General features: G+C 33.0%; 11 protein-coding genes and 1 pseudogene across 18 annotated transcripts in view; 6 read left to right on the top strand and 6 right to left on the bottom strand.

The window, feature by feature from the left end:
* LOC148623830 (protein-glucosylgalactosylhydroxylysine glucosidase-like) overlaps positions 1 to 6706 on the bottom strand; it is a 17627-nt gene extending 10921 nt beyond the window's left edge. Inside the window, exons 1-2 of one of the 4 annotated variants that reach the window (XM_088565997.1) lie at positions 6671 to 6706; positions 42 to 268 (exon numbers count right to left, since the gene is read on the bottom strand). In XM_088565997.1, coding sequence (XP_088422123.1) covers positions 42 to 268; positions 6671 to 6673 — 230 coding nt within the window. In that variant the 5' untranslated portion in view covers positions 6674 to 6706. Of the gene's footprint in view, positions 1 to 41; positions 269 to 6324; positions 6428 to 6670 lie in introns of those variants that run through there. The other 3 variants (XM_088565996.1, XM_088565999.1, XM_088566000.1) reach the window with 3 other exon arrangements.
* A 4009-nt stretch (positions 6707 to 10715) lies between these two features.
* Positions 10716 to 13865, bottom strand: LOC148623829 (mammalian ependymin-related protein 1-like). Its single transcript, XM_088565994.1, has 5 exons — positions 13707 to 13865; positions 13542 to 13576; positions 11624 to 11758; positions 11038 to 11309; positions 10716 to 10804 (listed from the first exon to the last, which is right to left on the bottom strand). Exons 1-5 carry the CDS (start codon positions 13771 to 13773, stop codon positions 10732 to 10734), a joined length of 582 nt encoding a protein of 193 aa, XP_088422120.1. The 5' UTR covers positions 13774 to 13865; the 3' UTR covers positions 10716 to 10731.
* Positions 13866 to 14671: 806 nt separating this feature from the next.
* Positions 14672 to 18384, top strand: LOC148623828 (mammalian ependymin-related protein 1-like). The gene is made up of 5 exons (XM_088565995.1): positions 14672 to 14826; positions 17175 to 17209; positions 17369 to 17503; positions 17720 to 17988; positions 18259 to 18384. The coding sequence occupies exons 1-5, from the start codon at positions 14760 to 14762 to the stop codon at positions 18329 to 18331; spliced, it is 579 nt and encodes a 192-aa protein (XP_088422121.1). The 5' UTR covers positions 14672 to 14759; the 3' UTR covers positions 18332 to 18384.
* Positions 18385 to 27624: 9240 nt separating this feature from the next.
* Positions 27625 to 38423, top strand: LOC148623827 (mammalian ependymin-related protein 1-like). The gene is made up of 5 exons (XM_088565992.1): positions 27625 to 27776; positions 28038 to 28072; positions 28493 to 28639; positions 37325 to 37596; positions 38332 to 38423. Exons 1-5 carry the CDS (start codon positions 27713 to 27715, stop codon positions 38402 to 38404), a joined length of 591 nt encoding a protein of 196 aa, XP_088422118.1. The 5' UTR covers positions 27625 to 27712; the 3' UTR covers positions 38405 to 38423.
* A 195-nt stretch (positions 38424 to 38618) lies between these two features.
* LOC148623826 (uncharacterized) lies at positions 38619 to 70212 on the bottom strand. Its single transcript, XM_088565991.1, has 23 exons — positions 70078 to 70212; positions 67360 to 67442; positions 66529 to 66683; positions 65902 to 66032; positions 65364 to 65499; positions 64973 to 65076; positions 63239 to 63360; positions 61042 to 61207; positions 60651 to 60835; positions 58367 to 58477; positions 57356 to 57427; positions 55297 to 55347; positions 54272 to 54336; positions 50081 to 50227; positions 49448 to 49649; positions 48431 to 48477; positions 48106 to 48147; positions 47647 to 47833; positions 47138 to 47273; positions 44478 to 44584; positions 44097 to 44221; positions 42609 to 42728; positions 38619 to 41814 (listed from the first exon to the last, which is right to left on the bottom strand). The coding sequence occupies exons 1-23, from the start codon at positions 70172 to 70174 to the stop codon at positions 41640 to 41642; spliced, it is 2766 nt and encodes a 921-aa protein (XP_088422117.1). The 5' UTR covers positions 70175 to 70212; the 3' UTR covers positions 38619 to 41639.
* Positions 70213 to 70257: 45 nt separating this feature from the next.
* Positions 70258 to 76232, top strand: LOC148623825 (glutaredoxin-related protein 5, mitochondrial-like). Its single transcript, XM_088565993.1, has 2 exons — positions 70258 to 70577; positions 75962 to 76232. Exons 1-2 carry the CDS (start codon positions 70307 to 70309, stop codon positions 76129 to 76131), a joined length of 441 nt encoding a protein of 146 aa, XP_088422119.1. The 5' UTR covers positions 70258 to 70306; the 3' UTR covers positions 76132 to 76232.
* Positions 76233 to 80064: 3832 nt separating this feature from the next.
* LOC148623824 (uncharacterized) lies at positions 80065 to 176392 on the bottom strand. 2 transcript variants are annotated; one of them, XM_088565989.1, is made up of 125 exons: positions 176301 to 176392; positions 174822 to 175572; positions 173573 to 173716; positions 171961 to 172104; positions 171219 to 171359; positions 170245 to 170385; positions 169807 to 169947; positions 168307 to 168450; positions 166929 to 168071; positions 166465 to 166623; positions 165921 to 166061; positions 164630 to 164770; positions 164205 to 164345; positions 163635 to 163775; positions 162566 to 162706; positions 162184 to 162324; positions 161756 to 161899; positions 161186 to 161326; positions 160295 to 160435; positions 159828 to 159968; positions 159055 to 159195; positions 155997 to 156137; positions 155377 to 155517; positions 154512 to 154652; positions 153460 to 153600; positions 151724 to 151864; positions 151456 to 151596; positions 150242 to 150382; positions 149866 to 150006; positions 148922 to 149062; positions 148649 to 148789; positions 148189 to 148329; positions 147735 to 147875; positions 147329 to 147469; positions 146980 to 147120; positions 145336 to 145476; positions 144784 to 144924; positions 144034 to 144174; positions 143404 to 143544; positions 143059 to 143199; positions 142791 to 142931; positions 142258 to 142398; positions 141617 to 141757; positions 141349 to 141489; positions 141050 to 141190; positions 140599 to 140739; positions 140105 to 140245; positions 139709 to 139849; positions 138761 to 138901; positions 137889 to 138029; positions 136319 to 136459; positions 135746 to 135886; positions 135285 to 135425; positions 134487 to 134627; positions 133937 to 134077; positions 132702 to 132842; positions 132183 to 132323; positions 131802 to 131942; positions 131452 to 131592; positions 130845 to 130985; positions 128798 to 128938; positions 126260 to 126400; positions 125780 to 125920; positions 124684 to 124824; positions 124267 to 124407; positions 121660 to 121800; positions 121100 to 121240; positions 120174 to 120314; positions 119545 to 119685; positions 118700 to 118840; positions 118231 to 118371; positions 117385 to 117525; positions 116773 to 116913; positions 115990 to 116130; positions 115498 to 115638; positions 114998 to 115138; positions 114640 to 114780; positions 114053 to 114193; positions 113081 to 113221; positions 111920 to 112060; positions 111500 to 111640; positions 110817 to 110957; positions 109734 to 109874; positions 109185 to 109325; positions 108497 to 108637; positions 107606 to 107746; positions 106919 to 107059; positions 106472 to 106612; positions 105188 to 105328; positions 104130 to 104270; positions 103025 to 103165; positions 102155 to 102295; positions 101529 to 101669; positions 100526 to 100666; positions 99113 to 99253; positions 97980 to 98120; positions 97400 to 97540; positions 96720 to 96860; positions 95610 to 95750; positions 95005 to 95145; positions 94605 to 94745; positions 93502 to 93642; positions 92766 to 92906; positions 92356 to 92496; positions 91856 to 91996; positions 91450 to 91590; positions 91056 to 91196; positions 90754 to 90894; positions 90246 to 90386; positions 89970 to 90110; positions 89649 to 89789; positions 89109 to 89249; positions 88536 to 88676; positions 87959 to 88099; positions 87566 to 87706; positions 86698 to 86838; positions 86247 to 86387; positions 85328 to 85468; positions 84861 to 85001; positions 84221 to 84361; positions 83668 to 83808; positions 83204 to 83347; positions 82627 to 82770; positions 81503 to 81874; positions 80065 to 80440 (listed from the first exon to the last, which is right to left on the bottom strand). In XM_088565989.1, exons 2-125 carry the CDS (start codon positions 175564 to 175566, stop codon positions 80118 to 80120), a joined length of 19539 nt encoding a protein of 6512 aa, XP_088422115.1. In that variant the 5' UTR covers positions 175567 to 175572; positions 176301 to 176392; the 3' UTR covers positions 80065 to 80117. The 2 variants fall into 2 exon arrangements, with proteins under 2 accessions (XP_088422115.1, XP_088422116.1); XM_088565990.1 differs by lacking the exons at positions 91056 to 91196; positions 91450 to 91590.
* A 31451-nt stretch (positions 176393 to 207843) lies between these two features.
* LOC148623823 (uncharacterized) lies at positions 207844 to 211472 on the bottom strand. Its single transcript, XM_088571149.1, has 3 exons — positions 211308 to 211472; positions 208766 to 208875; positions 207844 to 208487 (listed from the first exon to the last, which is right to left on the bottom strand). Exons 1-3 carry the CDS (start codon positions 211314 to 211316, stop codon positions 208070 to 208072), a joined length of 537 nt encoding a protein of 178 aa, XP_088427275.1. The 5' UTR covers positions 211317 to 211472; the 3' UTR covers positions 207844 to 208069.
* Positions 211473 to 214401: 2929 nt separating this feature from the next.
* On the top strand, positions 214402 to 215879 carry LOC148623822 (uncharacterized). The gene is made up of 2 exons (XM_088565988.1): positions 214402 to 215014; positions 215308 to 215879. Exons 1-2 carry the CDS (start codon positions 214485 to 214487, stop codon positions 215774 to 215776), a joined length of 999 nt encoding a protein of 332 aa, XP_088422114.1. The 5' UTR covers positions 214402 to 214484; the 3' UTR covers positions 215777 to 215879.
* A 3006-nt stretch (positions 215880 to 218885) lies between these two features.
* On the bottom strand, positions 218886 to 233954 carry LOC148623821 (UDP-galactose transporter senju-like). Its single transcript, XM_088565987.1, has 5 exons — positions 233824 to 233954; positions 229300 to 229417; positions 226731 to 226777; positions 225375 to 225514; positions 218886 to 223225 (listed from the first exon to the last, which is right to left on the bottom strand). The coding sequence occupies exons 1-5, from the start codon at positions 233906 to 233908 to the stop codon at positions 222590 to 222592; spliced, it is 1026 nt and encodes a 341-aa protein (XP_088422113.1). The 5' UTR covers positions 233909 to 233954; the 3' UTR covers positions 218886 to 222589.
* A 5801-nt stretch (positions 233955 to 239755) lies between these two features.
* On the top strand, positions 239756 to 248853 carry LOC148623819 (mitochondrial S-adenosylmethionine carrier protein-like). 4 transcript variants are annotated; one of them, XM_088565983.1, is made up of 3 exons: positions 239776 to 239843; positions 241350 to 241429; positions 247743 to 248853. In XM_088565983.1, the coding sequence occupies exon 3, from the start codon at positions 247859 to 247861 to the stop codon at positions 248726 to 248728; it is 870 nt and encodes a 289-aa protein (XP_088422109.1). In that variant the 5' UTR covers positions 239776 to 239843; positions 241350 to 241429; positions 247743 to 247858; the 3' UTR covers positions 248729 to 248853. The 4 variants fall into 4 exon arrangements, with proteins under 4 accessions (XP_088422108.1, XP_088422109.1, XP_088422110.1 ...); XM_088565984.1 differs by having other exon boundaries at positions 241350 to 241518; XM_088565982.1 differs by lacking the exon at positions 241350 to 241429 and having other exon boundaries at positions 239756 to 239843.
* On the top strand, positions 241525 to 247731 carry LOC148623820 (uncharacterized; annotated as a pseudogene).
* Positions 248854 to 254117: the final 5264 nt, after the last annotated feature.

The following is a 254117-nucleotide window of genomic DNA, read 5'->3' as shown; positions in this document are numbered from 1 at the left end:
GTCTGCTATGCTTTCACTTCAAAAATTTGCCTCACACTTACAGTGCTGTTGTAAACACGGACAACTCCTGAGGAAGAATTCGGTTATACTGTCTATTACGCTGATTGGTGTATGTCTGAGTATTAGCATGGTTCAGTAGAATTTGACGATTATTTGTGGCCGTTTTAGATGATGTCGTGGTCCTGAGTTGACTAGTTGAGTGTAACAACTGTGTACTGGTATGTATTGCAGCCAGAGCACAAGCAAACAGAATAATCAGCACCGATCCCTGAAGTATAGACTAAAATAATGTAGAACTGATACTCTTAGATATAAATTGGTTTCTAAATTTCACAGTCCAATTTATCCGACAATGCTTTCGGTGTAGTTTTAGGGTGGATTACAAAGGTGACCAGAAGTACCTTGGATAAGAATAAAGGACCATTGTTTCACTCACTATGAATTCGGAATGATCAGTTTGAAGGGAGTGGGTACTTCTTTAACAAAATACGTGGACCGCTGTAGACGCTGTATATTAAACCGATTTTAAATACAGCTGGTAACACGGTGTATCTACCCATACCACGGGTCAATAAATGAACATTTCTGATTTCTATGATTGCAAACTTAAAGCATTTTGAAATTTATCAACATTTTATTATTGTTTTAGTTACTAACCAGACATAATTACCTGTGACTGAAAGTACAGAATTACATTTCCATATATATTAAAAGCAAGATTAATTTTTAAAATACCGATTTTCTTGGATATTTATTTTTTCAAAGAATATCGTGTTACAGCAACTTAGGTCGGTTACAACCACATATAAGAGCTCAATTAGACAGACCAGTTATTTTCTATAGTCCCATTACACGTAGTCAGTCAGCAAGACCGTGTCAAACACGTCGAACAATTTTAATAATTAAAAAGACGTGCAAAACTTGGAAAGGAGAGTTTCAGTTAACTGCCCCTATTATGGTTTGATTTTTTCGGTGGCATACAACTGTGCCGAAGTATGATTAGACACTTAGTTAATTGATTGGTTGTCACATGAAGATTTAGTAGTAATTAACCATCTAGACTACTGCTAACTTCTGCAACAACAAAAGAGGAATCTATGTACAATGGAAGATGGAAACAATACAGAATATCAGATGTAGCCAACTACCACAAAACTAGACTAAATTTACAAAATTCATCTATTCTTTAAAGTCAACTTATTCTTTGAAAGGTCTATTGACAATGTTACTATAAAAGCATTAAATAAAGTCAACATATCATTCATCAAATTAAACGGAGTATACAGGGTTCCTTTTAGTTCGAATTTCCTCTGACCCTGCAACCCTCCTCTTTTTGTCAAGGAAGGCTATTCATAGCCTGAACTTGACTTAGAGATGGTCGGCAAGTAGGATTCAACCGGAAATGGATATTGCCACATGGAACTGCCTAAATATTCCGCGGTCTGTTCTCTTTACCTTCCCCCTTTTCCACCTTGCAAATTTACGTTAGAATATCGCTCCGCCGCCGATCAATATGTGATGCTTTATTTTTCGTAAGAGATGGAAGTATTATGACATCAAAGCTTATGCAAAATTTGTTGAATTGCAATATTTCTATGATTATGTTCTTATCTTAAACTATTTGAATTTTGTCTTAGCGGGCAGGACTATTTTTTTCTAATTGACCTGACACAGGTCAAACACGGTACCTCCAATAACCGAAAACAATATGGAGTTGGAAGGACAAGTGACTTATTTCAAAGTAATGACGCCATATTAATTATTACAGACTTTCGTTAGGTATCTAGAAAGTGCTGGAATACTAATTAAAAAAAACTTATTTGCAAGTGTGTTTAAATGACACAATTATACCACCCAAAAACGTCTTTTATTGAGTTTTTCGGTTAACACCTAGGTTTTTGGTTATTGGGTGTTGGCATGCCTCCTTTTTATGGGAAAATTATAATTTTCATGTGTAAAATTGACAAAAATGGCAAATAATGTCCTAGCACCCCCTTCTTCTGAGGAATCCAAGCTGCCACCCCTCATTTTCAGTGTGTGTGGATCCGCCTCTGCCAGATGGGTCCTGAAGGTTTGAGAAAGTGTTCTAGTGTTTGTAAATTACAGGTATTTTAGTGAACAATTTTGATAAAAAAAATATTTTTACATATGCTAAGAGTTTTCAAGTTGTTCTATATTTTATACACATTTTACTGTTAAATACATGTACATTGTAAATCCTATACATATCATGTGTGTTTGATTTGATCCCAGGAATTTAAAATGCAAGCAATGTGTACATGTACATGAATAAACATACAAATGTACATGTAGCAAACAATATGAAGTATTTAAACTAGAAAATAAACATTTGAATCATGGAATTGTTCAATTAATATGATTTCGAAAGCAGAAACTTAAACAATGTCTGTTTCAAAGGTAATGATGAAAGGCAATGTAATTAAAATTAGATCTTAATTGCTCCCCCTTTTTTCTATGTCACATGAAGTCATGCGACAAAGGAAAAAGGGGAGCAATTAAAATCTAATCAGAATTAGATTTTGGAATGAAATAAAGCCATATGGCATATTTATCACATTCAGTAGTTGATCTTGATCTATCAAAAAGAGGGATATCTAGTAAAAATTAGGTACTTATATGTACTCAAACAAACTTTTAGAGCATAAAGAGTCCCTGCTTATGACATTACCTTAAAAACGATTTGATTACATTTTTATTCTATTAATTAGAAATTGCCCCATTCTCAAATTTTCAACCATTATCATTATGGCTGACCTGTGATTTAAATACCCTATATCACACCCCTCGACTTATATTGCATACCCTAAATCACAAGCCTAGACCTACAGTATTTTGTGTAACCCTAGACCTATATTGCATATTGTACAAATGTATATTATACCCCTAGACCTATATGGCATACTGTATATCACACCCTTAGACCTACATGTATATCGCATATCCTATATCATACCGCTGGACTATATCGCACCCTTAGTCATACATAATATGCACATCATATACTGAATATCTCCCCCTAGACCTACGTATATATGGCATACCCTATATCACACTCCTAGACCTATATGGCATACCATATACCACACCCTTAGACCTACCGGGTATATGGCATAGCATATATCACAACCCTAGACCTATATTGCATACCTTATATCACACCCTACACAGAACACACTTGAAGTATAATTAAAATATGTTTTGATGAACATGGCATGCCAAAATCTGTATCTGATGGGGTATCAATCCTCGACCTATATCACCCCACGACCAATAGCCCTAAGTGAGTTGACATAAGAGTCTTGTGTTGATACCGCATGTGATACAGATTTTGGCATGTAATATTCAGTATGGAATGTACATGTGTATTATATCCATATACATGTAAGTCATAATTGATTATCAATATGGTTCTTTTTTATTGGGCTGTCAAGATATACATTTAGAATGCAGATCTTAAAGTTAGATACAGGATTTTGACACATGAAGGACACAGTCAATTAGGTTAGAAATTCTATGTCCATGAAAGTGGATTGAAAATATGGATATCAAGGCACCCAAAAGTAGACCTTTCCTACGAGCTGATTTTCAGGGACATTCATACATGTACAATGTATCAGGTAAGTGAAAGTATACAATAGTTTGTTCATATACTTCCAATGCACACAATGATTTAAAATTTTCAGAACTAGTGATAGGTCTACTATAAACAATGCTAGTGTAGAACAGTTGTCATAAGTCTTAGCAAAATTTGCAGTTTACATTTGTATGTCTGTGAACAGGAAATTTATACTGAAAACTTCAAAAATACATGTGCATGTACTCTAACGCAGTGCAGTATTAATTGAAGATTTCATACATGAAATTATGATATTTGTAATATAATAACACATGTATCAAATTTGTTGTTTACTTTGCAGTGTAACATTAATTGCTCATAAATAAATCAACATACAGGGATGGATCCAGATATTTTGAGATGGGGGTCCAGACATCATTATAAATCATCAGGTAACTGGAAACCATACATGGGAGAAGCCCTAAAGCAATAGCATTAGTAAACTTTCCTGTTTCTGTATTTAGAAGTTTTGTCTAGTACATGAAATGGCTTTAATTTCACTTCAAACCACTTTAAATAATGATCTTCCTGGCTATGAGGGGATGTTGTTTTAACAATGACCACCTGTCAGTCAGGTGAAAAGTAACCTATTCTACTCTTACTTATGTTACCTGTTATTAACAGTTATTGAAACAAAGATCCTCATGAAGCACACTGTACAACATTTTTGTAAAGTTTGTAAAGTTTTATTTAAGATAAATTTGAATTATTTTAGAGAAAGAAGTTTATTTTTTCTTAATTAAGACTGCTGATAGAGATATTTTAAGACTAAAATTTCTGAACACTAAAATATAATATGTATTTATTGTATTAACTTTTTATAATGTAGGGCAGAAATTATAATGCTACAGAAATACTGTTTGCAAAATTTCAATCAACCAGTACCGACTAGGTGGCTTAAAAACCAGTAAAAACCTCTATTTTTGCCTGATTTTGCACACAACTATATGTACATGTAAGAATATTTCTCATCAAGAGGAGGTTTCTGTACTTCCATATGATGTGGCTAAAATACATGTATATTTTCATGCATTCACTTATTGTAACATTTTGCAATTATCAAAGGTACTGTTATCATCTTTTCCTTGATTTCTTTTCAGTGGTAATCCCTTTTAAAGTTTCACTAGATGTAGCAAGAAGAAAGCAAAAGCAGAATGAACTATTTTTGTGCTGGGACACTATTTAGGCATGAAACAAAGTTCATGATTCTCAAGTGCTGGTACATGTCAACATCTCTTAATAAATACTATATATATGAAGTCTGATTTCGTAGCACTTATTTGTTGGCAAAACATAAGAGTAACCTGTATTTTAATATAATACATATCTGTGAGACAATCATGCAGAAAAAAATGAAAGAAATGCACATACATTATTGAAGACAGACAGTTAAGCCAATAATGATTCATCATAAAAAGTAGTCCTCATGGGATATGGGTTCACTAGTAACATTTTTGCTTTGGAAAATAGAAAAGATGGATTTATATTCAAAGTGTATTTGTTATTAAGAAAGACAAAATATTTTCTATATTCACTACATCTCTTTATCCTTGACTTTCCATCTTGATTGGAATCTTAAATTGCTAAAATATATTAGGTACAACCAAAGTTTTTTTACTTTAAAGATTTTTAAACTGCATAGTAGTTTTGATAACAAGAGTTTGTATCCTTGTTTGAATTGAAAAATTCCTAGAGAAAGGTAATCATTTATTGTAAAAAAGTGTATAGTTTTGACATTTTCAACTCAGGGCCTAAGATAGACAACAATGACAAGGACAAGCTTTAGTAAATCCTGTTTGAAAACTAACAATATTGACATATTTGTTCTTTTAATCTATTACAAATCAGTGTCAAAGAGAGCACAAACAAGGAGAAGTGTTTTTGCTCATTTCTTTCTTCAGATTAGGTCTTTGGTCAACCTAGCTCCCCTAGTCCACAAGATTCATTTCTATTTCATGCATCTCCAACCTGAAATGTCAAAGTGTGGATTTTTTTCTTCCTTTGAAAATCCATAAAGTACTGATAGTCAGTGATTCACAGTGAAGATCATATTTTTTAAGAAATGATGGTTTAGGTGTAAAGTGTCAAGAAATTTGAGGAGGTAAACGTACATAGCCAGAAATACCAAAAACAATAATAATAAAAGAAAAGAAGATCCATAAATGCATTAATAAACAAGCAGTATTGATATGCATTTTATTAAAACAGATGTTTCTCTTTAAAATGACTAAGTTTTTTATCGTTTTTTTAGCTGCAATTTGGTTACATGAATATTTGAAGTCTTCCTTGACTCAGTGCCTCAGCACTTATTAAAATTAGTTCTTTGCAAGTACTTTAAAATGTTCATGATGAAGAAACCGATCAAAGCTCTAACCGGGTTGTTGATAGCGTGTTATCGATAAATGTCTAGCCAAAACATCCTTCTTAGGTTTTTCTGAATCAGCGATGTAATCATGTGATATAAAGTTAATAAGCAAGATCGGTTTATCTGAAGCATGTTACATATGAGCAGCAGAGTTCAAGAAGGTTACAGTCGGTGTTTCTGGGTTTGTATCTATTCGGGCAGGTGACTATACTCATTACAAATCTGCGAGGCTGTTTCCGGTGTAAAGTACTTATATTACCAATTCATTTTCAAATATCGTCATTTCATTTTGTAATATTAGAAAATATTTCATAATACGTACGGATGGGGCCTAACACTGAGTTTGACAGAGGTGTTAAACTTTGAAATAGCGAATATACCCTCTGTGCAGAAGATTGCATCTAGACTACTGCTTACTTCTACAATAACAAAGAGGAATCTATGCACAAGGGAATGAAACTTTAAGAAATACATCAGATGTAGTGAACTACCGCAAAACTAAACTAAATTTACAATGTGTGACCGCATGATTTTATTTCAGAAACGAATAGGCCCTTTTTAATGTCATGCTGTGCGCATTTCTGTATCGCCTTACCTCTGTGTTAATATGTGTTGCAGTTTCTATTTACATGAATAAGCTACAAACAAGGTTGTAGTATAATACGTACCATTTCTAAGCGCAGCTGAGTGTGTTATCAGTAGATAACTTTACTGATAATACAAAAATAATGTGTGTGTAGAAAGTATATATATATATATATGTGACTGTCGTGTAAAGAGTTTCATCCACCTGTTGGGGGTAATTGCAAACCAATATGAACAAAATCCAGTATTTTGTAATATAACAAAATCGTTTTGTAACATTATAAAATCATCGTCTAAAATTGGAAATGTCAACATTTTTTGATATTTGCTAATTACTTCGTTTTTCTAATACTAGGCAACCATTTTCTTATATTCCAAATTCATTTTCAAATATTGTCAATTCCTTTTGTAATATTAGGAAATATTTCTTAATACATGTATTACTAAATACTATTTTGCTTAGAATTTGTAATATTCATAAATTGAATTAGTTATATTAAAATGTAATTTTGTAATATCAAAAAAATATTTTCTGATGTAACTTATCAAGTTTAATTTGTTATATTATAAAATGGATTTCTTACATTAGGAAACCGTTTTGTAGTATTAAGAAATCTTTTTACTAATACTAGTATAAGACATTGAATATGTATTTATTATCAAAAACTGACTTTATAACATTAGAAAATCAGCTGTGATAATCAATATAAAAATAATTTTGTTATCGTGTATAGCCATCCTTGCTTGATAGGAGCACCCTCTCCGAGTGGTAACTTCAATAAACATGAGGCAGTATGATGTACCATGAGGTCCTCGAAAGGATTGTTGTAGTATCCCTAATCAGTCGGACCCAATAGTCCAATGCTCCCGGTCTAACAGCAAAAATAAGACATGCAATTTGTCCCTACAGGAATAAGAAGTGTGTACATGCACATTTTCCGAGTTCACTTGCAATTACCTCAATTCGAGATCGACGCAAAACCCGAGGAGAAAAGTAAAAATAAGCAACCGAACAAATATCAGGCCTAAAAACGGGGAAGGCTGACTTACACAACAACATATCCAACGGAGTCCATCCGGATACCCAGCTGTATTGAACAATGGAGGAAAGCCGAAAGTCCAATCGGATCTATAAAGAAACCATCGTTTTAGCAACAACTCACAGACATCGTATAAATCGAGAGGTCTGCCCAACTTCCATGACGGCATGGAAATAAACTGATGAAGCCCAATATCCGGAGTAGTGATATGAAACTCCATACGTGGGTGCTAATGGGATGTTGCCTCAGATGAAAGGAAACTTGACAATTCGGAATGAAAAGTAGTCGTGTTTGTCGTATTGTTTGGTCAATTGATGCCCTATTCCATCGATCTCTAAGTGTGGGTCTAGATATGAGGCTGACTTCACAATGATTGTAGTATCCTTTACAGTAATTTTGGGTAGATGCGATGTATCCTTTATCTAAAGTTCTTTGGGGTAGATGCGATGTATCAGATTCCCGAAACTAGGATTGCTTAACGATTATACGCCATCTATATAGCGGAAACTGAGATAAAAGAATCTGGCTAAACGATGCTCATTGCTTTGGATCAGATCAGCTATAAAGCCAGTCTTATAAGAGTGAAGGAATAGGTCAGTGAGTAGAAGAGCACAGTTTTTTATTCCCACCGGAATGCAATTATAAAATAGAAATATGTAATATTAGGAATCGACTTTGTAATATTACAAAATAATCGGTTTACTCAACTTGGATTTTCGTAATAAAGAAAATGAGTACCGTTTTATAATGATTTGTCCACCCTATAGACAGCTTAGATTAAAATAGCTACCTAAGTATTATTGTTCATGGCCAAATATGAAATATTGTCTTATTGTGAAAATGTACATAGAAATCAGCAATTTTCAATATCGTTTGTTTTCTGAAAAAAAAATGGAAATAAGAAACTTCATACTGTCAAAGATTTGAGCATGTTATGTGTCATATGCAAGCTACTTTCTTATTATTTGATGTTATAGTGTTTGGCCTCCGCTGGGTCTTATTTCTATAACTATTATTTCCATGTTGTTTACAAATGACATTATTATGTTACTGCTATAGCACTGATATGTTTTTTGCAATAAACGATTTATTTTATCTTATATTTAATATTCATTAATTCTTGCATGCCATTGCTAGATTATTTTTGTGTTTTTTTTCTTTGTAATTTTGTCATTTTCCCAAATTCGATTTAATTACACATGCAGTTTCTTCAATTATGCTTAAACAATTCATTTTGTAGCTCACCTGACAAATAGGTCGTGTGATGTATGGCTATATCACTTGGCGTCCGTCGTCGGCCGCGCCGTTGGTGTTAACATTGTTACAAACATCTTCTACTCTATAATTACTGGGCAAAATTCAATGAAAGTTGGTATGATTGTTCCTTATTGTATCTTGCATAAAGTTCATGCTTCGATTTTTGTTCTGTCGAAAAACTTGGCACTCGTAACTAAAAATAGAACATCGGGTCACGTTGCATTTTTTCGCACATATCTTCAAAACCGTTTTAAGTTTACCCGAATAGACGGGGTAAAACTGTTCAGCATGATACGATCTATTTATGGTCGCATATTCGTTAAAATTTAATGACCCATGTTGGAGTTGTCGTCCTTTTCGGAGGTTTTTTGTTATTTTTGATTATATTGCTTTCAAATATCTTCTTCTCGGACACTACGAGACAGACTTCAATGGAAGCTATCATGATTGTTTATTCTGCACCAAATGATTCTTTGTATTTTGATCAGTAAAAAAACATGGGTCGCCGTTACTAAAAAAAAAATGAACGGCAGTTTTCCGCATAAATCTCAAAATTCACAGGGTTAAAGTGATCAGCATGAAGAAATTTATCTTTTCAGAAAAAAACTGGACAGAAATTTTATCCACGAAAATACATGGTCGCTTTTACATAAAAATGAAATGTAGATTATCAAGCCAAGTGAGCGATTCGGACTCTTTAGATTCTTTAGTTTAATCGTTGGTAAAGTTTAATATTCGTTATGATATTCGGATAAGAGTAATCAAGGGAACCTAGGTTATAGCGGTAATCAAAAGAATATAATCCAGAGACGAAGACCAGACATAGAAAATAGACATACACAACAAAGAACACAAAGTAACTAAAATCATACAAAGTAACAAAAGCAAATGAGCAACTCGGACCCCACTTAAAACTGGGATAATTCATGGATCAATTTAAATGAAAGAAATGGATAGTCTCTTATGTACGAATACAGTTTAAATGTTGGTAAATGGTTAGCATATTAGTTTGTTATTTCCATAATTGTTTTTTTTCATTTCCTAGTAGCCTTTCATTGAAACGTTTTAGTATGTCTGGATGGCACTTAGTTGAAACAATGAGTTGCTGTATATATACATATAATAAAACGCGATTTGTGGTACTAAAAAAATTTGAAATAGTTCACGATCATATTCACGATGCACGATTTTCTTCGCCTCCTCCTTCACGATCCAAGAAGTGTTATTTTATAAAATTATTTAAAAATTAGCTACATAAAATCGACATTGAGAACTTATATCTAAAAAGGTAGAGTCAACAATAAATATATAAATATATGATAACCAAAATGGTACATATTTCTTTTGCATTTTGAAATTGCATTTGTTTAAATCGTATTGTTGTTGGAGCTTGCTGGGGTACCACATGCCTTCAGCGAGTTTGTGAAAACTGCAGTTAGCTGTCATTGTATTACACATAAAGTATTTGTAATATCATTTGTACAGTTGTAGTACTTGCCTTTGTTACCGATTTCCATCGCTTGATAGTGTGACGGGAATGATACTTGCTACTTGATTTTTTTTTGTATATGTTGAAAGCAGGGATTATAAGTGGCAATTTTCGTCAAAGATGAACAATAGACAATTCCGAAGCAGAACAGTGTAAAAGTGGTCACCGCATTAGTTGATAGAATTAAGGGATGTGTAAACGGCCGCCAACCAAATCGCGGAGTTTGGACCAATCTACTTTAAAACCTGGTTTGCTCAAAGAGAATCAACCAATCATAAAGCTTATTACAAATCAAATTAGATTATACAAAATTACTGCTCAGACGATAACAAAAATGTGAGATTTATTTCCGAAGTTTTTATTGCATTAAACATTCTCTTGGTGGTACGAAAACATTAGGATCTGTTATTCCCAGGTTTATGTCGATGAATCTGAAAAAAAAAGATGTTATTCTTGGACACTATTATTCTTTAAACTTGGTTTGCAAACTCATAATAGATCAGATTGAATCAATGTTACATTGATTCCTTATTATCAATTAAATCAAACAGTTCATATTTTATTAAACAGTTATTGCATTAGAGACCTTTTCACTTATAACTCACTTTTATTTTTGGTGTTCAAATGAGTGGATATAAAGAACCTTTTCATAAGAATAGCTTACGTAAATGACACAAGTTCGCCTTCTCTACTGTGAAAATTTGCAGTAACAGGGTAGCAATCAGGGGATGTTACGAGCCCAAAGTATCGGCCACCGTCTCTACTTGTTCCAGAAAAATTTTCTACTGTAATGAATTCTCCTGGCACACCCGGAGCCCCAAGTGTTGCTGCACCATCAAACTGCGCATCAGGAGGAAGACCGAATGGTCTGAAGGGTCTTGTCAAATTTGTCACATTACATTTCTTTGTTACCAAGTTTAATCTGTATTCTTTTCCCTGGTGTCGAAAAAATAACAATGCAATTTTGATGCATGAGACCACCAGTCCTAAGAACATATTAATTCGGTAGTATAATCTACTATTAATATGAAAGACCGAGGACACAATGTACACCATTTGTATGTGTAATAAAGGACTATTTTTTTTATTTAGTGTAATCTGTCTGTTTGGAAAGCATATCAGTAAGAATGTTTGGACTTAAGCATTAGTGCCTTATCGGGTTTACCAATAATGTGGTTCTTTGCCGTTTATTGTCTTTGACTTGATAAGAAGTTTAATTTGTTATTCCCCAAATGGTAATTGTTACTTACAATACTGTGAAGAGACAGAACATCATAATAGTCTTTTTCCTTGCCGATTAATATCTCCTCCACCTCTCTAACTCTCATATTAGTCTCATCGTAGCTGACCTTGGCTAACCTTTCATACTGCTGGGATCTGTCATACTGAAAAATATTAATGATACTAAATCATATAGGATGCAGGAGACAAAACTTCTGAAAGCCGTCTAGTGTTCATCACAGAATCATTTGACAGTGACTTCATAAAACAAAACAAAAAAGATCATAAACAAACAAAAATGGACAAAACGACCAAAAATAAATTCTGAAATATAGTTGTATAGGAGTATGAAAATACAGAAGGGCATATTTCTCCATCCATGATCAGTGGCACAGTAATTGGAGACAAGTCAAATGTAGCAAGAAAGCTTACTAATTTTGACATTGAAAAGAAAGTAGAAACGGGGAATGTATCAGACTACAATCCTAACTTACAGGTAACAAAAGCGAAACCAGTCTATGGACTTCAACGAATGAACGGTGAACATTTTCCAACTCCGAAGTCTGCCTTCGACTGGCCACTAACAAGACAAATAAGCTGGTTCACACTGCACCATAAACATGTTAAGAAAAAAACACTAACATCCAAAAACTCACAAGATTAACAAGGGTTAGAAGTTCTTACGTACGACAGGCGCAAAAGATACAGAGAGTTCGAACTAGTTTAACAGGGCCTGAACTCTTTTCTACCTCTACCAATGGAGACAAAACTTAACAATATTACACTCGCCACGAAAAAAAATCACTTCAAAAGAGGCCGTAGTCCAATGTTAAGAATAAGGAACATAACATATCAAGCATAAAACAATAAACAATAAACACACGATTACAGGCTGTTATTGACATGCTAGCAGCATACTTCATTTGAATCGATCGAAAGTTTAGGCTTCACCGTAAAGCAAATCCAACTTTGTATGACATTATCACTACACTCAACTTGTCGTGCCAATATTCAGGTTCGAATGCTATTTCTAATTTCAATAGCCCCGTACAGGTCCGGGTATCAACAGAATAGGCCTGCAGCAGCGCTAAGCTTGTTGTAAAAGGCGACTAAATAGTGCTCAGAAACCTAGTCAGGGGCTAGGCACTATGCCCACAAAGCAACTGGGATGTGTGCCCCAGGTGGTGGAATGGGGGACCCCTGGCTTGTTACATGCTGGAGTTGTCAGGCTATAATACGTAAAACCTGACCGCAAACCATAGTTGTGCAGCGTGTTGGGAACGATGCCACGTTCCTTGCACGTTAAAGAACCCTGCTGTGGTATTCGATAGGAGTAAGAACCTGTGCGTTCCGCCACAAGAGGCTAAATTGCCCGACCTTACCCATCCCCCCTTTTTTCTGGTGGCAATCAAAATTTTTCGACCTTATTATCCTTGTGTCCCATCCCCTTTTCATTTCATCATCATCATCACCATTTCATGTTCATCGCCTGAATATAGCTGAAATTATGCTGCTCGGGCGTTAAACCCCAACAAACAAAAACAAAAAATCTAATTTTTCAATATAAACGACGCTCATTTGAATAATTTTTTCCCTTTAGATCTGGATTTAAATACTGAGTCACTAAGTTAACGATATATCTTAAAATCATAATCTTTTAGAGCAATGGTTCTCTGTACAACTGCCACATTATGTGTACGTTTTGTTTTTGTTTTTGTTTTTTTTTTTGCATTTGAACACCTACACCTTACAGGATAGACAGAGGAGAACTTAATTTGTAACACAATCTACAGCACAGGTCGCTGCACATTCGCACAACTGGTAAACTATAATAAAATAGCTATATGTACCAAACTCTGAATAAAAACTTCATTAAATTTGCAGCTTCAAATTCGCGTATTCAAGGAAATCAATAGGAATAAATCCGTAACATGTTATATTGCTTACCACTAATTGTTTGCCTTCCCACTGCTGTGGTGATTCTGAAAAAAAAAACAACAAAACGATGTAACGCTATGAAGAGTTTGGTAAAAACAAAGTCTGTCTACGGACCGTTATTATTCTTTAGAGAAACTTTACTAATGTCTATATTTATCGTTAATGGTAGCTTACCACATGGTTTCGGTTCCTGAGCATATATTACCACAGCCAGAAAACAGAGAGACAGGTAGAGTTTCATTATGAAGATACTAAATGACTAATAACCTATAGACTAATCGGGGCCACTGGGAATCTAGCTACCCGGTATATCTGTTAAGTTAGCAGATAACAATGAAGCACGTTGTCTGCTTGGTGACAAAAACATGCAAGTGAGGACACATTGATCGGACGCTTTCAAGGCCGAATTCGTTAAAAGGGGTTTGTCAGCATCAAGATTGATGTTTATCCTGACAACTGCCAGAAGATACCAGAGACTCCAATATTTAAAAATAATATATTTGTAATCACAATAAAAACAAACACAATTACACACAACAGCAAAATTAAAATTCCACATGTAAGATTAATTTAAGCTTAGAATGAATGTAATTTTCTTGCGAAGTTGTGTATTTTAAACGCTCATTGGTACCAATACCGTGCGAAACGTTGACAAAGATATACTAGCTTGTTGCAAAAAAAAACAAAGTATATGTATTTGTTTTTTTCAGATTATATTCCTTAGTTTGATTGGAAGCAAATTGGTCCTCAAGAATAATAGTAAATAAAGGGTATTAGACAAAGCAACTACCGAATAGAATACAAATCAGGGTCATGAAATTCCTTTAGTATATTTCTAAAACTAACTCTCATAAACGAGCAATGTAATTTTTATACTTTGTATACTCATAGAATGACTACTAGTATTTGGTTCTGGTGGGCGTGCTGAGAGTTTTGTCTTCAAAAATATTTGTTTATCTAGTCGCGCCTGAAAACATCCAAAGTACCCCCTTCCCAGAATGAAGTTGTCCCATTAGTTATGACAGAGATTGGATAAGTTTCTAGATTTTACCCTAAGTACTTGAATGTTACCTAATGTATAGTAACTTAAGTTAGTGCGGATGGCACGTTGGGTATACAAGATTCGAATAATTTGAAGTGAGAGAGATAAAAGATAACAGGAATACCCAGGTCATATATAAGACGAAGTTCTAGGTGAGACCGATTTTATCAAAAAGTAGAATCACCATGAAACTCCTCCTCGCCCTAGTCTGTTTGGTCGTCGCCGTGTACGCTCAGGAACCAAGGTCCTGTGGTAAGTTTGTTTATGTAAAACGTTAGACATTATATATGCTTGATAGCTTTGTTGTAGGATGAAGAATAACAACCAAGTAGCCCAATATACAATGACGTCCTGATCATAAAATAAAGTCCAGTTCGTTTTCAGTCGTTATAATTTTGTTCATATTGAAGAAAAAAACTTTACAATAACACCTTTGGTGTTACAAAGCGTTGCATTTATACACTTTTAATGTTACTGAAATCATGTTTTAAAAGTTTCATTTTATTGACTCTGTAAACAGAAACAGGGGTAAATTATTATGACTCCAATTCATCATTTATGAGGGGCATACACAAATTCAATGTTAATTTAATTTTAACTGCATGGAGAGAGTAGCATTTACCTGTTTTGTGGGTCATTCCAAGATTTGATGTCCTTTTGACAGTTTTAAGTTATACTATTTTTAACTTCATTATTGTTCAGCCACCATAATACAATTTAAATTCTGACTTTGAATCAGATTTTCTTCTTTTTTTCGTCATCGTAGACGAAGGACGTGATGCCAAAAATGTTTATCTCATTGGTTTTCCCCTTTTTAACGTGACTATCGTTTACATATGTATCATTCTTATTTACGCTGACAAGACCATCACACAACTAACATTATTTTATTACCATAAAACAATTCTGTATGATGTTTTGTGTCTTTATGTACATCCCATATATCTTAATTGCCTATGGAATTTGAAAATGTCTTCACTCTAAAAGAAACTTTTAAGAAATGAATGAATATAAAAACAACAGAGCTCTTTGAATCGTATCCTGCATTGTGAAGTCGATAGTATGATTTAGACGTGGAAAGTTCACGATATGCCAGTATTCTGTTTTTACCACATACACAATAAGTTCAGTAAAGTCGCCGATAAGTGTGAACATCATTTTGGTGCAAAAAAATGGGTATAGTTAACAGACTGGTAAATTGATAATATAAAACAGAGTACTAAATAATGCTGGGTACGCAATAAGTACTGCGACCCTCTTCGTGTAGTTAATTATATAAGTAATTAATTTAATTCGTAAGTGCCCTCTATTTATTTGGATCACACCAATTTACCCATGTCCGTTCGCTCATCAGTCTGTATTATATGGTTTGTATACCTGCAGTTGTTCAGCTATAGGTTTCATAAAATGGAATACATATATAAATATCACAGATTTACAATGCCTTATGAATTTCCTAGATTTGTAATAACAAGTAGATGAATTTAAAAAGTGTTGTTACCCGTCTCTAACAGACAAATTTGATTTCTAATTGCGTTAGAGTTAAGCTGACCACTGAATGGGCATAACTTATAGCACTTACTCTAACTGATCGGTGATTCTAAATTCCGACTGATAATGTCAATTTAAAATAGAGTTCTACATTTATGAAGCTGAAATTGCCCGAGTCTTTTTCGCATAGAATCTAAGTATTTGGTTTAATGACAATTTCACTACACTAAACTTGTCGTGCCAATATTGAGGTTCAAATACTATTTTAATTTCGATATAAACGACACTCCTTTTGAACTTGATTTCAAATATCGAGTCACAAAGTTCACTATATATCTTAAAATCATAATCTTGTAAAGCAAATGGTTCACTGTACAACTGCCACATTTTGTGTATGTTTTCATGCGTTTGAACACCTAAACCTTTCACGATAGACAGGGGAGACCTTAATTTGTAACACAATCTACAGCACAGGTCGTAAAAATATTAAAACCAGCTATATGTACCAATCTCTGAATACAAACTTCATAACAAATGCAACTTCAAATTCGCGTATACAAAATATATCAAACAGGTTTCAAGGAAATCAATAGGAATAAATATGTAGCCTGTGATATTGGCTGGTCAAAACAAAGTAGGCTTAGGTTTAAATAAAATACTGTCAATGTCTACATTTGAAATAAATGATAGCTTACCACATGACTTCGATTTCTGAGCATATACCACCACAGCCAGAAAACAAATACAAACTCACTATAATCGGGAATCTAAATAATCTATATATCTGTTAAGATAATTAATATAGCAGAACATAATAAAGCAAAATATCAGAATTCAATAAAACAATTAAGCAGAATATAATGGCAAGATTTGCAATAAAAAATATTTGTTGATTAAGAAATGCATTGATCGCCCATTATAAACCTCTGCCTGGCTTATAGGCATAGCTGTACTCAAGCGCTTTTAATGTTACTAAAATAATGTTTTATATTGCATTTTATTGATTGTATATATACATTTCATGAATATGATGCACAATCTGCATTTCTAACAATATATGCACCAATATTTTTTTCTTAAGAAAACTTCAAATATTCATATATTTTCAGAGTCACCTAAACAGTGGGAAGGAAGGCTCGCTCGGGTAAGTAAACAATCTAGAATCATTACCACTGGAATCATTGTCAGTACTATTGCGTGTTCGTCATTTCAAGCAACAGCTTTTCATTTGAATACCCCGCTTTGCTGGAGGTATATGGTTATTCGTTCGTCGTTACTTACATGTACCAAACTCTTGTTTCAGTTCGACAGGGCAAAGAGCTTCTACCAGTTTGCTAAATTGAGTTATGACGAAACTAACAGAAGGGCAAGAGAAATTGAGGAGGTAGCTATTGGATCTGAAAAGGACTACTATGATGTACTCTATCTTCACAATATTGTAAGTATGAAATTTATCACATGCCAAACCAGCAAACGAAACGTGTATGAATAATTCTTTTACCTGCACTAGTTTAAATCAGATAGCATCAGTATTTAAGAACCTTATGCTTGAAAACGTATCATTTAGATTCAGTGAGATATATCTTATACTTTAAACTGTATAGAAAATTACAACGAAATAAACAAAAAAAAGTTTATGATATGATATTTAAAGGGCAAAGAGTACAGATTAAACTTGAAAACAAGAAAATGTAACGTGACCAGTCTGACCAGACCATTCAGACCTTATGGTGTGCCACCAAATGCTCAATTTGACGGTTCTGCCACAATTGGTGCAGCCGGAGTGCCTGGGGAATCCCTTGTTATAGAAAACTGGTCTTTGACCGATGGTGACGATAGATTTTTTGGTGTTGTATCTTCACCTGACTGTGTACCAATCGAATACGCATTCTACTCAAAAGACCTTGGATTATTGACAACAACGTAAGTACTGAAATAGCATTTACAGTACAGAATAGGAAACAACTCAACAGTAATATACCAATTAGCCAATGCAGTTTGAATAATAGGGTTAAGAAATTTTAATTTAAACAACAGAAAGCAGTATTTAATTTCAATTAATATAATATGAAGACAAAATTTATTGACACACAGAAGTAGAATACAGAGAAATGATCAGATACGTAGTTAAACAAACCAATATTCACCTAAATAACGAAAAATATTGCACGGAATACCATTTCATATTTTCAGCTTCTTTGATGTCAACGTTGGAATTACAGACCCTAATGTTTTCATTCCACCAAGAGAATGTTCTATGTTGTAAAGACTTTAAATGTTTCACAACTGTACATTTCTTGAATAAAGGGTAAAAACTTGTTTTTGTAACCTTTGCTCCAAACAGATGCCTCTAGACACTAATTCGAGAGGACATCGACAGTCCAACTACAATTAATGTTTATTTCAATTCTAGTAATGCATTTCATGAGAATCAAATATTGACAAAACACACTGAAGGACAATTCAGAGATGAAGCAAGCCAAATACATGACTAAAACGTGAAAACATTTAGACACTGGGTTAAAAGCTCAACATCCGTTTAAAATGAACACACAGAAGAGGGAAATTACCAAAGCAACTTTACATTGATGATTGATTGGGATATAAAAAACTTACAATTACCGAAAACAAATGACAGAAAAAAATCAAAAGGAGATGATATTGAAAACAAATTAATATTTGGCATTGCCTTATAATTTCCAGAGAATTCCATGGTATAAAGCCAATGTCGTATTAGTTGCAGTGCTTTTTACATGGTACAATATTTTTTTTAATCAAGTAAAATCAGATAACATGGATGCGAAGCCGGACTAAAACAAGGATTTCTTTAATATTAGTAAATATGATAAATGGACTACTAGTACACACACAAACTGGTTTTATGACCATAAAACTGTTTATCAAAACGCTTAGTTTCCTTGTTAGATTTCTGTACTTAGGCCTCTGAAAGTACCGTACATGCACAAATACATATTACGAAATTCAACTACCCTGGCCATCGAATTATAAAAGCTACTCGATGGTATTTCTTAAAATTACCGAAAATGCTATGTATTTATGAATGTATGTTTTTTAGTCTTGTTTGCATGATTTGTTGGTAGAAAATGATTTCTAGTTAGCTTATTTAACATTCAATTTTGATATATATTTATTTATTCCTTAAATATTCCTTTCTAAATAATGTTTAATAGATTTTTTTTAAAATTTTTTGGCTGTACCTCTTGTATTTAGTTATCTGTACGTCCCAATGTTAATGAGTGTAAAAAAAAAGTTTAACTTCTTGTAGCCCAGTCTTGTAGCACTGCTGTCTAGTTGAATAAAAGACAAACTAAAAATTGCAATTTAAGAAATGAGAATTGTGAATTAAGAGAATTATGTAGGATTCCGAAACAATGATGAAGACCTAATTAATCCGAAAAATTGATAAAGAGTTCAAGGTTTTTGAATCAAGATTAAGAATAAGGAATTAACAATTTAGTAATAAGCATTAGTTATCAAGAGTAAGAAGGGCTAGGGGTTAAATAGACCTTTATGGGCTTTCGTAACATATAATTATGAATAAACGTTGAAAATCATTGATGGGGTGCCCATGTCTATGACCGAGGCAGTAAATATTAACTCTTTGGTCTGTTCATAATTCAGTTTATTTGTCAGGGAACTTTGAACATATATTCTGAGTAATCCAATTTAAAAAAAGAAGAAAAACATTCTCTATTAATGAGTTTAAAATTACATGGTAGTAAAGGTGAGATAATATTTACTCTGTGCATCCTATTTTATAGGATAGCCTGGGTTCTACAAGGACAGTCTCATAAAATAAACTATAATGCTTAATACTTTACTTGAAACTGTAAGAAGACTTTAGGTCTCCACCTTGTTCGGAAAAAAATTTGTACTGCTTCTAGTTTGTTATCTATTCGGTTGTTGCTTTAGCGAATACCTTAAACTGTTTATCGACCATTTTGGTTCCAACCAGACTACAGTGTATAAACAGAAAAAAAATACCCACATATTACTGAATAAGATTTGTTTTTGCAATAAGTTTGTACAATTCATAAGCGAGTTATGCATTCATTTTCTTCTTACATTGGTACAACTAGATATACGCAAATAAATTAACTCTATTTTCGTTGTGTAAAACCTACAACTTTTTAAAAAAATATTTTAGACTAAACTGTTATTTTCTGAAAGTTGCCAGTATAAGCACCAATCTTGATGCTGACCAAACCCTTTTAGCGAGCTGGGCCTTGAAAATATCCAGTCAAATCCTAACTTGATGATTTTCGTCACCAAGCAAACACCGTCTTTCATTATAAATCTGCTATCTCAACAGACAAGCAGTCCATGTGAACCAAAATATTTGAAGGACTTATTTAGATATCCGTGTTCGGAAGTAGCAAGTCGTACTGTTAGCTGATAAGATAAATAGAAGATAGGTCAAATAAAGAGGTACTATCTTAATATCGGACTTTGTTCATCATCATGAAGGGTTTTTTAGCCCCCAGTCTCGTGGCACTGGTGTCTGCTCATGGGCTACATAGGGAAATACTTACCTCTCATATTGTGGAATGTATTGGACTATGATATTAAGCTACTAAAATATGTCCTCTTTCATCATTAAGATGTGTGTCATTTGGCAATTACTGCATAGTAAATAATATTTTCAACAAAAAAGAGGGTCAAGTGCGTCAATTTTAGTATGTTAGTTTTGACTGGTGGTTAACTCTCATTCCGTCATTATCATGTCAAAACGTAAGATATTCTAATTTGGTAAGGAACATACCAGTATACCAGTTGTTTACATCAAAGTCTTTCTAATAAGCATTTGTAAATTGAACTGTATTAGGTTTTTTTTTTCTTTGTTGTATTTTAAAAGAAACTCACTTACCTACCCGAAGTAAAAAAATAACAGAACAAAATTGAAAAATAACATTTTCAATTGTAATTGTGATCTTAATTTTTGCTAACTCTAAAGTTCTTTGTGATAAAAAGCTTATCAACAATTTGATTATTCATTTAATGGATAATTTGTAAAATGTGTTCATTGATTTCGAGCCAAGGAAAAATTGGCGATTTTTAACGCTTATATCTGTTTTGGCCAATTTAAGAATGAGATTATAAAAGCTGTGGAAAGTATTAGTTATTTGTTTACTAATTATTACAAATTTTGTAGGGATTCTTTATGTTGAAGATAAAATTTTATGATCCACCCCAATCCTTGGCAGTCAAAGATTACAGACGGTCACCGTTGACAAACTCTCCATCAATACATTTTCAGATGTTTTAAGGTTCATCTGTACCTCTTATTTACGAATCATTTTTTTAATATAATTTTTGCATTATTTCACAGCATAGACCAAAGTTTGAATCCCGAAAAGTAAAAATAATACTTTGTTCTGTAATTGAAGTTTTCAAAATTCCTACGTCCTCCTTTTATTTGACTATGGACAATAATCAATACAATATGGTAATCTGAAAGAACCCTAAATCTTAGTTTTAAATCGGTAACACAAAAGTTGCTGTATGAAAATTGTCTTTTGGGTCATTTCTGAACTGAATACAAATCAAACAAAAAGGTGTGAAATCTAATCCTTTCATGAATTCAAAACCTTGTGAGGATATGTCGTTCCAAAATGACGACCTATTTGGTGCTTTATTATATTTTTATCAATTTAAATCGAAAAAACAGAATTGCCAGAACCTATACTTTGTAAAGCTTGTTAACATCTGCAACTATCTATTGCACCGCCACAGGAAAATAATCCCACTGACATACCTATTTAAGTTCAAATGCACATACTAAGGCACCCTTTACAGTTATTTCCAAAACATCAGGATCCATTTCATGTTTTTTACGCCAATAATCAAAACTAATACACAATTTTCACTTCGAACTAAATATGCCGATTAATTTGATTTGAATTAATAACGGTTCAATTACATGTTGACTTCTAACCTCTTATCAGTACCTGTTGCTCATTTCTATGCATATACCTTATAAAACCAGTCGTTTACTTTCGACATTCAAGTTGTCTAGGAATGTTAGACACATAATAAGCTATTTGATATTAAGCTTGGAAGGAAATCATTAATCCTAGAAAGAAAAATATAAAGTGGGGTACTGAGTACCAATCGAAAGAGCTGTCCTCACATTCCATACGGGGTTTGATCCAAATATTTACAAAAAAAGCGCAAGTAATTCCGATAAAGGAAGGAGTTCCAGGGTTTGCTCATTGTTTACACTGCGTTGTCTATTATACATGACAAATATGTTGTCGTACCAGCAGACAAAGCCCAAAACAATATTGTTTTGTCTGCAAAACGTTTCACATCCAATGTTTATTACTAGAGGTAGACGTAGAAAATAATAGCAGTAATAAGGCCTATACTGCTACCACACTCTTAAAAAAAAGCTTGTGGAAAATCATAAATCTGTGCTATCCGCTTTTGGTCTGTCTACCAAGGACGATGATTGTTATTTACCGTCTATGTGCTGGATTCCTAGACTCCACAAGAATCAATACAAACAACGTTTCATTGCTGGATCTGCAAAATGTACCACCAAACCTCTTTCAAAATTTTTAACTTCTATACTCACAGCTGTCAAAGAGAGTCTGCAGTCCAACCACCACACTTGTTACTCCCGTAGTGGTATTAATTCAATGTGGATCCTGAAAAATTCGAAAGATCTTTTGGAGACAATCAGTTCAAGGCTATTATCAAAATATAATAGCATTAAATTCTATAATTTTTCAACACTGTATACATGTACTTCTATTCCCCATACTCATTTAAAATCCCGTCTTAAAAACATTATACATCGTTGTTTTTTTTTTAAAGATGGTACACCTAGATACAAATATATAATTCTTGGTAGAGATTCCTCATACTTTGTAAGAAATAATTCCAAATCATCTTCCAAATATACAGAGGAAGATGTTTACAAAATGCTGGAATTTTTAATCGACTACATATTTTGCCCAGAGTGGTGGACGCGTTTTCAACAAACGGTCGGCATTCCAATGGTAACAAATTGTGCTCCTCTACTTGCTGACCTATTCCTTCACTCTTATGAGACTGACTTTATAGCTGATCAGATCCGAAAGAAAGAAAAAAAGTATCTTTAAACAATTCTAATTTCGGGGATTTGACACATCGCATCTCCCCCAAAGAACTTGGGATAAAGGATACTACAGACACTGTGAAGTCAGCCTCATGTATTGACTTACATTAGGAAAACTATTGACCAAACTTTGCGACAAACGTGATGATTTTTCATTGAGAATTGTCCTTTCATCTGTGGCAACATCCCTTCAGCACCTACGTATGGAGTCTTCATATCAAAACTCATACGTTATGCCAGAGCCTGCCGAAACTAAGCAGACTTTTTGTATCGCGCTAGAATTCTAATAAATAGGCTTCTGGAACAGGGTTGTGTTGCTAAAAAGATAAAAGTCATCAATACAGAAGTTTTATGGTCGACATCATGAACTCGTGGATCGGTATGGTGTATCCATCTGCGCCATGAAAACTGATTTATTCAACGTGTCATAGTTTTCCTTTCCTCTTTCGTCTACCCCCGACTTGACTTTTTATGAGCAACTCGGCGGGTGTTTCTAGAAAAGCAGAGGGCGCATACCCTACCGGTGCACCTGGTCCATGCTACCAGTTTCTTTGTGGAGTCCGAGTAGCTTATTTGCTTTTGTTACTTTGTATGTATGATTTTAGTTACTTCATGTTCTTTATAGTGTATGTCTGTTTTTGATGTCTGGTCTTTGTCCCCGGATTACATTCTTTTAATTACCGCTACAACCTTGGTTCCCTTGATTATTCTTGCCTTATGAATTAAATAAATTGTCATTCATAACCATAATGGGGAATTTAAATCAAAGTTTAATTTTAACAATTTACAATTTTTTATCCCGGTTCTTTTCTTTTATTTTAGTCCTTTTTTGCAATTTGACGATTATTTGAGGCGTAACAATTCAAACAATCGATATAAATTGGTTCAGAACATGAATATTTTGATTCATGTCTGGCTTCATAGTCTCAAGTCACCTTTCATGCCAAAAGACCCCCCCCCCCACACACACACACACATTTTATATAAATTCAATATACTCAATTCGCTACACTGCTCCATTGGATCAAATTTATTCAGGGGAGATAACGAAACATGATCGTCACATTCTGAGACGTTTGTGTAATATTGATTTGTTGTGACATGTTTCGTTAATTTGATCCTCTATCCTACATAACAACGCCCAGATGAGCTGTTCCTTACTAGCGTACAGTGCGTAGTAAGTTACAGCCCTAGATTAATCGTACGAGGAGGAATGACCCGGCCAGCGAAAGCTATAATTTTATATAGCCTAGCTGGTCGAGCGATCTAGGGCGCTGGACTTCGTGCAGACGGTGTTGCCTTGGATGTCACAGCGGTTCGATTTCGAGTTCCACGAAGGAAAAGACCAAAAAAAAGGGGGGGATTTGTTGTGACATGCATCATGAATTTGATCCTTTATCCTACATAATAACACCTGGATAAACTGTCCCGTACTACCATACATCGTGTACTAAGTTAAAGCCTTAGATTAATCCTACGAGGAGGAATGACCCGGTCAGCGAAAGCTATTTTTTTATATAGCCTAGCTTGTCAAACAACCTCTAGCACTGCTGGAGTAATAAATAGATCATCCTATTGGGTCAAAAAATTTTTATGTTTCCGGTCACCCTACCGACCCTCCTTCAGACCCCCTACCCAAAAGTTTTTATTTTTATTTTGACAAAAAATATATAATATAAAGTCTGCCGATTGTCTTTCAGAAAAAAAGTAGAAAATAAAGACATAGATGTTTTTTTTTTCATCCTAGATGGAAAAAAAAACGAAGAGAAATATTGGTTGTTTATATTTAGATTCGATTGTAAACATACATGCAGTGAGTGTGCTTTTGGTCGTAGATAATCCCTTTTGGGATTCGGCATTTGAATTTTTTTTTTTTGACCACCACTGGCAAAACAAAGCATATCTCAAGCGCCGAATCCTAAAAGGGATTATGCCGTGGACTAAGTCTATTAGTTTTTTGGCATATTTGGTTCATTGTATTCTAAGTTTGGTGTCACTGACTTATTCCATTTTAAACATTTTAAATAAAAATTAAATTCCCACCTTCCGACCCGACAAAACTTTAGAATGGTGATCGGAAACATAATATTTTTTTTTTCGGTCTTGGAGCTTTACACCGTCTGTGATAGACCCCCATATGATAGCCAAGGGCGTTAAGAAACCCATCTGCCCGTCATGTATTACAAATACCACATATGAGTGCAAACCGCGTCTAACAGTATTTAGTATATAAGTAAGCACGAAAACGAAAATAAAACCAAGTATATGAACTGTCAGTTGATGGTCGGCGTTACTCATATCGTGAAAATGATTGGCTAACAATGTGTTACGAAAGACTTCGGGGGATTTTAGTGGTTTCGACAAAGACAGTCGAATTATCTGCTCAAAGCAACGATGTCCTAGCTTTATGATGCATGAAATGAAGGGTGTAACGGATATACGGAAAGTGCTATCTTTTTAAACTTTATTGTTATAGTGTTATTTAATTATTTAACTAAATAACTAAACAGAAAATACCAAAATAAGCCATTTTGTACTAAAGCATAGTTCAATGATTTTTTTTGTTTTGTCAATTGTTCTTTGTGCTGATGTGAATGTTGATTTACCGATTCTCATGACGAAATATCATGCAAATGCACTGGCATATCGACATCACAATGGTATATGGATATTTAGCGAGCTGTAGAACCTAGATTTAACTCACCGTTTCGTTTGAAATGCCTGTGCCAAGTCAGGACCATTGCGGTACCAGCTGCTCTGGTGGTATTGTATCTATTTTGCCAGATTTGTTTTGGACTTGACTTGATTATGGATCGGATTTTGTTGTTACCCTTATTTACTGACAGTGACAAAATGAACCAGAACTTTTTGCTACTTTATAGGCTTCTGCACTGAATTATATAAAAACACTCTTAAACAGAACAAATTTGTTATATATGTAAAAGGTCAAATTAGCAGTCGTCAGAGCCTTTAGATTTGTAAAGCCTGTTAGAACCTGCAATTATCTTACAATTATCGTATCCCATTGACATACCCCATTGAGGTTCAAATGCAGATAATTAGGTCCACTTAATAGGTATATCTGATATCTAATTCCATATTATTTACGCCAATAAACAAACCAAATAAACAGCATCTACTGAGAACTTAATATGCTGATTTAAAAACAATCCAATTAAAAATAGTTGACCTCTTACACTCCTATCAGTTCCCTGTTCATTTTTATGCATAAGTCGTTCACTGTCGATATATTCAAGCTTTATTCATAAACAATTTGATGTTTAGCTAGAAATGAAAACTCTACCAGTTTATGAATAGTTAAAGAAATGAAATATAAATAGGAATGCTTCAAGTACCAATTTGAAGAGCTGTCTCTAGATGTTTCATGTAGGTCCTGGCGGGTAAATATATTTACAAAGCTTGTATAAAGCAATTAATTGCCGCTCAATTATTTTTTTTTGCCTAATTTTTAACAAGAGGGTACCATTATCCAGAAACACCTATGATGTAATACCCACTGCGAATTTTTATTACGGATACCGCCTGGTGACATTGTAAGTCCGGAGATGACAAATAAAAATGAAACTTTGCATAGACGATGGCATGAGAATTTCGATAATGCATTCCTTAGGAATGGTGTCAGTTTGTCGTCTTGTGATATAATTTTTTGTAATATTCATTCTTTTGGCTATTTGGCCACGTGTTATGGTAATAGAGCTGTATGTGCTCAAGGGTTTTAATATACATGGCTATTGTTTCATGCACCAGACATAATTGTTGAAATTGTATTCGAAGACTTTGGCGTTATGTTAGTGTACATGTCTCCGGAACTAGGTGTCCAGAAACTAAGCGCTTTTTCATGACACGTAGGTGTCTGTCTATGCGATAATCTATAGACAGACAGTTTCGACCTAGAGGTCAATAAATTGAATTTTTACTTAAAGTTTATTAACTTGGAAATTCCTGCAAGAATTAAGTTTGTAGTTCAATTATGTAATATGTCGGAGAGTTCCGTATCTCTTCACCTACGTACCATGTTAAACGACATTGAACTTGAATAATACGCTAACTGGAGCACTGCTACGATGCATCATGAATTTTGGTGTGTGTGTTTTTTTAAATGTACTTCGTAATCATAGTCCAATATTAACTCTTAACAATAAACTTGGGTAAAGATACATTCCAATTCGACCAAAATGAAACCATGGACAGACCACACGATATCTGCATCGTTAGATGCTAGTGGGTTAAATTATATGACGACGAATGATTTCAACGCGCAATTATGTTCAGTTAAATAACAAGCCTAGCTAAGTACTTGTTTCAGCAAGATCCAAGCTAGTTATAGGGTATCTCGTAATCTATTTTTCTGACAAGCAGTCCATATGAACCAAAATATTTGAAGGACGTATTCAAATACCCGTGTTCGTAAGTATCTGGTTGTAATGCTTGTAGATAAGATAAATAGAAGCTAGGTCATATAAAGAAATACTATCTTAATATCGGATTTTGTCCTCCATCATCATGAAGGCTTTTTTAGCTCTCAGTCTCGTGGCACTGGTATCCGCCCAGGTACCTAACCCTTGTGGTAAGATTTACAATTTTATATGTATTACTTCGCTATTCGATATTATGTCAGTTCCATATTCAAATACCACCAAAACTTCATTAAATTTTGCACCATACCTGAACTGGACATATTTTATTGCATAAACAGCAAAGGGAGAGGACAAAAATTATTTCTGTTTATAAACGTCCTCCCCAATTATTACAGGAATAAGTAACTACATAACTATTTTGCACGCAAGAACAATAAAAAACTACACAACTATGCCATTGTTCATTGTAGAATCACCGAAACAATGGGAGGCAGCCGTACTTCGTGTGAGTGTGTAAATATAAAACATGAAACTCATTCATTGTTTCATTATTAAGTACAACATTGAATATTTATGGGTAAATGGGTAAACGACAGGGAGAACGACAAAAACAAAAACAAAAAACAAAAAAACTCTCGATTATCGACCCGGGACAAAGATAACATCATGTAAAAAAAATAAAATAGCGACACAAAACAAGATGCATCAACTGTAAGTAATCACGCCCCAAATAAAAAATAAATAAACAAACAAACAAAACAAAAACAAAACATTAAAAAACCAGAAACCATAAACCATTCTTTCTTAACGGATTATTTGGTAAAAGTTTAACTCTATGAAACGATAAAAAAATAAAGAAAAAATGGCAGTGGTCGTATACAAATTGGTTCCATCTAAAATGAAAGCAATATTTCAAAAACAAAAGGTAGACAAGATGGACACAAAGCCGGTGGATGAAAGGATTAGAGTCAGCTATGATGAGACAAACCAGCGAGTAAGGGAAATCGAACAGTTTTTCTATAATCCAACACCCGGAAAAGAAATTTACGAAGTTATATCTTTACATAAGGAGGTAAGAATTTAAAGGGTTGCTACTAAGATTCAAATTCATTGTTCAAGTCTGACCTCATGGCAGTCTGATATGTTTTAATATGAAGTATACATTATCGCTGTGTTTGTATTACTAATAGGCAAATTTAGCCATCAAAACTTTGCTAAACTATTGTAAATTCTCAGAGAATACGTCTTTTCTGTCACGTATGTCAACACCACACTTTGCACATTCGTGATTAAAGCAAGACAGGCATCTGATTTTGGTGCCTACTGAACAGATAATTTTCTTTTTCCAAAGATATTTCAATATTTTACGGATTTCTTTCCAGTTAACTTTGATTGGATTAATTTTCATAGAACTTAGTCAAGGGTGCTCTATTCTGGTATAGGGACTTGAAATTTTCTGAAGAGTGCATCTATGGGCGTATATATACTCTTGATTTCCCTTTTGCAATTGGTTTATTTTTTTATAGTAAGATCTTCCTTTTTTTCCTGCAAAATCTTTTCCGTTGAAACTCTTTGACAAGTCGAATTCTCCGCTAATGGCTAGGACTCGCCTGTTTAAATATCTATTTATAAATTGCAACGTGAATTCTATGTATTTTTTTCTACCCCGCACTTGACTTTTTATGAGCAACTCGGTGGGTGTTTCTAGAAAAGCAGAGGACGCACCGGTGCACCTGGTCCATGCTCCCAGTTTTTAGTGGAGTCCGAGTTGCTCATTTGCTTTCGTTACTTTGTATGTATGATTTTAGTTACTGTATGCTCTTTGTTGTGTATGTCTGTTTTCCATGTCGGGTCTTTGTCCCTGGATTACATTCTTTTGATTACCGCTATAACCTTAGTTCCCTTGATTACTCTTTTAAATAGCAGTCCCCCTAAGAATCATGCAATTTTCACTGAAAGTGATTTATTGATGTCAGATATTTGATCCAAATTGACTTTAAATCAGTTGGATATATAAGAAAAACAATGAATAAAATGACAAAATGAAAAATGTTTTTACCGTTACCATAGCAACAACCACTCCTTAGCAACCACCAATTTAGGGCCTAGTAATAAAAAAATCTCACAATTTGAATGTATTTTTTTTATAAATAATGGTGGTAAGTTAAATAATAAAAATTAAAATAATTAAATTAAATAATTATATTAAAATAAATAACTAAATAATTATATTAATGAAGTGTGTCTTATGGAAAACAATTTACAATAAAGTAGAAAGTAATCTGATTGCTTTAGATCTGGTTACCATAGCAACCAAAATTTTTATTTTTTTTACAATTTGAAATGTACGAAAATAGGCTATGTTCAGACCCGTTTTGCTAACAAGAGCAAGAAGATATTATCCAAATGTATGCATGGATGTGTAGTAGATGATCTCCAATGAAACATATCAAAAATAAAAATATGTAGCATATCTTTGTTTTTTGCTCATTTGGACCTTAAATCACCCCCATAAAGACTTTTCTTCGTCTTGACGCTTTTCATACAAACTTTGTCCAGACCATAACTGCTTTTGTCTTTTGACCTAGACTTCTAATATTTGGTATGTTGGTATATCCTCTCGGGGCAGAGTGTCACGTACCAGAGTGGGTGACCTTTGACCTTGAATTTTAACCTCGAGTCAAATAACATACAAATTTTGTCAAAATATGATACACAATTTTGTCTGTGTCATTGCTTTTTGGTCTTTTTACTTGGATATCTGACCTATTTTACATTTAACTAAATCACATCAAGTTAAAGTGTAATGTTCTAGATTGGATGACTACTGACCTTGGCCACTGACTCCAAAGTCAAATGACATACAAATTTTTGACCAAATATCATACAAAATTGTGTTCGGGCTATAATTTTCTTTTGTCTTTTTACTTAGACATCTGATATTTGGTATGGTGTTATGTTTTATCAAGGCGAGGCTTCTCGTACTAGATTGGTTGACATTTGAACTTGACCTTTGACCTCATGGTCAAATAACATACCAACTTTTGACTTGATGAGTGTTAATGAGGACAGATGTCATATGACTGATACTAAATTGTTTTTTTTTTATTATTAATTTCTGTATTTTGAGAGAATTCAATCAGTCCCAAGAATAATATTTCTTGTTTTTGTTGATCAACTCTTGACATTATATCCCATTTCCATTTTTTAACTCCTGTTTTACTGAAATGCACATCTTCTTATCAAAATGTTCCAGGATTACATTCTTTTTTATTTCCGCTAGCATCTTGGTTCCCATAATTACTCTTGTAAACATGAACATGTAGGTTCTTGTGTACAGAATATTTCAAAATGTTTTATAATTTTGTTGTTTAAACATAATGTCACAGTACTGTGACTTACTCAACATGGAATTTTGTGCCAGAAATTTTGATAAGAACAATTGGGAAATCAACATTTAATTTTATAATATATTATAGAAACATTATAAATGTATAACTAGAGGCTTAAGTGAGCCTGAATCATTCACCTGGTTTACCATTTGCTTATTGGAAAAAAAATGGCAATGAGACTGGCCAAGTTAAAATTAATTGAATAGTCAAATGCAGGAAATGCTTTTAATAGCATTTTATGGCCTGAACCAGAATTTTGCTGATGTCAACAGTTTTTTAATTATTTAAAAAAAACTCTTCTGACTCCTATGTTCCATTTTAGTATAGGCAGCCATATTCATTTTTAATGGATTAAAAAACACAAGTCATTTCGAGCACAATACACTAAAGAATAAATGTGCTTTATTTCCATTAACTGATCTTAAATGGTTTTAGAGAAGAAGATTTTCAAAATTGCACATGTACATGTGGAAAAATTAAGAATTGTTTCAGGAGCCATAACTCCTACTTTAGTAGACGAATCGTTTCGAAGGTGTCGGTATTGGTCTATCTTATGATGCTGAACTATATAACCCTCCAAAAAAAGGGCAACAACCTTTGAGTTGATTGCAAAAAATTGCCTTCTGACCCCTATGTTCTATTTTTAGTAACAGGGGTTATGTTTTCGTCATGGATCAAGAATCCCAACATTTATTTTGTGTGGCATACCATACAGAACAATTGTTTTTGAGGAGAATATTTTCTCAGTTATACATACGAGGAATGCTAAGAAAACTTTTATAGGGGTCATAACTCCTACATCAGTTGTAAATATCGTTTGCAGAATTTCGGCATAGGTTTTCTCTTAATCCTGGACAATATTACCCCCTACCAGAATTATGCTAAAGGCAACGGTTTTTTGAGTTATTTAAAAAAAAAGCCTTTAGACACCTATGTTCTATTTCTAGTAACGGCGGCTATGTTTTTTTTCACGGATCACAAATCCCAACAGTCATTTTGTGCACAATTATCTGGAGGAGAATTTCGAAAATTTGTCGATTAGGAGGGACGCCAAGTGATGGCATAAGCTTAATTGGCCTTTGTCAAGGAGAGCTAAAAATAACAAATGTTTGTTTCCTGGCCTGTTATCCTACATCTATTACTTGTAGCTGTTTAGAAACTATGTGAGAACCAAACATGGGTAACCTAAAATTACACATTACATCTTATCGTGGCATTTAAGAATAAATTGCATTATTGTAAAATGCGAACTACTTTAATTTACAAGTTTACATGATCTTTCTACATGTACTTATTATTGCCCATACATGAGATCAGAAGTAAACTTTAATACAGTCGATGTTTGGATGCTGATTCAATATCCTAATGTTTCCGTATATGACTTCAGTTATATAATCCTGCCTCTTGTATTTAATGAGGTATGATACCAAAAGTACTAAATCGTGATGTTTTTACCAAAAAAAAAAAACGTTTTTTGTCTTCTTTGGCATATTTCTTTATATATTTTTTCCCTATATTCAACTATGTTGGAACACAGACATAAACATGTAGGTAGATTTATAAGAGAAATACATCTAAAATGACCTAGATAAAAAAGGAATTAGAGTGTTAAATCAGGTATAGAAAAGATTGCAACAAAAATGAAATTTAAAAAAGATTTTTGAAAACGATTTTTATAGGCATTAGAAAAGATTGCAACAAAATAAAATTTAAAAAAGATTTTGTGAAAAAGTCAACAATGACAACAGACAACTACAACGAGCACAAAGTGATGGCAATAGCTCACACTGATCTTCGTCCCAGATGAGCTTAAATATACGATGAGAAAACCAAGCTCTTCTAACTAAATTCTGTTATTCAGAAAGTTAGTTTAAAACGCCAGACTTTGATTAATTTATGTTTTAATTAATCTAAATTAAATATCATCTATTGGAACAAAATGTAAACTTGACCTGTAACTTATCTTTGTGAACTTATATCATTATCTGCAAGCGTTTAGGAAAAAAGTCCTTAAAACGATTATTTCTGTAAATTTTGCTAGTTCAAGCTCCATAATTTCGGTAAAATCATCGAAGTGAAACCAAACACAAACATGAATTGTAACTTATCACGGTTAATTTATAATAAAAATCATGTCAATATTTGCAAACGTTTAGAAAAAATAATAAGGTTCTTTCTGTGAATTTTGATTAATTTTAATTTCGAAAAGTAAACTTGACCTTTAACTTATCATGGTGAACTTATTAACCAAAAAAAATATTTCAATATCTGCAAGTGTTTTAAAAAAAAAAAGTCCGGAAAGTTTCAGATAGCCTGATGGACTGACGGTCAGACGGACGGGTCAAACACATTATAGCTTGCGCAACTGCATTGCGTGGGGTATAATTATTTAAGCTCAGAGTTCTTCTCTGAAATTAAGAGAACACATATTCCATAACAGATGTAAAAGATTAGTATTGCTACTGGAGTTATGCACAATCAGGCGATAAAGGACAAGTGATTCTTTACATTTACGACATACTGTGAGGTCAAATATTGTATGAAATCAGTCATTAACTTAAGCCAAAATTGTGTATGTCATTTTACCATTAGGTCAAAGGTCATGTTCAAAAGTCACACATCTTGGTACATGACACTCAACCTTGGCGTGAAATACCCACATACCAAATGTCAGATATCTTAGTAAAAAGGCAAAAAAGTTATGGCACAGGCATAACTTTGGGTGGTATATTGCAAAAATGTGTATCTTATTTGACCATGAGGTTGACAGGTGAAATTCAGATAAAATTTCATCTATTCTGGTACGCAACACTCCACCTTGAGAGGATATACCAACATACTAAATATTAGAAGTCTAGGTCAAAAGACAAAAAGCGTTATGGTATGGACAAATTTTGTATGAATGGTGTCAAACTTTGGTATTTTACTTGAACACGAGGTCAAATGTCAAGTTCAAATGTCAACCACCCTAGTATGTAATGCCTGGCCTTCAGGTTTTATAATCCCATACCAAATATCAGATGTCGAAGTGAAAAGACAAAACAATTTTAGCCCAGACAAAATTGTGTATGGTATTGGCCAAAATTTTGTATGTCATTTGACCTTGGAGTCAAAGGTCAAGGTCAAGTTATCATATCTTGAAAATTACACTCTACCTTAATGTGATTTACTTACATACCAAAAATCAGACACAATTGTAAAAAGACAAAAAAACAATATGGCCAAGACAAAGTTTTGTATGCTATTTTGCCAAAACTTTTATTTGTCCTCGGGGCCAAAGGTCAAGGTCAAAGGTCACCTACCTAAACCATTACTCTTTGCCTTGGTGTGATATTCTTAAATGCCAAAGATCAGATATCTAAGTAAAAAGACCAAAAAATAATGGCACAGACAAAATTATGTATCGTATTTTGCCAAAATTTGTATGTTATTTGACCTTGAGGTTAAAGGTCACGGTCAAAAGTCTCCCACTCTAGTATGCGACAATTTATCCTGAGAGAATATACCAACATACCAAATATTAGAAGTCTAGGTCAAAAGACAAAGAAGTTATGGTCTGGACAAAGATTGTATTAAAAAACGTTAAGAAGAAAATTCCTTACAGGGGGTGATTTTGGGTCCAGATGAGCAAAAAACAAAAACATGCTACATATTTTTATTTTTGATATGTTTCAGTGGAGAGCACCTACTACACATCCATGCATACATTTAATTAATATGTTCTTGCCCTTGTTAGCAAAACGAGTCTGAACATAGCCTATTTTCGTACATTTCAAATTGTAAAAAATTAATAATTTTGGTTGCTATGGTAACCAGATCTAAACCAATCAGATTGCTTTGTACTTTATTATAAATTGTTTTTCCTAAGACATATTTCCTTAATTATGTAGTTTGACAAATTTCTACCATTAGATATAAAAAAAAATACATCCAATTTGTGATGTTTTTGTGTTTTTAGGCCCAAAATTGGTGGTTGCTAAGGAATGGTCGTTGCTATGGTTACGGTGAAAACATTTTTCATTTTTTATATTAATTCTTGTTTTAAATTTAATCCTACATATTGCAAGTCAATTTGGTTCAAATGTCTGACATCGATACATAACCCACTGCATGATTCTTAGGTGGACTGCTACTTAAACAGAAAACAAATGCGTAACAAATACTTTTGACACTTATTTTATCACATATCATTAAACATAATGGTTCAGTCGACCTCTTTTTGTTATACAAAATAGTATATCATGTGCACATGTTCTAAATGGAAATAGATATAAGCTGAGACCTTTGAAACAGAAGAAATAAGCGACCGATTCGTTACACTTATTCAGAAAATTGTAACATAATAAGGTGTTCATCCTGAATAATCGAATAAAAAAACTTTTAGCAGCGTTTTAATAAACTTAAGAATATACAAATTACTTTGGAAGAGTAACCACGGGAACCAAGGTCTGGTGGAAATCAAAAGAATGCAATCCGGGGACAAAGACCAGACATGAAAGACAGACATACACAACAAAGAACATTAAATAACCCAAATAATACATATAAATTAACAAAAGTAAATGAGTAATTCGGACGCACTAAAAACTGTTCGGACAGAACGGGTTGTCCGGGAGATGATTCCGTATTTTACAGTTTTAGTATGGTTAGTAGTTAAAATATGTGAAATTTTGCAACTTCAAAGACATTTTATAAAGCTCATGTTGCAGATCGAATCGAGAACGTTGTGTGTATTTTATTTGTTATTCAGTAACGAATATTTAGATATACATTATAATATTTTACGGTGTCTTATTATCTCTCAATCATTGAAAATGCACTAAATACAACCATTTTTAGGGTCAACTTTTGTCGGAAAGAGTTCCTTTTTACATTTTTGAAATTCTATACAAGTAATCTTTACATGTTTCCCAATACCTACAATAAACGATTTCACTTAAATTACTTATCAAAATTTGTTAGGGTCGATTTATTTTTGACCCCTCCTCTAATTAATGCAAAATAGCAGAAAACTTTACAGTTTTTCATTTTGATAAGTACGATATTCAAAAACTACTTCGATTTATCTTTCCACTGACATATGATATAGCCGTATACCCTCTAGGCTCATTAAACTCGAAAACTAAAGCACTTTTTGATACCTGTTCACGGCACTATTATTCTTAGATGCATAATACGCCAATGGATGTGTAGCTAGAAATAAAAACCCTACGAAATTTGTAGTCATCAATACTAGAAAAGAAATATAAAGAGGAATGCTGAGTACCAATTGGATGAGCTGTTTTCAGATATTTAATGCAAACCCGGTTGGATCCAAATACTTACAAAAAAGGGGGGTAGTGGTTCCGATCAAGAAACGTATATTTTTTGCCAAATTTTAAATTAAAGGGTAGCACAGTGTGTCGTATATTTATAAAAACACAACAAAAATCCTTCAATTTCACCGGTCAAGAACACTTGTTATTTTATTAATAAACTGGATAATCAACAAAATTTCTTATCTTGCAATATATTTCTCTATGTTTGAGGGTAATACACAAAACATTTAATTTTATGTTTAAATGATCATTCGGTTCACATCAAATTCAATATGCACCCAGAATTGGACTTTTTAAAAATAAATATCAAGAGCTCCAGGATATGAGAAATTGGTTCCAAACAAGGAGTTAAATATAGATATTTAAATCTTTGAAGCAAAGCATGTCATTAATATTTTGATCGCTGAGAATATAAATGTGACATCTGAAAACTGCAATACAAGTTCCCAGAAAGATATGCGTGTCAGAATATTGTACATTTACATGTCAGAAAGAATGGGATACGCCAGAATTCCTGGAGAAGTTACCGAATTCTCGGGCCCTAAATTAGCAATACAATTATCTTAAATACTACTTTTATCGTTGAAATCAGTCCCGCTCGTCTGTCACGTATGTGTACATTTAGCAAGGAAATGCTCTTGACCAATGAAATTTAAGTATTTTAGCTGCCTCTGAGCACACAAGTGGTGTATGCGGAGACACTTTTTTGCTTACGGTCATCCAAGACATTTTTATCTCGTACCCCTCTGAAAGAAAAAAAAAAAACACCGTATAGACCAACTAAAACTGTTAACTAGGTTGAAAACGAATTGTGAAGTGGTCTATAAAGACAAGGGTATATAAACAACAGTAAGAACATCTTGCTTTCGAACCAAGATTTCATAGTTGGTATATATACCTGGTTCTTTATACTATACCTGATATGCAATCACTGTTCTCTGTCTTGTTCTGGTAGAAACGATATCAAATTAAAAAAAAAAACCATTGAAAACTGAAACAATTATTTCATATTGATAAATATATAAGGATTTGATGCGACTGTTTCAGCAAAAAGAATATAGAATTAACATCAATACAAGACAGTGTAATGTGTCAGCCCTTACAAGACCATTCCGACCTATGGGTGTACCACCAGGAGCCAAATTTGATGGCTTCGCCACCCTGGGAGCTGCTGGTATTCCAGGAGAAAGTATGAACCTGCAAACATGGTCTGGTACCGTCGAACAGAACCTGAGATTAAATGGTGTTGTTACCTATCCAGACTGTGTACCAGTTCAGTACACATTATACGAACCACCATCTAGATTTATCGTGAATACGTAAGTACCTAAAAATCCTGCATACCACAGGGTGAAGTCAACAATAATTATTGTTTTCTAAGAATTATATAATATGTATGTATTTGCTTATCTCATATGGGTATAAATTGCAATAAATATTAAAAGAAAAAAGTACACATAATATACTCATATACACTATCAGATTTCTTTTTGAGTATATCAGTTTAAATTTTCAAATAAAAACTTGCATGAAGTAAGATGGGACCAGATGTCATGTTAGGTATACTCTACTTCCCCACTCATCCTATCAAAGGTTGCTTTGGGTAGTTTAACATTCCTATGAGGTGTTATTGTCTCTTTGAAACATTCATGTCATTAACCACATCTGCAAACCAAAATTCAAATTCCCATCAAAAGGAGTCATGATTATTTTTGTAACAGAAATTTTGACCATCATTACCATGAGTTGAGTAAAGTTCTCCTGTTCTGGAGGTTGATATTGACAGCACCAAAAATTATCTATTATAACATATGCCTCATCATTATGAAGCTAAACACCAAATTTGAATTCAATTACATATGTAGTAGCGGAGTTTATTGAGACTGAATTAGGATGAATGTGAATAGTGACATAAAAGTATGCATGACTGAATTATGTAAATATAATTAACTTATCACTGAATTCCTACACAAGGAATTTTTTTTCAAGTAACCATTCAGCTTGATGCTTATATGATGAAAAAAATCAATAAATATTTTTTTCTCTTTGTATAGGATCTTCGATGTCAAAGTTGGAATTCAAGATCCAAATGTTTTTACCCCTCCAGCAGAGTGTAATAAATCATAAAAACGTAGTAAAAAGGAAATGTGTCGTCAATCAGCCTTCTGTAAACATTAATACCCATAACAAGGATAAATTTACCACTCTTATTTCTTAGAATTTAAGTTGTACATCAACTCCTTGAAAGAGTTATGTGCCCCTCAAGAACAATGATTTTTATTGTTTTTGGCATTTACCCTGAAAACCAATGAACCTAGCATTGATGTTGAAACAAGTAAAATCGAAGTGGAAACTTATTGTTTATTGGTTATATGACCAAAAATCACAAATACCCCTGATAGAACAGGTACTAACCCCTGATAGAGCAGGTACTAAACTAATGACAACCAAAATCACAAATACCCCTGATAGATCAGTACTAAATTAATGAATGGCATTATAATATTACAATTATAAACAAAAACATTTCAAACTATACCTAGTAAGATCAAAATAATTAACTTTAATGTATACTGAACTAATGATACGAATATCAAGTCACATTGAAAGGGTCATAATGTAATAAGCTACCTTAAGATCAACTGTTTACTTATTAGTTTTCAATGAAAGGCACCTCATAAACCATCTTACGCTATCAGAAGATGTGTTCTTCATCAATCAAACAACTCATAAAAAAAATATTGTAAAAAGGTGCTACATGTACTGTATTTCAGAAATTACTGACTGAAAGAGATAAGTCAAAAATGCATTTTCAATGATTATTTTTTTTCTTAACTATTTCATTTTTCCTCTGATTTTTCACATTTATTGCATTTCTAGTAACAATAAGCAACATGTATTTTTTTTCTTAAAGATCATGGGCAAAATTTTTGACATTTCAATAACGTTTAAAAATTGGTTATATTTGCGGCAAGAAACCTGGGAAAAATAGCCCACATCCTTTCAATATGTAAAGCCTTATACTACTACATATATCTGTGTATTTCTTTAAATAAACAGAGTAAACTACCATCAAGTATGAATTTATTTGACCTTAAAAGCATTCCTGTAATTGTAACCATAAACATGCAAAAGATACCCTCATTTCCAATATAGAAAACTAATGATTTATATTTTACTATTTGAAATATCAATAAATAATAACCATATTTGCTATATAAGAATAAAATATTTAAATCAAGCCATATAATTCTGACTTGAAAAGTCTTATTTCATTAAAACACTGGGTAAACAAGTAGGATTTGATTTTGGAAATTTTTTTTTATTTTATAATAATATATAAAAATAATCCCTATAATGGAGGCTAGCTACAAGGTTAGGGTATTTACCCAAGGTATTTTGGAAAAAAAACTATGATGACATGACTAGTCCACTGGGTAGGAGTTAGTTTAATGTTTCATACTTTAATTGGTTTTCTAAAACCCAAAATAATCATAAATTCAAAAACATGTAATACTGTTTTATTTCAGCTTACTTTTCATGTAATAAGTCTTGAGTATTACCACGAGAGAGAGAGAAAGAGAAAGTACAAGTACACAGTTTGAAATAATTATCCTATATAATATACATTGTAATGAATACATATCCCTCAATAACAATCAAACTTCATCCAAGAAACCATGAAAATAATCTAAGTATGATAAGTAAATAAATAAATAAAAAATATAAATGTATAACAATATGAAACTTAACATGGCACTAACATAACTATACCTAACAGTGCATAAAGAATAATGTAAATGTTTGATTTTCAAGTAAAATCACTTGCATATAAATTGGTTGAATTTCTGGTCTGATATCATTATGCAATTTTAATCCTGTAAATGGCAAATAAAAAAACATCTGTGTGAACACTAAAAGTTTCCAATTGAAAATTGAATACATTGCATATTGGTAAAAAAACAAGAGGCTCCCAGGAGCCTGAATTGCTCACCTGGTTAAATTTTTGCCTTTCAAGGTCAATAACTCTAACAAGGAGTTGTCTGACAATTCTGACTCAATGAAGACTTTGGTAGAACTTATCATAAGGATCATTTCATCAACTGAATGTTTCATTCTGTCTATTATAGTTTTCAAGATATTGGCTGAAAACTGTTAAAAACATAATTTTTTGCCTTTCAAGGGCAATAACTCTTACTTGGAGACGTCTGACAACTTTGGTCCTTGAAGACTTTTTTTGGCCTTATAATGAGAATCGTTTCAGCAATATTGAAAGTCTCATTCTATCTATCACAGTTTTCAAGATATTTGCTGAAAACTAAAAAAAATCTAGTCATTTTTCTCCTCTCAAGGGCAATAACTTTTATTTGGAGTCTGACAACTTTGATCCCTTGGAGACTTTTGTAGGCCTTATAATAAGGATCATTTCAGCAATTGAAAGATATTAGCTAAACCTTAAGGTTTTGGAGATATATGCACAAAATGTTCTATTTTTAGTAATGATGGCCATGTTTTTTAACCAATCATAAATCCAAACCATCATTTTGTGCAGGATACCCTTAAAAAACAAAAATACCAACTTTTATTGAATTCTGTATAATAGTTTCCAAGAAGACGATTTTTGAAAGTAATAACATCAGAAACAGCAAAAAAACGTCCAAAAAGGGCAACAACTTCCACATGGGTCAACAGATTTTCACCAAAATTTGACCACAGACAGATCTCATTATGCTGAATACTTTTACCCAGTCAGAATTTGACTGTTAGCAACGGTTTTTGAGATAACTGCAAAAATCTGCTTTCTGACCCCTATGTTCTATTTTTTAGTAACGGCAGCCATGTTTTTTCACTGTTCAAAAATCCAAAACGTCATTTTGTGTAGGATACTCTAAGGAACAATCATTATAAGTTTTATGCAAATCTAGTAGTTTCAGAGGAGAATTGTTAACAATGACAAATGATGACAACGACGGATGCCAAGTGATGGCAATAGCTCACATGGCTTATGGCCAGGTGAGCTAAAAAACAACAGTTAAATTTATGAATGGTTTCACTTACATGAATTAAATTGGAAAACTGACTTAAGTCAGTCAAAAAATTTGCTGTTGTACATCTACCAGTAGATGAAGTTGGCAATGGCAATCAGGCTTGCAAGCAATCTTAAATACACCATAACAACAAAACAAAGGAAAAAATAAGCAAACCATTTTTTAATGAAACTTAACAGCATTACTTTCTTCAATTAACTTACAGTAGGAAAACATCACCTATTCTTAGCTCACATGAGATTGGGAAGACATTTTGGGTAAGAACTATACCCTTATTACCACAAAGTTTATGTTGTATACCAGCTCCTTGACTATTAGACATGCTGTACATTATCACTACGTTGAAGTTCTATCAAATCCACAGACTCTGAACTTGGTACCAGCAGTTTGAACAGATGCTGTAATCGACTCAGAGATTCTTTTAACCCAATGTGCTGTACGTACCTACTGTTCCAAACTTCTTTATAAGGCTCTGTTAACTCTAATAATCTATATGATAAATTAAATACATGACAGAGTAAATAAATAAATAATATAGTTTATGTTTGTTAGAGGACAATATTTTCTGATAAACAAAAATCATTGTGTTTCTCCAATTTAATACAATTAATTCATTTATGTTCATTCATTAATAGATTTTGTTAATCCTATAACTTATTGATCAGATTGATTATGACCCTTTATTTGAATTCACGAATTAACTGTTGTCCTGAAAAGAAGTTGTCAACATTTTAGGATTTTTTTTTAAGTTAAAGACATTTGTTGCTGAAAAAAAGAGGGGTGAAAACAAAGTTTTATATAGTAAGCCTACCCGGAAAACTACATATGAAACTACGCTGAAAATTGAAATTGATCAGTGTTTTATGGTATTCATGGTGCAAAGTTGGAATAAAATCCTTCAGTTGGTATTCAAGTAATCATTTAAAAATCACAAAAAGGGGGGTTGACAAATGTTGAAAGCAGCTTAACTTGAGAAGTCAAATGGTTGTGCTCAAATTAAAATTGATCATCTGTTTTTTTGTGGTATTAAGCAAATGTGCAAAATTTAAATAAAAAAAAATCTTCTGATCAATTGTCACATCTGGAAACCAACAGGTGGGATAAGGACAGACAGACTGACACATACAAGTCCTTTAAAATGGAAGGTATCACACAATACTATGCTACTTTGTGAGGCAGGGCATAAAAACTGTTTTCTCAAAATCAAAGTTTTACAATAATTGCAATATACAATGTAATTGTAAAACAATTAGAAAATCAGCTAAATTCTTGTTGATACTAACCTATTGGCAAGGTCAGTCTTAACTGTAGCAGGGAGATTAGTGACCCCAAGGTTAACAGCTGCATACCCTGTATGTCCAAATGCAGGATTCTTACCAGCAAGAAGTAAAGACTTGCAGATTCTGAAATATTATAAATTTAATAATAAACAGATAAAATGTAAAGAAAAAAATATAATTGGGAGTATTTTAAAGTCAAATGTTTATGGTTCATATAATATAAAGAAAATCAATGACAAGAGAAAAAATGTTCTTCCTTCTGAAGCAAGTTTAACAATTAAATGGTTGCAGTGATTAATCAACAAATCAAGTCTCATAACAACCATCAAATCTCTGCAGTGCTAATATCCTATAATCAAGTCAAATGCAACATATTTATCATATATAATACTTTTTTATAGTCAAAACAGAACTTTAATCTTAAAGTTTTAATTACTACTTGTTATACATTTTTATATCAATAGTATTGGTATTTAGTAATCTTGTTATGATTTTTTAAGTGCTTGATAATGTGTAAAAGCTTGTTCCTACCCCTTAAGAGTTACAGTTTGTTATATCTGCATCAGAAGAAGCCATAGTCTCATAAGTGGTCTGGGTTCTTGCATTTCGTAGAACAGTATTATGTTAAGTGAACTGTTTAGGATTGAAGCCAAAAAAAAAAATAAAATAAAATAAAAACAGAGATTTTTTTGCACAGTTGTGGTAACCCAAACAAAAACAATTAAAACATTTTCAGTACAATATTTTAAGATATTGCAGTAAAATATTGTAAAAAATAACTTCCATGCAAATTCATTATCTTAAATCAAGTTTCTTAAAAAATTGCTAATTGAATTTAAGGGGATGGGTGGATGATGAGTGTGATGTGACACTAAGGCTAACTAGTCAAGTGAACATATTTGTGAGAATCAATTTTTGTGGTTTCAAAAATCTTATTAGCAGTATAAATCAATTCTGCGGGTAATAATTTTTCAAGCATACAGGTCCAATGCAAAAATAATTGAAGAAACTTAGTGAGCGCGCTCACATCCCCACACGTCCCCATATTGGATACTCAAGTAAATTTGTTTGTGAGAGAAATACATGTAGAAGGACCCCGATAAAAAGAGGAATAAGAATGTTTTTTAAGCTTTAGACCTTTATCTTCTAACTAAATTCTATTACTCAGAATGGCAGTTTCAAACTGATTTCTTTGAGTTTCAGTTAATCCAAAGTAAATATCACCGTAGCAGAACAAAACATGAAAACTGAAGATGGACTGACGGACGGGTCAAAAACATTATACCCTTCGCAACTTTGCATGGGGTATAAAAAGTAAAAAGTTGTTTAGTACCATAAGCACTTCGTTTTTGTGATTGAACAAAAAACAAAAATAAATCATCTACAATTAGTAAAATTAGTGTAAATAAAAAATAGTCCATAAATAGTAGTTTCTAAGTAGCATTACTTTTATTGAAATAAACAATGGACAATAGCATAATAATCAATCACCTTGCTGAGAAAATCATCAAATCACATGTTACATTCATCTCCTTCTTGATATCTTCACTTTCTTCATGGGTCAGAACAATCTGGGATAATTCTTGTTGACACTTCTTTACATGACGTACAGTCCTCTGAAACAAATTGTTGACTTATCTATACAGGTCATGTTTTGTACTTAATTCTTATCCAAATTCAGTATCTTTTTTTTTTTTTTTTTTTTTATAAGACATTAGTTATGATGTTTTAGCTTAAGTAAATTGACTTTTTGTTCAATAAAGATAAAAAATGTCATTATGCAGTCTAATTTCATATTCATTTCAATCTATAGAAGTTCATTTTAAACTTGTTTTGATGTGATTTTGAGATTGGACAAAATTGGCTAAATACCTGAACAGCTTCTGGGGTCAAATGTTCCATAGGTATTGCATCAGGATTAAAGTAGAACTGAAACAGTGTAGATCCATTTTCATCTGGTAATCTCTGTACATCATTTCCTTAAAAATATAATTATACATGTATTTAGACTGTAAGATAAAATGTTACAAAACATAGACCATTATGCATTATTCAATCATGTAAATTTTGTAAAGAATAGACATAATAAAAAGCTTTGCAAATGGCAGCATGATACGACCATAGTCAGTTGGACTCTGTTCACTTGAGCATTCATTTTGACACACTTAAACATAGGGACTTACTGTTCATTATGGACACAACAACAAATCTGGGTACAATAATGCACAACATTTTGAAATTTAATTTAAAAACGAATCTTTGCTTCAGGGTGTTTTCATGAATCACTGTGTTCCTGATTACCCCAAAAACAGTAAATGATAAAGTAAATTTGTTAAGCATACTTCTTTTTGGGGCATGGCTCATTTTGGCCTCTTATATCTTGAACACTGTAAGAGATACATGTATCTGAAATCTGATTGAAAAAAGCAGGTAGGGATTTCATGAGGAATCTACAACAAAAAATTTCAAAATTGCACCAAAAATAAAAAATAGTCAATTTTTTTGGGGTGTGGCCTCTCTAACTCAAAAACCATAAGATATATCTGAAATCTGATTGAAAAATGTAGGCATGAGAAATCTAATGTTACAAATTTACAAAATCAGACTAGAATAAAAAAAAAGTAGATTTTTAAGAGTTTGGCCCTGCTTTGGCCCCCACTAGACTGACAATGCGAAATGCTATTTAAATTCTGTTAAATATTCTTTCAACAGAATTATATAAGAAACAAATTAAAAAAAAAAACTGTAAAAATTGCATGAGAACTAAACCTTCTACATCAATGTTAAAGACACAACGATTACCCTTTAGGTCCCTTTTTGCAGAAAAGTAGGGACTTGTGACCCCATTTTATATAGCAAACTTCATCAAACAGCAAGTAAAAGTATATCAAAATTTTATGACATTTAGTCCACTACAACTAAGTTATTGCACAGAAACGAACAAGTAAACAAGAACGACAATAACATCAACATCATAACATAATACGACCATTATTGTTTGTGGTCCTATAAAAATGTAAATATAAACCAATATACTGTAAATAATAATAAATCAACAGTTGTTCTCAAAATCTACACATATAGTTAGAAACCTGGATTGTCCAGCTTGTTTATCCTTGATCATACAGTTGGTCACTTTTAAGGTTTGACCAACTAGGTGTATGCATACAGATCATATACATGTATTGTCTGAAATGTTCAGACAGTTATAGACTATAATTCAATTATCTTTTTTGCAGTGGTAGACTTCGAATTTCAAAGATGTATGTTCAGTTAAAATCAAATTTGTTCCTGAAATAATACTTTGTCAAATCAATAGCAATTTAGCATATTGTCAAACACAGCTTAATGCATTATATTGATACAATAGTGCAAAAAAAAAGCTTAAATGAGTAAATTTAAGTAAACACTTGAGTTCAAAACATATGGCTAGCAAGTAAATATTAGAAGGACAGAAAAGGGACAGAATAGAAGACAACGAAATGACATAATGCAGGACAGACTAAAGGATAAAACAAAAGAGCAATAAAGGAGAGAAAGGACATATTAATGGACAGAATAAAAGGCAAACTAAAAGAAGTACTGAAGGCCAACAGAAAGTGACGAATGCAGGAAAAAATAAAGACGTACTGTAGGACAAAAGGATGGACTGAGTTTAGAACAAAAGGAATGATAGACTGTAAAAAAAATGAAGTAGAGACTCTAGAACATAAAGAAGTGCAGACTGTAGGATGAAAAGTAGTACAGATTGAAGGAAAAAAGAATGACAAAAGGAAGGACAGAGTGTAGAACAAAAGGAAGGATAGACTGTAAAAAAAATGAAGTAGAGACTCTAGAACATAAAGGAAGTACTGACTGTAAGACAAAAGGAAGACAGAATGTAGACAAAAGGAAGACAGAATGTAGACAAAAGAAATTTCAGACTGTAGGACTAAAAGAAGTACAGATGGAAGGACAAAAGCCAGGACAGACAGTGGGACAAATAGAAGGACTGCACAAAGTGTAGGACAAAAGTGTAGGATGAAAGGAAGTTAAGACTGAAAGACAGAAAAATACAAATAGAAGGAGAAAAAGGACAGACTGAAACATAGACTGAAGGGCAAAAGGAAGTACTGACTGAATGACAAAAAGAAGTACAGACTGTGAAAAAGAAGGGCAGTCTGAAGGACAAAATGAAGTACTGACTGAAGTATAGACCATAGGACAAAAGGAATGGCAGACTGTAGGACAGAAGGAATAACAGATTGCAGAATGTACTGGATGAAGACCATATATCTCCAATAAAAAGAGTCAACACACATAGTGCATGGACAAGTTATCTCGCACAGAACACAGTGGACTTTGCTTTGTACTGAGCTGTTTGTAAAAGTTGCTTCTCCAACATAAACATATCAACACTAACCTAGCTCACAGCTGACTATAGTATAGTATTCACTCGTTTTTTATAGTACATATTGAATTCAATCATCCTCTAATTGCCAATAAGTTTAAAGCAATATATCACAATAGTCATCAACACTAAAACTCCTTACCTGTTTGAGCTCTGCAACAGCGTACAAGATAAGTTTCAGCACGACCTAATTCTACTATAATTTGACCCAGTCTATCTGAAGTATCTCTGAATACCAGTCTGTTTAGTAGTTGGCCTAGGTTGGCATATAAATAATCCTGTAAAGATACAACTTTTATCATTAAAAGGAATAGTATTAATCTCTTGAGAGAAAAGTGGAGAGAAAAATCATAGTAACAACAAACATTGAATATTAATAGGAAAACAAATCTATCAATCTGATGGTGATGTATGCATTTGTAATATGATACTGGAAAGCTCTCTATTAAGCCTGTTGCAGTGTTTGGGTTGTGAAAATTACAGATAACATTGGAACCAGTCAAACACTTTCCAATCATATTATCTAATTGTCATTTAAGTGTTTACAATATATTGCTTTTTCTAGAAAAGCTAAAAATCTTCAGTGTTAACATTTAGCTCCTTATACATTTAAATTTCTTGTAAATTATTAACTTAATTTGAATTGAATACCTGGTGACAATCAGAATTCCAGGATAATCCAGCTAGAATGAGAAACCCAGGCCAGGCAAATGGCAAATGTGTCAGGTGGCCTTTTCCAGACCAGTTACAGACAACAGCTCCAAGGGCACCATGGGCATCACCACATTTTACAGCACCATATATGTTACAAATAGCAGCCTCGGGACATCCAGCAAGACTTAAGTGAATAATATATGTCTTTAACATCAATAAAATTAAAAGAATGGTAAAATAACATCAAAATCTGTCATCTCGGATATAACTGCACTTCTTCATTCCAGCAGAGTAAAATAATGATTTAATCATTGTGGTTTTCTTTGGAGGTAGTGTCAAGTAATGCAAGGAACTGCTTATTATAATGTCAGTGAAATAGTCACATAAGAAGTGTTTTCACATTATCTTTTTGAGAATTTTCCAGTGTATAGAAAAAAATGTAAATGCCAAACCTACCTGTTCCAAGCTGATGTCCCAGGACACATTATGTAGTTCATCCTAAGTCAAATAAAAAATACCCATCATTTCATAACAGAATCAATGACTTTCAAAGCCACATAACATATATTGGTATTCTTCAATGTGATAATGAGTACAGTACCAGCCAGCATACATCAAATCATTTTTTAATGTAGCGGTACAAATAAATTCATAAAGTTATCATATATTCTTTTTACAAATGTTTATCAATCAAGAACTGATACATTTTAGCTGCTTAAGCAATCATTAAAAACCAGTACCAAGAACATATTATTCCTTTTGTTTTTAAATGATATCTTACCCATGACTTGATAAAGGTGAACAAAATCTCTGAAAATCATAGTCAGCCTAAAAATAGAAATATTTATTTGCCATTTAAGGTTGGTTTATTTTTTAAGTTAGATATAAAAAATGGATTTTGTAATACTATGTAATATACCAAGAGATTTAGCACAATCTTGTTTACTGAATGTTGAACTTATTCATATTAATAATTGATAAAAATATAGCTATATGGTTGATACAGAAATAACAAGAGCAGTGCTCCAGGCTCCCTACCATGAAACAAAACATCTATTCAAACAAATAAAAATGATAGGAAATATAAAACCATTAGATGTTTTTTTACCCCTAAAAGTTGAACCTGTAAAAATGCACCAAAAATTTCTGGAGTTAGGCTCTAGAAACCAATTTTTACTTACAAAAAAGTAACTCTTATACTGCATGTGACTTAAACTTTGACCTTCTGACCTTAAAACCAATAGGTGCTTAACCTAAAAATGCTAACCTCTATAAATTTCATGAAAATACAGAACAGATTTCAAAAGTTAAACTCAGAAAACCAATTTTTACACAAAAATAAATGTATTTCATAAATGTGCAAGTGACCTTGAACATTGACCTACTGACTCAAAAATCAATAGGTGTATTCCTAACCCAAAACTAATTAATTGACCAAGATTCATTTAAGTGCAAGAGCTTTCAGAATTTATGCTCTGGGGTCCTTTTTCAGGCTGAAATATAGAAGTATGCAAGGACAGACAGAAATCAGAATTTAAAACCCTTTGCCAAGGTGGGAACATTGAGAGGTTGGATTTCTTCTAGGAAACGTGAATAATCTAAAATTTATGGTGAATATGGTGGTATTAACATGCCAAAGCTATATACCAAGTATAAAAACATTTTGTTCTGTACAAGCTGAGAAATGTTGCTAAAATGAGAACAGACGTAAGGAGAGAAAAAAATATTGAGGTTTTATCAATTAACTAAAAATTAACTATACAAATAAGTTAAGTATAATATGAATATGAAAACTGACCTGAATGCCATATTCACTGATGACAACATCTGGTGGTAAGTGAGTAAGGAGTTCTGAATCCATCCCATGTAGAGGATAGCCACATATATTGAGTATCTGGTGATGTTTTATGGGCAGAAGTTTCACAGCATCTGTTACATCCAAGACTCCATCATCTGTCTCTATTACAAAACTACTTAGTCTCGGCCCCAAGCTGACAAATCTAGGGGAAAAAAACATTGTTTTGTTATGATTTATACGTATTCACAGTTTAAAAACAAATACAGTTCCTTTGATAACTCATTAATAATGTTGATATATTCATAGTGAATTCTAAGTCATCCATCAACAAAATGATTTCTGTCTGAAAAAATGACCTGTTCAAATCTATTGACATTGTTTTCCAAAATCAAAATATCAACATTATCAAGTTAAATCTATGTTGAGTAAATTGGTTGTCTGGAAAAGATAACAACTAATTCATCAGTTAATATGAGAAAGGTTTGTTTGTTTGTTGGGGTTTAACGTCCGAGCAGCAATATTTCAGCTATATTCAGACGATAAAACCTTAAAAGTCCTTTCATAATTTTTGTCTGCCCTTTCGTTATTCTTAACTTCCATATTGGTAAGATGTGTATTATACAGTCTACATACGGACTATCTCCAAAACATGTCATAAAATCTTCCAGTATGTTGTAAATGTCATCTAGATCATCAAACTGAATCTGTGGTGCTACTTCTAACACAGGCACCAACTGTATACATAAATCTCTACAAAAGTCTACAAGCTCCACAACTTCACTGAAAAATGAAATAAAACTCGGTTAATATAATAACTTAACCTTACATATATCTTTCATTATTCATTGACAGACTAAGAAGACAATTGCTGAACTTTAAGTGAATTAATACAGACAATAAACAGCCTTGATATAAATACACAATGTAAATACATGTACATGTAACATATAGACACTGACTTTCCATAACTTAAAATTAGTCTATAAACATCAAAACCATAACAAAAAGAATGCACAATATATGCAACATAAGGTTTTCAAGTATTCTCAAGACACAGTGTGACATACGTATTAAGAAAAAAAACTTTAACTCAAGAATGAAATATCAAAAGTTTGACAAAGTACTGGTATATAGACTGTATGACAAGGAACTGTGTAAAATCAGATGTTTATCACACCATGTGTTCACAAAATGAGGTACATGTTTATTAGGGTGAAAGATGTAAAGACAGACAGACAGACATTTAAGTACTAATCAAAGTGTTGTTCCATTAGGGATTTTTTATCCTTGTGAAAATAGAAGCACCCAGCCATTTCCAAAGATTATATAATGTAAAATAAAACTGTAATAATAAATTTGCATTTTCCATAAAATTAAGAATTGTTCTTTTTTAATACTTAAACTGAGGGTATTCAAAATGTTTTTTTGCTGTTTATGAAGAGTGGTATCCGGAAAGTTTCAGTCCCCTGCCATATTAGGTTCTCTCCTCAGCATCAGATGGCTGATTTTCAAACTACTTCATTTCGCATGAACTTTTGGAATTAAAATTGTGAGAGAATGAATCGAAATGGGTCCCATTATTTTTACCCTTTTCCCATCTACTCCATGCATGCTTTCATCCTGTGGTAGTGTCTAAGTGCCCGATATTTTATAAAAAATAGTATTTGACTGTTAGTTTTGGAAAGGCGTCCCAGATTTGTACTAAAACTGAGTAATATTTTTTTCAGTATGTTATCATGGCTACTGGATTTTATCATAATAATCATTAAATTACTTATAAATGACTTCAACCTCCACACACCAAGGATTTCAAAAATATGCCTTTTTTATGACAAAACACTAGAAATGTCTGTGCAGACTGCCCCAAAACAGGTTTATTTCAACAAAATGAGACCAAATTTTCAGAAATGACCTAACTGTATTGTACTACCTAAGATTACCTGGAAATTTTTGCTGACATCAGACCCATTGGAGGTAACTATCTTTCACTTGTTTAGGGGCCTCTTTTGAATGTGATATTCATTTGATTAAGAACATTCTCTATTAAAGTCTTTTTTTCTAGTCTGTGTTACTTTCAGTATAATTATAGATTTAGAATTATCTAATCATGTACAAGCACTAGACTACTGTGGTCTTAAAATTCATGTTGCCAAAAATGTCAGTAGTTTCGAGCTAACACAGTTGCCAGGAAAAAAACATAAATCTTATTCTTGTTAAGTTGACAACTACTTGTTTTGTTGTTTGTTTTTTAATTATTATTATAAACATGAATTAAGTTTATTTATGATAGAAACCCAATCTACATTCTTTAAATCATGACTTTAGTATGTATTCATTCATCATACCTGTGGTACTATTTTTTTGGAATTTTACTATCTATTTCTTAACTGATTTTCCTGCTGAAAACAATGTATTCTCGTGAGTATGGCAATGTAAACAAAAGGCAGCCATTTGCTTTTTCTATTCAAAGTGTTAAGGAAGCATCTGATATAATAAATATTATTTGGGAATTTAAAACGTCTTTTTATAAGGTAAATTAGCTACTAAATTTTAAAAAATCTTGTGATAGTGCAACATTCAACCTTGCATTTATAGATCATAGCCAGTTTCTATTAGCTCAGTATATAGATATTTGTATCTGATTGACACCTCTCTTAAAATTGATTTGTAGAATATTGTCGGCAATGTCATAATTATACGTTCGTGTGGTGATCTACAGACCATAGCTTATTTATTGCTATGATTATGATTTATTCCATTTCGTCCATGGGTGGACATAGGGCGACTACAGTTTCTCTCCATTCGCTTCGGTTTTGGGCGATGGTGTTACACGTTAGTCCTACTCTCTTCAGTTCAGAGTTCAAACCCCTCCTCCAGGTGTTCTTTGGTCTTCCTCTTTTTCTTTGCCCTTGGGGATTCCAATCTAAAGCTTGCTTTGTAGTGTTTTTATTGTTCTTCCTTAAAGTATGACCAGTCCATTTCCATTTTCGGGTTCGAATGGTGTTTTCTATTGGTTGTTGTTTTGTTCTTTGCCAGAGTTTCTTGTTTGTTATTTTTTTTTGGCCATCTGATATTCAGTATATTTCTTAGGCACTTGTTAACAAAGACTTGTATAGATTTCATGGTGTTTTCTGTTTCTCTCCAGGTCTCGCAATCATATAACAGGACAGACTTAACATTGCTGTTGAAAATTTTGATCTTAGTAGTCGTTCTCAGTGTTCTACTTTTCCATACTGGTTTTAGAATGGAAAAAGCCTGTAATGCTTTCATCTTTCTGGCTTGTACATCTTCGTCAGTGCCTCCAGTTGTACTCATGACACTTCCAAGGTACGTAAATTTATCTACATTCTCTATCTGTTGGTTATTTAACAATATTGGATCCATCTGGTTTTGTTGGATTCTCATGGCTTTGGTTTTGGCTGTGTTGATATACAATCCTGTTCTTTTAGCTGTTTCTTCGAGATGGTTGACCTGGTGTTGGGAATCTTGAAGACGATGCGATAGTGTGCATATGTCGTCTGCAAATTCGAGGTCTTCTAGACGAGATGTTAGTGTCCATTGTATACCATGAGGGTCGTTGTAAGCTGTTGTTGCTATCCAGTCGATGACTATGAGAAAGAGAAGGGGAGAGAGAATGCATCCTTGCCTTACGCCAGTTGTTACAGGGAAAGGATCCGTCAAAGTATTTATTGCTATAGGTTGAGCTAATTACCTTGTAAGACACCATAAATGACCTTGGGGCACACACGTTTCCTTTCATTGATTTTTAATCCTGGCAATTAACTTAATAGTTAATAGCACAATACTAAGGTCAATATTGCAGCGCTCTAACTTGATAGTGTTGAAAAGCGCAGCGCTTTAAGGGTCTGGGGAGAGCACTATACAGTAATTATACTTAAATAAAACCAATTTCAGCAGAAGAAAATAATTTCTAAGTTGTTCATAAGATGTTCCAAAACAGAATTGTTTCATCAATTTGAATTTTCCCACCAATTTTAATTGGTAAAAATAACTGCTCTTCAAATCCTGTTTTTTAATTGTAAAATATTAATGAAATAATGAAGAATTTGACTAATAAGCTTGTGAAATGGAACTGATGATTAACAAAGTCAATCTTTCTCGATATATTCTTCAAAAGCTAAATTTCCTTCCACATTTTATTATATAACATCTTTCAAGGCCAAAAAAGAAGTCTCTCAAATCTACAATTGATTTAAGGACTAGATTTGTTATTTGCAGCAGTGACAGAATATCAAATGCATGAAAATGAAAGAGATATTGATTGATATAAAAGGAATTACATATGAGCTATATTGTTGTGTAGTGTTCAGAAACAGCAGGGAAGTTTCTCTGAGGAATCAGTAACATTAAGTATTAGATCCTGAAGGATAAAAAAATGCCAAAAAAAAACCCTAAAATAGATATTTTTTTCTGTCTGAACATAGGTTACTTAGAAAGAGTTAATAATCGTGTCATTAAAACTAAAAGAATACATGATTTTTCATGCTGCCTTGGTGGAAGCTCAGATTCAGGTAATGGTATATACCATCTCAAACTGTTTTATATTTGAATTTACATTGGCAAGATGTTATTGCGGGCTTAACATGTTAAATAAGGATGATGTCCATGTCTGACATCATACTCCAAAATATGACATGCCTAAATCAAGCTTTTGTTAAACATCTAGTGGTTGTAATTGAGTTCTTGCAGAGAAAAATGTAACAGAAAAAATTGTTGTGGACAAAAGGATGCACGCACTAACAGAAACATAAGGGTAAGATCCTGCTCTGATATATCCACCAGAGCAGGGGCATAATAACTTACTTTTTAGAATATCCAGGCTGCCAAAAATGTTCTGGGGATTTCATAAATCTACAAAACAGCTGTACCTACAAAAGAAAGTTTATAGTTAAACAGTTTTCTTTATTGGTGGTACTTACATAAACAAGCATTCTGAGAGTAATGCAAAACAATACATAGTCCCCTACCAGCTGTTTATATCACTGACCCAAATGCTACCTTGGATCATTAAGTATAAATGACAAACTGAGGAAATGACCTTGATTTTGAACAGAAGAAGGGATATGGACAAAGACAAGAAAAATGTTCAAATCTATTTAACAGATGCAAATTTGCAAAGTTTTATGCACAGACAACTGGACAGATTATGTTTCAAATTCCATACCAATCTAAATGAATAATATTTGTCCAAATTAGGTTTAAAATCCATACAAATCTAAATGAATAATCACCCTATCTTTTGTTATATTAACATATTGTCAAATTGAGATAATGTTAAAAGGTTTCTTTAGAAAAAAGTGTGGAAAACTTAAATTTTGGCATAGTGCATAATACTGAAAGTTGGTAACTTTGGAAAAAATCAGCAAAGTGGAAAGAAATGTACACTTGATCTGTAACTCATCAAGGTTGACTCAAATACCAAAAATCAGCTTAATATCTGCAAGTGGTTTGAAAAAAAGTGTGGAAAACTTTCCGGACTGATAGACAGACAGATGGACAAATGGACAGAGTGTTAATCTTAAGTCCCCTCCGGCTAAAGAAATTATAAAATGTTAATGGAATAATACACCAAGAGAATTTAAATATGTCCATTATGTAGGAATGTAATTTAGGATGAACACAATTGCATGAATTGACAAATGAGCTTATTAAAGATCAATATATGTCGTAAAAACATCTATAGAAATATATTTGTTGCCATTCAAGAAATAGATACCATTTAAAATTTTTGTAATTGAGGAAGACACAAATCAGATCATTCCAACTTGGATAATATATCAAAATCAAGATCAAGAAATTACATACATAACTTTAGATAAAAAACTAACCATGTTAATCTTCAGACCTGCAAAGGTCAAAATCATATTCTTTAATGTCTCCTGAAAAACACATACAAGATAACATAATATAATCATATCCAAATTAATTTGAACAAGCAAATGACTAAAATGTGATAATATTTTGGTTAACTTCTAATTTATTATATGATTTTTGCAATAGCACATGATTTTTTCTAACAATCAGGGATGTCAAATAACATGTGCATCAAAATAGCAATGTATGATAATGCTTTGCACATCAAAGTCAAAACAAGAGGCTCCCCGGAGCCTGAATTGCTCACCTTGTTAAATTTTTGCCTTTCAAGGGATCTAACAAGGAGTTGTTATTTTTGACTCAAAGAAAACTTTGGTAGGATCATTTCATTAACTGAAAGTTACATTCTATCTTTTATAGTTTTCAAGATCTTGGCTGACAACTGCTAAAAACATAATTTCTTGCCTTTCAAGGGAAATAACTCTAACAAGGAGCCGTCCAAAATCTTGTTCTCCACAAACTTTTGTAGGCCATATCATTAGAATCTTTTCAGCAACAGAATGTTTCATTCTATTTATCACAGTTTTCAAGATATTGGCTGAAAACTGTAAAAAAAAGGTAATTTTTCACATTTCAAAAGCAATACCTCTTACATGGAATCATCATACAACTTTGAACTCTTGAGAATTTTGTAGGCCTTATGATAAGGATCATTTCAGCAATTGAAAGAATTTGACTAAACCTAACGGCTTTGGAGATATATGAGAAAAAATTCTGACTGACCCCTTTGTTCAATTTTTAGTAACAGCATCAATGTTTCTCCACAGTTCAAAAATCTTTACATCAGTTGTATGAAAAATACCCTAAGGAACAATCATACCAAATTTGGTTCCAATTGGTCAAGTAGTGTCAGAGGAAAAGAATTCTGAAAGAAATACCATTAAAAAATAGCAAAATAAAGTTGAAAAAGGGCAATAAAGCCAACAAAGCTTCACAGATTAAAACAAAAATTTAACATATAGATCTCATTATGCTGAACACATTAATTCCTATCAGAATTTGGCTCAACCTAATGGTTTGGAGATATATGTAAAAACTACTTCCTAACTCCTATGTTCTATTTTCAGTAACGGCAGCCATGTTTTTTGGTGGATAAAAAATCCCCATATCAGTGCTATGCAGGATACCCCACGGGACATTCAAACCAAGTTAGGTTCCAATTGGTCAAGTAGTGTCAGAGGAGAAGAGTTTTGAAAATTGTAAACGGACGATAACGAAGGATGCCAAGTGATAGCAATAGCTCACATGGCCTTTGGTCAGATGAGCTAAAAAAAAAAAAAATGCCTGTGAAATATCCAAATCTGTTATGCTAGGGAAATTTGTTAAATCACTGCCATGTACATAACAAGTAAGTTCACTATCTTGTAGATTCTTGTACAAAACGTTGAAAAAGTTTTAAACAGTAGCTTCAATATGAACTAAACAGCCTGAATCACATTCCTTAAAAACTCTTAATCTGGTGGCCTGGCCGTATTAGCTGACCAATTTAAACAAAAAGCTCTCATTTAAAAAGTTCTTGTCAAGATTTTTAAACCTTGGTTAAGCATAAGCAGAGATATTGCTGAGAAAATGTGCTTCCCAATAGGGTTTCAACAGTAACTTTGAATGGTCACTGAGCCAACTGAGCCATACAAAAAGTGGTTTCAGAAGAGTTGATTTTTGAAAATATGCCTATCACAGGCTTAGATATACTCTGATCTACATATTGTTTAATTGAATGGAACCAAAGTTCAAACTTTTGTAAGAGCTCTTCCAAACATCATTCCTGCTAAACTTTGTTAAAATTAGTGCTTACATGTTATCGGGCAAAATGTTAAAGGTTTACAGACAACCATTGCTTTTGTCAAGGTGAGGGAAAAGTGTTGTCAACTTAATTCCTTAGCTTCTAGCCTCTTAAAGGTTACTAACAAAAAATGACACTTCATTATACCATTTTTCATACGTGCTATTCTAAAACTCAATAGTAAATTTCCTTCTCTGAAATGCTGGTTATATCTGGATTTTATAACTTACAAAGTTAGGTAATCTTCCTTGAGATGCATCTAATAAAACTCCTCTATAGTGAAGATCAGGCCAATCATCTATCTGCACAAGTATAATGAAAAAGTCATAATAGTGTTAAATTTCATTGCATAACAGTAAATTTCATGGTATCAACTCCATGATTGACATCCCTCATTTTCTTAGTGCTGCCAAAACAAGCTCTATTTGATATTTTCCAATGTAAAATTTATAATTATATTTGACAGTTGCTTTATAATGGAGATACTTATATTTTGTTTGAAGATATTTGTTCCTGACGATCTAGATTTGACTATTATAAATACAGAGTTCACTGACTCCACTAAAATATTGTAAGTTAATTCAATTTGTGACCATCAAATCCAAGATTGACACCTCAAAATCTGCAAATACACTTCAATTACTTTCTGAATATTTTTACATAAAAATAATAACATTTGCAGAGTGCAGCATGATATGAATGCAGCCAGTTGAACTCTGTTCACTTGTGGCAAAGGTGGACACAGTATTAGTTTTTGACACTAAAGATAAGGACTTAGATATCATTATGTACACAATTCATTTGGACGCTATACTGCACAATATTTTGATATTCAATTTAAGTATAAAGGTCTGCTCAGGGTGCATTCATGGATCACTTTGTGCATCATTATCTCAAAAACAGTCAACGATAGTGTTAATTTGGTAAGCATATTTCTTAAAGCTCTTGTATCTAGGCAGGAATTTTCATATGGAATCCAAATAAAAAATTATTTTCAAACCCACACCAAAAATAAAAAATTCAATTTTTTCAGGAATGGTCCCCTTTGGTCCCTTATAAGTGGATACTGTCAGAGATCTGAAATCTGATTGAACAAATAAAAATTTCAAAATCAGACCAGAAATAAACAAGCTTTTGTCAAGAAATCAAAAAAAAAACTTATTTCTGGTCCCTTATTCTTATTTGGCTTTATCAAACAACACAAAAAAGAAAGTTGAATGTAATAAGAAAATAAAACAAACCAGAAGTGCAGGTATACAGATTCCTTCAGTGTTTCTATACAAGTCCATTATCTGGTACAGTGTAGAGATGCCACTGTGTAAACTTTCGTAGTCACTACATAACATCTTGACCTGGATGTGAATGAAATTTTAAGTATTAATGATCAACAGCTCCTCTTAACAGTCACCAGTAACCACATGGCTATTTTGTCCAGTTGTGTTCAATTTTGCAGTGTTTTATTTTCAATTCCATAAAGTATAAAAAGAAATTATATTCCTGCTGCAAATTAATACTAAATTGTTCTAAGGGAAAAGCCATGCAACCTCATAACATTGCCTATTGAACATGTTGATAAATAATTTCTAACTGTGAAGTAAGTCTGTTAAAGGATCTTTTTAATCATGGTTATTGCACATGTATGAACTGCACTAACTTATTCTGCATCTTTGATAGTAGCAATATTCGAAAATGTACTTATTTTTGGGGGATGAGTACCCAGTTCATTGTATTAAAATAGAAATTGAGAACCAATGATTTAGTACATTGTACTTCCATATATGGTACTGAGGTTTAACAAATCCTTCTACCTTTATTCAAGGTACTTAAGGATTATTTTTAATATTTGAAATAACCACCTTTGGGGCAGTTTATGCTTAATGAACTAAAGCATAAACTGCCCCAAAATTGGTTATGCAGGCATAACTTGGTCAATAAAGAGCTGCGCTTTAAGTGCATGATACTCCTGTTGCCCTAGTCCTTATGCTTTTAATGAATTTATGTGATCAACTAGAAAATACTGTGAGCCCTGTCAAAAACCTTCCCCCCCCCAAAAAAAAAAGAACAGCATTCCAATGTCCCCCTTGAAAAAAAAATAGCAGAAAACACTAAATTCACTGAAATTTTCTAAGTCCAAGGGCCATAACTTCCATAAAAATCATTCAACTGCAACCAAAGTCAAACTTTATCTGTAACTTCTCATAGTAAGACTACATACAAAAGATAAAATCAATTGGTGAAAGCATTACAAAAAAAAAGCGGAAAACTGTAAATTCACAGAATATTTTTAAGTCCAAGGGCCATAACTTTTGTAAAAATCATTCAACCATAACCAAAGTTAAACTTAATCTTTAACTCTTCATAATAAGGCCACATACCAAAAATAAACTAATTTGGTAAAAGCATAACAAAAAAATGTGTGGAAAATGAGGATGGACACCCAGCATTTCCATGTCCCCTTAAGCAAGGGAGCTTATGTCAATAGAAATGAACAATTCACCAAAGTTTCAAAAAAGTAGGTGAAAGAGTTTTTGAGTTATCGTCTGAAGTGTTGACAACAGACAGATGGACAACAGTATACCATAATACGTTCCATCTTAGATGCGCGTATAAAAATTAAAAACAATTCTTATAATTTAATTTCTAATCAATAATAGTCAAAATTAAGATTTGTGCCTTCATCAAAGCCTCATTCAGTTTGTTTGAATTGTGGACTTTGGATTGATCGACATTCATGATGTCACATACCAAGTTAGTTAATGGAAAATGATCAATCTTGTCAAGATGAGAAATAAACAATCAAATTAAATTATTTAAAAATAAAAACATAAGGGTTTCATAAATATAACAACGAGTGAAAAGATATTTTATGTCCCGTGGGATATGGTTAGTTTATAAAATCCATGACCTTCGACACACTTACCTGTTCTTGTGATATGGTAAGTTTATAAATTCCATGACCTCTGACACACTTACCTATCCTTAGTGATTTTGTTCCTTGTTTGAAAAGCAGCCCCAACCCTTTATTCTTGGAAAATTTCTGCTGTATTTTCAATTCATTATGAAAATATGGTACGGGGGACAGAAACATGTCATATGTCGATCCTGAACTGACAAATACGTACTCCTAACATTCATTAGGTTACGACATGCCAAAAAAAAATTCCCCAAAAGTGAACAAAGTACCAGTTTGAGGAATCACATTTTGAGGAACATTTCACTGATGACTTCTTTACCCGGTTTGCAAAACATTATGCCGAACAATAGGGAATTTTTCTTCCTTTTAAAATTTTTTTTTAAACATTTTGGGAAAAGTCTCCAGGGGAAACAGCTGATTTTTGGTTGCAATAAAAGGGTAACAAAATCACTGATCCTTGTGATATGGCTTTGTTTGTAAATTCCATGACCTTTGACACACTTACCTGTCCTTGTGATATGATTATTTTATAAATTCCATGACTTTTGACACACTTACCTGTCCTTGTGATATGGTTATTTAATAAATTCCATGACCTTTGACACACTTACCTGTCCTTGTGATATGGTTATTTTATAAATTCCATGACCAGGACACAACCTGCTGTTGACATGACATTGTAAATGAGGTACTCTGGTATCACTCAGGCTACTGAGGAGGTTTACTGAGAGATCAACACCAAGAGAAGTAAAGACTGATTTTCTAAGTTTCACAATTTTCATCACTTGAATTGAATCTAAAAAAATACAAAGGGTCTTAGTTACTAGGATCATTTAGAGACTAATGTCTCATGACACAAGGCAGTGTGTATACAAATGATAATGTAAGCCTTTCAGGTGCACTTCTGACCATGACCGGTTAAAAACCAAGGTCTTCTCAGAAAAATGAAGATAAAAACTGTAAGAAATTGACATATTTAATGATAAAAATAGGTTTACTTACTCTCAGAAGGTCCTCCTGACACATACACAGGCAGGTTGTTCCTTATGACAAATGGTTTAGACTCTTGTTGTAACATACTCTGTGGCTGGGGCCATAACAAGTTCAATTTCTCCTCAGTCACAACAGGATGTGGCGGCTTGATCATGTCATCAAATGATACTGTTTTCTATTGATAAACAAGAAAAAAATACCCATTATAAAGAACAGGAAAAATGTTTTAGGTGTAAAAATACATCACTTGCATTTCACTCAATAGTCAATATCAAACATTATAGTTTGCCTTTCATCAAAAAAATGTCTCATTAAATTAAAAGCTTTTGGTTGATAGCACCAAAAATACCTTGAGTTAGCTCTAAACAATGACACTCCTCGCAGGCATCAAGACATAGGAAGGCCTTTAGTGGGTTTACTAGTATATGTATCTCCCTTTCCAGGCATGAACAATTAAATATGTTTTTTTCACACACATTTACAAAAATAATTAAGCTTTTTATTGTTTTATCAAAGTTTATTGAGCCATTAAGAACTGAGCTTAAAGGTGATATGGATGGTTCAAAAAAGAGTTTTAAAAAGTTATTAAAATTGGTTCTACAAATTTCTGACAAGTACCATGAGGCCATATAATCTTTAAGATATCCATAAAACAACCTTGTCTCTCCCCCTGGCTTCAAATCGACTAAAATATAAAATGCTTGTTGGATTATCTCCCTTTTGGAGCTCCCTGACAGTAATCATATTTCTGCATGCACATCTACATATTAAACCCAACCTTCATATAAAATTACATCAAAATCCCTTGCAGTAAAGGAGGAGTTACAAGAAATAATGTGGACAGATAGATGGTTTTCAGACAGATAGACAGACAGATGGGGCTGATTATAGACCACCCCAAACTTTGTTGGGTGTATAATAACTTAATGGAGACACAGGATAACTACAGTACTCCAATATATCTGTAATGATTCTTATACACAAAAACTGAAAAATGCAAAACTTTTCAATAAAATCTATAATAGAAAAACTACAAAGGTGACTACTGGACAACATACACACCTTCCAATAACTCTTATATATGTGATTATATGATTGTAAATGGATGACTCCTGTTTCTATAGAAACCAGTAGACTGATGTACATATAAGATTTCTAGTAAACAGGTCTCTTCTGAAAGTAAATTGAAACAATTTTCCTCTTTCCTAAAGCCAAGTTTCATGTAACCCTCGACACTACCAGGTGGTTGAAATGAAATAATGACCCATGCTGTAGTGGATCATTCCCCTTTTTCAATGGAGAACTCTGATTATTCACCCTCAAGACAATAAAGAACTTTTTTTACATTCAATGCTTACACTGTCCACAATAATAACAGTATACAAATTGAATGTCTTTATTTATTCACAGCCCAACCTGCTTGCTATATCTGTTTTAATTATTTCAAAAAACATATGCATCCATCTAGTTTGTCAATCTACTTGTCTACCTTATGTTCTTATTATGTGCTTTTAGTTGCTGGATTTAAGCAAGGACAAGAAATCATTGAGATAGAATCCATCTGTGAGCACCCCACCGTGGCAATTACTAGTAAGCAATATATATGAATTTGATTTAGGTGATCAACCCATATGCCAAATATCAGAAGTCCACATCAAAAGACAAAAAAGTTACAGGCTGGGCAAGAGTTCGTCAACAAAAAAAAAAACAACAGGTATTCGACCTAGAGGTTGAAGTTCAAGGTCATAGGCCACTATCCATGGTACGCAACACACCATCTTTATGTGACCTACGCAAATGCCAAATATCAAAATTCCACATTAAATGACAAAAAGTTACAACTTGGACACAAGTTTGACAGAGAAAAACAGGAATTGGACCTCGAGGTCAAAATTCAAGGTCATAGACCAATATATATGGTATGTGACACATCATCATTAGGTAATCTACCAACATGCAAAATATCAAAAGCCCACATCGAAAGAAAAAAAAGTTACAAACCAGACACGACTTGTAATGCACTTTCAGTGACTGGGCCCTAATAATGGGCTTATTTTAAGATTTCCTATTGCAGTTTAACAACACTGTCGTCTGAATATAGCTGCAATATTGCTGCTCGGACGTTAAACCCCAAAAACAATCACATTACTGTAACTGATACATTAACATGCATATAGCTAACAATAACGAGTATCTAATACACTACCGTGAATGTAGGTGTTTTAAGTTCTGGTGATTCTGGAGCAGAACCATTCGCAGCAGAGCCATTCATGTAAGCTGTTTCTGTGCCAACCCCAGTGTCTGATTTCAGAGAGAGTTTTCCAAGGTCTAAAACATATAGTACAAACATTTTGTATCTACCACAAGGGCTGAAGTGAAATTACAGGTCTAGAAGTTTAAAGTGAATGTATAAAAGACATATCACTTGGATTCCAATTGCTTTTTGAAATATTTACCAAATATATATTGTTAACAGCAAGTTAAATAAAGAACTATTTTTATGGCCTGTCTATTTTCAGATATTGCCACGTAAATATTATTCATTTAGTCCTCTTTACATAAAATGTTGTTTTTTTATATATATCTTATAGACATCAAACAAAATCATGCACAAGTACATTTTCACTTCATTATGGGAATTTTAAATGTGTAATCAACCTATATACACTGTTTGGCCAAAATTTTTTTTGTTTAAATAAAACACTGTTTTTCCAGAATTTATAAATTTGTAAAATCATGCCATCCACTTACAAACCCAAAATGTTTTTATTCATTTGAGGTACTATGATTTCATTAATTTTTGTGTTTTTTTTTTGTGAGCAGTGTAGAATCATGAAATCAAGAATTCAATGAACAATTATAACTACACTGATTATATGTTAATTAGTTTATGCAAATACTTCAATTTAAATTAATTTGTTTCATTTACAATACAACAGGCCTTATTGGAGTTTAAACTGTTAACTTTTATGATACCATATTCTTCCGTGTATACCACTTTTTTCAACTTTTTCTTTGCTCCAGAAGAGGGATATGCGGTATACACCAAAACAATGAGTTTCTAGATTTTTTTCTAGAGACATAATTTTCAGGTCCGTAATTTTTGGGAATCAGAACCAAAGTCGTCAACTAAAGACAACATCAAGCCATTGTATTTTTGAGAACAGTTTTATGTGAAATAAACAAAAAAAGTTATTTAATAGTTATTTTATCCATCAATGCTGTTTCCTAGCATTTCATAGTTTGTTCCAAAAACCACGACTAGCTTCTTATTATACTCTCAAATCAAGTCGTCTAATTATAACGTCTTCACCTGTGTGCGGTGGAGCGTTAAATACACAATACCGGGAGTGCCAACCTGTCCTTGGGCCCATTGTCATTTAATTATCAAATAACAAAAGATAAATTTAAAAGGTGAAACAATTATTACTAATCCTTTAATCTGCTTGATGAACTGTTTCCAGATGTCAGATGTCAATACACAACTTGACAAATTAAAACATCTTTTTATAAACAGTTGGACTTGACGTCGTTGTTTTAGTGAATTACCTGATTTGTATTTGAACAGGAAATGTAAACATTTCAGCCGACTCAGATCCAATACATCGCTATTTTAATTAATAAATGGCTTGCAAACGTAAGGAAACAGAAAATGCTTTTCTTTAAAAGATTAATAATGAAAAGATACACATTTCGGGAAATTTACCGGAATCCTTTCATCTCAATGTGGTCTTCTGCCGGTGATTTTTCCTCGCTTCCCAGTGCACGTTTTACACGGAAACTAACTTTTTTCGCCGATCTCCCTTGCCGAGAAGGGGGTGCGCAGAATACACAGATGTGTGTAATACATGGAAGAATACGGTAACATAAGTGTCAGAGCAAAATAAGAGTTTGTCTCAGCAAGGCTACATGCTACTCATGCCATTGAAACTATTTTTACCAAATTCTTCTTCAACATTTATCAAAGGAGGTGGGTTGTCTAAAATATGGATGATTTCTTTATTAGCCCCTGCTAGATCTTTACATGTTTTTCCTTCATCTTTCCTAGAATGAAATAAGCATCAAACAATGAATGATTGACATTAAAAGAACAAAAATAATAGAGTAAATTTTTTTGGTTAGATTTTCACAAGTTCACAAAATAACATAAAGCATGCAAACATGGCTAAGAATTTGTTTGTCTGGTTTTATAGTCTTTTAATTATTTTTGGGGGAAATGAAAAGAACATATTAACAGTATAATGCTATAATCATAATTTTACGCATTTTCCTCTAACAGACTTTTTAGTATGCATATTGTACTGCCTTGATAAACATATGCTCATATTTACCCTGTCTTCACTTGCATGGTTGAATCTGCTCCATAAGCCAGTAGTTCAGAGACAAGTTCTGTATCTCCTCTAAGTATAGCTTCATGTAAGGGTGTGTAACCTTTTTTATTCTGTTGGTTTACTTCAGCTCCCCGAGCTTTAATTAAAAAAGTCTTATTACATTTGTTCCTTAAAAGGAAGATAACAGTAATTCATTTTAATCTTAAAACACAAAATTTCTAAATTAGATATGCCCACCATTATTTTTTTCTGAAAGAATTAACATGTTTTTCCTTTATAAATTATATTATGGCACTACATGTATTATATTATGGCACTACATGATTTATATTATGGCACTACATGTATTATACTTAACATATAAAAGTTTTGTAAAGTGAACAAAATTATGTAAGCATTGTCTACTTGTAGAAAGGGGCCTTTTTGTCTTTTATGAAAAGTTTCACATCATTTATTGTTTCTTGCAAAATTTTACTGCATAAATGTGTATTATACACACCAAAATATGGTATTTCTTGTTATAATTATATTTAATTACCACAAAGGCACTGTATAATGTCTCTGTTAGCAAAAGATGCTGCCCAGTGGAGTGGTGTGCTGTGGCTTTCTTCGCTGTCAATCAAGTTTACATCAACACCAGCAGCCAGTAACTGACATATTCTTCCAACACTGGAAGGTAACCACAGCTTATAGTGAACATAATACATTGTGTAATCATCTGACATGTTTAAACAATTATAAAATTAGTTTTTTTCCTAATAAGATTTAATCTGATTCCATTTGATTGTGATGCAGTTTATTCTAGTTTTTGAAATAGATACTATGATTAATCTGATCATGGGCAACCATATAAAGCAATTAACACTCACATTAGTTTACATTAGTCAAAAGTTATAAGTAATACTTGGCTATGCATGCCAAAAAGTAACATTGTCTATAATCAGTAAATTAAAAAATCTAAATAAGCAAATACAAATGACTTGAAGATGAATCTTCAATTTAAACTTGAGGGCAAACGAAAATGTAAAGTCTTAGTATTTTTTTGCTGCCAGGTAAGAAATTAGTTCCTAGCTTAAAGTTTGATCATATCCAGTCAAACTACATAATTTAATGATTGACTTCTTTTCAAAGAAGTCTTATAGAATTAATATTGGAAAGCACTTACTTAGAATGTGCAGCAGCTTGTAGCAATTCTTCATTGAAAACTTTTAAAATATTATGAGACGATGCTAAATCTACTGCTGTTTTACCACTGACATTGTGTATGCCTGGGTCACTACCTGATGACAGTAATGTCCTCACAATATCAATCTTTCCAAGCTGAAACAAAAGAACATGAAATTGATTTTTCTTTAAAAAAAATTAAGCATCATATGGGACATTAAATGATACCCTGCTACATTGTGTTATATTTAATATCCATTTATAAAACGACTTAAAAACAACCTATACTTTTGTATAAATAATTCGATCAAACTGAAATTCGAGCTTGATCTGTATTTTGTGATACTCATTAAGTATACAAAGATTGAAAAAGATCCTTCGATATCTTTTAAAGTCATTATCTGGAAACTGTTAGGGGACAGACAGACAGACATGCAACTTTAGATAGTATCGCTTAATACCTCGCCACTTCGTGTGGTTGAGTATAAAAATGTGTAAATTTCCAATTAAAAACGGAAGAGTTTCCTACTGAAGATTCTGCACATGGTGCACTTATAGGATGAATTTCAGCTGATATACAATGTATGACTATCATAATCAAATAGAAGAGCATACATTATTGATGTCCTATTTATCATTAGAATTGATTAACGTATTTAAACAACTGTAAAAATTGACATAATTGATATTTAAACATGTGCTTGAGCAACTTATACACAAACTTGGTATATCGTTTTTGGTCTAAGAATAGCCTAAAAGTACAGAGGAAAAGTTTCGAAAACAAAAACAGATCTATGTGGTTTACTTTCACCATGCTTTTATCAGTACTGACCTTAGCAGCAACATGTAATAATGTCCCATCATCACAGTAACAATTGTTCAAGACATTAGTAACCATCTGGTTATTGTCATCATCTAGAAAGAAATAAACTGAATAAGAGCCAGTCAAGTAAAATTATAGGTCAAAAATACATTGTACATTGATACAAGTGAGTGTAAATCATTTAGTGGATATGGCAATATTAGAAATAATAGCAGTCTAGCTAAAATAAAATTATCCGTTTAAAAAAATCATCTCTCATCTTTGTGTGAGCTACCAAAGCAAAAGGCTTCACTTAACTTTAACGTGCAAGACTAATGAAACACAATGTTCTAGATAGGATTTAAAAATAGAGGGGCACAGGGTAGAGGACACTTTAATGTGTAGTGTATTATCTCAACCAAACAGGGACATTGTTCTTTCTTTAGGTGTATGTTTGTACTAAGTCAGAAATATCTTTCTTCATTTTAGTCTTTTTTAAATATATTTTTATATATTTATTGCATACCTGCCAACTTTTGAAAATTTAGGACAATGTGTGAACAGACACTGTCATGTCATATTTTACAAACTTAATACTGTATTCTTCCGTGAAAAACACACACTTTTTTCCAACTTTTTTTTTGTTCCAGGAAGGGGTGCACAGTATACACTAAAACAATAAGTTTCTAGATATTTTTCTGGAGACCTAATTTTCAGGAATCAGAAATGAAGTCTCAACACAAGACTAAATTGAGCCATTTTGTATTTTTGAGAACAGTTTTAAGTGAAATAAACAAATAAAGTTTTACTGCTATTTAATAGTTATTTTATTCATCAATGCCATTTTTCTGCATTTCATACAGTACAAAAAGTCTCAGCCTTGACTGGCTTCTTATTTTTCTCCCAGCACATGCAGTCCTATAACTTCTTTACCTGTGTGCGGTGGAGCCTTAAATACACAATAACGGTATTGCCAAGCTGTCCATGGGCCCATTGTCATTTAATTGTCAAATAACAAAAGATCAATTTAAAAAGTGAAAACAATTGTTTTTAATTCTTCAATTCGCTTGATGAACAGTTTTTAGACGTCAAATATCAATATAAAAGTCTGGTAAATTTAAACATCTTTTTTATAAATGGTTTGATATGAAGCCATTGTTTTAATGAAATATCTGATTTGCATACAAACCGGAAATGTAAACATTTTAGCTCACCTGTTGAATGGATCCAATATATTGCTGTATTTTAATGAATAAATGGCTTGCAAACACAGGGAAAGATTAAAGATGAAAGGATACGCATTTCAGGGAATTTACCAAAATCATTACAACTCAATGTGGTCTTCCTCACATCCCAGTGTGCATTTTAAATTGTCAATCTCCGTTGCCTAGTAGGGGTACCCAGTATACATGAATGTGCATAATACACAGAAGAATACGGTAAGTTTTACTGTATTAATGTATGCATGACATTTCTTTTGTATCAAAAGGCCTTTTTCTGTTGATCCAGTGCTTTATGAATATATATGCATGCAATATAATAAAAATAATTTAGTAAACCCTTTCTGTGGTGGTTTCTTCCAAATCTAAATGAAATTCTGAACTTCAAATACCACCCCCCCCTATAAATTTGAAAAACTTTCAGATATTACTATTGTTTTTAAACCACAGTATGTGCATGTCCCAAACATTCATATTACTATACTCATTTTTAAAGGGATTATAACAATCAAAGAGTAATCAAGGGAACCAAGATTCTAACAGAAATAAAAAAAAAATGTAATCAAGTGAAACAAGATTCTAACAGAAATAAAAATAAACGTAATCCAGGGATAAAGGCCAGACATGTAAAACAGGCAAACACAACAAAGAGCATAAAATAACTAAAGTTATTCATACAAGGTAACAAAAGTAAATAAGCAAATCAGACTCCACTAAAAACTGAGAGCATGGACCAGGTGCACCGGTAGGGTAAAGGTCCTATGCTTTTCTAGAAACAACTGCTGAGTTGCTCATAAAAAGTCAAGTCCGGGGTAGACGAAAGAGGAAAGGGAAACTATGACAAGTTGAACAAGTCAGTTTTCATAGTGCAGATAAATACACTGTAACGATCCATGAGTTCATGAAGTGACCATAAAACTTCTGTTGTGATGACTTCAATCTTGTAGCAACATAACCCTGTTCCAAAAGCCTAATTGTAAGAGGTATAGCGTGATACAAAATGTCTGTGTACTTATGGCAAGTTCTGGCATAACATATGATTTGTAATATGAAAACTCCATATGCAGGTGCTGATGGAAAATAATACATGTATGTGGGTAATCAAAAATTATTGTTCTGCAACAAACATTTTTTTCATGTTAAAGGAAAATAGTATTGATGATTGAAGGCTTTTATGGTCTTGAATATCCTTACTGGTTTTGCATAACCGCCACAAACAGAAATTCTGCTAGCAGATGTATATTAGTAGTTGGAGGAACATGTAACAGAGCCCAGCCTTCGGAATACCTGACCGAAGAATTCAGAGTGTGTCCAACTAGCAGCTGAGCTACTGTACTCACTGATGCTCTGGCCTACCCCTAGATCCCATGTGTGCTATAAAAAGCTCCTATATATATGTGAGAGCTTCAGTCTCAGGCTCCTGTGGCCAGACTCAAAACTAACAAAACTCAAAAGTCAAATTCAGTAATAATGAAATTAAAAATCATAACAGTATTAAAGAAAAACCGCACTGAGAACCAGTAACTACTTTGTTCAACTGTAGAAATGAATGCACGCAAAATATCAGATCTGTCGCTAACAACAGCTTGGTGGAGTTGCTGAATAATTTCAGAATTTTCACTCATGTCGGTGTTGGTGTTGACACGAACCGCCACCGGATATGCTGTTCTTTGATTCTATCTTTGTATTATTGATAAAATTACGAGAGTTCCCGAAGGTATTTTCGGACAGCTAAAATTAAGGACCTTGTCAGCATCATGAATAGGCTATTACGAAAGTCAATATCATCCTTGTTGAATACCGAAAAAAGAACAACTTATTGTCGGCTTTTGGCTTTTTACTCACAAAACAGTGGAAGTAAAGAACACATTGATGGTCTTGTAAAAGATGGCAAAGTTGTGCTCTTCATGAAGGGCACCCCGGATGCTCCCATGTGTGGGTTTAGTAGATTAGTGGTGCAGTGTCTACAGATGCATGGGGTAGATTTTAAATCTCACAATGTGCTTGCTGACCAAGATTTGAGGCAAGGTAAGAATATAACTTTAATGAGCTGTAGTATTCAACTTTCTTGTCACTCATAATTCGGGGAATAATCACTAAAACAGATAAAGCCATTTAAGGTTATGGTCTTTGCATGTGTTTTTGATTGGCACCTAAATTCAATCACAAAAAAGTATGCATGTACAATGCATGATGAATTCCTTTCGCTAATTTGCATACCATTGAAAGCACTATAATGCAGCAGTTACTTTATGTCCATATCGGATAAAAGTTCCCAAGTGTTTTTACCACAATTTAGGTACATGTAGGGTCTAATATGTGTACCAACTATACCCAAATAATGTTTTGCTATAATATTCATTGTTACAGTATGTTAAGAACTGAAAATTGCATGAGATGTAAAAAATTCTGTTTCAATTCATTTCTAGTCAAGAAAATGATGTAGAATTTTCTAATATTTCTTGTTCGATCGGTTTTCTGATTTCAATGGGTCTAAAATGTGTAACTGGAAATTACCATACCATACTAATAATTGACTATTTCTCCTTTTCCAGTCCAAATTTTACGCTTTTCTGAAATTTTTGTGAGGTTTAATCTTCACTTAAAGACTTTGGATTAAGTTTTGAAATATTTTGTATTGATTTAAAAAAGAGGGGATTAAGTTAGAATTCGGACCATACATGTACATTTTTTGTACCTAGTGTCAATCCCCATATCAGCTAAGAGTAGAGACAATCTTGTCCAGAATGAAAAAGAAAGTCTCATAAACAGAGTCTTACGCATTATTAATTTATCACCAATGAATATGTTGACAATATTTTGATGTTCTAATTTCAAATATGCATCAAAATTGTACAGATAACAAAAATACCTGACTTCAATTTTGGATACGGGTTACACATTTTAGACTCTACCCACAATTTACTTAATCCCTTCCTTCTTGTGACTTTTGACCTTCAAAAAGGCATGTCTTAATGTACAATATAATAAGTAATAATAAGTAATATTAAAATAATATACTTTATTTCAAGAGGGTAGCAGAGTTAGTTTATAACTAATTTTCCCAGAGACCCTCACACAAAAACAAAACTACAAGGTTAATTTCAATGCCACAAAATTAATACAAGTAAATTAAATAAAACATTAATGCATGGCAACAAATTTATAATTTTACCTAATAGTACATAATAATAAAGTGGAATTATTCTTTTGCCCAGCGTTCCATTAGGAAGATTTTTAATTTCTGCTTAAAAAGACTTATTCCTTTTGCACTTCTTATATGTATTTCATTTTGGAGGGTATTCCCATGATAATGGGCCAGAGTAAACACAAGTATGTCTGAATAGTTCTGTCTTAGGATTAGGAATAAAAAGAGCATTGTTTATGGCATTTCTTGAATGATATGGATTTAATTCAGAAAAAAATTATTCTATCTGCTAAATAAGATGGAGCTAACCCATTTAAATATTTGAAAAACAATAGGCACTTGTGAAATATAATTCTATTCTCAACAGTTAGCCAACCTAAAAAATTAAAGAGGGGATTAGATGGGGTACCGAAATCTGCATAAACTCAAGTATGAGCCTAACTACCCTCTTTTGTAGTCTTAATATACATAAATTTTCTTTTGTGCAATTGCCCCAAATAGAACTACAATATTCAATTAATGGCAGAATATATCCTGAGTAAAACATTTTCCTTGTTTCTAAGTTTAAATACTTTTTAATCCTAGACAGAAGATAAAGTCTACTTGAAATTTTTGAGCATACAATGCTTACTTGTTTCACCAGCACAGTGGATGATCAATTTGGATTCCTAATAATTTTTCACATTCTGAGTTCTTTAGTACATGTACTTTAGATTTTATCAGTAACTCAGAGGCACTATTTTTTGATAAAATCTTTTGTTTAGTCCAAATAACCATACAGTTTTTTTTACTCCAATATTGATAAACATTTCATTTCTACTATACCAACTTAGTAATTCATTCTGATTCAAGTCTTCCTGTACTTTTGGTTGTACAACATAGTTGAGTCATCAGCATAAAAATCACAGTTACAGTTTTTATATGCCCATCTAAGACTGGACATATTATGGTATACCGTTGTCCGTCCGTTGTCAACACTTCAGACAATAACTCAAAAACGCTTTAACCAACTTTTATGAAACTTCGGTGAATCGTTCATTTCTATTGATGTAAGCTCCCTTTCAATTTCTATAAATCTCAGATTTCCATGTTATGAATTTTTTTCCTTAAAAAAAAAAGAGGCATTTTCTACTTTTTGGACAATAACTCAAAAACACTTTCACCAACTTTTATGAAACTTTGGTGAATTGTTCATATCTATTGATATAAGCTCCCTTTCAATTTTTATAAATTTCAGATTTTTTGTTTCTGTGTTATGAATTTTTATACTTAATAAAAGGGGGTATTTTCAATTTTTCAGGAAATAACCAGTCATGGCGAAATTTGTCAGACCATTGGACATAACCGGTACTTTTAGTTGCTGGTCCGGTAAAATTTGCATGATTTCTGGACCAGATGTCTAGTACGTTTTTTTATTAGACACGCCTCAACCGGAACTTTCGGTTTAAAGATGGCATCTGAATCGAGGCAAATTTTTTTCTGTCTGGCAGATAATTGTTCGCTCCAGCAGATTTTGTTACGTTGCAGGACCAAATGCTGACAGGTTGAAAAATGATTTCACCAGGTCTGAATAACTCAAAAATACTTTCACCTACTTTTATTAAACTTTTGCGAAGTGTTCATATCTTAAGCTCCCTTTCCATTTTTATAAATTTCAGATTTATCATTTCCGTGTTATGAATTTTTATACTTTAAAAAAGAAGAATTTTCAAGTTTTCGCACAATTACTCAAAAACACTTTCATTGACTTTTATGAAACTTTGGTGAATTGTTCATATATATTGAATTAAGTTCCCTTCTGATTTATATATATGTCAAATCATTTCCATGTTATGAAGTTTTACTCTTTAAAAAAAGCTGGAAACAGCCAAAGAAATTTTATTCGTTGAAAAAATTGTTTAAAACAGACCATATGTAATGATGGTCGACTAATAAATATAAAAGGTACTTGGTAATCTGATCTGAAAAGTGTGTTTTGAACAAGATAGAAATGTATGGGTGAAAAATCAAGACAACAAACTTAATTAAACTTGAGGTAGCCTTGATAGTGCCAAGTTCTTTGTGCATTTTTTATTTACTTTTTTTTTTGGGGGGGGGGGTATTTGACAGGGCTCACAGTATTTCTAGTTGATCAAATAAATTCTTTAAAAGCATAAGGACTAGTTAAATGGGCACCGGTCATATCATGGGCTTAAAGTGCAGCTCTTTATTAAGATATTGTAGGTCACTTAGATAAACAATCAATAATAAAGGCCCAAGAATGGATCCTTGAGGAACATCATAATTGATTGGTAATTCATCAGATAAAGTACATCCAATTTGAACAATTAGAGTCCTGTTTTGTAAATATCATCTAAAAAATTTCAAAGCTATTAATTTCATTGCAACCAAAAATTTCTAATTTTTTGCACAGAATTTCATAATCTTAGTATCAAGGTGAGGAAACACATTTATCTGCATATTTTACTGCTTCTACATTACCAGTCATGGTAAATTTTGCCATCTTCGCATGAATGACATAGGAAAAACCTCTACGAAGAATTTACTGTTGGTTACATGTATGTTTAATCACCTGCAATGATCAACTCCTAAAAAATTGTACATGCCAAAATTTTAAAAGTTAAAATGGTTGTTGACATCAGTGCCCTCTACTAACAATCAACTGTGATGAAAGAAAGATCCTATACAAATTGTTCACTAATGGTTCTGCCAGGTCAAACAAGACACTAGCCAAAAACTTTCTGATGGGCCATTTTTCAAAGGTCAAACATAGTAACTATGAGTGCCAATGTATTGAAAATGAAATATGGTTGTTGACCTCAAAGTCCTCTACAAGTTATCAACTTTTTTTAATTTTGTGAGACTCAGATGGCTTAGCTGTGTATTAGTGAAACCAAAAGTGGGTGGGGTTCAGAAGTTAGAACTACTCTATTGCATTTGTTTGAAAATTTCAGAGAGAAGAAAACTAAGACTTTTTATTAATTTGACTGTTTTTGCCTATTAAATAGAAAATGATTGCAAACTGCAAAAAAGGGTCAGTATGACCGGATCTATTACTGGTGCAATTTTCAGGAAAATATTTTCACCCTCTTAGGAATTATTTCCTTTGAAAAAAAAAGTTCATTGATTGATGATTAATCGAACTTGCAAGGAAGGATTAACATGATAAGATCCATCTGTGGTGGGATTTTTATGTTCATTCTCATGGGAGTTACAACCCTTTAGAAGTTTTTTTGAAAACAACAGCATTTATCTTTATTGCAAAAATGTTCAGTAGGATAAGTATCAGTAGATGGTGCCATTTAAAAAAAAAATCATTTGATTGTTTTAGGAGTTTTGCACCCTGAAAAGATACTTTCTTTTTGACTCTTGACAATTACCAGGTATAACTTGGTTGGTCATGTAAACTAGTATACATGATGCATACCAATTTTAGTTTATTATATAGAAAGAATCACTATGTATAAGACCAATATAGGTCCCTATTAGTGCTTTTCCCTTCTAAAAAATTCTGGATCCTCTACTGTCTATTATTATGTTGTTATGTCCATAATGAATTGTAAGTCCCTATGACTAAGTATGTGAAAAACTAATATTTTGTCCTCACTTGCCCTAACTGTTCAGGGTTTGACCACTGCAGTTGTAACATGCTGTGGGCTCAAAGTTTTTTTATTATCTTTTCAATATCTTGTAAACAAAGATTTCGTCAAATGTTTCCATGCAACAACAGTATTCAGAAATGTCAAATCACCATTCATGCAATAGTAGGCCACTGTGATACGGAGCGGCACTTGTAGAAAGTGCAAAGTATATTATAAAATTTTGAATTAATTCCACCTACCTTTCTTTGCATGTGGTTAATTCTTAAAATGTCATGTTGCTCAACCTACTATTATGATTGAACATGCTGTAGTCATACTGCACTGTGTTCAGCATTGCTTTTTGTTTACAGTTTAACAATATCTTGAAAATTGTTTACATTTAGTCAAAATGTTGTCTCAAGTATATACATTTTGTAAAAAACTGGTAGAGACATACATTATTGATAGTTATGCAGCTTCTTAGATATCAACTGCATTACCAGGTGACTGACTTTAGTTGCTTGTATTTTTTCTGCCATTCATTATATTAACTTGTCAGTTTTAACTTTGGCAGTCAAGTGGGCAAGCTTACACTGCTTAATAGTTTTAAGCACCAACTATAAGGTATTCAAAATGTATTCCCACTCTGTCACTAACATGATGCTGTGTTTATTTTTACACAGGAATAAAAGATTACAGTAGCTGGCCAACTATTCCTCAAATATTTTTCAATGGTGAATTTATTGGTGGTTGTGATGTTTTGGTAGAGATGCATAAAAGTGGTGAATTAGTTGAAGAACTTCAGAAAATTGGAATAAGATCAGCACTTGTAGACCATAAAGATGATTCATGACATCTGAGACATCTAAAATATGTATACCTTGTATAAAGGATTGTTCTGTTTTAATCATGTAACACTGATGTTTGTTTATTATGATTAAATGTGATTGCTTATGACTTGTATTTATTTGACAAACACTAGAAATAATTGATGCGAAACATTTTTGTGACATTTTGCTTACCGTATATTTTCTAACTACTTCTATCTCCCAGCATGCATCCTCATTCCTCTCAGTCACTAACTTGGTTGTAGTATAACAAAGGAAGGAGGAAGTGTGTTCTTTGAGATCTGTTTAAGTACATTTTAGAGAATTTTTGGATGGGCATTCACCTTGTTTTTCTATTGTTCTTCTGATAAAAGCTCATACTAGCTGACGTTCAACTTTCCTAATGTAAGTCACATCATCATCGGAAATTTGTTGACATCATAGATGTAGAAACACCATGATATGTCTCCCATTACAATGAAATAATTTGATAATTAAAATTTATACTTAATTATTCACATATGTGTAGTTGTAATGATTTATTAAGTTTGAAGAAAGGTTACAGTAACACATGCCCCTAAATGTGATTATATAAATGGTGTTACATAAAAGAAGGTTAAGAATGGTATTGTGCTGTTGTCAGCATCCACAGACATTTGGTTTCCACACAATAATGAGGTTAAGTGTATGTAACTCTTTGAAACTATCAGAAGGATCTCTGCCACAAAAGAAAGGCTAGTATTGATTTTTTGGGTTGTGACTTGGACCACCTTGGATGACGAAGGTAAGAAGGTGTCAAAAAACATTTTTCTGTTGTCCACACAATAACTTAAATATTAGTTAAGTTTATGGATCTGTGAAATTGTACCACAAGGTTTTAAACCACACAAGGAGGGCTGGTATTGAAGGGACCACAAACAAATGTTTTCTTAGTGTCTAGACACTAACGAGTGGAAGTGTATTGAAAATCATGATTCTAACAGTAATCAAAAACAGCATTGTCCGAGGGTAACAACTTAACAAAGAAACTAGATACACACAATAAAGTACATGAAATAATCATAAAAAAATGTACAAAGCGACAAAATAAATAAGCAACCTGAACTCCACTAAAAACTGGGAAGCATGGACCAGGTGCATCTGCTACAGTAAGTGTCCTCTGCTTTTCTCGAGTTACTCATAAAATGTGAAATCTGCTTAGTTTCAAAAAGCTCTTGCATAATGTATGAGTTGTGATATGAAAACTCCATTTATTTGAAGGGATGTTGCCACAGATGAAAGAAAAATATATAGTTTGGTCATTTATTTTGAATTGTTCAGGAATTAATTGCCAAAAATCAACATTTTCCTGGATTTTGTAAAACCACTTCAGTAAAAGCGCATGGATCTGTATGAAACTGAACAAGATTCCAAAGATGCTTTGTAGATTGTGATTTATTTTGATACTTCTAACCCTTGTCTTTTAGGAACAAAGGACAGAATCAGGCTAAAAATTCTGTGTACAGGTTTATTGCTTCTTTATCATTTTAATGGTGTTTAATAAACAGCTTCTTTGATATGGGAAATTCTAACTTATCCATAATAGCTTCTCATTTAAGTTCAAAGCTTCATTAGATTTAATTGAAATCAATTTAACTGGAAGGATTTTTATGTTACCACATTTTTTGGGGTTTTTGATCCTTCAGAATCAAAATATCTTATGTCACAGGTTTCTGTCAGTAATTTCTGAACACTACACAAAAATATACATTTTTTATAAGCTCTAATTATGTTTCTGGTAATTATTCAGCTTAATAAATATTCTATTATTTTGGCAAATAGAAATAAAATCTGGTCGTCAAATCAAATGAAGATTTGAGGGATTCGTTTTTGGTCTTGAAAGATGTTTAGTAATAAATTTGCATTTAGGGAAAGAAGTTCTTGCAGTGATGTGTCAAGAAGCATTAAATGTGCTAAACCTGTTCCATTTAACACAACCATGAGTCAAAATCTTCATCCTATCTTTAATATTTATAGGAAGTTGAGAGCACCCTGTAAAATTCGTCGGAAAATTCAAATTGATAAAAAGTGTCTAGTTTTGGAAAATCTATAATTTTTATCAAGGTAATTATTTTGCTAAGCTGAAATTGGTTTTATTTAAGTAAAATTGCAGTGTAGAATAATACTCTGTTAAAACAGTTTTTGAATGTAAATGCAAATTAACTTTTGGATAGGTTTAAAAAATTGGGATAAAGGCAAAATGGACAAAATTTGTAAATGTGTGTGAATACTGTTTAACTATCCATTAAAATTTATACTTCAGAAATCAATAGTAATGATTGACATTCATTTATACATATTACTGTTAGGAAAAAAAAATTCTAAATGATATAGGAAATGCAAATGTATTATCACAGTTTTATATTACATCATGCAGTGTTGGAAACTTTGTTAATGGTACAATTTTCACAAGAATCAAAAACCTCCAGTGCTAATAGCACTTTGATTTTATCATGCTGTTATCATCCTCTGTAGACACTTCACGTCTGGACAAGTACTTGAGTATAAGTGTATAGATCTTTATGAAATTATACCAAAAGGTGCCATAACACAAACGGAAGGCTGGAATCAATTTTGAGGTTGTAACTCAAACTGTTAACAAATTATAGGCCATAAACAAGCTTTTTTGTGATTTTTGGACAATAGCAATGAATTGTGACTGAATCTCTATGAAATTGTACCATAGGGTGCCATAGCACAAAAAGAAAGATGGGATTGACTTTGGGGGTTATTATTGAATCACTTATATATATCGGGTGCCAGAAACAAGCTTTTAAATGATGTCAGGACAGTAACTTGACTATAAATGAATGCATCTCTTTGAAATTGTAGTTCAAGGTGCAGTACCACAAAAGAAATGATGGGATTGAATTTGGTGTGGTCACTTGAATTGATAAGGAGTGAGGCACCATATTTTTACGGAACCATAGTCCTTTCTGTATTTTGGAGAAAATCACACTTCCATCTCCCGCTTTAATCAATCAAATCAGGAATGATGACTCTTGCAAAGCATCAATTCATCAAAATCTTGATATATTTTTCATCTCAAATTTCCAAAAACCAAATAACAAACTAAGACTGGTTATGTGGTTTCTGAATAAGAAGTTTTTTGACATGCCTGCATCAATCTGCTGTCTGTATAACAACTTCTACTTAAGTGGACTTAAATTGTATTTTAAATGTATAACTATAATTAGATGTTCCATCTGATAGTCCCTGAATTTTGCTATCAACAATATGCATAATGTTTGAACAAGGTATTACATGTGCTTGAATTCCGAATTAATTTGGATTCAAGTAAAATAAGGCAAAAAATGTCTGAATAGTATCTTATGTAGTACCCGATTACATTTTTCTACAAATTTACTACCAAGACTTGTTACAAATAATTTAATTTCAGAAGTAACAATCTTCTTAATTGGATAAAAATTTGTGTCCATCATCTCATAGATCAAATTTTGTAATGTGACCGTGACGTCATCAATCTATTTTTATGATCTACTAGTCAAATTTTGATACCAAAATGATTTTATGAGTATTGACTGTGTTTTCAGGCTACCTGAAATAACCTCAATTATATGGTGCACACTAAACCAAGTGTGGTTGATGTTTAATATTTCAAACAGACCAAAAAATATAACATTCATTCCTTATAATTTAATTTTAGTATCAAAATTCAATGAGTATGAAATTGTGAAAAATAGCTCCTACAAAAACTGTCAAATCAAAAGAGCGAAATGTTATGCACATTTACACTTCGTAACAACAAATCCTATCAAATAACGAAGAAATCTGACAAGCAGTTTCGGGGAGCTTTATGATGGCAGGCTACTATAACCATGTCCCTCTATCGATTCAAGGCATACGACAATAAAAATCATGGTAGTTCTATTATTTCTAAGGGATTTTAAATAACAAAATTTAACAATATCCTTCTTTATTAAGGTAAACAATACATAAATCATTAAATTAATTAGTTAATCCAGGTACATTTCATTCCTGTGGTTACTAACAATTGTTTAATTTTCTCCACCATAGTAGTGAAATCATGGTAGTCTCTAGCAGAATACAAATGGTCTCTAAGAGGAGCAGACACAAGTTTAGATAATTTTTCTTGACCAAGTTGACCTTCGATTCCAATCATCATTCCGAATATTTCAGCATGTTCCTTTAATTCTTCAGCCCATTTTTCTGTGTAAGCAGCATATGCATCAAAGTCATGTTTCTTACCACCCTTAATACAGTTGTATAGACCATCGGTGAGCAACAGTACCTGTTTCTTCACACCCTTTCGTGCTGTAAAACAAGTAACACAAAGCTAAGCACTTATACTCTTTGAAAATAATTTCACAGTATAAATAATATGCAATGAAGGTAGTAAATTTCTTTATCGTAAATTATTTTGCATAAAATAATAAAAAAGAAAGACAATTTTTCACCCACCTTTTTCCTCTCAGAGGTGAGGATAATGCTTTGTTTAAGTACTTAAAATTCAAGAGAGAGGGGGCAGAGTTTGTTTTTACTTATACTGATATGGTAAAAAAAATTAGTAATGATACCCTAAAAGAGATGACAAAGAGTCACAAAACCCAAAAACTTATTCCAGCTGGCTTAAGTGAAATTTCTATTTAAATAAGTTTTAATTGACTGCAATGCTTTCTAATAAAGGTAGAAAATTTTGTTTATCCTCCTTTATTGAAGTTGTTGATCCAAAAATAACTAGAAGTTCTGTGAACTAGCTCACAAAGAAAGTACCCCTATCCCCCGTTGGATTTGTTTCTCTTTTGAGTCCTCTGACAGAAACTACCGGTACATACCTTCATGCACATCTACGTATGATGCCCCAAACTTTCTATTAAATTTCTTTGAAATCCCTTGAGTTTCAAAAAAACCTTCATACATTCTTACCTCTCTTCATATGAGTTTAGGATTCCAATAAAACCTTCATACATTCTTACCTCTCTTCATATGAGTTTAGGATTCCAATAAAACCTTCATACATTCTTACCTCTCTTCACATGAGTTTAGGATTCCAATAAAACCTTCATACATTCTTACCTCTCTTCACATGAGTTTAGGATTCCAATAAAACCTTCATACATTCTTACCTCTCTTCACATGAGTTTAGGATTCCAATAAAACCTTCATACATTCTTACCTCTCTTCACATGAGTTTAGGATTCCAATAAAACCTTCAAACATTCTTACCTCTCTTCACATGAGTTTAGGATTCCAATAAAACCTTCATACATTCTTACCTCTCTTCACATGAGTTTAGGATTCCAATAAAACCTTCATACATTCTTACCTCTCTTCATATGAGTTTAGGATTCCAATAAAACCTTCAAACATTCTTACCTCTCTTCATATTTTGTACTGCATGTTTAATAGCATCACCAGTACATGTTGTCCTGGCTTCATATGGTGTGTTCAACACCGCTGGTTTGATTTCAGACAGAAGTTGTTTCTCGCCGAAATGGAACTGATCTCTAACACCAGTAGAGAATGTCATCATGCCTAATTGGTTATATTTACTGCCACCTTTCTTGTATGGTTCTGGTGATGGACAGAGGTAGGATAGCAAGTCATATAAGGTCTTCAGTGATGATCTAAATGCACTTTCTCCAATACTACCAGAGGCATCTATGATAATCTGAATATCTCTTGAACTGTCATATCCTCTGACAAAATGTTTGATCATATTTTCAGCAGTTGTGTTTGGAGTTATAGCTGAAAGAAAATTAATAAATATAAGCCTTTTAGAACTTAGTACAAATGACAGTTAACAGAAACTGCAAAATTAAAATCTATTCCTTGAAATTACCTACAATATTACAATGTTTCTATAATAATCTGTTCAGTCTTATTTACTGTAAGTTCAGAAATTGTAATGTTTTTGTTATTGTGAAAAATGCAACAAACATTTAATCACACATCATTGAGTTTTCAACATAACTACGATAGTGTTGGATTTTTCTCAAATTTGCAAATATTGAAATTGCAATTTTCACTAAAGTAATTTAATTGCAATAATTATTGCTCACAATAATTTTTGAATTTACAGTATTTAAATTTCTGAAGGTATTTGAAAAAAAAAAAACAAGAACTACCAAAGCTCTTTCAAAGAAAATAATTTTTTACACCATTTATTCCTTAAAGGTTGTGAGTTTGGGAGAGCATACTGATAGACAGTTTGATTGAGAAGTCAACAGAATGTTGATTCAAGATAGAAAGGGAAATCTGTCCAAACACAAAAAATGGCTCCAAACTAAATTTCTTCCAAAAACAACATGATTTTTTTTTTCAAAAATCAAATCAAAATTATATTTATTTTTTCTATAAAACTTGAAGTAGATAATAAAAGAGTAAAATTGACATGAAAAGGGCTGTTGACTTATACAGATATATTTCACAGACAGCTTCATGACATCTTAAAACTTGTGGTTTCAAAATTCATCCAAATTCGCTGGTTTAAGACTTACTAGCAGGAGCTTCTTGTTCCAATGCAGGGCATGGTTTACCACCATTGGCTGGAGCTCTCTCTATTGTTCTTGATCTAGTCTTGGTTCCAAATCCAAAAGGCAAACTCCATGGTCCCCATTCTGATACTATACAATCTATCTTGACTAAAATAATAAATTAAAGGAAGATATAGATAATAAAATACAAAGTGATAATGTCTGAATAATATCTACTGGTATATATGTACTTAGTCTAAATGTATTTATTACAGAAAAAATTGGAATCCAGTAGGATCCAAATCTAACTAATGCAAATTGGAATTCCAAATTCTATTTTTCAACTTTCAATAATAATGTTAAGTTTTTAATGTCAGGAAAATTTGGAATCATACTCACTTAGAGTATATATCTAAAATTCGGAATTTTCACAATATAAACCAGGATATCTGAATTTGTACCAGTGGGATTCTGTATAATTCTCACAAGTTCAATGAATCATTACATTTCAAGTGGTCATATAGTAAAAAGTCAAAATAGTAAAACTACAAAAGATGTATGCATGATTGATAAAACTAAAGAGGTGGTTATTCACACCAACCTTTCTTCCTTTCTATAAGGTCAGGACACTCCTTTCCACCATTAACAGCTTTGTGAACAATCCTTCTTGTTCTTGTGCTGATTCCTGTCTTTCGATCAGCACTTCCCCAGCTACTCCAATCACTCACAACACAATCAACGACAGCTAAAAACGAACAAGTCTAACATTTTTAAAGCTTTGAAGATAACAACGTTCAAAAGTTTATTAAAAAAAAAAGAAAAAGTGAGCAAGAGTTTTCTGTCCAAAACTTGACAAAGTTATTTTGAAGCAGAGTTAAAATAACATATACCCACCAAATATAATACTAAGAGTTAATAAGAATGAAATATGAGGTAAGGCAACACTATCATGCCATTATGAATATCCAAAAGCTCTATATTTGAAAAGTTGATAAGCGCAATATATCATTCAAGTTCAAAAACAGATTCTGACAAGATACTTGTGTGGATACAGTTATAACTTACACTCTTCAGTTTCAAAAAGTCGAGGACATGGTTTTCCTCCATTCAGATTGCCTTGCTTAACTCTTCTTCTCCTGGATTTAACACCAGTAAATTGGTTGGTTGTCCATTCTCCCCATTCTCCAACGACACAATCAACAGCCACTGCAAAAAAAATTATTTTAAATTGCTTGTTTATTGACCTATGGACATTCAAATTCAGGATGGAAATGCTGGTATCAAGGCACTTGGCACTAACATATTCTAAAATGAAATAATGCTTGGCATAGTAAGTATTAAACATTAATTATATTGGACTTAATAGTCTTTTATGTATCAAGGGAATCAAGGTTATAGTGGTAATCAAAAGAATGTAATCCAGGGACAAAGACCAGACATGGAAAACAGACATACACAACAAAGAACATAAAGTAACTAAAATCATACATACAAAGTAACAAAAGTATGAATGAGCAACTTGTAAAGCATGTCAAGTTTCCTATATTAAAGTGATTATTTTCTGATAAGTGTATACATTCCTAAATCAGCCAGTATATCACTCTGTAATGGTATTTACATTTCTTGGATTCTTCTGTTGGTCCACATTCTTTTCCAAATCTGTTTCCTGCTTTCCTGATCTTCCTGGATCTAAAGACTAATCCACCTTCAATCATTTCAGACCATTCAGACCATGGTCCCATAATACAGTCAATTGCAACTGAAATATAAATTAATAATTACAATTTAAAACAATCTTTAAAAAAAGAAAAACAAACCTAGATTATACCAAAGATAAAGATCCTTGTTTAATTTTCCTCCTTTTCAGTGATACAACAAAGGCGCTAAGTTCTTTTTGCTTCTTTTAAGGATTAAATTAAGCATTAGTATTATGCATGAAGTTGCACCCATTTTTAGGCTAGTTATACCCCAAATCATACAGAATATCAGACAGCACCCATATTCACTTACAACATCTATATAAAACAACATGACAAACTTAAAACTAATCAATCTATTGAGTGTTGAGATAATTGCAATAATATTCACATGGATGGACAAGGTGATTCCAATACACCACTCAATTGTTGAGCAGAGGTATAATAATGGCAGGTGAAAATTACTTATTATTACTTGAAAGTAATTGCTTTGGTTGGTTTCTAGTTTTAAAATTGTAGCTACCTTTACATTTACCCAATGGTTCTTAGTTTTACTTTTACCTTGTTTGGTTTCTTCAAGGTCAGGGCAAGCACCAGCATTACCAATTGGTTGACGTAATACTGTTCTTGTTCTCCTTGAGATACCATTTTGATTTGGTGAAGACCAGATTCCCCATTCACTAACAATGCAGTCCAGATCAACTACAAGTAAACACAAATATGACTTTAACCAATAATCTTTCTGTTATGGAACAAATAGCATTTAATGGTACTTAATATGTCCACCGGTGAAATCTGTGAGAGCGGAACTGTTTTCATGAAGGTACTTGCCCTCATTTTCCTTTTGGGAGTACAAGTTTTCATTTGAGTTAAAAAAAAAAAACAGCTTTCAACAAGCAATTATGTTAACCTTCTTAATTATAATTTTTCTGATCAAAATCAAATTAAACACACTATGGTATTACATTACATTTGTACACAACAGATGTATTAGAAATCTAACACAGGGAATCTAGCACATTATTTACCTTGTCTGGTTTCTCTAAGTGGTGGGCATTCCTTTCCACCATGGAGGGATTTAACCTGAACTTCCCTTGTTCTCTCAGAGTTTCCTCTTCTATTTGGCTTAGACCACAGGGTCCATTCTGTTACAACACAGTCTCTTTCCACTATAATGGAATCATTAAATGAGGAAATATAGAGACCAGATCATACAACAAATGAAACAACTTATTACCCTATTATTTTACAAATAACATATTGGAATGTTTTGAAGAAATATCATGGATCTGTACTGATATATTTTTTTAGTACTGATATTTGAAAAACAGTAAATCAAGAAAATATTGACTGATACAGTTTGTAGTAGTAAAGTTACATATTTATAGTTCATGTAAATGCAGATACAAAACATTTTTGAAATCTGACTTGACAGTATGTTAGTTTGCCACTCTTTAAAAAAAAATCAATTTAGAATACAGAGGTCATCAAATTGATTTTGACTTAGCTATGCCTTAGTGTCAGTGAGATTTATTAAGATTATGTGAGGAAATCGAGCGCATTTTAAAAAAGAAAGTATCAGCTCAATGACTGTTTTATAAATTTGTGGAAAGAGAACATATCTGACATGCTTTGATATTTTTAAAAGAAAATATTGGATCACAGTAATTATATTTCAAATACCAATTGCTCCTATAAACATTCATTTCTATACAAATTTCCAAGGTGCCCAACTTTATGCTAAATGTAATGAAAGTATGATGTGCTTTGGATTTTAATATTGATACAGCAGCTTCTGAAACTGTAGATATCAAAAAGTAATTAAATGCAGGATATAAAAATAGATATATAGAAAAAACACTTTACTTAACTATCTCAAATGTGCAAAAGATGAGACATTTTGTACCTGTTAACTGAGAGAAAGCTTAACTTTTTCATCCAACCTACCATTTCTATTTTCCTCAAGAGGTGGACATGCAGTACCACCATGCAGTGGTGCCTGTGTTATAGTTCTTACTCTCTTACTAAGTCCTTGATCATCTGGATAGCTCCATGGTCCCCATTCTGACACTATACATGGTACTTCAACTGTAAATATATGTAGATGTAGAAGTACTGAAAGTGTATCAGTATTTAGAAATAAAATAATGAGTTATATAAAATGCTAAATGTTACAAATGAATGAGGATTTTTTACATTGAACTACCACCAACAATCATATCAAAACCTGCAGCAGATTATAAAGAATTTTTAAAATTTAACTGAAACCTAACATACATTTTAAGAAAGAATTCATCTTTCAAGTTAACATACAGACAGACAAGGTTATTGTTTAGCTCATGCTTCATAGCTGAAAACAACACATAAATTAGTGTAATCTGTAATGTTTTCTACTAACCATTGTCTTCTTGCATAAGATCTGGACATTTCGCTCCATTGTTGAGCGCTGGTCTGATAACCTTCCTAGTTCTGTAACGTTTACCACTTGGATCTGGTTTACTCCATTCACTCCAGTCAGAAACCAGACATGGCAGGTCAACTAAGAATAGAATAAATTGTCATGAAACAGGAGATAAAACAAAACTATATGCTACAAATCTTAATACTTTTTAAAGTAAGATATATACTTTAAAGACTATAAAACACAAGTAGTTCTTTCACTTCTTTTAAAAATGTCCATCTGGTGAGTTTGATTCAGTTGTCTCCTTGATAAACATAAATGGTTATAATCTATCTATTCAAATCATGTTTCCCGATTTTGTTTTGTTCTTTTTTTTTTGGTAAATTTTCCTTGAAAAGGATCACCACTAACAAGATAAACACATTTACAGCATAACAAAATTTACCATATTAATATGATTGGTATTTTTTTAATTGAATATCCACTGGGTTGATGCTGGAGGACCAAAGGTCCAATAGTCAGGCTTGTCTTACCAGAATTATATCATACATATTTTACCAAAAATTATAATATAATGTAATATGAAATTCAAAATCTCGTTAGCACAAAGGCTCCCTTCCTTGTAATGCTCATGGTGTAACCTCATGATGCTGAATTTGACTTCCTACTTCAACATTTTTGGGTGTGGGTACTTTTTGTATACAATGTTTTTTCTACTTTGATTGTCCTAAGTATTTGGTACTAATGCTGCTGATGAGAGGTTACTCATTGAAACGTGTATAGCATACTGACATTGGCAATATTGATGATTTTGTATTTGACAGTCTAACGAATACAAGCACAAACAAAGTTGATAGAAATTTACCTTTTCTGGTTTGTAGAAGTGGTGGACATTCTCCATCATGGTTGAGTGGTGGTCTAATGACATATCTGGACCTAGTTGATGTTCCTGTAGAGTCTGGTTTGGTCCATTCAGTCCAATCACTTACAATACATGGTAGTTCAACTGTAAAAACACAACAGTAATCATGTCACTAACACATACAGAAAAGTAACAATTTTAAGAAGAAAATGTTCATGTCCTTTAAAAAAATCCTGTATAGTGTTAACCATTACCTACATTAGTATTCCAAGTCTATTGTTAAATTGAATACCAGTGCTCAAAATTAATCCAATTTAAGAAGATATCCCATAATTCTTACAAATCAATCAATTATGTTTTACAGTGGCTTATTAAACAACAACATTCCAAACTTACCCTTCTTAGATTGTAGGAGATCTGGACACTCAGCACCACCATTAAGAGATGGTCTGGTTACCATTCTGTATCTGTAAATGGTACCAGTAGTGTCTGGTTTGCTCCACTCTGTCCAGTCAGACACGATACATGGCAGTTTGACTGTAAAAATATGACCACATCATTTTAAAAAAAAAGTACATCATTTTAAGAATAACTTTTACCAAAATAATTTAGGTAGGCTCTTCTGTAATAAAAAAAAATCATATAACAGCATGTAAGTCCTGATCCATGAAGAAACATGGAACTAACAGTGGTGAAAATGTCTGAAAATTTATCTTCCTCCAAAGACTGGGTCAAGTTCCAGTTCAACAAAGCTTGTGAAATGTTGCAGTCACATGATTTTTATTCATTTATAGGTTACCAGATGTAAGGTTGAATTGCTTCCATGTACAGAGAAATTTAAGATAATTCAGACTTATATAAAAGCTAAATTTCAGTTATGAAAAACCTTGGTCTAAATATATACAGATATAGATATGTTGCAAAATGTATAATTGTCTGGTTTACTCAGAAATGAGAAACAGTGAGTAAATACCTTTTCTGGATTGTAGGAGATCTGGACATTCTTTTCCACCATTAAGAGAAGGTCTGGTTACCATTCTGTACCTGTACTGGGTACCAGTAGAGTCTGGTGCAGACCAGTTGGTCCAGTCTGATACAAGACATGGAAGTGGCACTGTTCATAGAAAGAGGTATAAATTGATGAACCCTATTTGTCAGTAAAAATCAGGTGCTTATTATTAAAGAGCATATCACAATTTACAATTACATTATAAATAAGTATTTAGTGATTGTATAAAAAATTCTGAACATTTCTATACATTCCATATATCATCAATTGAAGAATAAAACTGCCAGACAGCAGACTACAAAATTAAATTAGTCATCAAGGAAACAAATGTACTCAAGACATTTATTTGAAATAACAACTTTATCACATAACTATCATGATTCCAACATTGACTTATGATGTAAACTACTTTGTATTGCATATATCCAATAAATAATGACTTAAAATGTAAAAAAACTATGTATTAAAAAAAACTCTATTATCAAATTTACAGAAAATACCTAACACTAGTAAAGCCATAGAAACATAGATTCTTACTCTTCTTGGACTGTATGAGTGGTGGACATTCTCCATCATGGTTTATAGGTGGTCTGGTTACAAATCTATAACGGAAGATTGTTCCAGTGGCATCTATTGCTGTCCACTGTGACCAATCAGAAACCAAGCATGGCAAAGGCACTGCAAATATCAATAATGAATTTTAATGACATTTACTAGCATGTAATTATTGAACAACAACAACAGAAATGTTTACAAGAAGCATTCTCCCTCTCTCCCACTAAAGGCTAATCTCTTCAGTTGGATTATCTCCCATTAAAGCCACCCAAAGCTGATTATTTTTACATCTACATCTACATTTGAAACCTATCCTTCCTTTCAAAGTTTCATTGGAATCGATAGAATGGTTTAGAAGAAGCTGCCCTTTTAAAAGATGTTTACAGGTACTCAGTGTGGTTCCTACATAACCTAAAGCCTCCTGCTCCCAATCCTTAATTTTTGGTGGTGTAAAAAAGAAAAAAAAACATATTAATTTTGATTAAAGTAAGTTGAATAAAACAGCTAAATGTTTGTTGATACCTTTCTTAGATTGGATAAGATCTGGACATTCTTTGCCATTGTTGATAGAAGGTCTGGTTACCATTCTGTATCTAAATGTTGTCCCAGTAGCATCAATAGCAGACCATTCATTCCAATCAGTTACAATACATGGCAATGGTACTGAAATAAAATTATAGACATGTATTTAAGTACTAATACTGTAAAATGTGAAGCACAAAATGATTCAAACTCATGAAGTATATAACATTAGCGGCTCCAATAACTGATATGCTAAATCACTAGAATTAGAATTTCTAAGAATTACTTCAAATCAAAATGCAGGCTATATATAAAACATACTCTTCTTGGATTGTATGAGTGGTGGACATTCTCCATCATGGTTTATTGCTGGTCTAGTGACAAATCTCCATCGGAATGTAGTTCCTGTAGCATCAGGTGCTGTCCATGTGGTCCAGTCAGACACAAGACATGGCAATGGTACTGAAAGGAAAAAAAAAAAAGTAACGGTTTATTTTGACTACATGAGTGCACTTTGTAAACTTTGGATTTTTTTTTTATTTAAGATAATTTTTAGAGATATAGTGACAAGAAAAAAAACCTGAAGTTAAGACTTACTCTTTCTAGATTGTATGAGATCAGGACATTCCTTTCCACCATTCAATGAAGGTCTTGTTACCATTCTCCATCTAAATGAAGTTCCAGTGGCATCAGGTGCTGACCATTCAGTCCAGTCAGTCACAATACATGGTAATGGTACTGTTAAATAAAAATGGGGTAAACTCAGGAGTGAGTAAATAAGATTCTGCAAAACCATATACCACCTTGTTAAAGGAATCTATTAATTCTATATAGTGTAGTAAAGCATTACCGTAATCATGTCAATGATCATCAATTTTGACTTGTAATTCATATTATTTGCCAAAAATTAAGGAATGCTTTGTAGACAATTGTCCCGTAAACAAATCTGACAAGAAATCAATGCACTAGCTACCAAATGGTACAATCTACCATGTTGAAGCTGTATATTGCATTAACAGATGTACCAATAATAGTAAAACTTAATTCCCATGCCCATCAAAATGGCATAAAAAAATTAAATCCTTTCATTAAACATGAAACATACTTTTCTTGGATTGTATGAGTGGTGGACATTCTCCATCATGGTTTATTGCTGGTCTAGTGACAAATCTCCATCTGAATGTAGTTCCTGTAGCATCAGGTGCTGACCATGTGGTCCAGTCAGACACAAGACATGGAAGTGGTACTGAAAGATAATTTTTGACACATTATCTTTACTGGATGAGTAAGCTCCGTAAGGCAAAATCAGATGAGCCTCCACTGCTTACTTTTATTATATTTATTCATTTTGTAAAAGACAACTTTATAAGTACTAGGATAAAAAAAAATAAAAAATTCAAAACTTACTCTTTCTAGATTGTATGAGATCAGGACATTCTTTTCCACCATTCAATGAAGGTCTTGTTACCATTCTCCATCTAAATGAAGTTCCAGTGGCATCAGGTGCTGACCATTCAGTCCAGTCAGTCACAATACATGGTAATGGTACTGTTAAATAAAAATGGAGTGAGGAAACTAACATTAAGAAAAACAAAACTGATTATTTGACGAACAAAAAATAATAATTAAATTGTGATTATGATATCAGAGCATTCTGTCTTAGTACTTTTATAAAATAATACAGTATTAAATTGAAGTACATATAATTTTTTTTTTAAATTTAAATGATTTAGTCATTGAGCAATTAACATGGGTTTACTATGTTGTCAATTATTGTAGTTGATACATTTTAACAACATACTTTTCTTGGATTGTATGAGTGGTGGACATTCTCCATCATGGTTTATTGCTGGTCTAGTGACAAATCTCCATCGGAATGTAGTTCCTGTAGCATCAGGGGCTGACCATGTGGTCCAGTCAGACACAAGACATGGAAGTGGTACTGAAATCAATTAGTACTTCATAAGATACTGTTGAGTAAAATAAAAAAGTTTTTTTTTTTCAAATTTAGGTATTTATCACTATGGACAAAAACAGTATTGGAAATTTCCTCTCATCACTAGCACTTAAAAAAATTAAAGAACCAGTAATATTTTCAGGAAATATTTCACCTAAGAACATAACTAAGCCATTTAACAATATCAAGAATGTTTTTGAGATTCTTGATTAATCTCAGTTTTAAGAGAAACGAGAGCAAATAAGCATACTTTTCTTTGTTTGGATAAGATCTGGACATTCTTTGCCATTGTTGATAGAAGGTCTGGTAACAAATCTCCATCTGAATGTGGTTCCTGTTGCATCAGGTGCTGTCCATTGTACCCAATCAGACACAATACATGGAAGTGGTACTGTTCATAGAAAGAGGTATAAATTGATAAACCCTATTTGTCAGTAAAAATCAGGTGCTTATTTTGATTCAGTTGAATCCCAAATTTTACTGGGAAAGTATGTACCTCCCTTTCATCCCCTACTCATACAGGTAGTTGATAAGGACAGTATCCAAAATCACAAAATATGGCGCACCCATATAAAGCTACATTCCAAGTGCCTGAATTCAGCACACGTATAGGAGTTAACATCACAACTGATTCTTAAAATACATAATCTTTCTTTGCAAATATTTACTATTCTTTGCCATTTTATTTTGTAATGCAATATCAGTTGAAATAAACTAGTCAACAAATTATGAAAACTTAAACCAACATACCTTTTCGGGATTGTATAAGTGGTGGGCATTCTCCGTTGATGTTTATTGGTGGTCTGGTGACATATCTGTATCTGAATGAGGTACCAGTGGCATCGATAGCAGACCATTCATTCCAGTCAGACACAATACATGGCAGTGGTACTGAAATTCGATGTGAATGTTAAATGTATACAAGAAATATTTTGATTCTACAATATAATATTGGATATAAGTATTCAAAGTATAATAGAAATAATAGCATTGAGGCGCCCTCTATATTTATAGTAACCTTTTCAAATGCTATTTAACTTGAAAATAAGTTAAAAAATTGAACATTCTAAAATTAATTTATTTTAGTCGCATTATTCCTTTAGAGGTAATTATATAATAGCATTAAGATGGAGTATTTAAACAACAACTAAAGAACATACATTTCTTTGATTGGATGAGATCTGGACATTCTTTGCCATTGTTGATAGAAGGTCTGGTAACAAATCTCCATCTGAATGTGGTTCCTGTCGCATCAGGTGCTGACCATTCATTCCATTCAGATACAATACATGGTAGTGGTACTGAAATTTGAGAAAAAATAGTCATAGAAGAATTTGCTTTAAAAATGTAAAAATTCAATGAATGCAACTGAATACTGATTTATCATGCAACTAATGATATTGGCCTAAGTATATAATTGAAAGACTAAATAATTTATAATATTTTGTTTAAATGGTAAAACAATACGTTCTAGATATATGCTGCATATTAATACTTGAATTACAGTATTATATACATTGTTTGTAAACATTGTGTGATTATGGCAGTCTATTTAAAAGATGGAAAAACACCCAATAGTAAAGGGCAATACAGGTTGAGTGAATACATTCTTGAAATCCACTACAACACCAAAAGTGTAGTAAAATAAAAAATTTAGACCACCCACAATCATTTGGATAGGTTGCTGCCATTGGTTCTTTTAATAATGACTTTCAGTATAGTAATATGTGAATTTCATGTATCAAATGAAAAGATTGGAGAAGTTGTAACATAATTTTCTTGCATTCAAACATTCTAAAGAAATGATTGCCTACAAATACACTGGACAATTATAACTAAACATTATAAATTAAGAAAGTACTAATGAAAACCAAACAAACCCTTAAACCAACATACCTTTTCTGGATTGTATAAGTGGTGGGCATTCTCCATTGATGTTTATTGGTGGTCTGGTGACATATCTGTATCTGAATGAGGTACCAGTAGCATCAATAGCAGACCATTCATTCCAGTCAGACACAATACATGGCAGTGGTACTGAAATACACACGAGACAAATATGTAGCAAGCCCCAATACAAGGTTCAAAACCAAACTTTTTGTATTACACAGTAATGTATCAAAAGTAATTCATTGACCCCATTAAGGCTGAAAATAAAAAATAAAAATAAATTTCCGACTAAATGCTGATGAAACATAAAACTTTAAAGTAAAAGTAACACAATAAATATCATTAAATAAAAGACATATTAAACAATCAAAGAGCAATTGTAATAAAATGAGCAAAAATGAATAATTAATCAAAAGTAATCCAATAATATGATTTTCTACTTTCTAATTCTTGAAATATAACTTTTTTTTTAACAAGATTTTTCAGAGGTTTATTGTACATGTATATACTTTTTTTAGAGGTTTATTGTACCTGTATATACTTTTTTTTTTAAAGTAATTAAGTGCTGGAATCTGTAAGAATCAGGCAAAATTCAAAGTAATGAATCACAGAAAACACACGACCATATGGGTGCAAGGCATTTCATATAATTACTGAATGGCATTTCTGCATTTCAGATAATATACTGAATAAGATTTCATAGAAAGACGTGTGTGTGTTTTTTTTTTACCACTGCCTGATTCTTACAGAGAATATCACTTAAAAGTAAACATATGAAGGACCAAGAAATTTCAGGAATCTTTGTCCTCGTGACATATTTGTACCCTACCAATGTAATCTTTAGCAGTGATATGGTTAATATATTGGTTTCTTATTCAAGCTGAGTTGATGAGGCACTCAAGAACTCATTAAATTTATTGTATAAATATTGAATGGAGAGAAAGCAAATTCATTGTGTATGTTAAATGAGTGTAATTTATTTTATTTTGTTTTCCTTTTTCAAATTGAAAGTTTTCAAGCTTTGTAATTGCAAACTGTCGGCAATCAAACACCCATCATATTTAACATTAAAATGCTTTGATCTCTTTCTGCATGGTATGCCAGCATACCTTTTCTAGACTGTATAAGATCAGGACATTCTTTACCACCATTAAGAGAAGGCCTAGTGACAAATCTCCATCTAAATGTACTTCCTGTGGCGTCTGGTTTACTCCATTCAGTCCAGTCAGACACAATACATGGCAGTGGAACTGTTACAGGTATCGTAAAATAATTAAAGCATTGAATCAGGTAAATATCAAACATGTGCTGGTTGACAATTCATACCATTAATTGGTTATGATTTATGTTTATTCTAAATGACCAAAATTCTGTAAGATTCAGCAGAAAATAGACCAGAATTTTAACATGATAATGAACTTTGTCTTTTAATCATACCAAATTCAAGAACTGTATGTTGACACTACATCTTATATATTATTACAGGTCTTACAGCAGTTTAATACAGACCTTTAGTGAGTTGGATAAGATCTGGACATTCATTGCCACCATTAAGGGCAGGTCTAGTCATGTATCTAACTCTGTATCTGGTTCCTGTAGCATCAGGTGCAGACCATTCAGACCAGTCAGACACAATACATGGTAGTTTAACTGTAAGTTATAAAAAAAAAATCTGTATTGAATAAGGTTATGAATCAAAATGTGTGACATTGTTAATCTGAATACAAGCAATTATTCAACTGCATTTACAACTTGAATAACTTAATTTGATTTGGTAATAGACATGCTGAAGTATGTAAGCATAGTGTGGGACCCTAACCAATTATTAAGTGAATTCAATCTGTTGTTCCTGAGAACAAATAATACTATAATGGGTACTTCTGCAATTTTAAAAATCTACAAGAAAAATAAAAGTGAATAATTATCAAATTACCTCCCCTAAGATTAGGTAAAGTTCGCCATAATTTCAGATGATAAAATATCACTTTACACATTCACATATTTACAGGATAAAGATTATGCTGTCAAATTCTGATTCATGACAAACCCCAGATATCCATCTTTAAGCTCCTCTAACAAAAAAAAATACACATGAACTCAATATCCAATCCTACCTTTAGTAAGTTGGATGAGATCTGGGCATTCTTTGCCACCATTAAGAGCAGGTCTGGTCATGTATCTAACTCTGTATCTGGTTCCAGAAGCATCAGGAGCTGACCAAGTGGTCCAATCAGATACAATACATGGAAGTTGTACTAAAAAATAAATGAACTAGTTCTGTTGAGATTATAAACAGCTCATTGTGCCTCTCTATTTTCATTAGGGACAACTAGAAAAACAACTTATTACAAACAAGCTCACAAACAAAATACCTTCAAATGGACTTCCATATAAAACACTTGTTGAAATATCTCCTTTTGGCTTTATCCAACAGTAACTATATTCCTTAATACACACTTACATCATGAACATATGATACCCAACCGTCCTATAAAATTTCATTAAAATCCCTTCAGCGGTTTAGGAGGAGTTGCACGTAAAAACTTAAAAAGTTTAAATATGTAAAAATCTTGATTTGGATTATCTCCCTTTGGAGTCTTCCCACAGTAATTACATTCCTTCATGCACATCTACATATGATACCCAGCCTTCCTATTAAAATTTCATCAAAAAATGTGAACAGGCAGACGAAATGACAGATGGATGGATAGATGGGGTGATATTTATATACCCCCCCCCAAACTTTGTTTTGAGGGAGTATAATAGTATGGATGTCAATTATCAGATCTAAAATCTGTTTGAAGTAGTAGTTCAAACTCACATAATATTTCCAGTAATACCATATAGGGGGTAATTTTCGTGGGTGCCAAATTTTGCAATTTGCTCTAAGAATAGAGATATTAAATTTTTTATGTTTTTATTTTCCGTGTCTTCAGATTTAACAGAATTGAAATAATCATGAGTAAAACATTTGGACTTAAATTGGGCAAGCTTCTATTTTCACAATTCCTCAAACCTCACATATATAGCATAGAAAGAACCTTGCAAATATTAAGGTATATATTTAAAGAATTGATGAAATTAAATAGCTGAATGGAAAATCTTACTCAGCAAGCAATTAGTGTATATTAATCTAGATAAGATAACTAATTGAATACCGTTACACTGTAATTCAATTCTTTTTTTTAAATATCAATACATTAATAAGGAAGAGTCTATGATACCTTTGCCAAGTTGGATGAGATCTGGACATTCTTGTCCACCATTAAGAGCAGGTCTTGTCATGTATCTAACTCTGTATCTGGTTCCAGAAGCATCTGGTGCTGACCATTCAGACCAGTCAGACACAATACATGGCAATTTAACTGAAGAAAGAATGTAAAAAAAATTAAAACTTTAGAAATTCTTTTGCTTGTGTAAGATGTAGAGGCAATTAGATGGTTAAATGGCTTTAAATATCAAAACTATTTAGGAGGAATATTTGTGTTGTACTATTAAAAATGAAATCAACAGTTACCAGTCAAAAACTTAAAAGTAAGAACAAATAAAGAACATACAGAATAATTAAGAAGCAAAAACAAAAAATTAATGAGCAGCAAAGCCTTATAAAGAACTGGTCACACAAATATGTCCACAGCTTATCCTGCCTATAATATCACTGGTCACACAAATATGTCCACAGCTTATCCTGCCTATAATATCAATGCTTTAAAGCTGGCAATGCCGACAAAAATAAGCTGATGTGTGACTGACAAGGATAATGGTATTACCTGCATATAAAATTTCATACCATTTCCATGATGGGTTCACAAGGTCAAGTATAGGCAAATTCAATGGACAGATGAACTTACGTATCTATGAACAATAACAGTATATACCTAACACAGTGGAAATATTCAATTACCTTTAGAAAGTTGTATAAGATCTGGACATTCTTTGCCACCATTAAGAGCAGGTCTGGTCATGTATCTAACTCTATATCTGGTTCCAGAAGCATCAGGTGCTGACCATGTGGTCCAATCGGACACAATGCAAGGTAGTGGTACTGAAAAGGGAAAGAAAAATATGGAATCAATTATATCAATCTCTCCCAGTATTAAATGACAGTAAAGTCTGTCTAAATGTAACCCTGAATAAACAAGATACCCTGTCTCAATAAGACATCTTTTAAATTCCCTTGAAAATAGTTTTAAAGCATTTTAATGTGTTAACTAAACATGCACCTAAACTAAGAACATAGCCCTCCAGCTAAAAGGTTCCATTTTGACAGGTTTAACTGTGTTGAGCAAGTTTGTCTCACTTCCATTTGTTATTTATCAAAATACAGAAGAGAAGGTGTTTTTACTGCTGGTAATAAAACTAATTTTGAAACCTTCAGATTATTTTAACCTTTATCAAAAGGACAGGCAGTCAAAAACTATATTTTTTGTTAATATCAAATGGAGATGCTTTTTAGAAAATAATTCTGCCTAATGAACTGGTACCTTTAGTGAGTTGGATGAGATCTGGACATTCTTTTCCACCATTAAGAGCAGGTCTGGTCATGTATCTTACTCTGTATCTGGTTCCAGAAGCATCAGGTGCTGACCATTCAGACCAGTCAGACACAATACATGGAAGTTGCACTACAAAGTAAAAAGTAGACAAAATAATGAATGTAATGAAAGATGTTGTAGTTTAAATTAGTTATATTCTTTTCTCTCAATTGAATTCAATTTCATCGTCAATGACCATATATACTTTATCAAAATTTAAAGTATAAAGTTCGTCACACACATGAAATAGGCACCTATTCAGTTATCACCTTTAATATAGTAAACACAAAACAATAACTTGAAATAGCTTATTTGATACAACAAAGTGAGTAAAATTTCAACCATTTTTTTTCTATCAAATAATACAGATATATACATTCTTTCTGAAACACATGGCAATAGCATTCATTAAAAAATTTAAATAAAACATTTTTTAATTGGTTCCAAAATTTATTCTGTCATTTATCATTAAACCAAAATTAGGTATTTTAGAATGGACAAGTGCTTCATAACACATAATTCTGGGTGTATGGCTTGTCTCCAAGATGCAGTCGAGTAACAGATATGGTAAAACATTAAATGTCACATCTACTTATAATGCCCAATCTTTTATGAAAATTCATGAACACCCCTAGATTTCGATTGATGGTTCTTTCATTAAACACATTCATTTTAAAAACAATATGGAACTTCTACTCGGACAAACGTTATAGCCAACATCAATATTGACAATTAAATGCAATAATGCATTGTGTTGTTTCCAGTGACGTTCTCAACATTTCTTGCACAGTTTAGGAGCAGTTGCCCTTATAAGAAACGTTGACGAACTAAGGGACAGACAGACTGGGTGATTCCTATAAACACCTCCCACTTTTTTCCCTGTGATGATGATAAAAATCTTGGTTAGTAATTTGAGAAATGTAAACATTAAATCAGATGCTGATTTGGTGTGTTTCCTTGAAGGAGAACTAATCATAATGTAAGAAACTTAGTAAGCACAAACATATACCTAATGCCCTGGATACTGGGCAATCACTTGGAATTGCTGGTAAAATTCATTTCATGGGAAATATAGAAAATACCTTTGGAGAGTTGGATGAGATCTGGACATTCCTTTCCACCATTGAGAGCAGGTCTGGTCATGTATCTTACTCTGTATCTGGTTCCAGAAGCATCGGGTGCTGACCATGTTGTCCAGTCAGAAACAATGCATGGAAGTTGCACTGAAGAGGAAAGTGATAATGTAATTTTTCCTCTTTTTAATTACTGTTGTACTATTTGGTATGGTGAAAAAAATGTTTCTAATATCGATAAGATTTTTAAATTTCAAAAAAGATAATTTTAAATGAGCAAAATGTCATTACTCCATCTATTGTGCTTTTCAACAAAATTAAATGGATGGCTATGCCTGATTTTTTTTTTAATATGGAAAGGCAATTTTAGTTTTCAAGTCCATAATCTATTGATCCCCAAAAAATTAAATGAATTGAGATATATTCATCAAGTTCATAAATATATAATAAAAGGTCTGTGAAAGTTTCATTAAGTTTCATTCAGTGATATAGGAGGCGTAACAGATAAGTGATGGGCCCCTATGTCCCCATATCCACAAATGAGTAAGTCCATGTTTTGCACTGAGAAACCCTTGATTAGTTTCTAATCAAAATCTAAAATTGAAGGTGCATAATGGGAATATAAAATGAAAATTCTGTGAAAGTTTCATTCAGTTCCATTCAGTGGTATAGGAGGAGTAATGGATAAGTGATTGGTCTCCCAGGTCCCCATATTCACAAATGATGAAGTCCATGTTTTGTTATGTAAAACACTCAGATTGGTTTTGGATCAAAATCTAAAATAGGTTGCGCACAATGGGAACACGTCATAAAGATTCTTTCAGAGTTTCATTTAATTCCACTCAGTGGTATAGGAGGAGTGAAGGATAATAGAAAGGTCCCCACGTCCCCATATTAACAAATGACAAAGTCAATGTTTTGTTATGTGAAACCTCAAAATTCATTCAGATCAAAATCTAAAATAGGAGGTGCACAAAGGGAACATATAACAAATATTCTGTGAAAGTTTCATTTAACTCCGTTTAGGAGGAGTAACAGATAAGAGATGGGTCCCCTTCGTTTAATAGAAAGATTGACAAAAGGATGGAAGGATGGACAGACACCTCCATCACTATACACCCTCCACTTTTCAAGTAGGGGTATAAAAAAACAACAACCTTTTCACGCACTAAAAACCTTCTTTGTTTTGACCAATCACAATACAACTTGGAAACCAAGCTATTTATGAGACTGACCATTAAAGAAATCTAATTTTTTGCTATTGTCAAACAAACAAATTTACCTTTGATAAGTTGGATTAGATCTGGAGATTCTTTGCCACCATTAAGAACTTTGAGGACTTTGAATGATTACCAGATCCATATACAAAGCATTTTTTTTTTATTAACGACTAAAATTATTATAATAATTAATCATGGATACCTTTGCCAAGTTGGATGAGATCTGGACATTCTTCACCACCATTAAGGGCAGGTCTTGTCATGTATCTAACTCTGTATCTGGTTCCAGAAGCATCAGGCGCTGACCATTCGGACCAGTCAGACACAATACATGGAAGTGGTACTGAAGGTGAAAGAATACTAATAATTATAATATAGTTTTAATTAAGATTATGCGTTTTTTTATGTTTTAATGATCATAGATATTTCCAAGCATCTTTAAACTCTGTTAATAAATTCACATTTTGGACAGGCAATGTTTTGTCAAAAGAACTTAATTTGCAAACTCACAAAAATTATTTTGAAAAAAAGCTTTCAATGTGGAAAGAACTGACAGGCTTTTTTTTCTCATTGAAATGTATAGGTAATTTCAATTTCTGCAAACACGGAAATAATTTTGATGACTCCCATTTTTTTTTTTAAATAAGAAAAACAAGAAAGTATATATAGACTAATTAGAAATACTGTGATCAGGCACACTAAGAGAATACACACTCATCAAAAGGACTTCAATGTAAATCACTGGTTGGATTACCTCCCTTTCAAGTGCTCAAACAGTAATTACATTCCTTCATACATACCTACACCTGATACCCAACCATTATATAAAATTACATGTAAAACACTTAATTTGGATCATCTCCCTTTGGAATCATCAAACAGTAATTAAATTCCTTTATGCACATCTACATATTATACCCAACTTTCCTATAAAATCTCATCACGATCCCTTGAGGGGTTTCGGAAGAGTTGCGATTACAACAAAAATATTATGTATAATCTACCTGAAGCTGATACTATAATGTAGATTACTGTTAAAAACTGCAAGGCAGATAAAAAAACCAAGAAATGTGAGTAACTAGTATTTCTAGCAAGGACTGCAATTATCTATCTAGGTTTGAGGACTTTAAATGATTAACAGATCAATATACAAAGCATTTTTTGAATTAACTACTAAAATTATCATAATAAATAATCATGCATACCTTTGCCAAGTTGGATGAGATCTGGACATTCTTTACCACCATTAAGAGCAGGTCTTGTCATGTATCTAACTCTGTATCTGGTTCCAGAAGCATCAGGTGCTGACCATCTTGTCCATTCAGATACAATACATGGTAGTTTAACTGACAAGGAAATGAAAAATATGTTACAAAAGGCATTCTAAATTGTTGTACATTTTACTTTGGCAATAAAAGAAATTTTGATGATGTATTACAGCTTTTATATCACAAGTCATTTGAATTGGATTCAACTAGAACTGTTGGTAAATATGCTAATAAAACAAGATTGCTACATGTAGCCATATGTCCACTGCAGCTCCAAAAAATGTGTAAGTCCCATAACTCCTGTAAAATTTGTCGAATCAAAATTGGCATTAAAATATGACCAAAAGCGTTGATTTAAATTTAACCATGTAAATACTAATTCAAAACTTCATCCTAAAAGTTAGTTAAAAACCTCTTAATTCTATCTTCAGAGTAGTTACATTTAAATATTCTATCTTTGGAGTAGTAACACTAAATATTTCATCTACAAGCAAATGGAGAAAAAAAAATGTTTGTATTGAGTACATACTAGTACATTAAATAAGCATGCAGTAATCACATACCTTTAGTGAGTTGGATGAGATCTGGACATTCTTGTCCACCATTAAGAGCAGGTCTTGTCATGTATCTAACTCTGTATCTGGTTCCAGAAGCATCAGGTGCTGACCATTCAGTCCAGTCAGACACAATACATGGCAGTGGTACTGAAAAACAAGTCAAACATCAGCAAAAGGCAAAACTAATTTCATGCTATAGTGAAATATAAATGGACAATAATGACTGTATATCTCAAAATGTGTACCTAGTCAATGTAGATATCAGTACCTTATTCTCCAAATTGTGATTTTTTTTCAAAAGGTAATGAACATGATGCCATTAACAATATCTGAAGTCATTGCGAAATTTGCATTTAAGTGTTCAAAACCTTCATTTTCTTAATATCAAATAATGCATGATCTCTACGTCAGTTTTATATGAAGACTGATATCCACCACATGTGCCCTCATATTGATCAAAATAGAATTCCATAGTTAGCCATCAAGCTAAATTTCTAATTCAAAACAAATTAACTTTATTGTAAATTCCTTATAAATTTTTATCCGAAATGTCTCCTAATTTTTCTTTGATAAACTACTTTAAAGTTTTAATATATAAAATCTTGGTTTTAGAAGTTCTACTGTTAGATCATACAAATTGTATTGGGAACATCTCAAAAACCAGTAGAATTACTCTAACAAAAAAAATATCCCACATTTCAAATGATGGAGTAAAATGTATAGACTTTAAGCTCCATTATCTCCCTTTGAAGTCCTCAGACAGTAACTATATTCCTTCATGCACATCTACATATTCCTGTTTATAATAATGTTACAATTGCTTCTTTTAACAACACTTTCTATGAACTTAAAATAGTAAATGTATCTTAAAACTACCTTTGCCAAGTTGGATGAGATCTGGACATTCTTTTCCACCATTAAGAGCAGGTCTTGTCATATATCTAACTCTGAATCTGGTTCCAGTTGCATCAGGAGCTGACCATGTGGTCCATTCAGATACAATACATGGAAGTTTAACTATAAAGTACAAATATAAATGGCATTGAATCTAGAGTCATGATAACATCATGAAACATAAATAAGATTCAGTATTACAGATTTCAATACATAATTACCTTTTCAAAAAAAAAATAAAAAAATAAAAAACAAGACAACTGTGAGCAAAACTTATTAAAGAAAGCACAACCTCTCCTCCAACCCAATAAGCTAATGGTCAAATATAAACAGTCATCAAACAGGAAAGTCATTTAAGTCTAAAATCCAATCAGATGAAATTGCAAGCCTATCAAGTGGGTGTGAAAAGTAGTTGCAGAGAAAAAAATAACGAAAAAATTGTGGATAGACATTATGCTCAATATATACCACCTGCAAAGCAGGGTTATAATAACTCAGTCATTATTCATCTTATCTAACGAAAATTCAAAACGAAATGTTCAGTCATTTAGATATCACTACAAAGAAAATATCCATGGGTTGATCCAACATTTTGATTCTTTAAAATGTCACTGGAGCAATACCTAAGGTCCACTTTAAAAAGACTCAATTTTGGATAGCAGAAGTATATTGCTACATCCATCGTCAACTCACAATAAGAAAACAAAAGTGTTAAGGACAGACAGAAATCTTGATAATAATATATCACTATGTCTGAAAGCAGGGGTGTAAAAAGACTGGCACACTGAAAGATACCAATTGATGAGCTTATGGATAGATGGAACATAAAACCATTGTCACCTTGGGGTTCCTGATAAAAAGACCTAAACACCCCAAGCAACAGTTGGTCTACTGATACAACACATTTAATTCAACCTTACCCAAATGTTTCCCTTCTATTTTTTTCTGTATTTCTATACTTATACAGCCTTAAATCTTTACATTATATTGCAGACTACAAATAAATATTCAATGGACAGGTTTTTATGTTTTATTTATTGCTAAATTTAAAATAAATTTAGTGCTGCCTCAAACAGCTTATCCTTACCCTTGGTGAGTTGTATAAGATCTGGACATTCTTTGCCTTTGTTAAGAGCAGGTCTGGTCATGTACCTAACTCTGTATCTGGTTCCAGAAGCATCAGGTGCTGACCATTCAGACCAGTCAGATACAATACATGGAAGTGGTACTGAAAAATTGGCAGGTTTGAGAAATCTGTTAGAAGGCAAACTATGTAGATTGATTTATTGGGATGACACACAATTTATGATAAGACACCAATATAAAGCATATTTAATCTAGTTCCAATAGCCAGATAAGACTTGGTAAAACTTTGTCATAACCTTGTCAATATTTACTAATCAGTGTTTGCAATAGGTTTCATTAAAAATCTCACTTTCATTTTTTTTTTCTTTGAAAGTTCGTTCCTCAACTCAATTATGTCACATAAAAACAAAGATCTCAAATGTTTTATGAAATAGGGTTCAAATACTACATCCAAAAATTACAAAGTATCTTAAGCTTCTTTGTTTTACAGATTTTACGTAAAAAAGTTACCATCATTTCTGAAAAAAAAAAGTATTTCAAAAAATAAAAAAAAAACAACCAGAGAATGTTCCTAGTTTTTGATGGATCCTGCCTGCTTAACTACATTCATTTTTTGTGTTTGTTTTTTATTCGGTTTCTTTATGTTTTCATTGCTATCTTTCTCAAAGTTTCTTTGCTTGGCCTCATTATTTAAGTTACTGTAGATGTATCAATTTTCCTGGCAGCCAGAAAAGCACAAAAACATAGTACAAATAAAATTGCTTTTCAACACTATATAATGCTAATAAATTTCTCAAAATTGTGAAAATGGATACCATGCCAATATGTTCATTTGACAGATTAATACTATTACAACATACTATTAACTGGATGTTTTATTATTCTATTAGTTTTAAAAAATTTGGATTTCACACTGTATAATCTGGAGAATTCTGACAAACATACAATTTTAATGTACATTTGTATATTCTTTTTTTCCAACATATAGAAATAGTAACAATTGCTTTACCTGAGGTTACTCTTGATTTCACCTCAAAATCATGAATCTATCAAAAATACCTCTTCCCAATTGTATGAGATCTGGACATTCTTTTCCACCATTAAGAGCAGGTCTGGTCATGTATCTAACTCTGTATCTGGTTCCAGAAGCATCAGGTGCTGACCATTCAGACCAGTCAGACACAATACATGGAAGTGGTACTGAAGGTGAAAGAATACTAATAATTATTATATAGTTTTACTTTAGCTTATGCCTTTTTTTATGTTTTAATGATCAGGGTACTAAAGTATGAAAGTAATTTGGATAATTTCTCCTTAATTTTTGGAAACTCAGTGGCAGATCTATGGCTGTTTCCAGAGGATTTAACTCCCCTTTTGGGAATGTGCAAAATATGGACAAATAAGCATATAATAGCCTTTTCAAAGTGATTGGACCCCACAAGGAATCAATAAAATAAACCCAAATACACTGTTTTAAAGAACCACAGTACTTGTAGTTCGTACTTATATGATTTACACAGTCATTAATAAATGATTTAGTAGCAGTATACAGTGAAAGAAAGTTTTCCTACAATCTAAAAGTAAATACTAGTTCATTAGTTTCAATGAACCACCAAAGGAAGAAACGAGATGGATAAAACAGATGTGGGCATGTCGTCACCAAAAAAAAGTAACTTGGTGCAATGTTACGATGAATTGTTTAATAGATATGCTAAAATAATATTCTTATTTACAAAACAGATTTCGATTGTTGTGTGGGCCACACATGTTTCCCAACTGAAAACCTGCACCATAACTCTCCTCTTTTATCTATCAAAAAGATTCGGAAGTAAGAACAAAGATAGCGTTTGTTTATATTTCTCTTTAACTTTGGTGTAAAATTAAGAACTGTGTGAAAAATTATCCATTCATTAAAAGATGAAAGTTAGAGATCGGTACATTTTATCCTTATGATCTGTTTGAAAGAAAACACTCTCCTTGTCAGTTCCATGGATGTGTGAAAAGATTCTCAAATGAACAAAAATATATAGATTTTATATTCAAATAAATATCAGAAAAACTTTGTCAACGGAACATGATTATAATACAAGAAAAAACCATTAGTACTGTGCAATTAACATGGATGTTGTTAGTTTTATGAATACTTTTCAAGTAGTGTATAGACATTAAACTGTATTGGGAAACTAAAAAAAGTAAGATACCCCAACTCTCAAACCAAATGACCATATGGTCAAAATATGATTAACGGAGATACTTATAACAGGGAAACAGTAACGTGCAAGATGGACATGAAAAATCTTTTTTATATTAAAACGCCTATGAAATAAAATAAAATCTTCTTACCTTTACCAAGTTGAATAAGATCTGGACATTCTTTTCCACCATTAAGAGCTGGTCTGGTCATGTATCTAACTCTGTATCTGGTTCCAGAAGCATCAGGTGCTGACCACTGAGTCCAGTCAGACACAATACATGGCAGTGGTACTGCAAATATATATTTTTCAATGTAATGTTTTTGTAAGAATTAAAAATTCAGAGAAAAATGATAACCTACTCAAACTAAAGATTTTGTTTAAAATACCAGGCAGGTGCTCAGTGGTAGTTAAACACACTGAAATAATATAGGACAGAATTCTACCTAAAGAGCTATTCAAACCACACAGAAGCCTACCTAGATTTATAGTGAAAGTGGAATGGTCAAGTTCAAAATTCTATAATGGTATTAGAAGTTTCACATCTTATATCATTGTGACACCTAAATTAATCTAAATCCAAACAAAAATAATGTACCTTTAGTGAGTTGGATGAGATCTGGACATTCCTTGCCACCATTTAGAGCAGGTCTTGTCATGTATCTTACTCTGTATCTGGTTCCAGAAGCATCAGGTGCTGACCACTGAGTCCAATCAGATACAATACATGGAAGTGGTACTGTAAATGAAGGTAATTGTAAATTATGAAAATCATTTAAAGACTCTTACAATATTTTCTTCTGAAATTACCATCAAATTTTATTTATGGAGTATGAACTTTAAAAGGTAAATGTATAAACAGGAAATCAATCAGAAATAGCATTTTACAAATTTTAATGTCAATTAAGCCAATTCATTTCATAGCTGGTCTCTTATCTTCATGTAGTACATGTGTATTAGAGGTAGATAAAAGGAACAGAATTGCACATTATAAGTGTTTTGACCTTGATTAAACAATTTACACTGCATACACTTTCTGAATATATAAAAGAAACAGTATTTAAATAATACAACTAGAAAATGTGTTTGATGATACCCCTGCTTCCCACCCCAGAAACCAAAGAGGATAACCAATAAGTGATTTAAGCATTCAGATGGAAAAGCAAAATAGAAGGTGCACAACCACATCATATACTAAAGAATCTGTGAAAGTTACATCAAAGTCCATTTAGCTGTTTCAGAGGAATTGTTGATAAGAACTGGAAACAGATCACTTTCATTTTACCTTTGCCAAGTTGGATGAGATCTGGACATTCCTTGCCACCATTAAGAGCAGGTCTGGTCATGTATCTGACTCTGTATCTGGTTCCAGAAGCATCAGGTGCTGACCACGTGGTCCAATCAGACACAATACATGGAAGTGGTACTGGGTAAAAGATACAATGTAGACAATGTAGACAATGAGGTTTTGTTTCTATTAACTTTAATTCTAATTACTATCCTGTAACTTTTTCAAAATATTTATGATAGATTATATCATACAAACAAACAGGGCATTAATGGAACATTAAGTGATACCTCCTGAAGTAATGGTGAAAAAAGTGATATTGCAAAATGCCCAAAAAATAACCTTACTCAAACACTACATTTTGGACTTTGCTGAAAATTGAACTTATTCTGTATTTCATAATACTAAAGAACTGTGCATAGTTTAAAATAAAATTCATTGATCTGTTCTCAATTTATGTCCTCTGAAACTGTCAAGGGGTGGACAGGTGACAGAGACAGATGGATGGACATGCAACTTTCCACATAATAACTTACAAATTTGTATGGTGTGGTATAAAAACCACTTCAAGGATGTCTTGATGTATAAAATTGGATATATTGAACTACTACAAAGACTAAAGAACTGTAAGGCAATCCAATACTGTCAGGTTTTATGGAATTTAACAGCCTGAATATCATTGTCATCTCTGTGTGTTGAACCCAAAACAAAGTATCATTTTACAAATTATAAAATACTTATTGAAACAGTTCAATAAATCAAGTGCAATTAAAGTTTGACTGCAAGTCTTGAAGCACAACAATGAACCCTTGTCAGATGAAATATTTCTTAGATACAAAAAAAATTTCTAACTTGAATTTAAGTTATAAATATTGTCATTATACCAACCTTTTGTGAGTTGGATAAGATCTGGACATTCTTTGCCCTTATTTAAAGCAGGTCTGGTCATGTATCTAACTCTGTATCTGGTTCCAGATGCATCAGGTGCTGACCATTCAGACCAGTCAGACACAATACATGGCAATGGTACTGAAATGGACAAATACTTTTACACTGTAAAACCTGTTTCAGTGAACAAATGTTGTCTCAATATAATACGTAGCTTAGGAAACAGGAAGTTAAAATCAAAATTTATTTCATCAATGGTGGAAAAGTTTTGTTTTTGATCAAAATCATTTTCCTCTTATATGCAAGAACTAAAGGCTTGTACCTCCTTGTAAATAACCACTGTAGATTTAACAGATTATTGAAGATTTTGTTTATTTAAAGTAAACCATCAACAATATCATCTTGTAATAGTAGGAATGCTAGCATTAACAGAAACAATTACTGTGATATTTGTAAATGAACAAGGTTCAGAAACAATATTCAAAACATAAAGACTGACTAAATAATATTATAATCACAAGAGACAATGCCCATGAACTTGTTGAAAAGTTTATTTTAATGTACATAGCCTCCAGTCTGCCATATTCATCTTTAACCAAGATTTTCAATAACACATATAAAAGAAGAAATAATCCTACATATTAACAATGTGAAGCCTTATATTTTGAGAATAAATATCTAATGATACCTCTGCCAAGTTGGATGAGATCTGGACATTCTTTTCCACCATTAAGAGCAGGTCTGGTCATGTATCTAACTCTGTATCTGGTTCCAGAAGCATCAGGTGCTGACCATGTGGTCCAATCAGACACAATACATGGAAGTGGTACTGAAATGTAATAACATGAATATAATCATATTGGCTTATTGGTGTTGGACAAGCTCAAGCAACTATTGTAAAAAGACTTAAAATAGATCTTAGAAAACTCCTTTGATCTTTATCTTTTAATACAAAAAGCAATTAAGGAAATACTAACTGATTATAAATACTGTATCAAAATTTCTTAACACAACAAATTAATACTGTTTACTGTGAAATTTTTGAAGTTTTTGTGGTAAAAAACGGTAAGGCTAAAATTGAGCTGTCATGAAACTTTTTATTAAAGAACATTATAATACATTCGAAGAACAATCACTAATTAAAAACTGTACAAAAGCAGATTGGTCACAAAAACCATGAAAAGGAGACAGCATGAAAATGTCTCCATCTACAGTAGTAAATTTAAGCATTATTTACCCTTCTTCAGTTGAATGAGGTCTTCACATTCTTTTCCACCATTAAGAGCAGGTCTGATCATGTACCTGTATCTGTAGATAGTTCCTGAGGCATCAGGCTGAGTCCATTTAGTCCAGTCAGACATCAGACATGGCAGTGGTACTAGAATGATATTATTCAAACAGTACAGTTACCTAGATATTTTAATGTAAAGACATTACATTATTCTTCCAACAATTAAAAGTTCTGGGTTTTATAACAATTTTCAAATTAAGATTCTCTTCAAATTCCACCTTGAAATCAAATTAACTCATCAGATTGCTTGAATTTGAAGATTTCAGGAAAATTTAAGGATATGAGGAAATTCTCCATTTGAGATTATTTATGATACCTGGGCATGTTTGATAGAAGCCTTTGGATTAAGAAAACAGATGACATTAATTTGACTTATTCATATTGCAGAAAATATGACTGAATAAAATAGAATTTAAAGTTAAGCGCCAAGAAAATGTGATGCCCACACTTCTCGGTCAAGAACATTTTAATATTAAACGTTATCAATACCTTATGATAATATTAGACCAAATTTTATACAAAGAGTAATCAAGGGAACCAAGACCAGACATGGAAAACAGACAAACATAACAAAGAACATAAAATACAAAAATAATACATACTAAGTAACAAAAGTAATTGTGCAACTCAGACTCCACTAAAAACTGGGAGCAAGGACCAGATACACCAATAGGGTAAGGGTCCTCTGCTTTTCTAGAAACACCCATTGAGTTGCTCATAAAAAGTCAAGTCCAGGGTAGACAAAAGAAGAAAGGACAACTGCGAAACCTTGAACAAATTTGTTTTCATGGTGCAGATGAATACACCGTAACAATCATCAAGTTCATGATGACAACCATAAAACTTCTGTAGTGATGACCTAAATCTTGTAGCAACAAAAAGATTCGTATGCCACCAATTCCCCTAATGCCTATAATTTCTGATAAGCATTAAATAATTTTATAATATCTAGCCAATTCCGTAAATGAAACTGATTTTCTCATTAAACCAAATGGGGCTTCAATGAAAATAAACATATTTTTTTCTCACCTTTGCCAAGTTGGATAAGATCTGGACATTCTTTTCCACCATTAAGAGCTGGTCTGGTCATATATCTAACTCTGTACCTGGTTCCTGTAGCATCAGGTGCTGACCATCTAGTCCACTCGGACACAATACATGGAAGTGGTACTGATATATACAAGAAATGCATTTACATAAACTTTATTTAGTAACTTATCCATAAGAACCTTTAAATGATGCATGTTTTGCTTAGATAAAATCTTAGTGAACATTTACATCAAATTTGATTTAAAACACAAAACTAGACCTGTATCAAATTCTACTGAAATCATTGAAAAGTCTGCAACTACATTAGCTGCAGTCTTGACTCATATTGACATCTTGTTTTATGTATATTCTTTAAATAGGATATTTCTGTCACAGTTTTGTAGTTTTTACAAATTCTACAACTTAGACCCAATTAAAGGTAACTACTCGGTACAAAATTTACACTGCATTACCGGCTGAGCAGTATTTTTTGTTTTCTCACTGTGACACTTCAGTGTCAGTGATTTGTCTCATGCACAATTCACATTTTATATAAAATGATGCCTTAACCATTCAAAACAGAAAAAAGAAAAGAAAATTTAAATCATGGATATATATGAAAAATTGATGGATATCAGTTATTGCACTTAATAAGAAGATCGAAATAGTTAATAATGCTTTACCTCTGCCAAGTTGGATGAGATCTGGACATTCTTTGCCACCATTAAGAGCAGGTCTGGTCATGTATCTTACTCTGTATCTGGTACCAGTAGCATCTGGTTTACTCCATTCAGTCCAGTCAGACACAATACATGGCAGTGGTACTAGTGGAAAAGATTCATGATTGTTTTAGACTAAAAGCTTTAAATATTATGGGTCTCCTTTTTATGATAAAAAATGTGTGAAATGACATGCCAGAAATGAAGTACTAATTAAGTTGTTATCATTAAGCTAATATTTGACATATTTTTTGAAGACCATCACAAAATGTGGAATGTATTGTAAAAGTTCTTCATATTTTTTTTTCAGATACAAAGTTAACTCAAGTTAACTTTCATTTATAACAAACAGATAGAAATTAAGCCCTTATGACATGAACACACCTTTGCCAAGTTGGATGAGATCTGGACATTCTTTACCACCATTAAGAGCAGGTCTGGTCATGTATCTGACTCTGTATCTGGTTCCAGAAGCATCAGGTGCTGACCATCTAGTCCATTCAGATACAATACATGGTAGTGGTACTACAAAAAGAGATTATTTACATAAGAGAAACTTGGTACGAAAATAAAATTGTTTAAGGCTCTAAGATTGCATATAATATTTTACAGAAATCAATGACATAATTATAATATTCTTGATACTTAATCTTTCAGATACAGATATAACAAGAGCAGTGCTCCAGGGTCCCCTTGCAACAAAAGTAAAATTGCACAGAATATTATTTCCTTCAGCATAAGCCTTCAACTGTCCAAGTTTGATGAAATTCTATGAAGGCGTTCAAAAGTAATGCTCCAGAAACTAATTCCCCCCCCCCAAATTATATTTTGTTAAGTCTGTGTGACCTTGACCTTCAACATACTGACCTCAAATTCAAGGTGTCCTCCTTACCCATAAGCCTTCAACTACCCAAGTTTGGTGAAACTCTATGAAGGCATTCAAAAGTTACTAACTGGAAACCAATTTACACCCCAAAATTATATTTTGTTAAGTCTGTGTGACCTTGACCTTTGGCCTACTGACCTCAGAGTCAATAGGTGTCATCCTTACCCCATAAGCCTTCAACTGTCCCAGTTTGGTGAAATTTTATGAAGGCATTAAAAAGTTACACTCTGGAAACCAAATTTCAACTCCAAAACTATTTCATATAGTCCATGTAACCTTGACCTTTAACCTACTGACTTCAAAATCAATAGGTGTCTTACCTACCTCAAAAGCCTTCAACTGTCCAAGTTTAATGAAATTTTATGAAGGCATTTTAAAGTTATGCTCTGGAAACCAATTTCGGACAGACAGATTGACGGAAAGCCTAATTCTATACTGCCTGCATTCATGAAGGGCGTGGGACAAAAAGCAACCAAGAAAATCGGTGAGCCAACCGTAATGAAAACTACAAGTGCCAGGCTATAATCTGATTCTGACAAGATTCTGAATCTTTCAGTGCCAAGTAGCAATTTTAAAAGAGCATACACTTAATTTTTCAATAAAACAATAAATGCACTAAAATATTTACTTAGAGCGAACAGGCTTGAGATAATACAAACCTTTGGTGAGTTGGATGAGATCTGGGCATTCTTTTCCACCATTGAGAGCAGGTCTGGTCATGTATCTAACTCTATATCTGGTTCCAGAAGCATCTGGTGCTGACCATTCAGTCCAGTCAGACACAATACATGGCAATGGTACTGAAATAATGAGAAAATATCATGACAAAAAAAAGACTCGATAAATCATTCTCTCAACACTTTCTAAAGCCATTATGTATTTCTCTGATTACCTCACTTTGAGAAAGTTTGGTAAGGACCCCTTTTTGCCTCATAATTAGGGCATTTTAAAAAATTTGATTAAAGCTGAATTCTACATAGTAGCAGAATAGTAAAATGGTCACAAACACTGAATATAAGATGTTTTTGTCAAGATTTATGATGTTATTCTAGAAAAAACAGTATGCATTTATCTTTTACAAAAACCTTTCTTTTAACATTCCGCAATTTTTAAGATGGTTTTTGTGTGGAACAGAAGTGGCCACACATCTGTTGACTCCAGATATTTTACACAAGTTGTAACTGACAATAATACACAACATATATGAAATATGAGAGTCAACATGCATGTGGCCATTGTTAAAAGAGTGAAAAATGGCACAAAATTTGGTGTTTTTCAGTCTTTTTAACAGATCTTCCCAATCTTAGCCAAGTTTGAAGGGTATATATGACTGTATATGTTCAAAGAATCACCATAAACCAATCAAATCAACTATAAACACATTAAAAAACAACATAAAATTTTTTTCATGTAGACTTTGAATTTGAGGCCAAATTTTGCCCTTACCAAACCAACTTCTTTAAAGACCTGCTTAGAACTTTCAGATGCTGTGCATAAAATATACATTCAGTATACGTTTAACACAATTAATGTGAAATAAATTCATAACTATTTCATTACATATATAAACATAATGAACAAAAATAAAGCTTCACTTAAAATTTGTATGTCTATTTTTTTCAAAATTTTACCTTTGCCAAGTTGGATGAGATCTGGACATTCTTTACCACCGTTAAGAGCAGGTCTGGTCATATATCTAACTCTGTATCTGGTTCCAGAAGCATCAGGAGCTGACCATGTAGTCCATTCAGACACAATACATGGCAGTGGTACTGGAAAATAATTGAACAAGTTCTGTTGAGGTTTTTTGTATTAACAGTCAATTGTGCTTCTCTATTTTTATCAAAGACAACAAGAAAAAATACTTATTATGAACCTTGAACATACATTTGTCACTTATATTTGCATTTGTAATGTTCACATACAAATAAATTTTCATCAAATTTAGATACTGAAAATGTTAATACATTAAGAAATGATAAGTAAAAGATGCCTGGTTAAAAAGTTATACTAACTACTTCAGAGTCCTTCATATCAAATAACATACAATTTAATTTATAACCAAAATGAAACAAAGCAACACAAATTGAATTTAGTTTCCTGTCTTAAACATAACTAAGCAGTAGGATCAACACCTTAAATCTATAGCAATCTGGTATTTTCATTGAAAAAAAAAAGAAATCTGAAAAAAAAACCCACTTTTTTCATACTTATATACCTTTAGTGAGTTGGATGAGATCTGGACATTCTTTACCACCATTAAGAGCAGGTCTTGTCATGTATCTAACTCTGTATCTGGTTCCAGAAGCATCTGGTGCTGACCATTCAGTCCAGTCAGACACAATACATGGGAGTGGTACTGTAATATTTTTCAAGACAGTTTATTAACAACAAAATTTGAGTTCTACTACTTTAGCTAAGCCCTATGTCAGACTTCTCCATGTTAAATATGTTAACATTTATCTAAAATCTTTACAAAGGAATTTAATGGAAACATGTTTCTTTGACAAAGATTCCAATTAAACCAAACCACTAAAATTTAGATTCTAAAATCAGGTTTTAATGATTTTACACACCTTTTCCAAGTTGGATGAGATCTGGACATTCTTTGCCACCATTAAGAGCAGGTCTGGTCATGTATCTAACTCTGTATCTGGTTCCAGAAGCATCAGGTGCAGACCATCTGGTCCATTCAGACACAATACATGGGAGTGGTACTAAAGAAAAAAATCATTTTGCTTCAAAATTTAAATGACTGATAAGTCACTGGAAACCATGTACTACAACTAACAAAATTGTATTGAATTGTTTTATCCCAAAATGCTACATACTTATGACAGAAAAGTGTAGATACATTAAATATTTCTATACCTCCAAAGAATGTGGTGAGAATAAGAAAACTACTGCTATCTGATTATACATTCACAAAAAAACAACACCAGCTCCAGTACAGAGGATAATGTAGTATGAACAACTGGACATGGTATTTCAAACAGTTGAAAAACTTAGTAACTAATGGGGTCACATTTCATTTTGCTACTTTATGATAGTAGAAAAAACTTCAGTTTTTATTTACCTTTTGTGAGTTGGATGAGATCTGGACATTCTTTTCCACCATTAAGAGCTGGTCTGGTCATATATCTAACTCTGTATCTGGTTCCAGAAGCATCAGGTGCTGACCATTCGGTCCAGTCAGACACAATACATGGGAGTGGTACTGTAATATAAGTTTTATACTGTAGACACAGTAAAGAAACTGATCATTAGTAAACATTCAAATTTGTATCTTAATTTCACATCAGGAAGTATTATTCTTAAGTAGGCATAAACACTGGTATAAAATATTCATATGAAACAACCAAAAACTAAAACAGTAAATAGGTAAATACATTTATATGAGTTGTTTGTTGGTTAAACTTCATTTAATTTTTGTGTCTATTTCAGAAAAATAATGTGAAATTAAAATTCTTTCAAGTTATTGTAGACTAACTATATTAATTGAAGTGAGTTGTAACATACATGAACACACACTTTTTTGTCAATTCATTCTGAACAATTAGACACAAACCTTTGCCAAGCTGGATGAGATCTGGACATTCTTTGCCACCATTGAGGGCAGGTCTGACTGTATATCTAACTCTATATCTGGTTCCAGAAGCATCAGGTGCTGACCATGTGGTCCAGTCAGACACAATACATGGAAGTGGTACTAAAAAAAAACCGAATTTGTTACACATTTCATTCATTTTAACCTACTTTAAACTACTAAATAGACTTACATCCCCTCCTCCTGTATAGAAGGGTTTGTTGCCCAATAAGCTGGCATAAATCAAAAACAAATATATATGTTTGCTTTATATGGATTTAAAAATAATTAAATCATCATCTGGTACACTCATCTGAATAAAGCTGAAATATTGCTGCTCGGACGTTAAAACCCAACAAACAAACAATCATCTGGTACAAGATTACTTCAAATTACTTCAAGTTAATCAAGTCCCATAACTCCTACGTATAAATATTGACATTTCATAACAACTTATCCGACAAAATATGGAAGCCATCTGTCCAGTAGTTTCAGAGGAGTTGGTTTCACAAGATTTTCTTGTGTGGAGAGATGTTAAAAATTGTCTAACTCCTACATAATTTGTTGAATCAAAATGGTGGTGTATTATTTAAGTCAAACACTTCATAACAAAACATCCTACAAAATATTGAAACAATCTGTGGTTTCTTGAGAGATGTATCCACGAGGTGTTGTGAACAAATGGATGGGCAGACAGATACTAATACTAATACCATGGCCCTCCCTCATTTTGCAGATAAAGACAATTAAAGTGGTAAATCTTACCTTTCTTGAGTTGAAGGAGGTCTTCACACTCCTTGCCACCATTGAGTGAAGGTCTGATAACATATCTGTATCTGTAGATAGTTCCTGAGGCATCAGGCTGAGTCCATTTAGTCCAGTCAGACATCAGACATGGCAGTGGTACTAGAATAATAATAATGGAAAAATGTGATTTTCAACTTAATATAGATGCTGAATCGAAGAAATCATTTGCTTTAATTAAAAATACTACCTTTTTTCTAAAAATTTCTTTCAAAATGTCAACCTCTTTCAATTTCACATTCATTTATTCAATCTTCTGGCCCCAACCTAACTTCAACAATAAATGTTTGATATCTTTCATTTCAAACTTGCAATTTTCATTTCTCTTTCTATATGTGTGAAGAAATTATTGGTGGTTTGCACTCACTAGTAGGTGATAAAAACTCACCATGAATAATTCAGTCAATAAGGAATCATTGATTTCAGGTTATTTGTATATAAATCAATTCACAAATTTCATATTTTCTGTTGACAATTAAAACATAAAATTTTCTATCAAAACCACATTAAATGCAGATTTTCCATATAAAAATGATGAATTATATTTTCCTTTAAATGAAAAAATAATAATACCTTTCTTAAGTTGAAGGAGGTCTTCACATTCTTTTCCACCATTAAGAGAAGGTCTGATCATGTATCTGTATCTGTAGATAGTTCCTGAGGCATCAGGCTGAGTCCATTTAGTCCAGTCAGACATCAGACATGGCAGTGGTACTAGAAAAGAAATATGAAAGTTTTATGATGGCAATTTTAACATTTTATAGCAAACAGTAATTACTACTAGTAGTTGATGAAATGCTCATGAAGAAAATGTTTATGTACAGTACCGACTGAAAAGATACTGACATACCTGTATTATAACAAGGAACATTCTTCCATCTAAATATACAACCTTAAAAAATGTAAACATCTCTCCATGCAAACTACATTCATAATTTAGTGTGGACTAAGAGGTGACTGAAACTTGTATATCATAATTTGTACACAGAATGTCAGACTGGTAATTTTTAGTACTTTTTATGAATTTTAACTTCATCGCATGTGGTTTCAAAGATTTAGGTTTTCTTGTTTGTCATTTTTTTAAATAATGTAATTGTATGCTATATTGCATTGGCTATTATTAATGTATGCGGAGGATTTCAGATTAATTAGAACTTATTCTATGAACATAATGTTTATTAAGTGATTTACAGAGGATGCTCTACCAGTGCACCTGGTCAGTTTTTTAGTGGAGTCCAAGTTAGTCATTTACTTTTGTTACTTTGTACATATTATTTTAATTATTTCATGTTCTTTGTTGTGTGTGGCTGTTTTCCTTGTGTGGTCTTCGTCAGTGGATTACAATTTTTTGATTTCCACAAGAATTTCAATTCCCTTAATTACTCTTTAATTACTCATAGTGTATCTAATTTAAATTACCTTTTTTAAGTTGCATGAGATCTTCACACTCTTTGCCCTTATTAAGAGCTGGTCTAAGGACATATCTGTATCTATAAATAGTTCCAGTAGCATCTGGTTTGGTCCATGGGGTCCATTCACTCATAATACATGGCAATGGTACTGAATATCAAATGAAAAGCAAATAAAAAATAAAACAAATGTGAATAAAAATGTTTTCTTTTTAAATGGCATATTCACTATTCACAGATATCTTTGAATAAAGAGGAGTAAGGCATAAGAATGGACAAACAGCAAATCATTTCATGAAATAAGGTGTCAGGATGATTTATCATTTCTTATATACAAGGGAAATTTTGTCTCTCAACCATTTTAGTTTCACATCATTATAACTACATGTACCAGTAAAACAATTAAGTACATTGTACTAAAAATTTCCTAGTTTGTAGTCCACCAATCAATCACAAAGGATGAACAAGTAATTCATTACCTCTGCCCATTTGAATAAGATCTGGACATTCTTTTCCACCATTGAGAGCTGGTCTGGTCATGTATCTAACTCTATATCTGGTTCCTGTGGCATCTGGTTTACTCCATTCAGTCCAGTCAGAAACAATACATGGCAAAGGTACTGAAAATAGAGAATATATTCTTGTGACCACTACTTAAACCATGGATGCAAATTATTTTCCTTATGCTCTAAGGAAATTGTACAGATTAAAATTTGAAGAGTAGGAAATCTTTTTTAATCATTTAAATAAAATCCTTCACAGTTCGATTGCCTGACCAGGATAAAAGTGGTCAAAGAACATAAAAATTTGCACTTAAACAAAAGAATTTAGAAATTTTAACAAAGTGGCAAAAATGATTATTTTAACACCCCCCATTTCCCCCCATTCCTAAACAGTAAAAGCAATAACCCTGCTATTCAATACAAAATATGAATTCTTAGAGATCCACAAACTCTTACTCAAGTTATTGTGCAAACATCAGGAAAATGCTGATTTCTGGCCCTTATTATTTTTGCCTCTAAGTAAACAGTTTCAGTCATAACCCCCAAAATCAATCTCAGCCTTCCTTTTGTGGTGTGGATCATCATGGTACATTTTCATATATATCGAAACACTTTTATTCAAGTTATGAACCAGAAACCAGGATTAAGCTTGTTTCTAACTCTTTTTTGGCCCCTATATATGGTGCATTTGTGGGGTTTCACCATATAGGTTCCTTTTTCTAATTCCAATAAATAATAACACCACTGCTGGCAAGGACAGTGCCATACCATTTTACAACCACAATTCTTTTTTCAATTGTATGAAAAATCAGGATACTAACCTTTAGTCAGTTGGATAAGATCTGGACATTCTTTTCCACCATTTAGAGCAGGTCTTGTCATGTATCTAACTCTGTATCTGGTACCAGAAGCATCAGGTGCTGACCATTGAGTCCAGTCAGACACAATACATGGAAGTGGTACTGAAATGAGAAAGTACATGTATCATGACTAAAAAGGTCTTTTGATATAACTTTACTTATATCACAATACATGGCAATGGTACTATAAGGTATACATAATAAGCCTCAATTTAAAGAACAGAACAATGTGTTTTACACTTGCATTCACAATTAAATTTCTTAGTGTATAGTCATTTTGACTTTTTAATGCAACAGATCTATATGTTGATTGACTGAAGCAGACTGGTTACAGAATTATATATCAAAGAATAAAGAGGCCAATACCGTAACCTAGATTTTAGTGTCATAAAAAAAGAATTTCTTTGATGTCTAAATAAAAATATACCCATATTGGTACTGACAAACTAGATGATAGAAAGTTTCAAAGAATATTTCAGCTTATATTGAACAAAGGTAGCCACAAATCATGAAGCACAGCTGTTCAAGCTAGTTTAGCTACATAATTCACATAAAATGCATTAATATATACAAAAGTAGCAATTCTTTACCTTTTCCAAGTTGAATGAGATCTGGACATTCTTTTCCACCATTAAGAGCAGGTCTGGTCATATATCTAACTCTGTATCTGGTTCCAGAAGCATCAGGAGCTGACCATCTGGTCCATTCAGACACAATACATGGAAGTGGTACTTAAGGTTAAAACAAACAAAATGCATTTTATTTTTAAGAAATTAAAAAAAAATTATTGCTCCTGGTTCTAAAATGTTTCCAATCACAGTTACTAAGAAAAAAATGAAAGTGAATCTATAAAATATCAAGTAATCATTCAGACACTGACACAAATTTCAGTACTCAAAAAGGCAAAAGATGAGATAAAAAAATCATGCTTGTTTCTAGGCAATAAAGGCTCAAATATACAAGGGTTGAACAGTACATCTACATATTATAATGTGGGTCATTTTAGCAGGTGTAAAATGTAGTGACTATGAGGAAAAAGTAATCTGAAAAATTTTGGCAGATGCCAAGTGATGCACTAGGTACTAAAGTCCATAGTTAATATTTTATGGACAATCTTTCGTAGTATATAGACAGACTATTAAAATTAGTACTCAATGAAATTTATCTACCTTACAGTATTGTAATAAAACCATTTAAATGTTTTTGTTTCATTTCATGTAAACTATTGCAGGAGAGAGGCATAGCAGAAAATTATTTGTATATATCAGAAACCACTGACACACTTTAAGTATAGCATTAGCTTACTAATTTTCACTAATCTACAATTTGAAGTTCATCGTTTACAACATCCTCCAAAATTTATTTCAGAAATACAGCCATATTTTTATAAGTAAGGAAGAACAATGTCCAACAAATATTCTATTGACTATTGCCCTATCAGTCAGTCAAAAATAGTTTTTTTTTGTTAATGGAGGTAACACCACTAATGTATTTTTTAAATCGCTCAAAATCACACCTTTAGTGAGTTGGATGAGATCTGGACATTCTTTTCCACCATTAAGAGCAGGTCTGGTCATGTATCTAACTCTGTATCTGGTTCCAGAAGCATCAGGTGCTGACCATTCAGTCCAGTCAGACACAATACATGGAAGTGGTACTGTAAATAAGAGAACTCATTAAAATGTAACCCATTATGAACAAAACTCATGACATGACTAGTAAATGTTTAACCATATTACCTGACCACTCTGTGGACTAACACCTCAGAAAACTGCACATTATGTTTAATTTGTCCTTTTATATTTGAATTTGAGCCATCCTTAAATTTTTCCTTGTTTTTGCTGGTCTCTCACTTCTGCTTGAAAAGGAGACAAGAAAAATCCAAAATAAAATTAATTTGCCATATGAATATCATATACCTCTAATTTCACAATTCATAGTTTCTTATTATGTATGTGTTAATAAATTGTTTCATACAGAAAATATCTAACAATATTTGCTTTTCAAAATTAAATGTAAGCTCATTCGATTTCCTTATTTCCATAAAAGCATAATAATATCATACTGATTACAAACCTTTGCCAAGTTGGATAAGATCTGGACATTCCTTTCCACCATTAAGAGCAGGTCTGGTCATGTATCTAACTCTATATCTGGTTCCAGAAGCATCTGGTGCTGACCATCTAGTCCATTCAGACACAATACATGGAAGTGGTACTGTTTTAGAAGGTAAATTAAATCAATGTGAAAGGAAGCTCTAAATGCTTGAGGAAAATTAAAAGGGTATGATATCCTGCCAGTCAATGACAATGATTTCCAATAAGAGTCAACTTCAACCATATAATGACCCTTTCAAAATGATTATTAAATCAATATAAACAATTTACACCATAAAGACTGGGGTACACATGCCAGTCAGCGACCCAAAGATTGGAGTACGCATGCTAGTCAGCGACCAAAAGATTGGGGTACGCATGCCACTCAGCGACCCAAAGATTGGGGTACGCATGCCAGTCAGCGACCCAAAGATTCTATGAAATCAAAGTTTTAATCCAAATAAATTTCTGCTTTTTGGATGAAAGGGAAATACCTAGAGTTAGTAGCTGTACCAATTTACTCTTATGTTTTTTATCAATTTAGATCAAAGATCAGAATTGATATAGCAATCGCCGGAGCCTTTAGATTTGTAAAGCCTGTTAGCATCTGAAATTATCTTACACTACTGCAGGAAAATAATCCCACAGGCATACCCCATTGATGTTCAAATGCAGATAGTTATATCCACTTAATAGGTATTTCTAATTTGTCATATTTATTTCTATGCTATTTACGCCAATAAACAAACCCAATAAACAACTTTTACTGTGAACGAAATATGATGATTAAAAGTTTGGTTTGTATTAACAACGATCCCATTAAAAAATAGTTGACCTTTAATTTCATCAATACCTGTTTATTTCTATGCATTTACCGGAAGGTGCATGGTGAGTGTTTCCTGCATCAGACATAATTGTGGAAATTTTCTAAGGCTTTGGTGTTTATATGTTAATGTATGTGCATGTCTCTAGAACTAGATGCCCAGAAACTAAGCACTTTCACAGGACACACAGGTGTATATGTGATAACTTGTAGGACTTGAGCTATATAGCTTAGCAACTGAGAGATGTACCTAGTTGAGAGGGAACGTATCTAAAGGCATGGTTGATTTCAATGATTGTGGCAAAAGTTTAAACGATCTGACAGACAGTTTTGATCTGAAGATCTTTAAATTGAATTTCGAATTGAAAATTTAGGAACTGGGAAAGGCCAACTAGTAGCTCGTAGTTCGATTATGCAGTATGTTGGATGTTGTGTATGAATTCATCTTGGTGTTCCATGTAAACCATCAACAAAACTGAATATTTTGCTAACTGGTGCACTGCATCATGAATGTTGTTGTGCTTATTAAATGTCCTTCGTAATCAGAATGGTGAATGAAAAAAAAATCAGAGTTCAATATTAACCATTTACAACAAAAAGCCTGTGTTTAGATACATTTGAATTTGATCCCTGTACTTTCCTTTTATCCCTGCTTTTATCCCATATTTTGCAATTTGATGGTTATTTGAGGCGTAAAAATTCAAGCCATCAATATAAATTGATTCAGTACATGAGTACTTTGATTTTTCTTTATTCTGAAGCATACTTGTTTAAAAAATTTCACCATCCATTAGATTTTTAATGGGCTGTATCAGTGTTGCATAACATTCTAAAACAGTTAACAAAATTTTTGTTAACTTTCGACTTGACATTTCTTATAAGGAATTCAATGAAGATTCTTTAAGCATAATTTCAATGTACAACATATAAAGAAACCTGTTGTATGATATCAACCAATATATATTTTCAGGTATACAGAAAAGAAAGGGACAAATTCACCCAGAAGTGTACCTTATCCTTTAAAATAAAAAAAGGTAAACAAACTGAAGATGTCATATAAGGCATTTCAAGGGCAATAACTCTAATAGGTATTTACTACATATGTAAAACTAATGCATTTCAAGGACAATAACTCTAATAGGTATTTACTACATAAGTAAAACTAAAGCATTTCAAGGGCAATAACTCTAATAGGTATTTACTACATAAGTAAAACTAAAGCATTTCAAGGGCAATAACTCGAATAGGTATTTACTACATAAGTAAAACTAAAGCATTTCAAGGGCAATAACTTGAATAGGTATTTACTACATAAGTAAAACTCTAAGGAAGCTTTTGTAGGTTTGCTTTAGTGGCAACTTCAAAACAACAAGTTTCTTTTTATGTACAATGGCCTAAAAAAACCCATAAAAGAAAATTTATTTCAACTTCAACTTTATTTAAATAGAAAAATGTTCATATGATTTAGTATCAGTTAGAATGGTTTAATTTTTTTGTTCTTCAATTAGAAACAATTGCTATGTTTTACCTCCATAAGCAAAATTAACATAATACACAAAGCAGAAACACTAAGGATAACAAAATCATGATTTTGGTTTTACATAAGATTTTTTTTTCAAGTTCATTAGATCATTACAATTTTTGTTACGAGATCCTTTCAACCTTAAGTCTACCCACAAATTAAACTAGCACCTTTAATAAGATTGAAGACTACATATATATATATATATTATTTATCTTGACTTTATACTCCTATAATTTTACCTTTGGTAAGTTGTATGAGATCTGGACATTCTTTGCCACCATTAAGAGCAGGTCTGGTCATGTATCTAACTCTGTATCTGGTTCCAGAAGCATCAGGTGCTGACCATTCAGTCCAGTCAGATACAATACATGGAAGTGGTACTGAAATAATGAGAAAGTACATGTATTATGACTAAAAAAAAGTCTTTTGATATAACCTTACTTAGGTCATAATAGAAATGCAATCAATATCCATTACAGAAATACAAATTAGTTGTACTACAAATATGTGATATAAATTTATAGTCACAATTTATCTTTACTAGACAGATTCTTAAGTTCATATATAGATCAGTTTAGGAAGACTGTGTTGTCAGAAGTCTCTCATTTCAAACTTATAACATCAAACCATCTAGAGTATAAATATAAAATGTTTACCTTTGCCGAGTTGGATGAGATCAGGACATTCTTTACCACCATTAAGAGCAGGTCTTGTCATATATCTAACTCTGTATCTGGTTCCAGAAGCATCAGGTGCTGACCATCTGGTCCATTCAGATACAATACATGGCAGAGGTACTGAGAAGAGAAAAGAAGTGTAATTCTAAGTAGAGAACACAATCATTTCTACCACAAAATTCATTCAGTCCATAAATACAATTTTAAACAGCATGTTTCCAATGTGACCTGGGAGATATTGAACTTAGTATAGGTGATCAAAGAGGTAAATTCTGACATTTTGTGTTAAAACCATAAGTTAATGATATTAAAAAAGACTGTTTTGACAGAGTCTTAACGTTGCTTAGGTCTGAAATATTTTCCCCGTTATGGCATACCCTGTGAGAAGTAGTTGCAGAAAAAAATGTTACTGAAAATTTGCAATAAAGCCATAAGGTCAAACAATGAAGTTATAAATCAGGAAGTAGATGTCGCCTGAATGTGAAATTGTACCATATGATATAGCCCTTGCGATGAGTGGTTGCAGAGAGCCACACTTTAATTTAATCCACAGGGTCATAATATGAACAAAACCATCAAAATAGGAAACCGATATTGCTTGGGTCTAAACTCTTATCTTAAGATGTGTCTTCAAGGAGACATTGTCATTCGCGCTGCAAGGAAGTAAACCTTACCAGATATTTCAGAGCTATTAGTGTAAACATACAGCTTTAAGAATATACATATAATCTTCTAACGATTAAACTTAAGGTGAAAGCTCCATAACACATTGAACTTAGTGAAATTAGCATTGGAGCTAATGGGAAGTGATATAAGTGGTTTGTAGCCATAATTTGAAATTAATAAATACCTTACAATCAAATATTGTGACTGTAATATCAATTTCCTTGCCTGCATTTCAATTAATGCATGATGTTTCAATTTTATGCATTACAGAAATTCACGTGTGAAATGCTGTTTTCTGTTCATACATGTGTACTTGCCATATTGTCTTCAAAATCAACACTGTATGTCCATGATTGGCATCTTACTTAATTTTTATCAGAATTTTGAATTATACATTTAGTAAATTTACCTTTGGTAAGTTGGATGAGATCTGGACATTCTTTGCCACCATTAAGAGCAGGTCTGGTCATGTATCTAACTCTGTATCTGGTTCCAGAAGCATCAGGTGCTGACCATTCAGTCCAGTCAGACACAATACATGGCAGTGGTACTGAATAATATAAAATGCAGAACGAAATAAAAATAATACAATTCAAAATAAACAAAGAGTAATATCCTACAATCAACATGCAAATGATTCAAATGAGACCTAAATAAAAACAAATGATAAAAATTTAAATGGTAACATGACTTTGATGGTCAAACAAGAAGTGAATCCTAAATGATTTAAGAAGACACATAACAGAAATATGCATTGCTTCTGACAGAATACAATGTACAAGTTGAGCAGGAGTGAATTGTATACATCTGATAGGTTTGAAAATGTGATGAATTGTATTATTGTAATCTCAGCACCCTGTCATTTAAGTAATTAAGGCAGTATACAAACCTTTGCCAAGTTGGATAAGATCTGGACATTCGTTACCACCATTAAGAGCAGGTCTGGTCATGTATCTAACTCTGTATCTGGTTCCAGAAGCATCAGGTGCTGACCATTCAGACCAGTCAGACACAATACATGGGAGTGGTACTGAATAATAAACAAACACCTTTGTACTACAGTAAATTACAGACTATATTAATAATATCAAAATTAAATAAAGAATAGCTACAACTTTAATCTATTTGGGAGTCACCACAATAACTGAACTACCAAAACTTTTTCCCTCTGGTACAATATTATTTTGATAAGAATATACAATAAAAAGCATCAAAGGGCACAGCTTAGTACAACTATAGAAGTCAAACCTTGAGTGGTTGGGACAAGTATGGACACATCATTCAAGCTTGATTAAACTCTGAATTTGGATTGCAATTAAACATTTGACACAGAATAAGAATGTACAAGAATCAGAGTTGCCCCTTTTTGGCCCTTAATTCCTAAACAGTTCATGTCACAACCTCAAAAATCAGTTTTTACTGCCTTCCTTCAGTGAAATAACACATTTTGGAGCAATTTTAAAAAGAAAATACTTTTTAGTGAAGTTATTATGCAGACATCAGGAAATGCTTCTTTATGGACCCTTATTCCTAAGTGGCATAAGTCACAAACACAAAAATCAGTCCCAGCCATCTTTTTGTGATGTCACATTGTGGTACAATTTCACAGAATTCACAGAAATGCTGGTTTCAATCTAAATTAGACCTATCAGGATCTAACAACACTCCATTCTACTAGCTGTTCAGATGACCTTTTTCAGAATCCTTGGGTTTCTTCCTATGAATAATGCTTTCAAAATCATGAAAGATGGAATCTGATTGATTGATCAGAAAGTTCATCATAACAGAAAGTAGAATGGAGTGTTGTTAGATCCTATACAAACTGTGACTTAATGGAACAACTGATAGGTATAATTTTAATTAGATTGTACTAGTTCTCAAAAGTCAATGCAAACCTTCCTTTTAAGGTATGGAACCTAGTTATAAAATTTTATTAGGCCACACCAATTTAATTTCTTGTTCTACTGATTTTCCCATTTTAACAATTGGGGTGAGCAAGCATATTGCAAATTTTTAAAGTGAAGCTCAAATAGTAAAGCCAAGTGATTTTTTTTTGCAAAACATAAAATTGTAGGTTTCAACAGTATCTATGAAAAAAATGGTATGGATTTTCAATAAACCATTTAAATTTGATTATTTTTAAGTTAAATATCATTTCCAGAGGCATTTTAGATGTCCTTGCCATGTCTGGTTTGTTCTGGTATTCTCAGGTTTTGTGCTTTGTCCCTTGATTTTTATTCTTTCTGATACTGGACCCATACAAAGAATTTATCAAAATTTTAAGTCATTAAATGTAGGTCAAAGTGACTTGGAAGTTATTTAATTGTAAAGCAATTTCTAAGAAGCCTCAATTTAAGACATACATGTATCATTATCATACCATGGTGATACCAGGTCTGCCGTCAAAGATACCAGGTCTGCCGTCAAAGATAACGTAAGATCTTTACCAGAGTAATTTATATACAATTCAAATCAAACAAAAATTTTTTGGGCAGTGGAACACTACTAGATGCATCTACATGTTTAGCATTATTGATATACATAGTAATACAATGTCTACTTTCTGAGGTGTAGGCCTACACCAAGAACTTGACAAAGTGACAAGCAGATCAGACTTTTATAGTTTTAAGCATACCTCTATATTATCAGCAGACAAATAAAGCTTTATTGTGTGAAAGCAAAATCAAAAATAAATCCACAAAACTTCTACCAGCACATGATATTGCCATTGAAAGCAATCCTTATGCTAATTCAGCATCCTTAATTTTCACAACGAAAGTCGGCATCTTTAGTCAACAATCATCCTTGACTTTGATTTATAAAATCTGTGTTAATACTAAATCAGCTTGAAGGACCATGATTTCTCACCAAATCAAACAATCTGGTGGTCGTGAATTTATATTATTTCAATCATAATAGTAAAACAGATGTGGGAAATGGACACGATTTTTCATCCAGGTACGTGGGAACAACATTTAATGATATTTTTTTTTTCATTTCATGCAGGCAGGTATGTCCAAAGAAAAATTAAAATGGTGTGGCCTTATGATCAACCTACTACCATTCAATTCATCACATAAAAACCAAATGTCTACAAAAAATGACATAAAGGATAATGATGCTGACATGAGAGCACCATACCATTATACAACAAAGGTTTGCACTTGTATAAAAATCACAATTAAAATTAGCAGCTTACGTTCAAAGATGTAAAACTGCGCATACCATAAAACTAAACAAAAGAAACAGATACTAAAAGTGCATTTAGATTTCCAAATAGCAGAGTAATCATGTTCATTCCCCTAATGCCTATAATTTCTGATAAGCATTAAATAATTTTATAATATCTAGCCAATTCCGTAAATGAAACTGATTTTCTCATTAAACCAAATGGGGCTTCAATGAAAATAAACTTTTTTTTTCTCACCTTTGCCAAGTTGGATGAGATCTGGACATTCTTTTCCACCATTAAGAGCTGGTCTGACCATATATCTAACTCTGTATCTGGTTCCAGAAGCATCAGGTGCTGACCATCTGGTCCATTCAGACACAATACATGGAAGTGGTACTATAATAAAATAATATAATAGCTACTTCTTTATCTTCATTTTTGAAGAAGAAAAAAGAATTCAAATACATGTAGCCAATATATAAATATTTTGTTCTTTTTAAAATAATATGCTGCAAGTTAATGCAAAACCCTTCAAACTGAAGCAGAATGAGGTTCTAACATAAGAAAGATTAAAACTGAAATGCCAAAGAAACGATAAAGTTGAATATAAGCAGTATTGCATTGAAAATTTTCAGATTATTTTGTCATTGGATCATATGAGAACAGGAAGTTTACATGAAGTGATCAATTAGCATTGAACTTTACCCGGTTTCCTATTCAGGTACAGCTGCTCGTTACAAGACTATATAGGTCATATACAAGAGCAAGGCTAAGATATCTATGAATAATCATTGCCAATCTGGTTCCTAATCTGATCCGCTGGCCAATAAGCGACCCAAAGATTGCTAAAATGCACCTCTTTTAAATAATATAAACATGTCTATTTGTGTTTGTTAGCTTGTATGAGAATGGGAAGCTTACATTAACAGATGAAATGATCAGTTAGCATTGAATTTATGTAGTATTACCCAGTTTCCGATTCAAACACAGAGGCTCGTTACAATTGACTACAGTCAAACCTCGTTAAGTTGAAAGGATCATGCAAAAATGTTCGAGTTATCCGAGGTTCGAGTAATCCGAGGTCGAGGATAAACCGGAAATACTAGTAGTTTTGTCCATGATTGTTTCTGTATTTACATCATTTGTCATGCTTGTACATGTACATGTGCTTCACTTTACACGGTACTCCGTAATGTCATGCCTTTCATATCGGAAGATATTTTTTTGTATGTATATCATGTTTGAAATACTGAATGGCAGCCAGTATTTTAGAAAAATTTCCTTTTTATTTTTTCTATATCAAAAATGCCATAGTTCATAACATGCTGCTTTGTTTGATTCACAATCAGGAGTATCCACAAACCATGTGCTCCACAATATTACGATAAAATTTCAGATTCACTAGTGAAACAAATGTAGTCGTTGAAATACTCTTACTACTCTTACTATCGTCTGTTTTATGTTTCATTAAAGTCAGATACCATTATAATTCATCTGTATTTTTAAAAAAAATTTCAAAATATCAAAATATCCGATATCACTGTTCCGATGTGTTATTAATAAAATTCGTTTATTTTAAAAACGTGCAATTTTAAATTAATTAAATAAACAAATCAAACCATAAAGAGTGTCAACTTAATTTTAATAGCCACGCTAATTGTTGTTAAAACACACTTCGATCATTGTTTGTAATAAAACAATCAGTTTTATTAGTTGACTTCGAGACATCAGGGTTAATTAACCTCAAAGTCCTGTCAAGGAGATTAATTGATTACCTCGAGTTATCTGAGGTTTCGATTCATCCAAGTTCAAGTCATCCGAAGTAAAATTGTATTGGAGCAAGGGGAGTTTTGCTGGGACTTTGTAATTAGTTCGAATTATCCGAGATTTCGCATATCCGAGTTCGACACATTAAGGTTCGACTGTATATACGTCATTTACATTATCATGACCCCAATATCTATATATAGCCATTCCCAGTTGTTTAATGTGGTTCCAGGTAACCAGTTGTTTTGACTGAAAACTTTTGGGTCATCACGATTATGAAAGAGTACACAATCATATCAAGAGAACCCAGACTCTAAAAGTCATCAGTTTTTAGAGCATATCGCATTCATGCCTTTTCAGATGTTAAATGTACCTTGAAGCCAAAATCAGTGGTAGAGAATACTTGACGATTAGCGACTTTAAAGACTTCAGTCTTTGATTAAATATACCAGTTGTACGTTTTGTTACTTTACAAGCAGAAAGTTCATCAGTAGCATCACATTTGACATCTCCTCTATATTCCCATATTCCATACCTTTCTTAAGTTGCATGAGATCTTCACATTCTTTGCCACCATTAAGAGCTGGTCTGATGACATATCTGACTCTATAGATAGTTCCTGTAGCATCAGGTTTACTCCATGGGGTCCATGGGCTCATTAAACATGGCAATGGAACTGCAAATGTAAAACGAATGAATATTTGGAAACAAGCATCACCATATAAAAATAATTGTAGAAAAAATTGTAGAAGATGAAAGACACACTCAAGATTAGATTCTTCCTTATTTAACCTATAGTATATGATTCATTCTGTGCATTACCATAGAGTCATAAATATACATATAGAATGATCAGTTAAATCATATGATTTTAAAGAAAAAAGATCCTTTATTGAACACTATCTAAAGGCCTATGTATGTAATTTGAATGTCATGAAATTGAAAAATCTTCTTTGTGGCTGTTTTTTTTTTAATAAGTACATTCACATACCAATATGATTTGCCTAAATATGACCATTCCTCTGCTCAAAACGAAACAAGATTTAATTAGAAATACAGAAAAAAATTCACACAATCCCCATAAAGCATTAAGCAAGAATAGTCAGACAAATTTCTGGTTCATTTTCAAAAAAATAACAAACCTTTGGTTAATTGCATAAGATCTGGACATTCTTTGCCACCATTGAGGGCAGGTCTGACTGTGTATCTAACTCTGAATCTGGTTCCTGTGGCATCTGGTTTACTCCATTCAGTCCAATCAGAAACAATACATGGTAAAGGTACTACAATGATAAAGACCTCGTAGTCTAACTACACTGTATACCATTGTCATGTAACGAAGTACGAACTGATGATGGATTTTGTAATAGATTTATTATTTCTTTATTATTTAGGTAACATAAAATATTGATTTTATCGACTTTGGAGAAGACCAGAAAAGAATAATTTGAGAATTCAAGTCAATCCCTGAATGGATTTGAATTATACATACATTTCTTAAGTTGCATGAGATCTTCACACTCCTTGCCCTTATTAAGAGCTGGTCTAAGGACATATCTGTATCTATAAATAGTTCCAGTAGCATCTGGTTTGGTCCATTGGGTCCATTCACTCATAATACAAGGCAGTGGTACTAGAAAAAAATAAATGAAGCATAATATTTCAGATAAATGTCAGGATAACAACCCAAAAAAGCTTTTTCTTATTTAAATATTTTTCCAATTATCAATCAAGGTCATTGTTAAAACTTAGATTAAATCTTTAAAAATGATCATGGAAGTTTTTCAAACAATTACACTGTTAATGAAAGTTCAGAAAAAGTTTTTGACCAGAAGCCAAACTAACTGTATGATCATATCTAAAGAAATGGTACCTTTCTTGAGTTGCATAAGATCTTCACATTCCTTTCCACCATTAAGAGCTGGTCTTAGGACATATCTAACTCTATAAATAGTTCCAGTGGCATCAGGAACAGACCAACGAGTCCAGTCGGACATCAAACATGGCAATTGAACTGTAAAAAGAAATAATTTTCCATAAACTAAATAAAAATCTTCATTACTTTAGCATTTTACTTCTCTATGTTACATTTTCTCATTTTTTGCCAAATTGATCTATCAAATCAATCACTGTATCAAGCAAGAATGGTTGTCAGCAAATAATCATAAATGTATTACATTGTGAACTAAAAAAAGAAATTATCCCCATGAAATCAAGTCCATTGTCACAACTTAAATAGAGTGAAACACACATCAATTTTTAAATGATTCATCAGGTGTTCTTTAACTTCATGGCAGATAATATTTCATACAAAAACAAATTAACTTACTATTTAGAGACATCAATTAAAGCATTATCAGACAATATATGTTTATAGATACAATGAATGTACCTTTCTTGAGTTGCATGAGATCTTCACATTCTTTCCCCTTGTTGAGTGCTGGTCTGATGACATATCTATATCTGTAAATAGTTCCAGTAGCATCTGGTTTACTCCACTGTGTCCATTCAGACATAATACATGGTAGTGGTACTGAAATGAATAAGTATTATCAGTGCAATTAAGTCAGAACCAATCATATGAAAATAAGTTAAATACTACACAAGGCATTAAAACAGTTTTCTAAAATATCAAGATATTTCAAATCATTTATAAATTGTGCCTATTTTTCATATTTATTTACCCAGTAATCCATAGGAGGGTAGGAAACTCCCTCAAATTCTAGCCAGTCCTGAATACAATTTTTTCAATATATTTACTATATGACTATATAAATTTTTGCTCAAATTAGCCAGCCCTGCCAAAAAACAGCTTGGGCTGGCAGGCAGGCTACTATTTCTAACTCTGATCCATAGTGAGTAAACTTTAAATATTTGCCTGTACTACATACTAAATCATTCATTCCTTTGTGTTACTTGGTTGTAGCATATTTGACCTTAAGATACTGTTTGTGTGTTTGTGGGCTTTGATCAAATAGTTTTTACATACATTTATCAATGAGTTAGCAACGTTTTCAAAATCTTTAATCAAATCATGTATTCCAGAGTTATCAGTCCTTTTATATCCAAATTTATACCCATTTACAGTATGTAGTATGTTGTACACATTCACACTTGGCACAAATTATAATTAATTAAAGTGTTATCTAACTGGCTAATTGCAACCAGATTTAAAGGTAACAATTAATTATGACTGGCTGTCCTAATTTTACATCTGGGTGCCCACCCTTGACATGTTGAACACCTTTGTGTTTCAATATATAAGCAATTGACACAGAACTAAAAAAACTCATTTACAAAATACGCTTTATTAAAAATACTAACAAACTTAAAGATATCATCTAAAGTTAAATAATATGATTTGACACAACAGTTTACATCAATGACCTAAGATGCACGTCTGCCCCTTGACTTACCTGGCAAATCTGACTTGTCGATGTTTTTATTGTCGATTTTAGTCAAAATTCGGTGATTCAACTTATATTCTACCTCGACTTATAGGTCGAAAAATATGGTACTGTACTTCCTGTATAATAAACAATCATCTTTCAGAAAAAAAAAACTAAAAGAAAAAACCTGCAATTGATTGACCCTTTTTGACTGAACATTCAAAATTTTAATAATTACCTTTGGCCAATTGCATAAGATCTGGACATTCTTTGCCACCATTGAGGGCAGGTCTGACTGTGTATCTAACTCTGAATCTGGTTCCTGTGGCATCTGGTTTACTCCATTCAGTCCAATCAGAAACAATACATGGCAGTGGAACTTAATTTCAAAAAGAAAACTTACATAAAGAATTTTTTGCACTTTTGTTTTTGTTTCATTATTTTACAGAAAAGATTTGCTTAAAGAAGTAAAAAATCAAAATCATTTCATGTTGACTTATCAAGCATCTATTATAAAGCCTACAAAATTCATAGGCCAACTTCATGAATAAACAAAAAATATACATAAGAAACTTGGATGTGAATCTAACTGTCTATAGGTTGTTTTTTTTTTGCCAATCAAAACTATAAACAAGGCTTCATGTAATCTTAAATCATGATTATTTTGCAGAACTGCAATGAAACGTTGTGTTGTAAAAAAAAATGAAAGACTTTATGCAGCAAGTTTAATGCATGGGATACATATTAAAGTTCCCTTCTTTTTGAGCTTAACTTTCCATCAAAATTACCTTTCTTAAGTTGCATAAGATCTTCACATTCTTTCCCGCCATTAAGAGCTGGTCTTAGGACATATCTGACTCTATAAATAGTTCCTGTGGCATCTGGTACTGACCAACGAGTCCAGTCAGACATCAGACATGGCAGTGGTACTGCAAGAAAAGTTGGTTTTTTTGTGATTCATATTTTATATTCAATGTTGTAAAGAATCTGAGTTTTGACTCATGCACTATCAAATAGCATAGAAATATCCCCTCCAAATGGTAACAGTTTAAAAAAAAATTTTGAAAAAAATTCTCTTCTTCCAAACATACTTCATTACTGTTATTGGTTCTCAGATCACTAATGAGACACAGAGATTTGATACAATTATTGACTTATCACCTTCTGCCTGATTCTTAGATAAACTAGTCCTTAAAGATTGCTAATTACCCACTTAAGTATTTGTACTTATTTTCTTCAGTACTTATTCCAATAATTGATAGTTCACAAACATTTTCAAGAGTATTTAAGTTGGCTTTATGTTGAATGTTACTTAGTATAGATATTAACAGGTACTTTTTGTGAATAACTACTGATCATGAAATATGTGAGAATATTTACAATTACAGTTATTTAAGATGTTTCTATGGTATAATATTAATAGTAAATTAAGATCAAGTGTCAGTATATGGACTAGTTGGGCACCTCAAAAATTAACATTGACCTTTCCTAATAACATAACATATACATGTAACTCATACTGCTATATAACCACCATCATCAAGCCATATCTGTTGGAAGAATTTAGACCAAATGAAATCAATTACCTTTTTTAAGTTGGAGGAGATCTTCACATTCTTTGCCCTTATTAAGAGCTGGTCTAAGGACATATCTGTATCTATAAATAGTTCCAGTAGCATCTGGTTTGGTCCATGGAGTCCATTCACTCATAATACATGGCAATGGTACTGAATATCAAATGAAAAGCACATAAAAACAAAACAAATGTGAATAAAAATGTTTCTTTTTAAATGGCATACTCACTATTCACTGGTACAAACAGTTTGATAATAACACAGATATTTTTTGAATAAAGAGGAGTAAGGAAGAAGAATGGACAAACAGCAAATCATTCCATGAATTGATGTACTAGGATAATTTATCATTTCTTGTATACAAGGAAAATTTTGTTTCTCAACCATTAGTTTCACATCATTATAACTACATGTACCAGTAAAAATTTCAAGTCTACCAATCCAACACAAAGAATGAACAAGTAATTCATTACCTCTGCCCATTTGAATAAGATCTGGGCATTCTTTTCCACCATTAAGAGCAGGTCTGGTCATGTATCTAACTCTATATCTGGTTCCTGTGGCATCTGGTTTACTCCATTCAGTCCAGTCAGAAACAATACATGGCAGTGGTACTGAAAGAGTTGATTTTTAACTATTGTCTGATAGTTTTTCACATCTTTTCATTTTATACTGAAATCAATTTATTCAATTCAAAACACGCAAGCAGTATACAAAATACTACTGAACTCGTATGTGAAGAAGACAGTTATTCACATATTATTAATGGCTATTCAAATGCTCTAACAGTGAGTGAACAATTCTTTAATTAGAGGAATCAGTTTCTTCTTTTATGAAACTGTATATGATTATGTAACAAAAAGCCTATGTAACTCTTAAATGATTCTACTGTTCATCAAATAAACCTTCTGGTTTTAGGGACTGAACTAGAGACATCAGAAAACCTCAGCATTTAGAAAACATTAAGATAAAGAAGTTCACTGTAACTTAAAGGCAAATTATATGTACCTGAATAACAAGATTGTTTTAAAAGGAGCACATATTACCTTTGGTAAGTTGGATGAGATCTGGACATTCTTGTCCACCATTAAGAGCAGGTCTTGTCATGTATCTAACTCTGTATCTAGTTCCAGAAGCATCAGGTGCTGACCATTCAGTCCAGTCAGACACAATACATGGAAGTGGTACTGTCAATTTAAAAATATACAAAAAAGGAACCATGAATAAATATCTTGCAGAAAATAAAATATTCCAACAAAAGAAATTTAAAATAATGAACTTAGTTCAAAAGTACAAAAATACAATTAATCACCACATATCATACCAAATTTTTTTTTTATTAAATCTGGTTTCCTTCATTCTCTCTAATATAATATGAGTTAAAATTTGTTTGGAATTTAAATAACAAATTTTACACTTTAATTCTTAGTTTTGCTAACTTATAACATCTCAACACTCGTCTTAGTAGATTACACTATAAACACTGCAAAGGGAGCTGAATTTTAAATGTAAAACCCCTTAGGTCTCACTAACCACTTTCGGGTCAAAAATGGCCGTTCCCCTATGTAGTACCAAATACATGCTGAACCTAGACCAATGCATTGTAAGTGCATTATTTGTGTGTATTCTGATCAAAAGTACTCAATATAAAGCTGAGAATGTGTACTCTAAAATCATATTTGCAATTTATTACAAATGTGTATGAATATTGTTTACAAGTGTTAGTTATTTGCCTCAATGCTGTCAATTAGCAGAAATGGTAAAATTGTGGATTTTCAGTATTATTTATTCAAGTAAACTTTGTGAAAATTTTCTACAATCATCATACCATTAGCATTATGATTTTAAAAGCCTTATATTCCAAGCTTAGCAATGGTATGCAACTTTAAGGTGTCATTTGTCCTGGGAATTCACAGTGAAACTTTGAAATTTACTTTTTTAACATGTAAAGTAATGAAAACATTTGATATGGTTAGTGAGAGTTAAAATTGAAATATTTCCCTTTGGAGTCCCTTAAAAAAATATATTCCTTCATGCACATCTACATCAATACCCAACCTTGTATAAAATTTTCACCAAATCCCTTTATCTAATTGTGCTTGTGAAGTAATACTGAAGTTGGCTTATCTCCTTTAGAAGTCCTCAGACAACATTCATATCTACATACATGTACGATGCCCAACTTTCCCATAAAATTTCTACAAATCCCTTCAGCAGATTATAAGGAATTGCAATTACAACATATGTTAACAGACAAATGGACACAGTGGCTGCTTAAAACAATAACAAAAATCCAATTTTGTTTAATGATGAGGATGCCTAAATGCAAGCTATACCACTGGGACAGATTGACAGACAGAAGGACTCTTATATACCCTCTTACCTTGCAAGCAGAGGCTTTAACAAGCACATGTTTTTTGTATGTTAAAATATAAAAAACGTACACTAAGTAATAAGTACAGATTTTTTTATAATTCATAATAAAAATTCTTCTTCTTTAATAAAGCATTATATTTTCAACACTTGTTACGTCATCTATACTGTAATGACAAAAATTAACCAGTTTATAAAGGAACAGGATGTATTTTAAATAGTCAATGCTTTCTTATAACATACCTTTGCCAAGTTGGATGAGATCTGGACATTCCTTTCCACCATTAAGAGCAGGTCTGGTCATATATCTAACTCTGTATCTGGTACCTGAAGCATCAGGTGCAGACCATCTTGTCCATTCAGTCACAATACATGGCAGTGGTACTACAAATGGTTGAAAAATGAGTAACAAGGTGTATATTTACAGAATATCTTGATATTTTTCGGCAGATCTGAGGATGGTTTTCGTTGTTAATCGCATTATAAGGGGAATTAAAGAAATAAAGCCTTGGTATGGCACAAACATACCCAAACATACACATATCCAGTTCTTCAACAAATTCATCAGCAGGAATAAGATTTTACAAATATTGGACAAATTTTTAAAAATATATAATAAAATCCTCCCACCAGCCCCCTTTTTTTTAGTTGCTGGTGGATGAGAATCTTGATGTGTCTTAATATAATATTCTGATCCTGAAAATATTGAATACTGGCAGCCAGATGCTCCCAGAGGACCAGTTCAGATATTCAACCTGATTTTGAATCAGAATTAGTAGTACATGTTAGTTTAATAAGTACCAGTTTCAGGAATTATCAAATGTTGGGGAGGACATTGTACTTGTTTAAAGATTATAGAACTATGGAATCAAACTTGATGCCCAAATTTTAACTTTAGTGTCAAATGTTTATTCTGATTTTTCCAGTGACACTTTTATGTAGATAAACAATTTTACCTGTGCAACAACACTAAACATCAATGATAAAAATGCATGATTTAAATAATTATAGGCTTACAGCAAAATACCTCAAACAGTTCTCTCTAATAAATTCTCATTTAAGAAAACATAAATCAGATTATCACTTTAATTGGTAAATTGAAAATTTTTACAAACCTTTGCCAAGTTGGATAAGATCTGGACATTCTTTGCCACCATTCAGAGCAGGTCTGGTCATGTATCTAACTCTGTATCTGGTTCCAGAAGCATCAGGTGGTGACCATGTGGTCCATTCAGACACAATACATGGCAATGGTACTAAAAGATTGAAAAGTTACATTGAAATAGCATATATTACATGAAGCAAATCTTTCAGACCTGATGATTCATATAAAACTGTTTGACGATAAACAAAAAATCAATTTCTTAGAATTTTATTTTCTTGACTGTAAAGATGCTTCTTCATTACTTTATTTGGTAAGTATTGAGACGTGTTTTCAAAGAACCAAGGATAGCAGAGCTTCTTCACAAATGGCAAGTTAAAAAAGTGTGGTATTACCTTCAACACAACTCTAATATTTTGATACCCTTATAGTAAAAATCAGCCCAACACTATAATAATGAATCATATGTTATCCAGATTTTCAATCAAATTTTCTTTACTTTTTAAAAACACAACATATAAAAAACAAAGCATTGAACTATCCCAACAGTAATTTTCTTTCAAACTTCACATCTTTAACTTTTTTTGTAACACATGGTACTTAAGGCTTAACTATGTAATAAGCACAAGTTATTAAAACAACTACCTAGTCTAAACTTTAATACTTTGAGATATTTTCTTGAAAGGATCGTTTATAAAATGTTGATGCAGATAACAAATTTCAGTTAAAAGATCATGATTTTGTCTTAAAGTTAAGAACTTAAAAGGACAATCAATGTAATGTTGACAGTAATCCCACCTGTATAACTATATTTATAACTCAGATAAAAAATGATATCCGCCCTTTTTTTATCATTTCTTACATTCGCATGACTTACATGTATGAGTATACATAATAAACCCCTCCTGATTTGTTATTGAACTTATAGCTCAAAGTATGTAAGCCAATAAATGACACAAACCTTTGCCAAGTTGGACGAGATCTGGACATTCTTTGCCACCATTCAGAGCAGGTCTGGTCATGTATCTAACTCTGTATCTGGTTCCAGAAGCATCAGGTGCAGACCATCTGGTCCATTCAGACACAATACATGGAAGTGGTACTAAAATATTGATAAGTTAGTCAGGTTTATAAATGAATATAGTAAAAAAGACCCTGATAATGAGTTGGGTATTATAAGATTTGCACTCTATTTATTAAGACTTTCAGGTGAAAAAAAATGGCAAATACAATGAAATCCTATTTCATAAGAAATCACCCCAAAAAATCTATTTTTTCAAAAAAACAGGTGAGAGCAAAAGTTGATTTAAATATTACTTAAATGGAAAAGATGTTCTTTATAATACAATATATATACCTTTGGTAAGTTGAATGAGATCTGGACACTCCTTGCCACCATTAAGGGCAGGTCTGGTCATGTATCTAACTCTGTATCTGGTTCCAGAAGCATCAGGTGCTGACCACTGAGTCCAGTCAGACACAATACATGGAAGTGGTACTGTAAATGAAATAAATTAAGGATATTCATTTACAAATAACTAACTTAATGATTGTGTGTTTTAAATAGATTCTTCAATGTACACATAGAACTTTGTGGCTTTTAAACCATTAATGAGTATAAGATGTCAATCCTGTAACTACTGGAAAGCTACAGGGTGTAAGTCATATGCTTACTAAAACTTAATGTGCCTTAGGTCTGAAACTATAGGAACAATATAGCATGCATATAGGAAACTTCTGTTAAATTATCTAGTGCCTTCGATAAGTAATTGGGTAAAAAAATTATAATGGATTTTTTTAAATATGATAAAAGCTAGGTCAGCTATTGGTTAACATCAGAAATATAACCACCTTTGCCAAGTTGGATGAGATCTGGGCATTCTTTGCCACCATTAAGAGCAGGTCTGGTCATGTATCTAACTCTGTATCTGGTTCCAGAAGCATCTGGTGCTGACCATTCAGTCCAGTCAGACACAATACATGGCAATGGTACTGAAAGACAATTTTTTTTCTTCAGTTAAATTAAAAATACACAAATCAATATATTCAATATACCAACAAGTAATGTTGAGTATAAAAAAAATCTCTACAAACTTGTCGTGCCTAATACACAGTAATTTCTCTAAATAATAATAGCTCTGAGTATTGCACTACACTGTCCATGAGGCACACCTGTCATTAATTATCCTATTAGACTAATGTTGAGCCTAATGTGTAATTACTTAAGATCAAACTGCTACATAATGCTGGTAGGAGACTATCAAAGAAAATTTAACTACCTATCCATAAGTTAAATGTATACCTTTGGTAAGTTGAATGAGATCTGGACATTCTTTGCCACCATTCAGTGCAGGTCTGACCATATATCTAACTCTGTATCTGGTTCCAGAAGCATCAGGTGCTGACCACTGGGTCCAATCAGACACAATACATGGTAGTGGTACTGAAATTTACAAAAGTAACAATGACACTTTCTGCATTTTTTAAATTTGTTTGTGACAATTTTTATGTTGATGTTTTGACACACAGGTCCTGTACACTCCTGAAATAAGATATTATTCATGAAATACCATTAGGGATGAGCTACATTTTTATTTTTACCTTTCTTAAGTTGCATGAGATCTTCACATTCTTTGCCTTTGTTTAGGGCAGGTCTAATGACATATCTATATCTATAAATAGTTCCAGTAGCATCTGGTTTACTCCACTGTGTCCATTCAGACATAATACATGGCAGTGGTACTGAAAAAGGGAAAAATAAACCATAAAAATATAAGATTAATATGTAATGGAACTCAGATGCCAGTATTCTACAATGATATGATATTATTAAATTTTCAATGAAAAAAACATTTTTTTTCATCTTTACCTTTGGTCAATTGCATGAGATCTGGACATTCTTTGCCACCATTGAGAGCAGGTCTGACTGTATATCTAACTCTGAATCTGGTTCCTGTGGCATCTGGTTTACTCCATTCAGTCCAGTCAGAAACAATGCATGGCAGTGGTACTGAAGTAAAAGTTACAAAATAACAGTTGTTTTATCTTTACAAAAATCATTTCAAAATACAATTGGTTTCACAGCTATAAAAGACCTTTGGGATGATCATATATAGTTATCTTAAAGGCCTTAAAACAGCTGATCAAATTCTAGTTATTAATGAAAGTAATGAAAGTCTTGTGACCTTATAGCCTGTGCAAATAAATACAATTTACTCTGATAGTTAAATTATTGTACTTATGTACTTATACTTCACTAAAAACAACAGAAATTCATTTAACTTTTTTATGACACGAGTTAAAAAAAATAACACCCAACAAAATTCAAATAAAAGAATAACATAGCCTATGGATGAATGTCAAAGAGACACTTATAGCGACTACAATTAGGATGGTCAATAAAAAAAATTCAAATAAACCTTCATAATTCTACGTCCATGAAGATGACTCAAGTATAGAGGACCAATCATTTATCAAGAATGGAAATTAAGACAAGAACCATTCTCATACCTTTCTTGAGTTGCATAAGATCTTCACATTCCTTTCCACCATTAAGAGCTGGTCTTATGACATATCTAACTCTATAAATAGTTCCAGTAGCATCAGGAGCAGACCATGCAGTCCAGTCAGACATCAAACATGGCAATGGTACTTAAAATATACATACCAGTACATTATTAAAAAAAAAAGAGAGACATTTCTCATACTGTAATTTCAGTGTTCTAACTTTTTTTTTATTCATGATGTATATGTTCAAATGTTGATCCAGCTCAAAACAATGTTTTTGGGGGTGACTTTTCAAATATATGCACGCTTTTACCTTCATAAGTAATCCCCGTTTTGTACTTCCAATAATTGAGATCATGTGTAGAGAATATTCCGATATTTTGTCATATTTAAAATCGGTAATATTTGGACCAGATTCTGAGCATAGTTTGTATGCATTGAAACATGTATAGTAAAATTTCAGGCAGGTTACAACTTTCATTTTTGCATCATACAATTCATACATATTTCAAACTGTTCACAACATAAATGTTTACCTTTACGCATTTGTAGTAAGTCTGGGCATTCTTTAGCTCCATTAAGGGCAGGTCTCAAAACCATTCTGAACCTGTATCTGGTTCCAGTAGCATCAGGTTTAGACCAACCAGTCCATTCAGACACAATACATGGCAGTGGTACTGAAGTTATAGAACAAACCTTTGTTCAAGTAAACACTTAAGCTAATAAGGTTTAATGCACCATTTATAGAAGAGTATCAACATAAAAAAAGTATGCAATCTTCAAGATTTTTAGAAATAACCTCACCTTTCTTAAGTTGCATAAGATCTTCACATTCCTTTCCACCATTAAGAGCTGGTCTTAGGACATATCTAACTCTGTAAATAGTTCCAGTGGCATCTGGTTTACTCCATGCTGTCCAATCAGACATCAAACATGGCAATGGTACTGTAAAAAAAAATGTTTGACACTAAAACTATGGCATAAGACTGTCCTATATTCAAATACTTCAAAGTCCTTTGTAAAATCCACCAAAAATTTTCAAATTGAGACCCTGATTCAGTCTAGATACAAAAATGATGCAGTTAATGAATCTAGCAAATAGAGTAATAAAATTTAAAATGGCTGAGTATATTTGTCATATAGGTGTACCTTTCTTCAGCTGCATGAGATCTTCACATTCTTTGCCTCCATTAAGAGCTGGTCTTACAACATATCTGACTCTATAGATAGTTCCTGTAGCATCAGGTTTACTCCATGGGGTCCATGGACTCATTAAACATGGCAGTGGTACTGAAATTAATAAATGCTGCCATAAGAATTTTATACAATGAAACAAATTTTCTTCTGCTGTTCTAATGCTTTTTGTTAACTCATGTGCAACTTCTTAAAATTCCAACTTTTTATTTAATAGTCAAATCATAAAAAAAATACACAGTAAAGAACAAAATATGGTGGGACAAATCTTTTTCTTTACAAAACAATTTTAACTGTAGGTGCCAAAAGTAATATTGTAAATCAACACTTAAGGAATATCTAACCTGTTACACTGAGCATCTTTTCCAGGCAAAATTGTACAGCTTTAAAATAATAAAATGAATCATTTTGGACCAATAAAGTGTGGGATGATACAGCTATCAAGATCACCCAGGTGGTGAAATACATACATCAAACTTTACCATGCCAGAACAGAATAGCAGAGTAGACATAAGACAAGAGAACAGTCTTAATACTCTTCAAAAATATAATGTCAAAATTATGTTTTATGTACTAACAGCATACCTTTGGTCAATTGCATGAGATCTGGACATTCTTTGCCACCATTGAGGGCAGGTCTGACTGTATATCTAACTCTGAATCTGGTTCCTGTGGCATCTGGTTTACTCCATTCAGTCCAGTCAGAAACAATACATGGCAGTGGAACTGAAATGTAGATTTTTTTTTTTAATTCCTTATTACCACATTGTTGAAACATTAAAATTTAAAAAGTATAGTATAGTTTTAACAAAAATCAAATATAAGATGGCCAAAAATATACAATTTTTTTAGTAAATGTGAATACATTTGGATAAAAATAAAAAGAAATGCAAGTGTACAATTGCCATAGCTGATAATTCCCTTGAAGTTTCACTTTGATTAAACACATAGTCTAGAAAAGGTATGCAGAGACACAATGGTACCAACTATCTGAACCAACATCATTATATCATCCCCTCTAATGGATCTTCCATCAAAACAAATAATGTACAGGGGAAGGCACTCACTTTATATATGGGTGGTTGTCAAAAGTCTTGGCAAAATGAATGAAGTAAATAGACTAAGCTATTTTTTTTTTCAATGGGCCAATCCCCTGGCAAAAAAAGTGCCTTCTGCCTTCTATTTCAATTGAACAGCCCTTCTGAAAGCATAATGTACTAAACATCAAGTGTAAAGTTCATTTCCTATTGTGAAAATAATTTCTGTCGAAATATCTACAAATATCAAAGGTCAACAATTATTTCTGATTCAGATCTGACATGAGGATACTTTTACCTTTCTTAAGTTGCATGAGATCTTCACATTCCTTTCCACCATTAAGAGCTGGTCTGATGACATATCTGACTCTATAAATAGTTCCTGTGGCATCTGGTACAGTCCAATGAGTCCAGTCAGACATCAAACATGGCAATGGTACTGTATGACAAAAGCAACTACATAACAGGTTTTTTTCAAAAATAATTTATAGAATTAAAAGATTTTTCTGTACTAGCAGTTTCTTCATTACTTGCGATAAAAATTACATTAATATTTCAAAGTTTTGATTCCATCAAATTAACTTATTTTTACCCGAAAATAAAGTATCTTTTTTATATCAATGTGTTCTATATTTTTTTGGATCATATATTCAGAAATACTTACATGACAATTTAAGGAATGAAACTATCAACAATTATCTAAATATTGGTAATAATTTCATGAAATTTGTCAAGAAATATAACATTCACTAACAATACATTTCAGTTGTTTTTGTATAATTGAAAATAGACCAATAAAGTTACTCAAATGACAATCTTAAACATCTCACAAATATCAACCAAATGATACCTTTCTTAAGTTGCATGAGATCTTCACATTCTTTGCCACCATTGAGGGCTGGTCTGATGACATATCTGTATCTATAGGTTGTTCCTGTGGCATCAGGAACACTCCATTTTGTCCACTCACCCATAATACATGGTAATGGTACTGAAATAACATATAGCTAACATTTTCAAGATATCTAATTCTATGGTATATTTTATATTGAACAATTCTAATAACAATCAATGCCTTCATGTGTTTAAACTACATGCATCATAAAATGGAAACAAGCAGACAATGACATCAGGGGCTGCTCTGGCTTCCAAAATTCTGTCGCCAGAAAAATCGCCAGCTGCCATTTTTTGTTGCCAGTTTTCAGAAATTAGAGCCAAAGGGTGCCAAAAAAAATAAACTTTTTAGAAAAAAAGACAGTATTAAGTCCACTGATGAATTATCTTTGTCAATTCATCAAAATAATCTCTCCATTCATGACACACATGTACCCAAGATTCACTCTTGATGCATGTATAAAGCAGGTTTTCAGCTCTAGTCTGTCACTTTCATATGCATAAAATAATAACGTACTACTCCAGAAACAGGTATTTTACTTCTATCAAAGACTTTATATTACTATTCTCATAGTCCCTGATTTTAATTTAAAATATGTTCACCTTTTAACAAACTTGATTCTTTTTTTCAAGTGATAAAATTTCTATCAAACTACATTTTGTACCATGGACCATTGATTGTGTCCCTGTTTAATTATCTTGATATCTGAATAGCATTTCCTTTATTAGATTTTGGGAATCCCTATTCTATTCGTTTACCGATTTTCCCGTCAAAAAAGTCACATGGCAAAAGTGTAAACAAATGTCATCCCTTTTCTTTTGTCAATTCTTTCATTTCGAAGTATTTAGACACTTCCTGATGGAATAATCATTGTTAATTGGATTTAATTTATTCTGTTATTAGGTAAGTCTGTTTCTGAATGTATTATATGGTTAAACAGGGCTATGAAACTTGTGTGTAGCCACGTGCAAATGGCCTTAATTGTGTTTACCTTTGACCAGATGATCAGAGTTTTGATTGGCTCAATAATATATTTACATTTGATTGACACCTCCGATGAGGATATTGTCAGTCACAGTCACCTGGTCTAATTACCTTTAATTGCCCTCAGTCGTAAATTGGTCATAGTCAATTAACTCTGACAAGGTGTCAACACAATTGTTTAACTAGAGAGAATATCCGTTGCTGATAAACTTCCTGTCAATTTTAATATATAAAACCTAGGCGCCAAGAAAATCGCCCACTGGCCATTTTTGTCGCCAGATAAAATAAAGAATCGCAAATTGCGACATTGGCAAAGCCCAGCACGACCCCTGAACATGATGATAAACAAACACAGGAAGCTGACACACATCTGACCATCAAATAATTATCAGATATAATACTATGACCTAATAGTACAATAGTAAAAGTATCCTCAAATAAAACAATTCATCATAAATGGACACTACTTACACCAAATATTAAAAAACAATCCATTTATTTTCCAGAAACAACTCTTATGTTCTTATCAAATAGTTTGAAAATAATTTTTGCCAAAAACTTTTCATAAATAGAAGACAATTATTATCTGTGAACTAGCTCAGACATGACTCTTACATTTTTTAAGTTGCATAAGATCTTCACATTCTTTGCCTCCATTAAGGGCTGGTCTTACAACATATCTGACTCTAAAGGTAGTTCCTGTGGCATCAGGTTTACTCCATGGAGTCCATTCACTCATAATACATGGCAGTGGTACTGAAAGAAGAAAGTGTTTTCAGACATATGTAAATAACAGTATGAGTGATTTTATATTGCAAATAGTCTGAAAACAGGAGATTTGTATATCTGTTAATATAAAAGTATCCCCTTTTAAATCAAATAATAAAACTGAAAATGCTCTTGCAAAATAACCATTGTTAACCACACATCAATGCATTTGTTTGTATATAACATCAACACTTACATTTCTTAAGTTGCATGAGATCTTCACATTCTTTGCCTTTGTTTAGAGCAGGTCTAATGACATATCTATATCTATAAATAGTTCCAGTAGCATCTGGTTTACTCCACTGTGTCCATTCAGACATAATACATGGCAGTGGTACTACAATACAAATTCATTTTTAAAAAGAAACAACTAGCAATATACAAAGTGTTCATCCAACACATAAACTAGTAAGTTCATAACTCAAAATTTGGTAAATAAGAAAATTAATTACTCAAAATGGATGGACTACAAAGTTCATTATCTAAAATGACAATAGTCTTCTACCAAATTAGGGTCAATGAAACTTTCATTCCTTGAAGAAAAGATTGTAAATTGCCTAAAAAATTGAATAAATATGTAATTCAAAAGTGTTTTATTATACCTTTAATCAGTTGCATGAGATCTGGACATTCTTTGCCACCATTGAGGGCAGGTCTAACAGTGTACCTAACTCTAAATCTGGTTCCAGTAGCATCAGGTTTAGACCAATGGGTCCAATCACTAACAATGCATGGCAGTGGTACTGTGAAAAGAAAATTAATATAAATGCATGAAAAAAATATAACTTTCTATTAAATCAAAGCTTTTCAATTCAGAAATCCAAATGATAAAAATTTTGTCTCTGCTGAATGCAAGTATGATTTTGGCATTAAGTTCTAAAAAAAATCATTGATAATAATTTGTGTTGTGTATGATATCATTAAGAGGCATGAAGATTTTTAAAGAAAATATACTTCATTTAAAGCTCAATATTGATATCAACCCAAACAGATGACAATGGCAAGTCTGCTTCTTATTACAAACTGACATTTGGTATAGTTAAACAAATATTGTACCCTTCTTAAGTTGCATGAGATCTGGACATTCCGAACCACCATTCAGATTGGGTCTGGTCATGTATCTATATCTATATACAGTTCCTGTGGCATCTGGGCCAACCCAGTCACTCCATGGACCAACAATACATGGCAGGGGTACTATAAGAACATGTAATGAAGTTATAATTTTTCCTATAGGTCTACCCAGAACATTATTCATTACCCTAGGTATGGACATATTTTTGGCAACTTTTTAGACAACAATTCCCTCATAAATAATTAATAACTGTATCATTACACCATTTTGCATCATCCTTTTCCTTCCAAATATGAAGAAATAGCAATAATATTAGTATATGGAGCATTGAAAGTGCAAAAGGAAAACTTTAAATTAAGAAAATTCCACATTTAAAGATTGAATTTTTGCATGTTTAGAAAAAAAAATTCAGAATATATATTTAGATTAACTCATGCAAACCTTTGCCCAGTTGCATTAGATCTGGACATTCTTCTCCACCATTAAGGTTGGGTCTGATCATGTATCTAACTCTATATCTAGTTCCTGTAGAGGTTGGTTTACTCCATTCAGACCAGTCAGAAACAATACATGGCAGTGGTACTGAAATAAACAAAATATAATAACAAAATAAAAACATAAAATAACATGATAAGAGTACAAAGGGATATTTTCAACTAAATGAACAAAAAGATAGAACAAGATCACCCTACATATATTTTCATCTAACTGTACCTTTCTTAAGTTGCATAAGATCTTCACATTCTTTGCCACCATTAAGTGCTGGTCTTACAACATATCTGACTCTATAGATAGTTCCTGTGGCATCAGGTTTACTCCACTGGGTCCATGGGCTCATTAAGCATGGCAGTGGTACTGTTTAACAATTAAGTTATAAAGTCAAGTTAAAGTTTTTCTAAAAGACATTATATATATGGATATTAAGTATTTTTTATGAAGATTAATTTTTTGAAAATAAGATGGGATAAAAAGATTCTATTCAGTAATATGCAGGTGTTGTAGTTCTTTTTAGAAATAAATGACGGAAATTTCATTTTATTATTGTTTTACCATGGGCTGGCCATTTATGTTGTGATGTTTAACCCTGCACATTAGCATTGGTAAAACAATGATAAAATGGAGTTATCATAATTTATTTTGATTCTAATAAAACTATACTAGTTTCTTCATATTTTTGAACAGATAAAGCCTATGTGTTGCACAAAATGGAAACTGTTTTAGAGTAAAATTCAGTTGAGATGTCTGTAAAATTGGGTAAAATTTATCTATGACATTGTGAAAAAAGACTGTCATACATCTACAACACTGGTCATATTTTAATCACTTTTTTACCACTGCTGTGGTCTAAAGAGTTTTGAACAACATAATATAAGAATGGCTTTAAGACAATAAAAATCAATGATCTAAAATGTCATACCACATTAAATGATCTAAAATGATATTTTATATTTATGTAAGCTTAAGCAAAATTTCAAATACTGTAATAAGTTTTGCTGAGAAAACTGTAATGTAAAAGATGTGGATGGGCAGATAAACAGACACCATGATCACTGCAAACCTCAAGCCGACTTGAGTAAGGGGAAACAACAAATTACTTCTCTCTTCCACATATATTTGCTGCTGTGGCAAGTATAACAAGGTTTTACATAACAAGATACCTTTGTTAAGTTGCATGAGATCTGGACATTCTTTGCCACCGTTGAGGGCAGGTCTGACTGTATATCTAACTCTGAATCTGGTTCCTGTGGCATCAGGTGCAGACCATGTGGTCCAGTCAGACACAATACATGGCAGTGGTACTGTTGAGAAAATTAAGGACTTTTGATTTTATTTTTCAAACCAGGAAAACAAATTAGTACCATTGAAATTGTGTCAGCTGGGGAAAAATAATAATATTAACCACACAATTTATCATTTTTGAACAACATTTAAAGACATGTAAAAATTGTCACAAAACTAACAAAAATACATCAGTTCATATCTAACTTGATGAGTTTTTTTTATAAACAAAAGAGTGAAGTTAATGAGACTTACTTTTCTTGAGTTGCATGAGATCTTCACATTCTTTGCCTCCATTAAGAGCTGGTCTTACAACATATCTGACTCTATAGATTGTTCCTGTGGCATCAGGTTTACTCCATGGGGTCCATGGACCCATTAAACATGGCAGTGGTACTGAAATGTGAAAATGCAAAGATAACAGTGAATTGACTTGTATAAATCACAAACATTTATAAAAAAAATTATATAAAAATATGATAGATTGAATAATTGATAATACAAAATACAAAATACATTTTTGTGAAAGAAAAAATTTTCATTGTTTTGTGGAACTTGAAAAAATCAAGGTGTGCCATATTGAGACAATCTTCAATGAATCTTTAGAGTCAAAAATTCAGTTAAGGGAAATTTTGCTTAAGGTCACTACCAATGACACTTTGTATAGTAGAGCCAAGCCCCATGGACAGGACACTCTGTCAATCAACAGATACTGTAATGTAAGTTCCTCAGTAGGGGATGAAGCAAGGCTCCATCTAGTAGCGGATGGTTTCAGAAATAGGGGGTTGCATAAATGGTGGAGAGAAATTCAGTAAGTATGTTATTACTTGGGACATGAGAAATTGGGGAGGAGGGTGGTCAAATGCAAAATTCTGTGATGGAGAAAAACTTGTAAACAGCAAACTCAAAACTGATAACATGAGAAGGGATGCCAACTCTCAACCTAACCAGAGAACCAAATAAGGGGATCGTCAATGGCAACTTGAATGACCACAACTACAGGTATCTACCCTATAGGTCAAAGGTTATCCATAAACAATGCTTACACTCAGTTGTATAAGTTTCTACAGGTAATTTTTGTTTCATGCTTCTGATTACGATGTTATTATTATAATGTCAATTCAAAGTTTCAAAAATCTATTTGTCTTATATTTTCATAATACAGTTTGTATTATTTTAAATTTCATGCTATAGCACCTGGGGTTTTCCAATCAGTCGAATATATAATAGATTAGTTACAGGATCAAACTAAAAACCTTCTCTTTCACAAACAGTACATGATATAACTATCAAGATTTTTAATATCATATTTCCTCACTTCCCCTGAAAACCATGAAAATTAGTACCCATAAAAACAGAAACCACAATTCAATTAGATATATTTAAATGCAGCCTGGTTAATATTCATTTTCTTGGAATTAAAGGCAATACAAAGATTATTTCAAAAACAAGTAAAACATAATCATTACCTTTGTTAAGCTGCATGAGATCTGGACATTCTTTGCCACCATTGAGGGCAGGTCTGACTGTGTATCTAACTCTAAATATGGTTCCTGTGGCATCTGGTTTACTCCATTCAGTCCAGTCAGAAACAATACATGGCAGTGGTACTGAAGTAAAAGTATTATGACATTTAATAAAATATCTTTTTGTTTAAATTAGATAAAAAATTCAAAAAGTCTTACATGTAGGCAGAATAAACCACTTTACAATTAAAAATTTAAAAATTTAGTATACCTTTTTGGAGTTGCATTAAGTCATCACATTCTTTGCCACCATTAAGGGCAGGTCTGATCATGTATCTAACTCTATATCTGGTTCCTGTGGCATCAGGTGCTGACCATGTGGTCCAGTCAGACATCAAACATGGCAGTGGTACTGAAATAACATCCAACCAAATTTAAGCCTTAAATTACTGCATGTGTATTATTATATGTCTTTTCTGTCTATTTTATTAAACAATTTGATTAGATTTCCTTTCCTTGACTATAGAACAGTATCAGAACTTTTTACACCAACATGTTTAGTTAAAGGGTATGTGATAAGAATGCAGATATGCGAAAAAATTAAATATACCAAATCTCTGTACTTAATTCTAAATATATATGAAAAAACTTATCATGAATATTTGATGTAACTATATGGGTGGAAAGACAAAAGATAGAAATGTAAATGATTCATTTCCTTGTATTCTGTAGGTCAACATGTTGTTCAATATGACTTGGATTTTATTTGAAATTTCTCTAATTTGTTGGACAATTACCAATTTACCGGACTATTAGTTGATGTGGAGTATAAGTCAAATTGCCTAATTTTGACCAAAATTGACAAAAAAACTTAGAAAAGTTGAATTTGACAGATAAGTCCAGGGTCAGATGTGTGCATTTATATCGTAGGTATCAGACGAGATCTGATTTAAGCAGTTTATTTTTTTTCACAGCCTATTTTTCCATTGATGTTTCCTTGTATAGTATTTCTGAATTAAAATAATATTTGTATTTTTGTTAAAGTGTACTTTGTCCTTGAGTTCAATTATTTTTTATTGAAATGCATGTCAATCACCCTGAAGCCTTAGATCATCAGGTGTACAAAATCATAAACATGTCAAGCATGGGCACCAAGATGTGAATTTAGCAGGAAATGCATTTAATGAATAGGTCATAATTACGAGTGGTAATTAATAAACAATTACCTGGTATTTTGAAATACAATAAAACAAGTTGTTACCTTTAAATTTGGTTACAATTAGCCGTTTAGATAACACTTTAACTGATTATAATTATAATTTGACGTGTGTGGGAATGTGTTACGACATACCGTAAATGAATATAAATTTGCATATTAAAGAAGGATAACTCCTGAATACTCGATAATGTCCAGTAAAAAAAGAGTTTTGTTAACGTATCTTCTAGCCTTTGTTTATATATTTTAATGGTTTTAAAGTTTTTATTAACACCATCGCATCATTCATAAAGGATCCCGGCACTAATCAATAATCTTTGAAATTCGATCGCCCATTTGACTGTTTGAGTTATGGGTTTTATTGATTGTGTACCCAAAATTTTGAATTTCAAAAATGAAATAAACAAATCTAAGGATGTGCATTGTAGATAAACATTTTTTCTTGAAAAATCCTTATATGAGTCGAAGTGGACGATAAGTTGAGGCTGACACTTTGCTGAAAAAAAGTATCGACTTATAGTCCGGAAAATACGGTACATGTTTATAAGTGTATAATTCACATCTTACAAAACTCATTATTCATTATTTTTTTTTTTGTATCTTCCTTTGTATATCATATCTACACATGATGACTAACCTTCCAGTAACATTTCATCAAACTCCATTAAACAGTTTTGAATAAGTTATTATTAGAGGAAATATGAACAAACACATGGACAAGCAGATATAGTGACATTTCAGGGATATTGAAAGTCTTTTCACCATTCAAAGGCACTAACATTAGTGCTTACCTTTCTTAAGTAGCATAAGATCTTCACATTCCTTTCCACCATTAAGAGCTGGTCTGATGACATATCTGACTCTATAAATAGTTCCTGTGGCATCAGGTTTACTCCATGCTGTCCATGCACTCATAATACATGGCAGTGGTACTACAACAACGATCAATTCATTGTGAAATATATAATTTTATGCAAAACAATCTGTTTTACATACAGTCAAACTTCGTAGCTTAAACACCAATGGACCATTGAAATGTGTTCAAGCTGTCGGGATTTCGAGAAATTGAAGTTCATAGATTTCCTGATTTTTTTCATTATCGGTCCAAGTTTTAATTTATCGATAGAAATTGCTTACTACCTACAAAGTTTTGTTAGTTCTTGGATATTTTTCATTTACTTACAGAATGTTATGTTGATTTATGGACATTAAAAATTCTGTGTTTTCTTTTAAAAAACTTTCAGTGTTTGAGTTCCTTGGTCAATAATTTGTTTCATCTTTATTTTCTTTGGTGATTTCATCATGCCGACTTATTTTCTGGAACTTCAATCAGTACTATGTTAGATCAAAATAAGTGATATTACCTGTAATTAACTAAAATGACACTTGATAGGGTTTCAGTTTTTCACACCTTTTATTACCAGAGTGACAGAATGGCTGACAAGTTCGAGTTAATAAGGGTTATTCTCTAAGATTTACAACTGAACAGACTGACTAGTCAGTTCAAGTGTTCAAGAAATTGAAATTCAAGAAATCCAATGTCATTTATATTGATTATATAGGAGAAAAGTCTGGACCTTCGAATTGTGTTTGAGAAACCGAGGGTGTTCCTGCCATCAGAGTTTGAGCCAGTGAAGTTCGACAGTAATTCTTTTGTAAATAAATTATTCTTGGTCAGAAAAAAATATTCCACTGTATGGTTTCCTTCATATGTAAATAAACATACACCCATCATATCAATAATAAAACCATAAACCAAGAAAACATAACAATCATACTACAAAAAAAAATACTTCAAAAAAGTTCACAAAAAAGAAAAGAATATTCAGTTCCTAGCTAATACCTTTGCCAAGCTGCATGAGATCTGGACATTCTTTGCCACCATTGAGGGCAGGTCTGACTGTGTATCTAACTCTGTATCTGGTTCCTGTGGCATCTGGTTTACTCCATTCAGTCCAATCAGACACAATACATGGAAGTGGTACTACAGAAAGTAAAAATGTTAAAACCAGTAACAGTTTATTCAATCAATGTAAGCAAATCACTCAAGAATCCCAAATTAATTGTTCTAAAAAATTCAGCACTAAATTTTGAAATATGTCTTTAGGGATTTATCTTTATGGACAAAGGTAAACAGCACTTCCCATTCTCATTTTCAGTGGGATATAAAAAGCTAATCTGTTTGTATGATTAAGGTAAGCAAACAGCATTAGAAAGAAAATATATCTTTTGCCAAACTCATCAGCAGCTTGTAGACACTAACCATTACAAATATCTTTGTCTCACTTCTTAGAAAAGAGTATTCCTATTTGTAATCACATTAGATCACTAAATTGATTTTGTGAATGAAGAAAAGAATCAAACGCTGCTTATTGTGAAAACGCCATGCACAATTTTCAAATATATCACAAAAAGTACCTCTCAGAGGACACAACATCTTGTTATACCTAAGGTAAGAAAAAGAAACACTAAACTAAAATTTTGACTTCTTAAGTTGGAGAGAAAATTGTCATTTGTATGTACACATCACAGAATTATCATAAATAAAACCTTAAGTAAAATCACTAAGTAATCAATATTTACAAAAAAAATGAAAAGACCTGATCTTGTTCTGTTAATCTTGAAAATACTAGTAAGTCATTGATTGACCATATCTGCCTTTCTTGTGATTAAAAATTTCAAGTTACTATTTCTACAGTTTCAAATACCTTTCTTAAGTTGTAGCATGTCTTCACACTCTTTGCCTCCATTGAGACCAGGTCTGATAACATATCTGACTCTGTAAACAGTTCCTGTGGCATCAGGTTTGGACCAAGCTGTCCATTCACTCATGATGCATGGCAATGGTACTTAAAGAATTAAACGTTTTTATAATCAAATCAGCAGCTGTGAAACTTGTAAACAAGGGGAAAATATGTTAGAAATATAGATTTTAATTTATAAAAGTCATGAAAACTAAAAATCTTTGGTTTATTGCCGCCATCTTTTTGTCAAAAGACTAGAAAACTTACTGATAAATTATGGTAAGTACACTGAAAAACCACTGATTGTGGTCAACCAAAATAAAAATCAATTTGCAACTGACAAGAAAGGATTGCAGTTCATATTTTGCTGTTATATACCTCAATGTCTAACTTTTAAATAACATGGACTATTTCAAATAACCTAACTTGAAAACCAAACAAGAACCTTATGACATATTTTTCTTGACAATTACATGCTTATTTTGCTATAAAAATTTAAAGAAAAACTAAGAGTCACTTTTACGTAAGAAAAAAATCAGAAAAAAATATAAATGGAAAATTCAGGGAAAAGCATTAAGTCTTACCTTTCTTAAGTTGCATGAGATCTGGACATTCTTTGCCACCATTAAGAGCAGGTCTGACTGTGTATCTTACTCTAAATACTGTTCCGGTGGCATCTGGTTTACTCCATTCAGTCCAGGCAGACGGAATACATGGCAGTGGTACTTAAAATGTGAAAATATTGTGTATGCAATTAAAACTTACATACTGGTATGCCAATATTTAGTATTTCAATTCGTTTGAAATTTCATTTCCCATGAGGAAGATTTTGTTCAAACTTTTATACATGAGGAATAACATGTTAGAAAAATTTCCCCTTATAAAAGTGATGAAAGCTAAATAGCTTTGCATACATGGCACAAGTTATTGTGATCTCGTTACTACATAATCTGAAATCATTTTTATCCAAGGAAAGCAAACCGGAGGCCATAGAGAGCAACGAATATGAAGGCAACCTAAACTTTGCTAAATATCTCAAGATTATGAAAGATTGTTTCCTACAGATTAAACAATGCACTACATCTGAAACCCTTGTAGTTGGCAATTGGAAATCAAAGTGCTGATAGCACTGGAGGTTTTTGATTGTTGTGAAAACTGCAGCATGAACAAAATTTTAAAGATTACATGATGTTAAGTAAAACTGTGATCATACACTTGCATTTTAAACACTATTAGGAATTATCTTTTTAAGTTGCTAATATTGCCGGCAACTTCTTGCACTCATAATTTAATAATAATGATATAATAATAATAATAATACTTTATTTCAAGAGGGTTACACAGTTACTTTACAACTAATCTTCCCTGAGGCCCTCACACAAAAACAAAAATATCAGGTTAATTTCAATGCCACAAAATGAGTACTAGTAAATAATACATAAATGCATGCCAACAAAATTATCATTTACAAAGTACAAGTAAATACAGCTGGATTATTCTTTTGCCTGTTGCTCCATTAGGAAGATTTTTAATTTCTGCTTATAAAGACTTATTCGTTGTACACTTCTTATTTCATGTGGGAAGGTATTCCAATGAGATGGGCAAGAGTAAACAAATGTATGTCTGAATAGTTCTGTCTTAAGTTTAGAAATAAAAAGAACATTATTACGGCATTTCTAGAATGGTATGGATTTACTTCAGAAACAAATTTTATTTTATCAGCCAAACATGACGGAGCTTACCTATTTAAATATTTAAAGATCAATAGGCACTTGTGATATATAATTCTATTCTCAACAGTTAGCCAACCCAAGAAATTAAAGAGGGATTTAGAGAGGGCACAGAATTCTGCATCAAGTATAAGCCTAGCTGCCCCCTTTTGTAGTCTAAGTACACATTGTAAATTTTCTTTTGTACAAATGCCCCAAATAGAACTACAATAGTCAATTAGTGGAATAATATATACTGAGTAAAACAGTTTCTTTGTTTCTAAGTTTCGATACGTTTTAATCCTAGACAGAAGATAAAGTCTACTTGAAATTTTTTAGCATACAATGTTTACTTGTTTTGACCAGCTCAGTGTCTGATCAATTTGGACTCCTAATAATTTTTCACATTCTGAGTTCTTCAGTACTTCAGATTTTATCATTAACTCGGGGGAACTATTTTTTTGATAAAATCTTCTGTTTAGTCCCAATAACTATACATTTTGTTTTACTACAATTGATAAACATTTTATTTCTACAACACCAATATTGTAATTCATTCAAGTTTTCCTGAACTTTTGGTTTTCAGTACTTTACATTTACAAATGATTTGCATAATTACATATTACTACTCTACATTATGCTGCTGATTGGTAAAGTGTTTACCATCATAGCTTCATATTTCTTGCTTCATACCAGATGAAAATGTACCTCTTAAATAGTATAACATGTGTTCTATGAGTGATTTTTTGCTTGTATGAGAATCGGAACTTTACATTAAAAGATGAAATGATCAGTTAGCGTTGAACATTACCCAGTTTCTGATTCAGAGACGGGGGCTCGTTACAATTGACTATGTACATATATATATATAGCCACATTGCCAGTTGTTAAATCTGGTTCCCTGGACAATATCATAAGCAATTCAAAGATCACTAAACATTTTAGAGAAACTTGTGGAACAAAAACATTACCTGCACTTCCTGGTAACCTGGTAACCAGTTGTTTTGATTAAAAAACAATTGGATCATCATGGTTACGAAAGAGTAATCATACCAAGGGAACCAAGATTCTAGCAGAAGTCATCTGATTTTAGAGCAAATTGCATTCGTGCCATTTTGGATGTTGAAAGCAAGCCAAAATCAGTGGCATAGAATATTTAACAAATAGGGACTTTGAAGATTACAGTCCGAATTTTAATATGTATAAACAGAAAGTTAATCCATACTATTGACCCAAATTCATACACATTTACAAATTTTGTTCCATCTCACCTTTTTTCCCAATTTTAAACCTATCCAAAAGTTAATGTGCATTTACATTCAAAAGCTATATTAACAGAGTATTTATCCTACATTATAATTATACTTTGATAAAACAGATTCAGCTTAAGAAAATTATTTCCTTAAAACGAGATTTTCAAAAACTAGACACTTTCATCAATTTGAATTTTCCCGCAAAATTTACTTGTTAAAATCACTGCTCTTCACTTCCTGATTATAAGTGGTAAAATATTAATGACAGAATGGAGAATATGACTTATAAGTGTATTAAAATGAAAATGCTTCACACATTTTATGCTGCCAGACACATTACTGAAAGAAATAAATTCCCTAAATGCAAATTCATTACCAAATATCTTTCAAGGCCATAAAGGAGTCCCTCAAATCTCAAGTTAATATGAAGACTAGACCTTAATTTTGTTTGCAGAAATAATAGAATATTACTGAGCTGATTAATTGGAAGAAACATGTATACTGATTATGAAAGAGATATTGAATGATATAAAAGGAATTACATTTGGAATATATCTTTGTGTAGTGTTCAGAAATAGTAGGGAAGTTCCAATGATGGACTGGTGACATAAGGTATTTTGATCCTGAAGGATAAAAAACCCAAAAACTAAAATGAAAATTCAGTTAAAAATAATTCTTACCTTTCTTAAGTTGCAAGAGATCTGGACATTCTTTACCACCATTAAGAGCAGGTCTGACTGTGTATCTTACTCTAAATACTGTTCCAGTGGCATCTGGTTTACTCCATTCAGTCCAGGCAGATGGAATACATGGCAGTGGTACTGAAATGTAAAAATATCGCGTATAGAAGGGTCTGAAAAATTCCCAATGATGTTCGAACACTCAAATTTGCAAAGCAAATTTTTGGTCGTTCCCTTCCTGGGACTCAAACTCGTACTGCTGTGACATCTACAGCAACACCTGCACAAAATCCAGAGCCCTAGACCACTCAGCCAGTCATTCCTCCTCATAGGATTAATCTAGGGCTGTAACTTAGTACACGATGTATGGTAGTACAGGACAGTTCATCTAGGTGTTATTATGTAGGATAGAGGATCAAATCAACGATACATGTCACAACAAATCAATAGACTCTATACAAACGTTTCAGATGCTGTTATTTGGTATATCAATTTGATTCAAATTTCATTTCTCATACAAGAAGGCTTTTGTCAAAAAAAATTCAAACATGGCACAACTTATTGTGAACTCAACGACAATAATTAAAGTATAGTAAAGAAAAGTCTTAGTCCAACTTCCTTTTCAGTTGAAATTCCCTAGAATAAAACTGTGAATCTACCTTTAGCAATTCAAACACTAATTCTGTATTTGAACAATTAGACTCTATCTTACACCTCATGCAACTGTGGTGGTAAAGATGGATATTCCCTCCACTTTGCTTTAATCAGCCTACCTTTCTTTGTCTGTAAAAGATCTTCACATTCTTTGCCACCATTGAGGGCTGGTCTGATAACATATCTGACTCTATAAGTAGTTCCTGTGGCATCAGGTGCAGACCATGCTGTCCATTCACTCATAATACATGGCAATGGTACTGTTAGACAATTGAAAATGATTTGTACAAATAAATAATAACTTTTTTAAACTACTGTTAAATAAAATACAAAATAATGAGATATCAAAATTTTGTGAAAATGAAACTTGTCACTCAAACTTAATCATAAGAAAGTATTGTCAAAAACAATTAAAATATTACACCAATACAGCATTGAAAAGAAGACAAATTTCATGCTTTAAAAAAAATACATGTGTGAGTTTAGTGTAAGAATATATATGCTCAGATACTACTGCTCAAAGGTAACAATAATAGTATAACAAGAAAAATAAAAATATTGAAGGTATATTACTGTTAGTTATTACCTTTGTTGGTTTGTAACATATCATCACATTCTTTGCCACCATTAAGGGGTGGTCTGATTGCATATCTAACTCTGTATCTGGTTCCTGTGGCATCTGGTTTACTCCATTCAGTCCATGGTCCCATGATACATGGCAGTGGTACTGAAATTTTAATAGTTTTAAAGGAAAATTGTGTTAATCATAACTATATATTCAACAACTGAATTAGTTAGTTTTTGCCTTCAAAAAGGTTCCTCCCCACAATCCAAAAAAAAAATTAAAAAGGTAATAAAATCTATTGAGGTACTAATAAAGTAACAAAGAAATAACTGTTAATCTGTGAAACAATTAGTGCTATAACAAGGCTATATGTGTTATTCCATACTGTCCTACCTACCATATTAAATGAGATTCAGTTGAGTAGTATCAGAGGAGTTGTGATGACAGGCTGCCTCAATTGTATATATTATAAATTTTTTAGGGGGAATCCAAAAATTTAAGATCGTGCAAGACTACATTTTGTGTCCTTACTACCTCAAAATTTCATGAAATTTAGTTCAGTAGTTTCCAAGGTGTTGCACTTACAATCTGCTTCAGTGGTATATTTCAAACAATCCCAAAATTTAAATGGGCATTACTCCCAACAAAATTCAGTGGATCAAACATGACTAAATGCCTAAAAGTTTCATGAAATTTAGTCAGTAGTTTCCAAGGAGACAGTGTAAATGTGGGAGAATCTCCCAAATGAACTGTTCGAAAGGTGAACAGATATGTGTGTAAACAAGGGCTAAAAGAGATTTTAAAAAAAACTTGACATTCATTAAATCACAGGCAAACAATAGACAATTTTACTTCATCCTAAACTTCAGATTTCTAATAATTATTGCATTTCAAGACACATGTACAGAATACCTTTCTTAAGTTGTAGCATGTCTTCACATTCTTTGCCTCCATTGAGACCAGGTCTGATAACATATCTGACTCTGTAAACAGTTCCTGTGGCATCAGGTTTGGACCAAGCTGTCCATTCACTCATGATGCATGGCAATGGTACTGAAATAACAGAAACAGAATAAGCTGACATTTCATCAAAGAATGTGTTACACATGACTCCATATTAAAGAATGTGGTTATTGGTTTTAAAGGAACATGATTAAGTTGTACAATTACAGAAACAATTAAACAGTAAAATACAGTAGTCAGGAAAATAAAAACAACTTCAGATGATTTCTTGTCATATATTAAATATTACCAACTAATAGTTTATTTACTAATTTTTGTAAGATGTAATTGAGGTAAATGAATAGGAAAAAGTTTTATGACATGTTAAAAAAAATGATTTTGTTATTTCCCAACCATATTTGTGGGCTGAATCCAGGTCTTCTTGACTTTACATCATCTTCCTGAATGTATCAAACATTAATCATATTAAAACATAACTAACTCAACATAACATCATAATTGAAAGAATGATATGCTTACCCTTCTTGGTATCAAGAAGATCTTCATCACATTTCTTGCCACCATTGAGTGCTGGTCTGATGACATATCTGTATCTGTACACTGTTCCTGTAGCATCAGGTTTGGTCCATGGAGTCCATGGTCCCATGATACAGGGCAATGGTACTGAAAATATCATAGTGCTCGTATATTTATTAAGAGTCTTTCCCTTTGATATTATAACTAAACAGGGAATGTACAATAAAGACAACAAACGTTCCAAACTGCGAAAAATAAAGCAACTTTGAATATATAGGAGTATAAGGGAAGATCTATTAACTGTCATGCCTAATTCTTAGTCTTGCATATCACTAATGCAACATTATATTTTTATATATAAAATCACAAACCATAACATACATAATAAAAGATGTAAGAAGTCTGTTATTAAAACTTATTGGTGGTAGTACCTTTGGTGACTTGGATAAGGTCATCACATACTTCTCCACCATTGAGAGCTGGTCTAACAGTGTAACGGTATCTGAATCTGGTTCCTGTAGCATCAGGAGCACTCCATGCAGACCAGTCACTAGCAATACATGGCAGTGGTACTGAAGACAGTAAAATATCCAACAGTTAACCAAATGGTTTCATAAATACTCAAAGTCTGGTTAATTTCCTAGTAACATTAATTAATGGTAACTATCTTCTTTATGAATCTTTAATTTTTAATCAACTCATGAAATAAATCATTTCTTTCAGATCGAATGGAAAGTAGCATCCAGAATAACTCAAATTAAAAAATTTCAATTTTCCACTGAAAAATTAGCTTTTTGCTAACATTAATATTACCTTTAGATGTTTGGATGAGATCTGGGCATTCTTTACCACCATTAAGAGCTGGTCTAAGTGTGTACCTAACTCTGTATCTGGTTCCAGAAGCATCAGGACTACTCCATTTTGTCCATTCAGATGGAATACATGGCAGTGGTACTGAAATTCAACAACAATTTATATCTTATGCATCCATAAAAAATTATTTTTAAAGCACCCAGAGTATACAAGTAACTACTGTTTACCAAAAATGTTTACAGCGATCTAATACTTGTATTATTTCCCAGATCCTGAAAGACTGAAAAAAAAACCAAATCATGAAATATAATTTCAACTAATTTTTACCATCAGTATCTCAAAATTAATGATGAGTTACCTGCTACAAACTGCAAAAATTACCAGTGGCATGATTTACCAGTATACTGTACCAAGTCTTTAATATCAAGTCTTTATAAAACATATATAAATAATAAGTCATTGTGATTTTTTTGTTTCGAAAATGGCTTTAACCAATTTAAATAATTCCCATCTTTATCCTGAATATAAAGGATAACTTTGTATTGGTTTATATATTCAGTTATTTGTAGCTTTTACATATGAATCAAGCAGAAGGCCGCAAGTCTAATTACATCACAAATATGTTCTCAGACTTTAAGTTTCATGGTGCCAGGGCCAGTAGTGAAAAATATTACAAGGAATATTTTTCCATGGAATTAAACTCATTATTTTCCTAACTATAAAAACAACTTTCATTGTTATCTTAATATAAAATGCAACTTTCTGAAAGATCATAGGTACTCTGGAATGCTGATAAATATTTGTAATATATCAACTCTTTTCTTTATTTGTATGATACTTAGGTAAGGCTGTACTTAATTTTTTTTTCTTTTACATACTCTCAAAGAACTAATATTCATAGTGTACCAACTTTTCATGGATCAGTCAAACCCATAATTCATAGTCCCAAAGAAATTTAATATCATAATCACAAATTTTGCTCTAATGAAACCCAGAAATTCAAATTTCCATAAATATTCAAAAAAGAAACTACAAAAAGAGAATTTTCACATTATACACAATTAATTACCTTTCTTGAGGTTCATCAAATCATCACATTTTTCTCCACCATTCATGGCAGGCCTGACTACAGTTCTATATCTGTACATAGTACCAGAAGCATCTGGTCCAACCCAATTAGACCATTCTGACATAATACATGGCAATGGTGCTGTAAATATTAGGAACAGTTAATTGTAACTTTCCCAGTAAAATTAATTTATATGTAGGATTTACCAGAGTGACTGACTCTAGAGAACATATCAGTACTGGTACAAGTAAGTAAAATAAAAGTAGTCAAATTCGTCAAAATCATTCCATTTTCACATTATACACAATTATATAAAATCTGATTCTTTCTAACAATTGTTATCAACTCAGATGGAATTTAAAATATAAAAAATTATTTTACTTGGTAAATAGCTGAAAAACCATTTTAAGTTAAGCAACTATAAGACATGAAAATAAAGTCAATATGTTCTGTATTGTTTGTATTTTTTTTTCAATTTATCACTGAAAAATTGATATGGTTCTGAATAAATACATGTACATTTGTATAGTATATAAATATGCAAATGGACAAAAAAGAAAACAAACAAACATTTCCTTCTCTGGATAAGATCTGGACATTCTTCTCCACCATTCAGATTGGTTCTGACAACGTAACGTACTCGTGAAGAACCACCAGTCTCGTCAGGTTTGGACCATTCTGACCAGTCACCAACAATACATGGCAATGGTACTGAAATATCAGAAATCATAATAACAAGAACTTTATCTAACACTTAACAATAAAAGTATCGGAAACTTACAGTTCAGCAGTGACAATACAGAATAAATTTTTTTATATAAAAACAGGGATTTTTTAATTGAAAAAAAAGGCAAAAATTTGATGGCTATAAATTAGGGTAATGTGTATGTGCTTTGTTATAAATGTTAACTAAAAAGATTTCAGGTAGATTAATTGACCACTTCTCCAATTGTTTTTATTGTACTGTCAAATGTTCATGAGTAATGAAAACAAACCTTTTTTGTTCTCAATCATGTTAGGACATTCTTCACCACCATTAACACTGGGTCGAAGCTGTTTACGTATACGAGTTATAGTTCCTGTTTGGTCTGGCTTGCTCCAAGCTGTCCAATCACCAACAATACAGTCAAGGGGGACTAAAAACACATTAAACAGACAGGCAGATAAATATTAGGAATGGAGAGTGAGTGATGTGCTACAAAATAGGGAGTTAGAAACATAAATCATTTTGTCAGATATGACATAAATCGTAGGTGATTTTTTCACCTTATACCGAAGCAGTAAAACAGGAATTATTTTTTTAAAGGAAAACAAAGAAACAAACACTGATATGAAATAGGGTATGTAAGTCTCGTCACCTGACTATGTGATTTCATGAAAATGGGTCCTTGTCTTCCATTCAAGATTCGTCATTAACATAGCATTGAGTTCTATATTAAAAGCAAAACATCTTTTTGTGTAAAAATACCAGTGAACAATTGACAACTATCTTGTTCAACATGATAAAAATGTTAAGAAAAGTACAAAATAGAAGATTTTGCATTGTAATGCAGCATTTCGAAATCCTGGAAGTAAACAATAAAATGCAGATCAGTCTTCAGATTTCAATATGTTCTACATTGAAAATTCCAGAAAGAAAAATTAAACTAGAGTCAGACTAACAAACCCTATAACGGGCTTATTAATAAAAAAGGCTCTGTTTGAAATGTTATTAGCCTTTTCAGAAGGAAATCTCAAATCAGCAATGAAGTTGTTATAGAGTACAATGTATAACGACTGGTAGAGTGCTAACATACTTACAATTATTAAGTATTTGAAAATAAATCTATATAGATGTATTTTAATAAGAATAGCTGGTTTTGAATGTGTGACTCTTACTATGTGTTTAAGCATGAGGTTCAATACAAATAATGTCTTCCCTAATAGGCAAATCCTATTTAATTCAATAAGCAAAAATCTGCAGGTTCATAAAAAATCAAGTACAGTAAATGTACAACATATGAAATATTAGCAGTGCTTATGTTAACTTTGAAACAACATTTTAATATTTATATATATATTTTTTTTCAATTTAAAAAAGATAACTAAATGCACAATTTTTTATTTCAAAGCTTTTCAGGATCTTATTTTCTAGGCAACAGCATGCTTGGCATATCTGCATTAAGAGTTTCTACTTAGCTGACATTTTTCATCCGGGTGGGGTTGTTGACAAACTTGACATATTCACTATATCCCTTCTCATTATATTATATTTATTGTCCTTGTATCACAGTAGATTCTACAAACCTTCCTTTTGCTCAATGAGATCAGGACATTTTTCTCCACCATTTACTGGAGGTGTTGTAACATGTCTTACGCGAGCACGAGTACCTGTCTGTGTAGGCTGAGACCATGCTGACCATTCACTCACAATACAGTCAATAGGCACTACAAAATGTTCAAACAGCATCAGTTAAAAATACTAATGTTAAACACAGTAGATTCTTAGCTGAAAATTTGTGATAATATAAGAAGGAAGAACTATGCAAATACAAAGAAATAAGCAAGGGCCAAACTTTCATAACTTTACTTGGCAGTGTCCAATGGCAATAATGTATATAATCACAAATATTATCTATATCTTATTAAAAACAAAACAAATATCTACTCTTTTTTACTCTGGTAAATATTTTGTTGTTGTTGTAAATCTTCTCTTATTATATAAATACTTAAATAAGCCATCTAATATTACTTGTGTCCTGAAATGAATACATAATAATTATTTTGCGCATCATATGCAACAATGAACAGCTCATGCACAAGAAAAATTAAATGCTTTACTTGTAATTACCTTCTGCATTATCAGCGCTACCAGGTCCGCCTGGGCCACCTGCGCTAGGCCCACCAGGACCACCTGCGCCAGGCCCGCCTGGACCAGTGTTATTGTCGCAAAGTTCGCAAATAGCTGACATATTGGGGTTCCCATTTGGGAAAAGTTTTGACAAAAGGCCTGCAAGACATCCAAAAATAAGTACGATAAACTCAATATTTGAAAGCAATTTATATAAACATAAAAAAATTAAACAGAAAGATGACTACTGGTTATAATGTATCCTTTCTTACAATTTAAATGTTACATTTATAACTTAAGCAAATTTCAACAGCTAGTCAATAGTTACCAGCATTTACTAAAGTATCCATATTACATTATATATTTGTTAGTTTCATCACTTCATTCTTTTAATTTTACTGAATTTGCTATGATTACAAAAAAAATAATTCAAATCAGTTCAATCCCTTTCATCATCATTTTACCTCCTGGGCCAAATGGTCCACCTGGCGCAAATGGATTTCCTTTGCCAGCTCCTGTACCAGGACCAAATGGTCCATTTCCACTTCCTGGACCTCCAAAATTTGGTCCACCTCTATTTGATCCACCAGGGCCAAATGGTCTACTGCCATCACCTCCTGGGCCAAATGGTCCATTACCATTTCCACCTTGGCCATTAGGGCCACCTGGTCCAAATTGTCCTCCTGGTCCAAACTGTCCTCCTGGGCCAAAAGGGTGGCCTGGTCCAAATGGTCCACCAGGTCCAAAAGGTCCATTTCCATTTTTACCAGAATCAGGTCCAAACGGTCCACCTGGGCCAAATATTCCACCAGGGGAAAAAGGACCACCAGGACCACCATTTGTATCAGAACCTGGGCCAAAAGGTCCACCAGGACCAAAAGGACCATTAGGTCCAAAAGGTCCATCTGGACCAAAGACACCTTTTCCATCTTTAGGTCCAAATTTACCTCCAGGTCCAAAAATTCCACCTGGAGCAAAAGGACTTCCAGGACCTCCATTTTTATCTGAGCCTGGGCCAAAAGGTCCTCCAGGACCAAAAGGTCCTCCGGGACCAAATGGTCCTCCGGGACCAAAAGGTCCTCCGGGACCAAAAGGCCCACCTGGACCAAAGAGACCTTTTCCATCTTTAGGTCCAAATTTACCTCCAGGTCCAAAAGGTCCGCCAGGTCCAAAAGGTCCTCCAGGTCCAAATTGTCCACCAGGTCCAAAAATTCCACCAGGTGCAAATGGACCACCACCACCAAACGGTCCACCACGGTCTGGACCTGACCCAGGGCCAAGCAGTCCTCCTGGTTTAAAAAGATCTTTTCCTTTTCCTCCTGGTCCAAATGGTCCTCCAGGTCCAAAAGCTCCACCAGGTCCAAATGGACCGCTTCCATCACCAGACTTAGGACCAAAAATGCCTCCAGGTCCAAATGGAGAGCCTGGCTTAAATAAGTCACTTAATGGTCCACCTAGTCCATTATTATCACCTGGTCCACCTAAACCACTACTTGGTTGAGCCAGACCATTAGAAGGTCCAAAGGGATTGTTGCCAAGTCCAGAACCAGGACCTCCAGGACCTAATCCACTAAGTCCACTCCATGGATTCAGCCCTGAACCTGGACCTGTCAATATTACAATTCATGCTACTGTAAAATCTAATACGATCCTTATCATTCTGGAAGCATTTGAGGTGTTTATAATGAAAAAAATATCACATTTGTACCGCTACATTTTATACTTGAAAAAAAAACAAACTCTTCATGTAAATGCAATTACAATTCGAAAATTCGAACTGTAACAATTGATATGCATTTTAGCAAATAAATAGCTCAAGAAAAAGTTTTCAAACAAAATTACCTCCATTATTTGCACCACCCAGATTACCAAATTGATTAGCAAGCGCTTGCCCGTCTGGGCCGCCATGCATGCTTCCAGGTTGCGCCAATCCACCAGCAGGATTGTATAGGCCATATTTAGATCCATAACCTCCTAATCCTGCTCCTAAAACAATGACTATTGATTATTCCCTTTTGTGTTTTGCCATGGGGTAGTTTTTGTGCATGACCATTTGAAGGGAAATTATATTGTTCTACCACAAGCTCTACCTCACAAAATGAAATATCAGACAATGCCAGGCGCGGATCCAAGGACTGGCGTACCGGCCGTACACCTCCCCCTCTAAATCGGTAAGAAAACAAAATGTCACCACAAGTTTCACCCCATAATATGTTTTGCCTCGATTTGCACGGTATTTAATTCAATTTACCCCCCCCCCCCAACTCAAATCCTGGATCCGCCCCTAAATGCAATAATACCGCAGTTGAACCAAAAGGGTCTTATTACTTCCCCAATACATAAATATCAGTTACTACCTCTTACTTATCTATAAATTTCCTTTCTAATGATATAGTACAAACCCTTAAATTTTAAAGAGATGTTCCAAACTGTTTTTCGGACGGGTTTTTGTAATAATAAATGGCATGGGGACACAATGAGAAAGGAACTGTAACATCAAATATTTGCTCTTTCAAAGGTTAGTTAGTTTATTTTATTTATTTTATTCATTTATTTTCCCGAGTCTGATGTTTTAAAAACAAATTTTGACATTTATACATTATTTCTAAATTCTTTCTATTTTAGTTTTTTAAACGTCCCTTTCTAGTACTGAAGTATACAAAATATTGAATGTATACAGAATGTGTAATGCATAGAGAATTTCAACATTTTACGAATGAGACAGGAAATCCTTGATTTCTTTTTATTCCTAGGAATATGAATTTCAACTGCAAATTCTTATTTCTGCAATTGCGTTTAAAATCTGTAAAACATTTTTATCGTATACAAATCTAGATTGACTATGTCAAAAAATAAGTTCAGTTATATTTTACTTTCAGTTTAAAGCTTTTGATTAATTCCATTCTACAACCTTTCATAAAAAAGAAAAATATAGCAGAAATATAAGTTGGTAATTACATGAGCATCAGATGTGGATTCAACTTCTTAACATATGATATCTATGACTTACTGTATGGGACGTTTAGGGAATTTTGGGCGCGATCTGGACTCTATTATAATGATATTCTATTCATAAAAATAGCAAATATATAAGGGCAATATTAAAATTCATCTCGACCATTTATGTCAATTTTCTTGCGTAAATTCAATAATAAACACATTGAGCAAAAACACAAATATTTCCACATACTAATTATAGTTGTATCCACCACCAAGTGCTCATTAACCTACGTGCACTCGTATCATCTGATAATCAATATTCTTAAAAGTTATTACGTATAACTTTGCAATATATATATATATATATATTTAGAGTTTAGGTCCAGTTGCATCAATAATAACCTTTTCCTATTTGGATTAATTCTGGACAGGCAGTTCCTCCATTTATGGGTGGTCTGGTAACAAATCTTATGCGAGATCGCATTCCTGTTTTGTCAGGAACTGACCAATAACTCCAGAAACCAACAAGACATGGTAGTGGTACTGAAATAAAATCAAATTTTATCCTCTCAGGTTCGGCTAATATGACAAGTAGTGCTTCGTGGCCATGTCATGAGGTCGCGACAAAGAATTTTGTCAACATTATGTATTTTCATCGAGATCAAAGCAATTGTCATCATCAGACTAAATTCCTCTTTGCGCTTCTTACAGCCGCGAAATATCGCGCAAAAATGTGATATGCTTGTATTTGCAAATGCACGCAGCAGTATGTTAATAATTTTAAACATATGTTATGAGGTTTTCCTCAACGCCAGGCCTCTGACTATTTTCCAAACCAACCTTTCTTCATTTCAATCAAAGAAGGACATGCTTTGCCACCATTTAGGGCTGGTCGTTTTACACATCTAGTTCTGTACATTGTTCCTGTATGGTCGGGTCCTGCCCATGCAGTCCATGGATTAACAATACAGGGTAGAGGTACTGTAATGGAATGTATCATATATTTGGATGAAAATATAAGTTTTGTGTATATTCATTAAAAATGATTGATTAAATCCTATATCATATATTCATATTAAATATATCTTTTCTGTATATACATTATGAGTGTTTGTTTAAACCCTATATCGTTTACCCTTTGTCACATACCCTATACCACACCCCTAGACCTATATCGCATACCCTATACCACACCTTACACTTATATCGCATACCCTATATTGCATCCCTTTCACGGACCATATTTAAAGTATATAGTTGACACATACGATATACTGAACATGATATGTCAAATCAGTGTCACATGTGTTATCAACCCTTTACCTATATCACCCCGTTGAAAGGCTGAGCCTTTAGGATGATACAGGAGTTTCGGATTGATACCGCATGTAATACAGATTTTGGCATGTAATATTCACGATATATCGTTTACCCTATATCGCATTCCCTATAAATCATACCCTTGGTCCATATCGTATGCCGTATATAGCACCTATACTAGAAACACACTTTAGTCCAGTTGAAATGAGGGCAATGATAAAGTGTAAGGGTCTCCGGTTGATACAACATTGATGCATGTATTCAGTAAATACATGTATACATACTGCTACACATGGCTACTTGTATGCTTTGTATTTTTTTGTGTTAAAGTGATTGAATTTTAATGGGTTTTTTTTTTTAAATAAGTTTAAATTAGAAATACAACAATGCCACAAACCAAAACACTGACTATTTGTAATGTTAATAACGGTCAACGAGTTGCGTCTTGAATGGTAGAAATATGATGGGTTTATGAACCATATTGAATTGAATACCTTTTTTTATTTCTACCAAGGATGGACATGCTTTTCCGCCGTTCATCGGGGGTCTTATTATTTTCCTGTATCGGTAGATAGAACCTGACTCGTCGACTTGGCTCCATGCAGACCACTGACACACCAAACATGGCAGTGGCACTAAACACAAAAACAGAAATATTTTTATATTGCATATATGAGGAAATATATTGTTTGTTGACAATATGTTTTCTCGAATATTTTTCATACAATATATGTACTTAATCTGTTCTTGGCTTTTGATTCTCGGTATAAATGAAACATGAATACAGATTTGATTAAAGCGAACGAAAAAAATATCTTGTGAACTTGTTGAACAGAATGATTTATGAGTTACAGATAACACATAGTGACCCGCGAATCTCGTATACTCTGTAACACAGAACCGTACATAACGGGAATCCGCGATTCACGTTTACTCTAAAAGGGATCCACTGTAATGTAGAACCGCAAATAATGATGGACCACACACACAACTTAAAACACAGATCTGAATAGTAATAAATACCTTTAACAGAGAACTATATCATTCTCTTTAATCGTGTTTTATATTTTTTATTTACTACCGATCACGAAACAAATTTACATGTCACAACCACCGATCGATATACTTATAATCGATTTATTTTATTAAAACCATACAGTTGTTTTGTTTGCTCCTTCATCTGCAACGACTGCAACTTCATAGGCAATAACTTCCATGTATAGTCAACACTCATACCTGTTTTATATTCTTCTACATGTGGACAAGGTCCAGCTCCATTTAATGGATAAGTGAGGATTTTTCTGTACCTAGCGACATGTCCTGATTCATCTGGTGTCTTGGACCAGTACCCCCAGGAACTGACAACGCATTCTACCTTCACTGGAGTAAATTATTATCATTAAAACTCGACATTAACTAACATCGATATGACACATATTGAAGTCGCAATTCCATCATCAAGGCCATATAATCCTCAAGGAACACTTGAATTATTTATATTAAACAACTTAAATTTGGACACGAAGAATCCGTGCATTGTATATTAATGTCATGTCGGCAGTTGCTGGAATTCATAATCTAATATTTGTTTAAGAACTATTTGTATGCATGGGAATGTGCTTTGCTATAAATGCAAATTCTAAATTACCTAATCCACGCAGATATTAGATATAAAAGCCTTACATAGTATTGAAAGTTCTTGTTAATAAAGTTTTAGTATTTCTGTGACAGGTTTGTGTTGACGACTTTTCAACAGTATTTGTGCAACATATTGGGCTTTACAATAAAAACAATATACAATATGTATACATTACTTTCACGAACATTTCACTTTTGATTGTCACGGTCCTTGCGACTATCAAAGTGAACAACAAAGAATAATGTCAGTCGATACAAGCCTTCGTTGGCATTATTCAATGCCGTGAAATTGATCAGAGTGTTCAGCTTTTTATCTTTTTTATTACATGGTTTATCTAAATATGCCGAAAATTAAGTATGCTATTCAGTAAAGCAAGAATCAAGTGACTAGAAACCAACCTTGAATACGTAAAATTATAAGAGACAATATATTAAGTATCATTGCTTATTACGATGTAATATTGACTTGCAGAAGGTTAGAACTAAAGAAATTAGATCGTGGATTTCCGGCATTTACTCAAGCACATACTGTGCAAAATAGATCTTTAATTTGTCTTCTTTTCTTTTTTGAGAATAATAAATGTAATTCTATTCTCATTTCAAATGTTTTATACACATTATTTGCTGTACTTTCGTTGAGAATGGGAATAAGATCTTTTTCTCGTATCACTAAAAATAGCACCATTTTTTAAATAATAAATTTGCTTATCCAAAACTTTCATTACTACAAAATAATTAACTTTTTTTACATAAATCATTACTCCTTTTTTTATAACATCGACAAGACAATACAAATCACCAATGCCATGCTGGGATTGTGAAAACTATCAAATTTGACTAAGATTTAGCATACCAAATATAAGATATGCGTAACACATTGTGGTGATGTTGTTTTTATTTCCTTTTTATTTTATTTGTAACTCCGATTAAACGAAAAGAACTTTCTTTCAAACTTAAACTAATATGTATTGTAGATTAAGATATGCCACGTCAGGGGCTTGTATAAAACATCGATCCAAGTAACTTTCTGATTTTGACAGTATATTGATGTTTCCCGCAAAATATGTGTATTTACTATACACATTGTTCTCCCCATTTTATTGCATCTCTCGTTGTATACATGTTTATAAATTTTCCATAACCCATGTTTCTTTGACAAAAGTATTTCAAGTCGGCAAAATGCTGGCATCTAGTCTGTTTCTAACTATACCTTTCTTGTATTCTGTGCATGGGGGACATTCTTTACCACCGTTGAGTGGATGTACGAGTGTTTCCCGACGTCTAGCATAGTCTCCAGGGGAACCCTGGACAGCATACCAAGCTTGCCAAGCCCCCATCTGGCAATCGATTTTCACTGAAATATTTTTCCTCATTTGTTAGTTTATAATTTCTTAACTTTCGCGCTTTAAATACGCACTGCACATACTTCTCCAGCTAGGAGTCGCTTCGGGGGCGCTTCAATTTCCCTCACCAGGATGTGCGCCATTTACATAGTCGTTCTGCTTGATTAGCCGAAAAATATTACTGGCAATCTACCAATTTGGTTCTGTTCGCACATGATCTGTGATGTCTACCGCGCGTAAAGCTGCTATTCGTTGTGAAGCGAATGTATTAAAGAATATACAAGCAAAATATTACAATGTTTAAAAACCGCTATACCGATTTTTAAGGAACATGTTAGTATGCAAATTGCCAATAACCCATTGCCTTTGGCACAGTCTAAAAAACTGAAATGTAGACATTTCACCTAAGTGTCCAGTGAGCGTTTTGAGCACTCTGTGTCTCCTCAGATTACAACTGGACAATTTACGATATTACTTTTATTTGCCAGGATGAATAGTTGTACATAAAAAATACCGTTTAGTCACGATTGCATCTTGAAGTCACTGACACGAGGTTATATTTTAGATATACATGTATATTGAAGTTATTGAATTACAGGTATATATACATGTATTATTTATGTCCCTTTTTGTGTAAGAAGTTAGCACTTTATGCGATTTGTAACTTATACTATCATCAATAACAACATCGATACCAACTTTTGTAAAATAGTAATACTATTTAACTATTAAGCACATGATTTTCCGCAGGGATATAGCAATTCGAACACATTGCACTTTATGCGATCTGTAACTCATACTATCATCAATCGCAAAATCGATACCAACTTGTAAAACAACTATTATGCACATGTTTTGCCGTTGGGATATGGCAATTCAAACACACTTAACCAATGCTTGCGCAGATTTCACAGTGCAAGGGTTGCTCAATATATAATAATGAGAAAAATTATGCGATGCTGGCATGAATTGCAGATGTTATCAAAAGAATTAATCATTTCATTTTAAGCATTTTTTTTTTTCAATAAATATTAAAATATATATATCACTTCATCTGCAGTTACGTTTTCCTATTATGCCTTTTATTTTTACAAAAAAGTAAAATCGTTCACTTACCGACTCTTGTCTCAAAAAGGGTAGGACATGCTTTCCCTCCAGCGGAGGCTTGTTGTGTGACTCGCCTGAATCGACTGGAATATCCGTTGGCATCAGCGGCGCTCCATGCACCCCATCCAGATACTGCACAATTAACAGCATAAGAACTCGCCGAACCATAGGAGCTGGCTGAAGCATGGGAAGAGGCCGAGGCATGGGATGATGAAGAACTGTATGAACTTGTCAACCCTCCGTAGGAACCAGCTACTCCCTTCGCGGCTCCGTAGGATCCGGCTGATGAACCAGACTTTCCATAAGAACTACCTGTTCCCGTAGCGGCCCCGTAAGAATTGGCTGTTCCCTTAGCGGCCCCGTAAGAATTGGCTGTTCCCTTAGCGGCCCCGTAAGAACTTGCTATTCCCTTTGCAGCCCCATAAGAACCAGCAGAACCTGCCGAGCTCCCATAAGAACCGGCCGACCCCTTTGCCGCCCCATAAGAACTTGCTGTTCCCAAAGAACTAGCCGAACCACCCGAACTTCCATATCCAGTTCCGTAGCCATGACTAGGTGGTGAGTAGTTCCTTGCTCCATATCCGGCATGAGAGTTTGTATAAGATGAATGCCGAGTTGTTGAACTTGCATAAGCATGAGAAGTGGCATGAGCAGTGGCGTGTGCAGTTCCGCCGCCATAACTGTGTGTTCCTGACCACCATGCTTTTACATGACCCGTGAGGGCCAGTAAAAACAAAGGCCCTAAAACTTGCATCACTGCCTACAGAAAACATGTAATTTCATCTTTTAATGACTGAAAAAGTAACTAAAAGTAAAATAAAACAAGTAATTTTTAGTATAATAGGGTCATAGTTGATGTTTAAAAAAAAAATGATGCAAAAACTGCAATACTAATATTAAATTGATACGGTATTAACGTATATAAAATGGATTTGTTGATGTGAAAAAGTTAAATTTTGGTAATTTATAACAAAAAAATAAAATAGTGTTTTCACTAAAGTTGTTCCTCGGTGTGGTAACAATAAATATGATGGAGTCCAAATGATGAGAATACAAAAAATCATTTATTATATTTTGTATTTTCAATTAAGTTAAATTACAAGGGTTTGATACTTTCTGAATGTTTTAACAATTGGACCATTCATATTTTTAATAATATATGAACACATGTATTCGAAAAAAGTTTGAGAACTGGAAACATCAATAAGGAAAACTGTTCCAGTCAATTTATAATTCTAAGAAATACAGTTATGCAGTGATTACGTCTTACCCAATAATTGTTTAGTGTTTTAATTAAAAATTAGGTTTTTCCGGGATAATTGCTGTTGTTAATTAACTTAGTTGGGATATCTTGTTGACCATACTCACAGTTCAAGAATTTCCACTACACAGTAAAAAGGACATTATATATCCAAATCAGACCATTTTCACATGTATATTACAATAAAAGTTTCCTGGAGTTTGATCCAATCCTATACGAAACCTTACCTAAAGTTCTTTGGGATGCAGTGATGGGATGTTTACCAATGTATCAAGCATTACAGAATCTTTATATACCACCAAATTTCCCAAGGAACAGTTTATTGGATGTCGAAACGTGACGAAATAAAGGGATTAAGCAGAATAATAATAAAAACTGTACATGTGTGAGTGACATATGGTGGTAGGGACGGGGGTTCATGCCTTCTAAGAAGTCTTTTTTAATGAAATTTATGGAATTTTGCTATTTTTGCGCAATTTTAATGCTGCATTTTCTCACGTCCTGTGTTTTTTCGACACGGTAATTGATTGTTGTTTTTAAGTTTCATAATTCTTATTTTGGTGGTTTTTATGAAAATTTATTGTTTTGTATAATCATGGTTTGTAGATGTAATGCAATATTAAGATATGTATATAATATATTCCAGTATTGCTTCTGTTGAGTAATCCTGTTTTCCAATAGTGATTATTGTTTATTTAGCGGAAAATCTAATTATTTGTAAAGCAAACATATTCATATTAATTTTTCTGCGTTATTTGTTTTACATTAATGTTTAAGTCATATTGTTTTAATGTTTACTGTAAATAATTTGTTTCAAGAGTCCATGTTATCCACTCATGCTTCATGAAAACAGTATGAGAACTTTCTTCGTTTGATCTTAATACATAAATGTATTTCACTCGAAGCCTTGAAAAAATACCATCATATACAAAAAAATATAGACAGCATTGACAAGGTATTTAATATGCTGACAAAATTAGTTTGGTTATAAAGGACTGTGAAGTAAAAAAAAAAAATGTCTACACATATAGTACATGGTGTTGATAAAAAAACTTCGGACAAAATAATTTAATATGATTACATAAGGACTATACCGACAATATACCCACACTGAAAGGACAGGACTGGTAATATATTTACACTTATAAGACAACACTGGAAACATATCTACACTTAAATAACAACAATGGGAAGTTATTTACACTTAAATAACAACAATGTCAAGATATCTACACTTGAATAACAACACTGGCAATATAACTACACTTGAATTACATCACTGGGAATTTGTTTACACTTAAAGGACAACACTGGTAACATATCTATACTTAAATAAAACAATACTCCTGACAAATAAAATTTAAAAAATCACAATCACTGATAGATAATTTTGTTATGAAGATCCCTGGAATAACAACGCTAATTTTATATCTACATCTTTTTTATCCATAACCACATCAGATCCTAAAAAACATACGTTGAAAAACAAAACAAAAATGTTTGAAAGTGAAGCTCACACATTCTTCCTAGATAAAACGAAAATCATTAACATATTGACTACAATCTAATTTTGTATATATGATACGAATACATTTAGGTCTCAGTATCGTATTAATTTTCCCATAGACTTCTATAGTGAAGTGCATATTTTTAGGATTTTTTAAAAAAATATGTAAATTGATTCAATAAAACTTTCACTTATGTAGCATTTCTAAGGACATGTGAAAAAATAATTTCCCGCAACGAAAATAGGGTGAGTCCACGAAGATCGGACAGAAAAGTAGTCTCGAACTATAAATAGCCATTTTCCCTACTTTCACTTTCGTTTTGCACTCACCAAACCAACCTTTTCAGTGGAACATTTTTATGATATCATGTTAGATTTTCTTTTAAAAAAGTTCTTCATCTTACAGTGTGATGTTTGCTCTATTTTATAAGTCATTGTTCATATCTTTTGACAAAATATTAGTTTGTAGAGAGGCAAAAAGAAAATGCACTATATTTTTATAGCATCCATGTTTTGACGTACACCTGCTCAGGGATATGCAATACGATACTGGTACCTTTACTTAAGCCGTTAATGTCAGATCTGGTAGATTTTCTGATCTGCTGGTTATCTTCCACCTTTTCCTACGTGCAAATAATATACAAAAATGTAATTTCATTCAAGGGAAATCAAGTGAACCAGGATTCGAACAGTATCAAAAGAATATAATTTAATGAAAATGACAACATCCCTTCAGCCCTACGTTTGGAGTTGTAATATCACAACTCATACATTCTGCCAGAATTTGTCGCAACTACGCAGTCTGTTAGTATCGCGTTAGACTTCTTACAATAAGGATTCTGGGACACGGTAATGTCATTACAAGATTGAAGTCATCACAACAGAAGTTTTATGATCATCACGAGCTCGTGGATCGTTACGATGCATCCATTTGCACTATGAAAATTGATTAGTTCAACTGTCATAGTTTTCCTTTCCTCTACCCTGGATTTGACTTCTTATGAGCATCTCGGCGGGTGTTTCTAGAAAGGCAGAGGACGCCTACCCTTGCACCTGTTCTATGCTCCCAGTTTTTAGTGGAATGCGAGTTGATCATTTACTTTTGTTACTTTGAATGTATTATTTTTGTTACTTTATGTTCTTTGTTGTGTTTGTATGTTTTCCATGTTTGGTCTTTGTCTCTGGATTACATTTTTTTTATTTCCGCTAAAATCTTGGTTTCCTTGATTATGTTTTCCCAACTGTTACCTATCTCATGATGGATTTCTTAGAACTCTTAGATTTCGTCAAATACAAATCTAGTGGATGTATAAAAATCTAAAATAATCAATTTTAAATAGGATAGTTATAAATCTTCAATAGGATTGGACAAGTATTTGTTTGAAGCTATTCTTTTGATGATGTTTATATAAATATTTTGAACCCCGATGTGCTTGTATTATTGAAAATTGGTTCATAAGTAAGTTAGACATGTATCGCGTAAAACTCAGCGGGTAACGTAATACCATTATAGTATAAATCTTCTCGGAATGATTTATATGGGAATGTTAGTATTTTTATGTGACACATAAATATTTTGATCACGATCTTTAAAGTTCACTTAAGTCCTTCGTTGTCTATTTCGTTCTTTAGAAGTTGTCTGTAAATTAAAAGTATACAGTTGTCCCATAGAATTAATTTTGATAAAGATTGGTAAAATATGAATCGTTATCGTTCTTAGAGAATTATATTATAGACTCGTTAATTCCAAATAAGCAACTCTGGCGTAGGATTGTTACTTAAGCAACAGAAATGCCCGAAGAAATAAATGCAAGTACAACTTCGGTTAAACTTCAGTGTGTTTTGTGTCTGATATGCTTTTTTGTATTATGTTAATTTTTAATTTTTGTGTAACTGTATATGTTAATTCATTTAAATCATCAAACTCAGGGGAATTAGAGAGATGCAATCTATCAATCAATCATTTGTAGTTCAAATTGTGGCGATCTAACTTCACTGGTGAAGTTGGTTTTATGTATTGAAATAAACAAGTAAAATAAACATTTCTCTGTCATGTTTATTTCTTAACTCAGCGATAATATAACTATGATTTCACTGTAGTTCATCATTCTCTCCTGTAAGTTCAAATACAGAGGTCAATTAAAATTATTATAAAAAGTACTTGAGATTACTTTGACAGTTTGTTGTTTAGAATATGTCTAAATGGTATAACAAGACGCCGATTATGAAGATAGGAACTATAGATAAAGTATTTACTGAATATTTAAAAAAAAATAGGTAGTGATGGCTATTTCAATTGTATTTTAAGTTTGCTCGCTTGTACTTTGAGAACCACTTGACAGGTTTGTTGATGGATTGAAATTACGCTCTGCAACGCAGAAAGCATCACGTTCAGAGACCGGGTTAATGATACATGAAAACCTACTTCAACTATAAAATGCTTTGACCAACATTGCCTTATACAGAGATAAAGCTGGGAGACGTTCTTCCCAGACTTGTCTGGACTTGTCCAGAGACTTAGTATTGGCACAAGTTTTGCGGCACCACATATGTTGGAAAGGTCTGGTCTACAAAACACAGTTAGAGAAATCCATTGAAAGGATAAATTATAAATGGCCTTGTCAAACTCGAAAATACCTTATATGAACCTGGCCCGTTTAGGAACGGAGTACAGAAACTCTCGGAGATAAAAGAACCTTTACACTGGAAAAGAACCCTCGTTTACACATGCTCAACGAGACTAAATTGCAAAAATGTGCGAAACTTATATTAATACCTTACGTAGTTTACTTTTAAAAGCTGGTTTTCATCGAGCTCGTTAAGTTCGATGAATAGAAAAATAGGAACGTTTTCTAATATTATGTTCCAAAACAGATTTTTTCAGACCAATTACAGCATGAGTGAACGTAAATGTCAGGCAAGATTCGGTTGCAGAAAATGCACAAACCGGGTGTGCTGTTCGATGAGACAGTAAGAAGTTTGGTCACAAAGTAATAGGTTTTAAGGTCGTGATGTGTTTTCTCTAGTTTCCAAAACGGTGCTACTATGTGATTAATAATTGATTAAATCTCTCTAAGTCATTATCTGAGCGAGTAACGCCTTCTCCAGTCATTTTCTTAATGATTATAAATTGAACGGTATATGATCAGTTTCCATTCACGTTTCGTTGGAAAGAGACCAGTCAGCAAGAATCTTTTAAAATACCCGTGAAATTCATTTGTAAACAAAACTTTAAAAAAGTCGGAAACCAGACCGACTAAGAGAGATCACTCTGTGTAAGATCACATGTACAGAATTTCAAAAATTTTAAAAAAGAACATTTTCCGACAAAAGTTTATAACTTTAGGAAAATTTGACTCTTGGTTTGTTTGTCATCATTAGTGACTCACATTTGGTAATAGAGGACGAAGTCGCCACAATGGTAATAAATGTGAATTTAACCTTTGACCTACGAAGCACTGAGAGCCTGATGTCGGTTTGACAGAAAGTTAACCTGTTATATCAAGAGTAAAATAAAGCAAGAATCTTTAATTATCATATCTGTAACAAATCCGTAACACATCTTTAATAAAGGTTTGTTAAAATATGAAGCCAGTAAATCCCAATTGTAAAACTGTATATGGTATTATTACTTAAAAAATATCAATTTTGTCCTCTTGCTGGTTACACCTGCCTTATATTAGTTCTTAAGGGTATGGGTACCACATTTTTTTAATACAACACTCATCAATTAAGAAGTTGGAGTTTAGGTGACGTTTATCATTGAAACTTCATTACATTTAAACAAAAATGTTCAGTGGAATGACAATTACCCTGTGTCATCCATGTCAAAGAATATGCCTGATTCTTAGATGGACAGCCTCTTAAAGTTATCAAATACTACAACTACTACTTAATGATACTAAAGCTATCAGACTACACTGCTATCGATGTTGTTCCCAGAAAGAATTCCAATGTGTTAAATCTCAGATGAGATAAATATTGCTGAAGAATTAAAGTACCTAAAACACTTGTAAAAAATTTTTATTGGTAACTATTTATAATAAAAATTTTAAACATCATGAAACAATCAACACACTAAAACTTACATAATGAAAAAAATTAGATGACTAGAATATTGTATGTAATAGTGAGAAATGGAAGGATATGCTAGAGACATTGTATAAAAATGAAAGGCAATCTATATTTACTTCTAAAGTCCGCGAAATTTTCGCTCTAACGATACGTTATATATTCCCGAGATAATTGGAATGGTTTATATCTATTTTTAGAGCTTCGGAGTTCCCTATTAAAGTCGTTTTCGTTAAAACAATACATTAAACAACGTAAAATAGAAAAAGGATGAAAAAAGTGTTATGTTCAAATCACTCAATGAAGCATTTGTAATCGGACTAATATTTTATAGTGTTGTAAGTGCAGTCTGCAGTTAATACAACACAGGTTCGCAGTAACTCATGTAACATCTCAAAATCATATATTACGGACCGGCTTAGTGCCAGCCCGTAATAAACGCAACGACGTAGCGTACGGTGTTGGTGTCATTTTTGGTAACGTCGAAATCGGCAAAATTTGACGTCTTTATTGTAATGCGACGTACATTGTTCTATAATTGTTACATGTAAAAATAAGTGTGCTTATTTAATTTTCAACATAAAATAACGCACACGGCATGTTTTATTATTTAATTATCCGATTCGATATCAATTTTGCGTACGTTTTAGTCAATTGAAATGATCAGACTACATCCTGATATGATAAATAATTTGGCATCAACCATTAAATAATGATTTGAAGGAAATTTTATCCTATGAGAAATGTTAGGAATTATGAAAACAAAGTTCGTGATGCGCTAATAAAAAGTAAAACACCCGCACTAAAACAGAAAGCCAACAAACCTACAAGCAAAATAGTCAGTAGCACCCCCCACACGGAAATCATATCGTGAAAGCGTATACAGTGAATCTTTCCTATGTGGTTTTATATCTCTAATGTAGATGTATGTTGATATTTCCGAATACATGTTCTCGTTTCGGAATTTTGTAAAGTATGTTGCTAAACATAAAACATTGCTTAACATTTCGAGAAAACAAAACCGTGGGCAATCTCCCTCTTTCAGAATATTTGAGAGCGAAATTTCCCGTTTTTATTATACGACAAAAAAAAACTTGCGGTCGTGTAATGTTATGGCGCAGTCGTCGTCCGCGTCGTCGTCGTCGTGATCTGGGGACACTTCGTTTCCGTGCGATAACTTTAGTTGTGGTTGACGAATTGTTCTGAATGTTGATATGATTTTACCAACAACTTAGAAGATTCCTATTTAATTTGGACTTTGTTGCCCCTGTCGCTTTAGAAAAAAAGGCCAAAAAGGGTAAAAATACGTATTTTATTAAAACCCATGTAGATTGGTTTCTTTTTCGATTTTAAATATTCTATGTTTAATGTGTTCTTTATTTAATTCGGCTGAACAAATGTACAGCATTTTTATGTGTTCTGGACCGTTTTCAAGGTTTTCAAACATTTTCATAACTTTTTTTGTTCCGATTTCGAATTTTTTTCATTGGATTCTTCATTGGATTCCTCATTAATAATCCTGCCTGCATTTTTCAATCAGATTTTGGATATCTCTTACGGTTTTCGAGTTATAAAGGGTCAAAAAGACCACACCAGAATAAATCATTCTTCTGTTCACTGTGGCTGACATGTGGTTTTAATTCATTCTTGTACATATACCTAAAACTCAAACTACTATAAGTTGTGTAAGTTCTATCAAATTGACAAATACTAGTGAACAGTCATGTCAAGCGGTGAGTAGTAGAAGCAATTAACAGGTATATGCAATGTATGGAATGTAAAGAAGTAATAATCACTATACAATATACATGTGCAATAACTCCATTTGTAATTGATTATCAGTATGGTTCTTTTTCGGTACATTTTCAAGATATAACAGATATATTTATTTAGGATGCAGATCGTAAAGTAAGATGCAGGATTTTCATGACACAATAAAGAGAGTCAATTAGGTTAGAAATTCTATGTCGATGAAAATACAGGGAAAATGTGATGGATATCAAAGCACACAGAAAAAGACTTTTCATAAATGCTGATTTTCAGGAACATTCATACCAAGTAAGCGTTGAAGGTATGCATTATTTGTGCACATACTTTGTATGTACACAGTGATTTAAAATTTTCAAACCTCGTGATTGGTCTATTGTAAACATTGCCAGTGCAGAACAGTAGTCATATTTCTGCAAAATTTGCAGTTTACATTTTCATGTCTGTGAACAGGAAAGTTGCACTGCATGAAAACTGCAAAAATACATATGCATGTACTCTATAATTATGATTACTGACATATGTAGTACAATATTGATTGAAGATTTCTACTTTGAATTAATATATTTTAATATGTTAATATCTAATTTGTTTTATGTGACATTATTCGCCCATATATATATTGATCAACATGCCTGTACAGGGATTGATCTAGAGATTTTGAAATGGGGGTTCAGACATCATTATAAATCACCAGATATAGCTAGAATCATATATGGAAGAAACCCTAAAGCAATATCCTTAGCAAACTTTCCAGTTTCTGCGTCCAGAAGAATTTTTCTGGTACATGAAATAACTTTAAAATAGTTTATTTTTTAAACGCATCACTTCAAGCAACTTTTTTTTTCTGGTTGTGTGGGAAAGTTGTTTTAACAATTGAGGTTGTTAATTGACCACCTGTCAGCCAGGTGAAAAGTAACACGTTTTACTGGTGTTTATGTTAATGACAGAAATATTGTTTGCAAAATTTCAATTGACCAGTAATGACTGACCTCCGTGGGAGTATTGACCGGGGTGCCTTAAAAACCAGTAAAACCAGAGATGGTTTTAACAACCCAACCTTGCCAGGCAATGATTTGTTTATTTTGAAACCATATGTACATGTAACACAATTTTCCGATAAAAGAGGGTTCATGTACTTCCATATGATGAAGTTAAAATACATGTACATGTACATATGCATGAATTTTAAGTACAGTATGGCTCAAACTTTGTAATATATTGAATTTATCAAAGACAGTTACCTTGATGTATACTGATTGTTCTTTTCAGTGGTCATCACTTAGATGTTGTGAGACAAAAGCAAAAGTGTAAACAGACCATTTTTGTGTGCTCAGGCACTATTTAAGCATGAATCAAGTGATACTCAAGTGCTGGTATATGTACATGTATGTGTAGTATGAAGCAGCTGTTAATTTATATGTCAACATCTCATAATAAAAATTATACAAAAATGAAGCCTAATTTCATAGCACTTCATATATATACTTGCTAAACCTAATTATACCCTTTGAAATTGGAAAAATAGTTGTATTTATTATTCCAGAAAATAACACATGACATGACAAATACTGAGTATGCTTTTTAGAATTTTCTAGATATTCAGAACAACTCCATTAGAAAAGCTCCCCATAAAGGCATAATTTACACACATACATGTACCAAGACAAGACGCTTGGGAAAAATAGGATATGCTGGTACCTGTTTTTAATATCTCGCAGATCGTTTTTTTTTTTTTCAAATAAAAAAAAATGAAGAAAATGACAACTGCTTAACAGTTTTCATGGCCTTAGTTATAATACAATATTGTTAGTTCAAAATTAAATGAACATACATGTGTGTGTAAGAGTTACTTATGTTTGTATTATTTCACATAATTACGTGTATTTGTGAAACAAACATTCAGAAAAAAATGGAAGAAATGAACATACATTATTGAAGGTAAACATGCATAAACACTCAACTTTAAGTGCAATATTTATTCATTTTAAAAATTAGTGCTCGTGGGGTTTGGGTTCACTAGTAACTGCTTTTTTTCTTATCGAGAGAAAAAAAAGATTGATTCATACATAAAGTGCATGTGTGATAAAGATATAATTTTTCCTGTATTCACTATAGCTCATTATCCTCGACTCTTTCTAACTTAACTGGAATATAAAATTGCTCTTTATTAGGTAATCGAAGAGTTAATAAAGAATACAAAGTTGGTTTTAGTTGTAAGATCTTTACAGCAAGAATTTGTAGCTTCGTTTAAAATTCCAAGAGAAAGGTAGTTATTTATTGTAAAAATATTTGAGTTTTGACAAGTTCAATCCAGGGCCTAATCTAGACATGAATGACAAGGACAGGTTTTTAGTCAATTCTGTCTGAAAAATAACAATATTGACATTTTTGTCCCTTTAATCTTCATTGGTATTTCGAAAATTGTCCCTTGTCAATGAAAAATAGGAGAATTGAGCACCAACAAGGAGAAGTTTTTGCTCATTTCTCTCTTAAGATAAGGCCCTTGTTCAACCGCCCCCAGTCCGGTTAAAACAGCAGGTTTTTCACACAAACAAATGAATTATATAGGCAGAGTCTGTGTCGATAGTGACGTTTTTAATGTCAGTGTTAAGAGCTAGAGCATTCAACAGTTTGGCTGAGAAACTTTGAAACTGATCAGTCTGACTATCTGTGATCCGATGCCCAGTCCTAATAAAAGTTGCACTATTTGTCAAACTCGATTAAAGAAAAACAATAGGCATAAGTAGAAATATTTTCCTCCTCTGGAATGATTTCATAACACCTCAACTTCGTCGAGCAAAATATAATCTTGTATTGATAGTTTCGTAATAAACGTAAAATTTGGACCCCTGTATTCTTTTTTACCACCAGCATAACACAAGTTATGTGTACATCCGTTTGCCAATTTCAGAAGTTCTTTACCCTTTCTAATATGCTACCATTTAAAATCAACACCAACTACTACAAAGTGTGTATTAACATATTAAGATATAAACCTGAAAATGGTTTATAGAATACGCATTACTCCACATCCTTTGCAAATGATATCATTTTGACAGGCATTCTTATTAAGTAAAAACTAAAGTTTTGCAGCACAACTGCACTAATGTGCAAACTAATAGCGTACGGAATCTGATTTCCCCACTACAGGTCCCCCTGATTGACAATATTTAATCATGTAGGACTTGTTGACTTACTTCAGAAAACCAGAAAATACTTAGTGCAGTTGGAAAATTTATTTGAATCAAAGTATAATATAACTGTATTATGTAATTGTACTTTCCTAACGAATCAATGCTCTTTTCCTCTTTGTATGTATACTATACTCATGTAGCCCCCTGTGTTCCCTTAATTGACAATAAAATATGTTCTATGTTCTGTTTACTTATATTTTTATAACTTTAACCAATTATTTATTACTTATGTGTGTATATTCATAATTTCTTATTAGGAGGAAATAATAAGGTGAGGGAGTGAATTAATTAATTAATGTGAAAATTGGTTTCTATAGCAAATTAACCGGATCACTCTGGTTGTTCTGTGCAAAACAAACGACAAAAGAGATACAGTGACGACTATTTGCTAGATTTAAGAGTAATAGTGGGCTGACATGTTTACCTACCAGACACCGGTTGGGTTTTTCGAATTTCTTTTCGTTTTGAAATTGCATAAAATATTTTCCATAGGATGTTTAAATACGATCAATAAATCAACTTAACCGACCAAGAGCGTCGTGCATATTTTCGGCCGCCATGACATATATAAGCACCTTTTCTTCTTAATATCAGTTAACTAGTTTTTTTCTTCTTCTCTGAATGGCTGTTCTCTATCTTGTTAATCAGTATCAATGTATATTTTTGCAGTTAGTCATCTCGCCATTTCTGTTTAAGAAATACGTGTAAGAAAGTTATCAACCATTGGCCTAGACAAACGAGCTATAATACAAAACACATTCAAGAAGAAAAAAGTGCAAGGACACATTATTGATATTTTTTCGTCATTACCATAATGTTTTTTTCAGGTTTGTTTCAGAAACATAATAGATCCTTATAGTACAAACCGATGTCGATTGTTCCCTACATTATCAGCATAGTGTTACAAGGCTTCTTATTATGTTCAGGTGAATTTCGCTAAATGTTATATGTACTTAACTGTTCCAAAATAGCCCAAGACATAGGTAGGCATTTTAAGATTATAGTCTTGAATAGCTTATTGTGAAACGCCTACTTCTTACGGTGTTTTCTGTTAGGTAATGTTTTAAATGAGTTTTAATAAGATACTGTCAGCTGTTATTCTAAACACTATTACATGTTCTTTCCTCGCACTAAACAATATAATTATTATTGGGTATAGATAAGACTGACTTACTTGATATTTCTAAACGCTTATTTTCAAACACAAGATACAAAATTAATCGGAAACAGATACCATTGTTATATATCAATTTAGAAAAAAAAGGTTTTTATACAACTTCAAAAAAATGTAAATTAGCATAGCCCTAGAAGGCTTCCATACAACTGAACACCTCTTGTCAGATGACAGAACTCGTAGGTCTACTCGTATAAGTAGTGGCGCAAATGAAATACTTTCACTGCTGAGATGAAACTTGTTTAAGTCATCTTTATGATGTCACAAAAATATAGTACAAAAGGCTTTTACACATTTTCGGGACAATTTTATACAATTTTGACATTACTTTCGAATTCCTTGCTAACAGTGTCGAGAGAGAATCGGAAATCTTATTTCCAATAACATCTTCGTCGGCATATTGTACCAACATGAGTATAGAAAATATAACCGAATGTCAACTTGACCTCTTACTATCTTTGCACTAGAAAGTCTATCTTTCTATGAATTGTAACCTTGTAATGCGTTTGCAACACAAGATAAAGGCTTTGTTTTATGGTATTGCATTTTTCAGTTAAGTATCTTATTAAAATATTTATTGCTTCAATTAGGATAATGACCCTTTAATAAAACGGGAAAACAACAGGGAGACATAAACCTAATCGTGTTTGATTGAGTCGTTCGAGTGTAATTAACACTCTAACATTAGTATGTTGGGTTTATTTAAATTGTTTGTATTTCAACCTGTCTACTTCTCATTCGTATATATAACAGGAATAATGAAGTGAACAATATTGATCAAAACAACTGTTACATTCCTCGCCTCATTATATTTTCTCAATCAAATGCGATTAAGCTTGAAAGGAAACATCTTAAATTCTGATCATCCTTTATTTTTCTCCAAACAAATACTAAATTCGCTAAGAGGATTTTTTTCTCATGCAAACTTGTTGTATATTTTATGTAACCATGTCGACTCTGGTTATTGCTCAAAGGTCAACACTGCCGTTGATGCGAGATGAATTAAAACGTAGTGGTACGAAAGTGCTTCCGGTTTTTTATTGATTATTTATCTTTATTTTTTTGGCGGGGGTTCATTCCGTGGGATCGTTATGGGTTGATAATTTTTGCTTTGTTGATTCTATCCCTGCAGCTCGTTCCTTGAATTCTGAAATTTGAATTTACCAGAAACAGATAATTATTTTCACTCCACCGGAGCTGTCAAATTTGGTTTACTTTGTGCTTCTCAGACACTTCCTGTCTGTGACGTGATCTGCAGTCAGAAATCCCAGAAAATTCGGTAGGTCATGTGACAAAGGAGACCTGTTTTGACCTAAAATCCATCGCTTGCATTTCTTATATCATATGGAAGCGAAGCAGGCAAACATTGTAAATATATCGAATTTGGTAAACCCGGTGTTCCCGAAAAAGAACGTGACATGACTTGATTTGCACGTTTCAAATCCGACAAGCACAAGCTGGCTTCCACTCTTTGTTCGCTGACAATAATATGGCGCCTTAATTTCTTGTACTAAGCAAGTAAAACCTCTATGAAATTCTGCAAGTATTTTATGGTCTGTTGTTACTTGTTTTACTAATGTAGAAATCTTTAACCGCTGGTTGTTTAACTTGTATTTGGACCCAAGTGCCCTTTATTTTTGCATTAAAAATCAATCGATTCAGTACAAAATGAAATGTTGTAATACTCTCATATTTTTGCGTTAGTTTTAAGTCAAATAGGTTAAACAGTACGGGGAGATAAACCACCAAAATACGATCTTGAAAGGTACTGGGTGTAGCATTCATTCATTCATTCATTCATAAGAAATTGACGATGTATTTGAAGTCGCGTGACTCACAATTTTTCCGATATCAACATTGCTAAGTTACTGTCCATGTTGTGGTAATTTTTGGGTTAACTCTTTAATTTCAATACGTTGAAAAGAATGTAACTGGGAAATAGCTGGGGATGGTGACTACAAATACGGAATACTGAATTAAGCTGCGTTCGTACACAGACACCAGACGCTAGACTAAAACAAATAATTTACCAAATGTACGAAGTAGCAAACGGTAATAACATTTTGCACTAATCTAATCTGTTACCATAGTTGTCTCGTACGGGACGCCGAATGAGACTCTTGTGGTTTTGTACTCAAAATTCAATTTTGTACAGACAGAAGTGAATTTTGTTCAACACAAATGAGTTCAGATCAACAAAATTTACAACATACTACAAATTTAAATGTTGTCATACAAAGTAGTCTGTCAGTGGACAAAAGTTACTTTTGTTACCTAATTTGAATATTGCGTTACAAAAGTCAATTTTGTATAGAATGAGTTTAGTTTGGATTCCGTGAACTAATTTGCATAAAAAACTGAGAAATATTATGCCAAAATTAAATTTTGTCACAAAATTCAACTTTGTGTTTACAAAATTGAATTCTGTCATAAAGTCAATTTGGTGTCACAAAATTCAATTTTGTGAGACAAATTTCAGTTTTGTGAGACAAATTCAGTTTTGTCTCACAAAAGTCAATTTTGTATGCAAATTAGTTTACAGAATCCTTTGGATATGCAAATGAATTCTCTCATCACGATTTTGTAAGAATGTTTCTCATTGGATATAATAACCACTGGTCTTGCAGACGCTGGTTTGTAATGAGAGAATTCATTTGTATATCCAAAGGATTCTGTAAACTAATTTGCATACAAAATTGACTTGTTTTGTGTCACAAAATTGAATTATGGGAGAAAGAAGTCACTTGAAAAATGATTTTGGTATGATGGAATTCAATTTTGTGTACACAAATTTGATTTTGATCACAAAAACATCAAATCCCATTCGGCGCCGCGTATCTCGACTGACTATGGGCGGATTTCCATGACGCACTTCAAAAATATAATCCGAGGTTGCAGTTTGCAATCGGAACTACTCGGCCATTTCCGCTACAATAATAATAAATAATTTTCTTTTTCTAAAAGCTACAGTGACCATTTTAATAGAGTAGCAGGCTATCGATTTTTCAAAATTTAATGCACCGGAATTTTATGTGACTAAATTATATATCGATGGAAAGCTTATTTCAAGCTCTATCGAAATATCGATGTCGTGCTTATCGATTGTGGTCACATCTCATACAAGAATCAATCGCTACATATAAGAAAAAAATCGCAAATGGTGCCGTCCGCAGCAGTTTTTGGTAAACTTGCCATTTTTTTCTTCAAATTTTAGCAGTCCGATATGAAAGGCCAACCTTGGCCTTTTAGATCTCGAAATTAAAAAAAAAACCGCACACACATTCTCAATTTATATTTTAATATCCAACACTTGCAGTAAAATATCGACTTTCAATTCAAATAACAGCTTCGAAACTGACATATCTCCATTTGTTCAAATACAATTTCCCTTGTGGTCAATTATTAAATATTTCGTATATTTGCAAAAATACTTAAAAAAGACCGAACAAAACTGTTTAGTACACCAACGTCTTTTTAATCTCAGTAATTGATAAAATTGGTGATAAACATGGAATATTAGTCGTCTTGATAACTCAAAAAAAATCACTGAAGCTGTCTGTAATTTCTTCTTGTACTTGCTGCAACAAAAAGTATCAGTTTGTTGAGAACTGAAGAGCAATAATGCAATAAATGTAATTCACAGAGAATAGCAAGAATAATACTTGTTATTGCCAAAAGTCGGTTTTATTGTACACAATGAAACAGTGTATTATTATTTCAGGTCTTGTCACTCCATACCGCCAACATACGTCTTACACATGCCAGTGCAAGCCAAAAGAAAGAGAGAAACATAATTTCATTCTACTGTATAGTGGTACCAGGTTTTAAAAAGGTCCTGCATTGGGGGAAAAATGCACCGCCAAGGCACTGTTTGTGACCAGTGTGATTATTTGTGTCAGCAAAAACTTTTTTTTTTCGATTTGAAAAGCTTTTTAGCCACTGACTTGGAACAATTTCTTGTAAAAATACATGTAACTAGCTGTTACTTCTAGTAACCAGGTGTCGGGAGAATAGATTCTTTACAGAGTAAAGCGGTCGTAAATTAAAAACGAGTAAAAGTATGTTCAGGCAAACCTGTGTCCTTCACACATACCTTGTTTGAAAATACAGCTTGTGACTGGATGCTGGGATGGCTTTTTCATGTATTGTATATAGCCATAATATAATACAAATATATGTGGAGTCCCTGTTCATCACGAGGTACAAAAATGTATTAGGGAAAGAGGGGTTCCCCAGAGAAACAAATAAGCATAGAATTATTAAAGTATTCAAAATAACATCAATTTTCTTCTTAGACCACCAGCATAGCACCACAATGACTCGATCTTAGAAGTCAGACATTCCGAATAAATTGGAACTTCGTATAAGACTTAGAACACTATTTAGGAATTCTTCATTTTGTGGATAAAAATGTTGTGGGTCAAAGACGAAATGTTTATCGGATATATACGAGTAATACAATTCGCAAACCGTCAGTATGTCCTCTAATGCATAAGAAACAATAATTTCCATTTGATAAGCGTGTGTACACCTTTTCAAATGCTTTGGTACACTGATAATTTCTTCTTTAGCTAAAACTATCGATCGAATTCTCTTTTTTGTATGCCCAAATGTTTTATTGACTAAGATTCGTTACAATTTCCATTAAAATCATGTCTCAAATCTGCTAGTCTTAGAATTAGATGTCGAAAGCTTTGAAAGATTTTGCACACGAACTATATATAATACGGAATTAAAACGTATCATACTCAGATTTGGTCTGAGTTTTATATAGGTCATTTAACAGATCGGGATGTGAATAAATTTGTTCGCATTCTTTTAGGATACAGACCACCAATTCAACCAATGAGCATTTGGAACGTAGGCAAAAATAGTCCTACGCAGAAATTACCCCTGTTCCTCATAGTGCTGTGAAAAAAGTTCTCATCTTATTTAAAAAATTTAAACAGTTTCTGAAAGGAAAAACATTTCTGTACATTTTATAGGTGCATTTTGCTTCTTGTGATGTGAAGCCTAATCTCCATAATTATTTCTAAATATATCCCTATCTTGTGAAAACACTGGGATTTCCCATGCTATTTATAGACACTTCACTTTCGGTGACCAGTACTGCACTGCAAGTCTGCTAACCCCACATGCCATTATGAGGATTGTGAGCTGACATATGTAAAATCATGCTGATATAGAGTCCTCTGTAGGTTAAAGTTAAGGTAAAGTCCAGAAAAGCCATTGAATATTGTGAAATTAGCATAGAAGCCTATGGGAAGTGGAATTAGTGGTTTCTAGCCTTTTATTTGATCAAGTGGGTCTTGATGGCATTTTATGGCCCAAAGAAAACAAAAATGTGGAATTACTTTTTAATTCAGATACAGAAGTGATTGAAAAGATCTACAAAATAAGAACAAAAAGACATATAAATACGCATACAAAATAAATTAATTATCAAATATATGCAAATTACAGAACATTCTTGCAAATATTCAAACAAATAGCATCAATCAAATCGCCTTTGCATGTTCAAAACATATTGAACACATAAATAATGTAATACCCACAGTTAACTATAATAGTACACAAAATGATCAGTTAAGTTATTATAAGTATTCTCTGAATAACAAGGTACCTTAGCATCAAATTACTTAAAAAGAGTGGATTAAAACTTTGAAATAAAAAAACCTTTAAATTGCAAAGTGCCAGTACGAAAAACGAAAAGTAAGTTTATGGAAAAATGAACACCATAATTACAAATGTACCTTATCTGTTGGCTATACTGCTTTATACACATCTTGGTCTCCTAATTCCATATTGAAATACTGTACAAAACTCTGAGTATTTATACTAAAATAAAATACTACTCACGAGTGAAAAACTTCTCAACATCTAAGTATAATTTAACCAATGAGAGTCAGTGTGCAGATTTTAGGCCCAACGTGAAGAAAATGCAAAAAGAAATGAAGCGTATGGTAACTCAGACTATTGTAGAGAACAGATCAAAGTTAAAGAAATGAAATATAATGGAAAACATAATTATTAAACTAATAAAAAAATCAGCTTGTCCACATTTACATCATTTTAGTAACAAAAACATAAAACTACGTTAATTGGACTTCTTTTGATATGCTTACAACACTCGAATTCCTGTAAGAAAACATTTTCGTATGCTTAGGCGAAACCGTTTATCGTCAAGTTATTGGAATTCCCATGGGGACCAATTGTGTTCCACTTATTTTTGACCTCTTTCTGTGCTGTTAAGAATTACAATTTATGGCTGGAATAAAAAGACCCTTCTAAACAACATTTGATAGAAAAAAAATAATAACTTTAGATATTTAGACCATATTTCGACTCTAAACAACGATGACTAATACTAAGTACATATATCCTTAGGAGTTGTCCTTGAATAAAGTAAAAATAATGTAGATAAAGAATGTCCGTTTTTTGATCTATTGTTCATATCGATAATGGTAAACGTAATACTAAAATACGATAAAAGGAATGATTTTTCATTCTCTATTGTCAACTATCCGTTTTAGATGGTTACGTCCCCTTGCCAATCGATCGGTTTTTACATATCACAATTGGTTTGATTTGCTCCTATTTGTAACAATGTTTCGAATTTCACGGAAAGCTCGGTACTCACCCAATAAGTTAACTAAACCGATGAATAGGCTCATTCGTAAGGGATATAGTTATTATTATTTTTCCGTCTTCTTCTTTCTTCCTATCAACGAACTTTTCCGGAGATATTCTCAGAAACCGTTTAGCCGATTCTTATGAAACTTTGCACACATATCTGTAAGTTCCGAAACAGCGTCTGACTTTCAAAATTAACTCTACAGCCAGCCCTCTCAGAAAATGCAAGAATCTTGCAAAGTTGGGAAAAGTTGATTTTACGAATGTCAACCGGTTTGAATTGAATAATGTCCGAGAATTTCGAAAGGCCTGTTTGCAGCGGTCAGTAAGAGAGGGAACAAATGACTGCCGCTGCATGGAGTTTGACATATCCGGCACCAATTGAAGTTGTACCTAAAATTTTCAAAACTCCGAAAAAGGCGGCCATTTTGAAATGACAGCCAAATAAGGGGAAAAAGGTCGAAATATAGGACATTGCAATATCTCAGAAACCTAGGTGCCTAGGAACTTAAAACTTGGTACAATGGTACAGCTTGATATTATTACAAACAAGATTATGCAAAAAAAATGGAAACGCTATGTCGCCCGTTGCCATGGAAACCGATTTTCTCGCGAAATTTCAAAATGCTCACATTTGGATGAAATTTGGTTTATTGTTTGTTTGTTTGTTTGTTGGGGTTTAACGTCCGAGCAGCAATATCTCAGCTATATTCAGACAATGAACATGAAATGGATGATATAATGAACATGAAATGAAAAAAAAGGATCACAAGGATAATAGGGTCGACAAATTTTGATTGCCACTGGAAAAAGGGGGGATGGATAAGATCGGGCAATTTGGTTTATAGGGTGAATATGACATGCTGAGTTTGAATTTTGACATTTCAAGAAGCGAAAATCACCGTTACCATGACAACCAATTTTTTCCGCTAGAGTTTTAAAATGCTCGGATTTGGATGCAATTTGGTTTCTAGGTTGAAAATGACATGCTGAATCTAAATTTTGAAATTTCAAGGCCACGTGAAAATCGCTGTTACCATGGAGATTGACTTTGGCATCAAAACTGCAAAATGCTCAGATTTGGGTGTAATCTGGTTATTAGAGTAAAATTAATGTGCCACGTGTAAGTTTTTAGGTTTCGAGGCAATGCGTGTACGGGAGGTGACTTGCCCCACGTTTCGCGAAATGTAGACTTTTATGATATTGTTGTCAAATCGTTAAGGAAGCATTTGTTTTGTATCAACATTGATTCGCTCATAAGGTTTTTACGTATAAATTAAAACACTATCTTTTAAAGCAGTTTTTGGCATGACATGGAGTGTGTCGTTATTGTGTGACTCAAGATGTACCGTGATTTTCAACCCAGTATGGACAGAATTTGGATTGCTTTTACATACGACAGGGATATAAATTTATGTAGGTTTAAACTGGTCTGGAGCTGGCATGTCAATTGACTGTTAGTAGTCCTTAGTTAGTACATTTGTGTAATTTATATTCAGTTTCTTTATTTTCGTTGTAAAAAGAGACTCAGGCCTTTTTGAACTGATTTTTAGGTGTTTTAATTGTGTATTTTTTTTCCAAAGTTGCCAGATTTTAAGAGAGGGTGTAATCTCTCCCAAGTTCTTTAGCCCCTTGTAATTTTTCGCCCGTCCCAAGTCAGGAATTTCTGACGTCTGTTTGTCTTGTTTCTTTTCTACCTTTAATTTATTTTCATGTTACTTGAGTATATAGGGCCAACTCTTTCTCTGTACCTGCGTATAATGATGTTTTGGGACCAGCTGTAGCCCGCCTTGTGGTGTGAGGATTTACTCATCGTTCATTGAAGACCAATAGGTGGCCTTGGGCTTTCCGATAGAATTTTGACAATTGGATGGCCACAATATGTGGTAGACTATACACGGAGCACGAAAATTCCGCATTTATGAGGTAGCATGTTTCACCGATATTGACCTTTTTGTTACATAACACTATAACAATAAAGTTGATAGCACTTTCCGTTACAACCTTCATTTCGTCCGTTATAAAGCTAGGACACCGGGATTCGAGAAAATAATTTGACTGTCTTTTCAAATATAAACCACTAAAATTCCCCAAAATCTTTCGTAACACAGTGTTAGCCAATCAACTCCACGGTATGAGTGACGCTGACCATTGAATGAGTGCTCCTGTACTTAGTTTAATTGTCGTTTTCCTGCTAAAATATATACTCAATATTGTTAGACCCGGTTTGCACTTATATGTGGTATTTGTGATACGTGACGGACTGAGGGGTTTCTTAAAGTCATTGGCTATCATTTAGATCCCTCACGGACGGTGCAAAGCATCAAAGCGTTTACACAGTACCCAGGCATGGTCATATCCGTATTTTTGGGTCATGGTGTATTTCGGGAAATAAGCTGTAGTGTGACCAAGTTCATTCATTAAATTCATTAAAAGCATCACACGTGATTTAATGTCGATCTGTGACCTAGAGATCCAACTAGTGATCTGCACGCTGTATAGCCTACAGCATTGGCCGAATCTTTGACCCAGCGAAATACTATTTGGGATAAAATCAACTTTCCAGTGCAAAAAATAACGTTATGTTTCCGATCACCATTCTAAAATTTTGTAGAGTCGGAAGGAAGAGATTTATTTTCATTTTTATTTAAATTTTGAAACCGTGCAGGTATCAAAAGAATAGGGCTGCAGCAGCACTAAGCTTGTCGTTAAAAGCGACTAAATAGTGCTCAGGAACCTAGCCGGGGGCTAGGCGCTCTGCCCACAGAGCAACTGGGATGTGTGCACCAGGTGGTGGAATGGGGTACCCCTAGCATGTTACATGATGGGGTTGTCAGGCTATAATACGGAAAACCTGACCGCAAACCACAGTGGTGCACCGTGTTGGGAAAGATGCCACGTTCCTTGCACGTTAAAGAACCCTTCAGTGGTATTCGATAGGAGTAGGAACCTTTGCGCTCCGCCACAGTAGGCTAAATTGCCCAACCCTACCCAAAACAAGTACTGTAGTATACAGTTTTTGTCCAAGGAAATATTTTTCAGGCTACAAATGTATATAAGTATTTAGAAGTTGATGAAATTGTTTTATACAAGATTTAGTTGAAATATCGATTTTGAAGCATTAGCTGCTAGCCAGTATCGACGGAGTTAGCCGTATAGTCCTTCGTATACCGGCATTGTAATTTTGTTTCTAAAGAATTTCGAATGTTTTCTGTTGAGTACATGACTTTAATTGAGAAAATTTTCCATTATGCAGTTTTATTCTCTTTTGCTAGAGAACAGTTTTAATTAGGATGGATGTAAATGCAAAGAACTTATAGATGTAAATTCTTAGCAAATCACACAGCACTAATTTCGTCCTAAGGAATAGTAATTGACATGCTTTTTAGGAAATTGGAAATGGAGCATGTCCAAACCCGGAATCTGCCGATATATATGTATATATGTATATATTTAATATAATAGTGTCAGCGTAAAAAAAATTGGTATGGTGCTGACTGCGATGTCCGTGTCGTCGTTGTCCATATCACTTGGTTTTCGCGCCATGACTTTAGTTATGGTTGATCAATTGTTACGAATTTTTTTTATGAAATTTATATTATAACTACTCTAGGAAGGCTCATATTTAATTTGGAGTCATGGCCCCAGCCATTTAAAAAATAGGGCCATCCATGTAACTGATAGATATCGCACTGTTGGTTTCTGTTAATCTAGAAAAAAAACTGAGAGCCCAGAATTAGAGCAACAAACTTTACCGAGCTAACCTACATAAAGTGAAATGGGCAAACACATGAAAGTACACCTTCAAGAAAGAAACATTGTAATATGTATATGACTTTTCTTACGGTTATGGCAAGCCATTGTTGAGTTAATTCCCCATTCATTGATACCAGTAGATATTTAGTAACATATGTTAATGGATATTTATCAACATGTGTATAATTCAATTATTGATAACAATAAATGGAGGAGTTTTCTAGACAATGCAAACACGTTCAAGACAAAATGTATGTACACTGTATGTTCAAATCTGCTCTTCGGGCAATACCAGTCTGCGTTCATACTTGCCCCTCGGGCAATACCAATCTGCGTCCATACTTGTTACCAATAAAAAATCATCATTAGACAAAATCGAGACTTTATTCAGAAGGTACCTGGTTGCAAATTCTGTACTTTTAAACACCTGTGGTGGATAAACATGCACGAGTTTAATTATAATTAGTGCCCCGTGCAGGTCCGGGTGTCAAAAGAATAGGCCCACAGCAGCGCTAAGCGTGTCGTGAAAGGCGACTAAATAGTGGTCAAAAACAGAGCCGGGGGCTAGGGCGCTCTGCCCACAGAGCAACTGGGTTGTGTGCCCCAGGTGGTGGAATGGGGTACCCCTGGCATGTTACATGATGGGGTTGTCAGGCTGTAATACGGAAAACCTGACCGCAAACCATAGTGGTGCACTGTGTTGGGAAAGATGCCACGTTCCTTGCACGTTAAAGAACCCTTCTGTGGTATTCGATAGGAGTAGGAACCTTTGCGCTTCGCCACAGTAGGCTAAATTGCCCGACCCTACCCATCCCTCCTTTTTTCTAGTGGCAATCAAAATTTTTCGACCCTATTATCCTTTTGTCCCATCCCTTTTTCATTTCATCATCATCGTTTCATGTTCATTTTATCGTCCATTTCATGTTCATCGTCTCAACATAGCTGAAATATTGCTGCTTGGGCGTTAAACCCCAATAATCAATCAATCAATCATTATAATTGGTAAAAATTTAATTAAAAATTAGCAAAAAAAGCTACGGTCCGTAAAACTACGTTAGTATTTCAACATGACAATATTTCATTCAAAATTACAACTTCATGTAATCCTTAATGCTTACTGTGAAAGACACTGGGATCATTAATATAATTTTCTTTTTGAATTGCCTGTATTTGTGGTAAAAAAAAAACAGGATGTCCTCACAAAACGCAAAATGTAACTTATTTTGACCACAGTACGTTTGTACGACATTTGAAAGTAGAATGATGTTCCACCAAATACAGCCGTATTATATATATATACAAAGAATGATTCTCTGCTAGAAAAGGTTCACTTGTGCAGATTTGATGTGCGCCTTTTCCCTAACCTGGCCATGTGCCATGTGAGCTATTGCCATCACTTTGCGTCCGTCGTCCTCGTTAACAATTTTTCAAAACTGTTCTTCTGTGAAACTGCAGGACTAAACCAAACCAAACTTGGTATGAATGTTCCTTAGGGTAATCTGCATAGAACTGATATAGGGATTTTTGATCCTTCGAAAAAACATGGCCGCTGTTAATAAAAATAGAACTTAGGCGTCAGACAGAAGTTTTTCGCAGATATCTCCGAAACCATTAGGTTTAGCCAAATTCTGACATAGGTAAAATTGTTCAGCATGATGAGATCTATCTCTTGTCAAGTTTTTGATTTGATCTGTTAAGCCATGTTGGAGTTATTGCCCTTTTTCGACGTTTTCCCCCATTTCAATGCTATTTCTTTCAAAAATCTTCTTATCTGAAACTACTATACCAATCAGAACAAGCTTGGTATGAATGTTCCTTAATTTATTCGGTATAGAACTGATGTGGGGATTTTTGATCCGTCGAAAAAACATGGCTGCCATGACTAAAAATAGAACAAAGAAGTCAGACGGAATTTTTTTCGCATATATCTCCAATACCGACAGGTATAGCCGAATTCTATCAATTGCGGTAATGATCTTCATTATAAGGCTTACAAAAGTCTGCATTGGGTCAAGGTTGTCAGGTGACTCCTTGTTCGAGTTTTTGCCCTTGAAAGGTGAAAAATTATGTTTATAAAGTTCTCAGCCAATATCTTGAAAACTATGATAAACAGAAATAACGATAAGGCCTACAAATTTGTGTAGGACTATTTTTGTACTTTTCGAATGTACAAAAATAGTCCTACACAAATTTTAGTGCACTTGTGTTTTTCATATTGGTTGAATTAGGGGTGTGTAACCTTACCAAAAAACTACCATATTACAATAAAACTTAATAAAACAATTGCCATAGTGATTAAATGACATAAAATGAAAATATGCGACTTCATGCTTGAAGAGACACAAAAAATGATTTAGAAAAAATACGAAAAAATCAATTATAATATGCATATAAAAAAGTACATGTTTTTATTTACTACTCAATTTGAAATTTTTTTCACTCAGAATGTTCAAGATTATTGACTTGAAAATTTCACCAAATATATATTTTTGACTATAATTGTCTATACGGCGAATGTACATCATTTAACCTTGTTACAGACTATCTACCAATCATAGCTTTTCATTTAGTACTTGATATGATTATTATCTTGATCATTGAACTTCCTTATCATGTTCAAAACCATAAAGTAGGCCACTTCAAATTACAGACCATTACGATCCAAATATCCAAATATAGCATGAAACATGCAAGAATACATGTTTTATTTGTGTTGTTTGGATTTTTTTGGTTATATTTACCTAAATTGGTAATCATGTGTACTCGGAATTAATTGCCCTTTTACTGATTAGGTTTTATTGCCCCCTCTCTCACAACTCGTGCTTGTATACGTTATAATATCACTGCATGTGTAAAGAGATCAGGGGCTTTGATAATACGTATCATCCAACTGCATTTTCATAGACCTGTTCGGATAGTACAGTGTGGTCACTTCAAATTTCTGAGAATTTCATTGCGTCATAAAGTATCGCAATCGAGTCAAGTCTTAGATCTCGTAAATATCTTGGGATGTATGAAATGTATTGTTATATATACTGGCGAGATATGAACTATCTTTTACAATAATTTTGTATGCACAAACAGACAAAGAACATAAAATAACCAAAATAATACAATGTAACAAAAGTAAATGAGCAACTCGAACATGTCAAAAGGAGTAATTGATAAGGCGTATTTACCGAAATTAAACATTTAATAAAAAGATGCCAGTAAGTGACTATGAATTCAACAACAAAAAATATGACACAGGGATATAAAAAAGTCAAAATTCACAATGAGCTGCCACTTCAGATAAGTACCATCGTGGCTGTGAAAAAAAAAATCTTATAAATATAGCTCTTTTTTAGAAAAAAATGCATTGTTGCTCTGAGAGATGTGCGTTTTAGAAACACCTACAAGGAAGGCACCTTTTTTTCTCATTTCAGGACTGTGTTTTTCATGAATAAAGCTCCCATAATACGTAACTTTTTTCTTCAAATGTTTCAGAAGAATAAAACAACCTGTGACTACAATTAAATGGTAAGTAAGCTTTATACTCATATGAAATTTCCAGTAAAACGGATTTTTTGTTGTATTTTTATCCATTTCTTACATGCGACTCGAGGACTATAAAACATTTATTTGTTTTATTGCAGGGATAAAAGAAAACTGTTTGCGCTATTCCATTAACTGAAAAGTTCACAGTAGCGGGTAATTCATTGAACTATGTTTTTTTTTCAGTACTTTTCAATGTTTTAATTTAAAAATGGGATATTTATAAAAGGGGCCGGGACTATCCTCCCCTAGATACACCTATGGTTCAACATATATATTATGGAAATACTAAGCACACCATCTTTGATATACATATTTTACTCACATTCATGCATGTGTAGAGTAAATAATGAATTTTGGCATATAAACAGTAGAATTATTTGTTTCTTTTCTTATCAAGGGACATTCGGAAGCGGTTTGGTTTACAATGCGGCAGAGAAGTCGCAATACCGAATGTACAGAAGAGAAAAATATTTTTGACATGACAATATCGGGAACATCAAAGTACAAGACTATGCCGGGAACCCCAAAGAAAAAAGACAATAATGGAAACACCAAAGTACAAGACAAAATCTTGAACACCAAAGTACAAGACAATACCGGAAACACCTAAGGACAAGACAATATTGGGAGCACCAAAGGACAATACAATAACTTAAATACCAATGGACAAGACAATACTTTGAATACCAATGGACAAGACAATACCTTGAATACCAAATGTACAGCACAATACCGAAATACAAGACAATATCTTGAACACCAAAGTGTACAAGACAATACCGGGAACACCAAAGGACGAGACAATACCTTAAACGCCGAAATACAAGACAATACCAGAAACACCAATGTACAAGACAATACCGGGAACACCATAAGACAAAACAATACTGGGAACACCAAAGGACCAGACAATACCTTAAACACCGAACTACAAGACAATATCAGAAACATCAAAGTACAAGACGATACCAGGAACACCAATGTACATGACAATACCTTGAAAACCAATGTACAACACATTACCTTGAACACCGAAATACAAGACAATATCTTGAACACCAAAGTGTACAAGCCAATACCGGGAACACCAAAGGACAAGACAATACCATAAACACCGAAATAAAAGACAATACCAGAAACATCAAAGTACAAGACGACACCAGGAACACCAGTGTACAAGACAATGCCTTGAATACCAATGTACAACACAATACCTTGAACACCGAAATACAAGACAATATCTTGAACACCAAAGTACAAGACAATACCGGGAACACCAAAAGACAAGACACTACTGGGAACACCAATGTACAAGACAATACCTTGAACATCATTGTACAAGACAACACCTTGAACACCGAAGTACAAGGCAATATCTTGAACACCAAAGTACAAGACAATTCCGGGAACTTTGAGGACAACTCAAAAAATACAGACAATATAATATAAAAGATTTTAAAAAGTACATATATGAAAATTAGTTTTTCTGGGCGTGTATATGTATTTTGGCAGGTGTTGTATGTTGCCTGTTTTTTTTTCATTAGTACATTGAAGCTTAAGTTTAGAAAACTTTTGAATTGCCCATTAATTACACGCCCCATAATAAAATAGAAAGTAGAAATAACGTGATAATTTTCGAAGAGTTGATTCTTGTACGAACGCAAGGGGCAGGTCTCATAGTCAGTACCATGAACTACATGGTGTGCGTTTATAAGTAGAATGGACTGTGTGTATATGTGTGTATGCTGATTTTCTAGAGGAGTTGGGCGGAATGGGTTAAGGCTATTGCTCAAGGATTTATAATTTTTGGTGTTTGCTTTCATTATTATTGTTACGTCAAGATTTATACTTTTTTTCTAAACGTCGTCCTTGTCGATAATTGATTCTTTGGTTTGTCATTCTTATTTCATTCTTAGATTTTGGCTTAAAAATAATAACTGCGTTGCCTGTTATGTAATATTACTGTAAATAATGCTTACTACTCAACAACATGTTGCCTGGCGAAGTAAAAAAGAACAACATTCAACCATATATTTGTTTATTTTCCATGATAACTAGATTTCACGACACATTTAAACTAGTTATTATAGCCTAAGTCCGATTTATTCAGTGGATTTAATATAAAAAAAATCTCCCATCCTTGGTTTTAATTAACATTGGAAAGAAGTGTGGGCGATTTTGATAGAAGTTGTATACTGTTTCATTATTCAGTAAAAAACTGTGCTCACGTATCATACTGCAATATAGTCATAAACACTAGTAAGGATGCACACGGGATTTCTCAAAATTTCACAATTTTTATTTATTTTTTTATAAATTACTATATACAGTTCCGATCACTTCTAACCTCTCTTAAATTCTGTCAGAATCGTTCAGGATTTCTGTTCTACGACAGCAGATAGAACAGAAATCCTGACAGATCCTGACAGGGTCTGACAGAGGTTGTCCTGGGTCAGGACACATTTTGACCTATTCCCTGACAGATTCTGACAGGAACTGTCCTGGATCATGACAAAGAAAATACGAAAAGCTGTTCTAAACTGTCATACCCTGGACAGTTCCTGACACAAAATCTTTCTATTCTGTGTGACGTAATTTAGAACAGGAAGTCCACGATTAATAAATGAAACTGTGTGACTGAAGTAAATTAGCTTATTATAACCCGATTAGGAAACAAATCTCTTGACTTCAAAATTTACATTGAACTTCCAATTATGTATAAAGAGCTCGTCGTGATCATCATCCCACAATCAGTCGATCGTTGTTCATGTTCCAAACTTAGTCGATCACTGCCCAGTCACTCGTTTAAAAATTATCATTGTTTACATATATATATTTTTTTACATTCTGTCAATCATCTGTGATATTGATTAAATCAAATGATTAATAACAAAATTAAAGGTCTGTGCGTTTCTGTTCTAAGTGTAAAAGTCGTAACAGACAACTTTCAGATGTTTGGTAATTCTCACGAAGTTCAAGATTGACAAAGTACTTTTGGAGTGAAAGCTACTTTTTTAACAACATTAGGGTCACAAATCATTCTAAAAAAATGTTAAAATTGACAATTTTGCATTAAATGGGTGACTGATAACTAAATATTTCGGTCAAAATTCTTCAAAATGCCACTTTTAGCAATTAACTTGAGTGATAACACTTCCCGACATAGTTTTATAGGTAGAAACTTAAAATGTTAGTTTTATATTAGTGACTGTGACACCATTATTTCAGTAAAAATTCTGCAAAATGTACGAGTGTTAGCAGTTTTATTTTTCATGAGGGTCTAAAACTATTGACTAACATGCTTATTTTTTCAATACAACTATCATGTAGGTGACTGTGCTTCATATATTTCTGTGGAAATTCTACAAAAATGTCATATTCCAGCATATGTATGAGTGCCTACACTTTTAATTTCTACGAAGGTCTAAAATTAATGACTAAAATGCTATTTTTTCAATATAACTATCATATAGTGGCTGTGACACATTAATTTGAGCCAAAGTTCTTTAAAAATGTCATATTCTTGCAAAATGTATGAATGTGAGCACTTTTTATTTCCATGAGGGTCTAAAATTGATGACTAAAATGGTCAATTTTTCAATATAAATATTATGTGGTGGCTGTGACACATTTGTTGGAGTCAAAATTCTTTTAAAAATTCTTATTCTTGCAAAATGCAGTAGTGCGAGCACTACTGATTTCCATGAGAGCCTAAAATTATTGACTAAAATGCTATTTTTTTTTGTAATATAACTACCATGTGGGTGACTACGACTAACATATTTCCGTCAAAATTCTTCAAAATGTCCCATTCTTTCAACTTGTGTGAGTGTGAACACTTTAAAGTTCCATAAAGGTCCAAAATTTCTGTATAAACTGTTTAAAATGTCAGTATATGTAGGTAATATGTATCATACCGATGTCTAGATCTGCAATCAAAAAGAATTCAGTCCAAATTCTTTAAAGTCAGGCGCGTAGGAAGTACGGCAGGCAATAATTTTTGTTGGTACTGCATGCCATACATAAAAGTCGGGTAAAAAATTGAAAAAAAAAATCAAGTTTAAACATAACAAGGCTTCCCTCCCGTCGTACAAATCGGGATTCGGGTGCTACGCCTTTTTTTTTCGTAATCACGTACATGTATTGTATGTAATTCAGTCAGAGAACTATTCTCGAGCTAATGACTGTCAGAATCTGTCAGGAACTCTTCTAATCCACATATCTGTTCTACTTAGAACAGTTCCTGACAGGAGGGTGTCAGGACCCATGACAAATTATGACAGACCCTGACAATGTGTGTCGCGGGTCAGAACACTTTCTGACAGTTTAGAACTGTTCTATGACAGCGAATCTTGACAGGATCGAAGAGAGGTTAGAAGTGATCGCAACTGTAAATACCGACATATATGTTTTGTTATCTTATCTGTGGCAACATCCATTCAACACCTGCGTATGGAGTGTTCCTATCACAACTCATACGTTATGCCAGAGCTTGCCGAAACTACGCAGACTTTTTGTATCACGCTAGAACTCTAACAAGTAGGCTTCTGGAACAGGGCTATGTTGCTACTAGATCGAAGTCATCACTACATAAGTTTTATGGTCGTCATCATGAACTCATGGATCGTTATGATGTATCCATCTGCACCATGAAAACTGATTTATTCAACGGGTCATAGTTTTCCTTTCCTTTTTGTCTACCCCGGACTTGACTTTTTATGAGCAACTCTGCGGGTGTTTCTAGAAAAGCAGAGGACGCTTACCCTACCGGTGCATCTGGTCCATGCTCCCAGTTATTAGTGGAGTCCGAGTTGCTCGTTTGCTTTTGTTACTTTGTATGTATGATTTTAGTTACTCTATGTTCTTTGTTGTGTATGTCTGTTTTCCATGTCTGGTCTTTGTCCCTGGATTACATTCTTTTGATTACCGCTATAACCTTGGTTCCCTTTATTACTCTCTTACGTAAGGTATGAGTGGCCGTTCATGTCAAAATAGCGTTATTTTTATCTAGATGTAATTTTCTATCTAGATATTTCTAAAAAGTATCTAAATGCTTCTCACAACAATCTAGATGCTTCTCACAACTATCTAGATACTTCTCACAAGCATCTAGATGCTTTTGCAAAGCATCTAGATACTCGTGAGGAGTTTTTGTGTATCTAGATACTTGTAAGAAGCATCTAGTTACTTGAATGAAGCATCTAGATAGTTATGCGAAGTATTTAAATAGTTTACTTTTTAGAAGTATCTAGATAGAAAATTACATCTAGATGAAAATAACGCTATTTTGACATGAACGGCCACTCATAGTAAGGTGCGCGGAACAAATTTTATACCGTCGTATTTAAAAACTTCTTTTTTTTCAAATACTGGGTGTACAGGGCTTGATTAAGAATCCGCACAATATCTGCTCATGAAGAGTATGATAAATTGACTGTCCTATACAGGGACAGTGATATTGCTAGAAACGTTGATAATGGCATTATCAATGTTAACGGCAATATCAATCCAAAGGGTAGTCAATTTTACGATATTGTCCTTTAAATGAGCAAGTACTAGTATTGTATTTATTTCATTCAATAGTATGAGCTGGAATATTTCGTTTTGTTGCATGACACATGCAGTTAAATAAGTACAACATGAAATAAATACAAACTTTTGAAATTTTTGTTAGGTTGGACCCCTTTTCTTTTATGAATGCAGTGTATTTATTAATGAAAATCGTTGTTAATTTAGCCAGTTCTACAACAAAGTTTAAACATTGAATAAGCAGCTTATTAACACAGGGCTTAAAGTCATGAGTAAGATCCATAAAATGGGCAAAAATTTTACTAAAATGCTGTTTTAACGATTTAGTACATTTTACTATCCATGGCTATTCTCCTCCACGTTCAAGCGTTGTTATTCGTAATTTTCATGATTTCTCTCGCTTGGCAGTGTGACGGGTCGGAAACCAACAATCCAATATGTATGAAAATCAAATACAATCCAACATTTCTAAAAAAAAATCAATCTAAAAGTAAGTAATATTATTTGTTATCGATTATGACAGATACATGTTTCCTACCAAAAGACAGACAAGGACTTTTGGGAGAAGAATACACAATTCGATCACCAATAAAATAGCATCGACTTGAATAGATTTAATGAACTTCGATAAATTAAAACATATAGATGAAACAAAACAGGAATCACAAATACCAGATAGGTTTCTTTGTTATCATCAGTGCAGATGTAATGTGAAATTGTTCGATTTACCTCTTACAACTACCGTGAAGATATTTCTGTTTACAACGCGTGATCAGCGAAAAAAAATGAAAAGAACAACTTTAGTTTCTTAGTTACTATAGTAGATCAAGCTTTCGTCGTCACTGTAGTAGACTTCGACTCTTGTTCTGTAGCATTCTGTCGCTTCTTGATAATTATAAACACAATGCCATTTAGCACGCCTCCCAAATTTGAAAATGTAGTGACAGCTTGGAAAAGCACTTGAGGAACTGTTGCAAAAAGCTGCCATACCCCATAAACGCCCATTGCCCACCACTGGATAAAGAAGGCCGTTACAAAGAGAGACATTGTTTTTGCAGCCTTGTGAGATGCCTTGATAGATGCTGCGTTGTCACCTACTGCATTTTTCAGTCTCTTCGCTTCTTTGCGGATTCGCCACCATGTTAGACTATAGAAGATACTGTTTAAGAGCAAGACAGCCAGCAATGGGACTGTTGTGAAAAACACGTTCATATTCTTCCCCTTGACGCCATCAAAATAACAACTGAAATTGATGATAAAATGGACGATGAACAAAAATCTAGCCAAATCAGGTATCATAATTATCAGTAGTATATTATCCGTATTTTTCAAATTACAAGTCTTTAAACTCAAATTCGTACATCAGAATCGTACATTTAGCACCGATGATTCTCTACTAAAATCATTTTCGAGTCTAGAAGCATTGTTTAAAAATAACGACCCGATTTGTTGTAGATGTACTTAAATGATTTATTTGTCACTTTCATAAAACAAATAAATAAATAAATGTATATTACTTACAAAGATCCGTTAGGACCCATTTGTCCAAGGGCAATGCCAATAATTCCTCCAGTGGCAGGTACGCCGAAAATGTACGTCAGTAGTCTCCATTCGTATTTCCCAAAGTTTATCTGTTTATGGAAGAAAATCAACATAAAAGCATTGATTGCTACAATGTTGACCATCAGTGTTTGAGCTGTGATAAACACTGCCAACATAAAACCATACCAGACACATATACCACGGGGATATGGATGGTCTTTTGTAATAGCAATGTGCATATGGTCCATTGTATGGGCAATGTTAAACAAACAGTCGCATAAAGCCATATATATAACAAAACGTTCACTTTTAGTCCATGTAAAAAATGTCCTAAAACTCTTTTTCTTGAACGATACAATCATGACTGTTATAGCTGATATAAAACTCAAGAAGATGCAAACTAATGCCGGTACATGGATAAAATAAAACTGTCCATTGTCCAGTCCATAAAGATCTAAATCATAGCCGTCTCTCGCTGCCATTTTGTTTGACTTCTTGCATGAAAATGAAGTTGGCACAGTTGGTGGAACATACCATAGTTCAGTGATTGTTGCATTATTCAATGGATTTTTGCTCTAACCAATAATATTATTTTTCGGAAATGTATGTTTTACTGGAATCTGTAGTCATAGCAATGCAAGATCACGAGAACTTTAATTTGAAAAGTGAGTGGTTTGTTTGTTTCGCTCTGAATTGTTTTATGATAAAAATAGAACTTCTATTGGGTACTTGAAAATAGAGCAAAATTTAGGACTGCGTTCAAATATTAAATTTAGGCCTACTTTGTCCTAATTTTGATTAAAAAATCAAACTATCGACTTATAAGTTTGAAATTTATCTGAAAGAAAAATCTTCATAAACAAAACTTGCATCTTTAAATGAAGAGGACATAAGTTCCATCTTCTACTTTTTATGAAAAGTACGTTTTAGTTCGAATTCATACCTTGTTAACTATAAAATCAAAGGAATAATCGAAACTTGTTTTTACGTTCAACATTGGAACCTGTAATTTGTTTTGCCAGATTCTTTGATCTCAGTTAACGTATTGTCTTTAAACAATCATAGTTTCGGGGATTGACACAATATTAAGTCGTTCTCATATCTTGACCTAGTCTATGAGATCGATGAAAAAGGAAAACTCATGACCAAATTTTACAACAAACGCGATGACTTCTCATTCCGTATTATCAACGTTCCTTTTCTTCTGTGGTAACATCCCTCCAGCACTTGCATATGGAGTTTTCATATCACAACTCATACGTTATGCCAGAGCTTGCCATAACTACGCGCACTTTTTGAACCATCCTAGACTTCTTATAAGTAGGCTTCTAGAACAGGGTTATGTTTCTACAAAATTTAAAAAAAAAAAAAAAAAAAAAAAAATTACTACAGAAGTTTTATGGTCGTCATCATGAACTCATGGGGCGCTATGGTGTTTCATTTATCAGTTTTCCTTTCCTCTTCTTCGTCTTCCCCGGGTGTGACATTTGAGCAACTCGGCTTATCCAACTGGCGCACCTGGTCAATGCTCTCAGTTTTAGTGGAGTCCAGGTTGCTTATTTACTTTTGTTTCTTTGTACGTGTTATTTTGGTTATTTCATTTTCTTTGTTGTGTGTGTCTATATTCCGTCTTGTCATTTTACTAGGTATATTCTTTTAATTACCACTCGGATCTTGGTTCCATTGATTACTCCTTCGTCAAGATGTATCCGTTAATCGACTTGATGACATTCTAATCGACACGATAGTAATAAACTGCTCGAGTATTAACGATAGTCTTGAGTACTCGCATTTAATTTTAAATACTTCTGGTCTTATAATCTCAACTTTCACGTCAAATGAATTATCATGAAACGATATTACTTTTTATTGACAAAATGTCATGGAACGCATTAGTAAAATTTATTGTAAACCGTTACAGTGATTTTTGCATTCGAGTAGTTCAGATAAAAAAGTGTAGTTTGTTCTAGTTTATTTTTTTAAACGAGGGTTCATATCCATGTTTTTACCATGAATCATTCGTCTATGTCATGATCATAGGCCAGAAGGGCTTACTAAAAAGTGTGTTGACACTTGCTGAAGACATTCCGGTGGTCTCTGAAAGTATTTTCTATTTTGAATTTAGGTTATTGTCACGGTCATACATTTTAATCATCTTGCATGTCTGACTTGAACCGTTAGATAAACAAGAGTATTGGAGATTTATTACTTCTGAAACCAAGTCTTACTAGAATCTGTTTACAATGAAAACATGAAACATGTATTGCACATTTCCAACGGCTCTTGGGCTCATATAATTTATATGCGTGTTGGGTAGGGCAGTCTTAAAAATATCTGTTGAATTAGATAGTAGTAGTTCTGAATATTCTTATATGTGAATTTTAGTATTTAAAATGTAGACAAATTATGTGGATTAAATTAGGTTCTTATAAACCATTGTCGAGGAACTATAAAATATAGTGGAACTGTTCCCCAAATACATTACAAGCATGCCATAACAGCGCACGCAAAAGTTACATACCTGCTGCATTTGTTTCGCTTCACCATAACCATTCCTTTTTCCAGTGAAATTATGTTCCTTAAACGAAGTGGGGGGGCATATTGTTTGGTTTTTTTTTTCAGACCAAATATTTGTCCGCGAAATTTCTCCGAAACAGCTGAATGGAATCGAGTTAAACTCGGCACAAATAAATATGTCACCATTTGGAGATGTGCATGCACATCATAGCTGTTAAAGACAACTGTCTTGGCCTTTTGATACCATAATAGCAAGGTACAACGGTTCAGTCCGACGTTTATGACAAAACTTAAAACTGTAGATGATCAATGACGCTTTACGAATGAGCTTCCATTCCTCTATAAGTACAAATATAAATACGTAAACTGTATATAAATATAAAATTAAGGATTTTTAAGAATATCTTCAACTAAAAACACAACTATGAGGTAATGAATATCGCAAAGTAACTGATATATCGTATGCAAGGTCCAATTTTGGATGCTACAGTCAATAACTTTTTTTTTAGCTTTTTAGCGCCATGTTTTTTTTTCTTTCTTTTTAATAACACCACAATAGTTCAGTATAAAACACGGCAATAGCAACAATTTATCATTAACAAACAGTTATGGTGCATATTCTTTTATTAATTAAAAAACTACGCATTGCATTTGCACCAATTTGAAAAAAAGATGCAACCTTTATTGTGCACCACCGGGATTCAAATTATATGAGTGTTTTTTACCGGTTATCGGGAATAACGGCAGTTTTTCCGAATACTGGTAATGAATTTGCGAGTTCATATTATTCCAAAACGTGAGTATTTATGAGTATGTTATTCATAAAATTCAGGCTACATTATACGAAAGTTTAGTGTAAACACTATAAGGCACTTATCCGCACACTGCTCTTTTTTAAAGACCAAAAATAAGTATGGTTTTTTTTTTGGGTGGGGTGGGGGGTAACACTTGACATTATAAGAAAATGGTTACAAAACAGTAAGAACAGTAAAATGATGACACCGACTAATAGGAGATCACAAATGCAGACAAATTTTCTAGTTCAAACAAAATTTCAGAAGGTTTTTTGGCAATTACAATGTAATCAAGTAAACACTTTTGACAGTTCGTCAAGATATTTATTTATAAAAAAAAAAAAACAGAATAAATGTTGAGAGAATTTCCTTGATATCCCGAGAGTGTTTAACAAGTGAACTTTAGCGTGGGAATATCAAACAATTCACGACATTGATCTCCACTTGAAAAAGTTCAGCATAATAAATACGTGACCTACAGGAAGTCGTGCCAAGTTGTTCAATACACTGTTCCGTATCTTTCCCTTATAGGAATAAGTAGTATTTATTTTCCTGTATTAGGTTGACAAATCGTGTACCCATGCAGACAACAGAGTAGAACTTCGAAAGGATGGATTGGTGTGCTGACTAAGTAACAAAAGAAACTTTGAAATGACTGATTTATGTATTGACAAAGTTTGTATAATGATTTTTTGTCTCCCAGATTTTAAAAGTTATTAAAGCTGATTTTATCACCCTTGAAATGGTTCATTTATGATTTTTTAAAAGACCGCTTATTACAAGAGTGCGCAGCTATAGAAAATCAAAATATCCAGTACTTTTAAACTTCTATTGCAATGGTGATATTTCGATTTCGGAATAAAAACTCTACAACATAAAATGTTTTTTGAGCACTGGTTTTTGTTTCCCTATGTATATATATCCGACTTCATCACATTGTCTTACACTTGACTTGCAGAAAAAATTAACTATGCATGCGTAAAACTTCGTTCAAGTCGCTATGGAATCATACAAAATCACCGGCAGCAAAAATGATGTTCTCTCCCACTCCATTGACACTCTCATGTGGGAGATATTTACACTGTTCTCTCCCGCTCCACTGACACTCTCATGTGGGAGATATTTACGCTGTTCTATCCCCTCCATTGACACTCTCATGTGGGAGATATTTACGCTGTTCTCTCCCCTTTCACTGACACTCTCATGTGGGAGATATTTACGCTGTTCTTTCTCTCTCTACTGACACTCTCATGTGGGAGATAGTTACGCTGTTCTTTCCCCCTACACCGAGACTCTCATGTGGGAGATATTTACGCTGTCGTCTCTCCCTCCACTGACACTCTCATGTGGGAGATATTTACGCTCTTCTCTCCCCTCTATTGACACTCTCTTGTGGGAGACGTTTACGCTGAAGCAAATTTTTGATATAAAAAAAATCAGTTTTCAGTATTTTATCACATGAAATGTATTAATTTTATATACCCCACAAATGTTACGTAATATGCAGTAGATCCTTTTCTTCTTTATTTTGTAGAAGGATTAACAGGCATGGTTTAATCATAGTTCGGCTTCTACTGCTTAAATGACCGTAAATCTGATCTGTATGTTCCATACCACGAAGTTCAAGTTAGAAAATACATATAGTTTGGTTGGTTTGTTTGTTTGTTTGTTGGGGTTTAACGTCCGAGCAGCAATATTTCAGCTATATTCAGACGATGAACATGAAATGGATGATAAAATGAACATGAAATGAAAAAAAAAGGATGGGTCACAAGGATAATAGAGTCGACAAACTTTGATTGCCACTGGAAAAAGGGGGAGTGGGTAAGGTTGGGCTATTTAGCCTCCTGTGGCGGAGCGCAAAGGTTCCTACTCCTATCGAATACCACAGCAGGGTTCTTTAACGTGCGAGGAACGTGGCATTTTTCCCAACACGGTGCACCACTATGGTTTGCGGTCAGGTTTTCCGTATTATGGCCTGACAACCCCAGCATGCAACACGCCAGGGGTACCCCATTCCACCACCTGGGGCACACATCCCAGTTGCTCTGTGGGCAGAGCGCCTAGCCCCCGGCTAGGTTTCTGAGCACTATTTAGTCGCCTTATACGACAAGCTTAGCGCTGCTGCAGGCCTATTCTTTTAACACCCGGACCTGCACGGGGCTAGTTTGGTTGGAGTATGTTATATTGTTGTTCTGGTAAAATCACCCCATCATTTGCCCATTTCAAATAATTGTCAAACATACAAAATACGAAAGATTTGTTTCCGTTTACCGGACATGTATTTGTTACTGCGTGAAAAAAAATACTAAATATATACTGACAACCAAAAGACAATCCTAATTCAATCGGAACTACTCTACCATACCGTCTACACTACTAGAATTATGTCGAACATCACTTCTACCGTGATTTCAGCTCCCGTTGATGGATACGATATACCTGTATATGGCGTCAATGACGGAAGGTTCTACAATATCCATGTACCAGCTTTATCATGCATCTGCATCAGCTTTATATGCGCAGTATCGATCATCGTCTATTCCTTTTACAACCAACATTACTCTACATTTTTTCGGTGGACTAAAAGTGAGAGATTTGTGATATATATGGCCATTTGCGACGCGCTTTTTAATGTCGCTCATTTTACTGATCACCTACACATACTCGTAAAGAAGTCTTTTCCTAGACCCAAGTCTCTTTGTGCATTCTATGGATTTATGCTTGCTGAATTCATCACAGCTCAAAATCTCATGGTTAATATCGTCGCAATTAACGTCTTTGTACTTATCTACTATAGATACGAAATTAAATTTGGAAAATTCGACTACAGATTGTTGGTTTACATATTTGGTGCCCCAGGAGTAGGGGGGATAATTGCAGGTATCGCTGGTCAACTAGGACCGAACGGAAGCTTGTAAGTAATCAGAAAGCACTTGAAATGCAAAAATTAAAAAGCAATTATTCGCAACTTCTGTTTTTATTTTGTGTAAAGTCCTTGAAAACTCATAGGTTGTCTTTTTTAATGGTACCAACCTGTGCGTTCTGCATAAATACAAGTCTGACTACGAAGAACAATACAATTTAATAGCCAAGCAACTTGTTCAACATTTTCTCGAAAACTACTCTATCGTAATTAAAAACTTCCGTGTTTCTCAGCAAGGAAGTTCACTATTGCTTTATGAACTTTTCAATGGTTTATTTTTTCAGTTGCTACTTCGATGGTATCAAAGGTAAAACAACAAACATCTTTTTTACTACTGTTCCGTTGCTTCTGGTTCTAGTTGTCAATGTAATACTGTACATCTTGAGCTGGTATCGCATCTATAAAGAGACCAGAGAGCTGAAAGACTCTCTAGGAAAATCATCTCGGGCTCTGAAGGCTTCTCACAAGGCAGCTAAAACAATGTCACTATTTGTAATGGCGTTCTTCGTACAATGGTGGGCTATGGCTTTATACGGAATTTGGCAGCTGATCGGTGACGTACCTTTCCTGTTGTTTAACTTTGTAACCACGTTCTCCAATGTAGGGGGTATCTTAAACGGAATAGTATTTGTCATTATTATGAGACGGAAGCGTGAAAAGGAGGAGGGACATACCAAATCTTCCGAGGGCAAGGTGGGATCCGGACATACAGGAACAACACCAGTTCATTCTATCCATTCTTCCCATGTGTAATTTTAACTACATATATTTGTAATTAATATAATTTGACCATCTCATCTATGCTTAAAAATGCACATTTTGTATGTCTGACCAAATAAAATATCATAATTAAAAATTATGTACCGTAAAAATATATCAGTGGATCTGCATTGAAATTTAAGTAAGGTCTGTGTACTTTGTGCTCTTAAATGTGTTCGTTGTGTGTGTAACTTTATGTATGCAAGATTTATATGCCCTACAGGGCACTTAAGTTAGGAATAAAAGTTTGTACACAGCCATGTATCTCGTCGCTGGTCGGGATATTGAATCTGCAATTCTAAAATGTATAATTAAAATGCATATCATAACTTTCAACTAAAAAGAAACACATGAGATTTGGAAAAAAAATCCTTAAAATGACAAGGATTCTACGAAACTGAAAAAAAAGAAGAAATATAAAGAGAAGGTCAAAACAATCCTGACAATGAACTACTTGACCTTCCGTTAAAAGGTCCAATAATTCCAAGTGAAAAAATCAACATCAGAGCAATGTTTCTACAGAAATCATGTATAATCACCATGTACAAAAACCGGTGGCGTTTGGCGTCCTACAAACATTTCACCAAGCACATATGACAGACACACAAACGGGCAGTATGGTGTTTTTGCATAATCAAAACCCTTGGTTACACATAAAATAAATTAGTACCATGTTAAAACACACGCACACACATATGTGTAAGGCTACCAAAGAATATCTCATTTTTGTGACCTGCAACAACTGAATCCCAGTATGACTTAAAAATGACAGATACATGTATTCGTTTTAACTATTCAGATATAAACAAAAAGAACACAGGCAAGAATACTTTTCGCGAAAAATCACTTTATGAATGGGAGGTGCTGAAAATCAATCATATTTAGTTTATGAGTGGGGAATGTACGACAAGCCCATCTGGTCCATGAACAAAAGCAAGTGGGTTGACCAAATTGATTATTAAACCCATACACCTGAAAGAAGACGGCAATTTTTTGTGAGATCGATCTGACCGTTACCTCCCAAACACTTTAGGAGTCACAACCTCAAAATTGAATACATGTACAAGAACACTCCTTAATACCCTGTAAAGTTCAAACTGTCATTAGTTCAATATCCGTTTTAGACTGAAAGACACTCCGGTATTTTCTCCGTTTCGTCGTATCATTCCTTTATTACAAGATCCATAGCAAAAGAAAAGGTTTCTATACAATCCGAAGAACTCTTTTAAACTGATCCTGCTAGGCGGTTCTATTTTTGAGAGGTAGTTATCTCCCCAAAACGAAAAATCTCACTTTAATGAAAGTATCAAAAACCAATTAAGGTACGCATAACCGAAAGCTGCAGACATTGAAAAAGACCGTATGCAGGACCAATTCTATTTGATGTTTGGAAAATGTCTCCCAAATTGTGCAATTTCGTGGTTAATACTTGGTCAGTAAAACTTGTAAATCATAACATATGAACATTCACTACTGATCTTTGTCATTAGCATCGTTATAAAAAAAAATCCAAAATACGAATTGAATGTTGACATAAAGAATGTTGGAAAAGTTTATGATAATTCTTTTGAATTACGCCCAATAACGGTTTTCGTGATTTATTGTTATAACTAATAAATCAAAAACCATTACAGATAGAGGCTACATTTATTTAAGGGCTACAATAAATAACAAATATGTTCAGAACAATAAAGAAATGAAGATTTTATCTAGTATATTCACATTTGTAAGAATTATTGCCAAAACTGATTCTTTAAAATGCTTTTTTTTCACAATAGTGGTCATTTCTTGAATGAAAAGTACTTTACTAACGTATATATTCTTGATCATAACCAATAGTGTTACCTAATATTAGCATGGTCAAAGATCATGTTCATTTGGTGACCTTGGCATAACTGGTCTTTTGAAACATGAATTTTTGTGTATAAGGTATCTTTAATAAATGTCAAGGTGAGAAGTCATTAGTAACCTTGAACTAACATTGGCCTCAAAGATTAGATGGGTACTTGGGTCCTGAAAGACCTCTTAATTCATAATTTTTTTTGTTTTAAACTGTAATAGTGGGGTCATGATTGCTTTGAATATGTAACACATGATAGAACCATTCATTTATTTCCACATCAAGAAAAAAAAATTAACAATGCATCTACACAAATATTCCATATCACAGTCATGATATAATACACAATTCTTCTATTCATAAGCTGATTGAAAATAAAATTAAAAGACAACCCATAATATAATAAGTAGGTATTATCTGTGCTTCTATTGGAAAGTTTATTTTTGTAAATCTAATCTTGCAAAATTAATGAATAAAAAAAGAGATTTCTTATTTTGGAAGCACCAATGCAAGCCCCACTGATATTGTTAGTTGTTGAATAACCCGATGCAGCTGACATGAAACCGATGGAAGGACAGTGTGGTTCCTAAATACTAAACACTTTTACTTTGTTTGTGGAGGTTATAAATAAAAAATACTCAAGTTTTGACTTCAAAAATGTATGCCTTCCCTGATCCACGAAATTTAGAAAAAATTGATTGAGTTTATATCAAATATTGGGCTTCAACAAGTAACAAAGAAACACCTATTAACCCATGAAACACAAATTGCTATATCGGATGTCTACTGATACTATTGCATAGTGATAACTACCAAGTTTCATGAGATTTGATTGAGCAATTTCAGGGAAGTTGTGAAGACAAACTGCTGCAGTTGTATATTTTTGAAATTTCAAAGAGTTAAAAAGAGACATTACTCTAACATTAAATAGAAGTAAAACCATTTGTTTTTATATACTACATATTGAGTCCTACAAAGTTTCATAAAATTTGGTACTGTAGTTTCTGAGGAATTGCACTTGAAGACAGACAGGACAAAACCATCTCCGGTATGTCTTTCCACTTAACTGGAGGGAGACAAAATATGTTTGGATCCTTTTTAACTAGATTAAGATCAATTTAAAAGAGGACTAAAGATCAAATCATGGTAAAAAGGAACCAGGACATGGCTGGATGATATGGCAAATGTACCAGGTGATTCATATACATGAATACTGCAAAAAATTTGATAGAATACAATAATCTGATATTTTACAAATGCATGTCTTTTTTTGTTTTTTGGTTTTTTTTTTAACTCCATTTATAATGTTATTGGTCCCCTTTTGGACCCTCATTTCTAAATGGTTTAAGTCATAACCTCCAATATCAATCCCAGCCTTAAGGGCATTTTGTTGAATTGAATCTTGTAAAAATTTCATAAAGATCATCACAATTTTACTCAAGTTATTGTGACAACATCCAGAGGCTATTGCTGTGACATTTTCATGCAATAATGAACAACCACTTGACTTCAATAAAAATAAGTTGTTGCATTTTCTTCATAATTTCTACTTTTTATTTTTAATGGGACAATTGTGAAGTGGATCTCCTAAACATGAACACTGGTCCTACCTTTTTATAACAAATTTGTCAGTGAACCAAAATCCTTGTCAACTATGGTAACAAAAGAGGAATAGTTTTCATATAAACTGCTTATAAAGAAATCAATAACAAATAAGGAATAAATAGACAAGAAATATTCACATATGTATATACATTGTATATATTTAAAGTTGATAAAAAGATCTGATTATTCCCTAAATCTTATAAGTTAGTAACTATATGTACCGGTACATATATTTAATTATAAGCTTTGCCAAGTGCAGCATAATACAACCACAGAGGTCAAACCCTAACAGTTGGGGCAAGTGTGGACACAAAATTAGTTTTTGACACATTTTAGCAATTTATTATGGACACATCAAACAGTTTGGACAATATATTGCACAAAATTTTAAATCAAAATAAAATTCTCAAAATCAGACCAAAATAAAAAAGTTGATTTTTTTTTCAGGTGTAGCCCCTTTGACCCCTTGTAACTAGAAAACCATATGGGATATCTAAAATCTGACTGAAAAAGGTAAGCAGGGATTTTTATGAGAAATTCAATAAAGAACTTTTTTTTGGAAATTGCTGGAAATCAGGCCAAAAACAAAAAAGTCAGGTGTCGCCTTTTTGACCCCTTATAACTTGAAAAAAGTTAAAGATATCTGAAATCTGATTAAAAGATGCAGGCTAAGATTTTGATGAGGAATCCAATTAAAAAAAAAGAATTTTCGAAATCAAAAATATGCCCAAGTTTGACCCCCTCAAAATCTGCTGATATTGGTACATTTGCTACCAGAATTAAATAAGGAACACAATAAAAGACGAATAATTAAAATAGGAAAAAAAACTAACATTCTACAAAACACCTATTTTAACCCTTTTTCTCAAACAGTAGGGGCCACCATCCAAATTTAATAGGAACCTTCCTTTCTTGGTAAGTAAAATTTCAGAACAACTGGTCAACCACAACTAAAGTTATCACAAGGAAGCAAAGTGTCCCAAGATGACGGTAACATTATACATCAGCAAGTTCTTTGCTGTCGTATAAAAATTATGCAGAATAAAGTAGACATTATTATTTCTCATACCAACAGTAAGAGCATTTAATAACATGGTTTCAGGTCAAATAAACTGCATTATAATTTAACCAACATCAATTCTCAACACATCCTATTTTTATGTTGCTGAATTGAGGAAGTAAATTGCTTTCAAGAGATTATTCCTTCGATGTCTAAAGCTATTATTTTTGCATTATGTCGTGAAAAACAGAGAAAAAAAACAGAAATACTGAACATAGCAAACCTATAACAGATTTCACCATATACTACACATAACAATCACTACACGAAGCAATCTAGCACTAGTATTAGGTATAAATTGATATAAAACTGGAAGAAATGTATTTACAGGAAATGAATGCAACCAGCCACCCAGAAAAATCAAACAATCAGTAAGTAGACAGAAGATGTTCAATCAAGACAGTTCCAGAAAACCAATTAGTTATTATTCCTAATCCTAAGAACCATTTCCTAGTTTTAATAGACAAAAATATCAAGGACATCAGCACATACATACATCACTTAAAGCCTGTTACACCTAGAGGCAAGGGGCATGAAAATTGCATAGAATATTGACAAATGCATAATTAATAACATTGCATAATAAGGAGATAGTACAATTAAGGCAGTTTTGTCCTTGTTTTGTGCATTGTATACACTCAAGCTTTCCATGTGATGCCAATTATTAGACAACTGGAGATTGATAGTATAGTATTTTGCATTTATTCATGAATAGTTGAAATTTTGCAAAAATAAAAAAATGCTACTTGATGCTTTTTCAGTGCATGTAGCATTAAACTCAAAATCTTTAATTTCATTCTAAACTTCGCAACATGCACTGATATGTGGATACAAATAGTGATTGAAACTTAAGAAAGAGAAAAAGTTGTCTTATAGTGCTCTGCTATCCAGGATTTGAAAAAAAAAATTCATAAGAATGAAAACTACTCCTTTTGAATCAAAGATGTTTAATAGTGTACAGTAATATTTAACTTGGATACAGAGGCAGGAATTAGTACTGAGGGTGGCAGAGATGAAAAGTTAAGAAATAGTGAAAATAAGGCATCAGCAATGGAAATTGATAAACCACAGGTGTATTCTGTTTACTGTTATGGGGCAAGTAAAAGTTTTTGCAATATGCTTAGCCATTTAAAATAATGTTTTGTCTTCTAGACATCATTAACACAGTAAAATATTTACACCTTTAGAATAAATACAAATATGTTATCTGACTGATATTGATACAGTAATTTCAAATGATTCAAAAAAGAAATTTGATGTGACTTTATACAATGTAATCTAAGTTATAGAATAGACAAGGAATAAGTCCTACAAAGACCCTTTTTGGTCACTTAATTTGTCCAGAAATATCAGTATGTAATAATGCAAAATTTACAAACCCCAGCAATTTTTAAGAGGGTTGTTTTAGTATGGAACGAAAGTGACTGCACATGTGTCCACTCAAGATATTTGCATATGAATTTTGATTGACAATTATACACAAAATAAATGATGCTCGAGATTGACCATGCATGTGGCCCATGTCCAAAGAGCCAAAACAACAAAATAGTGCCTTTATTGGCATTTTACACAGATTTTCCAATTTAAACAAGCTTGAGGGACTTATATGACCATGTGTGTTCAAATTGTTACCATAAAACAATCAAATTGACTGAAATACACATAAAAAAGGTTGATAAACATCATACAATTTTCTTCATGTACACTCTGATTTTGAGGCAAAATTTTCCCTTTAACAGACCTACTTATCTATAGCTGTTTCAAGATACTTTATGCTAAATCTCAAAAGTTCTGGACAGGTTCTTTAATGAAAACATTTCCCTTTGAAATGACCATTAGAAATGTCACATGTTGTAAAGTGATAGAGCAACTCCATTTGAAAATATCACATCAGTTTTAAAAAATGACAACAAAAAATGATCTTGACTCAAGGGTTCAAAGATCATGTGAGAGCAAAATTTACAATTAATCAAATCCAAACAACAAGGCTTTCATGTTACTAATAACTGGTAAATAACCAACTACAGTATGACACTTGTGTTAATAATATCCCAACTGGAGCACTAGCCTGTGAGAAGACATGTACAAAAATCAAAGCAAATTATATGGGTAATACTTCAACATTTAGAATTTATGGTGAAAATACTAGTGACCCATGTTTAAACTCAAGTTTAGATAGAGAGAAATGAATATTATAAAAATGTACAAAAAATAACAAACAAACTATTAACAAAATATCATAAGAAGTGTAACAAAATTCCTATAAATATCCCAGTATAATTAATTTACCAAACTTCCCTCATTACACATTATCATGTTTATCTTTATTATTTTTCAGATCATCAGTCTTGGCTAAATTCACCACAGGTTTATGAGAATACAAAAAAGTTGCTCCTGATACTATAACAAGGGCAACAACTGTGTACATATCCACAGATATACCAAATATCAGCCAACATAAAATGGCTGTAAACATTAACTCCAAAGCACTAGCAAAAGTCTTCAAAATTGAATTCAATGATCGAAGGAACAGACTTGTAACAATACCAATTGCTGCATTATTAAAGATAATAAAAACAACACTGGGTTGAAGTAAGGCTTTGAGGCTTGTTGGGGTAAACGCACTGGAGAGATCCCCTGTAAAGCCTAAGGCTATAATATTACAAACTATTGAATCTAGATACATAAATACATTCTGCAACATGATATGGACATCTACACCTTTGTCTTTCAACAAGTACTCATTGTAAACACCTGCAAAGCATGAGCTGAACACCTGAACAAGGATAAGAATTAGGTGTGGATCAAGATAGGACAGAAAATCAGACGATCCACCAACTTTCTCAGAAATTTTACCATATTCCTTTAGAATACAACCAAATGTCAGAAATCCTAATGAAATCCACTGCATCTGGGTCAATTTCTTGTTGAACACTATCTGAAATAAAGAAATAAAGATTCATAAAATGTCTAGACCTGCGTCATCATCATATATAGTTAAATTTTTGCCTTTCAAGGGTGATAACTATAACAAGTAGTCCCCCAATTTGACTCAAAGAAGGCTTTAGTAGGACTTATTATAAGGATTATTTCATGAATAGAAAGTTTCTATCTACTATAGTTTACAAGATATTGGCTCAATACTGTAAAAGAACATCATTTTTCACCTTTCAAGGTAAATTAATCTAACAGGAAGTTGCCTGACAGCTTTGATCAATTCAGGCTTTCGAATGCCTTACAATAAGAATCATTTTGGCCAAAGGTTACAGTTTTGGAGATATATGAGATAAACTTCTAACTGAACACTTTGTTCTGTTTTTAGTAACAGGGGCCATGTTTTTCCATGGATCAAAATTCCCCACATCAGATCTGTGCAGAATACCCAAAGGAATATTCATACTAAGTTAAATTCTTATTGGTCTGGTAGTTTCAGTGGAGAAGATTTTTGAAAGAAATAACATTAAAATAGGGATAAAATGTCAAAAAGGGCAATAGCTCCAACATAGCTTAACAGATCAAAATGAAAATATTACCAAAGATATATCTCATCATACTGAAAAATTTTATCCTGTCAATTTTTGGTTAAACCTAATGATTCTGGAGATATATGCAAAAAAACATCTGTCTGACCCCTATGTTCTTTTTTCAGCAACATCTGCAATGTTTTTCCAAGGATCAGAACTCCCCATATCAATTCTATGCACAATACCCTAAGGAACATTCCTAAGAAATTTGGTTCCCATTGTTCAAGTAGTGTCAGAGGAGAAGTTTTTTGGAAGAAATAGCAAAAAATGTTGAAAACGGGCAATAACTCCAACACGACTTATCAGATTAAAGTGAAAATTTGATCACTGATAGATCTCATCATTTTGAACACTTTAATCAAATCAAAATTTGGCTAAACCTTACGGTTTTGGAGATATATTTAAAAAAAACTATTGTCTGACCCCTATGTAATATTTTTAAAAATGGTGGTGATGTTTTTTAACAGATCAAAAATCCCCATGTCAGTTCTATGCATGATACCCCAAGAAACATGCATACCAAGTTTGGTTCCAATTAGTCAAGTAGTGTCAGGGGAGAAGAGTTTTTAAAAATTGTTAAGGACGATGATGACAGGCCCCAAGTGATGGCAATAGCTCACATGGCCTCAGGCCAGGTGAGCTAATAATGGCTAAGTTCAACTGGTTAAAAATCATAATAAATATTTTGACTGTGATAGGGTGTGCACATCTTCAATATGTAATTAAAGACTTAAAAACTCGAATAAAATAGGTTGATTACATTATGTAAGGGATTACACAAAGTAAGTATCATCCACCAAATAAAGACAAAAGAGTGGTTAAGTTCAACAGGCTAAAAAATGTAGTGAAAAGGGTTATTAAATTTCTTCAAATAAGGAGGTTCACATCCTCAATTTGTATTTGAATAATGTGTTAAGTTGGAATATTAGTTCATTACTGTTTGAGTTATAGATTATTACACAAAGTAGTTCCCCACAAGAGTAACTGACTGACAGGCATAGCTGTGTGGCTACTAGAAATACTTTCACCACTGATGACACAGGTATAAAAAACCAAAAGAATATAATCATTAATCATAAGGTTTAGGTAGAAAAACTGCCTGGTTTATGTCTTTATCATGTAGTAATCGTCTCATCAATGTTTTCCGAACTTGTCTGTTAATCTTATGTTCGTGTGTGTCAGTTTTCATGGTATTGCTGATATTTGATGTATGATTCATGGCATTGTAAATTTTACACAATCATGCAGAGTACTAGTTTGCTTGATTTCCCATTAAAGTTGGTACACATGCACAGTATACTGTAATTTACAATATTTAAGTAATTGGTATTTTTATACCGTATTTGAATACCAATAAATAAATATACATGTATGTATCTTCAGATATACATGTAGTCAAATCACTGTCTTATGCTTTGAGATAGTAAATTCTGTTCTTGATGACAGGCAACATTGAAATTAATATTATACACATGTAGTTAATTCAAGATCATAAAAATGTTGGTTTGTCCTTTTAATACAGTTCCAATAAAATAACACTATATACAGGATTTAACCAATTACCTGAAATATAACTCCAGTTAAAACAACTCTGAACTGCAGCAACAAAAAATATGTGGTAGGGTCGTAGGATTTCAGATTAACAAAGGACAGATTGTTGTATAAACAGTACAGTGCTGAGGGTACAAAGTAGTACAGGAGAACTGAAAAACATGATATAGTTATAACTATATAGAATATTTGTTATTCAGTCTACAAATTAAACACCATTATCAAAACAAAAATCTACAATGAAGAGTAATAACAAAAACTAAAGCATTGCCCCTAATGGGACTAATACCCTGCTCTCTGTTGAATCCTGTACATTTGGGGATCTATGTGAACACATGATTCATTTAAGACACAATTTTTAGGGTGGATAGACGAAGCACTTTTGACAAACAATTTGCTGCCATTTCTAAAACACCCAACTCCAAACCATAATCATTATTATTTTGTTGTTTTTGACAACACAACGATAGAATATGATGGTAAATTTACTTTCAGCATAAATTCCTAACAATATGCACATCCCAAAATTGTAATTTAACAACGCATTAAGTTACATAACAATCCTGCAAGTTTTTGAGGAGTTGCCAACAACACAAGACAAAGTTTTGCAAAAAACACCAAGGTCAACAGCAGTCATTTCTACAATTTTTGCCCAAACAAAAATTTCTGAAAATATGCACATTCCAATATGGTAATCTAACACCCCATTAAGTTTCATAACAACCCTGGAACTTGTTAAGGAAGAGTTGGGGACAACACATGAGACCAAGAAAAAGCTTAAGCTCTCAACAGCTGTCATTTCTACAATTTTTGTCTTAACATTAATTCTTGACAATATGCACATCTCCATGTGCTAATATTAAATCCCACAAAGTTTTATAACAATGCTGCAAGCTGCAAAGAAAATAGTTCAGACGGACAGACAGTGAAACCCCCTCCCCCAAACTTTTCAGGGGGTATAATTACTGAACTGATAAACTCTAGGCAATAATCAAAAGGAATAATCAATATTGGTATTACTTGAGAGATACAAAACTTGATGGAAAACTATGCACTTATTTGAAGATAACAATCATTTTAGTTTTGAAAATAATTTAACATGTAAACAATGCTGTAGATTTGAAACTTCAGCCCACACATTGCAAATCGAAGTTGGACCTTTTTCAAATACATCTACAAGGTAGATCAGAATGACTCGGTCAAAATTGTATTGGTAGATTACATCCCTTCAAAAAACTTCCTAAAATGGCTTGCATTCCATCAATATGAAAAAGGTCTATTTAATTGTAATTTAACAGACATGTAGTTCTTTCTTTAAAAGGATGTCATATAAGTTTGAAAATAAAGATCCTAGGATTCTTTACTTACCATTTTTATATTTAGAAATGTCTGCTATCAATAAAGACACTGTATTGCTGAAAAATTCAATATTTTAATTTCAATCAGGGATTTTTTTAAGTTTAACTATTACTCTCATTATTCTTAACATTCTATTGAAAACTGGATCAGGATTTGCATAAATACATTAAAGTTTCTTATGAACCTACCAACCATTTAGTGAGATGGAGACAATGATATAGTTGGTGCATCTATACTGTATTTGGAATCTTCACAGGTGATTTAGGCTCATATTCCCTGTCTGCATTCCATTTTCCCTGAGCTGTAGGGGATGAGTATACAGAACAAAGACAGGGAATATTAAACAATATCCCCTCTGAATATAATTATATTCAACAGGAGCTCCTTCCAATAACTTTTATCTGTTTTAGAAATATTTCTCAGGGATTAAATTTCAGAAATTTTTCCACTAGCCAAAATTGACAAGTACTGAAATTTACACTTGCTAAATTTAACATTTTTGGGTTATTTCTGGACTTTACCTATATTACCTATAGAATGTCACTTGCAAATTTTTGCAAGTAGAAATAATTTCTACTACCAAAATTGAATATCAACTTGCATTTAGCAAGTATCTCCCCTTAAATTCAATCACTGTTTCTATATGTCCTTTACTTATCATATTGGCACACGTCATCAACATCAAATACACGTTGTTTGTGACGTAACATAAAAATAATTCTATGTACAAAAACAACTGTATTTTTCTTGAATACCTCATTTTCTTTTTCAAAAAGATGTTGACTTTCCACATAATTATGATTTGGTACTTTTTGTAATTCCACTTTCCACATAAAAGCATTAGATTTTCCTATCCGCTTCTATATTCCTGAGTCTATCATCTCATTCATAATTTGTCTAAGGAGTGTATACATAGTAATACATTATACACTGACCAAGGAAATTCATTCATTTGTTTTGTCAAGTAAGTTCATTTACTCAACAGACATGTCAAAAATGGACGCATAGGTGTAGTAGGTCCACAAATTAAAGATTGGCTAATTACTTCATTGTCTCCATCTCAATGAAGAAAGTCATCCATTTGTCTGTGGAGTTCTTCATTGTGATGGAAACAATGATTTAATTGGTCAGTCTTAAATATATGTACCTTCATACCAAAGACAAAATGATAATTTTCCTTGGTTAGTCTACAATGAATGGACCTACTCCACAGACAAATGATATCTTTATTTTTCAGTGAGATAGACTATGACATAATTGGTACATCAATAAGGAATCGATCTAAATACTACCTCCATTTGAATGTTATTAGAAATTGGGGTTAACATTTTTTTAAAAAGAACACACATTGATTTTTAAAATTGATATAATGTATTTCAACAGTACTCTCTTCTTAATTCAATGACTATATATAAAAGAAGAAAACTACAAATGCAATTACTACCAAAGAAACCAAACAGATAATCTAAGTTCCTAATTATATGATAAAATATCTCTATGAAAGTAAGAGGGCTTATAAATCTAGAAATCAAGCACGATCACAGAAGGAATACATGTGAACTTGAATCAAGTAAAACCCTGAAGCTGGGTAATTATTATCAGACATTAATTATCTGCAAATCAATATATATGTATTACATGCCTTATTTTCTTATTAAATTTCATCAAATGAGTTGTGCTTATTAAATTTTAATATGTAAATCCCTTCAGTTGGATTACTTTACTTAACATCTTCATTGAGACACATTTAAATATGATGCTTAACCTTCCTGTAAAATTTCATAAGAAAATATTTGAGCACTTTAGAAACCATACAAGTTTAAACAAAGTAAAACCATTTGAAGGTAATAGCCTCTATAAATTGTCCTTCGTATAAAATTTCCTTACAGTCCAGTTATTTAGGAGAAGTTGTGTTTACAATGTCTGTGGAAGGACAGAAACATTGATTCCTATATAACCCCTGTGGAGGAATAATAAATGTGAAAAAAATATACCCATGACCAGCACCTCTTCTACGAAGTATTCATAAAATTTAAATCAATTTGGTAGTAAGGTAATGGTTCATTGATTATCAATCATAAACTGGAAGTTTAAAAAAAGAAGCAACATGGGATCATTTAATTGTAAACATAATCCTTAGTATACAACAATGATAAAATGTTAAAGGGTATTCAGAAGGAAATTAATCATAAAGAAATCAGAATCAGAAGGATGCTTGAGTAATCAAAGCAATTGATCATTGTGCAAAACATGAACAGAGTCAATTGTTTTGCACATTACTTGGACTCAGAGACATACATTCTTTGGTTCATCAGAATTCTAGTAGTTTTGACCGTTATAAGGAATGTAAATTTTTTAACAGGCTATATGAAATCACCTGGTTTGGGCCAGTTTATACTTTATTTTTATATGCAACTTTGTGGTTTATAAGTGTAAACTGACACAAACCTGGTTATACAATATTGAGCCTGTTCAAAAATTAGAAACAAATTTTTAAGTTGCTTGCTTTTTAGTTATTTTCATCAATAGATGTAGTAGTGTCATGAACTACCATACATAGCTCTTATATATTACTTACTCTTTAAGGTACAACAAGGCTGCAGCTACCAACTTGACACACTCTGTAATCAATACAGCTGTTACTGTGTTGTAGCTATAGGTATTGTCCTTACTCTTTGACGCTGTTACTAAAATACCTAACAAAAATATACATAAATATAATAATGTTTAGAAATGACATGAAACTTTACAGTTATAAATGAATGTGTTTAACTATTTCAAGTTTGCAATCAGATTAAATCACTAATAAGCCATGATTTCTCTCACACCTGTGAACTGACAATTGTAGTTGTATCTCCAGTGTCTTAATTATAGATATTGAAATAAACATTAAAATCTGACCAATTTCTTTAACTTAAATTACATTTGTACATATATGGCAAAAATGTTAATGATGATGACAAGATGACTTCACAAGATGTGTGATTTTGAAATAATTGATGGAAATTGCATAAAGGAGCTTTTATTTACAATGTAACCCTAGCATGTGTAATGCCAACAGCCTGGCTCCTCCAGCCCAGAGAGTTGGCAAAATAAAATGAAAAAACAATTTTTCCAGGACACAGATGGTGTGATATACACAAATTTCCCAGGAAAATATGAATCTGATTATAGATTTGATTTTAAACTGATACCCAGAATAGGTCTCAAAATTTTTAAAACTTAGTAACTGTATGTTTAAGTATATACATTCCATAATAGCATTACACCAAGAGTTTTGAATCATTGTCTGCCTTGTAAATGTTAGAGGGTTTATCCTTATAGTCATTCATCTCTTCAAATGAAATAATTAATCTAATCAATACAAATATTTAGTGTTACAATTAGAGGAAATTTGATGAAAAAAGTCCAGCTCTAGACAAGATAGTTGTGTTCAAACTATAGAAACTAGTGTCAACAATTAGTTGCCTGAAATGATTTGGTTATTGTCAATGAATGGGTCACGGTTTTTAAGTCGCTAATATTGTTAGCAAAATATTGCACTCGTAATTTCAGTACTTAATATTTGCATATGATTTGCATAAATTTGTAGTTATACGGCACATAATGCCGCAGATCCTTGCCATGTTTACCGCCATAGCATCATAGTTCTAGTTTCATATGAAATAAAAATGTACCTCTTAAGTATCATACACGTGTTCTACGTGTGTTTCTTGCTTGTACAAGAACGAGAAGTTTACATAAAATGATCGGTTAGCTTTGATCATTACCCAGTTTCTGATTCAGGCACTAAAGCTTGTTACAAGACTATAAAGGTCATATACATTAGCATGCCCCAATATTTATGAATAATCATTGCCAGCTGCTTAATCTGGTTCCTAAACTGGTTTCCTGGTCAATATCATACGCACCCAAAGATTGCTACAACGTACCTTTTTAAAACATATCATACACATGTTTATGCATGTTTTTTGCTTGTATTAGAACAAGAAGTTTACATTAAAAGATAAAATGATTGGTTAGCATTGAATTCATGTAATATTACCCAGTTTCCGATTCAAACACAGGCATTCGTTACAACTGATTACATAAAGGTCATATATATATTAGCAGAACACCGATGTCTATATATAGTCATTGCAAGTTGTTTAAGCTTGTTCCAGTTGACTGAAAACATTCAGGTCATAAAGGTTTCGAAAGAGTATGCAATAATATCAAGGGAACCAAGATTTTAGTGAATTTTAGAGCCCAGACCTCAATGTTATTGAGAATTGCTGGTGGAAATTGAAGAGGGACCTGGAAACTGAGGTGTGTAACATTGACTTGAAAGAAGCAATTGGACAGACATTGGGAAATAAATCCAATATATCCATGAATTCATTTGATATTTGAATACAGTGATTAGGTCAAAGAGGTGTCTCACAAAATATCGAAGTAAGGCACCGACCATTTTATTAGTGAGGGAGCCTGGGATCTTTTTGAGAAAAAAATGATTCTATATTTTCTCCTTTACTAAACAAGGCAGATTTTTTAAATAAAAATATTGATTTCCATTGCTGCTGCAATATAAATTAAAACTTTGCGCTTACAGAGAACAAAATTCTTATCCAACATCTAATCCCATCAACACTCCTCAGAGTAAAATTGGTTGGTGCCTAAGTGACTAATTTTTATGCTCTAAAAATTTGTTTTAAAATGTCCATTTTGTTCTTCCAAATATATTTGAAGAGAGATTGTACATATAAAAGCTGATATAAATCTTTACTGATGACAATTTTAAATGTCATTAGGATTAAAGGACAGGTCACAGAATAACAAAGATATATCGTCATGCTTTTGTTGTTTACAATGAACATTTTTGACAGTATTGACACCCCTTTTATGTAACAAAGTTCTATTAGCAATTCTCTGTACACAAGCTATGGTAATTAAGCCATCATTACACATAAATGCTCATTTCTTGAAAACAAGCACCCCTGGGAAGCTACATCACTCTTACTTCATTAAAGGTTAGTCCAGTCTTATTGATATGGCAAGCCCCTTGTATCAGGGTATTTTGAATGTGTCTCACATTCAGCACAATTACACAAGAACTGAACTTAAGAAATTTTTCTACTTGCTTAAATTAGGAAGTATTGAAAATTTACATTTGCAATAATTGTGGAACTGATGTAAGCATGGCCTACGTTTTGCTGTATAATAATAGTACAACACTCAATTCAAAATAACTTTGTAAAAATGCTACAAAGCAAAGCAGTGTTGGCTCTAAGGTTATTACATGTACTAAGGTTCCCCAATATACTAACAAAAAAAAAGGTCATGCCCTGGAAGCAACAAAAAGTGACTGTCCTTACGGAGAAAATTCAACACTTCCTTAAACCTAACAGATAAACGTACATAGGTTATGATTACGTTTCAGTAAAAAAAAATTCATCTTTTTTGATAGTTTTCGAGTCTTTCTCTACTTTTAATTACTAATTGAAAGATGTGAATATGTTTTAAAAAGTTCAGAAAACAAACGGATGTAAGTACGTGTATCTTCGCTGTTGTCAAGAACCTAACCCGCCTAGGAAAAAATATAACTCTGATTATATTATCCAAATCGAAGCATAGATTTTCTAAGATCTATAGGAAAGGAAATCATTTTCTTGTTTGGAATTTGCACCTGTCTTCTGAATTTTGTTTACGTCATGTGATATGTGTAAAATATTCCCATCATCCATGGAGAACTGTAATATTTCCAGTATCTGTACAGATTGATCTGACGGACCCAAACAGAAAAATATGTTGCTAGAGATGCCCTTAAGGGATAAAATATGTAAAGTATTGTGAAGTGCTACAGAGTTATCGACCATTTTGAGAACGAGGGGAAAGGGGGTATGAGGTTGGAAATTTGGAAAAGCTTTTTTTCTCTCAAGTTATTCATTTATTGAAAAAAATCCCCCTTGTAATTAACAAGGTAGACTTTCAGATAAAAATATTGATTTCGCTTGCTATATAAATAAAAATATTGCATTTGCTTCCCAAAAATCGACCCCCCCCACCTTTTGTAATGTGCTTTAGGCTAAAAACCACTAATTCCACTTTCCATAGGCTTCTATGCTAATTTCACAATATTCAATGGCTCCTCTGGACTTTACCTTAACTTTAACCTGCAGAGGACTATATATCAGCATGATTCTACATATGTCAGCTCACAATCCTCAGAATGGCATGTGGGGTTAGCAGACTTGCAGTGCAGTACTGGTCACCGGAAGTGAAGTGTCTATAAATAGCATGGGAAATCCCAGTGTTTTCACAAGATAGGGGTATATTTAAAAATCATTATGGAGATTAGGCTTCACATCACAAGAAGCAAAATGCACCTATAAAATGTACAGAAATGTTTTTCCTTTCAGAAACTGTTTAAATTTTTTAAATAAGATGAGAACTTTTTTCACAGCACTATGAGGAACAGGGGTAATTTCTGCGTAGGACTATTTTTGCGTACGTTCCAAATGCTCATTGGTTGAATTGGTGGTCTGTAACCTTTATTATTTTTACAAGTCTCACACAGACAGTACATGTATGGTAAAGCTCACGGTGCATGCTAATTGAATCAATGCCTACCACATATTAGCTAGACTTTCCTTTTTCCTGATTAATTTGGTCAATGATACATACCAATCCCGCTAAGACCATGCAAGTAAAGTTAAGTACATGTACATGTAGTAGTTGCAATGAAAAGGATTTGCAAGGAAGGAATGCTTGTTTTGAATAGTAAATGTGACAAAATATCATGCAGCAAAGGCAAGGGTTGTTCATACATGTCATATATAAGTATATATATAATTAGTTACTCGTGAACTGCATTGCCATTGTCTGCAGTGAAACCACTGGGCTCGTTACAATTGACTATACGGCTCATAAACATTTTAAGGGCCCAATATTTAGTTGTTATACATCGGGACCCTGATAATGTTTAAGATATATATATATATATAATACCAATTGTAACGAGCCTCTGTGGTGAAACGGTGTCTGTGCCTGTGGCAATCAATCACCATCATGTCACAAACCACGAATGCTTGATTTGACAAATAATTCATCTCCAAATATTCACCTTGATTAATGAATAAAGCCATATACATAACGAAAATGAATAAGCTAAATCTTGTAGGAAACAAATCTTCGGAAAACCACCCCATTTTGCAGACGTTAACAGCAACACAGGTGTTAACTTGTAAAAGGAAGAGTAACGCACGAAGTAATAGCACGATTGTTTGATATTTCGATTCTCTCAGGCGTTTTCCTTTAAGCCGTAGTCGAAACTACCGGCTTACTTAACCCGAATAATTCAGTCGTTACATTCCACTCACTATCGATCGCTACATTGTGAGTCGGAGAATCGTTGACGGCGAGGGCTTGAATTATTCGAGTTAGCCTTGCTAAGATTGGCGAAAATGTCCAAGAAGTTCCGATAGCTAAAGAGTCCCAAGGAAGGAACGACCAAAAATTTGCATCGCAAATTTGACAGTTCTAACATCGTTGGGAATTTCTATAAGTTTCTATTATCTTCCCTGTATCAATTTGATCCGATGGAGCAGTGTATCGAATACAGTCGTCACATTCTGAGACGTTTATATCTAATATTACATTATGAAACATAAATGAAGCACATTCATCATCACCAAACATGAAAACAATAACAAATAATTTTAGAATTAGAACAGTAAGGCTATCTTCTTAATAAACAACAGTTGTTATACACCTCAACGGCATTACATATAGGGAGTAAGATAGTAACTAGGGATAAGTTTACATCTTTGAGAAACTAAATGGTCATATTTGCATATAAATAAGTAATGAAACTCATCACCACCATCACCAGTATTACATAAATGACATTTTATGTTTTGCCTAGGAACATTTTCCCATCTCCCTGTTTCTATGGGAATATGTAAGTTTGATAACCTTAGTTTTGTTATCTAAACTATGATTTTCTTGTAATTTTAATAAGTATTTTTCCAATCCCAATTCTACTTTTAATGATCCAAAAAATAGACCTCGAGATGAATTTGAAATTTCACTGCATCATTGTGCGATGAATTGGTCCATTAAATCTCTTGATAAAATATTCTTGTTAACAAAATCTGACTGGCAAATAAAAATATGTCCAAAACCAGTCTGATTAAAAACTGTTTCAATGTAATCTATCCATTTAAAATGACACATGCGTTATTTTTTGGTTTCAACATTAACCGATATAAAGAACTACCAAGCTTTGAACTACTTATCAGTTTACACTTGAAAGAAATCATCCGCTGCTTCACACGAATTTCTGGAGGAAGTCTCCCTAGTTTCCCATACACCATGAAATTTGGCATAGTAGTACAAAAAAATGTACCGTTATAACACCAAGATATGAAAAAGATTCAACAATATCTAATTTAGCATCTTGAAGTGTAAATTCATATTAGTTATCTTTGGATTTCCTTTTACTAAACACCATACCTTGGTTTTCTTTACATTTACATCTAATTTCCAAACAGATAGAGTGAAAAACGCTCTCGGACCCACGTGGGGTCTGGAAGTAGGACATATACTCTGAGTTCTGCGGTCAAGTATCCTGAAGGCTGGGCTTCGCTACCTCCAACTACTAACACAATCCCCGCTAGGGGCGGTCGTGCGAGATCCGCAAGAATAGTCAAGACCGTATAAACCATCAATAGGACCGGATGTCCTCATATCGTCAAACAGTATATGTCGGTACAACCCCACCTTTAGCACCTGTGCACTTTTTTTTTCTTTCACTGTCGCTTCGAAACAAAACACTCATTTAAAAACGTTCACGCGATGAATTAACCGCTGAGAGGTTATCTAATTGAAATCAATATAAATGCACACACTTTAAAACACATACGATGATATAAATATACAAATTTATGACAGAAATACGCATCAACGGCGTTTTCCTGTCGGCTGTTCTCATTGCTTCCTACGAAAATCAGCGGCGATGTAAACACGCAATATTATTGTGACGGGACCAATAAGGCTGTAAATAAATAGCAGAAAAATGCTTTTATTCCCAACTTCGAGAATTTATACCAATATTCAATAGATGGTTTACTTTGATATGTGGTTTATTTCTAAATTAATCTAACTTCCATACGGGGGAGGTTAAACGGAACAGCTGTTGTTTTGTCTATGCTTAGGAAAATTTTTATCACAAAAATTACCGAATTTGTCATATTAGAAAAGAAATAATTCCTTCAGGGGATAGACTTGTACTCATTTTAACATGGGTACGGCATTTATATTCGATTATTTAACACCGAGCGACAGCGGTGAGTACAATTCTACCCCCTCCACGAATTATTTCTTAAATTTAAGTTATACAACAATACAATTAAAGTGAATTTAAAAAAAAATATCTAAAGACCACCAAATTGGGCCGTCCGTGGAGACCCGACAGGGTAGTCATGGACGTTAAAAAACCTCTTAGCAGTAGTACAAATACAAACACTTAATGATCTCAAACCAAGGAATTAAATATAAATCCCTGCTCAAACCGTACACCTGTACATAAATATAGCTTTCTGCTCAAACTCATCATTACAACATGGTTATGACCAATTATGATAGTAATAGAACAAAATATTTATGGTACAAAGAAACTACAAGATTAATACAATCTATATTATAATCACATTTACCTATACATGAAAATATATGATTATGAGTCTCAATGTTATTTCGATAGGTTGTATGTGGAGGACACTCTTAGAGTAAGTTTATAGTTTCTTTTTTGATTTTTATGACAATTCGTTATGGAATTTATTACCTATTTATTGATATCAAAGAGTAATCAAGGGAACCGAGGTTATAGCGGTAATCAAAAGAATGTAATCCAGGGACAAAGACCAGACATGGAAAACAGACATACACAGCAAAGAACATAAAGTAACTAAAATATATTGAATTATTGATATTAAGGATTAATAATTGATATACATAAATTGTCATTTATTGATATCAATAAATGATTTATCAACACGTTAATAAATATTTATCTACATGTTAATAATTAATTATTGATATCAATAATTTGTACGATTTATCAACACGTTAATAAATATTTATTGACATGTTATTAAATATTTATTAATATCAATAAATGGGGAATACATTCCACAACGGTTTGCCATAGATTTTAGATTTATCACTAATATTTCTAAGTCCAGAAGTAACATTCTTATTCTTATTGAACAATAGTTTCGTTCTACGTCATAGCGAGGACAATAAAGAAGAAAGTGTTTTTCTTTTTACATCTTATTAATTATAATCATTGATATCAATAAGCTGTACGATTTATCAAAAAGTTAATAAAAATTTATCAACATGTTATCAAATAATTCATTGATGTCAATAACACTTAATATTTATCAATTATTTTTTAACACGCCAATAAATATTTATTAACATGTTATTAAATATTTATCGATATCAAAATGGGAAATAAATTCCACAATGGCTTGCCATTAACCACTGTACTTAACCTTAATGACCTTTCTGGTATTAGGATATCAAGGTGTCTCCCTTTTACAATCATTAACAAGTGTAAACTGGTTCGATTTTTTGATAGGGCGATCCGTTCTGTGATGGTGTAGTTAACTTGAACTGTGTACATATGATGGCCGTTGTCCAAACTGGTATAAACTTTTGGAAAAAAACTTATTTTGAAGATTTAGTTAACTTTTAATTTTGCAATCATCTGAGGGCACTACTAAAGAGTAATCAAGGGAACCAAGATTCTAGCGAAAATCAAAAGGATGTAAACCAGGGACAGACCAGGCATGGAAAACAGACACACACAGCAATGAACATAAAATAACCAAAATAATACATACAAAGTAGCAAAGGTAAATGAGCAGCTCGGACTCCACTAAAAACTGGAAGAATGGACTAGGTGCACCGGAAGGGGTAAGCGTGCTCTGGTAAACTACAAAACGAAATCGAAACGAAACAACGCAACGAAATGTAGCAAAAAGAAACAAAAAGAAAATAAACTTACTAAACTGAGAAACGAAACGAAATTTACTATTCTGCGAAAGGAAGTGAGGCAAAATGAAGTTTACTTTACTGCGAAAAGAAAAGAAACGTCACGAAACAAAATTTACTTTCAGAAAAAAAAAATCCTTTATAATTTTTAAAAAGGTTTTTTCCTTGTATTGTGATGGAAAGCGGAGGTAATACTAGTAGTCGTTGCTCACAGAATTCTTATTTTTCTTTGTTCAGGATCGCTATTGGTAAACACAAATACAATTTTGTAATATACACATTATCGGGGAGTGAAAATAACATAAGTATATGCAAAAGTTTACTTATTCAACTCTTGCATGAACGAAAATAAAATAAGTCCTTGTTTACACGCACACATGAAAACACACAAAATACAATCCAATATTTTACCTACGTCACAACGGTGAAAACAGGCCTATATAGTGGCCTCCTAATCCCTTTTGGGATTCGGCGGTGGAGATATTTTTTATTTTTATTTTTTGTTTTGTTTTGTCAAAAAATATCTCAGCGCCGAATCTCAAAAGGGATTAGTAGCCGCCTAACTCCATTCGTTAGTCGCGCCGGGTAGTTAGGGATACCTATACTTGTCTGTATCTCGAAAAGTATTTACCCAGTTCTGGCAAATATTTGATGGTTACGCTGGTCGAAGACATGGACATGTATAGATCCTGCACGTTTATCATATATCATACATATTGTTTGTAAGCAGATTTTATATGTCATTTATTATTTCTTGACCCGGCATTAACGACCAACGCGTCGGACTTTTACTCATTCCCTATAGTAGCACTGTAAATACACAATGTTTGTGATAAATAGACTAGATCAGTCGCATAGCCATTAACGTATAGAATGTTAATACCTTTGGAAATTGGGTTTTAATCTTTTATATTGTTATGTCTATTACTCTAACCTTTCAAGTTCTGAAATTGCCCGAGGGTGTCACCGCCCTGTATAGGAGCAATATGAACAAAGTAATCAACGAACCAAGATTCTAGTGGAAATCAAAAGAACGCGATCCACGAACAAAGACCAGACAGAGAAAACAGACACATACAACAAAGAACGTTAACAAGAATTGACCAAAATAATATGTACAAAGAATCAAAAGTAAATTCTTGAGCAACTTGGACACAAAAAAATCTCTGAGCATGGACCAGGTGCTCCGGTATGGAAGCGTCCTCTGATTTTCTAGAAACACCCGCCGAGTTGCTCATAAAAGGCAATGCTAGAGGTTGTCTGGCAAGCTATTTTCTGACTGACTAGGTGCCATCCTAACGTTGAGGTATGGAGGAACGGAATTCCAACCTCTTACGTTGTAGGAGTAATAAAAAGTCAAGTCCAGTGTACACAAAAGAGGGAAGGGAAACTATTACAGGTTGAACAACACGGTTCTCATGGTGCAGATGGATACACCGTACATGATGACGACCATAACACTTTTAAAGCTCGAAATTGGACCACTTTGTAGCTCCACCATAGCCAAATACATTGTATGTCACCGAAGCTACATTATTGTAGACTACTCCAGAAATGCTAGAGGTTATCTGGCAAGCTATTGTCTGACTTGTTGCCGTGGAGGAACGAAATTCCAACCTCTTACGTTGTAGGAGTATATTGTAGACATGTGGTAAGTAATTAACCATTCTGCACATGTTTAGATCTTTTTCTGATATGCTTTATCTTTAACATTGCCCTTTTCGTGTTTTCATTGTGATAAACAACTACGTGTTAAAACAGCCAATATCATACTATAAGTATATGTGTGTATATATTATACGTCTGTGATAGAAATAAGAAATTGAGTTGCGAGGCATTGTTGACCTTGCGCAATAGGTATATGATGTATTGATGTATATTGCGTCAATACGAAGACTTTTGGTTTACTTTATAAAAGAAATACTTACACTCCGGGCTTGTACTTTTATGCCCTGTCAGCTCTATTTAAGGTACGACTTGGTAAGGTAAGGTACGAATTGGTTCTCTGTATATTGTCAATATTTAGGACGTTTAACAGAATACCATGAGTGCATGACATGACAGTGACAACTTAAGAACAAGGTACAGTCTTATATTTGTCATTATATTCATATAGTCATAGTTCTTTCTATTTTATTTTTGTGTGTTCACATGGCCTGCTGACCCGTCACTCAGACAATGGCGTAAGAGCTACCTATGACAGTATGAGCCTCTCTCAGTCTCTGCTAAGTCCAATAGCGCTAGGCCTAGAGGCTATCTAGTTACGTCATCATAAATTGAGGCTAACTTGCAAGCTATTTTAAGACTTGGTGCGGGGTATGGAGGAATGGAATTCTATCATCTTACATTGTAGTTCTGAGTTCTATAACATGAGATTTCGTAATTGTGTGAAACCCTAGCTGCGAAATCGTGGCTCTTGATCTTTTTTTTTTTATTTTGGGATCTAACGCTAAAAAAATACAAAAAAATAGTTTGAGCTACATTTCGCAGCTAGCGAAACCGATGCTTCGGAGTTTGCCCGCAGCCCTCCTCTCATTTTGGTTTGGATATTGATATCAGGGTGAATCAAGATTTATAAAAAGAGGAGTTCAGATCAAAAGTTCATAAACTCTGTCCTATGATTTGCGCATTCATGCCTATTTTTCAAAGAAAAGGGTTGATTGACCACCAGAACCCTCCCATGGATCTGTCACCTGATACGTCTGGTCTGGAACTTTTTTAAAAGAAAGTCACTTCAGATTTTTTAAATGCTCTACATTGAAGTAAAATTTCCAAGATTGCACACTTGCTTGTCTGATGCTTTCTAACAGCTGCAGTTACAGGTGTCATAATAAGTCATTTAATATTAACATCATAAACCAAACCTTTTCTTATATTTTCAATATTAGACAGCTGCAGTAATTTTTGAAATGTCTTTTTTTTTCAAATTTAAGGTGAAATAACCATAATAGAAAGGAGTCCTTTCAAAGGACATACATGAATAACATGAAAGTCATCTTCAATTTCAAGAAAACAACATTGGACAGTAAATACATAACCTTCTATTATTTTTATTAACGAAATCTACCCTTCTCAATTGCCAGACTATTAGAAGATAATCTTATATTTGCTAAGAATTTCTTAGATTCACAGTCATTTTTAGCTGTTGCCATCACTTGGTGTCTGTCGTTGTCATTAAAAATTCTTCAAACATCTTCTCCTCTGAAACTACTGAATGGATTTTGATGAAACTTAATATATTTATTTTTTAAAGTATCCTGCACAAAATTACTGTTTGGATTTTGGATCCGTTTAAAAACATGGCTGCCATTACTAAAAATAGAAGGTAGGTGTCAGACAGCAGTTTTTTTGCATATACACATATATCTCCAAAACCGTCAGGTTTAACCATATTCTGACTGGATAAGTGTTCACCATAATGATATCTATATGTGATGTCATTTTGGTGAAGATCTGTTGATCCATGTTGGAGTTATTGCCCTTTTTGGACGTTTTTTTTGCTGTTTTTTTATGTTATTACTTTAAAAAATCTTCTCCTCAGAAACTACTGTACAAAATTCAATGAAAGGTGGTATTATTGTTTTTCAGGGTATCCTGCACAAGATGACAATTTGGATTTTTGATTGGTGAAAAAACACTGCCACCATTACAAAAAATAGAAGATAGGGGTCAGACAGCAGTTTTTTGCATATTTCTCTAAAACTGATATTAGTAAAGCCAAATTCTGACATTGGATAAAAGTGTTCACCATGATGAGGTCTATCTGTGATGTAATTTTGGTGAAGATCTGTTGACCCATGTTGGAGTTGTTGCCCCTTTTGCTGTTTTTTATGTTATTATTTTAAAAAATCTTCTCCTCAGAATCTACTGTACACAATATAATGGAAGTTGGTATTACTGTTTTTAGGGTATCCTGCACAAAATGACCGTTTGAATTTTTGATTGATGAAAATGAAAAAACATGGCAGCTGTTACTAAAAATAGAACTAAGGGGTTGAAATACAGTTTTTTGCAAATAACTGGAAAATCATTGAATTTAGCCAAATTCTGATGGCAAGTATTATTGTTCCCCATCATTAGCAGGACCTTTGCCGAAATTTTCAAAATGATTTTATGCCCTGTTGTAGGATTTATGGCCCCTGAAACAGATTTTTTTGTTGTTTTAAAGTGTACAACTCTCTGAAATCAATTGCAACAAAATTTAATAAAAGTTGGCATAATTTTTTTTTTTTGGGGGGGGGGGTTTCCTCCACAAACTGATCATTTAAAATTTTTCATCAGTCCAAAAAATCATGGCCGTCGTTACTAAAAATAGAACATAGGGGTCAAAATGCTTTTTTGCTTTTTTTTCCCCCAACTATAAATGAAAAATGAAAATGAGAGCTACCCATAAGATAAACATGACATTCTGAGTTGCTCAGATTCCATTTGTAACTAGTTGTTTTAAGTTGAGTGGTGATGACGAAAGATTGTTCTTGGCGGTCATTTTTCTGATAATTTTTATACTTCAATGCTTTGATTTCAATGATAATTGGTTTATATTGTAAACATGGTCTCCTGATATGAATGGTGATGATGAAAATTTTGGATAGCAGTGGTTTAACTTCATTTTATGCTCATTTTCAGCAAATCTATACTGGGCTAATGCCCCCTCAGACTTGGTGGAAAAACGGCATATGGGGGGATTCCTGCCCAAATTTTTTTCAGCGGTTCTAAAAACACTTTGAAGGCATTTCCAACATTTTACAGTGCCTTAGGTACTCTTTTGAACTTACAGCATTCTTCAATATATGCTCTTTTTCAGCATTTTTTGTCAAACATAGTAACAAAGCAGGATACCTTTACTTACTTAGTTAATAGGGTATAGTTTGTCAGATGAGCGATTTAGACTCTCCGAGAGCCTCTTGTTATAAATACCAAATACAATACCTACTGTTAGTAGTGAAAAATTGTATACAACATTCTAGAACACAGGTCTTGTTATAAAGATATAATTGATTGTACAAAAAAACCCTCTTATTGAAAAACCCTATGTCTTTATACATGTATCTGAAGTGTGTATTTAGTCATAAGTGCTGTTTTGTCATTGCCCCATTGGGCCCATGAATGGTAAAACAAAATACTTTGAATTTTTGTTTAACATTGACTTGTTCAGTTTATTTTTGACCTTACATTAAATAAGGGGGATGGCTAAGGCTTCATAAAACTACTATTTTGTATTTAGGGTTTACACTGATCTACTAAGTATTTTCCACATTATTTACTTTGTTTTATTAAATGATATCACCCAAGTGTGAATGGCTCTGAAGGTGTCTTCAACCTATGCCAACATTTTAAAATATCATACTCAAGGAATGCCAACAAACAAAATACAATAGGTGTTTATTTAACAATTAACACATAATTTATGGCTTGATTATAGGTAATTTTCAGGTAATAAAAAATAGAAAAAAATCATTTTATTACAAGGATGAATTTTAATTAAAATATAAAGAAGTTTGTTAAATCAGGAATTTAAAAAATAAATATATGAATAAAGTTTGATAAGTTAATGAAGAAATGAAATAAAATCTTATAAAATGTTAATTATATTAAATACAGAAATATAAATCTAGAAATTAAGGGTAATCACGATAATATTCCTTTAATGATAGTTGATGTTTAAGCTTTTTTTTTGTTTTCTTTCTATATTTTATGGTGGCCCATCCATGACGTTTTTAGCTTTTAATTTAATTGCATATTAATTTTAATAATTATTTCATGACATGAATCTTAATAATGGTGAACATACCAAGCCATCTTAATGTGTTAGCAAGACACTTTTAATGATGTTCACTTTGTTTGATAATTAAACTGAGTTTGCCAAGCCAATCTCGAAATGTAAGAATGATGGTCAGTATACCAAGCCTGAGTAGGTATAAAGAGACACATTCTTCCAATTTCACCCACTAGTAACAATTATGGCAAATGCTCAGTTAGATGTTCGCTTTATAACAAACAGACTATGTAACCAGAATTTAGTCCACAATGGTTACAAGTTCCGAGTAAAGACACGACGGGGCAACAGATGTTATTCGATATGTACTACGCCCAACTGTACTGCAACACTAAACACTCTTGACAACAAGCTAGTTAAACTACCAGATAGACACAACCACACAGATGACAAAATCCAACTTAAAGTTGATGAGGTTATGCAACAAATCAAGAAACGCTGAGGAAACCACACCAGTTCCAACTATATATGAGCAGGAGGTTGTTAAGTTACGCAATCCAGAATGGAATGATGAGAGCCAACAAGTTGTTGAAAAACTACCCACATTTGAGTCTTGCAGAGGCAGCTTCTACAATGAAAGATCAAAACTCATACCAGCTCTACCACCAACTCGGGCAGACATCGTATTAGAAGGCAAATTGACACTAACCACTGCAAACGACAGATTTCTAATGATAGATGATGGTGCAGATGATCGTATTCTAGTATTTACCACTCAGCAGAACCTGACACACTTGGTCGCAGCCGACGTCATATATGGAGATGGTACCTTTTATACATCTCCAAACATATTTACTCAACTTTACATATTCCACACATAGCTGACGGAGCCATCTACCCACTTGTATACGCATTACTGCCTGGTAAAAATGAAGCTGTATATGTTAGATTTCTTACACTTCTCAAAGACGCCTGCCAACAGCATCATGCATTACAGGCAAAGGCTGCTTTTTCCATTATACTCAGTGCATTTGGAGGAAAGCGCAAGATACCGGACTTCAGACCCACTACAAGAATAACGATGACATCAACAAACTGGTACGACGAGCAGCAGTACTCCCACTGGTACACATGCAACATGTGGAAGATATTTGGCTTTAGAAGACATCGATAATGCCAACATGAACATCAACACACTTCCTTTTACCGACTACGTGACCGATTATTGGGTAGTAGAGAACAACCGACCACTCTGGAATCATTTCGCAACTGAAGGGCCCAGAACAACAAATCATATAGAGGGCTGGCATCACAAGCTGAAGAACCATGTTAGACATCCGCAACCAAATGTTTGTTTGTTTGTTTGTTGGGGTTTAACGTCCGAGCAGCAATATTTCAGCTATATTCAGACGATGAACATGAAATGGATGATTAAATGAACATGAAATGAAAAAAAGGATGGGACACAAGGATAATAGGATCGACAAATTTTGATTGCCACTGGAAAAAGGGGGGATGGGTAAGGTCGGGCAATTTAGCCTCCTGTGGCGGAGCGCAAAGGTTCCTACTCCTATCGAATACCACAGCAGGGTCCTTTAACGTGCGAGGGACGTGGCATCTTTCCCAACACGGTGCACCACTATGGTTTGCGGTCAGGTTTTCCGTATTATAGCCTGACAACCCCATCATGTAACACGCCAGGGGTACCCCATTCCACCACCTGGGGCACACATCCCAGTTGCTCTGTGGGCAGAGCACCTAGCCCCCGGCTAGGTTTCTGAGCACTATTTAGTCGCCTTTTACGACAAGCTAAGCGCTGCTGCACGCCTATTACCCGGACCTGCACGGGGCCCGCAACCAAATGTATACGACCTGATTACTCAAACAACAACAAGCAGCAACAGAAATACGACTCATACAGAATGCAGCAGGTGGTAAGCGTGTACCTCGAAAACGCAAGTACATTGAAATAGACAACCGACTCAGCAACTTGAAAGAAAGACTCCAGAATGGTGAACTCACTACTACTCACTACGCCGATGCCGCCTCACATTTGTTACACTTACAGTGATCTATGAACATTACGTTTGAATGTTGAAATTGAATTGATTCAGTGCTTGTATTTGTTCATGTTTACTTCCATTGTTATACGTTGATGAACTTATGAATTGTTTGTTTGTTGAATATTTATTATGATGAAAAAAAATAATAAAATTTATGTTGAATATTATTGTTTTTTTTTAAATCAAAAATATATGGAGCCTTAAAATGGATATGCAACAAACTTTCAACACAATCATTACAAACTATTGTACATGTACAAATAAAATTGGTACCAAATTAAAATGGAAGTAAATGTACAAAATTTACCAAAATAAAATAAAAGTTAATCAACAACAAAAAAATCACCAAAAATCATACAAAAACAGCACATAAAATAATTACAAGCTGAAATAAATTTGATACATAATTATAATTTGACAGGTAAACCAATTACAAATAATTAGTCACATTGTTTATACAAGACAACTATGTTTACACAATATTCAACCTACACCAACATACTTTTTTACCTTTATATATAATTTTTTTCAAAATGTTGGCATAGGTTGACTGAACCCTCTGAACATTGTTTTTGATGGGACCCATTTGTGACTTGTGTCGGGGGAGCTCCATTATTGTTGCTAGACTATTACCGGATTTCCCTTAATAAAAGATCGTCTTTGTTTCCTGTTTTCACGATCAGGCCATGTACTTGGAAAATTAGGTATCTGAATTACAGTTTAAAGTGTTAGAAATTCTAAAACATATGAAACTACATGTGAGGCTTTTAAAAATTGTCTTCAAAAACATTTACACCAATATTCATGAAACACTTTAAACAGTTTACATGAAACTTTTAATAAAATTATTGACGCTTTATTTTTTTGTTGACATTTTAAAACAATAAAAAGCTACGATAAGTTGATAATGGGATATGGCAAGCCATTTATTGATATTAACAAATATTTAATAACATGTTAATAAATACTTATCAACATGTGCATAAATGATTTATTGATAATAATAAATAGATGGATTAGTAACATGTTGATAAATATTTATGAACATTTTGATAAATCATTTATTGATATCAATAAATAGAACGAATTATTAACTCGTTAATAAATATTAGTTCACATGTTATTAAATCTTATTCCAGATTCTGCATGCTGGGCAATATCCAATAAGATAAGAAATTACAAACACTTTTCTGACCATGATTAAACTACCTATAGTGGCACCCTCTTTATCGACACCTTGATAATTCATCTATTTATTGATATCAATAAATGATTTTATAACAGGTTAATAAATATTTATCAACATGTTTATTAATCGTACAATTTATTGATATCGATGATTTATCCATAATATCAATAATTCATTTATTGGTATCAATAAATGAATTACTGCTATTAATACATATGTACGAAATTCTAAATTCCTCAACGGTCATAATCGGATAATTTATAGGTGTTATATAAAGCTATTATCAAGTTGAAGACTAGCAATTTAGCGTTTAAATATTAAAAAAAACTGTCAACATTAAAAAGCGAAAACCCGTTAATCGCGAAATTGATCACATAAATATGTTCTGTTTTGTACAGTGCTGTCACACTGCCTGTATATTCTATTTCGTTTTCATTTTAAAAATCGCTCGTTTGATGTCAAAAATTGGATATTATTGGGCTTCTAAGTATTCTTAAGAAATCTTTATTTTTTAGGCACGAAATTTTTGCAGTGTTTTTGAACGCGCATAGTATTTTCAAGTTATAGTCCAAATTAACAAAACAGCTCAATTCCCATTTTTAATAGTTGGACATTTTGGCATAAAAGTCTGTCCTAAAATGAACAACCTGCAACTACTGATTTATTTTTATATGATACAAAAACCTTATTCAATTAATTTTTCATGGTAACATATTAGTGCTGTAGATATTTCGGTCAGAATACTTTTAAGTATTCTAAAGATATTGATATGCAATATCAAATGAAGGATATCGGTTATCCGAAATATTCAATGTAAATTTCACCATCATTTGGTGATGTTGAACAAATTTCGACATTTATTTATTTTTTGTTATGTTCCGCATCGTTTTTAACTATCCATCATCCAGTAAGAGTGATTGTTGATTTCTATTTAGACGATTAATTATTTATATGTTATGAACATTCAAGTAAAGTGAATTTGTCTGTTTTTAATCGATGTCTTTTTATTGCAGATTATTGTAGATACTTCTTCTGCAAGTCAGGGAAATATTAACTAATCAAAACAACAGTTACTATCTTGTTTCATTGTGTAGGGAGACAATCAAGTAACCATAAAACTACCTATCACATGATGACAGATACAGATTTGGAGTTGACTTTTGCTGAGGGTAATACAGATGCAAGAGTTGCATTGATTGCAGGTGCTGCTGCTGGAACCTCAGTCGATTTATCTTTATATCCATTAGATACAATCAAAACTCGTTTACAAAGTCAATCTGGCTTCTGGAAGTCTGGCGGCTTTCGTGGAATTTATTCAGGTGTATTATCTGTAGCATTAGGGTCTGCTCCAACAGCTGCATTGTTTTTTGTAACATATGAAAGCTCGAAAAACATAGCTACAAGTTTAGGGGCTGACAAATCCTCACCGTTTGTTCATATGGCAGGTGCTTCACTAGCAGAAATGGCATGTTGTTTAATTAGAGTGCCTGTGGAAGTTATAAAACAAAGAGCACAAGCTTGCCCAGAATTGTCTTCCTACCAAATTTTCAGAAACACTTTATCTGGTGAAGGTTTTAGAGGCATGTATAGAGGCTACCTTAGTACCGTTGCACGAGAAGTGCCATTTTCCTTTTTGCAGTTTCCTATGTGGGAATATTTCAAAGTGTTATGGGCCATGGAGCAAAATCAACCTGTACAGCCCTGGCAATCTTCTGTATGTGGAGCTTTAGCTGGAACAATAGCTGCAGGAATAACAACACCATTGGATGTTGCAAAGACTAGAATAATGCTAGCTAGAAAAGACAGTGTATTAGCCTCTGGAAGTATACTAACCTCTTTAAGAATAATATATCATGAGAGAGGAATAAAGGGACTGTTCGCAGGTATTATCCCTAGGGTAATGTGGATATCTATTGGAGGAGCCATATTCTTAGGTGTATACGATAAAATGAAGAGTATATGCAACAGTAAATTTATGAAAGATAATCAATCAATCTAAATAGTTTGATGGGTTGTGTTTTTATCTTTTTTTTCAAACATTCATTCATTCATGTTTTGTTTGTTATATTTATTTTTAAGATTCTTTTTAGAGAATTCGTGATGCAAATACATCTTAAAATACGATCTAGTACTAAAATATATGGGACGCCAGTACAGAAATTCTCACCTAACGTACCAATAGCCAAAGTCCCATAAGTAAGTTACATGTATGAGAATGTTAATACAGAAAATACAGGGTGTTGCTGCTTACAATATTAAACTCACCACTACAAAAGTTTTATGGTTGCCACAATGAACTCGTGGATCGTCATGGTGTCCATCTGTGTCACATGAACTGATTCATTCACCGAGTCATAATTTTCCTGTCCTCTTTCGTCTACCCTAGACGTGACATCTTATGTGCACCTTGGTGGGCGTTTGCATAGGTGTGATTAAATGGCAAAAAGATGTTCAAAAATGTTTTTTTAACGATTTTTTACTCTTGTTTCTTTGTATGTATTATTTTACTTACTTTATCATGAACTCAAGCCCCTGTGTATCTAGAAAAGCAGAGGACGCTTACCACACGGCGCACCTAGTCCATCCTCCAAGGTTTTAGTGGAATCTGGGTCGCTAATTTACTTTTATTTCCATGTGTGTGTTATTTTGGTTATTTCATGTTCTTTCTTGTGTGTGTATATTTTCATTGTCTGGCCGTTGTCCTAGATTTTGTTCTTTTTATACGTGCCTGTCCGTCCGTCGTTCACACTTGACACAAAAACTCAACAATATAAAGCGTCCTCTGTTTCTCTAGTAACACCCACCGAGTTGCTCACAAAAAAAGTCAAGTCTTGGGTAGACAAAAGAGGAAAGGAAAATTAAGACGCGTTGAACAAATCGGTTCGCGTGGAGCAGATGAATACCCCGTAACGATTCACGAGTTCATGATGACGAGCACAGAACTTCTGTAGTGATGACTATATTACCTGTTCCAGAAGCCTAATTGTAAGAAATCTAGCGCGTGGTTACGGCAAGCTCTGGCTTAATGTATGATTTGTGATAAGAAAACTCGATATGTAGATGCTAAAGATGTTGCCACAGATGAAAGGAAAGTTGACAAATCAGAATGAAAACTCGTCGCGTTTTTTGTATATTGGGTCAATAGATTTCCTTTACCAGCGATCTCTTATGTCGAAATATTTAATCACAATCAAATTCAGAGCTGTATCAAGCTTGATTTAGTATCTATGTTTGCCAATTCTGTTCAGGGTTCGCCCTTTTCATTTCGTCAGAATAATTTCTTGCTCCAGCATGATTTTCTGTACGGACAAACCCTCACAGGGCCCTCACACGTCGATGAAAAATTATATTCTGAAAAATTAAATACATCTGAATCATGGTACATAGGAAACATAGTTCTATTATATCGTATATTCAGCTTTGAGTATACAGGAATCATTTGGCATACCAGAACTTTTACCTGATCATTTAAACGTACAAGTTTTCCAATACCATGTTCACCAAAAATATGCTGTAAGCATGCTAAACCCTCACATATTTTTGCAAAATTCTATCTGGCAAACATTCTCCAATTCACTGTCATGTAGTCATAACGAGGACAAGATGGATCTTGTTCTGCATGCGGCAATTGTTTGTAATCTTTCAATACGCAAAAAGCACATATATGTTGCATATTCCTAGTCTCCTTACCTTCCTTATCACGAGCAGCCGAATAAAACATTTCTTTTACTTAAAATTAGAACAAAACCGAAAGGACGTCAATTTAACACTACTAGCAGGCTGGTTACCTAATCTACTGCAAAAAAAAAGTCTCAATGTCAGTAGTATCATCCGGCCACTTATTTTTTGCCAAATCCAGACAGCATAGAATTATAACAAAGCCTTCCATCCATATAGTTAATAATAGTAATAAGAAATTTTCTTCAACAAATTCAATCTACCAATAAACAATAATAGCCATCTCTCCTGCGATAAACATATGAAATTTCGTATCTTCAAATATAATTTGTTCATACGCGTACTTCAATGCAATTTAGATCATTGACAGCCGTTCGGATATTTTGTTTTTGGCCTTGAAGAAACCACTAATTCAGAATTATTATTGTTCTTTTCGTGCTCTTTTTTCATATTCTTAAGTAGCACTCCAGCTAAGATTCATGCAAAATGTGATTCATGGGTAAAAAGCCTACATATTTTTATTTTTGATATTTTGTTTGAATTGCCATAGTAAACAGATACTAACATTCAGTTTTTCATATAACCCGTGTTCTGAGGAGATAAAAATTATATAGAATACACTGTATATTTGAAAATTAAGGGAGATAACTCTGTAAATGACACTCAAATACAATAGAATCTATTGGATTTTCAATGTTGATTATCTCCTAAGAGCAGGCAGATTTGAATGAATAATTACACATTTCATAGTATTGACCCATAAAACAACTTAATTACAAAAATAAAAATATGTAGCCTTTTTTGGGGTGTATCACAATTTTCAGATTTTGCATGATTCTTACAAAGACTGCTACTTAAAAGAATCAAATGCATCCGACAATTGAATAATGTTTGTGATTTTTGCTACCCATTATCCGTTTCTTGATTGATATAACAAAAGTTTCCCTGTCTGAATCCTTCGAACTTGAAAGTTGAACTAGATTGACTAAACTCAGCCTCGGGAAATCCGAATTAACGGATAAGCTTTTAACTGATCATTAACATATTTTAATAATTTCTTGTCGGATATTAATCATCTATACCAATATTTTTGCACAATTGGTAGTGGATAAGTCATTTCAAGGTCCGTTTTCTCCCAGCATTTACGATGCCATTGTAATGCCATGTGAGATCACAGGTACTTGGGGTCGGGATATATTTTTTTGCAATATAAGAAAAAAAAACGACAGCATATGTTATTACAGTTTAGTGTTACAACATAAGTTGTCTTTTTTTTTCTTATATTGCAAAAAAAAAATAATAATAATCCCGACCCAAGTACCTGTGATAAAAAGGGGAAAGAAGGAGACAAATGACTAAAGAAAGTAGATTCACGCGAAAAACATTAGAATAATTAGATCATCCAATCGAAGGAGACTATAAGGACGAACGATAATTTATGTATATAAAGAGGTAATGATAAGGGTAACATATACAATATAGGTACATTGTCGAAAATTATTGAAGATATGTGATGAGGCGACGGAACGGGTAGGAAATGCGAGGCTCCGCCATAATGTGGTCATTTTGTATTTACGTTATGTAGGAACAGCTTTACATTATGTCGTTTTGTCTTTACATTCTGCCATTTCGTCTGTACCGTCTGTCATTCGTCTTTACGTTCTGTCGTTTTATGATTACGCTATTTCAACATAAATTTACGTTATGTGAATTTATCTTTACGTGCTGTGGTTTTCGTATAACCTGGGGTCTTGGTATGAATGTTTCTTATGGTATCCTACATAGAACTGAAATGGGAATTTTTGTTTCGTCGAAAAACATGTCCGCCGTTACTAAAAATGGAACATAGGGGCCATACCGTATTTTTTCCAAAGATCTCCATAACTGTTTGATTTAGCCACATTTTGACAGACTAAAAGTGTTTTGCATGTTTAAATCTATCTGTGGTCAAATTTTCGTTGTAATCTGTTAAGCCATTATGGAGTTATTGCCATTTTTCGATGTTTCTTTGCTATTTTTAATGTTTAAATTGTTTCTTTCCAAAAATTTTTTTCTGACGCTACTAGACCAATTGCAACCAAACTTGTTATGAATGTTCCTTGTGGTATCTTGCATAGAACTGACGTGGGGAGTTTTAATTTGTTGAAAAACATGACCGCCGTTACTAAAAATAGAACATAAGGGTCAGACAATAGTTTTTTGCATATATCTCCAAAACCGTTAAGTTTAGCCAATTTTTTTTTATATTGCTGAAATAATCCTTATTATAAGGCTTACTAAAGTCTCCACGGAGAAAAAAGTTGTCAGACGTTTCCTTGTAAGAGTTATTGCACTTGAAAGGTGAAAAATAATTTTTTTTTTACAGATTTTAGCGGATATCTTGAAAACTATGATAGATAGAATAAAACTTTAAATTGTTGTAATGATCCTTATGATACGACCTACAAATGTTTGTGGGGATCAAACATGTTGGATGACTCCTTGTTAAATTTATTGCTCTTGAAAGACAAAAAAAATATGTTTTTAGCAGTTTTCAGCCAATATCTTGAAAACTACAATAGATAGAATGAAACGTCCAATTGATAAATGGATCCTTCTGATAAATCCTACCAAAGTGTTCATTGAGTAAAAATTGTTGGACAGCTCCTTGTTAGAGTTGTCCTTGAAAATAAATTAACTAGGTGAGCTATTTAGGGTCCTTGGAGCGTCTTGTTTACGTTTTTTATACTTCTAACTTCTTTTTATTCTGCAAAACTAAGTAAATTCACATATGTATGAATCAATATGCCTCAGCTTTACAATGATATCAAGAAAGTTGCTGTAACACTTGGGGTTTGTATCAAAATGAACACAATGGAACTATGTCTCATAGAAATCGCTTAAATTGACATATTTTTCAATCTCTAAACCCCTACAGTATTTATTCTTCAGAAAAAATAGCTTATTTGTTATTTATTTTCGGGTATTCACAACTGATACTTCTTGGATTCTGTTGGTGACTTTTGGCGATTTTCGTAGTCAGAATTTATAAAACTAAACAAATAATAATAAAAATAAAAAATGCAAAAAATGGGAATTTCAATTTTCCCGTTAAAAGTCGCATAACTTTGACTTTAAAGATATTACTCAACTAAAAAGTATCAAATTTTGAATAATTCGATAGAAATTAAATTTTCTGAATTAATAAACCACCATTAATTGATTTCCAAGAAGGATTTTTTTCAAATGTTTAAAAATTTAACGCCTTCCCCGAGAAAACTTAGTATCGAACATAATTCTCATTAACATTCTCATTCATACCGACTCATAATTTAAAAGACAATTATTTACCCAAAATATCTGAACAATTCAGGCGTGTGATTTTTTTATAGGGTTACAGTTACTATAAAATCGTAAAAAGTGTAATTTACATAATTTCAAAACTATTCTTTATCACCCGTTATCTTTTTTTTTCAGAATACCGTAGTTTAAACAAGATGCTGTGTGATACAGTAGATTTGTAGTGTCTAAGCCTTCAAATCGGTAAGTAATTAATATTTGAACTTTTCCAAGTAAAGTTAGTGCAATATTACCACCCCTACCCATGAAAAAATACCTCAGCATGAACCAAAACGTTATTTTTTAACATATAAACGGCGTACACTGGGCATGCTGCGGGCGATTGCTTTCATTATCGATGCATCCAACGTATTTGCCAATTTCAGGAGCGT

The sequence above is a fragment of the Perna viridis genome, chromosome 2 (assembly GCF_037379345.1).
Source record: "Perna viridis isolate PV_CMFRI_1.1 ecotype Kerala chromosome 2, ASM3737934v1, whole genome shotgun sequence".
In the NCBI taxonomy this organism is placed as follows: Eukaryota; Metazoa; Mollusca; class Bivalvia; order Mytilida; family Mytilidae; genus Perna; species Perna viridis.
This window is presented reverse-complemented; position numbering and strand designations above follow the sequence as displayed.

Coding starts and splice junctions, on each gene's coding strand:
- LOC148623829 (XM_088565994.1), bottom strand. CDS start 13,773: ATGAAACTCTACCTGTCTCTCTGTTTTCTGGCTGTGGTAATATATGCT. Junction 11,759..13,541: donor GGGAAGGCAAACAATTAGTG/GTAAGCAATATA, acceptor AATATTTTTCAG/TATGACAGATCCCAGCAGTA. Junction 10,805..11,037: donor GGCGAACTTGTGTCATTTAC/GTAAGCTATTCT, acceptor TTTTTTTTTCAG/ATTCATCGACATAAACCTGG.
- LOC148623828 (XM_088565995.1), top strand. CDS start 14,760: ATGAAACTCCTCCTCGCCCTAGTCTGTTTGGTCGTCGCCGTGTACGCT. Junction 14,827..17,174: donor TCAGGAACCAAGGTCCTGTG/GTAAGTTTGTTT, acceptor ATATATTTTCAG/AGTCACCTAAACAGTGGGAA. Junction 17,210..17,368: donor GGGAAGGAAGGCTCGCTCGG/GTAAGTAAACAA, acceptor CTCTTGTTTCAG/TTCGACAGGGCAAAGAGCTT.
- LOC148623827 (XM_088565992.1), top strand. CDS start 27,713: ATGAAGGCTTTTTTAGCTCTCAGTCTCGTGGCACTGGTATCCGCCCAG. Junction 27,777..28,037: donor CCAGGTACCTAACCCTTGTG/GTAAGATTTACA, acceptor TGTTCATTGTAG/AATCACCGAAACAATGGGAG. Junction 37,597..38,331: donor TCTAGATTTATCGTGAATAC/GTAAGTACCTAA, acceptor CTCTTTGTATAG/GATCTTCGATGTCAAAGTTG.
- LOC148623826 (XM_088565991.1), bottom strand. CDS start 70,174: ATGAGTGAAAATTCTGAAATTATTCAGCAACTCCACCAAGCTGTTGTT. Junction 67,443..70,077: donor CATTTCTACAGTTGAACAAA/GTAGTTACTGGT, acceptor ATTTCTTTCTAG/ATGATGACAATAACCAGATG. Junction 54,337..55,296: donor CAGGTCTGAAGATTAACATG/GTTAGTTTTTTA, acceptor TTTCTTTTGTAG/GTACAGCTGTTTTGTAGATT.
- LOC148623825 (XM_088565993.1), top strand. CDS start 70,307: ATGAATAGGCTATTACGAAAGTCAATATCATCCTTGTTGAATACCGAA. Junction 70,578..75,961: donor TGACCAAGATTTGAGGCAAG/GTAAGAATATAA, acceptor ATTTTTACACAG/GAATAAAAGATTACAGTAGC.
- LOC148623824 (XM_088565989.1), bottom strand. CDS start 175,566: ATGCAAGTTTTAGGGCCTTTGTTTTTACTGGCCCTCACGGGTCATGTA. Junction 141,191..141,348: donor TCTCATGCAACTTAAGAAAG/GTAAAAATAAAA, acceptor TGTAAATTTCAG/TACCACTACCATGTATTGTG. Junction 115,139..115,497: donor TCTCATCCAACTCACAAAAG/GTAAATAAAAAC, acceptor TTTTTTCTTTAG/TACCACTCCCATGTATTGTG.
- LOC148623823 (XM_088571149.1), bottom strand. Junction 208,488..208,765: donor ATGGGTCCTAACGGATCTTT/GTAAGTAATATA, acceptor CATCAATTTCAG/TTGTTATTTTGATGGCGTCA.
- LOC148623822 (XM_088565988.1), top strand. CDS start 214,485: ATGTCGAACATCACTTCTACCGTGATTTCAGCTCCCGTTGATGGATAC. Junction 215,015..215,307: donor CTAGGACCGAACGGAAGCTT/GTAAGTAATCAG, acceptor TTATTTTTTCAG/TTGCTACTTCGATGGTATCA.
- LOC148623821 (XM_088565987.1), bottom strand. CDS start 233,908: ATGGGGTGGTTTTCCGAAGATTTGTTTCCTACAAGATTTAGCTTATTC. Junction 225,515..226,730: donor CATTTCTAAATATAAAAATG/GTAAGTAAAGAA, acceptor CATGTTTTTCAG/TTCTCCTGTACTACTTTGTA. Junction 223,226..225,374: donor TAACTGGAGTTATATTTCAG/GTAATTGGTTAA, acceptor TCTTTATTTCAG/ATAGTGTTCAACAAGAAATT.
- LOC148623819 (XM_088565982.1), top strand. CDS start 247,859: ATGATGACAGATACAGATTTGGAGTTGACTTTTGCTGAGGGTAATACA.